At 41.7% G+C, this 287,163-nt stretch overlaps 4 protein-coding genes across 5 annotated transcripts; 2 read left to right on the forward strand and 2 right to left on the reverse strand.

Annotated features, from left to right (window-relative positions):
* Positions 1–4,713: 4,713 nt before the first annotated feature.
* BLTP3A (bridge-like lipid transfer protein family member 3A) lies at positions 4,714–60,543 on the forward strand. Its single transcript, XM_056845226.1, has 21 exons — positions 4,714–4,807; positions 29,728–29,890; positions 33,614–33,652; positions 34,795–34,886; positions 37,651–37,840; positions 38,707–38,847; positions 39,332–39,502; positions 42,172–42,343; positions 44,388–44,474; positions 44,895–45,065; positions 46,421–46,575; positions 47,611–47,752; positions 49,695–49,888; positions 50,582–52,101; positions 53,105–53,301; positions 54,615–54,766; positions 54,866–55,016; positions 56,594–56,859; positions 58,485–58,593; positions 58,886–59,001; positions 60,365–60,543. The coding sequence occupies exons 1-21, from the start codon at positions 4,764–4,766 to the stop codon at positions 60,488–60,490; spliced, it is 4,398 nt and encodes a 1,465-aa protein (XP_056701204.1). The 5' UTR covers positions 4,714–4,763; the 3' UTR covers positions 60,491–60,543.
* A 4,432-nt stretch (positions 60,544–64,975) lies between these two features.
* On the reverse strand, positions 64,976–69,642 carry TAF11 (TATA-box binding protein associated factor 11). The gene is given in 6 exon segments (XM_056844626.1): positions 64,976–65,131; positions 66,964–67,060; positions 67,306–67,393; positions 68,010–68,158; positions 69,455–69,604; positions 69,607–69,642. Coding segments are annotated over 6 exon segments (651 nt in total). The 3' UTR covers positions 64,976–65,000.
* Positions 69,643–80,051: 10,409 nt separating this feature from the next.
* ANKS1A (ankyrin repeat and sterile alpha motif domain containing 1A) lies at positions 80,052–221,395 on the forward strand. 2 transcript variants are annotated; one of them, XM_056867497.1, is made up of 23 exons: positions 80,052–80,249; positions 99,829–99,909; positions 100,342–100,498; positions 113,882–114,178; positions 115,133–115,208; positions 116,470–116,571; positions 116,953–117,042; positions 118,380–118,570; positions 120,934–121,017; positions 123,150–123,270; positions 131,057–131,601; positions 147,235–147,301; positions 160,401–160,507; positions 209,238–209,336; positions 210,142–210,291; positions 210,438–210,545; positions 211,368–211,532; positions 212,118–212,243; positions 212,515–212,586; positions 213,021–213,107; positions 216,509–216,646; positions 218,177–218,347; positions 220,640–221,395. In XM_056867497.1, the coding sequence occupies exons 1-23, from the start codon at positions 80,065–80,067 to the stop codon at positions 220,757–220,759; spliced, it is 3,339 nt and encodes a 1,112-aa protein (XP_056723475.1). In that variant the 5' UTR covers positions 80,052–80,064; the 3' UTR covers positions 220,760–221,395. The 2 variants fall into 2 exon arrangements, with proteins under 2 accessions (XP_056723475.1, XP_056723474.1); XM_056867496.1 differs by lacking the exons at positions 80,052–80,249; positions 99,829–99,909; positions 100,342–100,498; ... (7 more) ...; positions 131,057–131,601; positions 147,235–147,301 and adding an exon at positions 219,751–219,849 and having other exon boundaries at positions 159,765–160,507; positions 220,640–221,392.
* Positions 221,396–225,872: 4,477 nt separating this feature from the next.
* TCP11 (t-complex 11) lies at positions 225,873–253,530 on the reverse strand. Its single transcript, XM_056844820.1, has 10 exons — positions 253,426–253,530; positions 248,004–248,331; positions 242,653–242,779; positions 241,755–241,875; positions 239,575–239,795; positions 232,628–232,779; positions 228,206–228,423; positions 227,840–228,024; positions 227,125–227,288; positions 225,873–226,102 (listed from the first exon to the last, which is right to left on the reverse strand). The coding sequence occupies exons 1-10, from the start codon at positions 253,528–253,530 to the stop codon at positions 225,873–225,875; spliced, it is 1,851 nt and encodes a 616-aa protein (XP_056700798.1).
* Between the last annotated feature and the right edge of the window lie 33,633 nt (positions 253,531–287,163).

Genomic DNA, 287,163 nt, shown 5'->3' on the forward strand with positions numbered 1-287,163 from the left:
GATTTCTTATGTGGTTGAGAATTCTCCGTTGCAACCAGTTATTCCTTCCAAGCAATCCCTCCTCACCCCTTCCAGCCCATGCTGTTGTTGGTCTTCCCTCTCGCTCCACACATTGTATGGCCTCTCTCTGCCATCACCTCCACTGCTGTTTTTCCCAGGCAGCCCAGCCCACCATCATTAATGATCTGCTGACTTGGAGGTTCCATCCAATTGTGTTGTAAGCATTGTCTCCTTTCCTTCCATGTTTGTGTCTGGACAGTGAAAACACAAGGAAGCAGGTCTCCGATGCAAAGGCCCTTGAGGTGGCACTGTCTGGGAACTACTTTTGAACAGCTTAAGAAAGTTAGGGGGCTCCTGAGCAGTCTGGCCATCGGGGCTATATTAGGTAGAATGATGGTTTATATTCTTTATAAGCTCATGACACAAATATGACGAAGCTTCAGTTTACTGTCTTTTGTTCACTTTTCCCATGGGACATATCCAGAGATGTCTTTTAAGTTGCAGGCGAAAACATGTTTTTTGTAAGTTAATGTGATAAGCTTCACCTTTCAAACCATTTTTTCTACCCATTGAATGAACTGCACACACTTGATTCTAGCAGCAATCTGTTTCTATTGCTTAAATGAACACAAAGGTTAAAGACATCTACACTCCTGGGAATGGTGGGTGTAGAAATGTGTTTCTCTTACTGATTGTTTTTGACTGTATTGTGCAAGGTGTAGATTGCAATGCCAGCCTTGCTTTTGTGGGGATAAATGAAGTTACCAAGGACTGTTGTGCTAGTAACTCTGGACAGCATTAAAGTTCTTGGATGCATGAGTAAGATTGTTTTGTTGGCAATAATATAGTGGCATCTTAATCATGGATAATGGGTATGTTATACAATCACTGTAAAGTACGTCATAATTGCATAGACGCGCATAGTCAGAAGTGCAGTATTCAGCTGTTCTTAAGGAATCACTGCTATAGTTGCCTACCTTGAAGTGTTATTTGCTGTTAGCTATTTCTGTAAGGAAGTATTCGGCCAGTGGAAGTACATACAGGGTCTAATGTGTGCTGATTTTTCCATTAATGGATTAAAGTAGGATAACTGCTTGTAGGATTTAGTGTATAGACAAGACACAAACTAGCTTGCTGTGTAAGAGTTTGCCTTATACCGAACAGATATGTACATACTGATTTTCCCTCCCTTCAGGAGCACTGTGCATTAATTAAGGGCAGAGAACTTCCAGCAGGAAGCTTCTTTATATCAAACTAAAAATTGAAACTGCGTTTGACATGAACTGATTTGGCTAATCTCTTCAGAGAAGCATGAACTTGTACTTAATAAACGAACAGAAGTTGTTTTCCATATGGTATACTGAATCCCTGTGGATAGTAAACTTAATCTCTCTTAAATTGTGGAACTTGTTTCTCTGGCAAGTAACTGCTATGGGAAACCAGTATCACACAATAGCAAACTTTAGGCATGCAACAAATGTAAAGTCTTAGGTAAAGAAACATGTAAACATTTAACTTAATGCTGTATAGGTGTTCATTATAAAAACGAAAATTGATCAAACCCTAGGCAAGTCTTCAGCCTTGTCAGTGATTGGGGCTATTTTGTGTTCTGGTGTTGAGAATAGTAATTAGTAGGAATTAGAAATAAGTTAAATAACTCAGCTTTGTTACTCAAAGGCACAAACATTATCTGTCTGTAACCAGTGTAAACACAAGAGAGGGCTATCTAATCCTGCAGTATGTAATGAATCCTATTTAATATGCAAATTCATAATAGTTAGGAATCAGTTCCTCAGAGTTCATTTCAGTGTTTGTAGACTCTAGCCATGTTAATGCCCTGAGAGCCACAGAGTAAGAGTACTTACTGCAGAACAATAGGGTTGTAATTTGATTTTGGAAGATACCATTTTAGGAATTACGACCACAGCAGGAATAGGGGAATAGTTTGGAAATTACTTTTAGAAAAGACGAATGCCCACACAAACACACTTCTATATTGTGTAAATCCTTGCTTTTCAGATGCCAACAAAGCAATAAAAGTTTAGACATAATCTGTACCACTAATTTAAAAAATAGTTCAGAATTGTGGTGAAGTATTGAAAACCGGTCTTTAAAAAAGTTTTATTACCTGAAGGAATCTCAGGCTCTCTAACAAATAAAAGGAAACAATGGTTTAATCTTGTACAGAAGAGTATAAACTCATTATGGTTAGATATAGAGAGAACCACGCAGAAATGCTTAGATGATGACTGGCTTTCTAAACATACTTGTATTCCTTACCACATCAGTCCTTGCAGAGTTGGTCACAGGGCAGTGGTAGGTCTCCCTTCGAAAGGGAGTGCTACAGTTGGGGCACAACTGAGCACCCTGCTTAATGTTTTACACATGGGTAGGTTTTACACATCCCAAATCTGGATGTAGGCTTCTTCTGTAGTCTGTAAAAAGCTGGTTCAGAAGTATTCAAACGGGAGATACCTACTTTGTTATGATCGTCTTTACTGTTCAGTAAAGATCAAAATATTTATTGGATATGAAACCTCTTCAGTGATAAAGAGAGTCTGCAAAAATAACAAGGAAGGAACATTTCTGAACTGGTACAGAACTCTGGGGAGAGGGGCTTCCAGATATTCCCCAAAGAATATCTGCATACTTGAGCAGCAGTTCTTAATATGGTGCTATCTTCTCCCTTGGGGCATTATCTACAAATGGGGGGGGGGAATGGTATTGGGGTTTGCAGCAGCTTCTAGAAGCCCGTGCAGGACAGTAATCTATCGCTCACCCTGCCCTGAGGCTAAAATTTCAGTTTAAAAAGTAGCACACAGAAAATCCAATTCAAGGAGTTGGCTGATAAATCATCCGGCACGAGGGTGCCATTGAATTACACCTAAGACCTATGGAACATACCCATATAACAAATAAATAGTTACCTGAGCTGGAGTGCTGTTTTTATGTCTTCGTGTTTTTTTTTCCTCTTGGCCATTTGGTGACAAATGTTCGTACTTGGTGGATGGTAGTGGATTAAAGGTTAAGAACCACTGAACTAGAGGCAGAGATGCACTGCAAGATTCAGTCACCACTGGCTTCTAATTTTGCTTAGTATTAGATTCTCATCTTACAGAGCTCTGAACCCACAGTGTTTTATTTAATCCATGTTTGTACTAGCCTCTTTCCTTTTCCAGCTTGTTTCTTTTCTTCCCACCAACCAACCTGTGTTAATCCCCCCCCCCCAACTTTCCTTCCTTCCCTGCCTTTGGCAGCCTCTACCCAGGAAAACTATGTCCTAGTTTTGGTCACTCAGTGAACTTTCATGGCAGAATGGGCATTCAATCTTGGGTCTCCCAGTTCCTAAGTACATTGTCCCAATCCATGAAGAGATGGCCAAATTGGAATACCAATCTCCTGATTGCTGTTGGTATTCCAATTTGGCCATCTCACAGGTCCTAGTCTGAAACTCCAACCCATGCTGGCTTTCATGCAGTAGACTTGGGGTGGGGTGGGGTAATCTTATTTTCACTTCCCGGACTATTTCCTCTTCTCCTTCCCCGAAAGCCCTAATAGTCTCTCCACTGAGGGCATTTGCTTCTTGAAGCTACAGGTGCTGATTCTATTATTTTGGTGGTTTCTAAACCTCCCATGTCTTTTTCCCCCTGCAAATTTGGGGCTTTTCTCCAGTTCTGACCTGGATAGCTCTAGGCTAGCCTGATCTCCTCAAATCTCAGAGGCTAAGCAGGGTCGGCCCTGGTGAGTATTTGGATGGGCAACACCCAAGGAACACCAGGGTCGTGACGTGGAGGCAGGCAGTCAAACCATCTCCGAACGGCTCTTGCCTTGAAAACCTGACGGGGTCGCCATAAGTCAGCTGTGACTTGAGTGGGGGGGGGAATCTACCGTGTCTGTCCACGGTCCTAGTCTCTGGATTTAAGTATCCACAGATCTGGCCATGCTAAAATATTAGAGATATTGATGATATATACACGCACAGACACGGCGTCTTTGGTCATCAACACAAGTAAACTTACTTGCTCATCAACACAAGTAAACTTTTTTAAAAAATATATATTTTTATTATTTTTCAACAAATAATATATTCATTTGACAATACAACCCATTTAGCGTTTTAAAAAAATATTAACAAATTCTTAGGCGTTCACCTTCTACATTAAATCTAATAAAATATGATGAACTTCCCCACCGGCCACCTCTCCCCCAGCATTAAATTGGTATCTCCTTTGTACTAATAATTTCTAATCCTGCTACACTGTTGTTTTAATATTATAATTCCCCCTTATACCTCTTCAAAAATAATAACAATATTAATAAGCAGGGGGAAAAGATAAAAAAACCATTAAGAAAGAAAAAAACAGACTACACAATGTATTAATACATTATTTTCCAAGCTTTCATTTCTGTCAATTATAATATAAAACTGTATTATCTAAGAAAAAAGCTAATTTCATAAGTAAACTTCGAGGCGACTTTCCGCAGAGGCAAGCGAGGAGGACGTCGCTGCGGCGGCGGCGGCCCCCCCAGTGAGCCAACAGAGGGCGCTGTCACACCGCCGCGTTCGTCCGTACTTCGCCGCGGTGGTGGCCGGGATTCTGGCGGAGTCTGAGGGCGGCGGAGAGGAGGCGCGAGAGCGGGCTGGAGGGGAGGGGAGGGGAGGGGAGGGGAGGGGGGGATGACAGGAGGCGGCAGCCGGCGAGGCATGAGGGAGCGCCGGGGGCCTTAGGACGCCGCCGCCGCCGCCGCCTCCCCGACGCGGCATGGCCGGTCTCATCAAGAAGCAGATTCTGAAGCACCTGTCCAGGTGAGCGGCGCCCGGGTTCGCCTCTGAGGGTCCCTCTCTCTCCCCCCCCCCCCGGTAGCGGCGAGAGTCCAAGAAGGTGGCGGGGCAGCCGCCCAAGGGAGGCTCCGCCGAGGGGCCCTGCGTCGGGGGGCGGGGCGAAGGGGGCTCTGCGACAGCGAAAGTGACCGGGGGGGGGGGAAGGAAGGCTTCGCAGCACCCCTCCTCTTCCCTTCCATGACCCTGTTTGTTTTGTGGCGGACCTCATTTCCCCCCCCCCTCCTGCTGCGTTTGGTTTATTCCTCCCTTGTCTGGTCTTTTTCTCTCTCGCGCACATGTACACTCGCTCAGAGGGCGATCTGCTCGTCCTTGCTCTGCCAGTTAAAAAACAAAACATAAAACCTCTGTTCATCTCTTCTATCCCTCCACTGGCACCCAGCGAGATCCTCCTGCAGATGTTCTCATTTAATCCCTCTGCTGTAATCCTCTTCCTTTCTGCAGATTAAAATGTATATATATATTTCCTCACTGTGTAATATCAGTGGTTCCCAACCTTTTTTTGACCAGGGACCACTAGGACTTTTATGTTCGGTGCAGGGACCCCAAGGTTCAAAATAAAAATGCCGAGAATTTGAAAATAAACTTTAATCATAACTGGTAGTTAAACATTAAACTTAGAATAATATTTGAATATATTTTTATAATAGAGAACTTTTAATTGAAAATATTTATTATGGGTTTATAACTTTGTTTCGCGGACCTTAATTTAGTTGTCACGGACCCCTGGTTGGGAACCAGTGGCTGTAGTTAGACTGTGTATTTGCATATGCACTCACTTCCTCTAGGTTCTTCACCCTTCAGTTAAAATTTGTGCCCGGTGTTTGAAAACCTGACAGCGCTGCCTGAGATGCTGTTTGCACCTGCCTGTATTATTTGTTTAGTCTTCCTGTTTCAATATCCTGGTGCCCAGAGGCTTGAGCTGTTGGCGGAGTTTGCTTAGTTGGAACCATGTACTTCAAACTGATAGCATGCGGTATGGGAAACTCTGTGAAAAAAATAGTTACTACCTGTTGGGTTTATAGGAAGGGCATGAGAAGGGGCAGTTAATATGGAGAGAATAACTGACTCCATAGGGTCGCCATGAGTCGGAAGCGACTTGACGGCACTTGACACACACACACAAGTGACTATGTTACTTGTTGATGCAATAAACTGAACAAAAAACCCACTGCCTTAGGAAACGGTATGTTGGGGCAACCATTTAACATGTTGCAATTATATTGGAGAAATGATTGAAGACTGAAATGACTGAAGGAGGTAAGTACTCCTTCCATGGAGGTCTTTAAGCAGAGGCTAGATGGCCATCTGTCAGCAATGCTGATTCTATGACCTTGGGTAGTTCATGGGAGGGAGGGAGGGCATCTTCTAGGCATGGAGTAGTAGGTCACTGTGTGTGTATGTGGGGGGGTAGTTGTGAGTTTCCTGCATTGTGCAGGGGGTTGGACTAGATGACCCTGGTGGTCCCTTCCAACTCTATGATTCTATGATTTATGATTCTATGACTAGGGTCATGAATGAAGAAATGTGGGTTGTGGTCTGGCTTTTGGTAAACTAGGTTCATACGTCATTTCATCTGTGTCATTTGTGAGTTGCTGATACCATGGATGCAATCAACAAGACGTCTCTTAGGCTGGGGGGGGGGAGTACAAATGCAACATAAGGTGATGATACCATTTATTTAAGAGTTTTAAAGCCCCAAAACGTAGAGACCGTTAAACTACCCTTGTTTATGGTAATGAAAAATCAAAGACAGGAAGGCTTAACAGCTTAATAATAATGATTGCATGCTCTCAAGCCACAACTGACTCATGGCAATCCCAGAACCATGGGGTTTTGAAGGCAAGAGATGAGCCATTGCATTCCTCTTCATAGCAACCCCAGTCTTCCTTGGTGGTCTCTCATATTTGAGTATTAACCATGGCTGACCCCCTGCTTAGCTTCTAGGCTCTGAGGGGAGAGGGCTATTCAGGCTGCTAAACAGCTTGCAAGAGGTTAATTGCTGTGTTAAGGCTTTTCCATGTGATCACTACTATGTGCTCCAATCACTTTTTTCCCCTTTCTCAAAATAACTTTCAGGTCCTTGATGGTGAGATATCCTGGCCCCACATTGCTGCTCAGGGACAGCCATTATCCTCTGTCTCCTTTAAAGTATATGGCTGCATGCTGTGGTGCAGGAGAAGGGGGAGTGCACAGCTGTTGGAGGCAGTTGAGGGAAAGGCTGTTGTCATGCCTGTTTGCCTCAGGCAGCTGACTCTGAAGAGCAAGGGAAGTGGTTCTGTGGCATGTGGCACCTTGGAAACCCTCACAGGATGCACCTTGTTGGAGAAGTATTCCTGTGCTGATACAGGAGCCCATCCTTTGCAAAACATTTTTTAAAAAGATAAAAAAGACAGGTCCAAAACAGTGTAGGTGAATGGGAGTTTGGGTGGATGGGGGCATTAGCCTTAGAAACTACAGGTCAACATTTATTTATTTTAGCGTGTCTATGGTGTATATTCCAACTGATTCTGTTTACTAGGGATAGTTCATATTTTCTGGTCCCTGTCCCTGATAAACCACTGTGCCTAGATTTGTATTTTGTGGCTGACTTGTTCAAACTGTAAATTGCTAGTACTGTCATTCTTCAAGATTCAGCTCTTTCCCCTGTATACAGTATACAACACAATCTAATGCATTATTGCTCATTTCAGTGGGATTTACTTACTAATATATTTGTGGAGAATTGCATCCTAGGTGTCTGAGTTGGATACATCTTATTTCTAAAGCATGTGCCATGAACTTTAAGGGGCACAGACCGCTATTACATGGACCTACCTGTGAAGATAGCTTGGAAACGTTATCTGGTAAAGAATGCTACAGCTTGATTGCTGTCAGGAACTAGGTGGAGTATGTATATCACTCCTGTCTGCAATCACTATATTGGTTACCTATAAATCCCTGTGTTCATTTCAAGGGGGTTGTTATTACTTTTAAAGTCCTTTGTGGCCTAGGTTCCACATATCTAAAGGACCACCTCTCCTGATATGCCCCACTGTGACAGCTGTACTCATCTGAGCAAAGTCTTCTGAAAGAGTCCTCTGGAAACGGATAAGATCAACAGTGGGCCATACCTGAACATTTTCTGTGGTGGCTCTCACTTTGTGGAATAGCCTGCCTGAGGCGGTCAGGAAGGTCTCCACACTTTTATAGTTCCATATAATGCAAACAATTGAATTTTTCAGGAGGGCATTTCAATAAAAAGAATAGGATTGTCTTAGAAGTTATTGGTTAGGAGGGCACTTTAAAGGGAAGATGGTTGTAGTTTAGTGCACTGCTTATTTAGCATATTATCTTGTTTGTACTTTTTTTTTAGTTTTTGCTGACTGGTAGCATTGTTTATGGAGTATGTTCTGTTTTCCTTTATTGCATTGTTTTGGTTATTTTGTAATCTGCCAAGTCTCAGCTAGAAAGTAAATACTGTAAGTAGTAAAGTAGTAGAAAGTGATACTATAAGTAAAGTAATAAAAAACATAACAATATACTTAGTATAATATAAATCAAAATCAATGTTGAAGATGAGATATATTTTGAATGAATGGCGAACTATTGTCGGATTATTTTTTCAAATGTTTATCTTTAGCCTAGAGAGAACATGCATAAAAGTAATACAATTTTAAACTGTAAAAGAACCAATTACAAAAATGTGACTGAACCCATATTCTGTAAACAGTCACATTTGTTTTGACTGTTCTAGCTGAAGGATGAATGACCTATCCGAAGCTGTAAAATATTGCTGTTGAGGTACTGGGGAAGTGATATTCTTGCAACAGAAGCACGGTCCTAACGGCGGGTTTGTGAATCCCTCATACAAATTAATGCCAAATACGCAGTTATTGTGTTAAATCATTATTAAGGCGTGTTTGTTGTGTTAAGACACAATTAGCTGGCTGAAGGCAGTATTCTAGACTTTGATCAGTTGCTGAACAATGTGTGCAAACTTTAATGGAAGTGTCTGGTCTGCAGCATGCAGTTAATGTATTCTGTGAATCACCGTTTACTCATAGTGGTGCCTTTCAAGAAACCATAGCAAAACAGGAGTATAAGCCTGTTGATAGGCACTTTTGTTTCTCAAACAGATCTTGTTTTGGCAGATAACAGAGGACAATGCATCAGAACTGTCATAATAAATTAAAATAGCAGATTCTCCTACTGAGGCTCCGGCGTCTTGATTTATGGGTTATTTCCTTCCATCATCAGGGTAGGCAGGACTAAATTCTTTTGACTTCCTGTCTTCCCCGTGGCGGGAAATAGCCTGCAAAATCTCAGTTCCGTCCTGCCTCAGAAGGGAACGCAGGTCATAAGCACAGCTCTGTGCTTATTTAGCTTAGAGTTAGCCTTTTGAGGTTATTTAGATTAGCTCCTTGTGTTTTTGTTTGTTTGTATTAGCTATCCTCTGTCTTTGTGTTACCTACCCTCCCTTGTTTCCCTTGGTGAGAGTGAGTAGTTAATTGGATCCCCGAGGATATATTCCGGAGATTCCGATGGCGGACGTATCTGTGGAGAGGGAGGACGACCTCCTCTCTGTCACAGACTATCAGTTGGGGCTGGTCCAGTCCGCCCCGAAGGAGTCAGATACTCCTACTCCCAATGCCCACAATGCTGGTGCCTTAGGGAGAAAGAAATTGGAGGGCTCTGTGCAGAGCGGGGATGAGGCGCCTAAGGGCAAAAAGGCGCAACGTCGCTTAAGAAAGCCGCTGCAAGCCTGCAGGGCGTTAAAAAGAGAAGGTGCGGTCACAAAACGGGAGGAACGATGAGAGCCGGGGGAAATCTCCCGCCTACTCGATTCTTGCCGAAAGCGCTGTGAGCATGTCTCCCGCGGCTTCACTGACAGCGGCTTCGGGCATTACATCAGGAACCGGTAACATCTCCTCCATTTTCCCGGGGGCGGGCGGCCATTTTCCCTCCTCCTTGCGGGAAGCGGCCATTTTCCTCCCCCTTTTCCAGCGGGAAGTGGATTCCCCCCCACTTATCTGTCAGCGCTGCTGCAAACCCCCCCCCCCATTTTCTCTAATGGCGGGAGGTCAGATTCCTCCTCCTGCGCCAAGGGCGGCTGCCCAGGTGCTTACTTGAGAGGAGGCGGACGAGTGGATTAATCTAGCATTACAGAGGCAGTGGCAGACGTTTCATGCCTACCAGATGAGAATCCCACCCCGGGGGCCAGTTGAGTCACCCACCTCCTCATCCTCCAGATCCCACTCCATGGAGGGAGGGGCTGCTACCCTCCCTGGGCCAGGTCCCTCTGTTAGTTCTCAATGGCTGCAAAGGCAGCACTGAAATCTCAAACCACTTATCTTAATTCTGCTGGCACTAGTTCCCAGATGTCTTCCCTCGATACGGACGAGGAGAAAGAAGAAGGAGAGTTTGACTCCGAAGCTGAGTCAGTCCCACTGGAAGAGCCTCAGATTCGCCTCTTTAATGGGGAGGATTATCAGGCCCTTTTGGCAAAGGCTATTTTAGCCCTGGACCTGAATGAAGAAGCCTCTGCAACAGAGGATTCCAAGACTAAGCTAAAACAGGGAGTGGCAGAATGCTTTCCTAGAAAGCAGCCACGTCATAATTTAGTACCATTCCCAGAGTTTTTTCTAAGAGCTGTTCAGGAGGAGTTGGCCAGTCCAGCATCCAATAAACAGACCCCTCCATCTATCAAAAAATTATATACCCTCGCTCCACATGCAATGAACCTTTGAAAGTGACACTTGTGGACGCACCAGTGATAGATTTACAGTCCCCAGGCCTCGTTCCTGAGGATGGTATGGGATCTCTGAGGGATCAACTGGACCGAAAGGCGGAGGCTCTAACTAGAAGAGGTCATGAGAACGCGGCATTGGCCATCCAGGCCAATGCTACAACATCCATTTTCGCAAGAGCCTCTTATCTTTGGGTGAAGAAACTCATCCAATTAGTCCCTCCCGAACATCATAGGATAGTGGGAGGATTAGAAAGAGTCCAGGACGCCATCACCCTAATGGCTGATGCCTCACTAGACTCCATGTCTTTTACAGCGCGTTCCATGGAGTCAGTAACATCAATACGAAGAGCATTGTGGCTCAGGGCCTGGCCAGCAGATTATAAGGCAAAAACAACCTTAATGGCCTACCCCATCCAGGAAGGGCGACTGTTTGGGGAAAAATTAGATAAGATTTTGGTGGAGACAAAAGATAAAAAGCAGGCCTTACCTAAAATATTTAAGAAGGAACCACGAGCCCCAGGTTTCCAGCCCTTTCGTTCCTCAAGGGCAACAAATAGGTATCGCTCAGACTTCAGAAAGGGATCGTGGAACTCCTCACGACCCTTCCGAAGGGGGGGGGAGAAATTTTCCAAACCTCAGAACCAGCAGTTCCGTTCTGACAGAGGGGACAAATTTCCAAAGAATAACCCCCAGTGACGCCCATCAGTTACCAGTGTGGGGCAGACTTCTCTTTTACAGTTCCAGGTGAACCACCTCACAACCTGACCACTGGGTCTCTCAAATTATCTCCAGGGAGTACCTTCTAGAATTCACATCCCCCCCCCCCAAGGATCGATTCCTAAGATCCCCCCTACCCCTCAGGGCAGAGAAACACAGCAGAACACTCAGGGCCATTCAACATCTAATGTCTATCAGTGCCATAGAACTGGTCCCCACCCTCGAAAGGGGTCTGGGGATTTATTCCATATTTTTTACAGTCCCCAAAAAGAATGGGGACTGGAGAGCCATCCTGAATCTAAAATATCTAAACAGACGGATGGCTCGAAAACATTTTCATATGGAAACAGTAAAATCAATAATAGATTCACTGCTCCCAGGCACATTTATGAAGGCAGTGGACCTGACCGAGGCCTACCTGCATGTGCCTATCCACCCTTCACACAAACGCTTCCTCCGGTTCACTTTTGGACAAGACCATTTTCAGTTCCGGGCCCTCCCCTTCGGGTTGGCGTCCATACCGAGGGTCTTTTCCAAGATCCTAGTGATGGTCATCTCCTCACTCAGACAGGAAGGAATCAGGATGACATCCTGATCTGTGCACAGTCAGAACATCAGTCTAGAATTCACACAAGTGAGGGTGGTTCAGCTTCTGCAGGAACATGGATATTTAATCAATTTTCAGAAAAGCTCCCTCTCACCTTCCCAGTCAATGGGCCACCTGGGAGTGAGAATAGATTCAACTCTCAATGCCCTCTCATTACCTCAGGAACGCATTCAGAAACTAATCAATGTTTCTTATTCCATAGCCAGGTCAAGGAAAGCCGGTGTCATGTCCCTGGCGAAATTGCTGGGACTAATGGTGGCCTGTATAGCGGTCGTACCCTGGGCGCGATTCTCGCTTTCACAGATTGCAGGTGTTGCATACAGGCAGGAACCAGGCTGAGGTGCTTGGCCTCTGACTCCACTCCCAGCAATGGAGAGTACTGGGGGGAGCTAATGGTGGGACTAATGGTGGCCTGTATAGCGGTCGTACCCTGGGCGCGATTCTCGCTTTCACAGATCGCAGGTGTTGCATACAGGCAGGGACCAGGCTGAGGTGCTTGGCCTCTGACTCCACTCCCAGCAATGGAGAGTACTGGGGGGAGCAGAGCCTGTTGCGGTTTACTCTTCCCGGTAGTGTGGGTGGACTGAGTGCGTAACCAAGGCAGCACTCTAAACAAGGATCAGGTTCACTCACCAGTACAAGTTCCTTTGCATCAAGGTCTAGGCTCGGTCCTCCCAGGTTCTGCAGGGACACCAGAAGGGCAGGAGCTGGTAGCTGGCACCTAAGCAAGATAATACTGTGCGCAGAGATCTCAGCACGAGCAGCAGAGCTTGTAGTAATTAGCAAAGTTGTTCCCACACTGACTGACTGTCCCCCCTAAGATTTATGGCTGTTCCTCCTCACTCCCTTCCCGGGCCAGATGTTCTGCATCACTCGCTGGTGTCGGTTCCTGCAAACACAACTAATCTCGCGCTGCGACGCCTCTCCTGCAAACTGAGCCGAACCTTTGATCTTTGACGGCTAACTGGGTTGGGTGGGTCTGGAGGTAATAACCTTCTCTGTTCCTCTGCTCCTTCCCAATATGTACCACCTTCTTCTGCATCTGTCGTCTTTGCTGGTTCAGACCTATGGTCCAGTCGCCCTGGTAAGACTTCCACCGGTGCGTCACCCTGCTCTGCCACACCTTCCTCCTCTTCTTCCGAGGAGAGTTCAGGCTGACTCACGACAGCAGGAAATCAACCTGCCGTCCTTTTGCCCTAAGCCATCAGGGTCCAAGGAATGGGCCTGGCACACTCTAGACTTACGTAGGGCTCTACGTATATACATTGACAGAACCAAAGACATTCGTTAGACTGACTATATGTTCATAGGTATTAGCAACCCCATTAAGGGTAAAAGGATGTCGATAGCAGCTATTAGCCACACCCTTAGACTTTGCATCATTCAGGCATATAACTCCTCGGGAGTTATTGCTCCACAGGGGATAACAGCTCATTCCTTGCGCAGCGCGGCCACCTCAGCGGCCTTTGATAGGCAAGCACCGGTGGAAGAAATTTGCAAGGCCGCTTCATGGGCATCAATATCTACCTTTATCAAACATTATAGGGTAAATACGTGGGCATCGGCTCAGGCGGCCTTTGGCCGTAGAGTTCTTCAGCACGTAGTGGAATAGGGTGCACTACCCACCCAGTTGGGAGCTCTTGGAGGTCCCACAAATCAAGACGCCGGAGCCTCAGTAGGAGAATGGAGCATTGTTTACTCACCGTGAATTCTCCTTCTCTCCTGAGGCGAAGGCGTCTTGCCCACCCGGCACACGTTAGGATTCACAGTTTAGGATTGTAATCTAGATTAAAATGTTATTTGCATATTTCCGGGGATTTCAAGTTGAGTCTCTGAGAGGTTCAGTTCAACCTTCCTTGGGTCTTGTTCCTGGGATTTTTGTTGTCAATTCATTTGCATGTTAATTATCAAGGAGCTTCATTCCTGTTGTTAATAGCTAGACAAGACTGTAACTGAGGTTTTGCAGGCTATTTCCCGCCAAGGGAAGACAGGAAGTCAAAAGAATTTAGTCCTGCCTACCCTGATGATGGAAGGAAATAACCCACAAATCAAGACACCTTCACCTCAGGAGAGAAGGAGCATTCACGGTGAGTAAACAATGCTCCATTTACTAAAACACATCATGCCTTTTGAGACACTGGCAAAATATTTGCTACCATAAAGCCAAACTTATTGTTTTATGTTATTATTTTTAAAGAAGTGTTATGAAAAACAGAGAGGTGATGCTTTTGATGTTAAGTGGGTTTAGAACAAACGAGAAGGGAGAGGAAAGAGTTTGAGAAAGGAGTATGGTAATTCTGATGACACTGGAGGTACAGCTAGGTGGTAGGAAGTAGCATAGAATTTGGCAATGTAGGATTGTTTAAGAGAGGAGGGGCTTTTCCGCATGGGGTTTCCCCCCCCCCATCGGTTCTGTTCCTATACTTCTTTGGTTTATCCCCCAATTTCTGCATGCATTTTTGCGTCTTTAGATTTTTTCCTTTTTTGTCTCTCCCCCGCTTCCCGCCCCCCCCCCCGGTTCTTTTGAAACCAGTTTTACCCCAATCTTTTTCTGGAAGCTGATTTTGAGTCGGCTTTCCCCCCATGCATAATGTTTCTGTCAGTTTTCTTTGTCCCACCCACTCCCACCCATCTCTGTTTCACTTTTCACTGATTGGACTGTCGTCATCAAACCACTTCCTCTCTTCCTTCCCAATGATTTTTTTAAAACAGTCCTAAAATATTGATATATTGATATAGTGTTGTAATGATACTTTAAGCAAGTTCTCTGAATTCCCAGCTTTAATTTTGAAGAAAAAAAAAAGCCTCTACCCTCTTCCTTCACAGAGATATAAGGAAAAAGGCATATATCTGTGAGGGAAGAAGCTTGAGAATGGATTTTTTTTTTTTTAATGAAAGCTGGGAATTCAGAGAACCTGCTTAAACTCTCATCACAGCACTATATTGACATCAGTATTTTAGGGGCTTTTTAAAATGGGGGGTGCTGTGAATGCCCCCCATTTAATTATTTATTATTAGATTTATAGGCTGCTTTTTCCTGGACAAGCCAGGCTCAGAGCAGTCTTCCTTGAAAATTCTGATTACTTAAGCCATGTGCGGAAGAACCTGTGAAAATGCACAGGGAGGGCAGATGGGCGGAAGAACCATGCCCAAACCAATTCCAATGCTTGTGGATTGACTGACAAGAAAATCAGGAATGTTGAGCATGCAGAAAGGCCCAAGTTTGGGGAGTGGTTGAAAGAGAGGCTCAGGACCACTGGTGTTGGGCAGCAGAGCACACAGTAAGGTCTTGGGTGTATCTTCCCAAATGATTGAGCCAGATCAGGCGCATAGTTTCGGGATGTGTAATCAGGAAACTGTGCAACTGAGTTCAGTTCCAAGAAGGTAGTCTGAAGAAGCAGAGTGAGGCCAAGACCAGGACAAGAGTTTAGTGTTCCCTACATCAATTAAAATGTTACTGTTCTCTGTTGTATACAATAACACATGGAGTGACCTAGAGTTAACAGGATACTGGTTTGTCATTTCCAAATGTCTGCCACTTCTTTATTTCTTCCCCTTTGTAACTGAATCTATATCTTGGGCAATTGATGAAGCTGATAAACTATTTCTGTGCATTTCAGTACAGGCAGTGTCTTCTTCTTCAAGACTTTTTTGTACCTGAAGAAGGTAATCCTGGAATTTTGGCACTTCTGGTGGTTTCCTAGTTTATGTGAATGGTTGGGACAGAGAGAAATGGATAACAGGACTGATGGTGCCAAAAAGTTAAACAAGTCTATCTAGCGCTATTAGGATAGGTTTTATTAGCATATTAAAGGCTAGATCACACATTAGGTGCAAATATATTTAACCCCCAGGAATCCTATTTTATAATGAAAGGCAGTTTTGGGAGTTAGGGTAACGTTTTCAGTGGTGCAGCGGTGGGTGCGGTGTATATAACCCCTCCCCCCATCAGTTTTTCTACCCATCTGGTTCCAGATACATGTTTACCAAATAGCACAGGATGGGGAGTTTCAGTGGGAAGCTGGGGAAATGCTTGTTTAAAAATTGCTCCCTCCTGAAGTTGCTTTTCATTGCAAGAAGCAGCCATCAAGTTTTAAACAGCCACATGTTTCTTTGTGAATGTGCAGTTTGGAACAAAGTCTGCTTGGAGAAGAAGAAACTTGTCCTGGAAGAGGAGGACTTGGTTTTTATATGCCGACTTTCTCTGCCACTTAAGGGAGAATCAAACCGGCTTACAATCACCTTCTCTTCCACTCCCCACAACAGACACCCTGTGAGGTGGGTGAGGCTGAGAGAGTGTGACTCGCCCAAGGTCACCCAGCTGGCTTCATGTGGAGGAGTGGGGAATCAAACCCGGTTCTCCAGCTCAGACTCCACCGCTCCAAACCATCGCTCTTAGCCACTACACCATGCTGGCTGTTAACCACTACACCATGCTGGAGTAGAGTACCCTTCACATGGGGAGGGGGGTGGTGGAACATAAGATTGAGGAAGTTGTTCAGAAACCAAGGTTATGAGTCATTTAGCTCCCAGAAAGTCCTTTGGGATTCCAACGCAACTCATAGTCTTGAGATGTTTTTTATTGAACTCACTTTATGGGTACTGCAACATACATTGTTGCATCTTATTCGTAGGTGCCAACCCACAGAGGGATAGGAATACTACAATTCTTCAATGTCAGCTTCAAATATTTAAGTTTTTAAAGCCTATACTTAAGATATATTGGGATCCTCTTTTGACAGTTGCTATAGAAACAAACTATTGTTGCATTAGTATTGTGTACTTGTTATTCAGTCTCCTCAGTTGTTTCGGAGAGGCTTTCCTCTATTTTCTTTCAAGGGACTTTGCTGCTAAATGCTTACTCTGTGTGTGTGTGTGTGTGTGTGTGTACTTGTTGGCAGTTTGCATATGAAGTAACTACTGTTCATTGCTGTCTCCCACCATGTAGTATCTTGTACGCAGGCTTTTTGGAGTGTCAAATGACACATGATCTGGTGATCTTTTGAGCCAGCAGTTAGATTAAGGAACAATAGTAGTCTGAGATTCACTTCTGGATTCTTTCAGTGTTTATAGAATGCTGCAGTGTTTTGGTTGCTCGTCATGCTGAGACATAGTTCCCTCAGTGATTTCATTTAAAATTAAACATCTCCGTGTTAGTTGACAAAAGTTTGAGATATTATTTCCTGAGTGTACTAATCGCAACACTTTCCATTCATGGCCTTTAACATTCACAATTATTTCCCCTTCATTTGTGTGTATGTATTAGCATACTGAGAATTTACTTCATGCATCTAATGAAGTTTATGCTACTAAACATCTGTTAGTCTTTAAGGTGTCACAAGACTCTTTCTTTCCAGAGTGTGGTGGACTAATTTCAACTATTAAGGAAAACAGAGAGCCCAAAATTATGAAAACAATGTTTTAATATTTATTTTGGAATTGTGCTGTTATTATAATTATCTTGTCAAAAGGTTCTATGGTTATAAGGACTAGAAACATCCTTTAAAATGGTTGCTGAAAGCATGGTCCAGTAATACAGATCTGTTCATTTTTCAGAAGAAGAATAGAACTGTTGTTTAGAAAAGTGCTGCATTTCTGGGGAAACCTCCAAAGAATTATATTTGGTTTAATTTTATTGAAGCACCTCCATTCACTATTGGATGTAGTGTCTTTCTCTTAGTACTTGTACCTTTAAAATAAGGATAGTTGTGTCCATTTTAGAAGTCTTGTAGCACAAATGTAATGGCATAAACAGATGAAATGCATAATGGCTTTTATATTTTCAAAGGAAGAGTGGCCAGTGCTTCTTTGTGCTGATATGTTTTGGTGCCATCTGTGATCTTAGGTTAGCCTAACCTGATTAGCCTTATCCTGCATCACTAATTTAAAACTGTAACAGAGCACTATAGGGGCTTTCGCTATTCCTTCTACAAGCAACACCTCCCCTGCCCCATTTTTTTTGCCTTAAAATCAAGCTTGACCAATAAATTTTCCTACTCTAAAAACAAGCCCCTGTTCTTTAATTGGAAATTGTCGTGTGATATATTAAAAGTTTGTTTTTGTGTGTGTAAAAGATGAAACTAGGCTTGCCAGGTCCTCCCCCTGAACACTAGCTGGAGGAGGGGAGGACAGTGCTCCAAGTAGGGTGATGCATTAAAGGCGTTATGACACTGTTCCTATTTTGGATGTTTTTCTAAGATGTCTGCCTGCCTGCATTTTTTTCCCTTACAGTGCAAAGTAGACATCAAACGTCTTGGGTCCTGAGATCTGTGGGTGGTTTCTGACTTTAGCATGCATGATGTTTTCAGAGCAAAATGTGGATGAAAAGAAGGAAAAAAGGAAGTGGGCAATCATATGAAATGAATGGAGGACAGGAAAGGGAAAGCATGTGGGTAGTCCAGGTTGGAGTTTTTAGTGGTAGAGTCAAGAAGTGCTGAGTTTTCAAGACCTGAGCATGGCTGTTAGTGATAAGACATTTAAAAGGTCATTAATTCATAGGGTTGCCATTACTCAGAAGCCTCTTGACAGCCCATAACACAGACACAACCACAAGTGAAAACATTCCAGGGTAGTTTGGTATAACCAAAGTGATTTCAATCAATAAGGAAAGGGCTGATTTTGAACACACTGCTAAAATTAAGTTTCCCATAGGTACTTTGTAAATTAAGATGTTTTAATGGATAGATCAATAATCATACACTATTGTTTAGGTAATTCACAGTGGGTAGCCGTGTTAGTCTGTCTGCAGTAGTAGAAAAGGGCAAGAGTCCAGTAGCACCTTAAAGACTAACAAAAATATTTTCTGGCAGGGTATGAGCTTTCGTGAGCCACAGCTCACTTCTTCAGATGAAGAACTATTGTTTAGGAATCATATAACTAAACAAACTGCTTACTCACTGTATCCAGGAAGGTATACTTTTTGTGTGTGATGTTTTTATTAATTTTAGAAAATGTTGCATGGTTCATTGCTTGTGTAATTCATAAATGTGTTTATTATGTATGTCTCAAGTATAGGCCAGTACCGTAGTTGCTGAGCAAAAAAAATTCATAAGATGAAAAGGCAATTTTCTTTTTTGTTTATAGAGAGTAAATATTCATAATTTGGGGAGTGAATTATAGGGCTCATGAAGTTAATGAGTATAAAAGGAGTACACTAGCAGTTCCAGCCTAAGTAGAATTACACTATTTTCTAAGCCCATAGACTTCAATGAATTAGCAGGCTGTAACTCAGGATGGTACTGCTGCTAATCATTCCATTCATTGGAGTCTCCAAAAAGAAGGGAAAAAAGAGGGGGTCCTTGGGTTGCTACAATCAGAACCACTGGTCATTCAGAAAACATGGCCATTATTTTCTTCTTGGTGCTTTCAGGGCTATATGTTTGTTCCTGTTTTTATTAATCTTTGACTATCCATGTGTTCCCATTTTAGAATACATCAGTTGCTCCCCTGCACTCCTGAACGGGATAGCACTGCTTATATAGGAGAGCTTTACTTTCGGCACTGTTTATATCATAGCCTCCTTCGGTAGCTGAGAAATTTTCAGCATCTCATTTGGTCATATCTTGTTGCAGCTGAAGGGAAGTACTAAAACCACAGAACTCTGAGCTGTTAAAAATGAATGCTGATAAACTTTTACTGGAATGAAACTTTAATACAGAAAGGTGCTCCTCTTAAAGGTTCTGTGCGTTTGACAGATAGTCAACATAATTCCCTTGTTAAAATTAAAGCTCAGGCCTGAGCTCAGGCCTGAGGCACAAACCTCAAAACAAGGAAGAACCAAACTGGATTTTTTATTTGCCTTCTACTGCTGAAAGTTGTAAAGATAGGTACATATTTATATTAATGACACGGGGCATACTTTGGGCACTTCAAGACCATCAGTTGTTATAGAGCCCCAAAAGAGATCTGGTCTTATGAGCTTTCTGTTTGACAAACAAGGATAGTTCTCTTTTTAAAAAGTTGTTTGAGATGCTTAGACTATATTGTTGAATCAACTTGGCCTTTGGTGATATTCACTGTGGTTTTGGATACTTCTGTGCATAAATGTTTCTTAGGATTTTTTTCAGCAATAAAATGGGGCTAAGATTCATCTGCCATGATGTTGCTGGGATTAAAGCTTTAAATTATAAAGTATGAATAGGAAGAATAAATTCCAAAGCAAGGAACGGAAATTGTTTCAATCATGAGTATCAGTGCCATCTTCAGTATACTAGGTAAGCACTCCTACAATCACAACCCTATGCAAGTTTACTCCAAAATAAAACCTGAGTCTGAGTACAAAGGCATAAAGCTTAAAATGCATAAAAGAGCCAAATGATATTATTTTACATGCTAAGTTATAAATAATGCATTTTATGTTGTTAGAGCAGTAAAATAAGTTTAGGTGTGTATGTATTTCATATAGTTCAATCCTCCCATGGAAAAAAATAGGAAATCCCCCCCCCCCAGCTTCAAATTTTCTGGGAATTTTATGTCCTTAAGCACAACTCCAAGCCAAGAAACATAAAATTACGTCGACCAAGGCTTTTTAAAAGCCATTCAGGCACATGCCTTTGGAATAAGTAGAATTAAAAGGAAAGGAAAGGGCCCAGGCTGTAGAGAGCAAGGAAACAGGAGACGTGGGAGGAATGCTGCCAGCTTGCAGGCACAAAAGTCGCACATAGTCATAAAAACGCACTCTATGATGATTTGGGATATGTTGATCAAGCATGCGCAACCAGCAATTACTCAGCTATTATACTGCCTGCTGCCAATTGCACTGATGCAAAACTATTCACTAATATTGCTTCAGAGATGGGAATGCCAGGAACCTTACAAAAAAGTGTGATTCATGCTTGAACTTGTCTTGTTCAAAATGTCTGGGCTTTTGTTGTTGTTGGGTTCATCTTTTAATCACCTTGAAAATCGGCTTGTCAGTTTTCAGCATCCATGATATGGTAGGAATTCTTGGTGACCCAACTAATGTACACTGTGTGTACATGCACACATTCTTTTATGGATGAACTTTTTAATTCTTAAGCTTTATTAGTTTATGTTTGTTTACCATTCCCTGTACAATATTATACCACCTGTTTATTCTGTGGTTACTTAACTTCTTAAATTTTTCCATTGCTTAACTCAGCCAGTAGAATTCCATGCCCAGCAAACTGAGGGGTGGTGCTTGCTTGCTGCTCTGTGCTTCTAGGGATATTCCTGGGGGGTGGAATGAGGAAAGTTTGCGTGTACAACCTGAAACCTGCTGTGTTTGGGAAACAATGGGAACTTTGGTTCTTGTAGGTTATCCGCGCTGTGTAACCGTGGTCTTGGTATTTTCTTTCCTGACGTTTCGCCAGCAGCTGTGGCAGGCATCTTCAGAGGAGTAACACTGAAGGACAGTGTCTCTCAGTGTCAAGTGTGTAGGAAGAGTAATATATAGTCAGAAAGGGGTTGGGTTGAGCTGAATCATTGTCCTGCAAAAAGTATCAAAGGTAATGTGCTAATCATTGTCCTGTAAGTATCAAGATAATGTGCTAATGGGGGTGTGGTATGTTAATGTGGAACCATTGTATCCTGAAGTGATCTGTTAATGTGTGAAATCCAAAGCTAATCTGCATGGCTATTCAGTGTTACTCCTCTGAAGATGCCTGCCACAGCTGCTGGCGAAATGTCAGGAAAGAAAATACCAAGACCACGGTTACACAGCCCGGATAACCTACAAGAACCAATGAACTCTGACCGTGAAAGCCTTCTACAATACAATGGGAGCTTGTTCAAATCCCCTGCAGTTTTTCTGTAGCCGTAAGGGATCTACCCTCATTTGTCACCTTCCATATAAACATACAGGCATGGAAGGTGGCACAAACCGGTATGGTTAATATTTCGTATTACTACTACTATTATTTCACTACTCAATGAAGCCTTGGTTGTTTTAATTGACTTGTTCATTATGTGCTACCTCTCTTGTACTTTGAAGTGTGAAATTAAATTGTATTCTTATTCAAGTAATACTTCTGTCTTTAAATAAAGCAGTATGTTTGAGTAGGGAGTAAGATGTAAATCGTATTCACCAACGTTGGTCAAAAACTGCTCTGCGTGTAGAAAGGATTGCTGGACTAAACAGAAGCAATAAGTAGTTAAAGTATCTCTGAAGTGAAATGTCATAAACACAGAAATTTACTGGTACCCATATTAATATTCGGATAGTAGGTCATTCTTCAGGGTCATCGCATGATATATTATGTATTTTCTTTAGCACATGCTAGAGAGCAGGTTGTATTTGGATAGGGCTGCACTGGTTGAATGTAGTTCTCCTTCCTGCACTGTTTTCCTGTTAGAAATTATCCTCTAGAACAGTTGCACTGTATTTTCCCCAACTGCAGTCCAAACAGCTCCAAAAAAGTTTCTGTCAATGAAAAGTTGCTGGAGGATGGGAATAACTAGTCCTTTCAGCAATGAAACCAGGATTCAATAAAACATCCTACCAGCTTCTTCTCACCTTAAAAAATATTCTGGGATCTGGTGATGGATCTCCCACATAAAGGGTCTCTGATCTCAGCCTTCAAAAATACTATGCTTCTCAGCTGGACTGGATGCTACACAGTTATACCAACAGCTGAGTTCCTTACATGGCTTTCCCCTGTAAATCGTGCGTTTTTATTCTTTTCTTTGAATACTGGAGTGTTTTCTAAGCTGCTGCTTTTTTTTCTTGATAGATGTTTGGTATCTAGCCGAGGTCTATTTCTTTCCCAAATAGATCTATTTTTAGATTGGTGCTCAGATGGCTACCAAGCTCATTTTGTTACTAAATCTGAAGCTTCATCTGCTCTTTTCCTTAAAAGCTTGTCAGTGTTTATAAATCATTGATCTCTTCCTCTACCAATGATCAATGTTTTTGCCAAAACCAAGGGATTCTTGGCTCCATTAATGTGGGTTTACTATGAGGACCAAGTTGTAATGATGTGGTTTAAGAAGCTGTGTCAAAGACTCCCAAGGGAAGGCTCATATTTCAGTATGGAATACTACTGGTGGTATTTTGTCTTTATTGGTGATGTATAAACTTTCAAAGGAGTAATTCTAGAGAATTATAACTCTGCCTGGCATACAATACTGAGATTACCCTGACATTTTATCCCTAAAAACTAAAAGCCTTTCTTTGCAAGCCTATAATTATTATTACTAATTTTTATCCTGCTCTTCCCCAAGGAACTCAGGGCAGCCTGTATGGGGGTGGTGATTTTGCACGGACCATTCCCTGGATGTCCCAGCCTGATCTTGTCAGATCTTGGAAACTAAGCAGGGTTGGTCCTGGTGAGTATTTGGATCAGAAACCACAGAGGAAATCCAAGGTTGCTGTTCAGAGGCAGCAGTAGGTCTTCATAATAGCTTGTTTCATCAACATAAACAACATTCATCACTCTCACATTAAAGTTCTTTGGATTTAAAATTCTGAACCCTTTGGAAAATGCATGGTATCCCACTAGGATTCCGAGCTCTGTGGTGGGATTCAATTTTCCCCTTTTCTATCTTGGGATGCATGCAAATACATGAGATCCAAATACTACGAGCAGGGGGCGTTCCTCTCTTTTGTTTACCCTCGGCAGGCAGCTATGGTGATTGATCACTTTGTGCTGGAAAGGTGGTCGCCTTGCGACTTTTGGTTTTGAGTATGTTTTGTTATGTGACACCTGGAACAATTTAATCCACAGTCTACTTTATTTTGGGACATTGCCTTCTAATTTAAGTTGGAACATTGACTACAAGCAAGACCGGATTTGGTTTTGTATTCTGTGTGGACTAACACAGGGAATTATATGCAAGGAATGTCTTTGTTTTTGGGAATTATATGCAAGGAATATTTCTGTTTTTGTATATAAGGAATATATCACAGAAAAGTCCATTTTTCTTGTGTATGTTATTTTGTCATTAAGATTATAAACATTGAGCTTACGTGCTGACTTTGTCATTTAACCGTGTTTAATACAGCATTGGTACACTAGTTTTTGTCAAGACTCCAGGTGGTGGCTGGAGATCTCCCGCTATTACAACTGATCTCCAGTCAACAGAGTTCAGTTCACCTGGAGAAAAGGGCTGCTTTGGAAGGTGGACTCTATGGCATGATATCCCACTGAAGTCCCTCCCCTCCCCAAACCCAACCCTCCTCAGGCTCCACCTCCAAAATCTCCAGGTGTTTCCCAACACGGAGCTTCCAACCCTACTGATGTACCCTATGCTATCTTAGTACATGTATCTTATTTTTTGCTATCTAGTTAAAGAGAGCTAAGTTCTCAATGATTTTATTGTATTTCATTGCATTTTATTTTATCAAATACTACGTTGTTAGCCGCCCTGAGCCCAGCCTTGGCTGGAGATTGGGGGCAGGATAAAAATATAAATAAATGAAACTTGCAGTTTTCCTCTGAGGTTCAGTGCAGTTCAGTTCCACCTCCTTCTCATCTTTTTTCTCCCTCCTGCAAGGAAGGGCAATAAGCTACTTTTTACCCAGTCTGTGGGTAAGTGTGACTCAGTGGTTTGAGGGAGAGATGAAAAGGTTGACCACAAGTCAGATCAAAATGACAGCAGAAGATATGCCGTGCTGAAAAGCAATAAGAAGCTTGCATGCTCCCCTCATAGAGATCAGGTATCGTTCTAGGTGCAGAAATGCATCTTGGATTAAAGAGGTGTGTATTTATTTATTTAATTTATATCCCGATCTTTCCCGGCAAGCCAGGCTCAGAGCAGGTCACAGCATAAGCATAAAACACCAATGAAAACATACATTAAAACATACTTTGAAATCTTATACTTCATAATACATTTAAACAAGATAGCATTTAATTCTAAATCATGGCCACGAGACAGACCCGGTTGGCAGTGCACCCACAAACCAGGGGGGAAGATGGGGAGGCCAGCAAATGATGATAGTGGAAAGACTCGCATCTGCCTTCAGGTGTAGGCCTGGTGGAACAGTTCTGTCTACAACATGCCCACCTTGTCTGTAAAGGCATTTAATTCATTTGGAAAGAGAAAATATTTCACAGGAGTTTGTTCAGTACTGCCAAAATTTCCAGTTTTTCCATCAGAACATGTTTTTTTCTGATTTTTTCTGGTTTTTTTTTTTTCTGGGACTGCACTATGCTGATCCTTTAAAGGATTTTGGAATATCTTAAAGGGCATGTAAAATATAATGATTTGGAAGTCATTAACATATTACCAGCTGCAAAAATAACCATAACACACTATGGGGGGGGGGGGGACACCTCTTCCTGCACCTGTTAGGAAATGGTTCCATAGAATATGGGGTATGGTGGTGATGTCTAAGCTTACATATTATATATATTGATTAGAGAGAGAAAAGTAAAGCAGGATACTTTTATTCAGAAATGGGCTATATTTGTCTTATTTTGGAATGCTGAGTTCATCTATGATAATAAACCATATGCTCTCTTTACTTCAGAATAATGTAATTAATAGGGTGGCCAACCTCCAGGTACTAGCTGGAGATCTCATGCTATTACAACTGATCTCCAGCCAATAGAGATCAGTTCACCTGGAGAAAATGGCCGCTTTGGCAATTGGACTCTATGGCATTGAAGTCCCTCCCCTCCCCAAACCTTGCCCTCCTCAAGCTCTGCCCCAAAAATCTCCAGGTATTTTAACAGTATAACTGGTTGTATGATGAGGTAGAATTAATTTTTTGTCAACATGGATAAAGGACTAGAGAAGATGTGACGGTATTCACAGGGCTTGATTTCGTGCTCGTTGTCAGTTCTGAGTAGGTTATTGTCGATGATGAGTAGCAGTTTCACATAGAGGGTCTGCTTGGAAACAAGAACAGGCCTTTTCCCAGAGCCTGACTGATAAAATCATAATTTTCCATAATCAGTTGTCACGAATTCTTACATTATATTCAGCGGTCAAGGAAAGCTGATCCATAAGGATTGAAAGGCTTACAATTTGCTGAATGAGAAAAGTTGAGACCAGTGGTTCTCAAACTGTGGGTCAGAACCCAGAACTGGGTCATGATTCCTTCACATGTGGGTTGCAAGGCCAGATGGGGAAAGGAGGAATAGAATGGGCTGTGGGAAGAAGCTTTGGGAGGGACAGTGGCAAAATTAGATTTACCTCTGCATAATGTGCAAAATGGCAATGAAATATAGCCTGTAGCTCAGTTATGTAAATACGTACTATATATTATAGTATTTATAAGAATTAAAAAATACTGGTGTCATTCATGCATTTAATGTTGGGGAAGTGCAAAGTAGCATTGGATTACTTTGCAAGTAGGCCCTGAAAAGTACAGTAAATTTAGAATGGAGTCTTGTTTCAAAAAGTTTGAGAACCACTGGTCTGAGGTTGATTAAGAAAAGATGTGCTGAGTGGAAGTGGAAACCTAGGTCACCAGAGAATTTTTGAGGATTTAGGATTTACAGGGTGGAAACTTACCTTATATGAGCCAAGCCTTACTTTGTGTTGTTTTGGCTGTGATAACCTAACAAATATTCTTGCCCCCACCCTAGAATTTGCAGTGGTTATTTTCGTCTGGTATTTTGCATTATCAGAGATCAGTATGATTGGTTTGCTTTCAGTTTGTGGCTTGCAGGCCTTAGGCATTCTGAATTAGCATGCCTGACATATAAAAAAAAAACAAGCCCCAGCATGGAAGCTCCCTAATGGTTAATTCATAAATTAGACTTGGCTTCCGTTATTCATTTAACAGCCCAACAAATGGCTTATTTACATGAACAGTGCAATGGCTTGTATCCTACTGCTTGGTTCTGAAGACAGAAGGGCACTTCCATCTTTGGAAGGGGGATTTTCTGCCAATTCTCCTCTTCTATTGCTGATCCCCAATTTGCACTCTGTTTTTGAGGATCTGCTGACCACCAGGAACAAAATTTTAAGAGGCTCAGTGGACTGCAGCTGGACAGTGGAATTAGCAAAAAACCATCCTCTCCTCCTCCATCAAACAGAAGAGCCCTTCCATTTTATCTACATCTTTTTTGAACAGTGTTGTACATTCTCAAGCCCTCCTGTTTATGGACTTTCCGACACATAGTGACGAAAGTTTCTGCCCTAGATGCTACCCGTGTGAACAGTGTTGATCACTTGTGTATGCTGGTAAATGCAGAAAGTGTGGCTAGTTGGAACATGTAAATGTAACCTATGTTGATCTTCAGCAAATTCTGGATTGCATGATCGGTTGCTATTTCTAACAGCCAAACCTTGTACTGATTCTGCTGATAATCATATAGGACAAGAATAACGTCCTTTGCTCTTTCCTCTAGTGAGTTTCTGGCAGAGTTTTGCTGAAGTCTGCCTTTGTGCCTTTCACAATAGAGAAGCACATATGCAGGCAGTGCAGGGGAAAGGAAACGAGAGAACCACAGGGCATGATTAATGCGGGTATCTAATCTTACTTCTGCTAACAATGGGGCCTTTTCTTTTCCACCTGCTGGGCTTCTGTGAAGAATTAGCATAGAGGAATGTGTGTGAAATACTATTGGGCTTTCAATAATTACTAAATCATCAGGCATGTAATCTTCATCTTTTCTAGATCCCAGTCTATTCAGATATGTCACCATGTAATTTCAGCTCTTTGCTGGCTACATTCTTGTGCAGACCATATCTCTTTGGTGTTTCATGCTTTGCAGAGATACTGGAAAAGGAAATAAGGTTTCTGTTGTTCTCTCTACCATCCTTGTGAGGGCTTGGATAGAGCCACATTGCACCAGCTCAGCATGATGCTGAAACATGTTAATATTATGCACTATAAATAGATTTTTTTGGTAAATTAATATTGTATGCTGCTTGTTGCAACTATGGCGCAGCAGTTTATTTGAGGGAGAATTAAGTGTTTAAACTGTTCCCTAGTGGTGTTCACATCTTTACTGTATATTTAGGGTGAAAAATCCCAGATAATATATTTGTGGTATCCCTCAGCAAGGCTGCCCTGAACCACAAATTGCTATAAATTCCAGATTAGGGTTAAATCAGATTTAACCCTAGATAAGGGTTATATATATATATATATATATATATATATATATATATATATATATATATATATATATATATATATATATATATATATATATATTAAAATTGGTCACGGAATAGCAATTAACAATAGAGAAAGTATAGCGGTTATCTTTTGAAATGAATTTCTAGGTAATGGCGGCAAGTAGCCAATATGTATAAATGGTTTGGAAGTGTGCGCACAAGATTTACCAGATCTGTAGATGATTCTGTGCATATTTATTCAAAGCTAAATCCCATTAGCTGGTTTTAATTCAGCTGGTTTTAATTCTCAAATAAGGGGATATAGGATTGCAGTTTGAGGTTTACAAAGGGCTGGATTCTAAGAGAAAAGCCCCTAATTTTAAATCATTTTCATTATCTCACTTTCCTGCCACTTAAAGTATTCATTTGCCATGTACCATGTCCATCCCACTTCATTCTAGTACATCAGTTTTCTCCTAAACCTAGCGTGGTACAGTTCTTAAAGTATTGGCATAGGACTGGGAAGACCAGGGTTCAGATTCCCTCCTGCTATAAAACTTACTGAGCGACAATGGACTCATTATTCTCTCTTGGCCTAATTTATTGTACTGAATTGTTGTGAAAATACAATGGAAGGGAGGAGATCCATATTTACAGCCCCTAGCTCTTTAGAATAACGATGGCATAAAATACACTAAATAAATCATATGCACTTCTTCATTATTAGAATTCTTGGGTCATCTTGTGGTCTTTGGACATCTGTTTGAAAACTAGCAACAGGTGATTAAACTGAAAGAGGACTATGGTTCTCAAGAGGAAGAACTAGACAAATTGATTGTTAGGCTAGCAAGGAGCAAGAGCTTAGAATGCTTATTCAGAATATTCTTCTGATAGGAAAACCTAAAATAATATTTAACAATGAGAAGGCTTTGGGAGTTCTGCCAGAACCCTTTATCAGGCTTAAAAAGGTGTGTGTGTGAAAAAGATAGTTAAAACCTCTTGGCTGTGTGTCAGGCAGACTTGAATAGCTTGGTGGTATTGGGTGAAGATGGTATTTGGACCTTTAGTTTGCATGCCCTTTGTTATTTTGGTTAGTCCTAATAAAAGGTATTGCATGGTGTTTAGTTTTGGATTTTTATTTGGACCAACGTGACTGCAACCTGACAGAGACTTTGATAGTAATTCTACTACATTGTTATTATGTAGCAATTTTAATGCACAAAATGTATGTATGTATTTAGAGCATTTTTTAGCCTGATTTTCTTCAAATCTGGACTCAAGGAAGATTGGTGGTGGAAAGTGCCATTAAATCACAACTGATTTATGTTGACCCTATAGGGTTTTCAAGGCAAAAGACGAACAGAGGTGGTTTGTCATTGCCTGCCTTTATGTAGCAACCCTGGACTTCGTGGTCTCCCATCCAAGTATTGATCCTGCCTAGCTTCCAAGATCTGATGAGACTGAGCTAGCCTGGTCTATCCAGGTCAGGGGCAAGGCAGATTGCAATGATAATAAAACAATATAAAAATAAAATCCAGTAAAAAATTAACAGCTCTATCATCAAAAACAATTAGGTAGCAGAGTCAAAAACCATCCTGAATGCTAATAGTCTATCATTGTATCTGCAACCATCTGAAAAAGGACACTGCAGCTAGTAGATTTTTCCCCATTTCTTCCTTATTCTCATTTTACAGATTGTGAACAGATCATGATCTTGACACAGATTTGCTGCAGGCCATTATGTTAGGTTAATGGCTCAGGATGAGATCTAAACTCATTTCTTTAGGGCTGTGTTGCAGTATTTTCAGTTATCTGCAATGATCTTCATTTTTTAATTTTTTTTCTTGGCCACAGGTTTACAAAGAATCTCTCCCCAGATAAAATCAACTTGAGCACACTGAAAGGGCAGGGGCAGTTGACCAACCTCGAACTGGATGAAGAAGTTCTGCAGAATGTATTGGAATTGCCCACCTGGCTAGCTATTACTCGGGTCTTTTGTAACAAAGCTTCAATCAGGGTGAGTTACCATGATTAACTGTGGTCTGCATACTCCACCAGGGCTGCTTACAATCTGCTTTCTTTGGGATTCTCACTGCTCAGTTAGGCTTTTTGACAAAGAGATTTGAACATCTTCTGTTTGTAGCAGAATTGTAACAGTGAAAACATTTCCTGGTCTATTTTGCCCATTGCCCACCCACCTTTCACTTTCTTATCTGCTCTGGCCATGTACACAGATCACTAATTTCCCTGTTCACATGCCTTGAGATCTACTGCAGTCACTGGTAGGAGAGGATCAAGTTCTGTATGTTAACTGCTGCAGACATTACAAACAGCCTAGTTAAAATTAATTGCTGGTATGCTATGTTATTAGGCTTTACAATAAAAATTGTTCTGTTTAAATGTGTAATTACAGGGACTGTATTTAACAGTTCGTGTTAAATACTGGGCAAAATATTCTGTTCCTGAAAACTTTGCCCCAAGCTCTTTTGGGAGCAGGAAATTGATTTTTCAATTGAAATAAGGGAGTAATTATTTAAGCTCCATTAGGATTAGGCACAGAGGCACAAATTTCATGCAAAATGGTTGAGGGGATTGTTATTAAAAGGGCAGCTTTGATCTGTTCCCATAGTAGTGGCCCTAGGGGGTCTGCTACCTACTGTAGGTAGCTTTTTACAGTACTGCTTTTTTGACATGAGCATTACTTGGATTAATTGGAAAATACAAGTAGGAACCCACAAGGGCTTGTGGGGGCATCTAATTTCCCCCTTCCCCACTATTTCTTCCGTCCCTTTCCTGAAGGCTTCCCTTTTCCTGTTTCTTCTCTCCTTCCCACCCAGCAGCCAGCTTACTTTTATCTGTCCCTCTGTCTTCAGCTCCTCCTCCCAGCAGCTTCTACCTAGGAAAACTATGGCCCACTTGTGTGTTGCCGGATGCTAGGCCAGACCTACTTGTATGGTAGGAAACACTCAAGGAGTTGTTGGGGGCACATCACTTTCTCCTCTATCCCCTTTCCCACATTATTTCCTCTTTCCCTCCTCCTAGCAACCCCCATATCCTCTCCCCTTTCCCTGCTTCAGTCTCTCTTTCTCAGCCATTCACCTCACCAACCTACCTTTTAACTGTCTCCCATCTTCAGCCATATTTAGTATTCATTTACTTCATTTAGACCCCACCTCTCTCCACAGTGGGGACCAAAGCAGCTTACATAATTCTCTCCTCCTCCTTTTTATCTGCACAAGAACCCTGTGAGGTAGGTAGGCTGAAAGTATGTGACTGGTCCAAAATCACACAGTGAGCTTCCACAGCAAGATGAGGATTTGAACCTGTGCCTCTCAGACCCTACTCTGAAGCTCTAACTGCTACAGCACACTGGCTTTCATGGGGTGGCTGCTGTTGGAACACTAGCAAGCAGCCAGGCCTAGTTGAGTCTTGCAAGTCAGGTGGTATCAAGTGACACAGAGGTTGCTTCCATCTCTATGGTTGCCAACCTCCAGGTGGGACATGGAGATCTTCCAGAATTACAACTGAACTCCAGATGACAGAGATCTGTTCCCTTGGAGAAAATGACTGCTTTGGAAGGTGGATTCAATGGCATTATATTTAGCTGAGGCTTCTCCCCTCCCCAAACCCTGCTATCCACAGACTCCATCACAAAATCTCCAAGAATTTCTCAACCTGGAGCTGACAGCCTTAGTCAGGCCTAGCTGCAGTGAGTCCTCCCTCAAAGGCCAAGATAGTTCTGGAAGGGACCCTGCCCTCTATCTGGAAAATTGTGGTTGCCTAGCAACAGCCACTGAGGGAATCAATTGCTTAAAGCTGCAGGCACACCTTTTATCATTATCAGATTTTTTAAGGCCCCCCCCCCATGGTGTTTTTTGTTTAGATTTCACATTTTTCTCCAATCCTGGGGCCCTTTATAGGTTTGTCGAAAGATCTGTCTTGCACATTCACAGCTCCAATCACTGGATTTAAGTATCCTCAGATTTGGCCAAGTTTGCCATTAGTATATAGACAAGTTGGGGGCTTACAAAACTCACAGGAGTGGAAATCCCATCCCCCCCCACTCACCGGGTTGAAATTAAATCAAAAGAGTTTCCGTCTAGACATTAGGAAGAATTTTTTAACAGTTAGAGCGGTTCCTCAGTGGAACAGGCTTCCTCGGGAGGTGGTAAGCTCTCCTTCCCTGGAGGTTTTTAAGAAAAGGTTAGATGGCCATCTGTCAGCAATGCTGATTCTGTGACCTTAGGCAGATGATGAGAGGGAGGGCATCTTGCCCATCTTCTGGTCACTAGGGGTCTGGAGGGGGGAGGTAGTTGTGAATTTCCTGCATTGTGCAGGGGGTTGGATTTGATGGCCCTGGTGGTCCCTTCAATCTCTATGATTCTATGATTCTAAAGACTTTCCTTAAAAGAGGTGGTGATTTCCATTGATTCCCTCCAAACAATCCAGACTCCTATTTTGCCTCCTATTTTGCCCCCTGAGGATCTGCTGACTCCCCCCGAAACAAAATTTCAAGTGAGCTTTAGCAGAAGAGTGGATTAGGAGGGTGACAATTTCCACCTCTTAAGAAAATTAAGTGCTCTTAAATCTTTAAAAAACTGTTGGATACAAGCCAATATTACTCTTAACCAGTTCATGCAAGAAGCAACCTGTGCTAAAAATGCAAAGCTGCCACAATTGATGGAGTAAGTTATTGCCAAGGTAAGGCTACCTAACTGTGAGCAACACCTTATCTCATGTGTAACCTGAGTCACGGTTTGATCTTCATTAGCACACATAAGTATGCAGCCCCATCTTTCTGTAACACATTCTGTCTATCACACTTACATTTTTTCCTTCCTCCAGGAGTTGAGGGTGTTACGTATATTTTTCCCCTTCCCCGTTTTGTCCTCAGAACAATGGTACGAGGTAGGATAGGCTGGGAGAGAGTAACTGGCCCAAGAAAGTGAGGATTTAAACTAGTCTCCTTAGGCTTAGTCTTACACAAACAGCACCTGGCTCTCAACTGGATGTTAGAAAATAAGTACCTGCAAAAACTAGCAGGATAAAAGTTATATTTAATTGTTCCTGAACATACTTTTTCTGGTCTTAGGGCTGCCATACTTAAACAGAAGCTTGTTAAGGTAGTTGGAATGAAAAGTTCATTAACAAATCTTAAAGCATTTTGCTCCTTGAATAAGAATTAGGGGTGGCTTTCATTGCAAAAGTGAAATTGATTTGGATTCAGAGATTTATGGGAGGCATTGCCACCCATGAAAGGATGTGTTGGTGATTTCCTTCCTGCCCACCCCTCTGTGTTCCCCACAAACTGCTCTGGAGCCATTCTGGGAAAAGTACAACAGATCGAGAGGAAAATCAACAACCCTTTCCCTACACGCTCATATACACACCAACATAATGCATACTGCTGATGCAGAGGGATCTTTGGATCCAAGTTATTGTCTCTAATTTGGCTAGATAATGTATTTATGTGTCTGCCCAGGAAAACTCATGGTACAATAAATCTGATCTAAGGAGCTACAGCGATTGTTGTCCTTTAGTAAATCTGTTTGTTTGTATGCCAAGTGCATTTGATAAGGAATAATTTTGTCCGCCGAGTTTCTATTCCCATGGAGCTATTATTACAGTATCACTTTTCAGAGCAGGAGTTTCTTGCAACGGAGCCTATTAGTGTCACCCTGCAGCATATTTAACCCTTGCAGCAGTTTCTGTTTATTTAACATCAGCTTTCTTGTTACAGATCCAGTGGACAAAACTGAAGACTCATCCAATTTGTCTGGTAATTGTCTTATTTATTTTCTTTCTGTTATTAAGAGCTTGCAAGTCTGAGTTGTTTCTAAAAGAAGGACATTTTTTAATGTTAGCGCATGAAGGTATGACTACCTCTGCTAATGGCCATATTGGTGTCCATGTAGGGCTATTTTCCATATTGCTATTTTGATTCACAGGTGTGTTCTTGTATAAGTCATGTGGTTAATATTAGAATGCAGGAAAGAAAGAACAATTGTTGTTCCAGTACTAAGTATGTTAAGTCTCTCCATGGCATGTATATTTGTGAGCCACTTCTGATGCTATACAGTTCTTTCTTGGGAATGTACTTGCTAGCTGACAAAAATCCTAGTGTTAGAAGAGACTTGCATCTGTTAGCAGGTCAGATACAGCTATGCTAAACTGCTTTTGCAAGGTTCAGATATAATTTTTCTGGGCTTGGTACAAGTAACATATTCATGTCTCCTCCCCTGATCCCCCTGATCCCATCCCATTCATATAATCTCAAGAATTATGAAAGAGAGATTTTATTTCTTAAATTATAAAAATATACTATAATACTAATGAGTTAGCATCCTGAGCCCATGTCTGTTTGGGCCATGCAGATCTGAGATTATTGGCTTACTGGTGTCTAATTAATGAACAGATGCAAGTGTCTAGTTATCTAATAGCCATGGGTTGTCCCACCATGTGGGCCAAAAAATTCACACTAGTGATATAACCCAGACTTAGGATAGAGTTTTCTGCAAATCCAAGAAAACATTCAGGTTTGCAGGAAAATCTGAGCTTTAAAAAAATGTATGGGGAGAGAAAAAATACCCAAATCCCCCTGGGCCTGGAAACAGATTGGGAGCCTGTGAAGATGGACCAAGACTGGAATGATAGTCCCTATGACCCACTCCAGTCAGTATCTTGGCTGCAGCATTCTGTACTAATTGAAGTTGTGATATGAATTGATTCTGCAGTTTCCAAAGAAGCCAAGATATTTTAAGTACAAGTCTAAGTAAAAGTCTACTAAGGGAGCAATCCTACTCTGGTCTATTCAATTAACCTTACTGAACAGGAAAGTGTTCTCTGGATTGCAATGTAAATAGCATAAAAAGCACCTTTTTCATGTAATAATAATTTCTTCATGTTTGATTCTCTTCTTAGTATCTAGATAAAGTGGAAGTTGAGATGCGAACATGCGAGGAGCCCCGGCCACCCAATGGACAATCTCCCATTGCTCTAGCTTCAGGCCAGAGGTTAATATTACTTCTGTTTAGTAACTGTTTTTGGGTTTGATATTACTTCCATGTTCTCCTCAGGACTGATGTCTTCCTCCCCACCCCACCCTTTGGGTTCTGTTTGGGAAGCTGACAGGGTGTAAGAGTCAGTAGCAGCAGCAGTTACACCTAGAGCTAAACTACACAAGATGCTGATTTGTATTTGATGTTTTTCCAGTTCAAGGTATAATTGGTCTTCACTTCGAGAGCTTTTGATATTTTCCACCTAGGCCTGGAGTAAGAGACTTGGAAGCTTGTGGGGTGAGCTGACACAAGAGTTTCTACCTGCTGGTCACTTACAGTGCAGTCCTAAGGAGAGTTGCACTCTTCTAAGCTCATTGGGTCCTCAGTCTTTATAACCTATTATATTAGTCATAGTTGAAATATATAAATTTGATTAGAAAATTACTTCAACGTGTAATAAAATTAATTTTTTTTCTTGTACAAATCAGGCATAAAACTTTGAGTGGTACCACTCATTGTAAATTTTGAGAAGTACGCGAACTATTAAGTAGCATATACTTAGTAAAAGATTTTAATGATTTTTTAAAAAAAAATTATACAACTTCTGGGGTATCATTCAACTGTATTAAAAGCTCATATACACGTAATTCAAAGAGCTGGTATTTTGTTTGGGATGTTAAAAACAGCCCTGAATCAGAGTAATGTATTTCTGAGGCAGAGCTTTTGAAACATTAATTGGGCTCCCTTGGCATGTTCAAATGCCAAATGAAAAGGAGAAAGGAGCCTTGAGATCAGAATGAAAATGAAGTGATTCAAAAGAAGATCCCATTGTATAAAATATAGCATAGGATACAGCTTAATTGTACTTGAGAATACTATGGTTTTTCTAACTTCGCTACTGTACATACCTTAGAAAATAAATATTTTTGTGGTGAGCAAGATTTATTCATTGTGTGGCACTAAGTACATATGTACTATTCTGTTTAATGTTAATCATAGAATTATAGAGGTAAAATGACGTTAATCACCTGCACTGAAGCAAGGTTTGCCACACTTAATACATACCAACGGATTCATCTATATATTACAAGAATGCTCTCTTGGGCAAGCCCAAGATATAGTGTGCTGTAATTACTAAGTAGGAAGTAACAGGATTCACAAATGCCCTAAGTGTCTGTAGAGTGGAGTAGAAATGTATTAACATATCCAAGCAATGTGAATACTTAAATTAGGGCATACATTTTGAAGAAGACAACCCTTACCAGTAACCTAAAACCACAATATGGCAGACACAAAATTGATGCTGCAGAAGGCACATCCAACCACACAATAAAGATCCTTGTGCTGTGATGGCAGCTGCTGCCAAAGCAATGCTTTTAAAAATCCACATGACCGAGCAAATGTTCAGTAGCCAATCAGAAGCCTTTCTGAGCAAAAGCCCCAACTAGCCCTGCCCACTTTCTAAAAACACTTGACAGGCGCCAGGAAAGATGTTGGCAGGTGCTATGGTGCCCATGGGCACCCCACTGGGGACCCTGCTCTATCCTGTAAGGTTTTGAGTGTTCAAGCAGATTTGTCAGTCATATGACCGTAGTGATTTACTTTCCCTTTTAATATGTGGCTCACTTCACTTGTTGTTATCTTGAGCTATCCAATCTTCAGACACTTTGGGTGTGATGAACTTTGCTCACTTTCAATCCCTGCTTGTGGGTTTGGCCTAGATATGTCAGTCTTTACATAGCTGATATGTACAAGATCTTGCTTTTGTACCCAAGGTAAATAACCTTCTGGTTTTTTTCCACGCCCAGGATTTTAAATTGGTATGTTTCTAATGGGCCCTGACCTGGATGGCCCAGGCTAGCCTGATCTCATCAGGTCTCAGAAGCTAAGCAGGGTCAGCCCTGGTTAGTATTTGGATAAGAGACCACCAAGGAATACCAGGGTTGCTGTGCAGAGGAAGGCACTGGCAAACCACCTCTGTTAGTCTCTTGCCATGAAACCCCCCCCCCAAAAGGGGTCGCCATAAGTCGGCTGCGACTTGACGGCACTTCACACACACACATGTTTCTAATGTAATAGACAACTACAGTTTGCCACTACGTGAACAAACCAGGGGTGGGCTCAGGCTTGCTCTGATCTTCCTTCCAGTACATCCAGATAATTAGATACTTTTGCTTTCACGGTAAACCATTGTTAGCCATTACATGTCAGCTAGTAAATTATAGTTTTTGTGTTTTCTGCAAACTATTACATATCATAATGGTAAATATGGACTTCTGTGAAATTTGGAGTATATGGTTGGATTGTTAAATATGCCAGAGAAGGGGGAGGGGAGGTCTTCCCTCTAGGCGTGTTCCCATGACAGTGAACCATAGCTAGCCGTTATGTCTGAACCAAATCCATTCATTATCATGTTCAAAGCCGTACCACTGTGGACATATTGGATGGTTAAGCACCACAACGGTATGAATTGCTCCTCTGTATTTTATTATTCAAGCATTAGAGCATCACTTAAAATGTTTCAATACAAGCACAATTAATACAGTTAATGCCTTAAAATATGCTGCTATAATTATGTTAGTATTATTCATGGGTAGGGAGAAATCCAATATGAACTGTGAAAAAATATAATCCTGGAGGTCACTTAAAGTTTTCCTTATGTCTATGTGTGTGAATATGAATCAGTCATCTAACAGTGGTATGTGTACGTTAATCAGCTGAACTAAAATTTTTTACTCTGGAGCACTATCATATTAAAAAAAAAATTCCTTCCCTACAGTGAATATGGCTTTGCTGAGAAGGTAGTGGAGGGTATGTTTATTGTTGTGAATTCCATCACTATCAAGATTCACTCCAAGGCCTTTCATGCATCTTTTGAACTGTGGCAACTCCAAGGATACAGCGTCAATCCCAATTGGCAGCAAAGTGACCTGCGCTTTACTCGTATTAGTGATTCCAATAGAGGGGAGGTAAGACAACAAACAAAAGACATATAACTTGGAATATATTCTGCAGACTCACAAGGATTTGTAGATTTTGTTTGAGTTGACTGAAGAGCCCTGCTGGATCAGACCAGTGGCCCCTCCAGTCAAGCACCCTGTCTCACATCATGGCCAACCATTTACTCTGGAGGGCCAACAACAGTGAACAGAGGCCAAGGCATTCCCATGGTGGCACCGTTATTCAGAGGCTTACTGCCTCTGAATGTGGAAGTATTTCCTTTTGTCTATCCTGAATTTCTTGCCCATTGACTTCTTTGGATGACCTCAAGTTCTAGTATTTTGGAAGGGGAAGGAAAAAGTTCCCTTTGTCAACTCTCTCCAGTCTGTGCATAGTTTTATAAACCTCTCTCACATCCCTACTTAGTCATCTCTTTTCTAAAGTGAACAGTTCCAGACTCTTCAGCCTATCCTCATAGGAAAGGTATTCCAACTCAATCATCTTGGTTGCCCTCTTCTGTACTTTTTCCAGCTTTCTGTTTTGATATATGGTGACCAGAACTGCAGGCTGCACCAAAGGTCTAGGCTTTTAGACTTGGTGGTACTTTTCCTATCTGAGCTTCAGTTAGTTTAGTTTTAAAAAGCTTCCAAGCATCAGCTAGGATTTTGATTCTGAAGTCTCCCCAACTCTTTACATCTCTACATCTATGAGCCAAGGCTCTAGTGCTGATTTTTTGCCAGCTGCCCTTTTGAAAAACGTGAGTGCTTAGGATTCTGGCTTTTTTCTTTTAAACATTCAGTATTGCTTTTCTGTCAATGTTTTTAAAACATGTAGCTGTATGTATTTTTAGAAGCTCAGCATCTTTTCTCTTTATGCCTCTCTCTTCTCTGTGTAGGTTTTAACGTTTAAAGAACTTACCTGGCAGACACTTCGGATAGAGGCAGATGCTACAGATAATGGTGATCAAGATCCCATCACCACACCTCTAAGGCTTATTACCAATCAGGGCAGAATCCAAATATCCCTTAAGAGAAAGGTGAGAATAATTTTTCTGCTGGTGTGGTGAAATAGCCAGTATGCAAGACTTGGATTCAGATCAGGTTATTCTGGTGTCTTTAGGACTACTATTGAAAAATTGGGCTAAACTAAGTGTAATTCTGGAGCTTTGTCAAAGGAATGCCAAATGTGTATTTTGACCTTTAAACGGGTCGCAGCTCCCCCCCATTGGATTAGAGCTGTTGCAGAGGGGAAGACTGTCTTCTGTGGCACTGTTTTGCTGCCTCCTCTCCCAGAGGAGAGGTAAATTGCAGGTAGTAGCAGGGCCTTGTACAGTGTAACCCCCACCATCTGTCTTCAGTTACACTGTCAGACAGAGGAGTCACCTCCTGCTGATGCTGTTGGCATATGTTTTTGCAATAGGCCATTTAATCAACATTGTGATCACCAGCAGCAACCAGGAGTTGATGCTTTTGGCCCAAATGGTTGTGTTGACTTTCTTTCTTTCCTTATTTGGGAGCTAGACAAAGGACTGCAATGTGGTGGCATCCAAGCTAATGTTCCTCCTAGATGACTTGTTGTGGGTATTGACTGACTCTCAGCTGAAGGCTATGATGAAGTATGCAGAGTCCTTGAGTGAAGCCATGGAGAAGTCAGCCCAGCAGAGGAAAAGTTTGGCTCCTGAACCTGTCCAAGTAAGCAGCACTGTCTGTATGTAATGGCATCTGGTGTGTTGAATAACAGCATAATTGGCATAGAACCGTTAAGAGGTTTGTAACTAGATATAAGACATCATCTGTCCACCAACTGCTTAGGATCTCCATTTGAACACACCTCTAGAATTAAGGTCTTCTGTGATGATGCCACAGTTGTGGAACTATTTACTCAAATGTTATTTATTTATTAGATTTTTAACCCACCTTTTCCTGACCAGGGAAATGAATCTGGCAGTGTTCAGATATTTGCATTTTATTGCTAGCTCTGCTTATTTGTTTTGTTGCTCTTTGGATTTGATTATTTTATCACTTTTTAACAGAAAGGCAGGATGCATTTTTAAAATGGTTTCATTTTTGCTTTGTTGGGTTTGTTAGTTTTCACAGAGGGGTGTTCAACAGATAAATTTATTTGACATTGCTGAATCCAAATCCAAGCTTGCATAATGGAAGATACCCTTGTTTGCGCATTGATGGTGTCTGTAATGTCACTGGATTCCCTTCTCCATCTGTAGCCTGCCATGACACATCCCATACTTGTATTAACGATCTCTCCCAACCCCCATGATCAGGAGTGGTTTTTCAGAAGGTGCAAAGGGATATAGCAGGAAGAGGAAGACGGGAAAGCCCTGTTCCAATGGCCAGAATTCCACTCAGCATCTCCACTCAGCATCATGCAACTACCTCTAAGTTATAACCCTTGAGTTGTCCCCTTGCAAACTATTTTTTCATATACAATTAAACAGCATCTGTCCCCAGCTTTATTGCAAAGCTGAACAGTCTCCATGCTTGAAGGATCAATGTTTTTGTTTGGCCGAGCTTTGAGATCCATTAGCTGGATTCAGTTGCTATATGGCTCCCCCAGGATGTGGAACCAATTACTTACTACACACTTGAACCATACATCGGGGTATCTCCCCATACAAGTACAACTTCACATCTGAATTACAATGCCCCAAGGTTTCCAGGGTCAAACGTTACAGCTGAGACCTGGTTATGGATAGTCAATGGTAATGCCACCATTGAGGAACGTTGAAGCGGAGAGAGGCACAATTGATCCTTCTTATTCACAATTTAAAAATTTATATCAGTATTCTTATTTATGACCTTAATAGAGAGAAGGGTCTGCAGTGTACCCAAGGAGAACAAGAACTAGACCATTTGCCTTAGTAGGGGGCCAGGCCTCACAGGGTGGGAACGTCCTGGAAAACAAGATGGAGTAAGAAAACTAGGATTGTTATGAGAGCTATATTTAAGCCAAGGAGTACTGGGTAATAAAGACTTCTGGTGGTTCCAACTGGTCTTGAGTGAGCAGTTTTCAGAAATTACCACGATCTAGCCAAGGATCTACCAGAAGATAATGATTGCCTTTTGCCCACCCCAGCCCTACTGCAATGTTATCCTCCTTATTTTCTCTTTAGTTTCTGCTTAAATAGTCGATTACAGTAGGCTAATTAACTTTTTAGAAATTCTGGTTGTTGGGCTAGCATATGCATTCTGGGTTTTTTTATTGTATCTTTCAAATTGACTTTCTTCCAAATTTTGTAAATTCATGGTTCTGTAAGCAGATGGAAAATATATGACCATTTTCTCAGATTGCAAGAGCTTCATAGACAGTAGCTTTGTATTAAAACTGGTGAAACTCAGAGGAGAGGCAGATTAAAACTGAATGTTATGTATAATTTGCTTCATCCACAGGCCTCAAAGTGATGTTTCAGAATGGGTAGTCATATTAACCCTATCCCATATTTCCAAATCGAGTTACAGTCAAAACAGAAGTATTATTCCTGGCTTGCTAATTTACAGTTTGGTTCTTTATGGAATGAATTTATGTGCTTAATTAAACTTTGTCTGTTTAAATGATTTAAATATTGCCTCATAGAAACTCTCAATGTGATGAATTTCACAGTCTGCTCTGAGTAAAGTTCAGGTCACATGATGGTGAATAGATCTGCCATTGCTTTTTAAACTGCAGATGGCTGTCACAGGAGGTCTAGTTTGGATTGAAACTTCAGTTCAGGGAGTGGGGGAGGGAGGGGTTAACTCTTTCCCCTGTTTCAGTTTTGAAATCTCAGAAATTTCCTCTGAGTTTGTTTGCCACACAGAAGGGCAAAATCAGGAGACCTGTTCATTGCTCACTCATCTTGTCTAGTTGAACCCATGGAGAGACATTGAAATGAAGTTGTGTGTTTCAAAACCCCTTTCCCCTGTTTATTGTATCAAATGGTGTGAGAGCCATTGTGGTGGATAGAGTGGTAGAGTAGGACCCTGGGCGACCCGGCTTCAAATCCTATCATGCAAGCTCTCTGGGTGACCTTGGGCCTGTCACAAACTGTCGGCTTGGCCCACCACACAGGGCAGTTATTAGAAAATGGAAGAGAGGGGAAATGGTCTAAGCTGCTTTGAGTTCCAACTGGGGAGAAAAGAGAGAGAGAATTAATTAATTAATAAAAAATAACTATCTCTGCAAAGTACCATTTGAGATTTTTCAGTGCAAACTAAGATGCTGCCACCCAGAAAAAATAGGAATCCCATTGTGCCCCTTTGACTCAAATTTCAATACCTTTATTGACATACCATCAAGCAGTCGATCAAGTAAAACCCTTTGACTCTAGACTGATACCTCTGGGCTTAATTTCTCTATGTTACAGATCACACCACCTGCTCCCACTGCCCAACACTCTTGGCCTCAGTCATTTGGGAGCAGCCCAAAAGCAATCAGCCAGTACTTTGAGAAGCATGACATGAAAGAGTCTTCCTACCATCTTCTCATCTCCCGCTTGGACCTTCACATCTGTGACGATAGTCACACTCGTGAGACAGGTACCTGATGCTGAGCTATTATAGGGCTTTTTCTTGCTGAGTGGATTTGGGTTTTCATAGTTCTCATCTTTTACCTGTGTGATTGCTCTCCTACGGTTGCCATATATCACTTCTCCCTAAATCTTTGATGAATTCTCTGACTGGTCTGTTCTTTGCTCTTATTGTTGTTCCTGGAATCTTTTTCCAGTTTATCTTTTTCTTTTTTCTTTGTTCTGAACAGTTAGAGCGCATGCTTTTCATCAGCTTAATTATCTAAAGCTTTATGCATATATAAGAAATTACCCTCTCCCTATCCAATGTCATTAAATGCCACAAACACTTTTTATTGATAGTTGTAGTCAGGAAGACCAACACTAGATATGACTTCTGTGGAACTAAAAAACAGCAACAAAAAAGTAATATACGATCCTTCCATCTTGCTATCCTCTTTCTTTCCAAAGGACCCCAATTTGTTTTTATTGAAGTACATAAGAACATAAGAAAAGCCTTGCTGGATCAGACCAAGGCCCATCATGTCCACCAGTCTGTTCACACAGTGGCCAACCACCAGGTGCCTCTAGAAAGCCCACAAACAAGACAACTGCAGCAGCATCCTGCCTGTGTTCCATAGCACCTAATATAATAGGCATGCTCCTCTGATACTGGAGAGAATAGGTATGCATCAAGACTAGTATCCATTTTAACTAGTTGCCATAAATACCCCTCTCCTCCATGAAAATGTCCACTCCCCTCTTAAAGCCCTCTAAGCTGGCAGCCATCACCAAATCTTGGGGCAGGGAGTTCCACAACTATGTGCTGTGTGAAGAAATACTTCCTTTTATCAGTTTTTAATCTCTCACTCTAGATTTAGGGATAACTCACCTATTAGATAATTCACAGTGGGTAGCCGTGTTAGTCTGTCTGCAGTAGTAGAAAAGGGCAAGAGTCCAGTAGCACCTTAAAGACTAACAAAAATATTTTCTGGTAGGGTATGAGCTTTCGTGAGCCACAGCTCACTTCTTCAGATACAGCTAGAATGTGAATCAGAAACCACAATATTCAAAAACCAGTGGGAGAACATTTCAACCTTCCAGGACATTCTGTTGCAGATTTAAGAGTAGCAGTTCTCTTACAAAGGAATTTCAAAGGGAGATTGGAAAGAGAAACTGCTGAATTACAGTTGATATTCAAACTAAAGTCAATGCATTTACCTGGGCTGAATAAAGACCTTGCATTCACGGCTCATTACCAGTGCTGATTTCTCCACGCCCATTTCTCCCCTGAACATCACAGACTCTTCTGCATACCACACCTAATCCCATCATGCCTGCTATTCACATTTACATACTGTTAACATTTACATACTAATGCTTGTCTGAATTCACTCTCCTCTACTTAAAGACAGATGGATTCACACTCTAGCTGTGTTTGAAGAAGTCACCTGTTAGAGAAATAATTTTTGCTCTTTAGAAGAAACGTAGTTCACTGTAACAAAATAGAATGTATACTGCAGCTAAGGGGGCCTATGAGCATCTAATTGTCCTCCCTTCAGGTGAAAAGATTTTTGTATGGGCAGGTGCTTTAAATACAAGTTTATGAATTAGGGGTTTTTTGACAAGAAAGTGATGGTACCTGTTCAATTGTATATTTGTGTTATTTTGATAAATATTATTGCATTGATTCATCGTATTTTGGACAAAAAAGGAAAGTATCAGTGTTATAAATATATAAAATAGTATCAACTTCCCTCCCATGTTTCAACTGACAGACATTTCTTCGTGTGTATTAGCTGTATTCCCAAGAATAGTTTAAGACGCCTCAATGGAATCTAAGCTGGATGCCAGGACTTGGTGGTATTCTATTGTAAAAAAAGAGGATAGGATTAGTATTGATTATAAAATTGGGGTGCTTGTAGCACTGTGATTCAGCATCCTCCTCTGTCATTATTAGAATCCCGTACTGATGCCTCTCAGAGAAGAATGTCCACTTTTATCATTCTAATTTTTCTCATATATGACTATGTGTTGCCCTGTGTTTTGATATTAATTGTTCCATAATACCATAGGAACCTCCAGGCATGGAATAATGGGAGGTGCAATGCAGCTAACCTTCAGGAGGATGGCTTTTGACTATTATCCTTTCCATTGGGCTGGTAAGAATATTTCATTAATTCATTTTGTTTCTAGGACAGAGCAGAACAAATGAGTAACCAGGATACATTTCTTGTGAATAAATACTGATGGTGTAGAAATGATCTAAGATGCAGTAATGGGTAGCGATGTGACAATAGCTTTGAAAACATTTTTGGTTTGAAACCCAGATGGCAAGATGAGTTTGGGGATGAAATGGGTGGCACTGGAAAGAGAATACTGCATGCAAACAAACGTATTTGTCTGGAAATATAGCAGCAAATAATAGTGACACAAGGTTCCAATATAAAGAAAATTATTTTTAATGTTTGTTTGGGAAAAGTGGCTCCAATCAAATATTCTCAAATGTGAGTTCTCAAACGCTTGAGAAGAAGCTCAGAGAGGGAGGAGTACTGTTATTATAAAGTCTCTGTTTGGTGCAGGGGATAGCTGCAAGCACTGGGTGCAGTACTGTGATGCCATGGAGACCCGAGAACAATGGGCAAAAAAGTTGGTGGATGAATTCCAAAGCAAGATGGGAAATCATGCTGAAGAAATAAGCTCTTCATTCTCTAAAACTGCAGCAGGGGAGTCTCCCTTCAAAAAAAGACCAGGTAACACACAAGACTTACATTCCATGCACAGGAATTCAGTAATTTGTGGGATCGTGACAATGCCCTCTATACGAATGAAGTCTTGTTGCATATAGTTTTTGAAACCTCTGCCTTATGTTACGCCAAAATAGTTCAGGTACTGTTTTGAAGCTGTCCAAGTTAGGGACAAAGTACAATAAAATAAAGGTACCACTAGAAATGCTGCCCATGTTAAAGTTTTGCCTTAATTCTGGAAAGGTTCCACCATTTATATTTGTGCACTACAGAGGCTGTGCTATAGAAAGCAGATTCCTCTTTTTTTTCTTTCCAAGCTGCAGGTAGAGATGTCTCTAGTAGTCTGAATTTGGGCTAGTCGAAACCAAACCTGGAATCTGTCTTAGAAGCTAGTGCTGACTCTGGCATCTGCCAAATTGCACATATCTTGCAAGAGTTTACTTTGTGCATCAGCAGGCTTGCAGAAAAGGGGAATGTCCCTCCCTTACTATTAAGCTGGGCTCTACTTACCAGGTTACCATGACAACAGTCCCCTTACCTCTCTGGTAACCATCAAAAAGAAATAAGGGGAAGGAAGGGTCAGTGATTCACTTTACAGTGGGCCTGCCTGTTAATAGAGACAATACAAGTGGCAGCTTGGGATGGAAAAGCTCCAGGGGGGCTGCGGTATGGTAGATGGTGTTTTTACTGTTCTGCCTGCTTCTCCTCCCTCCTTCCCTCCTCTTTTCTGGCGGCGGGGGTGGAGTGGCAGCGTTATACATCTAGCAATTCCTAACAGAATTATGATTTGTGTGAATAAGCATTCTTTTGTGGAAAATTCTGAAATTCATAATATGATCTGTTCTACATCACCTAATGTGAAATTAGGGCTTTGGACATTTAGCACCTATAGCCCCTGCGAATGTGTTGGGGAAGGAGTGTGAGGGGCTTGCTCCTTTACCTTGCTGGAACCCAGTGCAAGGTGAAAGAAAAGGCCCTGTTCCTCCTTTAAATACTCTGGCTGTGCATGGGTCAGTGGTGACCATGAATACTTGCTTCTTGTGAGCCAAAATTTGTAGAACCTTGCCACTGAACTGTAAAAATCAATGCCCATGTTTCTGGAGCTGAGGTCAGGATTTGCATGAAAACCAAACTATCTGTATTTTAAAAATAACAACATTCACTTACTCTGTTTTTTTCTGAGAATGTATTACACTTCTTCCATAAATGTCTTCTTCTTTGGAGTCAGTGTCTTGTATGTGTGTGTGCACACACATGTGAGCGAAAGGAAAAGAGAGCATGATGACTATAGACTTGTTTTAGTGTATAATGGCTGTTTGATGGAGTTCTATATTCTGATGGTGTTTAAACATGTCTTTAAGACAGTACTCCTAGTTCCCAAAAATGCTCTCCAGAGAAAGGTGTAACTCCAGTGAGAGCACTGCCTCCTACTGCAATTGCGCTCCAGCAACCTGCATGGAATAGACTCCGATCCAGCTGTATAGTTATCCGAGTAGAGGATTTGGATATTCATCAGGTAAGTTTTAAAAAGTCATAGGTGGAGGTGAGTGTAACATGTCTAAATACTGTTTCCATTGCCTTGCCCTGTTAAGAATTATTACATCCAGTTATATTGGGTGGAATCCAGCAGTCCGTCAGCAGGAGGCACTGATGGCCATGGATCTTTCCTGTGCTTCCCTCCCTCCAGCAGTCCCAGCTAACTCCAGGAAAGTTGATTTATGGCATTGTGGGACTCACTTAGGCTAATAACCTCATGGATTGGGAGCTGCACTGTCAAGGGGGAAGGGGACAAAATTGTGTTCCTGTCTCATCCTTCAGTGGTGCTGCATTGACAGGAGGAGGAGAGGGTGATTTCACCTTTCTTCTCAGTGACCCCCCCCCCCACTGGACTATTAGTCACTGTGAGTCCCACCACCTGGGAATCAGCTTTTCTGGTGTCATAAAGGGAGGGGAACAAACATCCAAATATCCGTGACATTTGTGTCCAAGTATTGCTGGATGCAACCTAGTGTTTGAAAACATTTGAGAGAGATCTAGTGCACGAGTGAGAAGAAGAACCCTGCAGCTAATGTTCACTGGGTACTTGCTGCATATCATCCCTTTGTTATTGTTTCTGCCTTATAAACTAAAGAGTAGATTTAAACACTCACTGACTTATTTCTGAATTTTAAAGTAGAAGTGGCCAAGACATTTGGTCTTAGCTACACTCATCATAAATGTTGTTCTGTGGCTCAAAGTAGGCTCAAAGTTTCATTCTACACTGCAGCTTTTGTTATCAATATTTAACATTATTTTTGCTTAGATAGTTACTCAGCTTTAAGAGAAATTCCTTGCTGATCAATAGTGGTTGTTGTTTTTTATCAGCTTTTTCATGGCAAAGTGTTGTTCTGCTTCTGAGTACTTAAGTCTTTCATATTTTACACTAATCAAGTGCATTAATTATGGAGTTTTGCAGTTCCTCTAGTTTAAATCATAAAACATGGATTGTTATGATGCTATCTATGATGACGTTTCTGGCTGTGGGTTCATAACACAACTAAATCTTCCTCAGGTTTCCACAGCTGGACAGCATGGTAAGAAACCCTCAACCCTGCTTTCATGTAGGAGAAAATTGTTGGGTCTTCCTGACCAAATCTCAGCAATTCATATGGAGTTCACAGAATACTACTTCCCAGATAATCCAGACTTTCCAGGTAACCATCCAGCATCTGCTTGGGTTTCTCGATCAGTGCTCTACAGCTATTTCTGTCTGTCTGTCTGTCTGTCTGTCTGTCTGTCTGTCTGTCTGTCTTTGCATCTTTCTTTGGATTTGGAAATTTGCTCCAGGTAGACCTGCAAGGGCAATGGGCTTCCCACTATAGTTGGATCTCCAGAAGCCAAAGAAACTTCCTTGCACTTCTTTTCCTGTTGAGGAAGTCACTTCTGTCCTTTGGAGAAAAAAAACAGAAAATAACATACAGCCAGGAGAGAAGGAGAAATGGAGACTGAGAAGGCAGTTCTTAAGAAAAATGATTACTAGGATGTGTTAGAGCAGGTGGCTTTCTTATGTTTGAGAAGAGTGATCTCAGCAATACAGGATCCATTTCTTCTTTCTTTGTGCTGAATATGAGTTTAAGAATACCAGCTTCTATTCCTGGGTGTCTACTACTTGTCTTTGCACAATTTTCAGTACAATATTTGAACTTTGTTTTTCTTACTTCACAATGGGTGTTGTAGAGCTTAATTCCTGCAGAATTGTTTGGATTCAAACTGGCGTAGATAGTACAGTATTATAAAGGCAAGGAGTGGAACTGTGGAAAGTTCTAATCCTTTCTGCATCCTTCTCTTCACCTGCACTCCATTGTGTCTCCTGTATTTCTCCAGCTCTACCTTCCTACTTCCCACCTTTCCTTCCATCATTGAGAATGTTGCTGAGGTGGAGGGGCAGGAGGATGGAGGGCCAATGAAGCAATGCCACCTCTCCTTTAATCCTCCTTCAACCCATCTTCTGGTTGGTGGGATAATAGTAAAAATTGGCAACCTACTTCCCATTGCTCTACAAGTGTCAAGCTACCCCCTGCTCTCAGTTAAACACAGTACCTGGCAACTCCTGCATCCTCTCACCTGTGTCCTAAATTTCCCCACATACAATGGCTACATTTCAGATGTCACATTCTACCACAGTTTATAAACCATGATTTGATTAGAATGCAGTTTAATTTCTTGTCCAAATTCTAGACAGGGCCGCAAACTGGGCTACTTGACTGGAGTTACATCCCAGTTCATGAAACCTAACCAGTAGTAATTCTGGATAGCTGTTACATGCTGATGCAGGAATCCTGGCTTCTTCAGTAGCACTGACCCCTGCTCCCATCCTTCAACACAAAGGTGCAGCAAAAATAAAAATAAAAAGTCTTGCTGTGGTTGTCTCTTACTGGCAGCAGGCAAACTAGGACTTGCGAGCAGAGACTGGTTAGTTTTAGTCATCTGCTGCACTCACGCTTGTTAGTTCAGTAACCCATGATTTAAATTAACTACAGTTAATTTAAGAATTCTGAATGCAATTGTAGTCTGCTAGAGTTCAATGGGAGGCACTGAGAACTTAACCAGCCCCTGCTAGTGTAGTCCCACAGTGTAGTCCTGTTTCTTGGGGTTGATTCATAATGGGTTCAGCTAAAATAAATAGGGATCCCTCCCTTGAAATAGAAGGACTAATTAAGCATTTCATGAAATGAATAAGACTAAGAAACAAACCAAAAAATACTGCATGTTTTTTATGATTAACCTAATGTACATATGGGTGATTTAATAATTACTGTGGCGGTATGCCATGAAATGTTATTTAAAATTTCAGACTGGAACTGGCAAATGAATTACAATCATAAGTCAATGTGATCAGCATTCTCAAAGATATCTGGAACCCCTCTGACAGCTGCAAACTTGAAACAAATGGAGCATAATAACTGATTCCTTGATAGAGCTGTCAAACATATCCAGCATTGGTCAGTGTGAGATGCAAGATACTGAGCTAGATTCTGTGTGTTTTTACACAAGTGTAGCTCTTGCATTCTGTCTAACCAGAACACCATCATTTTCTCCCTCAACCAGTGTAACCCAAACCAATGGAATGCTAACCTGCACTTTTCTCCTCTCCAGTCCCATGCCCAAACCTGTACCTGCAGCTGAATGGTTTGATTTTCACCTTGGACACAGTGAGCATGCTTTGGGTGAATTTGTTCTGCCTTGATCTCTATCGCAGCCTACAGCATTTCAAAGCTATTTACGAGCTGGAGAACTCTGGCAAGCAGGATGAGCACATTGATGTCAGACTGGATGGCTTCAGACTGAAGGTATCTCTGTTTTCTGTTCTGCTTTGAACTGGACAGGGCAAAGTGGCACTCACTTTGCAGGGGGGAGGGACAATTAATTTTTTTTTGCCTTTCCTGAAAGACTCCATTATGCTTTTGATCCCTTTCCATGTAACCTGTAGAAGATTTACAACTTTCTCCAGTACCATACTGGGGCACTCATCAATGTTCCTTGTTTGAGAGGAAGGTACTGATAGCTCTGTAACGTGATATATGTCATTATTATTGATGCAGTTCCATCAGTGTTCATTCACTCAAAACCAGGTAAGATAACTACAAACAGAAGTGTGTGACAACTAGCTTCTCATTAAACAAATAGTTCACAGAAGAGGCCTTTGAAAGGCAACAAGCTTTTCTTCTTTTATGTATTGTAAATTAAAGTGTTCTTGTTGGATAGGGTGTTAAACTTAGAAAGCCTGGGTTAGTTCTCTGTTTATCCATAATATTATTCTGTAGCCTTTGGCAAACCACAGTTATCATACTGTTCCCATGAGTAACATTAATGCCCTATCCCCACATGGTTGTTTTGAGAATGAGCTAGTAGTAAGTTCTAGAAAGCATCTTCTACACTAAAAGCCCAAAATAAATGATAACTATTTTGTTTTCAAGTGAATAATACAATGGATCATTTGTTTGTTCATTCTTTTCTTCTCCCCCTTTCTCTAATTGCTTCAGCTGAACATCCCAGTTGAGAAGAAAGTAGTCGACCACCAAGACCGTCCCCACTGTCTCTCCATTCGCACACCAGAGATGACAGCCACCAACACACGACATGCTCCTCACTGCAGTTGTTTGGCCCTCCAGAACCTGTTTCGTAGATTCGCTGCTTCAGAATTCTTCCATTCCAGCTACACTCAGTTTCCTAAATTTCAGGATAACTTCAGCCTCCTCCACACCCTCTTCTTACGCCATGCATTCCAAGTGGACACCAAGGCTCAAAAGCATGCGAAATTTCACCGTACTCTTAGAAAGTCTTCAGCTTCTGAAGACCTTTGGTCAGTTAATTTCACCCAGATCTCCCTGGACTTTGAGGGAACCAAGAGTTCAAAAGGCAAATCCCTGAGCTTTATCAACCCTTTCCCACTCTGTGTGTGGGCTTGTCTCCCGAAGAGGTGGGAAAAGGCCCAGACACCAAAGCTGCAGGTTAAAGTGAAGCCTTCTGCTACCTTTAGTAATCATGTCAAACATCAGGACTTTTCCAGAGAGGAACAGTTCTGCCAAAGATCAAAGACTGAACAGGATTTGAAGAGTGTCTTTGTCACTCCAGAGGTGAAGGAGGTCTTGGAAGAGAGTGGTGTTAATGGTGAAGAAAATGATAAAGATGTTGAAGTCTCTGCTGATGTTCATGTGCTTCTTTACTCAAGTGCACATGTGAAGGTGCGAGTCAATCACTACCAGTATTTGATGCTACTTAGGATGAAGGAAGTTCTGCAGGCTTTTCAAGAACAATTGACCCAAGACACTCAGGAAGTAATAGGGTCGCCTCTAGATTCCATAACCACTTGTATTGGTGTCATGTTCAATAGTGCTGAGGTGGCATTGCTAATGCCCCCGACTGCAGATACTACATTTGAACCTAGATCAGCAGACTCTGATACTACAAGTCTAATAGAATCTGAACTCTCACCTTCAGAAAGCAAGGAGGGGCTGGCCGCTGAAGAAAAGGAGCTCAAATCTGATAGTAGCTCTGAGAAAGGAGACTACAGCCCCGTGAAAGTACTAGAAGACAGTGGAATTGAAAACCCAAATACCAGTGCGTTGCAGGATGGAATACTGAAATTGCAGAGTGATAGGTCATTGGGAGGAGAAGAGTTCCTCAGCCAAGCAACTGGAGAAAGAGGCCCTGTAGAAGAAGCACATGAAGCTGAAGAAATCCTTGGTGCAGAGAGACCAGGTGATCTTGGTAGCCTTTCTCATACTGCTCATCTTCTTGCTTCCAGCCCATCTCCAATTGTAGATCCTTTAGGTGGCATACAGGTCTCCCTCAATGGGCAAGAAGAACTGATCCCTTTGAAGAACATGGAGATGGAATTATCAAGTGCACTGCATATAACAAAGGATGCCACCAAGGAAGCCTTGCATGTGACTATGGACCTCACCAAAGAAGCCATGTCTATGACAAAAGATGCTTTCAGCCTGAGCAGGGAAAAGATGGCTTCCACTATGCAGAAAATGCTGTTCCTTCCCCAAACCAAGTGAGTAACTGGTATAACCTGGCTTCACCAAAGATGCAGAGGTAGCTGGTTGACTGCCATATCTATGGTCTCTATGACACAGAAGGTGGGACTTCTCCTTCAGTCTTCACACTGACTTTGCTTTTCAGTATAGAGAATTACTTTATGGGAAAGCTGGTTAAATACTAGTTAAATCCATCATTTTATTGGTGTTGAACTCAAAGATCTTAAAGTCTTGTCACTTTTTATTCCAAAATAGTAGGATGATATCACTATTGCACAATTTACTGCAAAATACTTTCAGTTCTCTGCTTGGCTGTTGGCTCCTTGTGGGACAGGCTCTCTCTTTTGAGACAGCTATTTTGGCTGTTTCTTCCATAGCAACTTTAGGGCATAAGTAGCACTTTTCATGAGTGGTATGAAGGTAAATGGATGTTTTTTCTCCACACGGTCAGTAGATATAAAAGTCAATCCATCTAGTTTTGTCAAACCACAAACCAAAACCCTTGGTAGGAATATGGAGACAACTGGGTAGACTGTGTAGATAGAGGCTGGCTCTTAATAGCTCCCATTGAATTCTATGAAACAAAGTAATATATGGCAGTCTGGGGTACAACTGAGAGAGGAACAACTTGGCCTTGGTGTCTCTGGAGCAGAAGACAAGATTAGAGTCTAACCCACTGGTGTCCCCAAGTACATCTCATTACTTCCTCCCATATAAATGAATTGGTGCCAATAAAGTACTGCACAAGAGGATAATGTGCAAGGTTTCAGTGAGGACAAAGCTTATTCAGCACTCCTGACAGTGGATGGCCTAGCCTTTAATTGAGAGAGAACCTTAGAGGCTGCAGTATGTTTCTGTATACAAAGCACATGCAAATGTGCAAATTCCCAAGGTCACGGTCATTATACAGGCTCTTCCTCCACATACCACTCATCACAATGAAGGGCATTTTACTGTTACAATTCTGAATCTTGGCACAGTCAATTAATACCAAACATCTTTGACTTGGCTTGTTGGTAGGGATCCAACACCTAAGGCTGAAGAGGGGTCATTGACTCCAGCGGGAGGCAGTGGCAACCGAATGCGATTCTTCTCCATGAAGAGGACTGCTTCCCAGCATTCCATTGATACCAGCTCACTTGATGGCAGTGGTCCTGAAGATAGGCTGTCGGTGGACAGTGATGGCAGTGATGGTTTTGTGATGCTTATGGATGCAGGTAATCAGAACTTCCAAGGGCAGGCTTGTTCTGCTGCCAGGGCTCAGTGTGGCACAGGGGATCAGCGGTTGGAGCCCGAGCTCACCCTGTTGAATCTCCACTTGCTGAATAGAAAAACACAAACACGAGCATCTGCAACATGGGCCAAGATCTTCTTGGTGGGCGCTGACAGAGGTTGGCAAAGAGTCCACTCCTCGGTCCTTGGGGCAGGACTCTGTGGTGGCTGCACGCTAGTGCAATGCAGGCACAGGGCTCTGTGCTGGCATGACATTGGGTAGTTCTGGGGGTGTGGCCAGAGTCAGTCAGCTTCCTGAGCCCTTTCAGCCCAGAAATGCTCCCTGACAGAGGCACCCATTAAAATGAAAAATCAAGTGCCCTCCCCCCCTCTGCTGCAGCCATGCACACAAGGCCCCAAGCAGCTCAAGATGCTGACCAAGAGTGGTGCAGTGGTGTTGGGGGCCTGCGCCAGCATAGGTGGCCCTTGCACCGGTGTATCTCTGAGATACACTAGCATATGGATCAGTCAGCTCCCTGAGCCCATTTGTTCCCCCCCCCCAAGAGAGAGCCACTGTGGTATAGAGGGTAAGACTGGCAGACCTGGATAACCCAGTTTGATCCCCCACTCATCCACATGAAGCCTGCTGGGTGACCTTGGGCTAGTCACAGTTTTCTCTGAACTATCTCAGCCTATCTCACAAGGTGCCTGTTGTAGGGAGAGGAAGGGGATATGATTGTAAGCTGCTTTGAGAATCCTTAAGGTAGAGAAAAGTGGGGTATAAAAACCTACTGTTCTTCTACCCTTCTTAGAATTGCTCTGTCAGTCATCTAATTATTATCTTTTATACATTTTGATGGCCACCTAAGTAGTATAAGTGTCCTTTGCTCAAGTCAAGAAATGTGTAATGGGAGCTACTGTTTTTTATATTTGTATAGTATGCTTTCAGTTATGCACATCATTGGCAATTATGGGAGCTTACAGTATGCCTACATTCCACAGAAGCATCATCTGCTTGTACTTTTTATAATATTAATAACTATATACTGAAAATACTCTAGTGATGGGCAAGGTAGAAGGCGTGGGATAAAAATGCTTCAGCTCTGGGGAATTCATGTTAGAATTTCAATGTCCATGCTCAAAACAAATTTCTCAGTGCTGCAAAAAAAAAAAAAGTGGTGTTCTTAGATTCAGGTCAAGGTATGTAATGAGTGCATATTCCAGGAGTCTGACAGTCATATTTGTGCTGTTGTACAAGAAGTGGAGACCAAAACTTGTGAAATCAAAGGTAGAACCAATGCTCTTGGTTCTTCTTTAGAGTCCAGTCTGGTTCCTCTTATCCCAGGACACCTTCCTCAGATTCTTGATGATGCAGACAACAGAACAAGCCCAGTGGCAGATGAGGAGAGAGAATCAACATATATCAACAGTTCAGCTTCTCAAAGTGGAGATGACTCCAACCCTCAGCTGGTTAGATTCAGCCCCCTTCCTGTTTCCTTTTTTTCTCAGTGGGCAGTTTAAGAGACCAGCTGTGTTGCAATGATCAATTGTTCTGTGTTCCTGTTTTAGGTATCAGTTTTGATTCTGAAAATGATTGAAGTAAACGGTGTGATAGAGACAAAGGGAGAAGATATGGCACTTGCCCTTCAGGTTATGGAGGTAACTCCTGAACAACTGGGAAATATAAGAATGCGGCACTATCTACAGGGTGACTATGCAGGTATGTTATTGGCCAATAGAGCTATTGTTTACTGTTTCAGCATCTCTGATACACATGTAGAGAACTACTCATGCAACCATTCCCTTGATTTTGCTCTGTGTTCAGAGGAAATCTAACACTATGATACAGGTAGATAATTTGAATTCTAGGTTCTGTAATTCATACACACAAATGAAATCCCACAGATATGGAAATAGTATTCAGCATTTTAGTACTCCTGCCCACCAAAAGCAGGTATGTGCCTGTGTTAATGTGTAGAAACACAAGCAAAAGGCAGAATTAATGTAGTAAAGGGGCCAAAAAAAGGCTGAAGAAAGATGGTAAATAATTTCTAATAAGTATTATGCTGAGATTCGTTTTGACTAGAGGCAGTCTTCACTCATGTGAAGACGGGTTTGATTCCCCACTCCTACACCTGAAGCCTGCTGGGTGACCTTGGGCAAGTCACAGTTCTCTCTGAACTCTCTCTACCCCACCTACCTCACAAGGTGCCTGTTGTGAGGAAGGGAAAGTGATTTTACGCTGGTTTGAGACTCCTTTCGGTAGAGAAAATCGGGGTATAAAAACCAACTCTTTATGGCTGTTCAGAAACGTTAGTATTATTGTGGTACTGAATGAAGCAGTATGGCAAAAGGAACAAAATTAAACTGGAAATCCAACACAACACTCCCTTCCCATGAGGGAACCAGCCATTCTTTAAACACTAGTGTTATATGCGGAAAAGGGAAGAGCCTAATTCACAACTCCAGACATACCTCATTTGTGTCAGTACAGTAGATGTTCCTTGCCTGTATGGGGATGTATGTGTGCCCAAGCCTTATGTCATACACAATCTTGCAGTTTCAGTATAGTATGCAATCCCTAGGTTTACATTATGGGTGCTTCATGGAAAGCAGACCTTGCTAGATTTTAGAGTGGCATGTTCATGTGTGAACTCCGTGGCAGTGAAGATTCTTACACGGCGCCGTTCTCTCTGCATCCCTTGAGTCTTCAGACCCTTGGGCTAGATTATTTTAGCAATGGAAATCTCCAGTTAATTTACCTTTTTAGAAGGGAAGGTATAAGCTGCACTTAATTCTGACACTTTTCTTCCGTTGTACATCTGTTGCCCATTAGAGGGCAGAATGTAAAATAGGATGGAAATTGAATGGGTAATTGAAACTTCTTTGTCAGAAAGAAAGCCCTAGTTAAAAATCAGTTTTGCTGATGAATGAGGTTTAATATTGCCTTCATGAATGCATGTTTCTCTTTGTATAAATAAAGCTTAATAATATTGCTAATCAAGTACATACAAATGTCATATTGAAATAAGATCGCTCAAAGCAGCAGAATAAACTGCTTGGGTCTGTATTCTATGACTCTCTCTAGAAGTACCAAGTTTGGTGTAATTTTCTATCTTGAAAACTGGTTGAGAATGGACTTGCAATCACTCTTCTTGGTGTAACTAAACAGTAATTTTATTTTCTGTAGCTAATGTAATTAGCACATTTTTTCAAAAGCTTTAGCAACCCAAAGGTAAATATTACTAGATAAATACTACCGTGGTTTCCCCATGACAATCACTTTTATGCTTTCAGGTGATCCAAACCTGAAGAGGCCTGCAACAAAAGAAACCAATCAAACTCGACCTGAGATGTGTTTACGATTTGAAATAGGACCGAGCGCCGCAGTACATTCACCCCTGGCTGTCCGAAATGGATTTTTCCACATGATGATCCATAGCTATCATAAAGAACTGCTGATATCTACTCTTACTAGACTTGGGCCCTTCCTTGAGGATGAGGTGATTCCTGAAGTTATTCCCCTGAAGATTGAAATTATGGATGCCAAAATCACACTGAAAGTGAGTGTTTGTGCTGTTATTTATTATTCATGTATTTGGTGCCTCTCCAAAGATCTGCTCAAGAAGGCTCACAGACAGGAGTTCAAAATCTTCTCTCTTTTTGATGTCCAAGGAATTCTGCCACCTGTGCTCTATCACTGATAAAATTGTAAAATACATCAAAATATTAGTTTTGCCTTTCCTTCTCCATAAGAAGTTGGGATGTCTGTTCCGTGCCAAGGAACCCAAGTGTTCTCGGTATTAAGATCTGTGTTTTCACACAATTTGGAATTTTGAGCAACAACTGGAGTGGAGATGCATAAAGTCTAAGGGTGCTTTTTGATTGAAGAGTTACCAATACCAAGTGCAATTTAAGACAGCATTCTTGAATCAACACAGATCCAACTCTAATATCAGTGTGGATGGCATAACAGTGGTAATACTAAGCTGTTGGCAGCACCAGCAAATCCCTGTGCTCTTCTTTGAGGTGTGTGTGTGTTAAGTGCAGTCAAGTCGCTTCCGACTCATGGCGACCCTATGAATGAAAGTCCTCCAAAATGTCCTATCTTTGACAGCCTTGCTCAGATCTTGCAAATTGAAGGCTTTTGAGGTACTTTCTGTATTACTCTTTGAGGTACTTTCTGTATTACTTTTTTGTTGGTGCTTTCAAGAAGCTGCTGTTTAGAAGCACCTTCATGGTAAAAGGGACTCTTGGCCTGGGGAACAGGATATGCATCTCATGTAGAAATCAGGAATCTTGGCCACTGATAAGCTTGTTCAAAGACAGCCCATCTTGGGTTTTTGAATACTCACCAAACTATGGCAAGATTTTTTTGTTACCATTTCCTGCAGATTTCCAATCCTTTGCCCACCCCTGTGAAGATAACATATTGTATACCTGATCAGAGAATTAATATTTGCAGAATTTAGACAAACACCTTGAGAGTAATTCCTGAGAATGATGGTATTCATGAATCCTTATTTCCTGCCTTTGGAATTCCCATTGTGTGGGAGAATTTGGGGGGGGCGTGGAGTGTAGAGGATTATTGGTGGAAATCTACTTATCTTCCATAGCTATTTCCACTGGCTATGTAAATAATGCTGAACAGTGAGTAGATCAATAGAAAGGCAGATTTTTTTCAGTACTATAGTGAATTAACCTCAGTTCCATAGCGTAAAGACGTACACACTTTTTCTTGTTGCTGACCTCACTATCCATGGCTTTATATGTAATGTTTTGAGTAAATATGTTACTTTTTGACAGCCATTTTGAGGCTTGAAGGGGCAGGATAAAAAATAAGGACTTGGATCCAGAGTTCTATAAACAGGGACTCTTTAGCCTTCTCCTTGTAGTGGCAGACTCTAAAAAAACTGCCCCCCAAAGTCAGGGGATTCTTTGTTGTGGTATTCCATGAGGAGCAGATCTGAGAAAGGAAAACCTGCATTTCACCTTTCACCCTGCTTATGGAAGCACATTGTATACATTCTTCAGTCACTTTAGATCCTATCCACAAATTGGATCGAGACCTCTGCTCTCACAACTGTTTCCTGTTTAATGGCATGGAATGTAGAAACACTGGCAACAGTGTAAGAATTTGGGATAGAAAACTTTTTCTGTAGCCAAGCTAATATTATTTGTCTTGCAGGATGACAGTCCTCGAGTGTATTCTACTTCTCCTGGTCCTGCCCCTATAATTCTTGTAGCAGATCACATTGTTGTTTGCTGTAATGATGATGGAGTGTTCTTTATAACAGGTAAGGGCCATAGGACATTCCATGTCAGTGGCCTGGAAGAGGCTTCAGATAAAATAACTAAAAACCTCTAGTGTGTGTTACCTTTTTCTGCTGTTAAAGCCAGTGTATCATTAGTATGACAGAAGTGAAGCATCAGATGATGAAGAAGGGGAGTAGATCATAGGTACTGGTGGATATTGCTGTCCAGCTATTCCCTTCCCTTATCCTTAGGTGTCCAGTCTGCGAGAATACTCTAAAAGGACCTCCATGGTATAAGTATCATCATTCATGTGATTTCTACATTACTTTCCAGCTGCAAAGGAGAAAGGATCATCTGTGCAGAGAAGTCCCAAGAAACATCTTAAGAAACAACGGATTCCAGTAGAGAAAATCTCTGTAGTGCCAACAGCAACAGATGATGAACTACAGGTATGCCATAGTACCTTGTAACAAAGTATAAGTAACAAAGTATAAGTATTGGTTCTTGTAGGTTATCCGGGCTGTGTGACCATGGTCTTGGTATTTTCTTTCCTGACGTTTCGCCAGCAGCTGTGGCAGGCATCTTCAGAGGAGTAACACTGAAGGACACTGTTACTCCTCTGAAGATGCCTGCCACAGCTGCTGGCGAAACGTCAGGAAAGAAAATACCAAGACCACGGTCACACAGCCCGGATAACCTACAAGAACCAATGAACTCTCTGTGAAAGCCTTCGACAAAGTATAGGTAGTTTCCCTACCACAAAAAGAAAAAGAGTAGAGACATAAATATAAACCCCATACCTCTGTTTATATAGACATATGAGTGTTGTCTTTGTTGATTCTTTGGCATCAGTTGCCCTATTTGTTTTCAGAAGCAAGGGCAATGCAAATGGAGGCCTCAAATACAGCATTGTGAATGGAGAACATTTCAGTCAAGATTTTTTAATATGAGTCTAGGTTAGCAGGAATGTTAATTCAGAAAGATCCTTTGTGTCTAAAAGTGTCGATTAATTACTAAGAGGTACTGATTTGGGATCTGCGGCTAGGCAAAGAGAGAATCTTTGAGGCTGCCTTTGTGAGCATGTTGAGATCATGCAGAATGATGCCTAATCCTGTCCCTTCTGTTTTCTGTGAGATGTGTTGTTGTGAGACAGTAGAAGAACTACTATCCTTGGTCACTTGTGGCACTGAGCAACACACCTTGGGAATTTATTGTAATGTAGAAATGAACAGAGATAAGCAGGATTCCCAAGACAGTGGTGAACTAAGAGCCTCTGTACAGATCTCTGGCTTGCTTAAGCTGTGCTTTGTCCATTGCAGGGGCTGTCATCTACTACAGAGTACGTTTCTGTGGCTTTAGGCACGTTTTGGTTCTTTGTACAAATTGAGCTTTATCATATACTTTTGTATAGGAATGAAAAAATAGCTGAACAGAAAAACCAGGGATTGTTCTACATACAACCTGGCTCATAATTTCTGAATTTAGATAATAGTGTCTAATAGCAACATAGTTTCTTTCTAGTGAATAGCCCCTAGTTTTCCTCCCACCACACCTTCTACAAATATAAGGTTTAAAAAACCCTTGTGATTTGTATTTTTAATCTGACACGCACATGTTGAATCCAAATATTTTCCACTTAAACAGAACTTCTTTCATTACTGCATAAAATCCTTGGACGCACCAGCCAAGTTGGGGAATAACTTGAGTATACATCAGTGCCTTACACTGTCAGTGCATGTTGTACATGTAATGCCTCATATTTCAAATTGCACCTTACATTTAGGCAAATAACCTCTCTTTTGTCTTTTGTAGCTAAAAGAAGTGCCAGCTTTGGAGAGAGAGTTACAGGTTACCAAAAATGCCCTAGCAGAAGCTAATATGGACAAGGAGCATCTACTACAGGAAATTAGGAAATATGATCCTCTCTTCCAACTTTGACAGCAGTGGCCTGGGCTACAGATGCTCAGGGCAACCAGAGATTACCACCAGCATCAAAAAAAAAAAAAACTTGCTTGTTACATAATGCCTAACTAGGGCAACTTCAGACCAGATTTGCTGCCTTGAGGAACAGAAACAACATGTCATTATGAGAGATGGGACTCCAGGGGCAACAAGTAAACAAGTAAGAGTAGATAAGCCGGAAAGTTGGTTTTGTAGCCATACACCTGTTGAGGTAATACAAAGCAGTGTTAAATGTAAAAGTAGCCAAGCCAAACAAGGAAGATTTAAGTTTCTCCTTTGTCCAAGTCGTCTTGGAAGTGGTGCTGACAAACTACTAATAAACTACCATAGATCTACTTCCTCCTTCATTGGTGCCAGAGGTTGCTGGCAGTGTTGGGGACATCATTGCCATACATCAAAGCAATAAGGTCAGACTACCTGCCTGTAGCCTTGTTTGCCACAGAAAATAAATGTCTTGGAACTTTGGTGCAGAACCTTGAAATCATAGTACAATGCAGACGAGAAACAATCCTACTACAGGAAAGAGGTGGCAGGGAAACAGTTGTTATGTGTTATGGTGTGGAAAAGAGACTTTGGGTGGCCCGTTTCCTATTAAGCTGTTTTCCAACATCACTTTGTTATCTGAGTAGAGGAGACAACAGTGTGTAGATACTGTCTACTGCCTCCATTATTGCCTTGTTGCAGCACAGTGAACTGTATTGGATGTAGCTTGATGAGAAGCTGCCTATTGGACAAAACTCCTGCCTACCCCCACTCTCTGCATTATAATACACAGGTAATCTTATCTCCTTAAATGAGAGGAGTGGGGGTGGCACAGAGGAACTGAATTCTGTACATCCCCTCTGGTCGAAGCATTATACTTGGAGACTCATCTGCTAAATGATGAATCATAAACAACATCTTTCAATTTTCAATAACCCAGATTAATTCTAGCATACATTTCTTTGCATTATCTTAATACTGCTGAATACTCAAAACTTTATTTTTTGCTTTGACTTACGTAGCTACTTGCACGATTCTCTAAAATGTATGACACAGCAGTTGTGTATAGAAATGCTAAGCCACTGCTCATTTTCTTTGGTGCTTCCATAAAACTGTCAATCCAAAAGAGGATTTTTTCCTCACAATTTTAACAAATGAGATATAAGGAAATCGGCACAGAGGGAAGAAAAGACTAGGAGAAAAGAAAATGTTCATTAAAAAATTCCACAGATTCCTTCCTTTAATGCAATCCTGTAAATTAGGACAAGATTATTCCTTCCCTACCCTTATGTCCACATGAAAGACACTGAGGAGATAAGGATGTGAAAAAAGCTGGTAATCCTTTGGTCAGGCAATGCAAACTTAATTGCAACTAATACACTCTGCTGTAAGGCCATCCTCATCACTTGACAGTAATACAAGCCTTTGTTGGAGTTTAATACATTTTAACTTTGTTTGGGTTCAGCTTTTCCAAATGCGTATTGTGTTTTTTTGAAAACACTAATCCAGTGTTTTGTGGATTCAAAACAAATGGTCAAGAAACACATGTGCTCCACTGTGGCAGCAAAAATGAGCTGGCAATCTTCCCCCCACTCTCAGTGCAACTGATCTTTACCCAAAGGCTTCTTCCTGGATTGAAATAGTGCTTCCCTGTTAAAAAGAGACAGTAGCTACAATTATGGGCCTAATTTGATTATTATGCAGTTTTAAAATATTGTGACTTAGATTGGAGAGATAATTTAGGTGTCTTTAAAAGCTCACTCCTTAGGTTGATACACGTTGGTCTGAAGGATCAGGGGGACTTCTAAACTTTTTTTTTTAAACTGCAAGCACTTTACCTTTAGGAAGGAAGTATATACTATTGTGCTTATTTGATTATGCATACAGCATAATATGTTGGTGAGTCTCAAAAGTAAACTGTGAATGTACAGGTCTGGATTTTGAAAAAAGATGTGCATAATATAACAGTCCCACAATAGTATGAATATGCAGTTGTTATATAATGCTCCTTCAAAATCAGAGGGCATTGATTGATAAGTTGCTCATAAAATAGTGAAACATGGGAATGATAATTATTACAGGTAATAGCCTAGCAGGTGATTATTTTGTTTTAAATTATCAACCTTAACTATCAATGGACTGCCAGCATTGTATTTGTACTTGTAAAAATGGTTTGTTGCCAAAGGGCAATGCTGTAGAATGCAATTGTCTGTCTCTGACGTCTGCTGTCATCTAACTCCTTTGGAGCAGTCACTGTGACCTTTGCTATGTGAATCTCAGAAAGCAGCTGAAACAATGTGTTCTGAAAGGAGAAAAAGAAAACCTCTTCAGCTGCCTCACAATTTGCTAGCCCTTGAGGCTAGTGCAGGCACATTGAACTAACAAATGTTTTGCAATTGTGCTGCGCTATTGTCACTTGCATTAATTCAGAATGATTTATTTCTGCATAGAAGGCTATATGTGTTGTGGTTTCTGCTGGTTTATTTTCTGTGCAATGAACTGCTGCTGTCACTTAGTTCCTCCCCACCCCCGAGCATCTCTTCCTCAAACCCAAGCCTTGTGCTTGCTAGAACATACGTGAATCATTCTCCATATTGGAAAATGCTCCAATAGGGTGCCCTCTTTAAGTTAGTATCAGAAAAACGCTACCAAAAGAATAAAGTGTTTTGCAGTTGGCTCTTATGTGAAGACGCAATCTCACCTCATGAACAGAACTGTTTCTAAAAACTGGAAACCTTTCCTTATGGGGCTGATAAGTAAAGTTGCTATTAAGAAATGGCACTAAGAAAAGCATCACTGATTTAATTCTTGTGTGTAATCATAAGCTTTCTGTAAACTTGGCAAGCAAATAGCTAGTTTAGGTATACCACATAATGACACATCTTTTTCCTAAACACAGTTGATATTTAACTTTAATTAACTAAGGCTGTATATGCTCCTTTTCTGGTTGTTGAAATAAATGAGGCAAGATGGTCTTAGCCTTCAGTCAGATTTGATACTAGTCCCCTTGTTTTCTGTTTTTCTTGAATGCTGAAAAAAAAAATCCCACTGCAAATTGCAGCATGTGAACTACACCTGTGCCTCATGCTTTCAGTTTCTGCATTTGAATGATTTGCAGTACTAATTCAACTTAAAAGGCAAAAAGTAGACACACAGTGGTAGCAGAAGGGTATGATGTGGCTTCTTTGGACCGACAGTCCTGAGGCCTTGCTTATCAGTTACTGTGGTGGGTGCTGTCCAGATGCTTCCCCTCTGCTGAGAGCTAACATCACTCTAAAGTACAATTTAAGGATATGTTTAAATAATAATCTACTATGAGGTTGTTAAACACTTCCTTTTTTCACTGGTATACTTGATCTTAAAAAAGGTGAAATTATTCCTTATTTACCTCTGCAACTGGTATACTGAGAAGATAGTTCCTGTTTCTCGAATGGTTGACTATTTTCTTGTGGTTTTTATAACCAGGAACGCAGTGAGTATAGGCAGAGCACATGGTACAAGACTTGCATCTAAGCCTTAGACAGTATTGGATTGTTTTTATGTTGCAACATATAATTTCCTTTCATTGTTGTATTGGTTCTGTGAACCACTTTTTAAAAGTTATAAATTAAACTGACTAACATCTATATGCTTGTGTGTGTATATATATATTTATTTCTGTAAATTAAATTTTCTAGCTTCAGATTTTGGATATTGATTTTACTTTTTGTCGGTGTTTAAACTACAACTCAGGGAGGATGGTGGCAAAGTAGATGTTGCTTATACCTTTTGTTGCTGCTGCTGCCACCCCTAAAATCGGGTAACATGAAGTGACTGATATATGTCAAACATTTTGACCACTAGAAGTTACTTGCTCTGAACTCAGTGCATACCCAAGTGAAAACTACTTTTTACGAATGCTTAAAGAGACTGATTCTTTTGAACAAATTGCTATTCAAAAGCGCTGAAATATCTAACAAAACAGGAGAAACTTAATTCTGCACTGTCGTGCCTATTTTATGCAGTTCTACACTGGTAGTAAGGAGCTGCTACTGACAGCCCTTGTCACTTTCAAAACACTGAGGAGTTTAGCAAATAGAATTTGTAATATGTCATACAACCATGGGTTTTATAAGGCAAGACTCAATGCTAACTCAAACATTTGTGCTGAGACAAAATTTAAACAGTTCCTTTATTGAGTTTTTTTTAATCATTTCCCACCAGTAATACATTTCTTGTTTAGTTGTATTTATCCCCTTACAAGGAATCTTAAAAGGAAAAAAAAGTTCCATGAGGCTGGCATAACCTTATCACAGCAGTGTTTAAGACTTCCGTTCACATACTTACAAAATGCTTATATGTTCAGTCCAAACAACCTGCAGAATTGCTGGTCGTCAGTGGTCCATGATTTCAGAAACAGCTTATTCTTACCAGAGGGACCTTAAATATGATACATTTTAGAGGCTTTAAGCCATCAGAAAAAATTGTCTACTTCAAGTTGAAAGTTCACCATTCTACTGCCTCTTCAATGAAAGAGAATTTTTTTATATTTTGAGTTGGGGATTTGTCCTCGTGTCTTCAGACGTCTGACTGCCTCCCGCATGTGTTTTGGCTGTAGAGGTGGTGATTCTCCCCACTTCTCACATACATCTAGTGCTGGACAAACCAAACAAAAGTAAGCCTTTGTAGCAGTTTAAGTTCAGTATAGCTAAAATGCACAGATGGCTACAAAATCAGCCTTATTTCTACAAACCTGCATTATAAATTAGTAGAGGCAATTAAGTTGTCTCTACAGGTCTTGCCATTCTGTCAGCTAGTCATAATGTACGTGAGCCTATAGAAATGACATAAGTCCCGTATATATCCCCTTTCTCTTAATTGCTTACATGCATCATTGTAACTTACACCTAAGACTCAAAGACAGAAACAGTTTACCTGACTTTTGTGAGCTGGGCAACCAAAAGTGAAAGTTTAAGATGTGTGCCGTTGAAATTTATATGCTATCCAACTTACTAAACATTAATAAATGCATTCCTGAAGCAATATATCCTCCACTTCAAGGGGAAAAATCAACAGACACCTATTTTCAACCTATTTATTGACTCCTCATCAGGATTTCACACACAATTTATCACTGTGATTAATTCAGATGAACTGGACAAGATTTCTTTTAAGTTAACTACAAATTACTTTGTGGTCCCTGTGCACCAGTGATGGGCTTTATGCTTCCACAGGGCTCAACCTTGGAAATTTGTAGCGTGCCCATTCCCAGAGCAAGAGTCAAAGGTGAGGAGGTCAATTTCTGTGAGCCTGCCATGTAAACTTGAGACAGTGTTTACAAGTCACAGTGTTGTGCTCTTGGCCCGGGCAGTGCAAACAGTGGTTGTGACCATCAGTAGATGGCAATTTTCCATGCCTATTTTGTTGCTCTTGAAGTTTCTGAGATCTGGCTATGTGCAAAGCCCATCAACGTGAATGAACAGGCGACCACTCAAAGCACAATTACAGGTAAGCAACTTGTTTCTCGTGAGCATACACAACAGGCTGCAATCTTGTTTTAGGTACCTTGAACATATTACCTCAGTCTTTTTCCAGCTGTACTGGGTCCCAATTTGCTTCTGGACCCAATTCAATTAAAGCCCTATATAGTTTGGGGACAGCACACTTTAAGGACCACTTTCTCCTATACGAACCTATCCATCCACTCTGGTCATCTTCAGAGCTCTTGCTTCAGGTGCCCCCACCATCTGAGGCTAGATAGGTGGCAACCCTAGAAAGGGCCTTCTCAGTCATGGCACCAAAACTTTGGAACTCCCTTTTTTTGCCATCAAGTTGCAGCCGACTTAAGGCAAGAGATGCTCAGAGCTGGTCTGCCATTGCCTGACTCTGTGTAGCAACCCTGGAATGCCTTGGTGGTCTCCCATCCAAATACTGACCAGGGCCAACCCTGCTTAGCTTCTGAGATCAGACTAGTCTAGGCTGCCCAGGTCAGGGCTGGAACTCCCCACCCAGGGAATTTCTTCTATCTCCCTCTGTCATTGTCTTCTGCCAGCAGGTAAAGATTTTTGTCTTGTTTGGCATACTTCCAGTAAACTCTTATTGGCTCTTCTCTCTAGTTGTGCTGTTTTTGCATATCTGTATGTTTTTACTGCATTGTGAAATATTTTACATGTACATTTTGAATGCTGTTTTAAATATTTTAATGCATCAATGTTCGCCACCTTAGGGACCCTATTTGTGTGGAAAGGTGGCATAGAAATGTTTCAAATAAAATAAAATCTGAATATATAAAGGAGGCTGTGCTTGGAGATTCACAGACTGAATGGGGTTAGTGTGAATATATATTCTTTATAAATATTGCATAAAACCTAATGAACAACAAGCTGCCATCACAGGTAAATGATAGCCACCTTAATTTCATACTGTTGTATAGCTTTAAGAAGTATTCTGAGTTTTATTCCATTCTGAAATAATCTTCTTGTGCTTACCTTCTTCTACCACTTCCCCAACAAAGACTTTGGAAATTCCTGACATAGCAATGACCACATTCTGAGAAACAGAGGTTCCGGTGATTGATTGAATCAGCTGAGAAAAGATGATTAAAGAGGTTCAACTTTTGGTCTGCTGATGCAAGTTCTTATTGCTCTAATCAGGAAACACGGCTGTGAAATAACTATGATGTTAATGATTGCAGAAACTTCAGTGTGCTTTATGAAAGACTGAAATTGAAAATATACAGGTTGTCTTATGAAAGTACTCTGCATATTCATATATCATCACCAAGACACCTTGCAACAGATTAATCTGTTTATATAGAACTGGAACCTTACCCTTTTAATAGCAGCCTTAGGAAAAGCTGATCGGCGATACATCTCATAACGATTCAGTTGTTCTTCAGAAAAAGAAGAAACTAATATTCTAGAATAAACCAGGATTATACATGTTCACATTAAAAGCATTTTAAAGCTACAGAAATACATGTCTGGTAGAGTCAACATTTGGGGAAAGACAATGTTATGACACTAGCAAGTGATCAGAAGAGGAGTAACGCAATGCAGTGCCACTTGATAGTTAACTTTAATAGTAGGATTTTATTTAATGCAACTTGATTTAGAACACTCACAATTAAAACAAACATGAAATGGAGAATAGCTGTGTAGCTCCTGCACTAGCTAAAATTTATTTACATCATTTTATACCCCACTCCTCTTGCCAATGGTGACCCATGGTAGTTTACAACATTCTCACCTCTTTAATTTTATCATAACAACTCTCTGAGGTAGGTTACACCATGTGTATGTGACTGGCCTAAGCTCACCCAGCAAGCTTCCCTGCCAGAGTGGGTTTTGAACCTGGGTCTCCCAGATCCTCATCCAACATGTTAATGACTAAATCACACTGGTTCTCACAAACTGTAAACTGCAGTATTTTATATAATATTTGACTACAGTGATTACCTGTAATGCTTTGCAACTTCCTGACAAGTCATTTAGCACTAATGAAAATGATCTGCCATGTGATTGGAAAAACTTACTGCATTTTTTGAATTTCATCTTCATCTACTTTGTTCTTTTTCTCTTTTTTATCCTTTATCTCTATTTTTATTTTCTTGGCTGCACAGGCCTGTGATGTCGATTCCTCCAGCTCTCCAAGGACCAATTCTGCAGCTTCTTTGCTTTTGATCTAGTAAAAAGGATTTACCCAACAATTGTGTATCTATTACACATCTCATGTATTAGTGATTGTTTAATATACTTGTTAAAACAGTAATTTAATGTTAGATCACTCTCTTACTATGGCTTGCACTTTAAAAAAACAAAATAAACTTGTAAAGGAAGCAGTTAAATTGTTGACCATTGTTTAACATTTGTTCCTGCTCTCCATTTTGGCACTTTTGTATATGTCCACATTGTTTAACATTTGTTCCTGCTCTCCATTTTGGCACTTTTGTATATGTCCCTTTCCAGATGTAGATATATGCTATCCACTGCCAGTATGTATATGTGTAAGAAAACAAAGACATCAATACATCCTCCATTTACAGATTACTATGACTTACTTTTCACATCCCTATTCTTATATCAAAGATACAAAAGCCTCAGTTACCTCTTCTCCTTATGCAATGCTAAATATACTTCCCCTGCTATATTAATTTAATTATTTATTCTGTAATACCCTTTATTGCATTAGTTTCTGAAGCAGGGTGTCAGTAAAGGGGCAGTGAAGGTTTCCTTAAAAACAAGTATCTGCTTAATCAAATGGTTAACTTTACACAGTAGATCTGGTCACACTTACTAAAGAATAGGAACAATACAACTTACAAGCAGCAACATTTAGCATCTGGATAAGTGGAGAAAAGGAAAGGAAAACATCGCACTAGTAATATATATGATAGCACATGCACTTACATATGTAGTCCTGACCTGCATGACCCAAACTAGCACAATCTTGTCAAATCTCAAAAGCTAGGCAGGTCAGCCCTGGTTAGTATTTGGATGGGACACCACCAAATAGGTCCAGGGTTCCTGCATAGAGGCAGACAATGACAAACCACCTCTAAATAGCTCTTGCCTTGAAAACCCTATGGGGGTCGCCATAAGACAGCTCTTTCCACCACCACTTACATATGTGGAGACACACGTCATCCTCATTCGTTGGAGATTCAACTTCCAGGGGTTTAGCGAAGGGTAGGAAGGTGCGTGCCCACTAACCAAAGACTTAAAAGGCATCCCGAAAAAGACAAAGATGGTGGTTTATTTCCCCCAGCCCCCGACTGCCCCTGATAAACGGGCATTTGGAGCGCCACGGGAGGGGACCTACGCCACTTCAGAGTAGGAACTTAGCATGTGTTACTTACCAGTACAACCCATCAACCTTTATTCCCCCCTCCCCCGAGGAACAAGCCAAAGACAGCTGGAGGAATAAGTAGCTTAATGAGCGGAGTCCAACGTATCGCGCGCTCCCGTTTTCCCGACCCACCTCTACAGGCTGCACCTCCGCCTTAACCTCCACAAGCTCCTTCTCCTGCCCCGCGGCCACTTCCACAACAGAAAGCTCAGCGGGTGCAGAGAGAGAAGACGAAGGAAGAGCAGCATCTTCTCTCTGAGATTCGGCTGCTTCCGCCATGTTGCCCAGAAAGAACAGACTCGGTCGGGCTCTGATGACATCACCAAGCAGGCTTCTTCCGCCGCCCTCGGCCGCTGCGTTTCCATGACAACGTTTCACGCCAACAGCAGGAGAGGTGAGATACGTGTTGTGAATAGCGAAAACACTGAGGATGGCAGGCAAGGATCATAGCCATTGGACAAGGGGTGCTCCCGCTATTTGACCGAGTTTTGTTTTTATTTTACTGAATACTAACAAAGGAGACGGTGGCTCTTTCAAAATGCACACATCCACATCATTTTAAACCAGTCATCGCGTGCATATATTGGGCACAGGCTTCTGAGAGGGGGGAATTAGCGGTACCAGTAGAACATAAGAACTTAAGAAAGGCCCTGCTGGATCAGACCAAGGGCCATCAAGTCCAGCAGTCTGTTCACACAGTGGCCAACCAGGTGCCTCTAGGAAGCCCCCAAACAAGACGACTGCAGCAGCACCATCCTGCCTCTGTTCCACAGCACCTAATGTAACAGGCATGCTCCTCTGGAGAGAATAGTATCCGTTTTTACTAGTAGCCATGTATACCCCTCTCCTCCGTGAACATGTCCACTCCCCTCTTAAAGCCTTCCAAGTTGGCAGCCATCACCACATCCTGAGGCAGGGAGTTCCACAATTTTACTATGCATATAAGAAATATTTCCTTTTATCTGTTTTGAATCTCTCACCCTCCAGCTTCAGCAGATGACCCCATGTCCTAGTATTATGAGAGGAAAAGCTTCTCCCTGCCCATTCTCTCCATATCATATCTCCCCTTAACTGCCTTCTTTCCAAGCTAAACAGCCCTAAGTGTTTTAACCACTCCCCATAGGGCAGTTGCTCTAGCCCCCTGATCATTTTGGTTGCTCTTTTCTGCACCTTCTCAAGCGCTGCAATATCCTTTTTTTAGGTGTGGTGACCAGAACTGTACACAGTATTCCAAGTCTGGTCTCACCATAGGTTTGTACAAGGACAGTAAGATAGCAGCAGTTTTATTCTCTGTCCCTTGTCTAATTATGGCCACCGTGGAATTTGCCTTTTTCACAGCAGCTGCACACTGGGTTGACATCTTCATTGAGCTAAACTTTATAGCATATCAGGAAGTCAGAGAGCCAAGACAATGAGCCACTGGTAATAACAGCAGTGTATCTTTTCTAATCAAGCATCTTGTGTGTGTTCTTATGAATATGAGAGAGAATTCAGAGGGAATCTTTATCTTGGGGCCCCTAGTGACTAGCATAGCTAAAAAAACACACACCAAAATCTACGTAGTGTCTATTAAGATCAACCAAAATGACACAAAAGAGTATATAAGTTTTTGAGTTAAAAGGAGGCTGGGAGATGTTTTTTCAGGCCATGAACTTCTTAAGGACTTTTTGTCTGCTTCTTGTTTGGCAAGACCTACAGATTTAGGGTGGAGGTACTGGGTGGAATTCAATGACACCTTTTATTGTGAATATTAAAATTAGGGGTCAGTCAGATGACTAACACCAAATGAAATACACGAGTTCTTTAAAAGGCTGTGTATTCCACTTGGTGTTAGACATTTGCTTGACCACTGGTCTTTAACATTCACAGTGGAAGCTGTCTTTGTTATCACCTTCTTCCTACAGGGCCTAAGGTACCTGATACCAACTCCACCATGCACTCCAGCATTTCCAAGTCACCAAGACTTTCCAAACAGGAGCAGACTATCAGAGCAATCTTAAGAATCCTTTCCACTGAATAGTTGCAAATAGGATTCTGAGTAGAACTGCTTAGAACTAGAGTGGATAAAAATCAGTGATTAAAAAAAACAAAAAAAACAGATTTTTAAAATTTAAATTGGATTTTTTAAAATAAAATTCTTTTTGAGTAAAAATCTATCTAAAGATAGCTTTCTATTTAAGATACATTGTAGTCCAAAGGTTATTCATCGTGGAGTAAGGATTATGTAGCATAAGACTGTATATTCATGCAATGTTTAATTTTTTTTTTAATTAGTTCCATTAATCCATTCACAATGTCATGCTCTTCCAGAGATTTCTGTAAGATTATTTAGGGCAATTTTTCCATTTAGAAGATATTATCACAGGCACTTGGTTTTGCAGTTCTCAAAACTGTGAATTTGTATCTGCAGTGATAACATGCCTCTTCACAGTAAAATGTAAAATAAATGTAGAGTTGAGAAAAAAGACTTTAATCCCATTGTTCCTTTGCAAACCTATGTACACAGAATCAACCTTTTACCTATTAAGCACTAAGTTTCAAGAAGTTCAATGAATAGAAGTTTTGTCGAAGGCTTTCACGGTCAGAGTTCATTGGTTCTTGTAGGTTATCCGGGCTGTGTAACCGTGGTCTTGGAATTTTCTTTCCTGACGTTTTGCCAGCAACTGTGGCAGGCATCTTCAGAGTAGTAACACTGAAGGACAGTGTCTCTCAGTGTCAAGGGTGTAGGAAGAGTAATATATAGTCAGAAAGGGGTTGGGTTTGAGCTGAGTATTGTCCTGCAAAAGTATTGTCCTGTAAGTATCAAGATAATGTGCTAATGAGGGTATGGTATGTTAATATGGAACCATTGTATCCTGAAGTGATCTGTTAATGTGTGTAATCCAAAGCTAATCTGTATGGCTATTGTTGAATGTTGTCTTTGTCTGGAGGTTTTTCAAGGCAGGAAGCCAAGCCTTATTCATTCTTAAACTCTCCTCTTTTCTGTTAAAGTTGTGCTGATGTTTATGAATTTCAATGGCTTCTCTGTGCAATCTGACAAAATAGTTGGTAGAATTGTCCAGTCTTTCAGTGTCTTGGAATAAGACCCTGTGTCCTGTTTGTGTCAGTCCATGTTCAGCCACTGCTGATTTCTCAGGTTGGCCAAGTCTGCAGTATCTTTCATGTTCTTTTATCCTTGTTTGTATGCTGCGTTTTGTGGTCCCGATGTAAACTTCTCCACAGCTGCAAGGTATACGATATACTCCTGCAGAGGTGAGGGGGTCTCTTTTGTCTTTTGCTGATCGTAGCATTTGTTGTATTTTCTTGGTGGGTTTAAACACTGTTTGTAGGTTATGTTTTTTCAAAAGTTTCTCCATCCTATCAGTGACTCCTTTAATAAATGGCAAGAAAACCTTTCCTATGGGAGACTGTTTTTCTTGAGTTTTCTGATTTTTGTTTGGTTCAATGGCCCTTCTGATTTCATTCTTGGAGTAGCCGTTTGCTAGCAGTGCGTGATTTAGATGGTTAGTTTCTTCCTTGAGAAACTGTGGTTCACAGATCCGTCTTGCACGGTCCATTAATGTTTTGATTATTCCTCTTTTCTGTCGGGGGTGGTGGTTGGAGTTTTTGTGTAAGTAGCGATCTGTGTGAGTTGGTTTCCGGTAGACCTTGTGACCTAACTGAAGGTTTGATTTACGGATGACAAGGGTATCAAGAAATGGGAGTTTACCCTCAATTTCCTTTTCCATGGTAAACTGAATGTTTGGATGGATATTATTAAGATGGTTTAGAAAGTCCATTAATTTTTCTTCACCATGGCTCCAAATGGTAAATGTATCATCTACGAACCTGAACCAGACTGTAGGTTTGTAAGGTGCTGATTCTAATGCTGTCTTTTCGAAATATTCCATGTAAAAGTTTGCTATTACTGGACTGAGTGGACTTCCCATAGCTACTCCATCAATCTGTTCATAAAATTCTTGATCCCATAGGAAATAACTTGTTGTCAAACAATGGTGAAATAAGGCTGTTATATCTTCTGGAAAAATCTGGTTAATCAATGAGATTGTGTCTTTAACTGGAACCTTGGTAAAGAGGGATACAACATCAAAACTGATTAATATATCCTTTGGATTGAGTCTTAACGGACTGATTTTGTTGATGAAGTGAGTTGAATCTTTGATGTAAGAAGTGGTTTTTCCAATGTGGTCCTGTAGGAGGGTGGTCAAATATTTAGCTAATTCATATGTTGGGGAACCAATGGCACTCACGATGGGTCGGAGTGGAACGGAATCCTTATGAATTTTAGGTAGTCCATATAATCGTGGTGGTTGTGCTTCAGTCTTGCATAGTTTTCTGTGTGTGTCGGGATGAAGAGTGGAATTCTTGATCAGAATGCTAGTTTTCCTGGTAATTTTGCAAGTTGGATCTCGTTTTAGTTTTTTGTATGTGGCAGGGTCCAGAAGTTCCTCAATCTTCTTTTTGTATTCTTCTGTTTTCATGATCACTGTGGCATTGCCTTTGTCAGCTGGTAGAATAATGATTTCTGGATCTGCACTGAGGGTCTTGATGGCGTTTCTCTCCTTGCGTGTTATATTGCTAGCAGGGGGCTTTGCTTTTCGTAGAATTCTTGCTGTTTCTCCTCTTATTTCCTCAGCATCTTCTTCAGGTAGATTACGAATGGCAGATTCGTAATCTACCTGAAGAAGATGCTGAGGAAATAAGAGGAGAAACAGCAAGAATTCTACGAAAAGCAAAGCCCCCTGCTAGCAATATAACACGCAAGGAGAGAAACGCCATCAAGACCCTCAGTGCAGATCCAGAAATCATTATTCTACCAGCTGACAAAGGCAATGCCACAGTGATCATGAAAACAGAAGAATACAAAAAGAAGATTGAGGAACTTCTGGACCCTGCCACATACAAAAAACTAAAACGAGATCCAACTTGCAAAATTACCAGGAAAACTAGCATTCTGATCAAGAATTCCACTCTTCATCCCGACACACACAGAAAACTATGCAAGACTGAAGCACAACCACCACGATTATATGGACTACCTAAAATTCATAAGGATTCCGTTCCACTCCGACCCATCGTGAGTGCCATTGGTTCCCCAACATATGAATTAGCTAAATATTTGACCACCCTCCTACAGGACCACATTGGAAAAACCACTTCTTACATCAAAGATTCAACTCACTTCATCAACAAAATCAGTCCGTTAAGACTCAATCCAAAGGATATATTAATCAGTTTTGATGTTGTATCCCTCTTTACCAAGGTTCCAGTTAAAGACACAATCTCATTGATTAACCAGATTTTTCCAGAAGATATAACAGCCTTATTTCACCATTGTTTGACAACAAGTTATTTCCTATGGGATCAAGAATTTTATGAACAGATTGATGGAGTAGCTATGGGAAGTCCACTCAGTCCAGTAATAGCAAACTTTTACATGGAATATTTCGAAAAGACAGCATTAGAATCAGCACCTTACAAACCTACAGTCTGGTTCAGGTTCGTAGATGATACATTTACCATTTGGAGCCATGGTGAAGAAAAATTAATGGACTTTCTAAACCATCTTAATAATATCCATCCAAACATTCAGTTTACCATGGAAAAGGAAATTGAGGGTAAACTCCCATTTCTTGATACCCTTGTCATCCGTAAATCAAACCTTCAGTTAGGTCACAAGGTCTACCGGAAACCAACTCACACAGATCGCTACTTACACAAAAACTCCAACCACCACCCCCGACAGAAAAGAGGAATAATCAAAACATTAATGGACCGTGCAAGACGGATCTGTGAACCACAGTTTCTCAAGGAAGAAACTAACCATCTAAATCACGCACTGCTAGCAAACGGCTACTCCAAGAATGAAATCAGAAGGGCCATTGAACCAAACAAAAATCAGAAAACTCAAGAAAAACAGTCTCCCATAGGAAAGGTTTTCTTGCCATTTATTAAAGGAGTCACTGATAGGATGGAGAAACTTTTGAAAAAACATAACCTACAAACAGTGTTTAAACCCACCAAGAAAATACAACAAATGCTACGATCAGCAAAAGACAAAAGAGACCCCCTCACCTCTGCAGGAGTATATCGTATACCTTGCAGCTGTGGAGAAGTTTACATCGGGACCACAAAACGCAGCATACAAACAAGGATAAAAGAACATGAAAGATACTGCAGACTTGGCCAACCTGAGAAATCAGCAGTGGCTGAACATGGACTGACACAAACAGGACACAGGGTCTTATTCCAAGACACTGAAAGACTGGACAATTCTACCAACTATTTTGTCAGATTGCACAGAGAAGCCATTGAAATTCATAAACATCAGCACAACTTTAACAGAAAAGAGGAGAGTTTAAGAATGAATAAGGCTTGGCTTCCTGCCCTGAAAAACCTCCAGACAAAGACAACATTCAACAATAGCCATACAGATTAGCTTTGGATTACACACATTAACAGATCACTTCAGGATACAATGGTTCCATATTAACATACCATACCCTCATTAGCACATTATCTTGATACTTACAGGACAATACTTTTGCAGGACAATACTCAGCTCAAACCCAACCCCTTTCTGACTATATATTACTCTTCCTACACCCTTGACACTGAGAGACACTGTCCTTCAGTGTTACTACTCTGAAGATGCCTGCCACAGTTGCTGGCGAAACGTCAGGAAAGAAAATTCCAAGACCACGGTTACACAGCCCGGATAACCTACAAGAACGAATAGAAGATTGTTTGGAGTGGAATAGATCTGCACAAGGAGCTATGTGTGAGGAGGGAGGGTCAGGTAGTAAAAATGAAAGGTAAAACCTTTGAGCAGAATACTCCACAAGTCTTAGGATTTTTTCGTGTATAGCCTCAGGTTTATCATATTATTTTCTCCCTGGAGGAGAAAATCTATAACGGCAGCAGGCAAGGCTGTAAAATAAACCCTGTCTGGGAACATTTTAATGACATTCCTCGACCTATGGGTAAGGCAGGCATGCATGCAAAATGCAAACACTGCAACGCAGAAATGCAAGGCCTAGTGGCCTGAATGAAACTGGAGATAGATAATTATGAAATCATTGCAAGGCGGACTATATATTTCTAATAGTATAACCAAATCAGTAATTTTTGATATAACTGTAAAACTAATCTGAAAAGTTATTATTCTAGAAATGAAACCTTTATCTGGTTGTAAATATTAAGATTATACCAGCAAGAATGAGTCTTTATGTTGAAAACCATGATTTAAATCAAGTCTTACTGACTAGTGATTTAAATCGTGATTTATATCAAATCCACCCTGCATAGAACTGACCACATTGATCAGGCTGCACCTGGAGTACTGTGTGGAGTTCTGGAGGCCTCACTTCAAGAAGAATGTGGACAGAATGGAGTGGGTGCAGAGGAGAGTGATGAGGATGACCAGGGGCCTGGAGACCAAGCTCTACAAGGAAAGGCTGAGAACTTGGGAATGTTTAGTCTGGAAAAGAGGAGGTTGAGGGGGAACATGATTGCTCTCTTTATTTGAAAGGCTGTTACTTAGAGGAGGGCAAGGAGCTGTTCCTGTCAGCAGCAAAGGATAGGACTCGCAATAAAGGGCATAAATTACGGGTAGAAAGGTACTGGCTGTTCATTAAGAAAAATTTTTTTACAGTGAGAATAGTTCAGCAGTGGAATTGGCTTCCTAGGGAGGTGGTGAGCTCCCCTCTTTGGCAGTCTTCAAGCAGTGGCTGGATGAACATTGTCAGGGATGCTCTAGGCTGATCCTGCATTGGGCAGGGGGTTGGAGTAGATGGCCTGTATGGCCTCTTCCAGTTCTTTGATGGCTTTCAAAGACTTTAAGATCATGTCCCAAACATATTGCACACTGTCATGGACCATTTTGGTTGGTCTTAATACATGAACTTTGTTTTTAGATTTTTCTTTGCATCTACCTGGAACTTCTGTCTTCTTTAAGGCAATTACTGGAAACATCAAATGCAACTGCTATGACCACAAATAAGACTGCTGAGACTCAAGGACACACTGGCCTTTTAGCTAGGCTTATAGGATCCCATGGTTGCTATTAGCATAAGGCCTGCTAAGTTAAAGCCTCATTTAAAAACCAGGATATGTTTTTGCCATGTTCATCGTGGGTGGAATAAGTTCACAACTAACCGTGAAAAAACAGGAGGTGGGAGGCAGCTGCAGATGGTTCTAATTTGCCACTACAGTAAACAGAAGCATGAAAACCATCTGGACTGACCCGGCAGACTAGTGTCCAAAGTTTTCTTCTCAGATCCATCTCTTGCTTTTTAATTCTCTTTTAATCACACCAATGAGACGGGCCTCGCCCTTTATACTTTTCTACAATTAAACCAGGCTGTTTACTGCTTCGGGGTTCTGACACAGATTCATTAGCAGTTGGTCATATCCCCATTAGAGAAATTTCCGGTAACTTTTCTTTTAAAAACTCTGTGGTGTTCCTGGCATGTTCATACAGAAAGTACTTTGAAACCTGGGGCTAGTGCACGGTTCCCATGGTTCTTATACATTAAAGCTAAGAATATAACGTTTTCAACTACATGGATGCAACAGGCAGGAATTCAGGAAGTTAGTATTTTTTTTGGTATATGACTTATAAATTTTTTTGCAATGTTATTAATCCTGGTCCTACATCAATTGTTAATTTACATATGTGGTGGGAGGAAATGTGTCTCTTCTTTAGTATGCAGGCAACCACTTTAAGTGTTCAGATTGGACCAGGGGTGCAAAGAGAAATAATCACATAATCTAAAACACATGTGGAACATCTACCCTTCATCACTGGTATATCTAGCAACAATCATGTAATGCATACCCTGCCTCATATGCATTGCTAAAGCTGGCCACTTCAGAGGTCCACCATGGCTCAACATAGGGAGAGGTAGTGCCCAGAGCACCTCATAAAATAACAACCATGTACCAACAACAGCCTAATAGGACATATAGAAATTGAGAGGCTGGAAATGGTGAACAGAGACTGTTCAAGGGCATAGGCCTTACTGTCGGTCTACACCTGCTTGGTGCAGTGGTTTGGAGCGGTGGACTCTAATCTGGAGAACTGGGTTTGATTCCCCACTCCTCCACATGAGCGGCGGACTCTAATCTGGTGAACTGGGTTGGTTTCCCCACTCCTACACATGAAGCCAGCTGGGTGACCTTGGGCTAGTTACAGCTCTCTTAGAGCTCTCTCAGCCCCACCTATCTCACAGGGTAGTGGGGAAGGGAAGGTGATTGTAAGCCAGTTTGGTTCTTCCTTAAGTGGTAGAGAAAGTCGGCATATACAAACCAACTCTTCTTCTTCAATTACCTGTTCTGTCAGCTGCTATCCAGTGACAACTGTTCCAGGCATCTTATCTAGTCCTGCCACTTGTGATTCTTTAACCAGGAAATTTTTTTTTTGAATGACCTGTTACTCTTACTCTGAATTATAAACTAAACCCTGCCCATATGAATATTGCAAAGACACCACTACATCTGCCACAGTGTTTGCTTTAACTACAGGGCATCTTGGCCATCTTCTGGGCATGGAGTAGGGGTCACTGGGGTGGGGGAGGTAGTTGTGGATTTCCTGCGTTGTGCAGGGGGTTGACTAGATGACTCTGGTGGTCCCTTCCAACTGTATGATTCTACAGCTGTGAATACTTTACATTCAAGAGTCAAGTCTGCTGGGTTTGTCTGTCTCCGGAATGTTTCTAACCCCCCCCCCCCTCATGTGATCTACTGTGTCTGGAGAGAGGGCTGCGTTACCGGAAAGACGAGCTCTGCAATACGCCTTCAGCACTAACCATTCTCTTGAGGGTTTAATCCCTCCCGCCTTCCCATTCCACGATGCCAGGGTTAAACGCACAAGAGAGCCAGAGGTGGCGACCTATGAGCTTGTCGTAACGATTGTTTCACGCCTTTCAGCACTTCTACACGGAAAAGCAGAATCGGAGAAGTAAATCGCCCAGAGACCATCGTACGTTATGTCGGTCTGTCCGTTATCTGCGGCAGCTGCGCCCCACTCATCTGCAGCTGCCCAACACGTGGCAACAGTACCTGGGCGCAGGCTCTCTACTTTGCAACCTCAATGCAGGCTAGTTCACAGTGGGTAGCCGTGTTAGTCTGTCTGCAGTAGTAGAAAAGGGCCAGAGTCCAGTAGCACCTTAAAGACTAACCAGAATATTTTCTGGTAGGGTATGAGCTTTCACGAAGTGAGCTGTGGCTCACGAAAGCTCATACACTACCAGAAAATATTCTGGTTAGTCTTTAAGGTGCTACTGGACTCTGGCCCTTTTCTACTCAATAAAGGCTGATCTACAACATGAAGATTCTAATCTCCTTTGTCCTTAAGGGACGCTGCTGGACTTTGTCGCTCTGGATGAAGCAAACACGTCCTTTCCTGGCTGGAGCAATCGCTTGCGGTACCGGAGCGGCCCTTTCCCATTGTCTTTTTGGCAGAGGACCAAACGTGACGGGATCCCCCCGGGCTACGCTGTCGGGAAGTCCTACCGTCTCCTCGCCTGACCTCATAAGGCGGCAAGGACGAGACCCGCCCGCGCAACCCCGCCGCTTCCCTCGCCGACCGGGGGCAGTGGCAGCCCGGGGAGGGGGCGTGGTCTCCTTGGCCCCGCCCCGGAAGGACGCGCCGGCTGAGGGGAGCGGCGGCGGCGGCAGCCAAGGAGTAGTGGAGGTGGTGGGTGGGCAGGCAGGCTGGCTTCCCCGGCGGAGCCCGGGCCATGGGGAAAGAACAGGAGCTGCTGGAGGCCTCCCGCACCGGGAACCTGCCCGCGGTGGAGAAGCTGCTGTCGGGCAAGCGCCTCAGCTCGGGCTTCGGGTCTGGCGGCGGCTCCGGGTCCTCCGGGGGAGGCGGCGGCGGGGGAGGCGGCGGCGGCGGCGGGCACCCGCTTTCCAGCCTCCTCAGGTAAGCTCCTCGCCAGGGGTGTGGCTGTGGGTGTCTGAGGGCGTCCGGGCGGAGGGGAGGCCGGTGCCTGTGCGCTGGCCCTGAGGCGGCCGGCGGGGGCGTGTCTCGCCCGCGGTCCTCGAGGCGCGGTTGCTCGTGGGCAGCGCCTGCCCGCCTCCCGAAGGCGCGCGAGCCCCAGGCGAGGCAGAGGGCCGGGCGGCCGAGTTGGGTGCCCTGAGGTGTCGTGGAGTGTCCGGAGCCTACGGCGGCGTCTTATGCTGCAGGCTTAAAAAAACAAAAAACCACCACGGTGCAAATAGGAGTGCGGAGTTACTACGGGGTGTTTGGAGGGCTGTGGGTGTGCAGTTGGCTTGGCTGTTTCTGGGCTTCCGGGTTTCCTGCAGCAAGTGGCATGCAACCGGTGAACTGAGGTTCTTTTGCTAGGCAGAGGCATTCGCTGGGGGAGTTCATTTGCGCAAGGTTTTCTTTTAGGAGACTATCACGTGCGTTTAGGTTGGCGTGTGGCTAACACCTGTCTGTGTTAGCGTAAAGAGTCCTTTGTAAAACAAAAGTTTCTTTTATGAATACTGGTTCAACCAAGTTTTTTTAAAATTTATTATTATTATTATGTTCAGATTAATTTACAATCTTAATTATTTTCCAATTCACAAAGTACATAATGTAAAAAAGTTCTATCTTCTCTCTAAGCAAGTGTATATAATTAACTTCCCCTCTCCCCTCCTCAGTCCCTTTAATATCCATGTTTCTCTCTTTGTATTCAGTTCTAATTCATTATAATAAACCAAATCTGTCAAACCTACAATACAGTTTAACTTTGGTAATTTAATTACTCCAAACATTTTGAATTAGATCAATTCATATCCCTTAATATTTCCCAATTTAAGTTCAGTTACACAATATGTTGTCCATGCCTCCCATTCTCGTGGTTCAACCAAGTTATGGCTCTTGTTATGGCAAGTAGTTGTGTTATTAGACAGGACTGATTCCATGTAGGCATTGCTGGTCTTTTCTCAGAACTGCTTTATAGCTTTTGCCCCAAGTGGCAAAACCATTTTAAAAGAACCTTAAGAGGCAAGAAAGAGTATTTGGGAGGAGGGTTGAGTTTGTATGCAAAGAAGGGCAGATTCATACAATTAAATGGATCTGCTTTGATGGTTTAGGATTAAATGTGACTCCCAGTTCTGAAAAAGTGGACAGCCATTGCGCTATATTTAAAATGCCTATGCCACCTTTCCACCCAACTCAGGGTTCCCAAGGTGGTGAAAAATTAAAACATTAAAACCAACTTTAAAAAATGTATGTTTAAAACAATTATAAATAACAATTAAGCAAAACATAAACTGGAAGGAGGATTAGTAAATTATAGTGTACTGTACTGTTCCCAGAAGTGTGGATTTTCTTCCCAGTAGCATAGCTTCTGCAGCATGAGAGCCACTATGGGGTAAAGATTAGAACATTGGAGAAAGACCACGGAGACCTGGGTTCAAATTCCTGTGTGCCACTAAACTTGCTAGGGTGATCTTGGGCCTGTCATACTCTCTCAGCCTAATCTGGATTGCTGGAATAAAATGGAGGAGGGAAGATTTATCTGTGTTTGGAGCTGAGCTGTTTGGAAGAGGGTGGAATACAAAAAGGCACTGAAGAAATAAATCAGGTGTCCATCAAGAAAGATCTCTTTCTTGGTTAGTCTCTGCCATTTTAGACTCTTATTAATGTGTACGTGAAGCTAATTTCTTGCCTCAACATTTATCACTTGACACAATTTGCCATTTTGTTTTCCAGTTACACAATTTGGAAGGATCCTGAATGCTTTGACGTTTTCCTCAGATACAGCTATTTTACTGTTCATCCTTCCTCTTGATCATTTAAGAACATTAAATAGCATTAATTCCAATATGAGTTTCTTGGGAACGTCTTTGCTTCTGTTTGTTGTGAAAACTGACCACATACTCCTATAGTCACTGCTTCCCATTAATCATATTTTCTCCCACCTGATGACTGAGTTTCATTTAGAAGACTTTAGTGAAGAGTTTTTGGAAGTTCAGGTATATAATGTTCTATCACAAACATGGCACATTTGGACAGTGTTTTTTCACCTCCCTTTCTCTACTGCAGCCCTTGAAAAGCCCTTCTAGAGAATTGTAGGACCCTTGAGGACAATGTGGGAGACAGCACAATAGGCAACTGGAAGAGATCATTGGGAGATCCCCCCCTTGTGCAAGTTCTTCTTTGATTCATGTGGGGAGAGCATGATTTTTGCTGTTTCCTCCTGTGCTGCACATGTGCGAGGTCCCATTTTCAGGGGGCTGCAGTGGAGAAAGGGAGGTAGCGAAATCATTTCTGCAAACTGGGTGTAAGTTCAACCCAGTTTCTATCAATCATCACATTCATGTGCTTGTTAATATTCCCAAAGAATTCCAAACTATTAGTGAGGTGGGACTTCCCTTTCCTTGTTTTCCCTTGTTCTTTGCTGATTTTGTCTCAATGTTTTTATTTCTACATGCTTAGTTATTTTATATTTAATAATGCTTTCCACAGTATGCCCACTGGCCTTTAATTTATTGGCTGTCCCTGGATCCTTCTTTACAATTGGTAATATATTGGGTGCTTTCTAGTTTGCCAACAAAGGAAGTAAATTTTAGTAACAAGCTGTAGATGTTTTTAGTGTTTCTCCCTCTACTGTCCTGCCCTTTTAAAGCTAAATGGTTACTTGTTTAATTTCTCAAGGTTTCTTTTGTATGGCTCCTGTCACAAAATGCTGCCCATAATGGTTGTGACATATCTATCTTTCTGTGATTAAGACAGGGTGAGTGAACAGACATTAAGTAAATTTCAGGATCCTTTTGTAAGTTATAGTCAAGTAAGGCTTCATCTATTCTTGCTGACCCTCTCAGGTAGGCGGCTGTGTTTCAATGCCTAGTGGCTGGGAGCCAGTGTGATGTCTTTCTGAAAAGTGAAGAAAGCTACTATTGTCCTAAATAGTAAATTATAGGCATTAGGAGACAGCCAAATATTGTGTGTGTTGCTTCCCTTGAGGGAGTAGAGGAATGATTCTTACCCTATGGCACACTAAACTTTGTTAAAGCTTTGAAGTCCTTCCAAAGGGGAGGATAACATCAGGTGCCATTTCAGTACACCCTTTCTCCATTTCCCAAGTGTGGTGGAGAGCAGGGGCTGACCACTGAAGCCAAGTTGGGAGAAGACAAGTGATGCTCAACATGGCTTTTAAATATTTGGACCCAGGTGTTTAAATATGTGTTCTCCAAAGTAGACAAAAAGGTGTGCACTTGCAGCATGGTACTTTCTATACCTGGTGAAGTACAATTAATGTGTGATACTGTTTGCACACCAGACATGTTACCAGCTAAGATCCAAACCACTATTGAGCTTTGATTTGTTCTTTTAAGTACTGTACAGGTATTAGTGACTTCTTTGTGAAACAACAGTTTTCCAAAGGCCTTAATAGACCCCTGTGTGACTTTCCTCAGTTTCCAATATCTTAAGCGCACATATTTCGTCATCCTGTGGTACAAGCCAAGGCCCTACAAACGATGGATGTGAGTAAACCATTGGACTCATTAGGAGAGCTTGTGTGTATTTGAAGTTAAATGCATGCTTCTTGGAATTGGTTAGAGTCTGTGAGTTGGCATGTAGCATATCCTGTTTGGAAGCATGATTGAATATCTGGAAGGATGGAATTGCTTGAAGTTATTGGGCTGGAAACGGAAAACTGATCTATTTCAGAGAGAACTGGAGTTTTTATTATGTTGGGGAATCTGGCCCGACCACCATAAATGGTAAATTAGTTTGTTGAACTTCCTAATGTAATCTCAGGTGATTCTAAACCAAATACCTCTGTTATGTGTGATATCCAAACAGTAGGGCTATTGTAAGCTCACACTTCCTCTAAGATACTAGAATGCTGCTTAGGAAAATGTTAAGCAACAACCAGAGTTGATCTAGGTTCCCCAGAATGAGCTGTATGTATTGCTGGAAGAAGGGAAGAGTTTTCAATATGCTGGTTTGATTTGGGTCTTTTAAGCAAGAGCAAAAGAAACCTTCAATTGAGATTGAATAGAAAAGGGTTACGTTTGATCTTCATGACTGTAGATACAGTTCATCATTTGGTGTATTTACAGAAGGGACATGAATCTTGATATGCTCGCTTGTTGAGATGGGATGAGGATTTCCAGATGATTACAGTCCTTTGGAAAGAATGCATGCATGACTGCTGTGTGATTTTGTTGCTTTGCTATGTTGTGGCTGGGCCAAAGCATGTAATATTAAATATTGGTCCTTGTTGCAGATCTGTTGTTATAGTAGTTATTTCCTGTCTTAGGTTGTGGTGTCTCCAGCTTCTTGGGTTTTTCCTGTTTGTTTAGCAAGTGTATTGAAATTGGCACATTGCTATGGGTATGCTATTGAAATTAATATTGCTTTGGCATAGAATGCTACCTGTAAATGAAGGATTTTTTCTATAGGTTTTGATATTGGTAGTAAAAATTAAGAATTACCAAGTATTCTTGAGCAGTAAGACGTCTCAGATACCTTTGCATAATTAATGTAAAAGTGGCTTTTCTCATGGCTTCCTGATTCTTCAGTTTGAAATTAGGTGTTTCTAAATGAGTGCAAGAGGGCCCAAAGAAACTCTTACCTTGTAGGTTAAACTGAAACTTGGCAGAATATAGTTGTGTGGTGTAGAGGAAATACTGGGGCTAAAGAATGCAAGTGGGAGTCAAAAGATAGCATTCTGTCTATATATATATAACAGCTTCCTTATTTGTATGCATTGGTATAATTGCTGTTGTGTTTGGTTTTTGGCAAAATCTGCAGAAAATCCACTGTATTGGTGGCTTTGTTGTACAGACCACTTTCAAACTTAAATTCTACTACGAAGTCTTTCACAGTCAGAGTTCATTGGTTCTTGTAGGTTATCTGGTCTGTGTGACCGTGGTCTTGGTCAGGAAAGAAAATACCAAGACCACGGTCACACAGCCTCCGGATAACCTACAAGAACCAATTCTACTGTATTCTTACCCCACAAAGCTGTTTTAAGGATGACACATATAGGGACTATAGAACCTGAACCTGAAAGTATCACTAAACATAAAAAAAATAATGAGACATCTAGATAGTAGAGTTCTTTTTCCAGCTACAACTTCAGAGTCTACATAACAAGTTGGTTTTGGCCTGTAGGCAGCAGGAAGTGTGACTGACCACTGCGGAGTCACCTTTATGTAGGGGTCCCATAAAGTCTTGTAAATGCTTATTTACTTATATCCCAAAGGAGCTTCTGTTATTGTCTCCTCCAGAGGCAGGCTGAGAAAGCATGATTTGCCCAAGGTCACCCAGCAAGCTTCCATGGTAGAGTTCCTAGTCTGACACCCAGTTCCACTGCACGCTAACCACTACACCACACTGGATTTCTTATTTCTTGAACAACCATATCTATTCAGTGCCTGTCTGAAACAACTGAAAAACGGGTGCTTTGGGTGCTGAATCACTAAGTGTTCTTCTGTGGTGATGGGCTATTTGGTTCTCCAGCTGTAACAGAATTTGAATTAGTTCACTTTATGTCTGACTCTCTTACCAGTCTCTGCTTGTTACCCATAATAAATTATTGTGATTTTTATTAAAGATTTTATTCTTATCCTGGTTCCTGCGGCGCAGTTCACCTAAAGTTATGTATAAAATTATTTTGTAACCCTAATATTTGCAACTACTAATGAATTTACTTTTTATAATCAGTAGTCCAGTCCCCCAAATCTGTGGAAAGATAGAAGACAGAATGACTTATGCAAGCAATTAACAGTAGAATCAAGGACTAATGGTGGAACTCTTTCTCAAGTGTTGGGTATACTTAGAATGTTTCTTATAGAAAACCAAGACATTTATACTTTTAAGTTCTATAAATATGCCTAATGGTACAATTTTATGTTAACTAAGTTATACATGATCCATTTTATATTGTTAAATCAGTAGAAGTAGTTTAGGTTTGATAAAAATATGTACTGCATATATTGCTTTTCTAAAATCCTATTTTCTTAGGGGAACCCCCTCCTGGCTTCAAAATTTCTGGAAATTTTACGTCTGCATGCACAATTCTTTTATTGTAACTTTTCAATATTGAGAAGAGGTTCAAGGGTACTTTGCCACTTGGATGCTAACAATTGCTTCTTCTCCTATGCAAGTGGCAAATTGCATCACACTGGCATATTAAAGCATTCAGTGTATTCGTAATACGCAGCTTATTCAAAATGTTATGTGCATGTATAGTTTCATTTGTAATTGAGATGAAACCATGTTCAACAGTTTGGTCTTAGATCTATGCAGGGAGTTTATATTGGCCTCATGAAACTCCCAAAACTTAAAAAAACAAGAAACTCTTCTCTTGTGCCATATCATATACACCTGCCTGAATAAAAACGAGTCCAATATCAAACCTGTTTGGGTTCACAGAGTTAAGTTTACTGGTGGCTTGCATTTCAAAAAGCGATTGGCATTTTAAAGCCTGACAGTGTCCTTAGGTTAACAGTGTTTGGAACACACTGTCAGTGGCCAGGATCTGCTTTAGACCATTCAGGCTATGAGTTGTGACTGTGATGGTTATGGTCAAGTATGCCAAACTGGAGTTGTTAATCAGAGGGGCAATTCCATTTAAATGGCTGCGTTTTTGAGTATCTCTGAAGCATCAACTTCTACAAAATAAAGCAGTGAGACGGCTAACTGGGATGAGCTATGGTCATTGTATCTTGTCAGTTTTAAATTTGCTACACTGACTACTGGCTCATTCCCTGACCATTAGCTTTTAAACTTAGGTGGGTTGGGACTAGGGTACCTGAAAACCTGTCTGCTCCCATCTGAGCCTTCCCACCAATTCTGATAATTCTTGAGGGGCATTATAGTGCGTCTACCTTCTGACATTACACGAAGCACGCCTTTCCTGGTTGCAGTGCTTTGATTTTATTTACTTATGCCCTGCTTTTCTCCCCACCTATGGGACCCACTGTAACTTCCATTGTTCTCCTATCCATTTTATCCTCACAGCAAACCTGTGAGATAAGTTAGGCTGAAAGTGTGTGAGTGGCCCAAGGCCCAGCCCAAGCTTCCATGGCAGAGTGGGGATGTGAACCCGGGTCTCCCTAGCATCTACATCACACTTTGGAGAGTTCTTCCCACAAAATTTTTTTTTTTTTAAGTTCTGGATCTAAGCTTCTGGCGCCAGACAAAAACATACTTTTCCACCCAGTTTTTGAGTTTTAATGCTGTTTTAAATTTGAACCCTTTTGTTTTTGTTCCGTGGCTGGGTACACCAAATAGTATTTTTATTCTGTTGTTTGTTTTTATTGGCTTTGCTGATATTTGTTGCTTGTAACTAATTGTTTAGCTGTTGGGCTTTTAATGGAGAAATTAATTTATATTCTGCTGCTATGGTGATATGCATGTTGAAACTTTGTTCTAACAGACTGACAGTCAGGATACAAATATATTTTTTAATAAATAGAACCGTTTTCTGGTCTCTTAATAAACAAACCCTTCAGGGCTTTCCTAAATAAGTTTAAACCTAAGAACTGCAGAGAATTAACAAATTGGTGCCCTTCGGTAGGTAGGAAGAATTTTGGCACTTCTGCTTTTTCACTGTGAAGTTTGCGTGTGGTGTTGATGGTTGCAAAATTTTAAAGCTGTAAGTCGGGAAATGATCTTGCATTCTCCTAAAATATCCTCAGTTGTATTCTGCAAAACACAATTATATCACATTGGCCAAAGTTTTTCTAAAGCATGATCTACATGTTCAGCAAAATCACATAGCAAGTATGCTTTGGGACTCTCGCATTTAAGATTACAGGTGGATTCCAGCAAACTCTCACATTAGATAGTGTGTTGAGCTCGAACCCTTTGGTCATGCTAGTTTTCTGAAATGCTTGAGAGCATTTTTACAAGGAGCATTCCATGCAAATGGAATATTGCATTTTGAAATGGGATATTTCTAGTAGAGATGTTTGGCCTTTGGCTAATTTTATGCAGTTTAGCCCCTAGTTTATTGTAATCAAGTTTCTTTTGCAGAGGTGGCCCTGTGCTGTGGTATACTGTTCCTCTAGTTATAGGCACTTCTGCTCATGCAAGAACATTCTGTGCAGTGAAGGACCATCACCACATTGGGCAAAGAAAAGTGGAAACAAGGTATAAGATCCAAAACAGTGATTATAGATTCATAGGGTTGGATCCAGCCATCTGCCATTAAAGGAGTTTGGATATTCCATGTGTTTCCCTTTCCACCCTGGAAGGATTAATCCCCAGGGTCACAGGATCTGCATGGACAAAAAGTCATGTGGATGGTGAGGGCTATACTAAGGAGGAGGAAGCCTCCCTCCTTTAGAGGTGCATTTTCACTGTACCCGTGCTACTGTGATTAACGTCTCATCCAGATGAAGTATATGATATTCCACACCCTATGTAGCAACAGTTGTTAACTAGGGCAGGCTGTTCTTGATTGTATGAGAGGTGCCACAGGTGTTAAATGTGCATAGATTTGCTTTCCCTTGTGCATTGTTTACTCAGCGTTTTTGTATAGTGTTTTAGTGCCAGAAAAACTGGACGTCTCCTAAGATAGGCTTCCAGAAAAATGATCTACTAATAGAATGCAGTGGCTCACTCTGCTCTTAAAAGGGAGTAAGATAAGTGTGAACACACCCTTCATTCTGCTTCTAGGTGAGAGTGGAATTATTCAGATGTAGCACATACCTATTGCCAGGCTTTGTTTTTAGTTAACAGTAGTGATGTCATGGATGAACCATGGGCTGGTGATTGAGCATCCTTGCAAGTTCATGCACTGCCCCTTAGCACTGGGTTTGTCCCTCTCTTTCCTGGTTTGCACAAGTCATAGTTTGCTATCACATCCAAATTGGGCCAACTACAGTTACGGCAATTCAGAAACCACCTTCAAATTTGATTGCTCAGGGTAACTCAGGGTTACCGCACTTTGTATTCCCAGCGATGCATTAAGAGTTTGAAAATGTTATAAAAAACACCTCTTTAAATGGGTTTTTGGATACCACGGCTTATAAATGGTTGGAAGACGTCTTCACAGCTAAAGGGGCCAAACAAAGTTCGAACAGTATTTTTGATAACGTTTTCAAACTCTTAATACATCGCTGGGAATACAAGCGCGGTAACCCCCACTGGAGTCTCAACTAGACCTATATTTAAATTTAAATCTTGTGACTTTTTGTGTGTTTTTATAATTTTTAAAAAATTATTGTTTTAAGGTGTTTTTGTAATCATTATATTGTAAGCCATCTGGAATTCTACAAGGGAGGAAGGCAGCTGATAAATGTTTAAAATAAATAAAATATATAACAAGGTACATCATATTGAGACTCTCTTAGTTTTGCTAACATTTGTTAGGTTCAAGCTCGCCTATAAGAATCAGGCAGCAAAAGGTATCTAATCAACAGTGCAATAGAACTAGGATTACAAAATCAGAAACCAATGCAAACTAAAACAGTATAAATATGACATAGCATAAGTAGTGCAAACAGTGTATTTCAGCACTACAATGTAGTAAGAACTGATAATACACACAATAAACAGTGCAATAGACTACAATCTTATTCCATTTATAAAATCTTGCACTGTTGCTCACGACTACTTCATCAAGAAATATAGACAAGTAAAACTGCTAATAGGAATGGTGTTAAGAATATATGTGTGAATCAATTTCTGGCAATATTCTGTTCAGACCTTTTTTTTGCATGTTGATATAAAAATGTATACCTTGTTAGGCTTTAAAGTCATCTTACAACAGTACTTCAAAAACAATCTACAGTGTACAAAGATAACTATAAATAAAATCTCTGTTCAAATGCCACCACATACTTGAATAGTCTTTTACAAAAGCACTCTCCTATATGCCAATAGCTATGATGTTTATTATCCTGATAAGTACATTTCCTGGGGCCAGATGATGCTCCATTTTGAGCTTAATTCTATAAGTGTTTACTCTTGGATAAGTGTGCCTAAGGCTACAATTTGGGAGTAACTTGAGAGTAAGCCCCATCAAATTCAAGGCTTACTGCCGAGTAACCATGCATGGATTGCTCTGCAAGTCTTTAAGCAGTGGATGAAGTGCTTTCTTTTGTTTAGGGTGCCTATTAGTGAAGCTAGTAGGTGCCAACCATCCTGGACAAAGCCAGATTAACCTAGAGAGCCACACTGATCTGTTGTGTAACTGATTTCTTTGTATCCTAGATACCACCTAGTACTTCTCATCCAGCATCACATTCCTCCCCAACTTTTGTGCAAGTAAGGGTCGAGAGTTGTTCAGATTTGCTACTCATTTCTTACTAAAGCCTTTCCAAATCCATTGGCCAGGGAAACTTGGTGACATGCAGTTATTCTATGTACATTTACTCAAACGTAAGTCCCACTAGTTTCAATAGGACTTACTCCAATTTAGCTTTGCATAAGGTTGCAGCTTTTAACATATGAAGATAACTTATATTGAGTTAGATTATTGTTGATCTATCCCAGCATTGTCTATTCTGATTGGCATTGGGTCTCAGAGTTTTCACTACATGTCATTCCCAGCACTGCTGTGAGTTACTTTTACTTGGGAATGCCATCATCTGAACCTGGGGACCTTCTGCATGCAATGCATATGCTTTCTTACTGCATTGGATTCCTGGAAGTATCCAAATATCGAAGGGCCTGTACTTTTGCGCGTTTCAGTGCCTTACCTTCAGCTGTCCTGGAAGGCAGGTATCTCCGTACTCCCTTTCATCAATGATTATGCCCATGCAAATTGATCAAATAAACAGCTCATAAAGAAAGGGCTGGAACAAATTCACTGCAAAGTGGAAACAATAGAACATGTTCTGCTGCAATGTTCCTTATACAACGACATAAGATCGCAGTACATTCTCCCCATATTGTCGTCCTTTCCTGGAAGATCAGAAGAAGCTAAAGTTTCCCTTCTCTTAGCAGACTCCTCTCGGGAGAAAACCATTCAAGTAGCCAAATTTTGCCTCCCGTCTAGTGGGATTCGTAAACGGCTAATTGAAAACCTTTCCCCATAGAAGATATTTCCTTCTCTTCTTCAAATCATCCCTCCCAAAATCATCAACTTTTATTATTTTATTATATTATTTTAACCTAACTTTGATTTTTAGTCAGAGCTGATATTGTATCGAAATAAAACTTGATTGATACTAAGGAATGGCACCTCCCTTTAGCTGGTCCTATAATCTACAAAATGTAATGTCCGGTTAGTCTAGGAATGATCTTGTCACAGTTAATATTGTGCTGGACTTTACAGCTGGCAAGTAGAAAATAATTGTTGGCTGCCAAGCCACAATTTGTAGACCTCTGTGTGAGTAAGAGAAGTCACCTGAAAGCTAACAAGTTTAGGTGCTTGATTTATATGGCTGGCGTAGTTGGGGGGGGGAGTGCTATGGGGGAAAAACAGTCTCCAGAGCTACTCACCTTAGTTCTGAAAGTGTAGGCACCTGAGCATGCCCCCAGCAGATAATGTCAACACAGAAGTCTATGATCCTTCGGATTGTTTAGGGCTTTTAAAGTCAAAAACGGCATTTTGAATAACATCTATAAGCCAACAGGTAATCACTGTGGATCTTTAAGCATTGGCAAAATGTGACCACCTCTTTCAGCCATAGTCAACAATCTGGCTTCATTTTCTGAACTACCTGAAATTTACAAATGCTTTTCGGTGGCAACCCCATGGCACTGCAGTATCCTACCTTAATGTCATTAAAACATGGTTTTAAGGTTTGCAACTGCTTGCTTGAAATATTAATATTGGGGAAGAACTGGCCTTACATGTCTTCAGATTTGAGATGTGCAGGCCCAGAAAAAACAACTGGAAAAAATTTGAAGGGGAAAAAAGCATGTTGCTGGTTTGTTTGTTTTTTCCAATTTTCCTACCCAAAAAATTAGAACATTTGAGGGAGCACTGAAAAAACCATATGAAATATTTTATCCTCTAGAATGTGTGAAATGCTTCTAAAGGCAAGGTTTTTCATGTTTAAATTGTATAGCATGAGAGAGCCTGAGGACTCTTTCAGTTTTTCCAATGGAATGGAGTTAGTGAAATGAGAGACAAGGTTTTACTGAAATTGTGTAGTATGAAAAAATTTATATAAGAATTGATAATTCCTATGTAAACTGTAGGTGTATGAAATGGTTAAAAGAACATTTTTGTTTAAATGTAAATAATGTTGGCAGCAATTAACATGCTATAATGTGTTTAATAACAGTGCTAAAGAATTCAATATTATGAAGTTTAGTTTAACATCCAAACATGCTGGTAGTCCTATCTATTGTGACAGGATGAGAATTTCTGTCCAATTTAAACTTTCTTTTTTTTACTAAAGAATCTATTTTCTGCCTTCAGCTTTTATCCCCCCCCCCCATCTTCCAGATGGCACAAGTTTAAGATACATGTGCTTTGGTAGCATAGGGTGCAGCAGTTTGCAACTCTTTCTGAAGTACTGGGGTATGTTTGCAATTTTTCTCATACAAAATGAGGACATTTATACTTTTAAATTCTATAAATATGCAAGCAGTACAATTTTATATGCTAACAAAGTTATAAACAATGCTTTTTATATTTGTTCAATAGGTAAAATAAGTTAATGTTTGATAGGAAAGTAAGTATTGCATATATTTCAATTTTCCCCACAATTTTTTTTTTCTGGGGGAAATTTTTGGAAATTCTACATCTCTACTTTAGATGGATTGGATTTTAATACAATACTGAAAAGACAAGGTCTCCCCATTTAACATAGGCAAAAGAGAAAAGGGGGGCAAATGTATGTTTCTTAAATAGAAGCATTTGCCTTTTGAACTAATTACTGAAATATTACTGATAGCTTCTGCATTGAGTATGTTGTTGATACCAAGAGTGATGGTGTTTATGAAATAAAAAATTGTACTTCAAGGGATCTTTACTGTCTTTTTGTTAGCACCATAGTTAAACTGGAAAGCTGTTAATGCTTACAAGGTCTTTCAGTATATGAAACAACCCCCCCTTGAAATAACCTTGATTGACTTGTTTCTATAGCAACTAGGGCTTGAGAGGCTGGTAAAAACTTCCTGGGAAAAGGCGTACAATGCAGCTTTGGGTATGAGGGTTATAACAGGCACTGGAAAATACTCTAGGAAATTGGATAAAATTTTGATTACATCCATCTGATGGGAAAATGCCAGCCATTAGTTTTGAGGACTGTACCGAAAGTTCTCCCTTATTCCAGCAGATCCTGTATTCTTCTGACTGTACTCTCTAAAGATCCTTCTTACAGAAAAAAATTAAAAGAAGTTGAGTGCATGTTTTGCAGACCCTGTAATAAGATTCAGAAAGAAGTGAGAAGGTACCTGTTTCTTCTAGGCCAACAGCTTTAGTGAGTCAGTGTACTGTGTCTTTCCAGCAGTTGCTAGGCCGACTACAAGGTTCCCAGTGTGGTGCCCATGGGCAGCATGGTGCCTGCCAACACCTTTTCTGGAACCCATCAAGTGATTTTAGGAACTGGGTGGGGCCAGGTAGGGCTTTTGCCCAGCAAAGCTTCTGATCGACTATTGGAGATTTGATTGGCTGTGCAGAATTTTTTAAATATTGCTTTGGCAGCAGCGCTATCACTGCACAAGGATCTACGCTGTTACTGAAGTTAAGCTGTGGCAATCATTTTGTGGTTGGTTCTGCCTCCTGTGGCAGCCATTATATTTTATTTTTATTAATTTCTTTATTTATTTTTGGATTTATAGCCCGCTCTATCCCGGCCGAAGCCAGGCTCAGAGTAGCTTACATCATAAAATCTTATTACAGTACAATTCGCAGTTATACTAAAATACAATAAAAATAATTCAGTAGTTTAAACCCACTGTTCTAAAACAGACTTTAGCTCCAAGGCAGCCATTACATTGGCACAAGGGTCCGCAGCCAGCTTGGAGGACAGGTAATCAGGAACACCAACTTTAATTCATGATACTACTTAATTTAGGGAAGGGAGGCCAGCTAGAATAGAAACCGTTGCTGCCCTCAACTATAGGCCTGGTGGAATAGCTCAGTTTTACAGGCCCTGTATGACTGTGCCAAATCTTACAGGGCCCGGGTCTCACTGGATAGAGAGTTCTGCAATGCCGGGGCCAGAGCCAAAATTGCCCTGGCCCTGGTTAAGGACAGCTGGGTACTTCTCGGGCTGGGGACTACCAGCAAGTTGTTGTTCGCTGACTGTAACACTCTCTGGAGCGGGGAGGGGGCATACTGGGAGAGATACGCTGGTCCCAGACCATTTAGGGCATTAAAGGTTAATACGAACACCTTGCACCTGATCTGGTACTCCACCTGGAGCCAGTGCAGCTGGCAGAGTACCAGTTGAATATGTGCTCTCAACAGGGCCCCTGAAAAGACCCTCGCCACTGCATCTGAACCAGCTGGCGCTTCCAGAGCTATCTCAAGCGCAGCCTTGTGTAGAGTGGACCACCATGGCTAAGTCAGGGCAAGACAGGTACAGCACTAGCTGCCTAGCCTGATGGAGGCGGAAAAAAGCCACCTTGGCTATAGCCTTGACATATGGCTCCAGGGAGACATCCAGGGTCACACCCAGGCTCCTGATGGTAGGTGCAGATGTCAATTGCACCCCATCAAGAGCCGGGAGCTGCTGTACCACCTCTGGCACTCACCAAACCAGCCACAGGACCTCTGATGGATTCATTTTCAGCCGACTTTTTTTCAGCCATTTTGTCATGGCCTCTAGGCACCTGACCAGTGTCTCCAGGGTGGTATCCAGCTTGCTGTGCATCAACAGGTATAGCTTGGTGTCATCAGCACGTACTGATGGCAACCTAGCCCGAAACTCCAGACAAGCTGGGCGAGGGGGCACGTATAGATGTTGAATAACATAGGGGAGAGGATCGCACCCTGCGGGACCCCACACACCAAGGGTATCACAGCAATATTTTCTCGCCAAGTGCCACCCTCTGTCCCTGACCTTGGAGAACGGAGCATAGCCATTGAAGGGCTGTCCGCTGGATTCCAGTGTCAGTGAGGCAGTGGTCTAATAGATCATAAGTGACCATGTCAAACATTGCTGTAAGATATAGTAAAATCAGCAACATCGACCCACTTCGGTCCAGCTGCTGTCGGCAATAGTCTGTGAGGGCTTTGAGCAGAGCATCATGGTTTCAACCAAATATCATAGCATCAACATGTTGCTTGAGGAAAAGTACAGGCCTACGACTACATCAGTCTAAGAGAACATGCTGTGGGATTATGTTCCTTCTCCTTTTCAATTTCCACACGCTCCCTCCACATATATTCAGTGCAACATGTAACCATTATCATAGTGCCATCAGTGGACAGTGCATGGATCTTTAGTCATGCTTCATGTAAATGTACAATGAACATATTGGGGAAATATAGTTCAGTTTACAACAGAATTGCATTATAAAAGACCATGGGTCACTTTCCTCATTTAGATATAGAAAGTTTGTAAATTAACTGCACAACTGAAGGTAAACTGTGTGCATGTATACATTTTTAAAGGCATCCTGCTAAACAGCTTCTTCCTGAAATGTTGAAGATTAGATTATGCCTAACGTCACTCACTGACATTGTGTGGTTGACTCCACTTCTTGGGTCAGCTATTTTGCAGTTGGCTCTGCCTCTCTTTGTCAGAATTCCAATGGTGCCCACAGGCTGAAAAGGGTTAGGGACCCCTGGTTTGGACCATGGTTTACATAGGCTGCCCTCGAAAACTATTCAGAAGTTGCAACTGTAATAGCCTTCCAGAATGTTAAGAATATTGGTACAATTTCTGAAGTTGAGCAAGGCTGGACTTTTTCAGAGGGTACTTTGTACAAGTAGCTGGGTTTGTCTTTTGCTATCTATTTCTTATGTGGATTTTCTATCTTAAAATGGTTTTAATATTTGTAAGCTGCCATGTGTACATATGGAGAAAGGTGGATAAAAATACTTTAAACAAATAATAAGTAATGCTTCTTACTCTGTTGCCAGGAAGTATATGAACTTGACTGCTGTATTGAGTTATGTTGCTTGGCTATGCTTCAACAAAGGAAGTAGACTGCATTTAGCTCCTATAATTGAATTTGATTTTTGGATAAAAAGAAATATGCACCATGCTTCTGCAGCATTTTACCTTTTCTTGAAATTGCTTTTGTAACATCACATGTGTAAATGGACTTTATTTTACCTTAACTAATCCTTTCCTTTCCTTCTATCCCTTAGAAGCTCCTTGATCAATTGATCTTGAGCAGCATATATCTAGTGTTGGAGGGATATAAGGACTGAAACAAATCTTGCCACTGACAATGTAGCCTTGGGGTCCCTGTCGCTTAGTAAAAAAGGCATTATGTCAGTCACAGAGGCATTGGATTTGTATATTAAAAGGGGGGAAATATAGTGCGATCGAAGTTCCTTGTAAAAGCGGCATTCCAAAAGGGCATGGGCTAATATTTATGCTTTGGGACAAACTTCTTATCTATGTCTATATGGACTGGAAATGTCTTCCTATAACCTACAACAACTATAGCATATTTGTAATGTTACACTGCGGATAGGTTACGCAGAACTACCATTTGTGTTGCAGTTGCCAGCGCCTTTAAAATTTAATAACTAAGCATATGACTGCTTTAGAGACTTTTGAACACATTGTGAGCGTTTGGTATATGAGGAACCAGAATTAACTGGGAGGGGAATGATATCTCATTTATCATTGAAGAGGGAAGGTATCATCCTCACTGTTCTACCAGTGTATGCTGCTTGTCATACCTGGCACATCACAGCCATTTTTGCACTTCCTGTACATGTTAGTCTTTTCTTTATGCAGCTGCATTTTAATTAAAGCAGCAGTTAAAAGAGAAAGTGTGTATCCAAAGTCTGAATTTCAGAATAGGGAATTCATAAACTATTGTGGTGAAATAATGGCTTGATAATGGATTAAAAAATAAAAGTGTGGTCTCTTCCATATACAAAATAACTCCCATATACAAAATAACTCCCAGTCAACATCTTGATCACACTGGTATACATGTGAAGCACAGAAACATGTAATTTTAGGGGTAGACTCGTAGATGCAGATATATATATATAGGCTTGGATCTTTTGGAGTATGCACATAAGGATACAATTCTTTTTTGCTTACCCTTACCCCAGCATCCCATTGAGACTTCAAAATGCTGCTGCTAGATGATGCTGGACTCTTGCCATGAAGAGTGGTTCCTCCTCAGTGCAACCCCCTGGACTGTGTGGGTATCTGTCCACACTTGTCTCCAGCATCAGTGTTCTAGAGATCCTGGAGCACTATTGTGGGTGTCAAGACGGTATTCGTCTTGGTAAAAAAAATTTCGCTGAAGCTTAACTGTCTCTCACAGATGCAAAATCAGTTAGCAGATAACAGGCCTCACCAAGGACACTTTCTCAAGCTGAACATAATTAGTTCATCCATTGTAGCTGAGAATTCCAGTTGAGAGGAGTTACTCGCTCATTCCCTAGAATGTTCTGCTTGGGATGGGCAACGTGCTCTCCACACCTAGAAGCTTCAGTGAAGACAGCCCAGTAATTGGTTGTAGGGGGTCACCAGGTTATGGTCAACTTTTCCCATAAGAAGTTGCTATTGAGAAGTTAGTCACTTTCCCTTTCCCTCTTCCCCCTCCTTTCCTTCATTCTGCCAGAAAGACTTTTGTATTATGCTCTAGAAATCTCTGGCCTTGAGTAACATCAATGCTGTGTAGGACTTTAATAAGTATTTAGTGAGATAGTTTTATTATTTTTATGCTGTCTATTGCTACAGAACTGTAACTTGTGTTTTTAAACCTTTTTCTGAACTTTTCTTCAATAAATCTCTATTTAGCTTTCATTGGTGTGAGTTACTGGCCAAACCCAGAGACGCTTGGTTTCACAGACAATTCACAGAGGCCTCTGTACTCCTCCTAAGGACTAGCAGCCCTCAAGGTCAGGAATGGGCTGTTAGTCTGGCATTCGAACTGCTTCACTACACTAGCTGTTTACCTTATTATGATTAGAGGTACTTCAAACCAGTGTAGCATTTGTATACATCGACTCATCCTCTTAGTCAGAGATCCTTATGGTGCCATGCAGAGGAAGAGGAATGGCATTGCACAGATATTGTAGAATGTTTAATCTCTCTGTCAGGTATATCTTTTCATTCACTGTATATCTTGTCAGTCACTGTAGACCCTCAGGTCTGTAGTCTAAACTTGTCTGCCTGTTGTCCCAACACAGCTGTGCATAACCTCTTTGTCTACCCACTATTGAAGGAAGGAAAAAAAGATTCACCTGTGAAATGCTAAATTTTCTCAGATTCTTGTTTATTCTTGTGAATGTGCATCCTCACTTCCAGTTATGCTTGTAAGATTAATAATATGCAGTTACTGCCTCACCTTTCCCCATATTTTCTTCCACAGTTTGCACCAAAGAGTTTTCATTCCAAGAGGCTAATTATTGTTTTAGAAATCTCAGCTGCTCAGTGAGCTTTTATATTGTAAAATGAGCCACAGAAATTACATCCTGTGGAGGAAATGAAATTGTCAGGCCTGGTTCACAAAAAGCTGTACTTCATATTTATTTCAGAATGGGTGATGGGAGACAAGGAATTAATGACTACCAGATTGTAACAATACATTAATATTTTACCCAAAATTGGGCTTCTCTAGTTTTGCATAATGGTTACTTACAAAACAAGTTATTCAAAAGAACATTGGGGCATGAACTGGGAAGTGTGGTCACTTTGAGTCTCCTTGCCCTCCTCCCCAATAGGTTTGAAGGCTGCTAATTATCTTCATATGAGTGAGTTACAGTCAGGCACTTCATCATCTGGAAGCCCCAGCACAACAAGTTTTTTAGCCACAGTTTCAATCTTGTTCTAGAATAACTACTTCTACAGAATGAAAGGGAAGATAAAATTTCATAGGCCTCTTTATTATTGCTAGTAATAGAAACAACGATAAGCATAACTCTTGCTGGGATGGTCAGCTAACTGTTGGGTGATACCCCTGTGGTGAGCACACATTTACTCATTAGCTCTCCTTGGTATCTGGAAAACTGAAACAAGACTGAAAGATACTAGAATAAGTGTTAGATAAGAAGAATTCGGACTACTCCAAAAGTTGCAGATGTTCAGATTTTGAGCATTTTCAGTTTTTACAAATGAGTGTAGTTTGGATCTTGAATAGAATTTTCTAACTACATTCCCTAGTACTTGTGGGTAGGTCAGTTCAGATGTGCTTTGTTAGTGGGGGGTTTTAAACTTCCTGGTGCATAGGTAGCACTGCATTATATTGTGAGTACCCTGGTCAAAGAATATGTATAAGATTTATTTGCTCTTTATTGGATCACTGCATCCCTTAAAAAAAAAAAACTTTAACAACTTGTTCTGCAACACGACACTTAATGAAGATAGTTTATTTCCAAAATATATTGAAGAGAAAAATCTGCGAAATCATTCTCCCTACCTGGTTAGCTCACTTGGGTTTTGCTTGATGATATTTGTTGTGTCTGACTGCATTAATGCGTGTTTTTATGTTTCAGCATTTGGAGAGGACCAAATGTGAATTGTGTTGATAGTACTGGATACACTCCATTGCACCATGCTTCCTTGAATGGTCACAAGTAAGTTAGCTATATATGGCGTACACCTAAGCTCCCCAAATAGTTAAAACCAATCTGTATCATTTCCACCGGAGATCCATATTCAAGCCAGTTCTTGGCTGTTATGTTCAGATATAATAGCTGAGCCTCCAGCCTTATGGGTAAACTGAAGGAGTTGTTTGCATGTGGCTTGAGTGATCATAAGGAATTTGTACAGCATGATTCTGGGCACATGAAATTACCAAGTGTTCCCAGTGTCTTAAGCAGGATTTTCCCCACTGGTAATTTGTGCTTTGGATTTGAACTTACAAATATTTTGAGGTCTGTAAGAATGTATTCAGAATGATTGTTTTATGAAACATATATACTAGGCATCCTGTATCTGTATATTAACTTTCCCATGTTATTTCCTGTCTAGACTTAAACTCATAGTGTCCTTTCTCCATTCTCCAGGGATGTAGTGGAAGTTCTGTTGAGGAATGATGCATTAACAAATGTGGCTGACTGCAAAGGTTGCTATCCTCTTCATTTGGCAGCTTGGAAGGGAGATGCTGAGATAGTGAAACTGCTAATACACCAGGGACCATCTCACACTAAAGTGAATGAGCAGGTCTGCATATTTTCATTTTATGAAAGGTCATGCTGAAATAAGTGGTGTTAGTCTGTAAAGTGCCATTGGACTCCTGTTTTATTTTGCTGCTACAAATTGACATAGCTACCCATCTGGAGAGAGGTTGAATACAGCACCCATTACTCTCTGATTTATTTTCGACTTGCTGCTTGAGTAAAATTAAGTATTAGATGCCATATCAAAGCAGAACAAATCATCTATTTTGAAAAAAACCACCCTTTTGCCTATCTGATAAGGACCTCTGGAAGTGAGCAATACATGAGATGCAATTGTGCATGAAAGAAATGCTAGCTGTTGCTTTTCTTCCGCTTGTCGGATAGTTATTATACCCATTTGTTCTGCAGTTCATCAAAGCAACTTTTAATCTTTTTTGGGCGTGTTTTACAGCACTCAGCAAGTTAATCTTGTAGAAGTCATTGAAATGCAGCCTTAGTTTACTGATGATTAACTGAAAGAGTTGTACGTTTTTTAAAGTAAGAGAAAATTAACAATTATCTCTGCTGTTTAACAGCATGTCTTATTACTTATAAGCACTCGTATAATAAGATTTGTTTTACTTGGAGACAAACATACTTACAACATTCCTGTTAAAAATCCACAGGGGGTGTGTCTTCCAATGTGCACACAATCCAAGTAAAATCTTCGCAGTCGTCAGTTTATTTTGCATGACTTCAGATATCATAACAAACCTCTTTTCTGTGACATGCATGAATGCAGCTTATTCTCATGTTTCTGAGCTCCTGTATTCTGTCTCTCCCCCCCCCCCCATCTCCCCTTGTGTGCAGGGTGCGATTGAAAGCTTCCTAGTTTGGGACGCTTAGAATCAAGCTGTGACTTTGCCATGGTCTGAATGCAGGCATCTGAGCAAATTGGAGTTTGCTTCGTTTCCAAAAGCTGGGATGCTAAACATTCCAGTCTAGAATTGTATCTTGTGGGGAGACTATAAACTCTAGTTTGCACAGGCACTCTTAATGGATGTCCTGTCAAATTGAAAGTCTCAGTGACACTTGACGGTACTGGGTTGGGGAGGAAGCACACAAGAACAAAATGCAGTCATTTCCATCATGGACGAAAAAAGGTTTATGGTGACATCTGAATGCAGCTTTTAATTTAGACTACCACAGAGAATAGCTTTCTCCCCCCCTCCCAATTTTGCTTCTTGCATGAAGCATTGGCCTTCTGGATATTCGCCTTGTCAAATGCTGTTGAATTATAACTGGCAATGAGTTTTCTTTAAAGGTTCCTTAAATCATTATTTTTCCTTATTTAAACAAAGTACCATTACTAAAAAAAAAAAAAGTGTTGGGAGCACTGGGGAGTATTCTGGCCAGGTTGTGTTACAGTGGTCTGGCTGTAACTGCCCATACTGTGGATGGGGTGCGTTTCTTCAGTGGGAGAGAGACGATATCATGAAGTGTTGCTGTATATTTTGTAACGAATCACTGTTGCTGAGCTTCACAGTGACTACTTTATGTTATGTGTGCTGGATTGCTGCCAGTTTGGGGGGAAAACAACATAATTTTTGAAGTTCAGAACAAGTTAAAACTCCATTTTAAACTATGCTCAGTCCATGACTGTATGGCTTAACATCTGTGTTATCAAGCAGTCCAGAGAAGCTTTTACAGAAATAGTCTATTCTAGGAACAAATTTGCTAATTGAAAAGAAACTAAAAAGTGCTGTTCCACTGCTAATTAGTAATATTCTTCATGTTAAATGGCTAAATGTGCATATTAAAATGGTCTTTGATTACATTGTTTGCAACTCTTTTTCTAAAATTTGGGTTCTACTTATTGCACTCAAGTGCAGCTGTGAGCATTCAGTTTGTTCTGGCTAACAGTGTTTAAGTTTTACAGAGTTGTTTATCATTCTGTAGTGCTCCAGAAGGGGCCATATGAAAGTGAATGGCTTTGTGGTTTCTGGTTAGCATGAGGTCAAATGTAAATATTACTGAAAAGTAGCAAACCGTAAATGATTTAGTTGATATTTGTATGTTGTCCTTAAACTGTACAGTACACTTATATTGACTACTGGTATGGCCAGCATGATTAATGGCTTTTCATTGGAATGAAGCATTGTTATGTTCTGTCATTCCTGTCCTTCAGAGTCACTCACTGCTTTGCTGCTGTATCTCGCCCATTTCATCATCACGTTTTCTTTTCCTCTCCTTTTTGTAGAATGCTCTTGAGATCAAAGAACTCAAAAAGTACGGCCCCTTTGACCCCTATATCAATGCCAAGGTGTGTACTTCGCTGCCAGGATTTTACATCATCATTCCAAGCTCTGTTTTGTACATTCAGTTGGCTGATAATGCCTGATCAGGGGTGGGAAGGTGAGGTCTGTAAAATGCCATCACTTCACTGTAGAATTTGTTTTAAATCACCTTTGAAGACTGCTTGGTGGAATTCTACTTGGTACTTTAGTGGGTTCCTCCATTCCTTTGACTTGCTTTATTTAATATATTAGTCAGTTCTCACTGGATGTGGGATTTCAGAATGTTTAGATATTGTTTCACATGTTTAAAAGCTTATAAGGAAATATTTTTCCTCTACTTGGCTAAGCCGCTCTGAGCCTGGCTTTGGCCGGGAAGAGCGGGATAACAAATGGAAATAATAAATAAATAAATAAAGGCACATATCGGCTGAAGAGCTTCCCTTAACCAAGTGCAGTGGTAGAATGCAGCCCAATGTTTATGCAGTGAAAAACACTTTTCCAGGCCATTTGAACTAGATAGAATTAATTTGCTGGGGTTGGCATTGCAATCTAAAATAACTTGGTGGCTGGGTAAGGACAGCTATGTCTCTGTGTATATGCATATATTGTGTGTGTGTGCATATGTCCTTTACCCTTTGTGTTTTGACATCAAATCATTGCTTTGTTTTAGTTTTGCCTGTGTTCTTCCCTTTGTTTCTAGCAATTCTTTCTTGATAAACCGAGTGATTCACCAGAGTTCAGTGTTTGCTGAATGGGGTTAGAGGTCACTGTGTTAGCTAGTAGTATATTTGAACCAAACATACAAGAAGTTATATGTAAAAGTGTAATGTTCATTTAATATCCCTGGATTACTTCAGCCAGTATTTTGGGTCTACCCAAATATTTGTCAAAGTCCTGCTAAAATCTTACTATGTTTTACCTGTGTGAATTTAAACAGGTGCAAAAAAATTAGGGCTGCCAGCTCTGAGCTGGGAAATACCTGGAGAATTTGAGGGTGGAGCTGAGGAGTGTGGGAGTTGGGGAGCGGAGGGACTTCGATGGGGTATAATGCCATGGAGTCCACCTTCCAAAGCGGACATTTTCTCCAGGCGAACTGATCTCTGATGTAATAGCGGGGGATCTTCATCCGCCACCTGGAGGTTGGCAGCACTAGTGTAAAGTCCAGTCTAGAAATTAATTTGAATCTAAGCCTATACCTATTCCAGGAAATACTCTATGATATATAGCATTTTAATATACTATGACCCCAGTTTGTAGCACTAAGCAAGATTATCTACCTAAGGACTAAGACCAGGGCCAAAACTCTCATGAAACTGGTTCACAGAGTCTAAAGGGATTTAAAGCTGTTTTAATTCCCTCAAACAGCCTCTTAAGTCATATGGTAAACTTCCATTGAAATTGAAGGGAGTTTCACAAGCTGTACATAATGTTCCCCCCTTCTGTTCAATGGTTAAAACTGAGCTAGTACAAGCCCTTGTATGAGTCTAAGTTGCTCTTTGGACTTTAGCTACAGTAACCAGATTTTTCGAGAAAGCACGGGCTAGTAACTACTGGACAGAATAGAAGAAGGAAGTGATGTTGAAAGTCACAAATATTTATAACTTGCCATAAACATGTAATACCTGACCAATTGTGCAATAGTTATAATGCTTGACCTCAAATGCATGAGTTTTATATACAAAGACAGATTTTGAGAGCAATCCAAAGCAGGTCTACTCAGACTCCTACTCAGTTCTATTAGATGGAGCTTTGCACTGTTTAACTCAGTGACCCTGTTCTAGACTAACTTTTGACTTTTTGCTCTCTCTCACTTCGTACTTGAGGTAAGGGGCTTGATCTAGATGTATTATCAAGCTTGGCCCTGGGCAGACATAAGAGTCCTGCTGGAGAAGCTCAGGAATTTGTTTCCAGCAGCTGCCAGCCAGGAGACTCTAGAAAGTTTACAAACAGGACAAGAAGGACATCATCAGTTGTTTGTCCGAGTATCTTAATATTCAAGGCATACCACCTGTGGGCGTACAGGTTCCATTTAGCTGCTGTGGCTAATGTCAGTTAGACCTATCCTCTGTGAATTTGTCTGCCTTCTCCAACCATCTAAAGTAGTGACCATCACCATATTTATCAGTAGTGAGGTTTCAAAAATTAGTTATATGTTGTACATAATTATGCTGAAGTCAGTCCTCAATTTACTGTTAACTCAATTTGGTCAAATGACCACAAATTTTGGTATTATGAGTAAACATTTATTTGTATCCATAAATGTTTGTGTACACAGTCTTTCCACACATTCTTGTTTGATTAAATACAGTGGAAGAGATTTTTCAGATAGATAGAGAAGAGAGAATGAAAAATAGTTTCCAGTCAAGGGTAATGCTGGTGGCAGGTTTCTTTAATTCCCTTAAGGTTTCCCTAATTCCTTTAAGGAGGTTCCTTTACTTAGAAGAGCAATGGAATTCATGTTCTGTATAAACCAAAGCCATTCTCTAGTTCTCTTTCTGTAGGTTGCAGAGAGCCACATTCAGTTACCGTCAACCCAACAATTCATGTTTATTTCTATCCCTGGCATGAGGCCAGTGCCTCAGGGAGGCTCACAGCTTACCCATTCCTCTAGCACAGGGGTGGGGAACCTTTTTCTTGCCAAGGGCCATTTGCGTATTTATAACATCATTCGGGGGCCATACTAGGCGTAGCTCTCCCGGCGGAGTGGGGGTAGAAGCTAGGGTTGCCAGGTCTCCAGCCACCACCTGGAGGTTAGCAATCCAAAAGGACACCTCTGTACCAATACCTACATGTAACAATGCTGAGATGTCGATGTCATCATTCTGAGAATCACAAATAATCGGTTGATTTTTTAAGATTCTGTCTTTGTCTGCTGCACTAAAGGCAAATGTGTCAGTAAGTTTTGCCATGGGGTTACCAAGAACTTAGCAGTCCAAAAGGACACCCCTGTACCAATACCTATGTACACTATGTACAGGGACACTGAAAGATTATTGAGGCAAAAGGAAGCATATTTCATACACCTGTTTAATTCCCTAGAACCGTATGGTTTAAATCTGGAAAATGATTTAACATGCTTCATTTGAGTGTGTATCACTTTAAGGATCTACTGTGATGTCATGTTAATGTACTCTTAAGCTGCACTGGTGTGGATCTTTTCCACAACTGCTTGTATCCCAGCTGGGAACAGAGGAAAGGTGAATCTGTTGGTGCAACCTATGAATGGATATCCATTGTGGAAATATTGGAACTAAAAAATTATATGTGGTTGCTGTTATACTTAAGAAGATTATTAATCATTGGAGACAATATTGGAGCTACTGAGGCTAAAATTCAGGAATAATGTGCAAATATGATGACTGTAAGAAACAACTTGAAATAAGCATGATTTGATATTTGAAAATATTGTTAATATAAAAGTTTAGATATTTATTGCACAATATTGTAAGATATGTTTACTGGTACAGGAACGGGACTGATGAAGAACTGTGAAACGATCGTCTCCCTAGGCATCGTCACTGTACACCATTCTTCAGAGAAGATTGTATGTTTGGAATGAATGTGACTGTACTTTTCGTACTTTTTGTAGTACCAGTGTAATTTTTATGTAACATTGGCCTTGTAGCCTTTGTGGATCATTCAAATACACTTATCATAGAGTTATACATAGCCATTGTCTGTGCTTAGTTACCACCTGGAGGTTGGCAACCCTAGCAGAGGCTATGCAGAGTAAGGAAGGAAAGAAAGAAAGGGAGGCTTCCCCTCCCCAAGACACACACACACCTCATGGGGAGGGAGGGAGGGAGATATCTCTCTCTCTCTCTCCCCCTCCCCCCTTCCCCCCCTCTTCCCCCCCCTCCCCGGCCGGGAAGAACGGAGCATGGGGAGGGCTGGGTGGAGACCCTCTGGTGGCTGCGCGGCAAGTGCGGGGGTCAGGAAGAAGAAGCACGGGGAGGGTTGGGCGGGGACCCTCTGCTGGCGGTGTGGCAAGCGCAGGGCCCGGGAAGAACGGAGCATGGGGAGGGCTCGGCGGGGACCCTCCAGCGGTGGCAAGACTAGTGTGCGGGCAAGGGGGAATGGAGCACGGGGAGGGTTGGGCGCAGCAAGCACACGGGGGGGAAGAATGGAGACGGGAGCTTTGGCCACCCAGGGAACTTTAAGCCACGGCTCGGCAAGCACACGGGGTGGGGGGGGGGAAAAGGAGGCAGGAGCTTCGGCCGCCCCAGCAGCTTCAGGCCATGGTATGGGGTTGCGGCTGGGGGAGCGCCCGCCCGCTCGGGTCACAAACAAGCTAGGAGGGGGAGGAAGGTTCAAAGGCTGGAGAGTTGTTAACCTTGGGAGAGAGCAAGGTGAGGGCTGCGTAGGGGCCTACCGAGCCGGTGGAAGGTGGGTGGCATACCACCCACTCACCTGGAAAAAGCTGGCAGCGAAGGGGAGGGGTGCTGAGAGAGCCGGCCAGACGCACGTGTTCTCTCTCGCGAGGAACAGAAAGCAAGGAAAAGGAAGCCGGGAGACTTAGGGGAAACGCCCCCACAATGATCCAATCAGTCTTCAGTCTTTTGTGCATGCGCTCCCGCTTCCCAGTGAAGCCTGAAATGCCAAGAGGAGGGCCTGGCCTCGGCAGGTGGGCTGTGGAGCTCCCAGCCTCAGCAGGCGGGCCGGGGGCCGGACAAAATGATCTCGCGGGCAGGATCCTGCCCGCAGGCCGGAGGTTCCCCACCCCTGCTCTAGCAGCAGCTGTTTCAAGGTGTGAATCACTTGCCAACCACAAGCCCTGCCAGTTAACAGCCTTGCCCACTATTCTGAAACATGGAACAGCTACCATATTGGGAACAATGCTCAGAAGAGTCACAGGTGGCATGTTGAAGAACCACACATCGTCCCCGAGCTGCTGGGTATCACCAAGTCTACACTTGGTTTAGCATAACTTTAAACTGCACAAACTAACGTGTTGATGTATTTGTGTATTGAGGTGTCATTTCAAACATAATTAGGTTCACTTTTAATAGTATTGCTTAAAAATCATATTTTACGATCAAATTAAATCCATCAGAAATTTCCTCTAAGTATCCTATAGGAGCAGATGAATAGGAAATTGTTAAAGTCTGCTATATATCTTCATCTAGAAAGTTAACTCACTTTACAAGATCTGAGCAAGGCTGTAAACAATAGGACATTTTGGAGGTCATTAATTCATAGGGTTGCCATAAGTTGGAAGCGATTTGATGGCACTTAACACACATGGAAAGTTAACATTTTTGGGTTTTATTAAAACTAAGCACTCCTAGATTTCAGTTTCTGTTTCTTCCTCACTTCATTGTTTGTTCTGTAGCTGCAACTAATTGTTCATGTGTCAAAGAGAAAGTGAATTCTGTTTCTTCATGGGGCGTTCTTGTTTTGACCTTTATATATATGTTGCTTTATCTTGAATATGTTAAATTGTTAGCAATTTAAAATTGAGGTTAGCATATTTTCAACCCATTCCTGAAGGGTGGTGGTGGATGCATGGTGGCCGGGTGTGGGGCACTGCAGCACCTCCACAGAAGCTTCCCGGCCACTGAAAGTAAAATAAAAACGATTTAAAATGTAAAGTGGGGGAAACAGCGAGGCTACGCCACCAAAAAAGGTGTTTTAGTAATGCTGCAGCTCGAAAGGCTGTTCCTGGGATGAAAGGGGTTAGGATGCTTCCTAAAGGCAGCTCTGTCCCCCCAGAGTGCCCTGGGAACACCTCCCAGGATGCCGGAGCAGGGACTTGTGGCAGTGTCGGCAGAGGAACCCCGCACAGCTGCATGGTTTCCTGGGGCCGGTGTGAATGCCCCCATACTGGTGTAAGTGCCCCTTATCCCAGGATAAATGGGCACTTATCCTATGCTGATTCAGCCCCCCCTTCAGGATTACACTCTTAAGTCCTTACCTTTTTGATACATTCACTCCCCTTTTTTCATGTGGAAGAAGAGAGGAGTGGGAAAGGGCAATGAGGGAAAAACCTTTCCTCATTCTTCCTTACCCCAATCAGGACATCTCAGGACTGCAGGGTGGCACAGAGGCCACTTCAGTAACAGCTGCTGCAATCTCTCTGTTCAAGTCAGAAGTACCCTGCTTGTGTAGAGAAGATGCAATGAGTCTTCAGTAAGAAGGGGCACTGGTCCAATCCTTCTCCCTTTGAGGCTGAAGAGAAGCAAATCACTTATATAACTTCCACCTCTGGTAGGTGAAGGCTCAAGGCTGAATTCTGATTTCTATCCCCAGTGATCTGAAAACCTGAAAACTATTGCCTACAGGCTATTTTGGGATTATTATTTTTTAAATCCTGTATACATTGGGGAAAATTTCTAGATTTTCTACATACTCTGACCTCTTCTTTCCATTCAAGTATGTCTGCACACCAAATACTCTGAAAATAGTGGGAGTGATTGTTACATCTTTGTTGAATGTAATAATGAGAGAGATGGGATTCTGTTAGACTTTATCACTATAAAAATTCCTTTAGATGCCTCAAGACTGACTTTCAGTACATTGGAAGATTTTATTGGGTTCTATGGGGGGTTAAACATTTCAGTGTATTAATAGAACCATAGAAGTTTCAGTAGGAATTTACATTCTGTGTTGGCTGGCATTGCAGTGATGCCTAGGGTCAAACAGATAAGATGGTAGACTTTGAAAAATTCTTAGCTAGATATAAGCATGGCAGCTAAGCACGTAATATTATTTCCAGTGAGGCCTATGGGTAAACTCCCTTGTGGTGTTTCAAGTATATGGGGAAGAATTTCAAGTAGTCTGACTTGTCCTGAACAAGCATATCTTAATGGATGGGAGAAAAATGACATCTGAAAATAACCTGATTGTTAACAGCCAGAAAACCATATTGTTTTCTAAACATTAGTGTTGATTAAAGCACAGGAATTTTGATTTTTTTTTCCAGCACAGTTACTGCCTTAAATTTTTTTGACCTTGTATCTTGTACCATAGCCATTTCTGCGTTGTACCTAACTGGCAGTATAGCACTTGATGATATCATTGTAGTCAGTTAAACTGCAACCATGTTAAACTTCTGGTGTGTGATCCTGGTTTGTAGAGTCTCCAATCTGGATTTGAGATCTGCAACCCTCACACACTATTTTTGTTACAATTGTTTCCATTCTTCTTCCTAAGAGTTCAGGGAGCAGGGGAGGGGCACTGATTCTTGCCTAAGGCTCCAGAATCACTAAGATTGCCCCTGGGTATGCTACCCTTTAGCATTTCCTTAAATCAAAAGTAAACCTAGCAGAATATTGGGGGAAATCTTGCAAAACAGAGTCTGATGATGCAGAGGGGAAATGCAGTGTCTGAGCCAAGGAAGGGGAGAGGCTATTTGTAAGTATCAGTCTGATCCCTGAGTATTTCATGGGGGGTAGGAGTATATGACAGATGTTGCCTTCCAGCCTTGTCATAGGCCTGATGATCTCTGAAACGTGCTTTGAGTATGAGGGTTCACTGAAATTGTAAATACAGTGTTGAAAGGACAGTGCATCTCTAGGTGCCCCCTCATAGCTCCATTGTTTCCAGATATTTTCTGCTTAAAAGCTGAAGATGTTGATGAAGCTGAACTTGTGCATTAACTGAAGTGAAATACTAGGGTTCTGTCAACCAAAGATCTTCAATAGCCAAGATCCTCTTAGTTGTGGTTAGGGCAGCCAGATATATATGTTGCCAGAAGACTGAATTCTACAAATGGTATACATTTCCACTTATTCATTCAGGGAATTTTATGCCACCTTTCCTACAGAACCTGCCTAAGGTGGCTTACAAAATAACATAATATTGAGATACACATTAAAACCCACCATTAAAAGCCCAGCCAGAGAATAAAAAACAAATCACTGAACAGCTTAAAATGAATCCAACAATTTTCTGATGAAAAACACACTATAAAATTATTTTAACAGATCAATACCTTAATTAAAAGCCTGGGTAAACAAAAATGGTTTGGTCTAGTGCCTAAAAGAAAGTAACGTAGGTGCCAGGAAAGCCTCAAGGGGGTGGGCATTCCACAGACAAGGTGCCACTAGAGAAAAAGCCTCATCTCTGGTTGCTGCTCATCTAACTGTTGAAGATGGGCACAGAGAATATGTCTTGCATGGCAGATTTTAACTGGCAGATTGGACAGTATGGGAGGAGGCAGTCCTTCAATTGTAGTAAGTGTCCTAAATACTTTCCTAGCAGAAATTGCCTAATAACACCAACAATAGTTACACTAGTGATTATGTGACCTTTACAGAAATAGAAGATAAATCCATGTGTGTAATTCCTTTTGTATACTGGAGATTTGCAACTATCCCTCATTTTGGGAAGCTTCACTTAAACTGTGTGTTTTGCTTTTGTGTTTGATTCAAGAAGTTTGAATTTTCTGTGCTTAAAAGAAAGAGAAATCTCTAGTACTCAGTTGTCAAGAAAAAAATCTGTTCACAGTGTTTTGGGTTGGAGTCCTCAAGATACTTTACATCTTTGCCTTCATTGGAGAAGAAGAGGTCATGTGCTGGGCCCTTGTTCACAAAGGGTATAGATGTCACAGCTTCCAGGTGGAGCTGATGTATTGTGTCTCTTTCTGAGAAACTCTCCCTAAGGTTTTGGATTGGAGACTGAGTCTAGGATTATTAAAAATTATTAATATTATTGATTAAATAATTAAAAAATAAAAACCCTGTTGCTGTTATCTGCAAATCAAATTGATGTCACTGATGTATCACATTTCGCATTATAACTATATCTGCATATGTTAATTTGCTTTTGCCACAGTGGTGCAGCACACATCATTGCAAATATGCCATGTACAAAGCACGTTCATGCTAATACACAGTGGATGGTCTTATTCAATTTTTTGTATATGCATGTTAGTTAAATACACGGAAATGAATAGCCTTTCTCAGTCTTTCAGGGAGATGAACAGAACAGCTGTTTAGTTTGTCAGGTCACTGAGAGGCATTCCATAACAACCTTTTCTTTCTCTTTCTTCAGTCTGTTGTGGGCTATAGAAATTTCTTATCTTGGGTTTTCAGTTAAGACTAAGATTAAAAAATGTGTTTATAAAATATTTGGGCTGTAGATTTAATTTGTGATCATGAAGTACAGCTTTAGCTAATCTGTGAAGCTAAGTTTTCATTAGAGGGGTTGCAAGTTAAGCTCATGTGGTGTTTTTGAGTCCATTTTGGTTAGTGTATTGGAAAGAAAAGAAAGCATAGATGGCTTCTAAGAGTGGTCAGTAGCTTAATAATAAAACTAGCCTTGCATTATTATGTGTATAAGTACCTTAAAGATCTAGAAGCTGTACAGGCTCCAAATCTAATAGAGACTTCTGTCACAATATAAGTTACCTTCCCCTATTTTGACTTTGTCTTAACATGCGAATGTAATCACTTAATTGGTTACAAGGCAAATGATTCATCTCAAGCTATTTAACAGCCTAAATATTGCAATAAATCATATTCACCCCCAGCCCATTTAAACGTCAAGCAGATAGACATGGGAAAGAGGGAGGGAGAGACTGTCGTAATCCCTGTTAATACTGAAGTTTTGGAGGATCTTAGATGGATAGAACCAGCCCTGTTGGGGGTTTCCCCAGATATTGTTGACTTTTATGGTATATGTGATCCCTGTATATTTGTCAAATGACATAGGGGTTCTTTGGGATCTTGCACATAAGTGCTACATGTTTTAATTATAGATCTTGATTTGGGTATTCTCCCATTCATTGCATATTCTGTTCATGTTCGTAATGTTGCATTACCTCATCTGGTTCACCTACCTTCCCCTTTTCTGTAAATCTGTTTTTCCCGGCAGCTGTTTGGCTTGGATTGTTAATTTGTAATTCATCCTTGAAGAGTAATGTTTCCCCATTTTTTCCAAATGTTTGTGCTTGCATGTCGTTGTTCCCACTGCCTTCCTTTTTGTTTCCTCCATGTTACTTTACATTCCCATATATATTTCTGTGTCACCCACTTTCCTCTGCGTTTAATGTGTCTGCAGGCATGATTTATGGTTAGAGCAAAGCTTGTCACACAGGATTAAACCACCCAAGGTACCCTATGTTGTAGCAGCTGCAACATAAAACACCAGCTTCTTTTAACTATGCACAGCCACCTTCAGAGCACCAGTATTGCAGTGCTTCTACCAAATTGGAGCATATTTGATGGCAGTAGGCTCTTGCTTGCAAAAGCTAATATTTTACAAGTGTTGGATCAGTGGAGGATTTCTGTTTCTGGAAGGTTCGCCACACCCTAGGAGCAACCGGGGGATGGGGGGTTGGGCTGCAGTAGGAGGGATGAGGTGAGAAAGCTGCCCTTGGCTGACTGAAATCCCTTAAATTAGTGGAAATTTTCTGGTGAATGCAAGCCAGAGTTTATGTAATAAAACGTATCAATGCTGCCTTTCAGTAGGATGTGTAAATGTGTCAAAATACAAGTCAGGATCTGAAGAACTCCTTAGCCTTTCACCTAGAGGCTGCTGCTGCTTCTTTTTTACTGCTCTCATGTCGTGAGCTGCTTTTGAAACTTCCCTCAGTCTTTTTTAAAAGCTGTTTGTCATGGGAAGTGGCTGTTAGAAAGAGGTCTGTCTCCTGAGTCTTATGGAGTTGGTTTCATGATTAATTGGATTCAAGCCATTCTGTACAATAATGTACAGTAACGTTAACCATGGGCAAGTTCTGCAGGCATTTATAAACACACACACACACGTATATATAAAGCAAGAAAACCAACAACCATTACAGCATTGCTTAGAACAGTCATTGGATGAGTGCCCAACTTAAACTGGAATAGTCCTACTATAACACTTACACAGTAGATATTGATGCTAGCTAAATTTATGATTGGCAAATTGCATCAGAACTGAGAAAGTATTAGGATTGCAATCAAAGTGAAATATCTAGTTACTTGTCTGCCTAATTTCATTTGTAACTTGACAGCTATCAGTATCTTTATTGGATTAAGATACCAAGATTTAAACACTAACTATACTTCAATGTTGTAAAGGCTGGCAGAGTATAAACAGTAGTAAAGAGTTTGATTGAACTGTGAAACCAATTGTATTTTGTGTTGTTATCTCTGAGCTCTGTAAGTGAGAACAGTACAGCCTTTTATCAAAATCTTAATGTTTTTGTACTTGTGTAATCTCAGAATAACGACAATGAGACAGCTCTGCACTGTGCAGCTCAGTATGGTCATACAGAGGTGGTGAAGGTTCTTCTGGAAGAGCTAACTGATCCTACCATGCGCAACAACAAGTTTGAGACACCTCTTGATTTGGCTGCACTCTATGGGAGATTGGAGGTTGTGAAGATGTTGCTCAATGCTCATCCCAATCTTCTAAGCTGCAATACTAAGAAACACACCCCCTTACATCTGGCAGCTAGGAATGGTCATAAAGCTGTTGTGCGTGTTCTTCTGGATGCTGGCATGGATAGCAATTACCAGGTATTGTGTTTCCTTATGACTTTAATTTTGAATAAATATGTTGGATATTGGGTTTAACTCTCTTTGGAGAAAAGCTGGTGTAGACAAAGCTTAATTGGAACTTTTCTTTGAAAGTCTCTCAAGGACAGCAGTGCTGTGACCCCAGACTATTCTATGGATTGTCAGCTTACATTACAGGGCTTGTGGTGGCATTTGTTGTGGGTATTGTGACTTTCAGGATCGTAACTCTCTTGCTTTAAACTTTATAGCAATAATTAATAAATTCCTGTAATAATACCTGCATGTAAAACTATTGTATTTGAACATGTACATTTTATATTCTTACAAAGCTGGCCATATGTTAATCTGGTTTAGATACATTGTGAGTGGTGCATTTCAGCCTATGGGCAGAAATGTGGGATGTAAATAAATTTTGAACATTTGTCTCCCTGTCCTATCATACAGTTATAATTAATAGCTAGATTGCAACAATAACTCACATGAAAAACACTTTCATTTTTATTTTATTTCTGATTTCACAATGACCACAATTTTCTCAGAATCTGAATGTCCAATATACTGGAAGTTTTATGTGACCTCTCAAACAATCATATCCCTGTAGTAAATACATACAGACTGTTCTATTTTCAGCTAAACATTTCCAGCTCTTTCTACTAAAACAGGCAAGTTCATCTTGTCCTTTTTCAGTGGGAGATTCAAGGTTCCTGAGTCAGGTTAGAGATGTTTTCTGCTTGGTGTGATTCAGAGTGATTGCTCCTTAGTTTAAAGAAGCTGCCTCAGAACATTAGCATTTCACTACTGGTGAAGGACCTTAAGGATTTTTTTTACAGTTGTGGATTAACAACAGCATGTATCTTCTGCTTGTCAGTTGGGGTTGACTGCATGTGTAAGTGTTGCTTTCAGTGCTCCCTGATCATATTTACAACTTTGCCATATGCTGTATTTTATTTACAGACAGAAAAGGGCAGTGCTTTGCACGAGGCTGCTTTGTTTGGCAAAACAGATGTGGTACAGATACTGCTAGCTGCAGGTGAGAACATCTCTAGTAAAGTAGTGTGTCAATTTTACAGTCTTGACTGTAGGGAGGTAGCATTTTTGTGCAACTTTCTTGATTCCTAAACATAGTTCTTCAGAATGGCCAAGATATACATGGAGTAACTGGATGTTACTGTATAGAGGAAGGTCATTTCCTTAACCATGTAGTTACTGTATCTGTAGTTTCAATTTCTACTCCATTCCACAGCTGCATGTGGTTTCAAATATAAAAATGCAATAATGTTAAGAAAATAGATAGTAGTAACTCCTAGTTAACCCTGAACGCTGAAATCAGTCCAAAGAGAGTGGTCTTGTGCTTCCAAAAAAAGATCAGAAGATCTGATTAACTGGGAGTGGCTGCCAGTACCTCTCAATACCCTTGTCCAAACATTGCAGAGGATGTTCTCAGCCGACTGAAAGATCCCATGATAAGACATGATTACCTGCTTATTTATTTCAGAGATGGAGTGGTGTTTAAATTATATAGCAAAACAAACAAAGACCGAGTACTGTGGCATCTTAAAGATGAACAATTTAACCTCAAGATGCCACTCTCCAGGTCTGATAAAGTCATAATTTCCCCAGTCTTCCAGTCATGTTTTGGAGCTCTGTCCTTGTGTGCTTCTGAATATCCACTCTGATAGTTTGCTTTAACCATTAGCACTATTCACAGTGGGTAGCCGTGTTAGTCTGTTTGTAGTAGTCAAAAAGGGCAAGAGTCCAGTAGCATCTTAAAGACTAACAAAAATATTTTCTGGTAGGGTATGAGCTTTCGTGAGCCACAGCTCACTTCTTCAGAAGAAGTTCTGAAGAAGTGAGCTGTGGCTCACGAAAGCTCATACCCTACCAGAAAATATTTTTGTTAGTCTTTAAGGTGCTACTGGACTCTTGCCCTTTTTGACATTAGCATTATGTTTGCATGGGCACTTAATTACAGTTAAAGCTAACTAGGATTACAATTGTCTGCAAATTATGGCAAATCACAGTTTTGAGGCAATACTGGTTAGCCTTACATAGTTTAGTGTTACACCTGCAATGATACTAACTATAGTTTAACCACACCACAGAAGGGAGATGGAAATTCTCATGCAGTGGGAGAGAAGGATCCCAATTTCTAAATCATATTTTGAAGATCATTAACATTGGGTCGTTGCCACACTTCTTCCTGGGTGTACATGCAGACATGTCCCTTTTATGTTCTTCAGTCACCATTTATATAACATATAGATCTATGACTTATTGTGTGTTTATCTAAGGCATTGATGTGAATATAAAGGATAACAGAGGTCTGATGGCTTTGGAAATTGTGAGAGAACTTCCTTCTCAGAAAAGCCAACAAATAGCAGCTCTCATTGAAGGTAAACAATGTGATGTCAACAAAAATGAACAATAAGTAATTTGTAGGGGACAGTGTTTGTACACTTTCCTAGTTTGTACCCATCTTGATTATTTATATCACCTTTCTTTCTGTGTGGATGTTCAATATGGATATAATGAATATTATAACCCATTCTAATAACACTGGGAAGGTATTGATAATTAACTACTGCAAAGGGAAAACAATGCTATTCTGCATATTTTTGATGACATAGACTTTATTGTGCTTGATAGTTGTCTGATTTGTTGTGTCCATGTCTAATGTGCATGTATGTAATCTAAATAAAAAGATATAACTGCTATTTCTGCATGTTTTTGCTCTTGCATGTTGGTTTCTAATGCTGCTTTCCTCTGTGGTTCAGATTGTACGACTGGGAAGAACACTGCCAAAGCAGAAGAAAAGATATCAGCATTAGTTATTTCTACTGATGCTCCAGTTCGGGTACCCCAAGGTAAGAAATTTGAGAAACCAAACTTTATCCATTGATAATGTCATTGCAGGGCATAAGGCTCATGGCCTATTCATAATAAACACATACATTATTTTTTATTTAACTTGATACAGAGTTTGCTGAGATACAGATTTTTACAATAAGTAATATTACTATTCATTCTTGTTGCCTGTATTTTGAGGCCAGTCTCTATCCTCCAGGGGTTGATATTAAGTCACTGCCCATCACTAATACTTGTTAAATAGTTGAAGAAAGATAACTGAAGAAAACTTACATCCGTGGGGTCTTATGTCAAAGTGTGTTGGATATCATTGGGCAAGGAAACAATAGTTGAGTTGTTATGTTTCATGTTGAGAAGGTGGTTGATATGTGCACTCATATATTTCTGAAGCATAATCATAATGGGTTAGATCCAAAGCTTTTCAGCTGGTGAAAGAGGAAGGAAAGATCCCCTTTGACCACAAAAAAAGCTATGCTGGGGATCATGGGACCTACATGGACAAGACATCTGGGTTGGGGTCTACAGTGAGGAGAATTGGGTGAGATTGAGTAAAAAATTATTATATATTCATATTTTTAACTGTACAGTTGCCCATAGGTACATTTTCATGCTTTTCTCCATCCCCCACTCTCTTCCCCAATTTAAATATTAACTTTTCTCACCATTTGGCGATTCCCATTTCCTCTTGTTTTCTGTGCCTTTGCTCCGGTGTTCCTAAGCCTCTTTCTATTGATCATTTCATCACTTACGCACATAATGTGAAATTTTTTAAAAAGACATACATTTGCATGGATGGCCATATGTAGGATAATGCAACATTAATAGATAAGGTTACTAAAGCGCAGCTTTGTAAAATGTTCATTTTTTATTTTCCATGAACAGTCAATGAAAACATTAATCAATAAATGAATTTACGAATTACAAAAAAAAATCCTCTGGCTCCAAAATGGAACTTTCCGTCCTCCCTCTGCACTCCCCCAAAACTCTTCCTCTAGGGGTCAGAGTATATCAGGAACAGCACTGGGTGCTATTGGAGGAATGCACTGCTAGCAGTGCTTCTGTTGGTGCAGAGGCTCCGTTAGCATGAAAAGCCAGTTTTGCCTTCTTCCCTTTATTCACTACAGCTACATGTGTTCTGTGATTTTTGATGTCCACACAGGTCCCCCAGCTCCTGGTGTTTACTTTTCTGGGCCTGCAAGAATACACTGTGGCTTCCAAATTTCCGGAAACATTTAATCTAGAGGCAATTATTTATGCCCTGTACACTTGCCAAGCTGTCTTTGGCAGAGCGAAATTGAATGGCTGTGATTGATAACATGGTGTTCATTCTCTCCAGGGAATGTGGAAAAAGTAACAGAACTGATCGGAGATTTTGATGGAAAGCAAGAAGAGTGTCCATATGAAGTTCTATACAATGCCACATCCTGCCACTCTTTGGACAGTCTGGCCAGTGGAAGATCATCAGACAGAGACTCAGTGACTAGGGACGTGGAGATGACCAGTGTTAAAGGGACTGGAATGAGGCCTGTATGTAGCCTGATGTGTGTTGTCTGTTTCCTTTGTATGGAATAGTCTGGGATATATCTCCAGGCCTGTGCATTCTCCACTCTTACAGTAAGTTGATAACCTAGCCACACAGTTCGGAAGTACAGTGAAAGCTTTGTTATCCAGCACTCAATTATCCAGAAACATCAGTTAGTTTTCCATACTTGCTCAGAGGGCACGTTCCTTCCCCTCAGTCACCATTTCTCTGCATCTCTAGACATGCTCCACTGTGACCTCTCCAGTCTGCCAGCTTGATGCCTCTGGTCCTTGCTGAACTTCTGACAGCATGTGCTTCCTGCTGATATCCTCTGGTGCCTCCCTTCAGCCTGCCTCAAATGTTCCCACTGGGAGTGGAGTTTGGTTACTGTGGATTCCTCTGGGTAGGGGGCAGGGGAGAAAAATAACCTTGAGTATCCACCACACTTGATTAACTGGCGACTCCCCCGCTTTCCTCATGAGGGCCAGGTGACAAAGTTTTTACTGTAATATAAAATAACTGCAAAAGGCTTTGGTTATTAAGTAATGAAGATCCATTCCTGCTGCATGTGCTATGGGCTCCAGAGCTTATGAGCATTATAAGTTCATGATGTAATTGCTATCAGGATTTTTGTGAAATTGTACATGGCTGTAGCCCAGGCTAGCCCAATCTCGTCAGATCTCAGAAGCCAAGCAGAGTTGGCCCTGGTCAGTATTTGGATGGGAGACTACCAAGGAATTCTAAGGTCGTGACATGAAGCCAGGCAATGTCAAACCATCTTAAATGTCTCTTGCCTTGAAAACCCTATGGGGTTGCCATAAGACAGCTGTGACTTGATGGCAAAAAAAATTTTTCCCACCATAAAAAGTGGTTCTATAATGAATCTTTCCTTTTGCTGTTACTAAGCTCAGGTTGTTAACTTGATTACAAAGAAAAGGGTTTGTGGAGAGCATATCCATCACTTAAAATTTTTTTATCGGACTTTCTTTCATCAAAAAACTAAAGTATTATGATCAATGTGAATGACACTCATAAAATGTTTGTCTGCCACTGTAATAAGGTGTAATGTTAATTCCATGAAGGTATCTGTCTTCTTTAGGTGTGAACCAGTAGGGGGAGCTTGTAGACTTTGCAGAACAGCTCCATGGTCTCTCTAAGATTCCATGAATGTAATCAGTCTTGCATATAAGTTATCTGCATTTGCTGGGTCTAGTAAGTTATGACCTCTGAACTGTGAAATAGATAAAATAGTGGCCTTAAAGCGTGCCTCCTTGGCATCTAGACTTCTGGTTGAATACCTTCATTAAAAAAAAAATTAAAAATGCCTATGGGGCAGACAGTGAAGCAGGGAAGAAGAGAGAAAATGAACATCTAGCAAGAATTAAGAACTCTTACACATCAGCTGTTATAGCAAGGAGATGGTAATGATATATTATAAGCACACAAAATAATGTAAAATTGAACCATGAACTAAACTTGAAGGGAGATTGCTTCTACATGGACAGACTGCCCTGCCTTTGTGCCATAGTAATGTATGTCAAGGGTGCAGACAAGAAGAAGGCATGGGCCTTTCAAAGGGGGCTCAGCAATGGAATTCTGTTGCTCAGAACAGTTCCCCAGCCCTGACTTGGAAGCCTTAATAAGGGGCAGGGAAGAGCTGCATGGCCAGATGGACAGTCATTAAGAAGATTCCTTAATGGTTTGGTTAGTTTACCTGTTGTCCTCTCATTTGGGGAGTGACAGTCTATGTTCCTGCGTGAAATCACATGGGTTTCAGGATTAGTTCTGACATTGGCATTATTGCTTAGTGTGTCTGTGTATCTAAAAGGGCTAAAAAGGTACGCCTGACAAATACATTGATGAGGCAAACTAGAGGAAGAGTTCTATGAAGTAGTGACTTGTATCCCACGAGATCCATGAGTGGAGCAGGATTAGAGGAACAGGACTGTCTTCTGTTGCAGTCCACTGAAAATTTCTTCCTAGGGTCAAAGTGAGGGTCTGCAGCTGGAGTGAGGAATTGGTAGAACCCCCTCGCCATACACATAGAAATGCCTTTCCTTAATTGAAAGCAGCCCATAGAGCACAAGCCATTATTTTTGTACACATTCTCTGTCTCACACTTTAGCACTCTCAAACATTAGCGTTTCAGTCATAATCAGTAATACAGTAATGAGATGATCCTTTTAATAGTTGAAGTGCTAAGTCACACTACTGAATGGAGAGGAGATGCTACATCTTCCATGACATGCATGCACACATGCTCCTTCTCTGTGACAGTGTGCAGCAAATCTCTTTTTCTAGCTCTTCCAAAAAAGATTGAGTTTAAAATATGACATACAAGCACTGACAGTGACTTTCTGTGCTCTAGAGAGAACGCCCACCCCCTCCTGCCAAGCCTCCCCCTGATGAAGAGGAGGAGCTTGAAGAGAAGAAGCAGACTGCGTCTTCTAAGGTAAGGACTTGATTCTCTCTAGGGGTTTATTATAAGGAAGTGTCTTAAAATATTCATTTTAGTGTTTTTGGAAGTATTTATACATGTGAATGTCAGTGATTATTAAAATGAATGAAATCGTTTTCTGCTGTCTCCACAATCCTCCAGTACATCAACACTCTTTGTATTCTGTGTTTGGGATTCGTTTAAGTAGGCATTTCCAGCTCATGTATATGTTGGGCCACTTGGAGTATAATATTGTTTAGAGTGGTTCCTGGTCCCTTCTTTAGCTGGACCCTTTGCTCTTGTTCCGCACAAAATAATTCTAGGCATTAAAGACTGAGGGCACAGCATGGCAGGCTACAGGAGATCTATGACTGGATTTCCCAATGTCTTTAATTTTATTGAAAGCAGCCGCAGGGGTATGTGACCATGTTGCAGTGAGTTTAATGCCCCCATGTCATACCATGGATAAAACTCCCTCGAACGCTTATAGCCCCAGCAGAAGGAAACGAGAGCTGTCTTTTTTACTGGAGCTAATAGGTGCTGGAGGGGTCAATTTCTGTCCAGGAAACTGTGTATAGGTGAGTGGGAGGACACCGCTCGAATGCTGCAGCAGCCCTGATCCAAATCAGCGACCCCTAATACCTTGAAGATACCTTGAGATCTCTCTTCCAGTTGAGTCCGAAGTGTTTGTAATTATAACATGAAAGGTAGAAGAAGCCAGTTCTAGATACTGTATAACTTTCCTGATACTTGTTGATATGTGCTGCCATTTTATAATAGAGCCTTCATGGGCACTGAAAAAGAAAATAAGGTGGCACTTTTAGTTTGTATTATATTGTACTGGAAACCTGTCGATCTGAGACTACCTTCTAATGGCCATGAAAAGTGTGAGGTGAGTGTTGAGAAAGCATCTAGTTCTTGGTTTCCTTCATCCTTTGTACACCCAGACACTAATTCTGTAGCACCATTTCAACACTCCTAGGTATATGTTACATTCCAGAGATTGTTAGAAGTCTCATTTCCAAGGCCTTATATAAGAACTACCATATATACTCGGGTATAAGCCGACCCGAGTATAAGCTGACACCCGCAAATTTGAGGCCAGAAAATGGAATTTCTTATTGACCCGCGTATAAGCCAAGGGTCAATAAGAAATTCCCTTTAATGGCTGCGCTCTAAAATGGCAGCCGCCATTTTTAGAGCGCAGGGATGATCACACCCCTGCCCCAGGTCGCCCTCCTGCCGGCCTCCCGGGCCCTCCCGACCCACCCCGACCCCAGTGCCATCCAAGGGGGGGAGGGGGAAGAGCCCCTGAACCCCCTACTCACCGGGAGAGGCGGCGAATCAGCGGTGGCGGCGCGGCCTTCCTGGTCCTGCAGGAGGCCCCTGCAGGCCGCTGCCGGTCGGAGGAAGCCGCACGGGCCCAGTGGTGGCGCGGCCTTCCTGGGCCTGCAGGAGGGCCCCTGCAGGCCGCTGCCGGCTGGAGGAAGCCATGCGGGCCCGGCGGCGGCACGGCCCTCCTGGGCCTGCAGGAGGCCCCTGCCGGCCAGAGGAAGCCGAGCGGCCCTCCTGGGCCTGCAGGAGGAAGCCGTGCGGGCCCGGCGGCAGCGCGGCCCTCCTGGGCCTGCAGGAGGCCCCTGTCGGCCGGGGAAAGGTGTGCGGGCATGGCGGCGGTGACGGCGGTAAGTCCCCCCTCCCCCCTCCTTCCTCCCCCCTCCCTCCTCTACCGTCTTGACCTGTGTATAAGCCGAGTTCGGCTTTTTCAGCCCTTTTTTTGGGCTCAAAAACTCGGCTTATACGCGAGTATTTACGGTAAGTGTATTTTTGGTGCCTCCATGTAAGAGCAGTATAGCTGGAAGCTACAAAGGAAGAGTGCAATGGGGAATTTGGGGTGGTTGGGGCAGAAGCGGTAATGAGGGATTGGGAGGGACAGATGAGTCTTGTGGGGGCAGGCTGTAGGTGAGAGGGCTTTGTTTGTTAGGGAGAGAGGTTTTATTTCTGACTCCCATGTGTCTAAATGTTTGAGGCATTCATCGCTTAAGCATGTCCCTTGGCCAACTAGAGGAAGAGCCGTGACACAGGTGTCTTATGATTACTGCCTAATTGCATCTTCTGTGAGAACTATAGTGTGCTGTATGTCTGGTCAGGGTTTGGTCACTAAGAGGAAGAGCAGGGGAAGCACGGCAGATGAAGAGGAAGAGCATCCTTATGAGCTGTTGCTAACAGCAGAAACTAAGAAGCATATTGCCATGGACAAAAAAACAAAAGGTAAGAAAATGATGCAAATGGTGTGCCATTCAGTATTTTTGTGGCTGAATAGGGGTTTGAACCAGGGTCTCTCTGTTTCTCATCTGACATACTAATTGCTTAGTAATTTGGTTTTATATAGGGGGAATGGTGGGAGAGTATCATCATCAGTATGCAAATCCTAATGTTAACAGATTCTCGGTTTTGCCCAAAGTAGCTTCCATGCTACCAGCTGGTATTGCCTCCTGAATCATTATAACTTGCTCTCCTGTATCAAAACCAGTTGGAAAAAATAAACTTAACAAAAGGGGAAAGCAAACAGATTAAAAACAAATCTCCTCTTGGCCTGCCTGGTAGAAATCAATTCTTTGTGTTTAGTACTGAATTTTGCTCATCCATAGGAACCAGCTGATATGTCATTTGACATAGTAACCTCTGCCAACTGGCAATATCAAACATGATTTATTCTAAATTAAGTGATATAGGACTGTTTTATATTTCAGTTTTTCCTGTTTCCAAGTTATTCTGATGTTAGTAAACATGTGAACCTGTAGTGGTTAAAACATGAGTGTTCTCCCCTCCCTTCCCCCTTTTTAGTCACACATATGAGACGATGCTTAACATCCAGACCAAATGTTGAGAAAAACAATGTTTAGAAGTAGTCATGAACACCATGCATGGTACAGGAATCATACCTTAATCCTGTGTATGTTGTCTTGATACTAGGTACCACTGTGCTTAGCCACACTTGCTTCCTGGTGCATAAGATTGCATCCTTAGACATTAACTGCTAACACTGAGTGGTCCATAATATCTACAAAACTGAAATGTATCTTTCTGCAATTCATCCTTATTGTACTATCCTTAGTGGTTCTGAAAGTCCTTTCCATTTTTATAACCTGTTAAATATTGGTACCCTGACAGTACATTCCCCCTAAGTCTTCTCTTCATGAGAAACCTACCCCACCTAATACACCCCTCAGAGAACATTACGTTCAACAGGAAACAACTTGTTGGTGGTCCCTGGCCCAAAGAGTGCCTGGCTGTCCTCAGCCAGGGCCAGAGCCTTCTCTGCTCTGGCCCCGGCCTGGTGGAACTCCCTCTCTAATGAGACCAGGGCCCTGCAACACTTGATGCAGTTTCATAGGGCCTGTAAGATCGAGGTGTTCCGCCAGCCCTTTGGTTGAGGATAGCAATGGGCTTCCATCTTGCTGGCCTCCCCCTTCCCCTCCCTGTCCCTACCCTTACTTCTTAGTTATTATTGTTTAAATATACCTATCCCAATCCTTATCCCTTTCTATGTTGAAACTGTTCTTTCCTTATCCCTCCCTTTTGGTTAGTCCCACTACTGAAATGACCAAGGGTGCCACTAGAATTTTAGAATTTTAAAATGTTGGAAATTTTAAAATATTGTTGAAGGCTTTCACGGTCTGAGTTAATTGGTTCTTGTAGGTTATCCAGGCTGTGTGACCGTGCTGTGTAGGTTATCTGGGCTGTGTGACCATGGTCTTGGTATTTTCTTTCCTGATGTTTCGCCAGCAGCTGTGGCAGGCACTTGCTGTGGCAGCCACAGCTGCTGGCGAAACGTCAGGAAAGAAAATACCAAGACCATGGTCACACAGCCCAGATAACCTACAAGAACCTTTGGAAATTTTAATTTGAATTGTTATGTTTTAATTGTTATAACATGTTGAGAGCCATCCCAAGCCCAACATTGTCAGGGAGGGGCGGGATATAAAACAAATTTTTTTATTTTTAAAACTCTTAGGCGAATCATCTTCAGGTGCTGCCAGCAGTGTCCAGCCTCAGGTAGGTCTGTTTGATCTTCAGTTTGTATCTAAGTCAATACAATGAATAATCAGTTATTTCAAGGGGGGGACTATGAAATTTATGTGCAGGCAACAGTATTCTGTACTTTCAAATGCTAAAAGGCGGTACTTAATGTACCTCAATGGCCTTAAATGGTAAAGGGGTTATACATGTTGGAAATGTAATAAGGAAAATGCCTGTGCTTGAGTGAGAAATGTATACAGTTTTCAAATGGTATTAACTAAAATTCAGTATAAAGGTAAAAAAAAATAGACGGTTCATAATCTTAAATCTATTGACACTCTATTGGAATTGTAATTCTGTATTTTTGTTGTGAAAAATGCGAACCTGTGTTATTTCTTAATAGAAACTTCTTTAGAATACCAGAGTTATGGTATATGGGAATTGTCGCAATACTAATTGAAGTGACCAGATAGTTAGGAAGCTTCCCTAAGCATTTGGGGGAGAAAATGAGTGTCTTTTATCAAATGAAGCTAGTTTAATTCTACTGTTGCCATGTCTGTGTTTTGCCGGTTTATTTCCCAGTGATTTTAAAAGCTTGGATTTTCAAAGAATAAATTTACAAGTTTTCCACCTGTGCATTTGTATGTGCATCATGAAGTTGAAGTTCGAAACTAACGAATTCTGGTTGTAAAGACTGTTGCTGCTTATGCGTGATAATCTCGCCACTTCTGATAAGCTGTTCGGCCACTATGCATCAGAAAATTGTCATTCCAAACTCAGATAACTGGCAAGAGTAAGAGGAGTGCTGCTCTTTAAAAGTTGTGCAGGGACCTGGGAATTCTAATTCTAATGACTGCAAAACACTCAGATGCCTATAGAAGTCTATAGCTGTTCATCTGCTTTGTGATATCTGGCATTGGCATTTGGTCTGAAATCCCTGCCCACAAATTCAGGAAGGTAAGGCTGACTGATTCTGAGGAAGATATTGCAAAAGGAGGGTAGTCAGAAGATAAGGAGAAGAGAGCATCCTCTTAAGAAAGAGGTTCAGTAATACAGTCCTTTGTACTGACAGGCCCATTGCTAGTCTTCAAGTTCCCAATTCTGTTGGAATTGCAGATGTCATAGGAAATGATAGAAGTCATGTCCTACCAATCCAAATCTGTTTGGAGAGATCATATCATAAACTGATGTGATTTGCTACTGTGCAGTAGTGTTAATAATACTTATTTCACTCTAATGATGTACATTATGAACCAAATAGGCCACTGCCATCATATAGTTTTTTTGCATTTCTGTATTCTATTCGGTAAAACATGTAGAAAAGTACAGGGGATGCCTAGACTAACTTTTCAGTGAAAATAGCCTGTATCTATCCATGGTTGGTTCTTGCTTCACATCAAGGGGAAAATCTCTGTGACAATTACACTCTCTCTTTCAAAAGGGATGTATTTGTATCTTTTCTGAGAAAAGTTTAATCATGCTAATGGTATTTTGAAGGTTCCTGTGGTAAGTATGTATTCAGAGAGGTTGGTAATGGGGCCACCCAGAAAGGAAATGTAACATTTAATTAAAAAAAAAAAACCAAGTAGTATGGCTGGGGCTGTGCACAATTTCTGAAGACTCAATGTGCAAGCATTGATTCTAGCATCTGTTGTTGAATTTAGCATGCTGAGAATCTCTTGCTTTAAAAAAAGTGTCTTCGTGGTTATAATGAAAAGCTTAGAAATGCTTAGGCAGCATCTAAAGGCTCAAAACAGGAAGGTAGGGCTCCAGTGTTCCCCAAAGTTATTTTCTCTTCCCCTGACCTTGTTCATAATGTAATCCAGTCTTTGCCCCTTTTACCATTTCCTTCCATTTACCCAGTTCTACTTGTCAGAGCCCACTTGTACAATCTTAGGAGAGGAATATATGGTGTAAAATTAATGTATAAAACCTAGTTTTACAAAACTAACTACAGATATAGAATCTGAGAATTAGCAGATAGATATTGCTCTGATTGTGGTAGTGAAATTTAAGTAATGGATGTCTCTTTGCAGGCCTGGCCACGGAAGGGTCTGCCTTCTCAGGATGGCCAGTGGCCACTGAATTGCCAAGGCTCTTCTGACCTTTCTTCTAGCCATTCTGAACAGAGTCCTGAATCACACTTGATAGAAGTCTCAAAAGGTAAGTTTTTGGGTTCCAAATCTTTCCAATTTCTTAAAATGTTCACAGAGAAACAGGTGTACAGCTGTTATTTAGGGAAAGCATTTTCTGGGGTTTTAAATATGTAACATAGCTAAAATGCTTCCAAATATCTCAAGACTTTGTAGCCAGAAGTTATTTTTGTATTTGCTGCTGCTTTGCTTGCAGGAGATGGAAAGCACAGCCACTGTTTCATTTGAACAGTGGCCCCTTTGTTGGGTTCCATGGCTGGCTTTGGGACAGCAGTGTCCCAACAAACAACATAAACTGTCAGCTGCTGTCTACTCTCTGATTGAACAACTGCTAAAATATTAACTATAGCATAGTAATAAAGTGAAAAAATTAATATGTGAGAATGCTACCAGTGTCAGTAGGCTGTATGCAAAATAATATGCCAACTAAGCTTGAGATTTCCAGCAAAAATTGGGGATCAAAACAGATCATACAAACAACAATAATGTGGCAACTGATGTAGAGGCCAGCAAGAGAAAGTGAGGGTGGGTTCAGAAAGTGGTCCTGGAAAATAGCTGGTCTTAGTATAGACCCATCGCTATCCTCAACCATAACCCTGGTGGAACATCTCTGTGTTGCAAGCCCTGTGAAACTGAGCCAGGTCTCTCAGGACGTGGGTCTTCTTTAGACAGAGTTCCACCAGTTAGGAGCCACCACTGAGAAGGCTCTGGTTGAGGGCAACTGGATGATCTTTGGGTTGTGTTATTCTGGTTTGTGTTGGCTTGTCTTTACTATACAGAAGGACTTGATTGAGTTATGAAGTGTTTGAAATAGTGCTTTAGTGAAGGAAACAAAATCATGCCTGCTAGTTAAATAATCTGGGTGCTTGTATCATTAGTGTGCTTGAAGGCCATATCTGTGTGATGTACCTTCTGAACTTCATAAGACGACTATGGAAATTACTAATGCATTTTGGACAATACCAAGGAATCATTGGTGCAAATGAGCACATTTGTGGCTGGTAAGCTACTGATGTTGCTATTCATTTTTTTAAAAAATAGAAGATGTCTCTCTTGGGCAAATGTCCATTGGGCCCATAAATTTTCTTTCTTTGACCCTGGTTGACTTAGAGAGAGACTGCTTTAATCACACTGGTGGATGGACTTATGAGGCTCTAACGGATAGAGGTGTAACCTCCCTTCTGATTTTATTAGATCTTTCTGCAGCCTTTGAAATGGTAGATAATGCCATGTTATTTTTTAGAGAAGGAGATGGGGTCTATGGGCATGTCATTCCACTTTTTTGATCTTTTTCATCAAATGCTATGCATTTCCATTAGAAGTGTGGAATATGTTGGTTTGGATATCTAGTATGTCTCTAGTATGTTAGGCCTTTGAATAAGATCACCTGCAGCTTTGCGTTAAGTAGTGTCAGTATGCTGATGGCCAGCTCTATTTTTTATGAAGCCTCCAGATGCAGTTATCTCGTATTAATACCACATACTTGATCCTCCAAGAGAATGGGGACTAATAAGATGAAACTGAATCCAGACAAGATGGAGGTGATGCTGGTTGGGTCGCTACTGTTCTAGAAAAATTGATTTATCTGTTTTAGTAGTTTAAAGCTGTCCTTTTCAGACCATGTGAAAGGTCAAAGGGTTTTGCTAGACTCTCAGTGGCTGTTTGATAAACAGGTGCAGGTTATGGACCTCTCTTGAATTTAATGAAGAGACAGCCTTTCTTTCTAGAGTTAGCTGATCTGGCCATGCTGATCCCATGCTACTGCATCCTCATGGCTGGTTTACTGTAACAAGCTCTCTGCGGGGCTGCCCTTGAAGACAACCCAGAAACTTCAGCTGGTGCAGAATGCAGCATCTCACCTGCTTACTATAGTAAGTAGGTTTGAGCACATTACTCCATTTTTTAAAGCAGCTGCACTGGTTACTGATTTGTTTCTGGGTTCAATTCAAGGCACTGCTTGCCCACAAAGCCTTTCATGTGATGGGGCCATGTGTCTGAGGGACCACTCTCCTGGTATAGGCCCAAGCTTGCACAGAGATCTTGCCCAGAAATTGCTATTCCTTCTCATTGGAAAGTTCAGCTGGCTTCTTGAGTGAATGTTTTCTTCTATAACTTCACAGTTATGGAATGGTGTCCCAGAGGAAATGCATTGGCTTCCAGCTCTTTTAAAGTCTGTAAGACATGGCTTTTTAAGAAGGCCTTTGAATAGTGATTCAGGGCAGTGACATTATCAGATGATGATTGTCTGTGGTTTGTTTGTTTGTTTTTCATGCTTCTAGCCCACCCTCCCCCGGGCAAGGCCAGGCTCCGGGCGGGTTAAAATTTACAATATAACAATAAAACATATGAAACCATAAAACCATTCCATTAATTATCAAACGATGGATGCCATATATATAAAGTGCCCACAGTCGCAGATGATGCCAACCATAAAATAACAATGGTCTGGTTATAAGAATTTTGGATTAGGCAGATCTGGTAGTTGGATTTGATATATAAAAATGATTTTTAAATTGTTAGCCGCTCTGAACTTATAAAAAGTTGGATTTAGATTTTTTTAAAATCAAATAAGACAGATGGGCTCATATTTATTAAATTGATGTCACTTGTGGCTTAAGATCTAAGGGGACTGTTGAGGCAATTTAACTATTGTAATCTGTTTACCAAAGCTTTTGGGCTATTTTGTATGAAGAAGAAAAGAAAACCGTGCTTAGGATGATAACATTTTTCACTGAATAAAGTTTTACTGATTGTACTTTACCATGTTGGTTGGTTTGTCACTGGCAACAATTCATCCAAACATAACTCCTATTTATTTTATTTTAATTCATTTATTTATTTTATTTCATTTAGTTAAGCCTGTGTTTAATGCTTCTGTTGAAATCAGTGGAAATTTAAAATTGTTTCTGTGGCTGGATTGAATCCATTTTAAAGTAATGTTCTGAAACATATCCTGGAGCCAAGTACAGCTTATTACAATAAACTGCATTTCCTATCTTTCAAAGCCCATCCCAAGATCCAGTGTTAAAAGTTTGGATAACGGTGCCCTGTTGACAAGAATGAGTTTGAACTTAGTCCTAGCTTATGTGGCTTTTGGTTGTTTCCTGTATTAAACATCTCAGTAAATACAGGGAAATGGAGTAATGGTAGTTTCTTGTAAATGCTCTATGCTGTGAGTTTTTGAGGTAATTCAAATCAGCCTATTATTCATGGATTAACTGGACCCTGGTATTTGATACAACACATTAAAATGTGAGTCAAATAATGGAGTCACATTTCAGTGATAGTGTGTACTGCAGGCATTATACTGTAGCAGTAGAACAAGCTACTTTATGTAGAGGAATTAGTTAATGAGAAGGGAGGGTTTGATGGAGTTAAACACTGCTAAGCCCTTATTTCTCTTGCATAAGGAGGTGTTTGAACCACTAGGGAAGGAAACAGCTGTGGGGAGGAGGGCGAATGTTTTCAAACTTGCCCGTTGTTTGCAGCTCAGTTTTTTCCCCACCCAGTGCTCTTTGCCAAGGGTAGGGAGTGCTGCTCTAAATAACACTTTGGCCTTTATGGAAATATCTCATGTTCCAGGAGTCTAGGCTTGTGCGCCTCCCTCTGCAGAGTATAGTTAACACTTCTCCAAACCTTATATAGCAAGGGCTGATTGTTAGTGTTAACAGGAATAAAAAGAAGTGGGGCGGGCTGCCAGATTGCATAAATCAGGCCAGTGTTTAGAATTTCATAAATGCTCTGACTTTGGGTACAATTTGAGCACACGGAACAATACTGGACTGTTCTTACTTTATTTCTCTCTCTCTCGGGGAAGGGAGTTTGAGCTTTATGTCTTGATTTTTTTTGCATGTGTGTGTTTTGTCTCCTTTCTTCTGAAGACGAGAGGAGGAGCAGCAGTAACCACAGCCAAGGAGATGCCCAGGATGTCCAAGTACTGGATCAGTTCTCAGGTCTACTTCACGGTTCTTCTCCGGTGTGTGAAATAAATGAGGACCCTTTCAGACTCATCTCTGCTGTGGGTAAAGGAAGTACAGAGGGGACTGCTATGCAGCCGGAAGATGTTGACGCATCTGGAACGGTACAGACTAGCACTGCAGACCAAAATAAAGTGGTCTATTCAACCATCTGCCATATAAGTGACAAACTGGATCCTGAAACTTTAGCACGTCTTCACTTTCCACAACATCCTGCTGGTGCTGAGGAAGGAGACAAGAGCAGTGCTGTGGGCAGAGTCAATCCAGGAGGCAAGCCCAGATCAGAACTCAAACTTAGCCGTAGCTTGTCAAAATCGGACTCTGACCTTTTGACCACCTCACCAACCGAAGAGGATACTATGGGGAGCAGAAGTGAATCACTTTCCAATTGTAGTGCTGGCAAAAAAAGGCTGGAGAAATCACCTTCCTTTGCTTCAGAGTGGGATGAGGTAAGGCTGACCTTGTCTTACATATGTGTTTTTAGTGAACTAAATGTTATGGCATGAGTTGCTTTGCTTTGAGTTTCAGGGTTCAAAAGACTGGACAAATAGCCCTGTTTCCATTCTTTGTTTTGTAGATTTCTTCCTTGTTTGATAATTAAAATTGACCCCTTTAAATGTCAGAGTCGTAAGTGCTGTAAAATTGAGACAGAGGCTTTAAATGATTTAAGTGTTCTTGTCGAAAGTTCAGAATGTGAATTCCCTTGACTTCTCCATGACTTTGTGGGATGACTTCTGTGAGTGGGGGTGGTTAGCAGAAAATGCTTAGAGAATATGTTATCACATTGGCGTAAGTTTCCATGGCTTATTCTCCTTGGAATATCTTGCAAGGAACAGTGGGTTACATATCTAGGTCACCACTGTCTGATTTGTATAAATGCTTCAATAAAGGCAAGGGAATACCTGTATGCTTGCACAGGTGGTAGATTGAGAGGATTAATAGCCAGACTACTAAAATATGAAAGACATTTAACTGGCAAAACATTTCTTGGTAAAACATTTCGTTAAGGAATGATGCAGTTTAGATAAAGTGTCCTTTTTAAAAACTGCACCAGAGCATTATTGAGGCCTTCTTTACTGATTCTATTCTGACTCAAAGCAGAGTTTATGTGAAGGGTATGAAAGAGGAAGCTGCTGCTCATATGCTGAAAAGCCAATTACAGACATGCTGGGAGTCAGTTTTGGGAGTTTCGTGTCAGTATCCGACATACTGTGGGGATACTGGCATGTATCCAACCACTGTGCTCCACAGAGTTTGAGGCCTTAAGTGTGTCTTCCTCCAATGCATGCCATTGATTTCAATTAATGGCATTTGTGCAAGTGCTGGTTATTCGGCATCTCATTTTAATTAGAGCAGAAATATAGCAATCTGTACATTGTATGCTAAGGAGAATTCTTGATATCCCCCTTCCCACTGCAGCCTGCCTTCCCCTATGAATTTCTTCTTGTGGGGCTGGGGAGGATAAAGTGGTAGCCAATAATGGGATTCATGAATCATGGAAAAAATGGTTAGTACCTAAGTCAATGATTCCAATATGCTGTAACATAGCTCGGGAGAACTTAAATAATTTGTTTTAATTTTCTTAAAATGCAAGGACATTTGTCTTGTGCATATCTATCCAGAGTGGTAATAGGAGATGGTTTCTAAATAATCAATATGGAATATTTTTGCAAGCACTGTTATTTCTCCAAACCCAACATTGTCTGTACCTGTGGCTTAAGTTAAGTCTCTTGATATCAAACGAATAATACTTTTAAAACAAGAATAAACACTCAAAAGACAGAATATAAAAGGAACAGAATGTGTGGGCTACAGAATAATCTAGAAGACTCTAGCTTATCCTTAGTACACATTTTCTTTCTATTGCTATTTCTGTATCTGACAGTAAAATAGGTGGTTTACCCCAATCATGAAAACAGCAAAGCAGGCCACTCACAGATAAGCTAGGGATGCATACTAAGGGGACTGAATGTGTTTTATAAATTAACCAAAAGAGAAAAGCCCATCCACCCCCAACAGCCTGAAGAATGCTGTAGGAGGCATGGAATGCTGAGGTGGGGAGGCAGAGTAGAGGGAAAATTGGCCTATTCAAGCTCCTCAGCATTTATACAATGCTGTAGGAAAAGAATTATCAATATGTGTTGAGCAAGAAGAGATTTCAAAGTTGCTTACTGTCGCCCTCCCAGTGATTATGTGAGTCTCCAACTGTCTGCCTGTTAGTAGGACAGTGAACTAGAGTCACCCAAGGACAAGAAGTTTCTGGGAGGAGCGAATATTTCTCAGTTGTTTATCTACCTTCCCCCCATCAATTCTTTATGCATTTCCAACTTTTATAACCCATCCTTAAAGTCAGCATGTGCTACCAAGCCCTGTAAGGAAAGGTTGAACGAGCTAGGTATGTTTAGCCTGGAGAGAAGATGACTGAGAGGTGGTTGTATAAACGCTCAGGGATTCGAGCAGGCCAATTTCCCCTTTACTGTGCTTCCCCCCACCCCAGCTTACACATTGTCTCAGCATTCCATGCCTCCTACAGCATTCTTAGCCTCATCAAGCTGTTTCGGATGGATGGGCTTTTCTTTTTTGGTTAATTTACAAATCACACCAAGTCCCCTCAGCCATCTTCAGGTATTTGAAGGGCTGTTATTTAGAGGATGGAGCGGAGTTATTTTCTGTTGGCCCAGAAAGTCATACCGAACCAGTGGGTTGAAATTAAAGTGTTTTCAGCTAAACATTAGGAAGAACTTCCTGATGGAGCAGTTCCTCAGTGGAACAGACTTCCTCAGGAGGTGGTGAGTTCTCCTTCTTTGAAGGTTTTCAAGCAGAGGCTAGATGGCTCTTACCTTTTCATAGGGATGGCTTAGGCTTTGCATGGAAATGGATTCCCTTGAAATCTTAGAATATGAAAAACATTAAACACTAGATACAATCAAATGCTTTCTTAATAAGATAAACAGCTAATAGTGGTAGCAGTCTTGTTTTCTGTTCCCAGGAATAGAAATTAATATTGCTATTAATTAGCATAATTAAGCCTGTTCATGGCAAATATTTGGGATTGCCTTTTTGCTAGGAGTAAGACCTTTTGCGTGTGAAAATCTTTGGTCTAGAAACTGTTCCCTGCCTAGCAGAAAATAATGTTGTGCTAACCATTGTGGTGTCCGGATCTTGTTACAAAGTTCCATCGAAAGTGATTATGCAGAAGAAATACAAATAGTTAAAACTGTATCATGGCTTTCTGTAGTGATGTTAAGTAGTTCCAAATGCTCTCTTTCCTAACTGGAGTGTTTAACTGCTTTCACAGTATCTTTCCAACAATACTTTAGTGATCAGCTAATTTTATTTTATACAGATTTTATCTATTGCTGGGGTCCCTAACCTCTTCAAACCTATAGGTCACTTTTGGAATTTTGAGTGGTTATAGTGAGCTCCACCCCAAAATAGCTGCTACAGGAGGCGGAGCGGAACAAAGTGTACCTCACTTTGCAAAATAATTGTAGAAGGGCGATAAAAAGAAATGAACCTGAGGGGGGAGGAAGGGAAAAAGAGAAGAGGAAATAAAAAGAGGGGAAAGCCTGTGTACCTGCCAGACTTCCTAATCCTCCAGTGGCTGCAACTGCTGTTTCAGCCATGGAAGACCCTTTCATCTGAACGAGTGTTACCAAATAAGCCCTGTCTTACAATGGCCCTGCCCATTTTCTGAAAAACTTGTCAGGTACTAGGGGAAGTACTCATGGGCAAAATTGGGAAACCTTGATCTATTGCATCGTCTTTAGAAACTCTTATTAGCAGGATTAATGATACTAAGGCTTCAAGGAACTTCTAGAACATTTATCTTGCTATTCTGCACTAATGGTTCATTTTCAGTTCATCTATGTTCAAATGGTAGATTGTTTATTTTCCCATTTTTCTTTCAAGAAGCTTCTGGTGTGGTATATGTTCTCCGTTTTGTACATCCAACTCTGTGAGGTAGGTTAGGCTGAGTGTGAGCAGGTCCAAAGTTACACAGCAAACTTAATGGCAGATGTGGGTCTCCCAGATTCTAGTCACATGAACACATTAATCTGCCTTGTACTGAATCAGGCCTTTGGTCCATCAAGATAAGTATTATCTACTTGGACTGGCAGCAGCCTCTCCAGGGCCTGAGGTTGAGGTCTTTCACATTACTTATTACCTGATCCCCTAAATCTGGGGAAGGGCCATGTCTCAGGGACAAAGCATCTGCTTGCATGCAGAAGGTCCCAGATTCAATCTCCGGAATCTCCAGTTAAAGGACTAGGTAGTGGTGATGCAAAAAGCCTCTGCCTGAGACCCTGGGGAGCTGCTGTCAGTCTGTGTAGACAGTACTGACCTTGATGGACCGATGGTCTGATTCAGTATAAGGCAGCTTATTGTGTTCCTGTGATCCTTAACTTTAGATGCCAATGAATGAACCTGCGACCTTCTGAATGCCAAGTAGATGCTTTGTCCCTGAGCCACAGCCCCTCCCCACCACTCGAACTGCTTTACCATGCTGGCTATTTTTGAAATTAAAAGAAAGTCTAGCTTTGTCTTCAGTAGCTGTTGGATATTATGTCTTTTAAGTCTGCTCTCCATTTATATAAGCAACTGGATGGGGAAGAAACTTAAGCTCTCCTTTCAACAGGAGAGCACACAGTCTCTTGCCTTTCCCCAACCCCTTGTCTTGTTGGTTTACCATTGGGTCTGCATCAACAGTATGATAACCAGAGTTTTGAAACTGGTTTGCAAATTCTGGTTTGTTTGTTAACCCTGGTGTGTGCTGATGCAGATGTAATGCTCACCAGGGAAGGGAACAAAGAGCCTAGTGTGCACTCATCATTTAGGTAAAGAAGGGAGATCTTAATTTCTATCTTCTTAGAAAAACGTCCCCACTATGGAAATTCAGGGTTGGATGTTATGAATCTGTTTTCAATGGCACTGGAGGCTTTCTCGTGGAACATGCCTCTTTCATCAACAAAAGACTTCTTGTACTGCTAGTAGTAAAGCACTTTCTACTTTACAGGATAAAGTGGAGGAGAATGGTGTAAGCTGCTTTGAGACCCCAGTGGGGAGAAAGACAAGGTCTAAATATATAAAGCTGTTAGGAAGTTTCTTCCAATATTTAGCTGAAATCTTCTGTCTTGTAATTAAAACCCATTTTGCAATGTCAGTGAGTTTATACTTTTTAACATAGGTAATGACGACAACTCTTAGTGCAGTGTATGCTCTTGCTGATTTCTTTTAGATATGCAAATTGTTAGCCATAACCTATTATAAAATTAGCCATTAAGGAAAACTGTATCCCAGTTTTTCACAGCAGCACCCAGCTCCTTCCTTAGACCTTTCCACAGCTCAGTTTTTAGTCAGAAACTTGATGTAAGCTTAATTTACCCTGAAAGTTTAAATACATGATCAATATTTCTCAGCTTGTGTACTATATATGTATATGTCTGTATGAGACAGATAAAATTTACACCCTAAATTACATGCTTCCACAACTTGAACCTCACCGAAACCTTGCTTCATGTCAACTGACTGTACCCTGAAAGTTAAGTTTCATATTTTATCTTTATGATCATGAAGGGAAGAAAATAGAATCAAGTTTTAAAAAGCAGATCTAAAACAGTACTGTTCAATGCATTTTATTGGTATGGGGAAAGGGATTGGCAGTAGGCAGAGATTTTGGCCTCTGTGTCCTGTTCGTAGGCCTTGGGGGGGGGGGGGCATCTGGTAGTCACCATGTGAAACAGGATGCTGAACAGGGTGAACCATTGTTATGATCCAACATGGCTGTTATAGAATGAAAACATCAGAATTATTTAAGCTACTTTTGATGTCAGTGCCATTAACTTTCAATACTAAAATTTAAAGAATGTCACAAAATAGAGAGTAGCAAAAGTAGAAAGTGATAAGCAGCTGAAGGGGGGAGAGAAAGCAAGCCCCACTGCACCAACCTGCCTTGTACCTTTGGCTCTTCTCTCCCCAAACTGTTCATTCAGCAGCCCTTCATTGGGCTGTTAAAAGAAGAGATGAGACAGCAAGGTTCCTTCCATCAACTTGACTGGGATCAGGTTCTATTTAGTATTGCCCTCAAATGGTTTCGGACAGATTGTTCCCTTCCAGGACCATCTGCCTGAGCACCCAGTCCATCTGCTCATAAAATAACAATTGTGTCACTTATCTAAGAGTTTGCTTGTTTTCTTCTTTTGTTCATGTCCCATTTGTTTTAAGTTATGAATATTATATTGTAGGCAGTTATTTTGAACTGTGAAGCACCTTGAAAGTAATAACAAAAATGTGGTATATAATAATAAGAGTTGGTTTTTATATGCCAACTTTCTCTACCACTTAAGGCAGAATCAAACAATCTCCTTCCCTTCCCCTCCCCACAACAGACACCCTGTGAGGTGGGTGAGGCTAAGAGAGTGTGACTAGCCCAAGGTCATCCAGCTGGCTTCATGTGTATAAATGTATCATATAATAAATAAAGAATAATTTTAGTGGTGGCTCAAGCAATGTAGTCTGAAGAATAGAGCCCTTCCTCTCTTCCTTCCTCTTGATTAGGGAGAAACCAGTCACTTCTTTTGTATGTGTTCTCCAAACTGGTTCAGATTGGCAGTTGGATTGAAGAAGGGGGGAACCTGTAGACGGAGAACCTGCCTGTACTTTACTACTGCTCATATTGGGTTGAGTTCCATTGGAAACAGCTGCACATGGGACGGGCAGTCCTCCCCTCCCACAACAGACCTACAACTCTCCCTGGTGCTCCTTGGGGTCCCCTGTCCCCCAGGAGCAGTTTTTCAAGGGCATTTTGGGCTGCTTTGGAAGGGGGAAGGGAGGTTGTGTTTCCATGCATAGTTAGATAACATCCAACCCATTAGAAATATCCAGTTCTCTTTTTCAAAGCCTGAAGGGGCTCCTCTCATAACATTCACACAGGAAGGGAAAGCTAGAAAGAACTGAAGTGGTGGCTCACCCAGTGTTTTGCACTGCTATCTACGTAAGGAGGAGAGCTCAATTATGTGAAACACCCTGTTAGATAGCTACAGAGTAATTTTGAAGTTTCCCATCTTCCCTGCTCTTTCCACTACCAATTGTTAAGAGAAGATTCATAGATTAAAAATAAATTTAAGTTGCTTCTTCCCATCTTTCATTAGTATTTTTAAAGCAGCTTACAATAAAAATATAATGCAATAAAATTGCAACCAATAAAACAAGTTACACCATAAAACATTCTATAAACAGAAGGCACATCAGCTGCCACCCTCTTCCCAACATTTTAAAAAGTCAAGAAATTGTATTTTAAATGGACATGTAAAACTTAATAAGGAGATCCTAGACCCGTGTTGGCGAACCTATGGCACGCGTGCCGACTCTGGCACGCGTAGCCCTCTCTGCTGGCACGCGCCCGGCCGCCTCCACTCAGCCCCCGGGGAAGCAGCCTTCCTTCCCCTTCCCTTCCCGGGCTGGAGGCGAGGGGCCGAGGCGCGGCTTTGCCTGGCCCCGCGCCACGGGCGGTCCGCAGCGACTACGGATTGGGGGCGGGGACAGCGGGCGAGCCGGCAGCAGTCGCCCTCAGGGCCCGCCCGCCCGCCCGCTGCAAAAGGCCCCTGAAGGCCGGGCCGCCACCTGCGGCGCCTCCCCCGCTTGGCCAAGAGGAGCCGCCGCCGCCGCCCCGGTTCTGCCCAGCCGAGCGGCCTGTGAAGCGGAGCCGGGGAGCGGGAGCGGCCCGTGCGGGGGGGGGGGGGCGTGCTGCGGAGGCGGCCGGCGGGATTTGCGCCCAAGCAGCCCCCGGAGCCTCTGGCCCAGCCTGGGCTCCGCTGCAGCTGCCAGAGAAACGCAGCGGAGCACGGCCCTCTCTGAAGCCGCAGCGTGCAGGAACGCTGCGGCCCCTTTAAATCCCCTCTCGCCATCGGCAAGAGGAGGCGGGAGGCGGGAGGGAGGAAGACGCTTCCCCCAAGCCGGGAAGGCGAAGCGTCCCTGCACGCCGCGCGGCACAGGGGTTGAAACCTCTCTCGGCCGCCGCAGAGGGAGGGAGGGAGGGAGGGGAGGGGGGGGAAGAAGAGGAAAAAGCCAATCGCTCCCTCCCGGGGCCGGAGCATCCGCGTGGGAGCCGATCAGGTGGAGGACTTTTGTGGACTTGGGGGGGGGGGAGAGGTGGGAAAGCTGAAGCCCGGTCGCAGGGAGCCGGCTGTGTGTGAAGGCTTTTCTCTCTTTTCTTCCTTTTTCAGTCACTCTCCTATTCTTTCTCTCCTCTTTCCCCTTCTCTTTCCCCGTCTCTTTCCCCTTCTCTTTCTCCTTCCCCTTCTCTTTCTCCTTCCCCTTCTCTTTCTCTTTCCCCTTCTCTTTCTCTTTCCCCTTCTCTTTCTCTTTCTTTCCCCTTCTCTTTCTTTCCCCTTCTCTTTCTCTTTCCCCTTCTCTTTCTCCTTCCCCTTCCCCTTCTCTTTCTTTCCCCTTCTCTTTCTTTCCCCTTCTCTTTCCCCTTCTCTTTCTCTTTCCCCTTCTCTTTCTCTTTCCCCTTCCCCTTCTCTTTCTCCTTCCCCTTCCCCTTCCCTTTCTCTTTCCCCTTCTCTTTCTCTTTCCCCTTCTCTCTCTCTCTCTCTCTCTCTTTCCCCTTCTCTCTCTCTCTCTCTTTCCCTCTCTCTCTCTCTCTTTCCCCTTCTCTCTCTCTCTTTCCCCTTCTCTCTCTCTCTTTCCCCTTCTCTCTCTCTCTTTCCCCTTCTCTCTCTCTCTCTTTCCCTCTCTTTCCCTCTCTCTCCCTCCCTCCCCCCTCTCCCTCCCTCCCCCCTCCCCCTCCCCCCTCTCTCTCCTTTCCATGCTTCCTTTCTGCCTTCTTTCTGTCCTTCATTCTTTCCTTCCTTCCTTCTTTCTGTCCTTCATTCCTTCCTTCCTTCTATCTGTCCTCCTTTCTTCCCTTCCTTCTTCCTTTCCGTCCTTCTTTCCTTCCTTCTTTCTGTCCTTCATTCCTTCCTTCCTTCTTTCCTTACTTCTTTCTGTCCTTCCTTCTTTCCTTCTTTCTGTCCTTCCTTCTTTCCTTCTTTCTTTCCTTCCTTCCTTCTTTCCTTCCTTGCAGATCGACCGCAGGCTGCAAGCTGCGCCCCCCTGGCACCTTGGTTGCCTGGGCCCACCGCTGGCTGCCTTCCCACCTGGGAGGAGGGGGAAGACCTGGGGGAGCTGAGACACCCTCCAAGCCTTCTCTGCATACCCTCCCCTAAGGTTGCCAACCTCCAGGTGGTGGCTGGAGATCTCCTGCTATTACAACTGATCTCCAGCCAATAGAGATCAGTTTCCCTGGAGAAAATGGCCACTTTGGCCATTGGGCTCTATGGCTGTGCAGTCTTCCTCCCCAAACCCCGCCCTCCTCAGGCTTCACCCCCAAAACCTCCCGCCAGTGGTGAAGAGGACCTGTCAACCCTAGCTTCCCCCCCCACACACACACACACCAGGAGATCTACGCCCGGTATGGCCCCCGAACGATGTTATAAATATGCAAATGGCCCTTGGCAGAAAAAAGGTTCCCCACCCCTGTTCTAAACTAAAACCTCAGTATTCAGGTTAAATTGCCGCATTGGCACTTGGCGATAAATAAGTGGGTTTTGGGTTGCAGTTTGGGCACTCGGTCTCTAAAAGGTTCGCCATCACTGTCCTAGACAAACCTCTTGTGGCGGGATTCCACAACTGGGTACTACTACAGAAAATACCTTTTCTCTGGTGCCCACCTTCCAATATCCTGAAGAACCTGTGAGGATGACCTTAAAGATAGGGATGATTCATATGGAACCAGATAGTTGATGTTTGGAAGAGTAACCTTTTCCCCTTTTACAAGGAGCTGCTTGCTTGAATTTGACATTCTAGGCTCACACTTCTATCACTCTAACCCTATGTTAGAAGTAAGCCCTATTGTGTTCAGCAGTACTTTCAGGTAAAGTGAAGATAGGATTGCACTTTATTTCAACTATAATATAATTCCAATTAAAACATTCTTGATAAACACTTTTTGATTTCCAATATAATTTTTAGTATATATGGATAAAATACCAATCAGTTGGTTGCAAATATATTGATTTTTACACCGATATAAATTACACCAATACAAAGCGAATTACCCCAATATAAAGTGAAGGTTAGGCTTCGATAAAAGTAGGAAATGGAAAGTTCGTTATAAGAATCCTTGTTATTTTCTCATTTTTCCCTATGCATGTATAAATCAAATGCCAGCGTTTTCTAGCATAGTCATCACCCCTTTGATGGCATAAGTTCCAGAATTCATGATTAATAAAACGCTGAACTTTCTAATATTGAAAAAAACTTGGGTCAATTTTATGCTTTACTGGACATTGTTGCCATATTATGGAAAGAGTTGAAAATTACTTTCCTTTAAAAAAATTGATTTCTTTTTTATATTCAAATAATTCTCTTGCAAAATTAGAGTCCCTCTGTTAATATCCCTGTTCTTTATCTACTGGAATTCCTCATATTTCATCTCCACATTCAATTTATCTTAGATGAGGCTATCATAAATGTGTCTTCAGTAAGCACTTTAAACTGGTCAAGAAGAAAATTGGTTTGCAAACAGCCTCTTATTTATTTATGCTGAATGATGCTTCTTAAAAATACTTGAAGTTAGGATGGCACTTTTTAAAAAGGTGGAAATATGTTATGCTTGCAGTTTGAAGCTCTCAAATCAAATCTCATATATTGTTAAGTTTTTTATTGCATCTGCTTAGGATCTAGGTCTTGTGATCTGTGCTAGTAAAAGAAAGAAGTGAGCAATCTTCCTTATGAGCAATCTTCAAAGGAAATGGAGACAGAAAACTACAATACTAAAATTGCTGTCTGGTCATTTTCAGAAAATATTCTGATGAACAAGGAAAGCATAATCTTCTTCATTGCCATGCGTAATCATAATTTGCAAAGCATTTGTTAAGGTGTAATTCAGGCTAATAAGAACAGCATTACATTTTCAGCTCTTCAGTATTAGCATTGCGAAGGACTTAATAGTGAAGCCTGCTGTATTACTTATATGCAGAATGATGTTAGTAAGCCTATAATCTCATGGTGTAACCCTTGACAAAACTAGCCCCAAACCATAAAATAACCTAGCTTCACTATGTAGTAGTCATTGTTTTATGGAATTCCAGGCTTTGTTTATATGAAGACGGTGACAAGCAGCATTTTTGCTTACCTTTGCATGGGTTTCAGGTTCCCTTAAGGTTCATGGTTTAGCGTGGGCATTTCATTTGTAAACTGGACCTTATGACTGCTCTTAACCATTGAGAATTAGTATAGTTTCTCCTTTTATCCATCTCTTCCTCCAACCTTGTCCTTAATTTAGTAGTATGTGCTAGGCCACACTGTCTACGGCAATATCAGCACTAAGCTGTTTTTTTTTGTAGGGAGGCCATGAAATCCATGTTGGTGTGTAAATGATCCTTGGTGTTTGTGCATCAGCCCATAACTGTTGTATGTATTACACTGTGTAAATCTGCCTTGAGTCTCAGTGAGAAAAGAGGACTATAAGTAAATCAAATAAAAATATACTGCACTGCTTCTTTGAACGTGTTTGGTGACAACTTTCTTCGCATACAGAAGGAACAGAAAAACTGTTTGTAGTTGAAAACTTGAATTTTCTCTTTATTGGATTTAGAAACTTCTGGTGCATTCTTGCCATATTTTTAACCCAGTTACTTAAACTCCATCTTAGAAAGAATGTGGTCAAATGGGGGCTTGTGTCCCATAACTAATTATGCCTAGCCCTGACCTGGATGGCCCAGGCTAGTCTGATCTCGTCAGATCTCAGAAGCTAAGACCCTGGTTAGTACTTGGAGGGGGGCTGCCAAGGAATACCATGGTCACTCAGCAGAGGAAGGCAGTGGCAAACCACCTCTGTTAGTCTCTTGCCTTGAAAACCCTACAGATTCCCACTTTCCGTTGGCCGATTCGTACATTTTGTCTGTGTGTGTCCTTGCATGTCATCTTCAGTAGCTAGGCAACCAAGATGTCAGCTAAGCTTTTTATAGCATTACTAGTTACATGGTGAAGGGGTTAAACCCCCGCCCCCAGTTTTTATTCAACTTTTTGTTTTGTGCAGACTTAGGAACTACTTAGCCCTGGGTGCTCCCCACCCCCATTTTTTATCTTTACAGTTGGGTCCACCCATGGGAGTTAGATTTAAGATGTCCTAAAGTAAGTAAACATAATTTTATTTAGCCACTGTTATGACCAATCTTTCTATCCAGCTTTACTGGGATGCATTTTAACAGGTACAAACTTAGTTTTTGCTTAGTATTCTTAGTATCCTGTCTGTTTTGATTTGACATGGATAATAGAGATGCGAAACTTGAGAAATACTTAAAACGTTTTTTGAAGCTATAAGAGGTAAAAAATCTGTTCTAGTGATGCTGCTAGAATTTTAAAAAATTATTTCCTTTGATCCACTTTACAACTTTTTTGTAGACACCATGTTACCTTATGTCAGAATTTGCCAAATGCCAGTTGCTAGGTCACTATGGTGCCTAGAATTTCCAGCAATGATTTTGTTGCAATTCTTAAGTGGCGGTACAGGTGTTGCATCTAGCCAGTTTCTCAGTTGGTGAAAGGATATGTGGGAGTACCCTTCAACCACTAAAAAGGTTGTTTTGATTCATAGGATCTACATGGACAAAAAGCCATGTGGAATGGGAGTTGTAATAAGAAGGGGAATTACTTCAGATTGCATGAAAAAGTCAGCAGAGTCCAAACTGAAGCTTATATTTTCATATCAGAATGTTTTGTTGTATGACATAAAAATAAATTGTACAAGGTTCTTGTCTTTGATTTTTTGAAAGTCAGGAACACACCATTTAGTGGTGGTGGATGAGTTCATTAGTTAACCCCGTTGTTATTTATACCAGTTTCAATATTCAATTGCTTTTTAAAGCAATAATGGATTTATGAGAAATTGGGGAGAAGTTGGGCTAGGGTTAGAGGTGAGCTTTTTATTGCAGTTACATACTGCAACACTTATAGCTTTAATAAAATTATGAGAAACTCTGAAGAAGTTAGGATTAGGTTTTGTGGTAGCAATATTAGAAAATTTGGTCATTAAAATATGAAAAGCTGAAAATTCAGAAATGAGTTTTGGCTCTAAATTGTGGGGCTGGCTCCTAGTGCCAGAGAAAATTTTTAAGTTCTGCCCTATGTAAACCAGAACAATAAGTATACATATCATAATCTTGTGCAAGCATAGAATGTGATATTTGGCACAGAATTTAGCATTTAAAACAAATAGCATGGTTCTTGCGAGATGAAGATGGGCTCAAAGGAATGTGAAACATACCTGTAGAAGCCTCAAGCTATGCAAATGGCAGTTAATAGGGTGGTCAGTGGCCTGTATTTCAGTGGTTTATTTTGTGGTGCTTCCACTGAGTTTTAAGAGAAGCCGTTTCAGAGGTTGGCATGAGAGATGTTTAAAGCAAAATATAGACAATTAAAAAAAAATGATTCCATTTCTACCCCGCCCTCCCCTAGCTGGGCTCAGGGCGGCTTCTAACAAATGCATATCAGGAAGCAGTTTTCCTTAAGGAGTTCTGAAGGCACTCTGCCATTGCTTTTTAAACTCATTGGGAGTTGTGGGGCAGGGATTCCTATGTGGGAAAAGTGCTGCAAGGGAATTTCCAGAGAATTCAAGTAAATAATTGGGTGATGCACGTATGCTGTTGTTTGAGTTTTCAGTGTCACTAGAATAGTGCCACTGGAGGGAAGTTTGTTGCCTGAATCCTTTAATTAAAACTTGCTACAAAAAGCAGCCCAACGTACTTCCTTTGTTTGAAGTTCAGGGTCCATTCTTATCCTAAACACCCTCTTGAAACAAATTAACAAAGACAAGGCAGGGGAACAAGGTGGGTTGCCTTTCAGCATCCCTGGAGGTATTTTGTATGGAAGAGTTTTATGCATGAAGTGGACTGACAAAGCAAAAGATATTATCAGACGTGGCAGTTCTGTTTATGTACCAGCTAAGAGAGTGTCAAACTGCTTTAGTTAGTACATGCTGCAGAAGCCTTTTGGCAGATGTCCACATTTCAGCCGAGGGAGGAGCCCTTCTGTTCAAAATGGATGCTGTGAGGTTTAAATGCTGCAGAGCTTTCATGTTGGATGAATGTAATTGGATTTGTGGCCGGGGATGTGGAACAGTAAAGCATAGTAGTGCTATCAAAATGGGCTGTTTATTTTGACACATTTTTTTTGGAAGAGGCACTTCTGCCATAAAAACATTTCTGGATACCAAAGTCCTGTGACTATGCAGGCCTTTCTGTGGCCTTTCAGACTGCAGTGGCTGTTCTTTTTAATCTGAGAGGCAGCTGTGAGGTGCCTTTGGAAATTATGGATGCCATAAGCACAATAATTAAATTGGCAAAGGGAATTGTTGTCAAGTTGATGCCAGAGAATAGGTATTTTTTGACTTGTGGTGAACCCCAAGCTTGTGAGTTTCACAAGGCTATTCAGACAAGAACTGTATCTTATGAAAATACTGCTTGGTATCAGTCTGGTTCATAACGAACCAAAAGCTGTCACTGATGGGGGACTTTCAAAGGCAAGATGTTCCTTCTGTTGGCTTGTTATGGCTCAAATGCTAGAAGACACTTTTTTGGTTCATCCCTTCTCCCTGACGAATTGTGTTTTAAGTTAATGGATTTAATTGCCCTTGGAAAACTTATTTTGCTCTTTCCCAGCAGTTTCAGCCCAAAGTGCCTGATGTCTCCGAAGTTCAGTCTTTCTCCAATGTAAGAATCCTGCGAAGCTTTGCCTCTGCTAGGAAGCAGTTTGATTGCTGGGGTTGCTTAGTTGTGCACTTGTATTCTGCTTTCTTAGTGTTTGCTCTGTGTGTGTGCGCATGTTGGTTATGGGAAAACCTTGACTTGTCCCATGTGTGAGATGCTTAGATATATCGAAAACTTTGTGTAATAAACATTTTACTTCAAATAATTCAGACAAAAATGCTAACCTGTACTTGCAGGTGATCTTTTACTTGGCCATCTAGATTTTGGATTGGAAGCATAATACTACCACTTCTTTAAAACCCAGTCTGGGGAGGTGCAGATACTGCAGATTCTCCAGATACAGCTTGAGCCAAGACCATGATTTAAAAACTGAAAGGTCTGTTATGGCTTTGAGAAGCTGTTTAAAACAGAGTAGTGCTTCTTTAATGCTGAAATATACAGTTAGCAGTAGCTTTTCCTAGGCTGTGTAACACTCAATATTAAGCATTTCTGAATTAATTTGATATTTCATCAAGGACATGAATCTTCAGTTTTCATTTGTACAAATTACTTTAGGTTTAATTTTGGCACCAACCAAATGGTGGCAGGTACACTACTGTGTCCTTCTACACTGTGCTGTAATGTCTAGTATCGTGAGCATTCAAAGTTTCAAACTAACTCAGTTGGGCTTCTCCTTGGTTTGTATACAGTAGTGCACCAGAAGTAGCTGAATTATCTATTGGTAGAAGTCCCTTTCTAATCTTTCTGATAGGCTTTGAGGCTTTTAAAATTTCAGAATGGTATAAAGGAATTCCCGGCAGTTGTTGCATTTCTTTGAATTGTAAATGATTAGGATCCTCTAGATGACTGTACAACTTAGTTTAGTCTGGGTTGAGTGATCTTCTCTCTGGCTGTTGATACATTATCCAAATGCTTCTGCTTTTGCATTTGTTTTATACCCTCATGTCAATGCATTTGCTTTTTCAGGCTTTCTGTAGATACAGCATAGCACCGGGTTGTGCCATTAAAGTTCTTTCTAACTTTACTAGCACATTGTTTACAGGAAAAAGGGTTTACATATTTTAAGATGAGAAGTATAAAAGGGTCCCATACAAGGTTCTCTCTTTTACATAAACCTGAATGTTTCAATTTTTTCCCAGTGTTAGAAAAATGTTACCAGTTAGTAAGCTAGGAAAGGGTTTTCTTAAAACCTTTCTGTGATAGTGGCTATGCATTCTTTGTGTATCATGATACCTCTCTTGAATTTCTAAAGTTGTATGGGTAGAAGCCCTCTAACAGGGTCTCTTAGTTTTATGAACTCTTATCTCACTAACATTTCTTATCTTTCAGATTGAGAAAATCATGAGCTCCATTGGTGAAGGCATTGACTTTTCTCAGGAGCAGCAGAGAATTTCAGGTACCATACTGAACTACTGATGGTTGTGTGTTCAGCTTCGATGGACAACCTTCTCAACCTGTGTTAAGAAGCCAGCATGGTGTAGCGGTTAAGAGCAGCAGACTCTAATGTGGAGAACCAGGTTTAATTCCCCAGTCCTCCACATGAAGGCTGCTGGGTAACCTTGGGCCAGTCACAGTTCTCTCAGAACTCTCTAAGCCCTACCTACCTCACCTATCTGCCTGTTGTGGGGAAGGCAAGGCAATTGTAAGCCGCTTAGAGACTCCTTACAGTAGAGAAAAGTGGGGTATAAAAACCAACTTTTCTTCTTTCATATGACTAAATAAAAGAAACGTGAAAAGTCAGGCCCATATTGAGGCGATATTGGGCCCTTGAGTTTTTCAAGTCACTGAAGCTGTGCTATTTAGAACTGTGCAAGGACTTGGGTAAACAACAGCAACTAGCTGTTTTGCAGTTCCTACGTTTGTGAGGATGGACCTAATTGACCCAGTCCTCTATAATAATTGAGTTGTTCTCCATTATTTGGCATAAGCAGTTAACAGAAAAGTTCTGCACACATGCTGCACACACTGTACGTTGTTGTCTTTTTAATGTCTATTTTGGCTTGTTTTACTTGTTAGTACTCCAAAGAAGCTAAGTGCTAAACACAACAGAAATTAGTTAATATTAGGCTAGGCAAAGTGGGAAGACACAAAGAGAAATGCAACTAGACTTAGTAAGGATACAGTCAGGGTTGACTTAAAAGGGAGGGATGGTCTTGCCTTGCATATTTGTTTGCTATTTCCCTTCCTCCATGTTTGCATTCCCCTTATGCGTTCCTGACTCGGTGTCCTGCTTGCCAATTATGGAAATGCATCTTAAGATTGCTTGTTCTGCTCCTTGTCTCAGCACTCCCCCCAACCTTGGTTTGAAATTCCCACTCCCTGTTAGTGGTTCTGATACGACTGCATGACTAATCCTTTTTTTTCAGTAGCTTTGAGCATTAATTTATAGGGATGTCTTGAAGGTGGTAACCTAAATAATTAGAAAAAGCCTTCGGCCGCAGACAATAAACTTTTTCACTATCACTAGTAGTGAATCATACATTCAGTTAGACCACAGAAAGATGTCTAATGTGCACTAGAATTGACTGATCCAGATGCTGAATGGAAGGGAATGTAATAAGAGCGGGGAAACTATAGAGAGGATTTTTATAGTATTAGGTATGCCTGCATTTTTATGAGACGTAAATTCAAGGGGTGGGCAGCCTAGGAAAAAATATATTGTGTGCTAAGATTTGCAGCAATACTTCGTAACACAGGGAGTAAAAAGAGATGGCAAGTCTTTTTAGGAATTCAGCTTTGGTAAAATCTTATAGTTTAGTACTGCATTATTTAACATCTGCCAAGAACGAAAGAACAACACTAATCTACAGCAAACCAAGGGGAAAATATTCAAAGGTGCAGTAGAAAACTGCTTTTGTTTTACAGAAATGACCTGATTAAGTTTTACTGCTTTTTTCAGACTTGAGGGGCTAAGATTTAGTGAAAGAGCAAATGGCTGGCATGTAGACGGTTCCAGGTTCAGTCCCTGGTATCTCCAGTTAAGGATATCAGTAGCACATGTTATGAGACTTTTTTCTGCCAAAGACCCTAGAGATGTGCTGTCAATCAAAATAGATGGTGCTGTCAATCAAAATAGATGGTGCTGAGTCAGATGAACCAATTACTGGATTCTGGATAATGTGGCTTCATATGTTTAGAGGTACTATAATTCAAAAATACACATATAAAATATTGGGGTGTATCCAAGCCAGGACAAGTGCCAATGTGGATTTTCCCCATGTTCCCCTAGCCCTGAAACACCATGCTTGGAGTTGTAAGAGCCCCATGAACAAAAAGTCACTATAGTCAGTGTGCTGCACTATGAAATACACCCAGTACTATGTATCCACTTTATAAAACTGATAACACCGAAGACACTAAATGTTCCTAAATGGTTAAGAGTTGTGCCCTTTAAGCTGAAGGGGCAAATACTCATTCACTTTCACAAAAGCATTTACAGGGATCTAGTTTTTACCTGCTTTTTTGAAATGCAAGATGGTCCAAGCAATGGGAAAGTAGAAAGAAATATGCAACACTGAGTGTGAAAATATGTCATCTGCTACCACTTTTGAGAAGCATAGCGGTGCCCTACAAATTAATGGAATAGCCAATATAGAATTCTGTTTAGGCTCGTCTATGTGGCCAATAAGCTGCTTGGGCAATAAACTGCAAGGAGGAGAGATGTCAAACATATCCTATGATATTCCCTCAAAGCCTATAGTAGGTCTAACTTTAAGCTCATTCGTTTTTTGTGCATCAGACTGTATTGGCAGTGACAACAATTAAAATGTTGTTCCAGTGGTCATGTTTTTTATTCTGTTAGTAAGCTTTTACTTGATTAGAGTTTTACATTACTCTGTGGAGTAGATTTTGCAACGTTGTATGGCCTTGCAGCTGTTTTATTTTCTTCCCTACATAGCCATATTAACACTGTTCTCCTAGAGCACTGGTTCTCAACCAGGGTCCATGGACCCCCAGGGGTCCGCGAGAACTAAATTAAGGTCCGCGAAACAAAGTTATAAACCCATAATAAATTAATATTTTCAATTAAAAGTTCTCTATTATAAAATATATATATTCAAATATAATTCTAAGTTTAATGTTTAACTAACAGTTATGATTAAAGTTTATTTTCAAATTCCCGGAATTTTTATTTTGAACCTTGGGGTCCCTGCACCGAACAAAAAAGTCCTAGTGATCCCTGGTCAAAAAAAAGGTTGGGAGCCACTGTCCTAGAGGGAGACATATTTGCTAAAGGGAACTTCCTATCCAAAAGGCTTATGTTAATTGTGTGTGCAACTCATGCTGAGCTGACGCTTTTTGCAAGTTCCCTGTGGCAGTGATAGTTTAATCTGTGAGACCCTTTTGTTCAGCTTTTGCTGAATCATAGGGGCCCGTTTTGCTGAATTCCATAGCAGTTAGCTGTGTCAAGCCTTTCCAATTATCACATGCTGGTATTTTATGTAGTAAGATATTAATCCTGGTTCACACTTTACAATAATATATTGAAGTTGCTAACCTTGAAATTAGTTAATATTCCCTCTTCAGAGAAAATGGTTGTTTAGAAAAAATAGAAGATCCCAACAAACATTGTACAAAAATGACTGGTATATGTATAGTGGACATTTTCAGGAAAGACTAACTTTATTATATATAAAACCCCTTCCTGATGAATCCAGGATGAACTATAAGCAGCATCTGTGCTGATATAAAAGCAGGGAAAATATATAGAAGCTTCAGAAAACCCTTCTAGTATGTGATCCCCCCACACATACAATCATTATTTAAATATCTGTTTAGGCCAATACTTGCCACATTCGAAACAATAGATCAAGATAGTCATAGCATCACAGTTGGCAATCTGTTGAAAGTATTGTGTTAGATCCAATCTGTCCTTGAACAGAGGGATCTTTGCTCCTTCCCTTTCACTGTGACTCCCTGTGGCCCCTGAAAAAGCTTCTCCCAAGGGGTGGGGAGGCCTTAAGAACAGCATAGGATGAAGCTGGGGGGGGGGGCTGCAGCAAGGAGAAGAAATCAGCAATGTTGTCTTCCCTCACTCTTGCATGAGTGGAGATAGCACAGAGCAAAAGATTGTGGAATCGTGAGAGAAATTTTGGCTGACTCCCTCTTTAGTGATTGATCTAACCTATAGTTTGTGTAGCCTAGGAAACTCAAATATGATTCAGCTACTTCCAGCGTGGCTAGTGGGGGGAAATGAATTTTATATTTAGCAAAATGTTTCAAGCACTTTGCTATAATTTTGTTGATGCAGAAAAATCCTTTCTAACTAGTACGTTAACTTTAAAAAGTATGAAGACACATTTGCCTGCCACTTACTTGCTTTCTGCCCTATATATTTAAAAATCTGAGTCTTTCCTTCAAACTGCACAGTATACAAATAGTCTTTAGTCTTTATTTGAGCTCTCACAACCTTAGTTATTTAGTTTCCCTATGTAAAAACTGGTTTGATTTCAGGGAGTTTTCTGAAGCTGGGTTCCACAACATGCTGCCTAGAGACCCCCCCATCTGAGAGTCAGTGCTCTGACCCTCCTCCAGCAAACTTCTCACAAATCAGGAAGACAGGGAGGAGTTTCCCTGAGAAGGGAGGAGTTGGCCTCATGCCTCTGACAGTTGTTCTACCGATGGAGAGTTGGCTTGTCCATGTTCTGAGCCCTTTCCTGGAGTGTGGAAACCTCTGCTGTACTGAGCAAGCATCTCAAGATCTATGCAGCAGAGAAACATTTCCTGGGGGAGGGGAAGAACACTGCCTCTGAACTCTTCCTGGAGCAGGAAAACCTTCTCCGCTGCACCCAGCCTGCATCCCAGTGGCTGGAGTCAGCAAACAACTCTTCCCACCCCTTGGGAAGGGACAGAATGCCAGGTTGGAATCTTTCCAGGGAACACAGAAGAGGTTTCTGCCCTTTATTGGGCTGGTTCCTTGGAGAGGTTGCAACGAAACTTTTTGAATAAATAAATTATAATTCCAGAGGCTCAGCTCAGCAGAGAACTTTCCACGCGCCCAGAGAGAAGGGGCAGAACAATGACTCTGAACTCTCCCCAAAAGGAGCAGATTTTTCTCTGCTGCGTCTGACTTTACGAAACGCCTACATTTTAAACTATGTCTTTGATTATGCTGGGCATTTGTGTGTGCGCATAGCTGGCCCTCTTAGCTCCAACTTAGGACCTTTCTGACCCGTGCAAATGTTTGAGTGGTATTAAGCTTGCATTAAGCTTACCCTTTGAACACATGAAACTGCCTTATACTGAATCATACCATTAGTCCATCAAGGTCAGTATTGTTTACTCAGATTGGCAATGGCTCTCCAGGGTCTTAGGCAGAGTTCTTTCACATCACTGACTACCTGGTCCTTTTAACTGGAGATGCTGGGGGTTGAAGCTGGGACTTTCTGCATGCCAAGTGGAGCTCTGCCACTGTCCTGCAGCCCCTTTCTTCCCTGTTCTCTAGTAATTTGAACATGAGTCATCTTCAGACTCATTTTCTTAAAAGAAAAGGCTGAGGCACTGTCCTGTCCTGACTAACAGATGTGGCAGTTGCCCTACAGCTATGCTTTTATCCTGAATTTGTCTGTTAACTTCATCTAGGTTCATCTGAAAGGATCAGCATTTGCTCCGTGAGCTACGGTTCCCTTTTACAAATGTAATCAGGCTGAACTCTTCTGTCTGTTGTCACCTTACAGCATTCGCATGTTTTTTACAGATTTGGGGTATACCAAAAGAGTGTTGTAAATAACGACTGTAGTATCAAATGCTTATACATTGGTGGCTCTGGTTTACGTCTCATGATGTGACCAATTACGATAGCCTCAGTTTAGTCATTTAAGCTTCTAGGAAAAATTCAGGCTTGATTTGATCTATAACCCTCTTTATCCTTTTAGCAGTCCCATGATATCCATAGAACTCTCCTCCAACACTACATTTCAAATGGATCATTTTTCTTCATTGTCCAGCTTTCATATCCATTCATGATAATGGGGACATGCAGCAAGTTAAATATTTCTAACATATTCATTTCTGCTGTGGTGTTTTATGATCAGATTTATCATGAAGCTTTTTAAGCCCCCTTTTCTACCAACACTGTTATTTAGTAGCCCACCTAGGTGTTTAGGAAGGATCCTACAAATATTCATCGGATTTGCTGTATTTATTTTTTCTAGAATGTCAAAATAATGAAGCCTTCTCTGCCTGAAGGACAGAGATCATTTTCATGCTTTCCAGCTGCTAGTCCAGTTCTCGCATGGGAGATCAATGAAAATGCACTAATGCTCAAACCTAGATGATCCCCTTCAGATTAGCATGAACTAAAATTAGCAGTAGTGGACTGTGACATGAAATAATTTTATCCATGGGCAATTTCCAGCTGGAACACTAACAATATTCTTCCTTTGGAGGCAGGATGAATACTTATGTGTTAGAAATAGGAAGTCTTTTTTGTACATGTATATATTTGGGTATATTTGCTTTTTTATTTGACTTCTACACCATCTTTCTCCCCAGTGGAGGACCCAAAGTAGCTTACACCATGGTTCTCCTCACATCAACCCTGTGAGGTAGGTTAGGCCAAGAGTGTGTGACTGGCCCAAGGTCACCCAGAAAGCTTCCATGGCAGAGTGGGGATACCAACCTGGGTCTCCCAGATCCTAGCCGGACACAATAACCACTACACCAACCTGACTCTCAAATATACTTTATATATACATTTATATATTTTATACATGTGAATACATTTTATCATTACTGGCTTCAGGAATCCGATTCAAGGTAATTCTTATTTTTCCTAATGTTGTTAGTCATTAATATGAATCCTTGGGGATAAATAAGAAATGTGAACTGTTGTAGCAGTGACCTATGAAGAGCTCTTTAAGAAGCCAGTTGCATGTCTCCTGGTGTTCATTCTCTGTCAGCAGAAGGGATCTCCCATGGTTAGTAGATAGTCGTTATGCTGTTCCTCTTCCTTTAAAAGGAAATGCTAGGGTCACTGGAAAAGACAGTCATGCTAGGAAAAGTTGAGGGCAGCAGGAAAAGAGGAAGACCCAACAAGAGATGGATTGACTCAATAAAGGAAGCCACAGCCTTCAATTTGCAAGACCTGAGCAAGGCTGTCAAAGATAGGACATTTTGGAGGACTTTCATTCATAGGGTCGCCATGAGTCGGAAGCAACTTGACGGCACTTAACACACACACACACACACACACACAGCTACCTTGGAGCATCTGTTAATATTCAACAGTTATGAGAGTAAACCATTTTCTAGTAATCCAACCAAAATCTGTTTTGCTGCAACGGCAAACCACCTTCTTGGGGTTCTGGGTAATGCCTCACTTCTAAAGAAATTCAATAGCTTCTATTGATAAAATTGTGCAAAATCTTTACCAATTTGTGATAAAATTCATTAAACTTGTATTGTGAATTTTTCCTCTAATGCTTATGTTCAGTTCATGATCCTTTCTATCATCTGTAGTTGGAAATCTGGACTTTACACAAGTCTTGCAGTGTATAAGCACCACAGTACATAAATAGGTATATGAAATAACTCAAGGGTAAATTAGCCTGCATCCATACCTTGCTTATCTCTCTATTCCTGCTCCAGCTCCCAGTCCATGCATACCGTATGTCCAGAAAACTGTCAAATTGCCTAATGACCATGGTACGTTTTGCTCTCCTATTCAGTATGTGGTATTATCACATACTTTTGTCATCCAGAGCCAATACACTGTCAGTGCCATACTGAAATTCACATTGTGGCTCCTGCCCTCTGATCACAGCAGATGTGATCTGGGTTGCATGGATTGGTCATGGATTTGGCTTGGCTGGTACAGATCATCTTGCTTTGCAGAAAATAGTTAGACCTCTGATCCCTTCCAGTAGAGCCATCTTGGGCTCCTTGGTGGCAGGGTGGGAAGAAAATGTACTAAAGAAATAATACATAAAACATGCATGTGTTTTATGTAGCAGACCTTCTTAGCCCTTTCTGTTAGCATTTTGCTTTGTTGCCAATTCTTTGCCAGATAGCCAGATTGATTGTCCTCATTAGAAACCTAGTGCTGAGGGAAGCAGATGACTAATTACACTTCCATTCAACAAGCATGGCTTTTGAAAGTAAGAATGCAGTAAAATGCATGTTTGCTTTCTTGCAATCGATGTGTAGTTCTGTTGCCTTCTTTGTGTAGGCTAGGGTAAAGTATGCATTTTCTTCTTGGATTTTTTTTCTCTTTTAAAGCTACTGCTGCTGTGCTAGACAAAAATCTTGGAGCTGCACCTTTTCTCCCCCTCTCCATTCCATTAATGTATTCTAGGCTTCAAAGAATCTATTGGCTGAATCCTGCTGTAGGTGATATGAGCTGTTTCCCCTGTGAGGGGCTCAATGAGAGTTGCCTTGCAAGGTAGCAGCTTGCTGCTTGTCTAAAGTGTATGTGTGGAATGCACCTCACATTATTCAGGACCCATTTGCATTACTTCTTCATACCCACAGATTCATACTGAGATGTGATACAGTATTCAAGATGCAGATTTTCTGAAATTTAAGAGACCATTGGTTGGGGTCATATACCATCATCTCTTGCACTTAGTTTCCTAGCACATGGTGGCTCTCTTGGCATGGCGTTAAAAGAAGAGATTGTGTGCTGGTTTACAATGATTTCATCAGTCAGTCATCCCAGTGGAGAGGAGTGGCCTCTGCAACATCTTCAAACCGAAATAGGCTTTTTTCATTAAAGAATTCATTTGAAACACTACAAGTTTATTCTGCAGAAAACTAGTTCCAAAATACAAATTGCATTTTATTCACCAATAGAAGCTTTCTGTAATTGGCATTTGTTTATTCATTTTTCACTCCAGTAATGCTTAACACTGATTATTTTTGCTTCTGTGGGTTAAACTGACTTGTATGAATATTGACAAATTTTTGGTACTGTTTGGAGCTTATTAGGCTCCCCAAGTCATTCTCTATCTTTGAAGATTCCAGATAGGTATCCGTTATACTCTGAAGCAGCAAAATAAAACAGGAGTCCAGTGGCACCATGGAGACAGAAAAAATTTACTCCTGTGTAAGCTTTTCTGAGCCAGAGCTCAGCGTGGTGTAGTGGTTAAGAATGGTGGTTTGGAGCGGTGGAGTCTGATCTGGAGAACCAGGTTTGATTCCCCACTCCTCTATATGAGCGGTGGAGGCTAATCTGGTGAACTGGATTTGTTTCCCCACTCCTTCCCCACTCCTACACACGAAGCCAGCTGGGTGACCTTGGGCAAGTCATTCACTCTCAGCCTCACCTACCTAACAGGGTGTCTGTTGTGGGGAGGGGAAGGGAAGGTGATTGTAAGCCGGTTTGATTCTCCCTTAAGTGGCAGAGAAAGTCGGCATATAAAAACCAACTCTTCTTCATCATCAAATGTACGAAGCGTAACCTCATTGTGTGTAAAGTACCATCAAATTGCAGCCAGTTTATGGCTACCCTGAAGGGTTTCCAAGGCAAGAGTTGGTTTGCCATTGTCTGCCTCTGCGTAGTGACTCTGAATTTCCTTGGTGGTCTCCCATCCAAGTACTGACCGGGGCCAACCCTGCTTAACTTCTGAGAGCTGTCAAGATCAGGCTAGCCTAGGTCATCCAGGTCTTAGCGCACCTTCATTATGCTAATATTTTTATATTTAAGGCTGCAGTAGCTGATCAGTTTGCAGTTTAGCTCTCTTGTTAGCATGAGGTGCACTTTCTATTGTAGGGCTTGTTTCATTTTTCTTCTTCATGCTTTAGTACATGCCAGGGAAGAATGAGTGGTCTCTGCAACAGCCCTGTTCTTATATTAATGTGCAGCCATGAAAGTGCAGTCTGGCTCACAGTAATGCAAACACAGCAGTTTTAAACATTTGGCACATTCAGGGTAATCTGCTGTGTGGCTAGTTGCTTGCAATCATTCATAATAGGGTTCTGCCAAATCTGACGTGCATAGGGTTGTAATAATGTACTAGGTTTGATGGTGGCCAGAATGATATAATGCTGCCTAAACTGTCTTTTGTTATACCTTTTTTTCCTTCCTAGTTCATAGCTGAACAACTTTGTGCTCTGTAGCATATATCAATAGGGATGTTGCAAGTATAGTAACAGTGGTATACATTTCCGCAGTGCTGTAACTCCTTGGACAGCGCACAATGTTCCCTCTCTGGATGTAACCCCAGCACAATGATGCATGTTGGCACATGGTGATATACTAGTCAGCATGCCCTTCGTAAGCACTTGCTGCATTTTGTTTTCCAACCACCAGTGAGCAAAACTATTAAAAAAATGAATATGCCACCTCTCCAGAGGCCTCCTCGAGGTGGTTTAGAACAATTGTTACACATGGGTAGTGTTGCTAAATGTAGTGCTTGCTACGATAAATCCAAAGGGGAGAATCTCCAACTCATGAAAGCTAGTTCTTGAATAAATATTAGCCTTTAAAGTGCCACTGGTCTTCTGTTTAACCAGAACTACAGCTATAGTTTATATAATTATACCCTTTCCTTTCATATCTCTAAAGTAGGCTAATAATCAAGAGGCTTTCCTTTATAAATGGGGATTTTATCCAAATGAGAATTGTCCAGTTTCAACAGTACCTGGTGAACACTGGCTCTCGTGTATGTAGACTATAAGTTATTCAGAACATGAAGTCTTCTTGTGTTTTGGAAGCAAGCTGCTGCTATAGAATGTTAGTTTACAGATCACATGTTTTTTTTTAACTCAGTTTTATGAAACCAGAGGAAGTTCACACTCTGTGTTAGGTAATTGGAGCAATTCTCAAAACAGTTGCCATATTTGCTTTGCTCTTGAATTAGGATACACACACACACACACACACACACACACTCACAATTTCAAGCTTAAATAGAGTAGCAGCTTGGTTTTCATTGTATCTTTATGATTCCATATTAGTATATTGCCACTAAGAATCTTTGGAAATATTAGAGGTGGTATTCTGTTGCTCCAATTATTATAACATCCAAGCAAATAACTGGTATTCTTGTACCTTACTGTTTTCAAATAATTCTGGGATGTTTCAATAACTGGGCATCTTCATTCCTGCAGCGGTAAGTTCTGGTTTCCCATAAATTCGGTTGACTTAAATTTTGTCCTTTCATTCTCACATCATTGTTTAAAGGCAGAAAGAACATCTTAAAAACATTCTAAACATAGCATATGTTACATACAAGTACATAGGCTGAACAGAAAAAGTCAAGATATTGTGTGTCTTTCAAATAATTCTCCCTGTTGCCTTCAGCCATGCTTATCTTTGAGCATCTGGAAAACTCAACTCATGCCTGATAAATTAATCCGAACTACATCAATTTTACGGTTGAAAAAAAATAAATGGCTGTAAAACTATACCTTATTGCTCAGGGTCAAGTAAATGTTACATTTTTTACTTGAATATTATAAAGCTGTTGTCTTATTTTTTCCTCCCTCATCAGATTCTATGCTGAAATCTGATCACTGCTTATGCTGGGAGGGGTGTGAGCATGAGGGGAGGGAACAGCCAGTAAGAGAGCGAGAGACGCAGCAAGTGTGGCGCTTGCTGCCTTTTAGACAAAGCAGTCTGCTGCGGCTCTCTGAAAAGGAAACCTGCTTGCTTTGGGAAAATACCACAGTCATTTGCCTGCTTATGGAGTGGAAAGGAATTGGTCTGGACCAAGGAAAGAAGCTCGCGCCAAGCAAACAAGAGTCAGATGCTTGGATTCTGGGAATAGATGCTGTCCCTTTGCCCAGGCTTTGTCAGGAAAGGGAGGAGGAAACCCTTTGTGAGCGCTGCGTCCCTTGTGCTGCAGTGTGCATTAAGAAGGCTGGCCAGCTCTCTAGCACTCATTAACTGTGACTTTCTTAACAGAGGATCTCTTCTGCAGACCAGTGTCGCAGTTCTCTCTAACCCCACAGTTGTTCGGATAATAGCCACCACTGCCTTGTTTAGGCTTTGAAGCAAGGAAGGGGTGGGAGCTGTTTTAAGAATGTGCAGAACTTCAGATAACCACAGGGTTGAAAGGCTGCAACCCTGGTGTCTTGTTCATCAATATTTTGCAAATGCCCTGCAAAGACGGACATGCTAGGAAGCGTGAGAAAATTCTGTGATACTTGCGTAGTGATTTCTCTGAGGACTGAAAGGATGTGGGGTCGGAACTTTCCTTGCTACATCAGATGTCTCCAGTTTTGCACAAGGAAATTAACAACTTCCTAGACTCAAGTGTAGAGGAAAGAAGAACTGCTCCCTGTAGCTTCTACATGATCCTTGAAGAATTTGTTTCTGATTGACTGTTTGAAAAGAAGCACCAGGACCTGTCTAACCCTACCTGCTGCAGAGAAAGGGGGAGGGGGGTGTTCATCATACTTGGCCTTTTTCTGAAAGCAAGGAACTGAAGGGCTTTGTTCTGAGTGCTGCTTATTACCTGAGTGAGAAATTTGGAGGTATCACTTGCCTTTAGTCAAAAGAAATGAAGGACTGGCAAATACAAATCGACAAACAACTGGCAGGAGCAGACGAGTTGGGTGGAAAATGAATTGACTAATGTTTTTGTTCTGTCGGGATTCTCCAGTGTAGTTATTTGCTCTGGTCTAGATGTTGATGGTGGTCTCCAGCGCAGTTCAGTCGATAAAGGCTGTCAGGATGTCATGCATCTGGATAGGTGGTAAAATGACAGTGGCGGGACTTCTGAGCTCAGGCTTGTTGTCACTCATGCCTCCACACCTTATAATAAAATAACAAAGAGGAGCCCTTATCATGGTTTGCCTGTTTCGGGACTGTTGGGGGAAAAAAAGTATACATTTTTTATTCTTCTACTGCAGTTTGTGTGTTTTTTTTTTAATTTGTCTTGCATGTCTTCCTTTGGACAGCTGTTCACTAATCTGGCTGCTGCTGCTTTTCTGAACACCCATCGTGTCTGTCTGTCTCTCTCAGCTGCATGAAGATGTATTTTCTCTCTAACCGCTTTGCACCTCCAGTGCTAACTGCCTCCCTTACTGGCCTCTTTTGTACAAGGTAATGCATCTGAAGTTGCATGGATGCAAGCATCTGCTGGGCTGTATGTATTTGTGAGCTGGCCCTCTTGTCTCTTATGCCTGTAGCTCTGCCGTGGAATGATGCCTTGGAAAGTTTGCAGCTCCCTCAGATGAAACAAGGAGCTGAACAGGATCTTTTCTGAGGTTTGGGCTGCTTATGCCTGGCAAGGAACACACCTGTGCCAAGAAATCAGTGCATGTGGTACCTTGGCCCCAGGAATTGTTCTAAATGATTCGGATTGAGAGTTTAACTGGGAGAACCGATTAACACTCTAGTTTTGTGAACAGGACAGAAGCTTATTGTCCATGGTTTGTGTGCTGAAGAGGAGCTGTCTGTCAGCTAACTGTTGTACTTTGGCTGTGGTTTGGCTTCTTTCTAGTAATGACTATGATGTGGCAGTGCCACTTCTCTTCCTCAGAGTGCCGCTGCTACCGCCTTAATGGGTTTTCCTTTTTCAAGCGTCTGCCGATTCCTCTCTCGTCAGGTTCACGGATGCTGGAGCAGAGCGTTGGGGAGTGGCTGGAGTCCATTGGCTTGCAGCAGTATGAGAGTAAACTGCTTCTCAATGGCTTTGATGATGTCCGATTCCTGGTAAGTAATCAAGTTGGCATCCATCAAAAGGCTTTTTGGGGAGTTTGTAAATTTAATGTTTTGAAAAACTCAGAGTCATAAAATATATTAAATGGAACACAGTCTATATTCCTGAGGATATATCAGCAAACTATTTCGATCCCTGTTCAAGCAGTTTGTGCTATGCCATCTAATCCAACTAAGAAAGTGAAAATCAAGGTTGAATTCCTCTCATGATCTGGATGAGTTCAGTTGCTGAACATGAATTCATTTTTGTTAGTTCCCTTTTTCCTGTGAATTCACTGAAGTCCCAAGCTAATGCAAATGATGTCAAGAAAGCTGGTCTTTAGAGGCATTTTGATTCTTGGGAAGGAATGGATTAGAATTACTTGGAAAGTTGTATTAGCGATGAATGAATATGGCAGAAAAATCCTTGTTGTTTCTGTTCACAGTTAACTCCTTGAGAAATTTCTAGTGATGACATCATTAGAATGATTGTATTTTAGAAATGTTTCTTTGTTGGGAAAATACCTTGACTATAAGTATTTTATATTTTAATTGCAATTCTTCAGTTGATTTAAGATGGATTCTGAGAGCTATACTAACAGAAGAAAATGCTAACACTTCATCCTCAGTGCCTTTACCATATTTTGTACCAAACAATACAATTTTGTTCCCTTGTTTAAGTGTTCTTTCACCACCACTGCTTAATGTCTGGGAACAGGACAATTCAGAATAGAACAATATGCTCTGGCTATCCTGGTTAAAACACTATACAGGAATCATCTGACTTCGGCATTCGTGTCTTAAAGCTCAGCATTGTTATGTGCAATCGATACAGCTGAACAACATTTGTCTTTGTCAGCAGTTAGCTAAATTATGCTCAGTTGTTCAGTAGTACTGGGAAGAAATAGAGGAGGATCCTTATTGAGTAGAGATAGCTGCCTTTTAACTTCGTTGAAGAAGTGGGTCTATAAAAACATCAATGCTTTGGATGATGGATTATTGCCAAGTGTTCCATTGCACAGGAGAAGGGAAGCTGGCATTTTCAAATTTTGTACTGCCCTATGCTTTTAGTCACTCATCTTCCTAGTGGCAGATGGAAGGACTTTGGATTGCTTACAGAATGACCTGAGAAGAAGATGCTTCTGGTAATCTGGAGAAGGGAGAACTATGTAAGCTCCCTGACATCCTTGGAGGAAATGTAAGGCACTAGATAAAAGTGCACTAGATTTCTGAGTGCTGCGTGTGGCTTCAGGTAAAGCTTGTGTACAACTTTATTTTAGATGTACTGAATCAGTGAAATTGTTCTTAAATGGAGGCAACAAAGGTTCTACTGCCAAAGCAGACTGGGCTTTCATCTTTTTATAGGAGAACACTTCACTAGTCCTGACCATTTAGGAGAACAAATCCATTCTTAACTGATCAATTTAAAGAGCGGCTGGGTTTTCCATTTGATTTTGTTTGATGTTTATGGGCAAATAGCTCAATGTCTCTTTATTATACTTTAGGTAGTCACTTAAATATGAAGTATTATATTTATGGAGATATGCTTTGACTGGTTCTTTAGAAATGTATATTGTGATCTTTTTATTAAACAAGATCAAGTTTGACCATTCTGAGGACACTGAATGATAAACTGATAATATAAAAAATCATATGCCATAATTCTAGTATAATTTATCACCAAATCCTCTCTGGTGAAATAGTTCTGAAATGCATCCAGCAGTCTATGCAGATCCACTGGTTATCTGGGTAGGACATCATTGTCTGCATAGAGTAACAACAGGATCTGACTGGTGGCTAGAACAGGGGCCCAGTATATCTGCTGCTTTGTGGAATGGGAGAAGAATATGGGAGACAGCACAGTTCTTACTGCTGCTGTGTTAGCCTTTGTATGCATTTAAAATTCAGTGAGATTAAGCAAGGCTGTCTTTACATTATTCTCCCCTCATCAAACAACATGTCTTTATTGGGACTCATCTAATTGCGATGGTTATCCCCTGTGAGTTTCTTGGAAAACTGGACACACTTTTATTTAAAGTATATTTTGAAGAGCAGAAGAATGAAATCTACTGAATAAGCACATTTCTTTCCAGTGCATTTTTCCTGAAGAGTAGTCATTATTCTTCCAAACCCAGAAGCATGTGAAGTTTAAAAAAATATTGTTGAAGTGCTTCTTGGTATTTTAGTTTCCCAGTTACCTCAGTGAAAAATAAATTCCACCAACTTTTTAGATAGCTTGTCTGAAAGGATGTTTTGTTGTATCCATATGTTCATAAATTCTGCTGGGCATAAATGCAAATGAAACATTTTTTATTGAACAGCCAAAGTGGTTGCCACTGTTATGCCAATGATGTACTTAATTTTACCGATTAACATGCTACTTCGAACTCTGCTACAGATAAAAGTAATGTATTATAGTGCTATGTCAGAGTACCATAATGGTTTTGTTAGAGTGCTCCAAAGCTTGCTTCTATATTTCCATTTATAACAGTTGTTTCACAGGGTGGTTTTTTTTTAATATATAAATATTTTATTAGATTTTTCAGAATACTACAAAGTAGGAAGAGAAAAAGGGTTGGGAACAATTTTGATATATTATACAGGGTTGACATTCGGAACAGGACCACACCATTTTCATCATTTCATTGTGATCATACTTCGTTATCTACCACAGTCTATTATCTATCATAGTAAATCTTATCTATAGTCAGTATTCTGAATCATAATATTAGAAAATTGGACTATTGCGCTAAGAATTCTTATTTCCGTATCTAGCTCAGTTATGATCTTAGCATTATGTACACTTATGTTTATTCTTTAACTCAGTATATCTACTATAGAATGCTTGCCATTTTTGTTTATGTTCATCCGGTGGTTTTTCCTTCGTCCAGTTGGAAAGTCTTGCCATGGCCGCGTATTCATACATTTTTGTAATCCATTGTTCTAATGATTGTGTCCTTTTGTCTTTCCAGTATTTGGCATACAATGTCCTTGCTGCGGTCATTCCATACAAAAAAAGTTCTTTATTTGTGGACTTTAATTGTGTCGGAGTCATCCCTAACAGGAAATATTTAGGTTGGAAGTCAAAGTTCAATTATAACATCTCTTGTAGTTCTCCATATATATCTTTCCAATATTTTTGTGCCTTTCTGCAACTCCACCACTGATGAAAAAAAGTACCTTGAGATTCTGAACATTTCCAACAATTGGCTTGGTTTGATTTGTACATTTTTTGCGGAGATCTTTAGGAGCACAATGCCACCTGTAAAACATCTTGTACCAATTTTCTCTTACTGTTCGAGAGCTCGTGAATTTTATGTCTTGTTGCCACATTTTTTCCCAGGTCTGCAAAGGTATCATTTCTCCAAAGTTCTGCATCCATTTCACCATACAGACTTTTATTTGCTCCGGGGCTGTTTCTGTTGCTAATAACATTTTGTAGATTTTGGATAGTAGGTGATCCTGAGCTTTGTTTATTATGGATTCAAATTCTGTAAGCTTTCTTGGTTTCCCCTTCTGAAAATATTCAGTTTTCAATGCGTGAATTATTTGCATGTATGAGAACCATGATATTTTAATGTTCTCAGCAGTTAATTCTTGAAAGATTTGATGTTACCTTGTTTGTTCTTTGTAAGTCAAGAAGTTGAATTTCAACCTAGTTGTCCAGTCCCAGTATGCTTCTGTGGGAGACAACATCTCTGGTGGAGATGGACTGACAATCCCTTTTAGTTCTTGCCAGTTTCTGAGTAGCTTGAACATCAAATTTTCTTGGGCTTGTTCCTTTGGAATTGTCATTTTCTTCTCCGGCCACAACCAATGATGAAATCCACCAGTGAGACATGATTTCTCAAGTCATATCGACGGATCTTCTGGTTTTTGTATCCAATCCGTAATTGTGACCAGCACTGCTGCTTGATGATAGATTTTCAAATTAGGTACTGCAAGACTGCCTTTCTTCTTTTCATCTTGGATCACTGAAAATCTCACTCTAGGCACTACAGGGTAGTTTTGTTGGTCGTTTCAAAGGGTCTGCAGTAGAACAGCTAGATTGGAGTCCAGTAGCACCTTAGAGACCAAAAAGATTTTCAGGTTATGAGCTTTTGAGAGTCAAAGGTCCCTTTGTCAGATACCTAAAGGGAGCTTTGACTCTCGTAAGCTCATATCCTGAAAACCTTGTTGGTCTCTAAGGTGCTATTGGACTCTTAACAGCCCATTCCTGAAAATATGGCGTGCGGAGTCGGCGGGGAAGAGACGCAGCGGTTAGTATTTGGATGGGAGACCACCAAGGAATACCAGGGTTGCTGTGCAGAGGAAGGCACTGGCAAACCACCTCTGATAGTCTCTTTCCATGAAAACCCCCCAAAAGGGGTCGCCATAAGTCAGCTGCGACTTGACGGCACTTTACACACACACACACACACACACACACACACACACACACACACACACACACGTGGAAGTGGGAATAATCAATTTTGAATGTCCATTTCTTGTTCTTCCTTGCTTGGAATTGGATTATATGTCCAAACAGGAGGAATCACTACAAATATTAGAATCAAGTTATTTACAAGCTTATGTTTTGGCAGATGGGCAGACCTCCCATTGTGAACGGAGTTGCTAAAAAGGTTTAGATTATGTTGCCACTTTAAACCAACATGAGTAGAATGCTCTGGAAAGAACCTTCCTCTCACATTTTGCCAGGATAAATTTTTGTTAAACTGAATAGTTGAGTGTGTGAAGTCACTTGATTCTCAAAAATTGGCACCAACACTAAAAAGGAACATAAATTAATGGTCCGTATTTTGCCAGGTAGGCTATCAGACTAATTGGTTTAGCAATAATAAAAATTAAGTTGGTCATTTTATATAATGATGTTATGGACTGCATAAACAAAATATTATGCAATTTTGGTCTTATTGCTCAGAAACTCTCCAGTTCCAGAAATAATTTCAGTAGAGATATCTGGATATAGTGTCTTCTAACCTTTGTGGGGGAAACCATGATGAGTGTAAATCAAGCATAACTGAAATATAAGACAATCTCCCTTGTGGCATAAGGTGAACTAGAACTCTCCTCCTTCCTGCCAACTATAATTTTAAAGACTTGGATTCAAAATAGAAATAATTATGCCTCATACAGGATCAGATACCTCCAGCATGAAGATAGTTTGTGCCTGAGAAGTAAGTAAAATGGGCAAATGCTATGTGGGTTTTTTACATAATGAAGCTGCTGCTTTAATGGCTTTATATGAATTTTGAGAATGATGCTTTTGTAGCCATTAATACATTTTCTCAACTTGACCATTGGTCTGATAATTAGAAAAAAGTATAAAGTGGTGCTTCTCAGTCTTTTCATTGAGAGGCAGCTATCATAATTCATAGTTTATTTTAATTATGCTATTAAATGTAGAATATATGTGGGAAGCCGTAACAATTCACAGAGGGTGCAGGAAGTGAGGAAGGGAATAGTTGGGCTCAGTTCCTTTTTTGTGGGAGCAGATGGTCGGGGAAAAACACCTGAAAGCTTTTTCCTCCCTTCTTAAGAATTCATTCTTGCAAGGGAGGCTTGAGTCTGCAAGAAGACTTCCCCTAAACATCAGTCACGACAAGATAGTGTTTCTGATTCTGGGGAACATCCAGATGGTTGAGGTAGCTATTGTGTGTGTGTGTGTGGGGGGGAGGAATCAGAGAGGGATAAAGCCATCAGCTTTCCCTTCACCAACGCAATTCCCTCTCCTAGTGAGCAAATGGCCCCAAAGGACCAATACTACTCTGTCATTCTCAGTGACTTAGCAGAAGCAAAATCTTGTAGTTTTGAGATTTGGCAAAATGTGGGGCTTTTGAATTTCACTATTTTGGGGGCAAGAGAGAGGTGCCTATTCTGTTACTTGACACACACACCCAATTTGCTGCCCTCTGCATTTGAGCAGGATGGACTGGATCTGAATTAGATGGAAGGAAAGATAACTAAGAGGCAACATGATAGTTTGAAACAACAATCTGTAGAACGATTGTAATATCCCCAAATAGTTTGTAACCTGCATTTTTTTAACTTCAGAGCAGGAAGCTTTTGAAGTAAACTGGAGAAAGAATGGTATGTAGAAGTTAGTACTAGAACTTGTTTTCTAAATGTTTCTGTTTGTGAAAATCAATTGTCCAAAAACCATTTAGTTTGTTTGGCTAGAGCTAGTAATATAATTCACACTCTTGCCTTCTGTATCTTAGTTTTCTGTTAAGCTACACACTATCCAGTCATTTGATCACAATAAAGTTTTAGGTTATATTGCATTAAATAAATTACATTACTGTTCCTGGACACTAATAAGTTAATGAGCTTTTCTCGCTCAGAGGGAGAAGGGCATCTTCATTATGCGTGTTTCCTTTTCCTCTTATCTCGGGAGGCAGGAATCAAATATTTAAATTTTTCTGACCTCTGAGGGTAAACGCCCCCTTGCGACCAGTTCTATTTCCTGCCTTGAACGGGAGAGCAGCCTTCTAGCAGCTCTCTGCTACAGAACAGAATAGAGAAACCTTAACCTTACTTATTAGACCTAAAAATATTCTTATTTTAACAAACCTAAACTATACCTAACTAATCTACTACTCAATTCTATTTACTGTCTTAATTTTCTACCTATTCTCCTCAGAGGGGTCTTTTCCTGCCAAAACAAAATGGCAGATTGGCATCAGGACGGCTATATAGCGCCTGCCGATTTAGAGCCTAGCCTGCTAGTGGCCTTACCACTACAATTAGACGAACCCTCTGACAGTCACTCTGGTGACCTGAGGGCCAAAACTCAAAAGGAAGTGGCGGAAGCGGCAAGAACGGCGCAGCCAAGTACAAACGGGTCGGCTCGACCGCTAACAAGCGCGCCAAATGCCTGCTGCAAAGCGCATGCTACTCTGCCGCACCTGAAAGACGCGACTGCCAGATCGCAACAGAAACCGGCCGGGAGGAAACAGCGGTGGTAGCCGCTCCTCCCGCGCAGCACAAACGGGGGGAAATGAAGGAGGCTGGCGGCTCGCCTTTGCCTCGCAGTGCTCCGTCCTTAGGTGGCTCGCCTATTATTATTCGAGGACAGGAAGCATCAACAGATCACAGCGGGAAACAGCCAGGAGAACACAGCCACTATTGCCGCTCCTCCCACGCAGCATGAACGGGGGAAATGAAGGAGGCTGGCGGCTCGCCTTTGCCTCGTGATGCTCCGTCCTCAGGCGGCTCGCCTATTATTATTCAAGGACGGGAAGCATCAACGGAGACATCGACTGCCAGTAATGTGACTTCGCTCCCCCGTTTTACTCCTGTAAGAGCAGAGCTCTCCGCCCTGGTTAAAAACACCTTCACAGATGGCTTAAGGGCAGTACAACCTCCTTATCCTGCCCCATCCATGCAGGGATCGTAGGGGATCACACCCTCCAGCACCACAAACAGTAATCTGATCGCTAAAAGGGCAGAATATCAGCCAAAGCAGGGGAATGGCTGTGGCTCAGTGGGAGAGCTTCGGCTTGGCATGCAGAGGACCAATTCTGGCAGTAGGTGATGTAAAAGACCTCTGCCTGAAATCCTGGTGAGCCAATCGCCAGTCCAAATAGTACCAAGAGAGTACGTGCCAGCCCACCTAAGCAGCGCTTGAAGCTAATTCGGGGCCCCAAAATTGCCAATTGGTACCCAGACTGTCTATGGTATTTAACGCAGAAGATTTCCCTCTGTATTTGCATAAAACCCTAGCTGCTCTTGATCTCTCAGAGGAGTGGGAGAAAAGACTCCAGATAGGCTTGTGCCAGCGCTTGATTATTTTCTAACTCTGTTGAAAGCAGAGTGGGAGAAACCAATGGCATCCATACAATGCTCCACAGCCTCTAAAAAGTTTTTATATTTTGGTTAACTGTACTTCTGAAATTCTAAAAGTGCCTTCAGTAGAACCACCTGTCACTGCCTTCACTCCTCCAACCTTGTTACAGAGGAAGGCCTTGCCATGATCAGGGACCCTACAGATAGGAAGGCAGAGTTAGCATGCATAAATGCTCATGAGGCCTTGGCACTCACTATCAAGTGCTTCTATCACATCTGCCCTAGTATACAGAGCGGCAATAATTTGGACTAGGAAGTTATATCAACTTGTTCTGCAGGAAGAAAGAAACGCCTCTACAAGAGTATCCATGTTTTTTGAGAGTGTTATCCTTTCTAGCTGATTCGACCTTAGATACCATGCCATATGCAGCTAGGGCATTAGCCACAGCCTCTGCTGCCAGAAGGGCATCCATGTTTTTTGAGAGTGGTATCCTTTCTAGCTGATTCTACCTTAGATACCATGTCATCCATGTTTTCGAGAGTGGTATTCTTTCTAGCTGATTCCTCCTTAGATACCATGTCATACGCAGCTAAGAGACTAGCCACAGCCTCAGCTGCCAGAAGGGCTCTCTGGGTACGCCCCTGGCAAGCGGAGTATGTAGATCAAAATTGGTACTTATGGACTTCCTATATCAGGGAAAGACCTTGTTTGGAGACAATTTGGACCCCATATCAGTGGAGACCAAAGACAAGATTCTACGCAAAGAATCCAAGGGATTACTCCCTCTATGTCCTCTCATTCATACCACACACTTCAAAGATACAGACCTGATCAACCTAGAAACCACTGGAACCAGAATCGCAGCTCCTTTCGTAAAGGAGGACGATTCAATAAATCTCCAGAATTCTCCACCTTCCAGGGCAATAAAGGGGATAAACCCGACCGCCCAACCAAACAGTGATGCCAGCCACCAACCAGTGGGAGACAGGCTCAGTCTATTACACCCTCAGTGGTCACCTCCCAACCAGGCCTCTGGGTCACAAATATTATCTCACAAGGCTATCAGATAGAGTTTTTCTTGCACTCCTTCACATCGACTAGTAATACCTCCAACATCCAAAAAATAGAACAAAATACATAAAACTTCAGAGGCCTCTTAGACATCAAGGCGATGGAGCCAGTCCCACCATTCTTTTCTGTTCTGTTCCCAAGACAGGTGGCGGATGGAGAGCCATCCTAGACCTCAAGTTTCTGAACAGATTATCCCATTAAAGCACTTCAGGGTGGAGACTCTAAAGTCAGTCACACAGGCCCTCAGGGAAACGGATTTTCTTACATTCTAATACACCCGGCTTGTTGTTTCCTTCGGTTCCTGTACAAGGGACACCTCTTCCAATTCAGGGCCTTACCATTCGGGTTAACATCGCCCCTCCTCGAGTATTCACCAAAGTTCTGGACACACCAGTCACATCACTGCGCAAGGAGGGTGTGAGAATGCACCCTTAGACGACATTCTGATTTGCGCAAGCTCAAAATAGCAGAGCATAGATCATTCAGAGAGAGTTCTGAAGAGGTTAACAGAACACGGGTCATAATCAACTTCAGAAAGACCCACTTAGTTCCATCCCAACGATTGAGACATCTGGGGATGGACATAGACATACTGACAAACTCCTTATACCTTCCTGTGGACAAATCCACAACATTTCATCTCTAGCAAAGAAAGCGATTAATTCCTGGTCGCCTTCTCTCATGGCCCTGACCAAACTGAAGGGTCACATGACTGCATGCATTCCCGCAGTTCAAGGGGCACTCTTACGAGCAAGACCTCTTCAATGGTTCCTAAGGCCGTTTCAAAGAGACATACCAAGGAAGAAGTGACAGAAATTTCATCCTGACCGAGGAAGTCAGATCAAGCCTAGTATGGTGGTTTCAGTCTCAGAATTTGACGAAAGGAAGTAGGTATCTCCGTCCAACATCGATTCAATCTTCACGGACTCGTGTCTGTCAGGTTGGGAAGCCACACTCAAGGGACAACGGCTCAAGCAACATGGACCATCAAAGAACAGAATCTTCACATCAATGCCCTAGAAATCAGGGCGATCCTCAGAAGCGACTACAATTCTACTTTGGGCCGAGTCCAACCTCTAATCAATATCAGCGGAACATATTCAGGACACAGTTAGTATACAAGCAGACTGGCTCAGCGGACAGACCCTCAGCGAGGCAGAATGGTCTCTACATCCAGAGGTCTTTCAACTTATTCCTCAGAGATTCGGCAGGCCACAGATTCATCTGTTTGCATCCAGCATCAACCACCAGCTGCCAAGGTACTATTCCAGGTACCGTCAACAGGGGGCGGAACAAACAGACCCCTTAATGTCACCAGGGCCACACGACCTACTGTACATGTTTTTCCCCCTCCCTCTCATACCAAGGGTATTGAGAATGGTACGACTTCAAAAAGCATTGGTCAGATTCATAGCTCCATATTGGCTGCGACGACCGTGGTTCCCATCTCTAATTCAGATGTCCATACAGAACCACTGGAGACTACCAGACAGACAAGATCTCCCTCTACAAGGCCCAATATGCCTTCCCAATCCAGGGTGGTAAAAACTGACTGCATGGGCACTGGAAGGAAATGACTTATAGCGCTAGGTTATAGCCCGGTGGTATTCACTACCATATTGGCAACAAGGAAGCCATCAGGAGGGACAGAGCCTAGGGCTAGCTACCTCCACTCTACAAAGGCAACTGGCATCTATAGCTACCATAGTACCCAAGGTATCTGGATACCGCTTAACCAAACACCATCACATAAAAGCCTTTTTAAGGGGCATCAGTTATTTAGCTCCTCCTGTTAGACACAGGTACCCAACTGGAGCCTGCACACAGTTTTGACAGCACTCACAAAACCACCATTCGAACCACTCACTGAGGTAGGACAAAAATGCAGCTCCAAGTTTCACAAGGAGCAGGACATAGTGTTTCCATCCTTTTGCACCAACCCCAAGAATCCTAAGGAGAAGGCCTGGCACTAGCTAGACCTAAGAAGGGCGCTACCTGGTTACATTTATCTTACTAAAATTATTAGGAATTCTGACTCCTTATTCATTCACATCTCACCACCTGACAAGGGCAAGCATACGTCCAGGGCATCCATTAGTAGGACTATCACCTTATACATAACACAGGCTTATAGAGAAAGCAGCCTACCTGCTCCTGCGGGCGTTACTGCCCACTTGGGAAGAAGTGCGGCTACTTCAGCACCCTTCGACCGCCGAGCTTTATGGAAGAGATATGTAAGGCCGCAACTTGGTCCTCGGGTCCACATTTTGAGACACTACAAATTAAACCTATACTTGTCAGCAGATGCCGCCTTTGGCAGACGAGTACTGCAAAGTATACTTCAGGACGTCTAACCCTCCCAAGAGCGGGAACAGCTCTTGTATGTCCCATAATGAAGATGCCCTTCTCCCTCTGAGCGAGAAAGAGCCTTGCCTACTTACCGTGAAGGCTTCTTCTGCTCAGAGGGGCGAAGGGCATCTTGCCCGCCCAGACATCAGTAAAATAAAAATAAAACAAATAAAATAAAATTACAGGTAATCATGGTTATATCTAACTTCCAGTTAACCTTCAATTCAAGTTAAACGTTCCTTGTTGGTTCATGACTTATAATTCTCCTAAAAATTCATCGTTAATGTTTATTAGGAGCTTATTTCTTGTATAGAATTATAACTAACATGTTTCTTCAGTCTATCTTAAGTATATAAGGCTCGGAAAGTCTTTAACTGATCACATGGGGGCGTTTACCCTCAGAGGTCAGAAAAATTTAAATATTTGATTCCTCCCTCCCGAGATAAGAGGAAAAAGAAACACCCATAATGAAGATGCCCTTCATCCCTCTGAGCAGAAGAAGCCTTCACGTTAAGTAGCCAAGGCTCTTTTGCAGATGGTAGTGAAGGACTCATTGTAGTCATAATGTTTTTGCTACTGTAGTTAGCATAATAGGTGCAAGTTCATATGTGGCACATCAGCAAAAGTTGTGTTATTAACAAAATAATTGAATAAAGTGAGAAGACTTTGTACTGTATTAACTATCATTTTGGTAGTATTTATTTTGATGCATATTTGGAGAATTTGGAGATTTTTTAAAAAAAATTACCACCATGAGAAGGGTGCAGTTTTAACCAAGAATGAGCAAGACTACATTATGGGTTGAAGAAATGGAAAATACCAAATCTGATAGATTATGCTATAAAGCTCATTGGAAGACCTATGCAGCGGTGGTGACGGCGGCAAAAAAATGTTACTACTCTGCCACTATAGCGTCAGCTAGTGCACAACCATTCCAGTTGTTCAGTGTAACTCAGCAACTGCTAACGGTAAAAACTGAACCTTTATTGTCTCAGGATGAGACAATTAGCTGTGATTCTTTTGCCAAGTTTTTTGCTGATAAATAATATGCCTTGATCTGGATGTCATTTGTAACACAGGCACACCAGAAGAAAGGCTTACTACACCACCTGGTCTATATATGGATCATTTTGATCCAGTTTCCGTGATGGATGTTGACAAAATCCTGGGATTGGTGAAGGCCACTACTTGTACCCTGGATCCTTGCCCATCCTGACTGCTAAAATCATATAAGGACCAAAGCAACAAACCCTTAGTATCTGTTGTAGATTAATCACTAACTCAAAGCACCTTCCCTCAGCCACTCAAAGAGGCAGTTATCCATAAACCCTGAAAAGACAGAGGTAATGCTGGTGAGGTAGGCTAAGATCTTGAAGGACATTGTGCTCCCTACTTTTGATGGAATTCAGCTGAACCTTGCTGATATGGTTAAGAGCCTTGGGGTTATACTGGACCCAGCATTGGAAAATCAAGCTAATGCAACTGCAAAAAAGGCTTTCTCTCAACTCAGCCTATCCTGAAAGATGACTTGATATGGCTGATATGGCCACCTGGGTCCACAGTAACTTTGAGTCTAGCCTACTGTAATGCACTGTGCATTGGTCTCCCCTCAAAATCGACTTGGAAACTCCAGTTGGTGCAGAATGCCACATCTTGGAGCTAAACAGAGCATGCATGTTACTCCCATACTACAGTCACTCCTCTGGCTGCCCATCAGTTACCAGGCTCAGTTTAAAGTATTGGCCATCGCATACAAAGCCTTTCATGGCCTTGGGCCCTCATATCTGTGAGATCGCCTCTCCCACTACTCACTGCCATGACAGTTTCGCTCATCTGAGCAAGATCTGCAGGTGCCAACCTTCAAATGGGCAAAATCAACAACTGCTGTACTTCTCCTTTGTGGCCCCCATCTTGTGGAATGGCCTGCCTGAGGAGGTCAGGACAGGTCCCATTCTCTTGACTTTTCTCAAACTATGCAAAACTGAATTATTCAAGAGGGCTTTTCTACACAGGTGATAAAGTAGCACTGTACTAAATGATTTACAAAATTACTTGGATAAATGATTAGGGACTGTAATCTATACTACTGTGTTTAGCTTCTGTAACTAGGATCCAGCTGTGTGGGTTTGCATCATTTGATGTGTCATGTCAATATTCATGCTTTGCTTCCATTCTGTATTTAGATATTAGATTGGTTCTACAACCCTAAACCTATTGTATTGTTTGTTGCATGTCCTATCCTGTTGATTACATTGACTCTCTCTGTGTAATCTGCCTTGAGTCCAAGTGAGAAAGGTGGACTATAAATAACGTACATAAAAATAAATAAAATAAAATATCTATATAGGAACTTCTGGGGTAGTTCCTGTTATTCCACTCTTCTGATCCTGTGATTGTCTTTTGTTGATCCTTTCTTCAACGGAGAAAGTCTTCCTCCACTGAACAATTACTTTTTAAATAAAGGCTTCATCTGATAGTCTTTCTCACTCTGAGGTGGAGGGCATCTTGGAGACAGATGGGTGATTCCTTTTTGTTGCTAAAGTAAAGCAGGAACTAATTGATTTTCCTCATTTCCTGTTTCCTGCCTGGAATCATCCTCTGACTCCAGTTTCCTTCCTGCCTTGCTAAGGAAAGGCAACTACAGGGGTTGCTCTGAGCAACCCTACCTACCACGAGGGAACGACTCCCTCCTCAAGAAAGCATCGCCCAGCTACAGAAAGAGTTCCCCCCCTTCCACAGTGGGAGAGGAATGGCAGCACTGGAGGATTCGGGAGCCAATGGCTGCCTAAACCAAGAGGACCACATGGCTGGGCTCCTCACTGCAGCGTGGCAGGCGCCGGAGCACCCATGCAGCCCCCGAGAGTGGCCCCCCGCAGAACAGCCAGCACCCAGAACAAGCTAGGCAGTGGGGAAGAAGAAGACAGCCGCCCCAGCCCCCATGGAGGCGGCGGAGCCCAGTGGTGGCAAGAAAAAAAAGGAAGTTGGCCTATCCCAAGGACCCGAAGAGGTTGTGCTGCGCCGACAAAGCCCCGGGAGAAGTCCGATCGGCCGGCAGAGGCAGTGAGGACCCCCGGGAAGCTCAGCATGCCCCGGAAGCATCCTGGGAACAGCTGGAGCAGCAGTATGGCCCAGGAACCTCCCAGGAGAGGCCAGACCACACACAAATTTGCTGCAGTTACTTCTTCCTTATATTGAGGATATGTTTGGGAAATATAAGAACATAAAAACACAAGAAAAGCCATGCTGGCTCAGACCAAGGCCCATCAAGTCCAACAGTCTATTCACACAGTGACCAACCAGGTGCCTCTAGAAAGCCCACAAACAAGACGACTACAGCAGCATCCTGCCTGTGCTTCACAGCACCTAATATAATAGGCATGCTCATCTGATACTGGAGAGAATAGGTATGCATCATGACTAGTATTCATTTTGACTAGTAGCCGTGGATAGCCCTGTCTTCCATGAACATGTCCACTCCCCTCTTAAAACCTTCCAAGTTGACAGCCATCACCACATCCTGGGACAGGGATTTCCACAATTTAACTATGTGTTGTGTGAAGAAATACTTCCTCTTATCTGTTTTGAATTTGGACTTGGTCTGTCAGCAGTCCTGTTCCTGCAACCTTATCCAGTTTTCCTAGTTGCCCTGAGAGAATATGCTTGTATGATATTATTAGTGGTTGGCTTAAAAGTGCCTGTGAACTAATTGTGATACAATATTTTTGTAGGCAAAGTTAAGTATATAATCTGAAATCAAACAGATTAACAGATTTAGGCATAATTCACTTTCCTATTAACAATCATAGAGCTGCCTCTTTCCATCTTGAGATGAATATGAATTAATACGTTTCCCTGCCATTTCATACTGTGTAGTCAAGGAGGAAATCACTGTTCCTTAATATGGTTTCTTTGAGTTTTGTTAAAACTGAAGTTGAATGCCTGTTGAAAGAGCATCCTTGTTTGGACATCTCTACTTCAGTTACTGCTTTGCCTTATTAGGAAATGTTTTGTTTAACTTGCTGTTCCTTATATTCTCAGTTCTCTGTGGAAAAGAGAGTATTGTTTCATAGGTAGTAATGCACTGGGGGCTGGAGATGGATTATTTCTCAATAACGATGCAACAAGCATGAATAAGTGGAAGGCAGATAAAGATTGAAAACCAGTTGGTAATGTGAGGAGGCAGGAGCATGGGTTCAAAACCTTCACTGAAGTGCTTTGGGAAATTCAGTCTACATTCATTCAGTCTCACTGTCATGTCTGTAAAATAATAAAGCTGTTTCTCCCAAACTAGCTTAAAGTGGAAAAATTAAAATTGAATTGCAGTTGCTATAATTGTATGTGAACCTGGTATGTGAGTGACTGAGACCTGGGTGAGGGAGGGGGAGATACTCACCTTGAATTAACTACCACCCCCCCTGGGTTTCTCAGTCCTTCATCATTCTTGGACAAAGGGCTGGGGGAGGGAGGTGGTATTGTTTATCTGTGAGTCTTTCTCCTTCAGGACAATCCCCATCCTGGAGATCTCTAGCATTGATAGTGTAAGCCTGGTGTGGGATGCTGAGGAGAGTTTGGCTATCCTGCTGGTGTACTGACTGCCTAGCACACCAGCAGATACCCTGCCGAGCGTAATGGAGGCAGTGTCTGACTGGGCCTTGAGGTATCCCAGGCTACTAGTCCTGGGAGACTTCAGTGTCCATGCAGATGCCATGTCCCCTGCTTCTTTGGCATCAGACCTAGTAGCATCCATGGCAGCTCTGGGACTCTCTCAAGTTGTGTCAGGTCCCACACACCAAGCAGGCCACACACTAAATTTGATTTTTTCCGTAGGTATGCATATTGGCCCAATCTCTATGGATAGAGTGCCATAGTCAAACCATTTTGTCCTGAAGGCCCATCTGGGCATCCCAATTCCCCCCTGCATAGGTGGCAAGCAGATTTATGTTTGCCTGCAGAGACTCATGGATCCAATTGGTTTTCAGAATGCTCTTCGGGATCCAATGTCCCCGGTGTTTCGTTAGATGAGCTGATAGCAGATTGGCATAACTGTCTGACAGAAGCCATCGACAGGATCACTCCCCAATGTCCACTTCACCCCCACTCCAAATTAGCCCCCGGTATACTGGGAAGCTGAGGCAGAAGAAACAGGAACTTAGGCAACTAGAGCGAGATTGGTGGCAGACTCGTGACAAAGTTGCCAGAACAACCTATAGGCCGGTTATGAGATCCTATGACCGTGTTGGCGAACGTATGGCACGCATGCCGCAAGCGGCACGCCGAGCCCTCTTTGTGGGCACGCGTGGAGCCGTGGCGTCTGCCTAGGGCTATGCTGTGTTGCGGTGCTCCTTCTCCCCAAGCCCATACTCCCCAAGCCTGCGGTGGCGCCCTCCCTCCCAGCTGAGCTGCGGGCCGCAGCTCAGCTGTTTGTCGGCCGCAGCTCAGCTGTTTGTTGGGGCCCCACCTGTCTTCAGTTTGGACGGGGAGGCTGTGGCCCCGCCCATCTTCAGTTTGGGGGGCCCGCCCGTCTTCAGTTTCTTCCATTCTGCTTTCCTAGGTAGGTATTACCACATTGATTGCTCTGCCTTTTTTCTTTTTATCCCTGCTTACTCTGTCAGCTTCTCATCATCCCTTACCATCCGACTCTCTTCACCCCATTCCAACTGCCTTTTCAAACATCAACATTGTTTTTTTCCCCCTTACAGAATTTTAAGCGCCGTGCTGACTCACCTATATATCTAATTCTGAACTTGGTCCCAGGGTGCAGCTGTTTTAAAAAGGCCCTTTACAGAGACAACAAGGTACCGTATATACTCGCGTATAAGCCGAGTTTTTCAGCCCCAAAAAAGGGCTGAAAAAGCCGAACTCGGCTTATACGCGGGTCAATACGGTAGGGTAGGGTAGGGGGGAGGAGGGAGGGGGCTTACTGCCGCCGCTGCCTCTGGGCCCGCGCCTCTTCCTGCTGCCGAGAGTGGCCTGGGGCGGCCTCCTGCGGCTGCAGGGAGGCTGCCCCAGCCCCCACCCGGCCACGCTGCCGCTTCTCCCTGCTGAGAGCGGCCTGGGGCAGCCTCCTGCGGCTGCAGGGAGGCTACCCCGGCCGCGCCGCCGCTTCTCCCCGCCGAGAGCAGCCTGGGGCGGCCTCCTGCTGCTGCAGGGAGGCTGCCCCGGCCCCTGCCAGGCTGTGCCACCGCTGCCGCCAGGCCCGCGCTGCTTTCTGCCGGGAGCCCAGGTAAGCCTGCGGGGGGGAGGGGTTATAAGCCGACCCTCGGCTTATACGCGGGTGCCTAATTTTTCCCCATTTTTGGGGAGAAATTAGGCACCTCGGCTGATACGTGGGTCGGCTTATACACGGGTATATATGGTACTAACTTCTCAGCTGAACCCTCCCCTCCACACCAGGTACAATTATCTCCTAGGAAGGAAAGGAGACAGAAAAAGATTTGTCTACCAGGAACAATAGCCACCCAGCTGGGGAGGACATTTTTAATTGGGAAAATGAAGAAAGTTAATATCCTCCCAGCCCAGTGTGGTCTGTCCCTATGGCTGCATTTTAGGGTGAAAAAACCATGTGGAGATCTAGTAATGGATCTTCAACCTAATGTGTGGTTTGGCCTTTAGTCCTCTTGGTTTCAGTCTGAGAGCTAAATAGAACAAATACTTTTCTCCCCTTGAAATCTATGGAATTCAGAAGTATTTGAGGAGCTGGGGGTGGGGGACATTGTTCAACAGTAGAACACCTGCTTTGCAGCGAGTAGACAGTACTGACCTTGATAGACAAAGGTCTATGAAGCTTCAGGTGTCCCATGTGGCTGGTACTACAGTGGCTTTGTTCTCAGACGTGGGCCATATCTTTGACCCTCCTGTCATGCCAGGATGTATCTCTGTCTGTCTACCTAGCTTCCCCCAAGCCTCATTTCTAGAAGAAATTTCCAACTCTTTCTAGAACAAATCATCTGACAGCTACCAGTTTTCAAATTTCACTGTGCATAGCAAAACATGGTAAGCCCCTCTCTGATGGGGATATTATCAAAACAGCCATGTTGTCTGGGAGTAATTCCCTTTTTCATGATTTCCCAAACAAGGATAAAATTATTCAACGCATCTCTGAGATGCCACTTAGCAGAAATACTGTTAAAGATCAAGTCCAGCGCATGGCAAGTGATGAAAGTCAGCAGCTCACCACTGACTTACAAAAGGCAGCCTGTTACTCCATGTGCTTGGATGAAAGCACAGATATAAATAATCATGCAAGGCTAGCAGTAATTTTGCGTTATGCTGTTGGTGACATTATGAGAGAAGAGCTGGTGAAACTGGTGTCTTTGCCTAAAAGAACACAAGGGATAGATATCTACAATGTGTGATGGAGGCTTTTTTGTCACAAGACATAAGACCAGAAAAAGTGGTTTCAATTACTAGTGATGGGGCACCTTCTATGGTGGGGGCAACATCTGGTTTCATACAATTCTTTGTTAAAGAAATAAAACATCAAGTCATTCAGTTCCATTGCATTATACATCAAGAAGCTCTTTGTGCCAGGGACAGCAGCAAAAAATTTGATGATGTCCTCAAAGATGTCACAAAAATGGTGAATTACATCATGGCTCGTGCTCTGAATTGTCGACAGTTTCAAGCACTTCTTGAGGAGGTTCAGGCACAGTGTAATTGTCTACTTATGTACAATAATGTCCGGTGGCTGAGCAGAGGAAGAGTCCTGGAGAGATTTGTAGCCTGCTTGGATGAAATTAGGCAGTTTATGAATGAAAAAGGGCAGGAATATCCACAGCTCACTGATGTGGCCTGGCTTACCAACCTCATGTTTTTTACAGATTTTACACAACACTTCAATGTACTGAACAAACAACTACAAGGTGTAGGGAAAACAGCAGAAAGGATGTTTTGTGATATCAAAACATTTGAGAGAAAACTGCAGGTTTTTGAAAGAGACCTTGAAAGTGGGCAGCTGAAATATTTTCCAAAACTAAAAATGCATTTAGAAAATTCTACAACGTTTGCAGACAATCCTACAAGCCATCAGGAAATCTACAAGGAATTTTCAAGTATTGTAGCAGCTGCACAGGTGAATTTTAGCAACAGATTTTTACATAAGATGGAGACAACCCTGTGTTTTCTTACTTCTCCAGATAAAGCCAAATTTAAAGAACTTGATCTTTCCTGCCTACACTGGTTAGATTTAGAAAATCTGGAAATGGAGCTAATAGAATTTCAAGAAAGCTCTATCTGGAAAAAATAAATTCTATGACCTGCGTGAAACACTTGAGAAGATAGAAGGGATGACAAAGGATAGCACAGTTAGTTCTGAAAATGAAATCCTTAAAGTGTGGAATTCTCTGCCAAATAATTTTAAGTCAATGAAAGCACTTGGGATTGCTTTCCTTACTTTGTTTGGATCATCTTATGCTTGTGAGCAGCTGTTTTCAGCTTTGAATTATATCAAATCTGACACCAGAAACAGACTAACAGATGACCTGAGTGCTGCATGTGTTGCTCTCAAACTTACAAAGTATGAGCCAAGGGTGGACAAATTATCAGCATGCACACAACAGCAAAAATCACATTAATTGTTCAAAAGCATGCCAAATGCAAACTTTTACCTTTCAATAAAAAGTTGTTTGTATCATTGAAAGCTCTGTTATTGTGTTTTTCTTTTAAGGCAAAAGATGTTAACGTATGAGTTTTTTCTAAACTAAAACCTTAGTATTCAGGTTAAATTGCCGCATTGGCACTCGGCCGTAAATAAGTGGGTTTTGGGTTGCAGTTTGGGCACTCGGTCTCTAAAAGGTTCGCCATCACTGGTCCTATGAAATGGCAGTGAAGGCCACAAAGGAAGCTTACTGTGTGGCTTCCTTTGCATCCACAAGCTTGCGCCCAACACAATTGTTCAAGGTAATTAGATCACTTACGTTCTTGTCAAGGAAATCTCCAAATGTCAAGGAAATCTCCAAATGTTTTGTGAGCTTTTTTGCGGAGAAGGTGTTGTTGCTCTGCTGCAACCTCCCCTAACACTGTGAGCGAACTGGAGGCCCCTTGGCCATCTTTGTTTCTTGTATTAGATCAATTCAGACTGCTCTCTCAGACTGATGTAGACTACTTGCTGTCTGCTGTTAAACTACTTGCATCATTGATCTGTTCCTATCCTGGTTGGTTAAAGCCAGCATGGGGGAGAGGGGGTATGAGCTTCCCTGGAAGATATTATGAGTCTTTCCCTAAGTTGAGAGGGCTTCCCAGGAATGTTTAAGTAGGTGGTGGTGAGGCTGCCGCTAAAGAAACCAACACTAGATCCTTTTCATCTAGTAAACTACAACCCTGTCTTGAATCTATTGTTTCTGGATAAGGTAGTTGAACAGGCAGCAGCAGAACACCTCCAGGCATTCCTGGAGGATGCATCATCTTAGATTCACTGCAGTCCGGCTTTTGACCTGGCCACCGGCTAGAGACTCTGCTAGTCATCCTTACAGACGGTCTCCACAGACAGCTAGCTTGGGGCGGGTCTGCACTGCTAGTGTTGTTAGATCTCTCTGCAGTGTTTGACACGGTTGGCCACAGTCTTTTGACCCACTGCCTTGCCGACATTGGAGTACGTGGGATAGTCCTGCAATGGCTGATTATGTTTCCCCAAGGTCGGTGATTGAGGGTGGTGCTGGGGGGGAGGGTTTCAACAGGACACCCTTTGGTGTGTGGAGTCCCACAAGGAACGATCCTTTCCCCAATACTTTTTAACATCTATATGCGCCCCCTCGCCTAGCTAGTCAGGAGTTTTGGACTGGATTGCCATCAATATGCAGATGACACCCAGATGTATCTACTGATGGATGGCCAGCTGGACACGGTCTCGGAAGATCTGGCCAGGTGCCTGGAATCTGTGGTGGTGGGGTTGAAGCAGAGCTGCCTGAAACTGAACCCTTCAGACAAGGAGGTCCTGTGGCTGAGCTGGGGTGGCATGGATCAATGGATTCAGCTCCCCACTCTTGACGGAACACAGCTGGTACCAGCCCCTACCATTGAGAGTCTGGGTGTGATCTTGGGTACCTCCCTGTTGTTGGAGGCCCAGATCACAAATACGGCAAATACAGCATTTTTTCATCTCCGTCAAGTCTGGCAGCTGGTCCCTTACCTGTCCCACACTGACCTGGCCACAGTGATCCATGCAACGGTCACCTCTAGTTGGACTACTGTAACTCGCTGTATGCAGGGCTGCCCTTGAAGTTGCTGTGGAAATTGCAACTGTCTCAGAATGTGGCGGCATAGGTCCTTACAGGGACCCCATGGAGGGCACATATACAACCTGTGCTCCGCCAGCTGAATTGGCTCTAGAAAGTGTCTCAGAGTGACTTACAATCACCTTCCCTTCCCCACGACAGACACCTTGTGAGGTGGGGGGGATGGAGAGAGTTATGAGAGAACAGTGACTAGTCCAAGGAGGAGTGGAGAAACAAACCCGGTTCTCCAGGTAAGAGTCTGCCGCTCTTAACCACTACACCGTGCTGGCTTTCTGCTGAGATTGCTGTTATATAGTAAATAAGAATGCCATCTGCTGAAGAGAAATTAGGATTTGTGGTTTTAAATTGTATGTTTTTAATTTATATATTATATATTTTTATATTGTAATGTATGTTGTTGGAAGCTGTCCTGGCTCCAGCATTGCTGGGGGAGGGCAGAGTATAAACTGAATAAAATAAAAATAAAACAAATAAAGAATATAGAATTTAATCCAAAGGCTCCCTTCCACTAAGTAAGAGTTATCTTCTATTGAAGGAAGTCCTTCCAGCCCCTTTCTACTGGTGGTCCATATGATCCAACATTTGTAAACTGCATTCCAGCATAGTCTTGTACAGAAGTATATATAATTAAACAGAGGCTTGTACAGAGGTACACACAATTAACCAACAAAAACCATATCGACAAGTATAAAACTAATACAAATATTTTAAAGCAAAATTGGTGTTGATTTTTGTGAAGGAAAATTGTTCACTTGCAAGGGTGAAGGGTGACTTTGCTGACTTGGATGTGAACGAATTTTCAAAGACATTAGCAAGGTATGCCACTTGAATTCTCATTTTAAAAGGTAGTCATGGCATAAAATGAATGTCAACCAATGGTTAATAAGTACTAGGAATCAGTGGTCTAGCCATACAATGCAGAGAGGTGAACAAAGTGCCCCAATGATTTGTACTGTCCTGTACTTTTGCAAACGGATAAGCAGCCTTATAGAAGACATGGAAGTAAAATTGACAGGTGTTACAAAGATGACAAATCAGTATAGTTTTGACTGAAGATCTTCAGAAAGACTAAAATAGCAAAACAGGCAATGAAATGGAATGTTGGAAAATGAACAGCAATGTTTTGTAATTAAGCTGACTGTTCCAATGGTGGGCACAGAATTAGCTGTTGCCACTAAGAGTTAGGTATAAACAGAAATAAAGTACCAGATGTTTGGGAATAACATGGGTTAATTAGCATTTTCATTAGTATGCAGCCACTTAGAATCCTGAAAATGTTGAACATTGAGCTTTAGAAACTAAGTGACATGTTGTAGTTTTTGTGGTTTTTTCAACATCATCACTAGAAATTCTGTTAGAAAATAACTTTCACATTGCTGCATTAATTACTATAAAAATCATCTTTCTGCCCCAGTCTTTTTTTTTTTAACCTTCAAGGAAGGTAATTCTTGTCCTATACTAAGCCTTGAGGGCAAGGGCAAGATTTCAGTTTTCATAGCAATGGTATTCTTCAGGAAACTCTTGTTCTCTGAGTGGGGCAGGGGGGCATGATTGGACTGCAAAACCCACCAGTGGGCTAATTCCTGCTTCTTTAAAAATAACTTCCCTTCTTTGCTGATTGAGGCTAATATCAATTGGTAATGCAGACTTTCTTTAGCAAATATCATACCGTAATTGGTGAGTTCTCTGATTGCATATCTTCAGTAAGTAAAAATAGAACAACATTCAGGCATGTAGATGCTTCCATAACTGGCTTGCTATGGTTTTACAGCATTTTTACTCCCTTTTCTCCTCGAAGGACTTGATGCGAATTGGGCTATTGAATACTGAATGAGCATGCAGACCTTCATTTAGTCTTTGCATTGATTCAAGCAATTAATTTAAATTATCAAATGAATAAGAGGGCTGTGCCATCAACCTGAACTGGCGGAATGCCCTTCAAATCTTGCTACTTAAAACAGCCTATATGCCAAATTCTTCTTTAAAAAAACAACAAAGATATCTTTTTAATTATAGGGACTAATGATATAAGTGTACTTCTTAAAAACGTCAATGAAAATGTCTTTGGGGGCTTTGTACCAGTTAGCATTTCTGCACATTAAAACAGCCCCAACTGTCAAGGAATAGTAACGTTGCCTGAGTGAAGATGAATCTCCTGCAGTGTTTTTGCTTGTGTTACAAACTGAGTAGTGGCTGTTCTGGGTTGGACAGGATCAGTATGCTTGCTAGGGTGCTCGCCAGAGAGCTGGGAAAGCAGGAGATGATTCATGCCACATCCCCAGGCTAGTATAGGGTTTTTACTATAGTGGAACATCTCACTGTACCTACAGAAGGTTGTTATGTTGAGTGGGTGGCTAATGGAATGTGTGTCTGGTTTTTTACTGTTTTGCCTTTGTCCTTTATTCATTGCTGGACTTCTCTCTCTTTTTAAAGTATGGAAGAGAACAATGATTCAGTCAGACAGTGTCATGAATAAATTTGTTCTCCTCACGTAGTGCCCTAGGCTTCTCTGGCTTCATTTTTTCTAATTGAAGGACTGAGGTAAAGATGTGAAGACATTAAAGTATAGGATATTCACAAATAATTTGAAGTTGTGACATTAATTTGACAAAATATAATTTACTGTCAATTTAGATGCGCCTACAGAGATTTTCATTGCTGGGGCTAGCTCATTCTTTTTCTTGCATTAGAGAAGTAGAATTTACAGCCACAACAGTCTTTGTGCATTAGCGGAAGGTGCTGAAATGGTTCCTTAATGGGCTCCTGTCCATCTTGTCTTAAGTATGCAAATTCTCCATGTAATACCAGCACCACCTAATTTGGCAGCAGCTGACCTTGCTGAGTTGATAATATCAGAAGTGAGTCCAGAGACATAGCCATGTTAGTCTGTTATAGCAAAATTAAACAGGAGTCCAGTTGTATCTTAAATTAACAAAAATTATTCTGTGATAAGCTTTCATGAATCAGAGCTTACTTCTTCATATGCATTAGGAGCGTCCCTCCAAAGCAGCCACATTTACAGGTAGAGTTCAAGCAGCAGAAGAGGTGGGTGAGTGGGGAGAAGTTGGGGGCAGTTTAAAGTAAGGAACAACTAAAAAATAATCTATTCAGACTAGGTGAGATTTATTTACAAAATTTGTATCCTACCTTTCTGCTTTACAAAGGCCATGAAGGCAACCAACAATTTAAAACATATATGATAAAATCACATTTTAAAACCATTAAAATCAACCCTCCCAAACTCACATTATTAAAACCATTAAAAACTGAGTTAAAATACGTGTGTGTGTGTGTGTTTTAAGTGCCATCAAGTCGCTTCCGACTCATGGCGACCCTATGAATGAAAGTCCTCCAAAATGTCCTATCTTTGACATACATACAAAACATAAAAACAGCAATTAATTTTTTTAAAATTATTTAATTTGATTTATAACCCACCCTCAATCCCCAGTCGGGGCTGGGTTCAGGGCTACTAACAACATCAATAATGAATAATAAAAACATATGCAATAAATGACACAAATATATAATAAAACCAATCCCACTTCTGCTTCAATTAAAATAAGTAATGCAACTAATGTAGCTAAATACAGACGGCGCCAAACATAAACCCATGGCCAGCTGTGGGCTGGAGGGTAGCCAGGAACCAATATAAAATAATTGATAAAATAAACAGAAAAGTTAAGGTTGGATTAGGGAGGCCAGCACTGATATTACAGCATTGCTGCCCTCAACTATAAAACTGGCAGAATAGCTCCGTCTTGCAGGCCCTGCAGAAGTCCCGCAGGGCCCTGGTCTGATTGGAGAGACTATTCCACCAGACAGGGGCCAGGGCAGACAAAGCCCTGACTCTAGTTGAGAACAGCCAGACTCTCTTTGGACCGGGGACCACCAATAGATGGTTATTTGTAGAGCGTAGAGCTCTCTGGGAGGGGGGCGTACCAGTTAAAGCATTGGTTAGGGACGATTCTCCTGCTGGTGGAAGGTGGCAAAAGAAGGGGACAGATGAATCTCCCTGGGTAGAGAGTTCCAAGCTTTAGTGCCATAACCAAGAGAGCTGGCTGAAAAATAGGAAGCAGAGAGTAGGAATCAATGGTCAGTTCTCACAATGGCGTGGGGTGCCTCGGATCTGTGTTGGGACCAGTGCTTTTCAACCTGTTCATCAATTACCTGGAGTTGGGGTTAAACAGTGAAGTAGCCAAGTTTACAGATGACACCAAATTGTTTAGGGTGGTTAAAACAAAATTGGACTGTGAAAAGCTCCAGAAGGATCTCTGCATACTGGAAGAATGGGATTAAAATGTCAAATGAGATTCAATGTGAGTAAGTGTAAAGTGATGCATATTGGGGCAAAAAATCCCAACTTCACATATACACTGGTGGGATCTGTGCTGGCAGCAACAGACCAAGAAAGGGATCTTGGGGTGGTAGTGGATAGCTCAATGAAGATGTTAACCTAGTGTGCGGCTGCTGTAAAAAAGACAAATTCCATGCTGGCCATAATTAGATGAGGAATAGAGAATCAAACTGCTGATATCATACTGCCCTTGTACAAATCTATGGTGAGACCACACTTGGAATACTGAGTACAGTTCTGGTCACCACACCTAAAAAAGGATATTACAGAGCTTGAGAAGGTGCAGAAAAGAGCAACCAAAATGATTAAGGGACTAGAGCAACTGTCCTATGGGGAGCGGTTAAGACACTTAGGGCTGTATAGCTTGGAAAGAAGGCGGCTGAGGGGAGACATGATAGAGGTCTATAAAATTATGCATGGTTTGGAGAGAGTGGACAGGGAGATGTTTTTCTTCCTCTCCCATAATACTAGAACACGGGGTCATCTGCTGAAGCTGGAGGGTGAGAGATTCAAAACAGATCAAAGGAAGTATTTTTTCACACAACGCAGAGTTAAATTGTGGAACTCCCTGCCCCAGGATGTGGTGATGGCTGCCAGCTTGGAGGGCTTTAAGAGGGGAGTGGACATGTTCATGGAAGACAGGGCTATCCACGGCTACTAGTCAAAATGAATACTAGTCATGATGCATACCTATTCTCTCCAGTATCAGATGAGCATGCCTATTATATTAGGTGCTGTGAAGCACAGGCAGGATGCTGCTGTAGTCGTCTTGTTTGTGGGCTTTCTAGAGGCACCTGGTTGGTCACTGTGTGAATAGACTGTTGGACTTGATGGGCCTTGGTCTGAGCCAGCATGGCTTTTCTTGTGTTTTTATGTTCTTATATTTCCCAAACATATCCTCAATATAAGGAAGAAGTAACTGCAGCAAATTTGTGTGTGGTCTGGCCTCTCCTGGGAGGTTCCTGGGCCATACTGCTGCTCCAGCTGTTCCCAGGATGCTTCCGGGGCATGCTGCGCTTCCCGGGGGTCCTCACTGCCTCTGCCGGCCGATCGGACTTCTCCCGGGGCTTTGTCGGCGCAGCACAACCTCTTCGGGTCCTTGGGATAGGCCAACTTCCTTTTTTTTCTTGCCACCACTGGGCTCCGCCGCCTCCATGGGGGCTGGGGCGGCTGTCTTCTTCTTCCCCACTGCCTAGCTTGTTCTGGGTGCTGGCTGTTCTGCGGGGGGCCACTCTCGGGGGCTGCATGGGTGCTCCGGCGCCTGCCACGCTGCAGTGAGGAGCCCAGCCATGTGGTCCTCTTGGTTTAGGCAGCCATTGGCTCCCGAATCCTCCAGTGCTGCCATTCCTCTCCCACTGTGGAAGGGGGGGAACTCTTTCTGTAGCTGGGCGATGCTTTCTTGAGGAGGGAGTCGTTCCCTCGTGGTAGGTAGGGTTGCTCAGAGCAACCCCTGTAGTTGCCTTTCCTTAGCAAGGCAGGAAGGAAACTGGAGTCAGAGGATGATTCCAGGCAGGAAACAGGAAATGAGGAAAATCAATTAGTTCCTGCTTTACTTTAGCAACAAAAAGGAATCACCCATCTGTCTCCAAGATGCCCTCCACCTCAGAGTGAGAAAGACTATCAGATGAAGCCTTTATTTAAAAAGTAATTGTTCAGTGGAGGAAGACTTTCTCCGTTGAAGAAAGGATCAACAAAAGACAATCACAGGATCAGAAGAGTGGAATAACAGGAACTACCCCAGAAGTTCCTATATAGATATTTTATTTTATTTATTTTTATGTACGTTATTTATAGTCCACCTTTCTCACTTGGACTCAAGGCAGATTACACAGAGAGAGTCAATGTAATCAACAGGATAGGACATGCAACAAACAATACAATAGGTTTAGGGTTGTAGAACCAATCTAATATCTAAATACAGAATGGAAGCAAAGCATGAATATTGACATGACACATCAAATGATGCAAACCCACACAGCTGGATCCTAGTTACAGAAGCTAAACACAGTAGTATAGATTACAGTCCCTAATCATTTATCCAAGTAATTTTGTAAATCATTTAGTACAGTGCTACTTTATCACCTGTGTAGAAAAGCCCTCTTGAATAATTCAGTTTTTCTTCCTCTCCCATAATACTAGAACACGGGGTCATCTGCTGAAGCTGGAGGGTGAGAGATTCAAAACAGATCAAAGGAAGTATTTTTTCACACAACGCAGAGTTAAATTGTGGAACTCCCTGCCCCAGGATGTGGTGATGGCTGCCAGCTTGGAGGGCTTTAAGAGGGGAGTGGACATGTTCATGGAGGAAAGGGGTATTCATGGCTGTTAGTTAGAATGGATACTAGTTGTGCTGCATACCTATTCTCTCTAGTATCAGAGGAGTGTGTCTATTATATAGGGTACGGTAGAACACAGGCAGGATGGTGCTGCTGCAGTCGTCTTGTTTGTGGCTTCCTAGAGGCACCTGGTTGGCCACTTGTGGACCTGATGGGCCTTGGTCTGATCCAGCAGGGCCTTTCTTATGTTCTTAAGGCCCTATCCCAGGTTGCCACCCACCAATCTCAGAAGGTGGGGCACCTGAAGCAGGGTCTCTGAAGATGTCCGTAGTGATTGGGCAGGTTCATAAGTGAGTAGACAGTCCTTCAGGTATGTTGGTCCCAACTGTATATGGGTTTGAAGGTCAAAACCAGCATTTTGAATTGTGCCTTGAAACAAATTTGGAGCCAGGGTAGATGGGCCAAGACTGGAGTGACGTGGTCCCTATCACCCTGTCCAGACAACATCCTGGCTGCCGCATTCTGTACTGATTTAAATTTCTTAACACTTCTGAAGGGCAGCCCCATGTAGAATTACTGCCAGCTGTAGTATGGCTGACATAGGCAGCGTAGGGAAAACATGGAATCTAATTAAGATAAATATAATGTGAGACATGTGAAACAGATTCAATAGAGCAATATAGAGACTCTGCAAATGACTGAATAAAGGATAGGTCTTAATGAGGCTTCGGTACCTTTAGCGAGTGAGGAACCCAAGGTCCTTATTCAACTATGTGGGTTCATTGGCTAGAATTTAATTCTGATTCAGCACTTTTACATAGAGTCCTCCCTTTGATAAAGAAAAATGTACTTACATTTCGTCCACATTATCAGATTCCTTCACTAATATAGTTCTCAGTACGTAGAAATTTTTATATTAATTTTTAAGGTAAATGTATGCAGCACACTCTGACTGCAGCTATTTTTCTCTATGTAGAAGCACGTGGTTAGCCATGGAATATTTCCTGTGCATGAGAGGATTGATTTCTGTGTATACAGTAACAAGCTTTTTCTTTGCATTTTTCCCTTTGATGTAGTCTGAGAATTCTGGATTCACATTGGGAAGGGAGCAGGCACTTTAAAGGACTATCCAGTAAGCACTAGCTATTCAGAAAGTGTTGGGTGGGGAATGTCCCATATATTTAACTCCATAATTCCAAATCAGCGCCGCAGTTGCTCTGTTTTGGCTCAGTATTGTCTGTTGTTACACCACAAATGAAAACCTAGTCACATATTAGGTGATCTAAATGAAGGGTAGAGATTTTTCTTGTCACTTTTACTGGCATTTCTGGCTCTGAAGCTGTTAATTTATCCAACACTTGTTAATTTTGGTCCACCTACTTGCTCGTTAATGAACATAAATTGTCAGGTTGCTGGTGACTATCTTTTGTGTCAGCCACAAAAGGGGGGAATGAAAGTATCATGGGAGTGAAAAAATTATTTCTAATGGTTAGATTAAAATTTAATCAAATTTGGATTCTTGCTGTGTTGTGTCCACTTCTGAAATATCTGAACGGGGACACCTATACCCAAGCTGATAGTTGTGGTTGGTACTTGTCAGAATTAAACTTGTACTTACGGAGCATTTCATAGTAGCAAAGCTTGCATCCAATTTTCATAACATTAGTTTTTCAAGAACAGAATTGGAGAGACTTGGAAACCTCACTCAAAAGAAGTGGGGTAGTGAATGATGTGTCCAGTATTTTAAGTGAACGCTTCTAGCTTCAGGCTTGCATATTGCAGTTGGTGCTTGTGAATATGGTCCCTCCTGTCATTCTTCATTGCTAATGTTTTTGCAATTGACAGTAATTGGATTTTTAAACACCCAAAAAATCAAGAGCTAAATAATTAGTCATCTCTCTTGCATGGATAGGCAGCTTATCCATCACTTCCAATTAACAGCATCATGCAACACAGGGCATGTTAATTTACAGAGTATAACAGTACGATTCTGTAAGCATGGGCAATATTCCATGTGAATTTGCACTCCACAACATGTTTTAAAATCCTCTTCAAGGTCTAGAAGTTTTAATATAGACATGCAGGGGTTCATTGGTAGGAAGGGCAGTATAAGAGGAGCAGAATATACTTGCTGGGGTTTAGACTTGCAGGGATACCAAGACTCCACAGGGATGACAGATTGATTAAGAAGATCTATCCCTTTAGCCTGATGGATCTGACTGGTTTTCAGACCACATAGGTCAACACTCCTGTTGATGCCCTGGTTGACCTCTGGACCTGAGTAATTGACTTGATTGCTCCTAGGCACCCTCTCTGAGTTCTAAGAGCTCAGGCAGCCCTGTGGTTTACTAAGGGGTTGCAGATTATGAAAAGGCAAGGAAGATAGCAGGAGCGACACTGGAGGAAGACTTAGGACAAATCCGACAAGGCACAAGCTAGAGCTCATTTTAAAACCTTCTCTGTGGTGATGATGGCAGCAAAGAAACAATGTTTCTATACATTAATTGCATCTGCACAGTGTAGACCTGCTGAACTCTTCCAAGTGGTCAGGGGCCTATTGGTTTCCTTCCTACAGGAGGGGGACTGCTCTGCAGCCATCTGCAATAATTTTGTGAAGTACTTTATGGGTAAAATCTCTCACATCCATTCCAACTGGGACTCTGCATTAGCAGTGAAAGGATCAGATGGTCCCAGGGTGATGATTTTTCGAGTTGTGTTGGATACCTTTAAGCTTGTCCAGTCCTGAGCATGTGGACAGAATTCTTGGAAGTTTGGTAACTACCACCTGCTTCTAACCCCTTGCCCCTCCTGGCTGCTTAAATCCTCTGGGGGGAGCAACCCCCCAAGGAAGGATCACTCCTGTCTTGAAGCAGGCAGTGGTGCGTCCACTCCTAAAGAAACTTACTCTAGTATTAAATAATTACCAGTATTAAATAATTACCATCCAGTCTCAGATGGACCATTCTTGAGCAAGGTGATTGAATGAGTGGTGGCCGGCCAACTTCAGAGATTCCTGAATGAAGCAGATTGTTTGGATCTGTTCCAGTATGGTTTCAGGCCTGGTGATGGGAGTGAAAAGGCCTTGGTCACCCTGGTAGATGACATGTGCCAGGAGATAGACAGGGGGAGTGCAACCTTGTTAATTCTCCTAGACCTCTAGGTGGCTTTCAGTACCATCAGTCATGGTATGCTTCTGGACCACCGATTGGGATTGGGAGGCACTGTTCTGTGGTGGTTCTGGTCATTCCTCAAGGATAGGTTTCAGAATGTGGTGCTGAAGAACTGCTGTGCCTCTCTAGCCTGTGAAGTTCCACAAGGGTCTATCTTGTCCTCTATGCTTTTCAGCATCTGTGTAAAACCACTGGGAGAGGCCATCTGGAGATTAGGATGTGAGTTGCTGCAAATATTCAGATGATGCTCAGCTCTGTCTTGCGCTTCCAGCAAATCCCACAAAGGATATGGAAACTGAACAGGAGGCAGTTTTGGAATGGATGAGGGCTAACAAACAGAAACTTAATCATAACAACACGTAGGTGCTACTGGTGGGGGGAAGGTCTGACCCAGGAAGTGGGATATCTCCTATTCTAGATGGGTTGTAATCCCCCCCTAAAGGAGCAGGTTTGTAGCATGGGTGCTCCTGGATACAAGCCATTTGTTGGATAAGCAGGTGGCAATGGTGGCCAGGGGTGCCTTTCACAAGCTTTGGCTGCTGAGCCAGCTACAGCCCTTTCTACAGAGGGGGGGGGATCTTGCCACTGTGGTGCATCTTGCCACTGTGGTAACATCTAGATTAGATTTCTGCAGTGCTGTCCACATGGGGCTGCCTTTGAAGACTGTCCAGCAGCTACAGTTGGTACAGGATGCTGTACCCAGAATATTGACTTGAGCAGGCTGTAGAGACCATATCACTTCAGTAAAGAAGTGATAAAGAATGTAAATGTATTAATTAAACATTTCAAGACATTAAAGTGTAATGATAGTTCAGGGTTGGAAGTAGTGCCATCAAAGAGCTGATTTATCTTGTTACCTGAGAGAACACTAATCCCATAATTGAGACTGTATATAATCTGTTGAAAAGATAGGGCTACTTACAGTAGCAGAAATATGTTATGTGGCCGAATTCATCTTTCCTCGTACTGCATTGCAGCAGGGAAGATGCTATATTTTAACTTTATAGTCCAACTTTCTTTCAAAAGCACTTACAGAATTCTCATTAATCCGGTGATGGTCTTCAAGTCTGCTTCTATTTTAGAGGCATCTTCTTTTAGGCAATGTGTAGTTTTGCTATCAGTTTAAATGCCACCTTAATTGAGCCACTAGAAAACATAATGTTTCTGAGTGAGGCACACACCTAAATGACTTCTCTTTTTCTTTTAAGCAGCTTTGTGCCTGCATGCCAGATGTTCTGACAGATTTCCACTGTTGTAATCTCGCTGCTTCAGTTTGGTATTTCTTAGCACTCTAGAGTTAAATTAGTACAGCAGTGCCTTGACTTGAGAGTCATTTAAGAAGAATTACATAGCAGTGAAGCATCTTTCTTCCTCTGTAAGCTTTTACCTTTATAGTCAGGTCATTCCATTAGTCCTCATCTCTTCTGATGCTGCAATGAAACATTGGCTTGAGGAAATCTTCAGCAGCCTAGTGAGCAAGAGTAGTGGAAGCAGCATTTTAAATGTTGCACTCTGTGTAGCAAAGACTGCATTGGTTTTATTGTAAATGGAGAACTCTGTGCTGCTGTAAACTGTTAATTTGATTCAGAAGTGACTGGGTAAACAAAAGAAAAAGGATACCGTGTCAAAGATTAAATATCACATTTCTGCTCTTCACAATATACTATTCTCTGATATATTATTTTCTGATCTCTTTGTAAAAGCAGCATTATTAGCATTGCTTGCATGGAAAACTGAAATGGTGAGGAAATTTAGACCTAGCTCATGTGTTGGTAGATCTGTCAGTGTCCTTTGCATAATGATGGGTAGATCCATACTTATATCACCATCCATGTTCCACAGTAAATGTGTAGTTCTCTGTAGACCTATGCATGCAAATTCACATAATCTTTCCACCTTAAAGGTGTGGTAAACCTGTTATAGCAGTGCTACTCAGTTTCTTGGGAGCCATGTTTGGCTCTTCTGAGCACTATTTGCCAATGTGGCACCCACCCCATGTTCCAGGAAAGTGACTTGTGTTTGCCGCCTTGAGACACTGCAGGGGCTGGAAGATAGGTATGCTGTAAGCCTCCCTTAGCCATGGTCTTAGCCTTTCTAACAACCCACCCACTTTCTCCACAGCCTCTGTGTTCTCACCTAGGCAGCAAAGAAAACTGGCCGCAGAGAAGTGAAGTAAAACCACCACCGTGGTAGCCACCAAGGAAAAGAGCAAATTGGCCACAGTGGTGGTGGTGGGGAGGATTTTACTCCCCTTTTTCCACAGCCAGCTTACTGTCCTTCAGGCACCTTGGCAATCTCACTCTCTTGCCTGAGCTGCTCTGCCTCATGCTGAGGAGAGAGTGAGAAGGCAGAGAGGGAAGCCAATTCCATTCATTCCAGGTACAAAAGGGCTGGCTAAGGTTCAACAGTGGTAGGGAGAGACAACCCTACACGTGCAGAGGTATTCTGGTGATTTAAAGTTTTTATATATATATTTAATATATTTAATATACCTTGTTCTATCTTCTATTATTGTATGTCTATGTCTGGGGGGATGCATTTGGCCTATTGTAGTCACATGGCTCTTTTAATTTATGAATGTGGATCTGTGGTTCTGTTAGCCACAGAGTGAGAACTACTATGTTATAGAAATCAGATCTAATCACGCATAATTGTATGTGTGTCTTCATCAAACATTAAGTTGTTTGGCAGGTGAACACGACACTACCAGTTTCCCCAACATTTGAACCAATGTTAGGTGACAGTCTCATGATTATAATACAGTTAAGGTATTGGGAAAATAAGTATTCCTTATTTTGTAATCTGAGAACTTCCTAATGGTTAGTGCTAATACTTGTGGCATGTTAATGTAATGCACTTGCATGTTCAGTCCATCTCAGTAAGTTTGGCACATGTTTATTTGTGACATTTCAGACATGAGTCCTGACTTCCACTTTGAAAAGTAACTATTTTCTACTCTGCTTCAATTCATAGTGGCATTCTTGTATTCAGTGATATTCTATGCAAGATCAGTCTGATAGAAGTTATGTACTTCTAAGTGCAATTGGAGAAGTGCTGTCGTTCCAAAGTGTGTTTAAAAATGGTGCAGTACTTGATGATGGAAAGCATTACTAATAATAGGGCAAGTATTAATATTATCTGCCCTGATCCTGGAGCAGTGTGGGGAAGGCAGTCATCCCGCCACTACTCTCATGGTGTCTGTTTCAGACTATCCTCAGGAGCATCTATTGTTTTGCATCAAATCCTTGTTTCTGTCCACTGAATGAACACTGTTGCTACAGGCGCATGAATAGCCCTAGGTGTGCATGTCAAAGAAACACATATCATTGTTTAATGAAGTGTGTGTTGGGAGGGGGTGCTATTTGACTGCTGTAACCCTGCATTGTTTTTCAGCTTAACCTTGAATATACAGATCTCCTCCCCCCCATATTAAATTCTGAAATAGTGCTTCTACCTGAGTTTTTAGGCACAAGGAAGGCTAAGTTTTCAAATGAGTGATTTTCTGATGCTATTTTCATTTTTAGGTATGGTGAGATGTTGTTTAGATGTCACAGAGCATCTGATACAGTTTCAGAAATGCCCTTGTCTCTGCACTGACGGATATTGGGATGTTTTATTTTATTTAATGTACAATGTGTCAACTTTTTCTTAAGACTGCAGAGAAAGAGGCCTGACAAAATCAGGTTAGAGATTTTAATGGGAAAGGGCAGCTTGACACTAAGGAAGGTGAGATTCCTTCCCAACACTCCATAGACAGTTTTGATGTCATGCTTCTGGTAATCAAAGTCAATCTACCTACATTTGGAGAGTTGGACTGTGTAGTTAGATTAGATACTGATAGGAAGGTATCTAAGCTCTGAAAGATCTCTCTGCATGATGGGAGATGATATCATTATTGCACTGTCAGACAGAAGTGTCAAATGTTTGCCTGCAAGGCTTTAAAGGTTTTTTTTAAAGATGGCAGACACCCAGCCTAACACTTAGTACCACTCTGGTCCGCAAGATTGCATCAAGAGATCCCCTGCCGGGCGTAATTTGTCTCCAATCCATTTTATTCTCAAAGGCTTCTAAGTAAGGACCACCTGGTGAATACTTCCCCCTGCTTTTAAAATGCACATCACCACTCAAAAGCAATTAAGTAAAATAGCCCCCCCCCATTTTCTCCCTGTGTGTTCAATTTTGCTTGCTTATCAGATAAACCAGAGTAGTCTTTGCCATTTAGCCCTGCGGAGTTTGACTCTAGAAAGCTCAGTTCTCTCATGGTTGGGAAGGTAAGATTTGTGCTTAAAAGGGGGAAGAGGATTTCACTTGAGGTCACAGCAGAGTGGGTTCAAAAACACAAGCCTGTAATGACTGGCTGAGTATCACACTATGCATACTTAGCACCTTTAGCATGATGATTTGCAGTATGTTTATTTATGTAGATATTTGTACCATGATTTTTCCACAATGGGTATGAAAGCGGATTTCAACAATATTCTTGCCTCTTCTATTTTATCCTCACAACAATCCTGCAAGGTAAGCTAGGCTGAGAAAGTTTAAGAGGGGAACACTTGCTCTGTCTGTTTGATAGCCTGAAAATCCTCCAAGAGCCACTTGTGAAAATTAAACAGGTTTTCCCTCCTTTTAATGAGATTCTGTTTCCAAAATATTAGGAAAATTCTGTAATATGAGGCAAGTACCAAAGCAAATGCCTGTTCAAATATCTGTCCCAGGGCTGTGACTTTGAAAGAGTGCTTTTTTCTTTTTGCCCAAGGCTTGTGTAAGAAAGATCCAGATCCTGCTTACGTATTGAAACTAAACACATTAGGGGAAAGTAAGGCTTACTGCCCTGACCTGGATAGCCCATACTAGCCCAGTCTTGTCAGATCTTGGAAGCTAAGCAAGATCAGCCCTGGTCAGTATTTGCATAGGAGACCACCAAGGAATACCAGAGTAGTAATGTGGAGCCAGACAATGGCAAACCACCTCTGAATGTCTCTTTCCTTGAAAACCCTACAGGGTCTCCATATCTCAGCTGCGACTAGACAGCAAACACCCCCCCCACACACACACACACAAAACAGCTCTACTGGTCTCAATGGAACTTATATGTTGAAGATTGTGATACAGATATGCTTTAGAGTGCAGTTTCTATTGAAGTGTTAGCCTGAGAACCATAAGCTAGCCTGAGAACCATAAGCTAGTCTGACTTAAAATGTCTATCATACATGTAACAGTGAACCTGGCCCCCTTGCAGATTATTAGACCCAGGGAATGGGGCAGGATACATACATTACACATTTTTCTGCAGGCCTGAAGGAGGCTCCAGGTTTGCAGAAAATGCCAAATGTTTAAAAGGGGGGGGTTAAATCCCCTCAAACAGATGTGCATTTTTTGTTTTTATGCAGACAACACACCTCCATAGGCCTTTCTTGGGAGAAGAAGGGGAGTTGTTGCCCCTGCATGAACCAGATTGGCAGAGGCGATAGTTCTGTACATGGGGGAGGGGGGTTGGGAACTGAATGTCAGGAGAGGACAGACATGCATGCAAGCAGGTAGGTGGGTGAGATTCTTTTCCCTTGTGAATTTAGAGTGTACCTGGGGGGGAGTGAGTGAGAGCCAGAGAGTGGATTGCTGAGCAAGGGGGGGGATGGGGGAAGGATCTCCCTTATGTGAGTCTCTTGGGTTCTTTACTTGTAATATGATCAATAGTGACATGACGTGGGTGGGATATTCCCAGCCACTGAACATAAAAAAGAGTTCTGCTAGACCAGTCCAGCATCCTGTATCATATAGTGGTGATCCAACAAACATAGCCTAGAGGCAAAAGCCTTCCCTGGGAAGCATGGTTTTATTGGCTGTGTGAATAAGAACAGGTTGCATGTTAGAAACTGGAGCCAATGACAAGTTGTCATTAGAAGATTGTCATTAGCGCTAGTTTCTAATAGGACTGAATGTTTAATGAAAAGATGTATGTGTTCGATGAACTGAGTGGTTCAGAGATTTAGTGATTATTATTTTTTTGCTGTCAAGTCACAACTGACTTAGGGTGACCCCATAGGGTTTTGAAGGCAAGAGATGTTTACAGGTGGTTTGCCATTGCCTGCCGCTGCATCACAACCCTGGTTTTCCTTGGAGTTTGCCTATCCAAATACTCACCAGGGCCAACCCTGCTTAACTTCTGAGATCTGATAAGATTGGGCTAGACTGGTTATTAGTGATACCTGAACCTAAAACCTTGGGGTGCCATTTTTGTTTTACAAATGGGTGTAGCCCAGCTGGGTGCAAAACAACATAATCTAGTCCCTTAAAGGCACAGGACACAATATACTATCACATCCTTAAAGGTACAAAAGCATTTAAAAGCACAGAGAGTAAATAACATTCAGCTTCCGGTAGACATGAAAATTTAGGGGAAACTGGCTAAATCTAGGCTGTAATTTAAATCCCCTGGAATGCCATTCTGTTTTCTTTCGTAACAGCCAAGTCTCAATCATCCCAATTAAATGGATACTAGTATGAGATAACAAAGAACAATCAGTGAAATTACTCTGCATGAGTTACTGAGCATCTAAACCTTGCTTTTAATCGTTGGTTGGTGTTCAATTATGCTGGGTCCCTGTCCTGCAAGCGGTAATTTGTATAGAAGTGTTGTCAAGTGTACAATTATGGATCTGTTTCAGTGAAATAGTTTTTGTTACACCTTGAGAGTCAGTAGTACTTTATAAGCCTCTTTCTTTTTTGTATCTTTGATACTGCCAACGGTCAGTTCTTTACTATCCATGTTCTTTGATGAAAGCAAGCACAAGAAAGTAATTCGTGCTGTTTGAACTCCCTGCCATGTTACAGAATGTATGAGCCATGCAGTTAGTACTGTCATGTGTCAAGAGAATGACCTGGCCTTGCACATTCAGCGGATGGCAGCTTCACTCTCAAATGGGTCTCCTTTATTTTATTACTATGTTTATATTAAGCAGCTTTCGTAAAGGTTGATTTTCCAATTCCCCCCCCCCCCCATAGCTTGACAGGAAAGGATGGATACAAATAAGAGTGACCATGTGATGATGATCATCGGACAACCCCCTTCTCTCCCCCCCCCCAGTTGCTGTGTTGTGTTGACACCTGATGTTGGATGGAAATGTTCAGATGGTCAGGGCATCTTTATGATGATTGGGATAATCTTGTAAAATGTTTGTTTCAACTCAATAAGGCAATAACAGTCCTAGAGCCTGTTTCTTTATCTCCTATTTTTTCATCTAGAAACTGTTGTAGCATGCACTCTGAATTGGTCTGTTTAAGAGAACTGGACTTCCATCTTGATTGAAAGCTTTGTGCTTTTAAGAAGGTGGCCATTATACCATCTACCTTTCTGTCTGTGAAAATATTTCCCCCCCAAATTGAGTTTTAATCCTTTTTGTTGGTATAGTATAGATTGGGTGAAAAACCAGAGCCTCCAGAGAAACTAGTTTGAATCCAGCTTCTACCTTTTGCCTTCCAGTATATTTGTATTGCACAAGGCTTCTGAATAAAGTTGTTGTTTTCCTTTGTTTTTAATGTTAGTGGTGTTAGTTTTATGGGATATTTCAAGATTTTTTATTTTGTTGTATTTTGTGCCTTTGTTTAGCTGGACATGCATTAGTTAGTACAATTGGGCAACATGTTAAGTTAAGTCTTGGGTGCAAATAATGAATTACAATGATAGATTAAACAGCTAGAGAGCTAAAGCTATTCAAAGAATGGATGGGATATTCTCGGGCCAGTATGTAACACTATGTATATAGTAAAATGTCTGTTGCATATTACCGTTTCTGAGCACTACATATTCCTTGTTCCACACTTCACATGCAGGGATAATAAGCTTTGTAAAGTGTGTATAATGATGGAAGGCACTCATCGGCAGAGGGGTGGCTTGCTTCTATCACCATGGTGACAAGTGATAAATTGCAGTGATATTGACCTTCCCTGGATCGTTGGCGTATTCTAAAATAAATTCAATTTTCTCTCTCTGGCCCTTAAGGGAGTTCAAGCAAAGATTAACTTTCCCTGTATGCAGTTGAAGTACACTAGCAGGGCTGACTAGGAGGAAAGGGCAGGCAGCTGAAACTACAGCTGTGGTATACTGAGTAGCTAAGCGGTGATCAAGAGGATAACTAATGAGAGCAAGCTTGCAAGAAATGGGGGAAGGTCATGTAATTCAAGCTGCTTAAATTTATTGGATGCAAAGAGATGCAATGGCACAGTCAGGGAAAGTGGGCTATGGGTAGCCTGAGTCAAATAGCTGGAGATCATGCAGAACACTTAAGGCAGTGGTGTCTCAAAGTTAGTTACTAAGGACTTCAGATGTAGCCAGTGAGGAATGGAGGTGAAAGTGGGGGCCCTATTGGAAGAACAGAATTTGAAATGCTGCGAGGTGGTAGGAACAATAGCCTCACTGATGGAGGAGCCATTTATCTTCACCTGGAGGGTCAACTAGAGTTGGAGGCAAGTGTGGCCTCCCTGCCCTTTTACTTCTGTGACTGCTTTCCCTTTCTATCTTATCCTATGACGCCATATTTTTCTGTTGACCTGAATGGAGGGAGGTAAAGACAACCCTTGATAATAGGTGCAACATCTGCACCTGTTATGCATATCCTGTATATTTCTTTGTGTTTTGTAATCTGCCTTGAGTCTCACCTTGAGAAAGGTGGGCTATAAATAAAGTAAATAAAATCCTGTGGCACACCTACACCCACAATAAAGTCCAGTTTGAGAATCACAGTTGTAGAGCCAGTTATTCAATTTACTAGTTTGCTGTTTCAAAGCCATCTCAGAAAAGGCAGCAGGCCCTGTAATTAGAAGCTTTCAGCAGGAAAGCGATGATCAAATTTCTTTCTTTACAATCTCGTGTAAATTGCAGGAAATACCAATATGCTTCTTCAGCTTGTCATGGGTTCTGAGTCAAAAGGCTTATTCAGCTAACTACATAAACACTTTTGTTTGATTGTTTGTTTATACATTTATATCCTGCCTTTCCTCTTAGGTCAGTGGTTCTCAACCTTCCTAATGCCGCGACCCTTTAATACAGTTCCTCATGTTGTGGTGACCCCCAAGCATAAAATTATTTTCGTTGCTACTTCATACCTGTAATTTTGCTACTGTTATGAATCGTAATGTAAATATCTGATATGCAGGATGTATTTTCATCACATAGGGAGACATTTTAGATGTTACGTTAGGTTTGCGTAAGGCAGCTAATTGTGCTCATGAACATTCAGCAATTCAGGGGAACCATATGCTCCGCCTGTGATCATTGGAGAAGCCAATACAGTAAATAAAAACAAAATATACCAGTAGGAAAGAAACACCCAACCCCAATTCGTTCACAATCAAAATCTCCCTGCCCTTGGAAGGAGTGAGCCGTGAAGAAGGTGAGCTGTGACTCACGAAAGCCCGTATACCCTGCCAGAAATGTTGTTAGTCTTTAAGGTGCTAGATTCTTGCTCTTTTCTACTACTACATACAGACCCATCCCGATCTATCTCCTTGGAAGTTTTGCAAACACACAAAGCTGCCTTCTATTGAATCAGTAGAAAAGAGCAAGAGTCCAGCAACACCTTAAAGACGAACAAAAATATTTTCTGGCAGGGTATGAGCTTTGTGAGCCACAGCTCACTTCTTCAGATTCTACTGAATCAGATCCTCAGTATTGTCCACTCAGACTGGAAGTGGCTGTCCAGGGTCTTAGGTCAAGGCCTTTCACATCACCGAAATTCTTATCCTTTAACTCAGCTGTTTCCTAACTGTGCTCCATGGAGCACTTGGTATTCCGCAAAACCATCTCCTAGTGCTCCGTGAAGAGACTGGAAAGAAAAATGCTACTGTCATTGCTAGGTGAAAATTAATGACTGATTTCTCTCCTGAAAAGTGCTCCATGATGCAAAAGGTTTGGGAACCACTGCTTTAACTGAAGATGGTGGGGATTGAACCTGGGACCTTCTGCATGCCAAGTAGAGGCTCTACCACTGAGCCATGTTTTGCTCTTCCTTTCTGAAGTACCGAGACTTTGAACAGAATGTCCTGAAGGGTTGCAACGTCCCCTTTTGTGAATGCTGCCATCGCCCCCCACCCCCAAAGGCAGTTTTCAATGCAGAAACCGCGGCAGGGAAGAGAAGGCAGAAACCAAGCACAAAAGCTGAGCCCGACCTAAGCCTCTCTCACGGAGCCCGCAACGGCTCCCCCTCAGACAAAAGACCCTGGGGAGGGGGAGGAAATGCTGGAGGGCTCCAATTTGCCCGTCTGAGCCGCCTCAGGGGACAAAACTCATCCCCGGCGTCCCCAGTTCAGAGCAGCCTCCCGTCCCTCACGCTGCGTGAGGAAGAAGCCACTACGGCTCCTGCCAACTGTGCAGGAGGGGATGAGGGAGGGAAGGGGGGAAAGGAACGTTGGCCTCACGTGACACGGCGTGGCCAATGGCGAGGTGGGTTTCGGGCCTGGTGGGGCGGGAGGGGGAAAGAGTGAGAGAGCGAGTTGCTGACTGAGGCGGCTTCCTCCCTTTCCTCGTCTGGGGAGCCTGAGAAGGGGGGTGGGAGGGGGAAGAGCCCTACACGGGGTATGAGGGAGTTTTCCGATGGTCTTAGGCGACCCCTGTGAAAGGGTCATTCGACCCCCAAAGGGGTCGCGACCCACAGGTTGAGAACTGCTGTCTTAGGTCAAGGTGGCCTACAATAATAGTGAATACATTCTCAGCTAAAACCAAAGATAAAATAGTAAACCCCAAATTCCTTCCCCCCCTTAAAAGATGCCTGCTGTTCAAACCCCTCAAAAGCCCTGGCAAACAGGCAGGATTTGAGTACCTTTTGAAAAATCTCATGGAAGAGAGGCCCCCCTCATCTCTTCAGGGAGCCAGGGCCACGATGGAAAAGGTCCAGGCTCTGGTTGGTGTCAGACACACCACCCTAAGTGGTGGCATAGCCAATAGATGTCTGCTTGATGACCCTAGTTGATGCATAGGAACATATGGAAGGAGACAGTTCTTTTCAAATAGCAAGGCAGGGTCCATGGGCACCCCCAAGCTCTTACCCTGCTCTGAAAATGCCAACATCACTCCATCTAGACAAGTAGATTCAGTCCCTCAGAATATCAGCCTTCCCAGCCAGCATTATCTCTGTCTTGTCTGGGTTCAGCTTCAGCTTGTTCCATTTTAGCCATATGACCACTGCCACAAAGCACCAGTTCAGAACCAATACAGACACATTTGGAGGCTTGGACAATGAAATATAGAGCTGGGTGTCATTTGCATATTGATGATACCCAATCCCAGTGCTCTGGACAATCTTATTCAGCAACCACACACACACACACAAGAGTGTGGGTAAGAGAATAAACCCCTGTGGTACCACACAAGATAAATTCCACCCAGTTGGTTTTGCATCTCTGGTGGAGAGACTCTATGTCCAATCAGACAGAACACTGAAGAGGGTCGTGCTGTTCAGATGACAGGCTCTTAGAATGTTTCACTTACTGAGAAGTGAAGGTATCTTATTCAGCCAATCATCGAGTAAGCAGGACTCAACAACTTTACTTACTTTTAAAAAGCAAGTCTTTTTATTGATATACTTCTAGTAAAATATATGCAGATTATCAAGTCTTTAACACTTCTATAAAAACTCTTATAAAAATGCAATGTATGTATTACAATGTATGCAGTAAAAGCAAGCAAGTCTTACATACTATTCAGTTTCAAAATCCAACTTCTAAAATATAACAGTCAAATTATTCTGATTCAGTTCAAAGTATCTAATTCACAAAGTCTAGAGTAAAGTAAGTAAGCCATAAATACCAGTCAGCCTTTTCCGAGAGCCTTTTGGAAGGTTCTGATTCTCTAGCTGTACTGTGGCTGTATTTATACTGTTTCAGACTCATTAAGAGTGAAGAAAAATCTTTTATCCCCACTTTCAGACAACATTTTCATCCATCAAAAGGAATACCTTTTATTCCCTCTATCAGATATCATGAGCAGTGCAGTAATGCCATAGTTACAGCTGCTCAGCTCCCCATGACCATATATGGGCTTCCTTTCCTTTCAGTCTATTTTGCTTAAAGTATAAACACTCATGTCTGAGTTTCATGATCATATTATATACTTAATTTTTATACCATTCTCTTCATTAGGACAATACGCATTAAATGAGACTACTTAGAAATCTGTAGCACAATATTTAACTAACTCATAAAACACAATTATTGCTTACATTGTCACTTTGTGACCATCTGGTCAGTAGCACATAGCCTTGAGCAAGGTTACACAAAGCAAGGAAGCATATTACTTATATCCTTGATAGGACTGCAGGAATCTTTAATGCCTTTAAGTTATAAAAAGCAGTTTAAGCTATTAATGCACTCTCAGTACATTAAGATAGCTTCAGTAGACCTTGAGGAGGGCAAAACTGTTCTGCCTTTGAGATTCAGCTGACAGCTGAGTCAGAAAAGGTGATTTTAGTTACATCTTTCTGACAGATAATGAAAGGTGCTCTGCTCTTCTCCCTTCAAGGACAAGACCAGAGTAAGTTAGTTAGTTAGCTCTTGAAAGAGCTGACCTTGAGAGAATTCTGTCAGCCTGTTCTAAGGACATTTGCATTACACAGGCTTTTCATTACACAAACCTCTGCAGTTTTGTGGTTCAGTTTGCATGATGTGTTTAAGCTCTACATGGAATTAATTCTGCACATGTACACAAAATACCATAATTATGTCAGAGACCGTGACAACAGAGTGAAACCACTGAAGGGCTATGGCCTTAATACCAAGTCCATATTCAAGCCAGTAGATAGGAATGACATGGTGAACTGTATCAAAGGCTGCTAAGAGATACAACAGTATCAACAGGGAATATTGTCCCCTCCAATTTTAAATGAAGATCATCCATCAGTGCAACTACAGTCATCCCAGTACCAAACCCAGGCCTGAAACTTCACAGTTGCATTAATTACTCCATCCACTTTACTTTTAGCCATTTTTATATGATAGTTCCAGTTCAATCAGGCATTAAACAAGATGCCCAAATAGACAAAATTGTCCAACTGTTCAATCTCTTGGACCTTCACCTTCCAAGACAACTTCTGGTATCTTTTTTTCTGACTAAACCCTACAATCTTAGTCTTCTGGCCATTTATGATCAAATGCTCATTTTTGCAATATTCTTCTATACTAGACATTAAATTGCGCAACCCACTTGCTGTCCACAACAAAAGTGCCATATCATCTGCATACAACATAATTGAGATCTTATTATTGGCCAATATGGGATGATGTTGAGAACTAGTCATTTGCAGTTGAGCTGGTAAATCTCTTATACATAAAATAAATAATAAAGGGGGCAAGGGGGGAAACATGTCTTACCCCCTTAATGGAATCTCTCCAGACAGTCTCCCCCCACCCATTCCCACATCTAATTCTTACTGTAGGTCATTCATACAGCTTAATTATCAGCCAAAATAGGTGGCTGTTGATAGAAGTCTGAAATAATTTTTCCCAAAGACACAGGTTGGATACCATATCAAAAGCTCCATATAGATCAATAAGGGCCACAAATAAACTTCCATGACTCCCTGAAGCATATCTATATATTAAATGAGAGAGTATTAGACACCAGTCAATTGTTGAATGGCGCTTACAAAAACCAGTCTGCTCTTGGCCCAAGATGATGTGTTTTATAACCCAATCTAACAACTTCCCATGTAAGTATAGCACAGATTATTTTGCCACAATTGGGCTGGGGAGGGCAGGGTAAAAATGCAATAAAATAAATAAATTGAGATCCAGCTAACTGGACAGTATGAAGAGGAATCTCTTCTATCACCTTTCTTAAAAATTTGAACACTTATGGACTTGGCCTATACTGCTGAGAATTGACCTGTTTTGTTTATTTGTGTGAACACATGAGCAAAAACTCTTGCCCAATATTCTGGATTTAAGAAGTTCTTCAAGAACACAGTCAGGTCCTGGTGCTTTTTTCTCATTTATTACTGATACAAATTGTTTAATTTCATCTGGAGTAACTGGATGCCAACAACTGCTTAATTCAAGATGTGGGGCTACCAACTCTACATACGTTGTTTTAAATACTTCTTTATAATTTTGCTTCCATTTCTTGGGCATCACCCCAACCTACAGAGGTTCTCTGCTTTGTGTGCTCAGAAACCTTTCACATTATTTGTTTCAGTCACGGTAATTAATCTTTCCCAAGCTCAAACTACCTGCTATTTCTTGTGTTCGAGCATCAATCTTCATTCCCTTTTATGCCTAAGCAAGCTTTCTAACTTGACAGGAGAATTAAATTTTCTGTATTGTCGCACTGCCTGATTAATTAACTATTTTTTCTCTGCATTCTCTATCAAACCATGAACAAGAATGGAGGTCAATAGAATTCTCTTTTTTAACCATAATCAAAAACAAATGCTTTACCAAAAATAAAATTTCCTCCAAACAAGAAAAAAAAATCTCATTTACATCTGATGCTTTTTCAAGCTGGTTCCTCAAATTCTGAGCAGGTAATATAGCAAGGATCTCATTTGTTTCTACCGTTCTCTTAATTGTCCATTTAAGCAGACAGACTGTGAAGTCCAACCTAACATACAGTCATATTTATCTAATAAAACTATCATGCCAAGAAGGTCTAGGCCAACCTAGACCAAAATCATTTGTTGCTGGTGAATGAAAAGAAATATAACCTGGTAATTCTGGTTTCTCTGTTGCCCACATTTCTTGCAGCATGATTATATGATATTTTGTTAGATGGTCCCTTTTCTTGGAGTTCTCCATCCATCCTGCTATGTTCCACGATATTCGTGTTACATTCCCCACACCCTGTTGTTTCTTCTACCCAAGGCATCATTTCCCCTTTGGAAGGTCATTTTTCATAGGAACTTCCTCGTATGATCCCTCCGAGTAGGCATACTATCCTCCTTAGTCTGATCTCCATTGGCCAACATATCACCAGATGGCACATTTAGGAAAATCAAGTCCATTGGGTTCTGGCCATTCTTACCTTGAGTCTTCTGTATAAGTTTAACTAAATGGTTCTGAAGGTCTGACAGTCTTTTAATTTATATTATCTTGTTCACTTCCAGGATGTTCCCCAAATGAATTTTAAAAATGTTCTTCCATTGGGCCAGGCCAAATTCCCTTTTTTTCCACTGATTAAGGGTTCCCCCTCCAAAGCAATATCTTACCCTAGTCAGTTTTGAATTCTGTCCCATAGGTTCAAATTGCGTGCCCTGTGTTTCACCTTGTGTTTTAAAGCAGATTGATACAATACATCATCTTTTAATCTTCCATAATCTCTTTGATCCTGTATTACCAATGGTTTCCTATATTCAGTCTTCATTACATAATTAGGATAAACATTTAAGTGGTGGAAATAATGTTTCTGTGCCATAATTTGAGAAGGCAAGTTAGGAAAGAAGAATGTAAGAACCCACCTCTCCCTGTTAATTGGTCCATATATTCTTTCAATATAAAGCAAGTCAATATATCTGGTAGACAAATCTAATATATATGCCAAATGTGTCTTCAACATGCCATTTTGTACTCCAGTTTATAAATCGTCCTTGATATGGATGGACTGTAACTACAGTTTTTAGAGTTCTTTTAACATGGGGTTAGTGTTAATGCAAAACCTCTGCATACAGTGGGCCATTCTGTAATGAAATATTATATTTTCCTGAGCCATTCTGTGATGCAACATTATATATTTTTTTACATTATACCTCTCTTCTTGCCTTCTTATTCTATCATCTCTATCCGGAGAATATATTGTCCCTTTATTTGAGTATAAAAAGAATTCTGAGAGTAATTCTAAGTTATCTTGTATTTTCAACAAGGAGGGGGCCATATCCATCACCTGTGAAACAGTGGATTTAAGGGCTTCCTGATTTGATTTAAGTTGGTTCCCTGTTACTCTTATCTCCTCTAAAGAGCATCTCTTCTTTCTTACATTGTTAGCTCCACATCCTTCATTTTCTCATTTCTCTCCCTCTAATATTATAAATCTATTAGTAGTTGGTATATTAAACAAATCATTAATTCTGAGGTTTTTCCCTACAGGGGGACTGGAGGATTCAAAAGGATTTCTGTTTTTGCTCATATTTTCTTTCCTCTCCACCTCCACTAGCAATAACTGCCCATTTTAGAGGCTGGAACTAAAATAAAGGCAGCTAAGCTTATAACTCAAACTGCCACTCCCCTACCTGGGAGAGAGAAGGAGAAATAAATTGGCTGCCAAGTGTGCTACGGCCAAAAATAAAACCAGATAAAATAACAAATACTAAATAAACTATATACTCTCCAACACAAAGCTCAATCTAAGATTGTCCCAGAGTTCAAAGAAAATAAATGAACTACAAAACTACGTAAGCGTCCCACCGCTCCCCTACATGGCTGGCTCCTCTAGATAGTGTCGGATACAGAGAAGCTCAGCTCCTCCTCCTTCCTATGGAGGTAAACGTCTTACCTAGAGTTTGCTAATAAGCTCCAAGGTCATGGGTTAAAATATACAGTTTCAACCAAAAAACATAAAGAATAAAATAATTTATATTAAAACACTCTGTGTTCTAACTGTTGTTGACATAAAACTTGAGAGTGTAGGATGCTATGCCTATGACTCAGATTTGTGAATACCCACCGGCTGGTTTTATCAGCCACATTACTGAGGCGGAAAATAAACCAGCAGCCATGACCAACGGAGTGTCCTAATCAAAAGTTAACCTCCAGACCAGTATATTTCCTTATTAACTCCTTACTGACTCTTTGCCAACTTCTTCCTAATAAAATCGTATGGAGGAAAAACAACGCACACACAAAAAGTAAAACAACGCAGGGCAGAGTGCAGCCTCCACACAGCAGCCCCTGAATATTAACGAGGACACTTCATGGCACTGTCTACAGAGCCTCACAGAGCATAGAAAAAGATGCCAAGGAGCAACAATGCTTATGACCACAGTCAGCTCATCATTCCATGCTGCTACAAGGGTTTCCACAAAGTTACCAGAGTCTCAACATCTCCCAGAGCCACCTGGAAACCAACAGGATGTTTATTTATTTCATTTATAGCCCACTTTCCCCCCCCCACTGGGTACCCAAAGTGGCTAACAACGTTCTCCATTTTAACCTCACAACAACCCTGTGAGGGGAGTTAAGCTGAGAGAATATGACAGTCTTAAGGTCAACCAGTTTCCATGGCAAAATGGGGATTTGAACCTGGGTCTCCCAGATCCTAGTCTGAACTCTAGCCACTATGTCACACTAGCTGTCCAGTTCTCCATAGTGGGCATTCTTGTAGTAGAATAGTAGAGGCAGCAATAGTCATGTAACAAGGGAACCAGTTTATGGCTCTGTGCTCCAAGAGAAGAAGAGTATGATGGTGTACTTGAGATGCTTGAGAGATCATTGCAGTTTGGAATGAAGTGAGGAAATGCTGGATTTAATTCCTGTGCTTCCACTGTGCCCTTTTCCTATGTTGGTCTCTTGTCTTTCTGCAGGGCTGTAATGTTATGGAAGATCAGGATCTTCGGGACATTGGTATTAGTGACCCACAACACCGCAGAAAACTTCTCCAGGCAGCGCGTTCTCTTCCTAAGGTTAATATGAGTAACATTTTCCACAAACGAACCCAGGACAACCAAGTAATTTTAGGATATCTTGCTCTCTTGGATTGTGAATGGACAGACCATTTTATAGGAGAAGCAAATTGTTCCTGTCTGCTGTATTCCCTGGAAACGGGCACAGTAATAAACCAGGGGTATTCTTTTTGGTCAGTTAAGCATGAGTCAGAGTAAAGTAATCGAGCCAAATAGTGGATCAGGTGTAGTGATGTGTAAAGAAAAAGATGTTCTGTTAACATCTGGGAACACTTAGCTGTTCAGGGTCTCAGTTCTGACTTCAGGCCAGTACAGGAACTCTCATACAACCATGCATCTGAATCCTGGCAGCCTTTCCCCTGCCCTGGAGATACTATGGTGATTTGGAGGGAGAGAAACACTCCATGGGGGGTGTTTCTGGGATGGATAAAAGTTTGGGAGGCAGCTTAGATCAGAAAAGTGGCAGATGGGAAAAGGGTTATTCAGATTGCTGTTCTTAAGCCAGCTATTGGGGTGAGGAGCTGCTGGGGTTCAGTTGTGTGTTTGCTTGTAGCATGCTAATAATTCCCTGTGACTCCCTTCTGCAGTGGACTTCATAGTTCTTCACAGGGATTTGTAGAGTTTTGTGAATGCTTGTTAATGTTAAGTGCTTCCACTGTCTTGAGTTCCACAACTGTTAACATTTCATCAGTTCTTTAAAAAAATGTTATTAATTTATTATAACATTTATATCTTGCCTTTCCTCTTGGTTCATTCTGAAATAATTTTGCATAACTGATACTTCTCTCTCACGCCCTTTCTGCAGGTAAAATCCCTGGGCTGTGATGGGACTCAGCCTTCTGTTCCTGCTTGGCTTGATTCCTTGGGTCTGCAGGATTACATCCAGTCATTTCTGTCGAGTGGCTACAGCTCTATAGACTCTGTGAAAAACCTCTGGGAACTAGAACTAGTCAATGTGAGTATTCAGCATAACCCCAGCAAAAATCAGCATTCTGATATGCTGTGTAGTGAAAAATGCCAGTTCTGCTGAACTCGGGCACTAAGTAATACTGCGAAGTTGGATGCTTTCAGTTTAAAAAAATGCTTTAACCTTCCTTGTAGGTGCTCAAGGTAATTCTTCTTGGTCATCGTAAGCGTATAATAGCTTCCCTGGCAGACAGGCCATATGAGGAACCTCCACAGAAACCACCACGTTTCTCTCAGCTAAGGGTGAGTCATGGTTTATAGTTGGAACTGTTTGTCTGGTAATTATTCCTAGAATACTGGGGCTAACAGCATTTCTGTCGTCAGTTGTTCTTGCCCCCCCCCCCCCCAGCAGAAGCTAAACCTTGTCAGGAGGGAAATTTTGGAAACCACTGAAATATGTTGAGAGCTCAGGTGCTTACATAGCTCACATATATTAAAGGAGAACAAATGGAAAGTTCTCTTTAAAAGTCCGTCTGATGGGAATAGCTCTATTATCTGTAGTACAAGGAGAAACCTATGTTTTATTCAGCGTCATGAACATTTCTTGGAAATGTGGTCTGCAAGTTGTGGCAGAACTCTGTCCCCATAGGCACCTCTGTTCTACCATAGGGGAACTGGAATTCTCCTGGCTGACCCAGATCCCAAGGTACTCATTGAAGAATTCACCTTTCCAGCCATGTTCCACCATCCCTCGACAGGAGTAAGAACTTTTGCACGGCTTGCCACTAACAGAGGATTCTAGAACTAAGCCAGTGTAGTCCCTATGGAAATTAAACCACCCCACCTTTTTTTGTTGTTTCTAAAGATTTGTCTTCAAATCTTTCCAGGTACACCACACAGATGTTAGAAATCCGATATTTTAAAAATACAGTTGCTTCAGAGAACCATTTTTTTTGGTGTTCTTTCTGAAAGCATATTTCTTTGGGATGGTTGATATTAACCAAATGAATTGTTTGCATTATATTACTGAAAACCTCATCAGTTAGTATTGTCTTCACGGCTTGCTATCATGAGTATATCCAGCAACAAAAGATAAGTTGTTTAAATGCATGCATCTGTTCCTAGTGCCAGGATTTGATGTCCCAGACATCCTCACCGCTGAGCCAGAGTGACTCCTGCACAGGGAGGTCTGCAGATCTCCTGCTACCTTTAGGGGATACTGGAAAGAAAAGACAAGAGAGTAGCCGAGACATTGCATCTTACCCCAGAGCTGACAGAATCAAGACACAGGTCAGAGAAGTATGGCTCTTTGAAATGCTTTATTTTTGTCTTTATAATCTTATGAATTTTACTGCAGAATTCTGTATTAGCCTGTAAGATGTAGCGGGAAGTGATTAAGAATCATTGTTGCTTTATTGTAATGGTAGAGGATTAGAGCAGCAGAGTGGTGACGCAGAGTGGTAAGCTGCAGTACTGCAGTCCAAATTCTGCTCACGACCTGAGTTCGATCCCAACGGAAGTCGGTTTCAGGTAGGTGGCTCAAGGTTGACTCAGCCTTCCATCCTTCCGAGGTCGGTGAAATGAGTACCCAGCTTGCTGGGGGTAAAGGGAAGATGACTGGGGAAGGCACTGGCAAACCACCCCGCAAACAAAGTCTGCCTTGGAAATGTCGGGATGTGACGTCACCCTATGGGTCAGGAATGACCCAGTGCTTGCACAGGGCTCCTTTACCTTTAGAGGATTAGGGTTAGCTGTGCACTGAATAACTGCATTCACATGTGTAAAAACATTTTGAGATTCATGCACGAGAGATGTGTTTCTTAAGCAGTTGACAGATGACCCAGTTCTAACTAAAGCCGTCACTTCTGTTTTCAGGAGGAATGCCGTGAACCCAAACTTACACTCAGACCTCCAAGTCTGGCTGCTCCTTATGCACCTGTGCAACACTGGCAACACCAGCCAGAGAAGCTTATATTTGAGTCCTGTGGGTATGAAGCCAATGTACGTATATGCTAGTTTATTGCACTTGAGGATATGATTTTGGTTTTGCCTACTTATCTACACACGAGCTGCTTTTAGTTACTGCTGTTTGCTTTAGGCGGCAACTGCTGATAGCACTGCAGAGGTATCCAAGTACTGAATTCTTTGGGCTGGTTTCAGAGGCAAACACTGTTGATCGACAATAGTGAACAGTGTTTCCTTCATGTCCTTTTGGAATGTTATGTACAAATAAGGGTATTAATGATTGATGTTGATTCTCTGTTTCAATTAGTATCTTGGGTCCATGCTAATCAAAGATCTTCGTGGGACAGAGTCTACCCAGGATGCCTGTGCAAAAATGAGGGTAAGTATGCACTGTGAAAAACTGCAAAGCATCTGAAATCCATTTTGGAAAATAGTGTATTGGATGGCTGCAAATGGGAGTTTCTACTCCACATTCTGTCTGTTCAGACTACAGCCAGGTTGCGGGGTGTTGGGGGTGTTGTCAGTTTCATTAATATTTTCAGCATGTAAAATTGTTGTCTAGAATGAAAATGCAGATTTTGGTTTTGTAATACAACTGGCAGGGTTTTCTTTATCTAGAAATTAAAAACTTAACTTTTAAAAACACATTATTTCAGAATATCCAAATTTATAAATACGTTGTAAAGAAGCTGAAGTCATTGGTCCAAAAACAGCCTGATGGGTAAAGAGTTGTGAAATATGTGCCCCCTTTCAAAAGAAGGGGAAATGATTCCACCTATGCCTACTAATGAATGATTTTTTTTCTTTTTAAAGAAATCAACTGAACATATGAAGAAGATCCCAACTATAATATTATCCATCACTTACAAAGGAGTGAAGTTCATAGATGCATCTAACAAGGTGAGAGAACCTCAAGGTCATGGTTAGCATTTTGATTCTTGAGCAACAAGTAATAGTGACAATAGCTGGTGTCCCATTTTGCAACTTTTCACACTTTGTGACAATATTTTACACTTTTTCTACTGACAATGAAAAAGATTAAGGCAGAGATTAAATTTTCTTGTATCAACTTTACTATGTAGTGTGGTAGATCCTCCAAGTAGCCTTCCTCCAACTTTAAGAGCCATTTAAAGGAAGGTTGCTCAGGCTGCAGAAAAGCTTCAGACTTTCTCAGTGAAGTGATAGGATAGGTGTAAGATCTTTCAAGTCCCTGTAATACATTCTGACACTGCTGAGAGACCTCGGTTCACAATATCATGCATTTTCTAAGTTACTGCAGTATATATCATCATCTGGTAGGTGGAGTCTGATTGGAGTCAGCTTCCAGACCTGCCATTCCATATAGTACAGCTTTATATTCTAATTGGTGTGTCTTAGTCTTGATGGTATGTTGTATTGTATGAGTACTATGTGAAGGTAATCTGAAAAATTCTCTGGTGTGTCTTGTAAGGGCGAAGGCATTTTATGTTGTGTTTGAAACTCATACAAGGAAAGCTAAACAGACTTTTATCTGGATGCCTTTCACATGCAGCTGTGTGGAGCACACCTGCTGAAATATTGTCGAAGGCTTTCACGGTCAGAGTTCATTGGTTCTTGTAGGTTATCCGGGCTGTGTAACCGTGGTCTTGGAATTTTCTTTCCTGACGTTTCGCCAGCAACTGTGGCAGGCATCTTCAGAGGAGTAACACTGAAGGACAGTGTCTCTCAGTGTCAAGGGTGTAGGAAGAGTAATATATAGTCAGAAAGGGGTGGGTTTGAGCTGAGTATTGTCCTGCAAAAGTAATGTGCTAATCATTGTCCTGTAAGTATCAAGATAATGTGCTAATGATGGTATGGTATGTTAATATGGAACCATTGTATCCTGAAGTGATCTGTTAATGTGTGTAATCCAAAACTAATCTGCATGGCTATTGTTGAATGTTGTCTTTGTTAGTCTGGAGGTTTTTTAGAACAGGAAGCCAAGTCTTATTCATTCTTAAACTCTCCCACCAAGAAAATACAACAAATGCTACGATCAGCAAAAGACAAAAGAGACCCCCTCACCTCTGCAGGAGTATATCGTATACCTTGCAGCTGTGGAGAAGTTTACATCGGGACCACAAAATGCAGCATACAAACAAGGATAAAAGAACATGAAAGATACTGCAGACTTGGCCAAACTGAGAAATCAGCAGTGGCTGAACATGGACTGACACAAACAGGACACAGGGTCTTATTCCAAGACACTGAAAGACTGGACAATTCTACCAACTATTTTGTCAGATTGCACAGAGAAGCCATTGAAATTCATAAACATCAGCACAACTTTAACAGAAAAGAGGAGAGTTTAAGAATGAATAAGGCTTGGCTTCCCGTTCTAAAAAACCTCCAGACTAACAAAGACAACATTCAACAATAGCCATCCAGATTAGCTTTGGATTACACACATTAACAGATCACTTCAGGATACAATGGTTCCATATTAACATACCGTATATACTCGCGTATAAGCCAAGTTTTTCAGCCCCAAAAAAGGGCTGAAAAAGCCGAACTCGGCTTATACGCGGGTCAATACGGTAGGGTAGGGGAGGAGGGAGGAGGGAACTTACTGCCGCCGCCGCCGGTCCCACGCTGCTTCCTGCTGCCAAGAGCGGCCTGGGGCGGCCTCCTGCAGCTGCTGGCGGCCTGGGGTGGCTGCCCCGGCCCTCGCCCAATTATGTCGCCGCCGCCGCCAGGCCCGCGCCGCTTGCTGCCGGGAGCCCAGGTAAGCCTGCGGGGGGGGGGGGAGGGGTTATAAGCCGACCCTTGGCTTATACGCGGGTGCCTAATTTTTCCCCATTTTGGGGGAGAAATTAGGCACCTCGGCTTATACGCGGGTCGGCTTATACACGGGTATATACGGTACCATACCATCATTAGCACATTATCTTGATACTTACAGGACAATGATTAGCACATTACTTTTGCAGGACAATACTCAGCTCAAACCCACCCCTTTCTGACTATATATTACTCTTCCTACACCCTTGACACTGAGAGACACTGTCCTTCGGTGTTACTACTCTGAAGATGCCTGCCACAGTTGCTGGCGAAACGTCAGGAAAGAAAATTCCAAGACCACGGTTACACAGCCCGGATAACCTACAAGAACCACACCTGCTGAGTTTAAAGGCACCAAAAGCAAACACCTCTAATGAGGCAAGATTAGCCAATATACAACTTTCACTGTGGGAGACTCAAAGTGACCTACTGTGTTACTGCCTCCGTGTAGGATTTTGGGCAAATTCTATACTATTGAATCATAGCTTCCACATTCTAAATTGGAGATAATAAAAATGATACTACAGAGTTAAAATGATACTTTTGTTAGCATGATATTTTATGAGCATAATTAACAGACCATCAGTCAGAGGTGCTGGCAGAAAGAAAATACAGGTTGAGTATCCCTTATCCGAAAATCCGATATTCCAGATGATCCAAAATCTCAAACTTTTGGTGAGATAGTGACACCTTTGTTTTCAGATAGTTCAGTGTACACAAACTTTGGTTCATGCACAAAATTATTTAAAATATTGTATAGAATAGGGACGCCATGAGTCGGAAGCGACTTGACGGCACTTAACACACACACACACATAGAATATGGTATAAAATTACCTTCAGGCTGTGTGTATAAGGTGTATATAAAACATAAATTGAATTTTGTGTTTAGACTTGGGTCCCATCCCCAAGATATCTCAATATGTATATGCAAATATTCCAAAATCCAAAATAATCTGAAACACTTCTGGTTCCAGCCATTTCAGATAAGGTATACTCAACCTGTAGTTCCATTAGGACATCTCCTAATTCTACCAAGTATCATATATCCTTTTCTTTTAAGCAGACACTATAACACAATTCACCGCCCTCCCTTTGAAGCCAATCATGACTAGGATGGAGCCACGCCATAAATATTTAACTGCCCCACTACTCAGAATTTATAGAATGGCTTTCTCCTTTGCCAGGATCGGCCGTTGGGTTAACATCCATGCCTTGGTTACACTTGAAACCAGGGCATGTATCTATAGCCTGATTGACCTACATTAGAGTTGGAGTGGCAACGGAATACAAAGGCAGATGAAGTGTGGAGAGTTTTTGTCTCCATTCCTTGATCACCTCCTACAAATTGAGCCACTACTTTTTATTGTCTAGTACAGAGTATCATTGTGACTTTAATATATAATTTACAGATACTAGAATGGCAAGTGAATAGCAATCTGTGCTTTTCTAAATTATTGTGAAATACCAGGCAAAAATACCTGTTTGTTTATGTTTGGCAGAATGTTATTGCTGAGCATGAAATCAGGAACATTTCCTGTGCTGCCCAGGACCCAGAGGATCTCTGTACGTTTGCCTATATCACCAAGGACTTGCAAACCAGCCACCACTACTGCCATGTCTTCAGTACTGTTGATGTTGTAAGTAATATAGAAGAATTTAGAAACCTTGATGATTTCCTTTATATGTAATCTTGTATTTCAACATCCTAAAACTCATCTGCAGATAGTTTGGTTGAATCTTGTGCTCTGGGAATGGAGGTTATTGTCCTCCATATGACCAAGTTCAAAGGTTTAAGGAAGTAATCTGAATTTTGCTGTCCTTAAGAGCAGCTTGCATGCTGCATCTCCGCTCATAGTGTTTCCATTTTCAGTGTTAAAAAAATTAAAACAGATTCTCCTTCCTCAAGCACAATACATTTTGGTCGTACCAGTTGTATTTTTTTAAAACAATCTTAGCCATGTTTACAGTAACGTTTGGATTACAACAGGCAAACAGTTGTCTGCTAGTTGATACCATACTGCTCGTATTCCCTTCCCACAAAGCCTGTTCTGCAAAATATTTATGTATTGAAAAGGAGACATTAGAGAAGAGGCAATTATGTAATTTTTTGATCATCGTGTTGCCGTTTGCATTTTCAAGAGAATTTTTAATAGAATAGCTTGGCAAATTGCATGATATTTGAAAGAACTTATCTGCTTTGTATCCAAGTCCTGGACACAAATCATAGTTCACACTGAGCTGCTCAAAAGTGCTCAGAGGCTGGTTAATGAGGTTCCTAGGAACTGCACATTATTGAAGTATCCCACAGTATTTTTTAATATAGAATCATCTTGGTGTACTATATTTGTTTCCAGTATTTCCTGGCAAAGATTGTATATTGGTTAATTATTTCTATTGCATTCAAAAAAAATTGTGCAAAAGTGTATCTTTCAGATTAGAATCACAATCCTCAACCCTAGTTAACAATGAAAACATTTAAACTGAGTAAAAATGAAAATTGTTGCATATTTTCAGTATTTTCATATACTGAATTATACAGAGTAGTTTTTTTTTTTTAAACCAGTCTTCACTTCATAATCTTAATGGGCTCTGAGTGTTTATGTATCAGCTAATTATTATTCAGCAATATTCATTGAGAAACACTTGAGCCACTTTGTTCCTTAATTGTTAATTCTTAAATGGTACATTAGGGAAAGTAATGATCATTTACCAAAATATTCTGAGTACCAGAGAGATCAACATCTCTGCAGACCTGAGAAGTAGTTAGGAATCTAGTGCTATACACAGCTGGCTGCCTTTTCATCTAATGCATATACATAAATCCATAGTCTAAATATGGTAGGCAAGGTGGGAATATTACTACTAGTTTTATTCCTGTTGTTTGGGAGTTACATTTTTTCATTGTACACATGTCCTGCTGAGAAATAGTCTATTTAACCTAAAGCCATTGCCTGTATCAACTATAGCAATGGTGCAATGCAAAATACCTTTTCCTGGAAGTTACCCCCCTTGAATAGATCTGAGTGGGATTCTAAGTAGACCTGCTTAGGATTGCACTTTAAAGATTTAAAGGTGCAACACAGTACCCTGTATTTGGGCTACAGTTGACTAACAGCCATGTCTCCTAGAATGTGAAATAATGCATGCCTTTTGTTTCTTCTCTCAAGAATCTGACATATGAAATCATTCTGACACTGGGTCAAGCATTTGAAGTAGCCTACCAGTTGGCCCTGCAAGCCCAAAAATCAAAACCTACAGGTGCTCCGACATCTGAAATGGTAGAAACAAAATCTTCAAAACCGGTGCCTAAACCTCGAGCCAGCATGAGGAAATCAGCAGTACGTATACTGGAAGAAATTTCATTCTCGTTTGTAGCTTTATGCTAGTTTTTAATTTGATGCCTATTCACAGTATCCTTCCTGTGAAGAATGTTAGCCCTATATTGATCTAATTTCTGATTAAACCAAACTACTGTGATTTGTGTGGACTTTGTAGTCACTTTAGGTTAAAAAGGCAGATAAGAAGTAATAGTCCATCAAGCACCTATGAGGCAACAGAATAGATTCAATTATTTGGGGACTTGAAATTCACCTAGAACCTGCAAGGAATCACAAGAGAAACCATTTGGACCTACTTCCCTACACGCATGGCCTCTTCCTGTAGCATTTTGTGACCTCTCCAAAGTCTGAGCAAGCTAATCTTCCTGCCTGTTACTAACCTTCAACTGCTGTCAGCATTCCATAGCTCCAGCAGCATGTAGTTCTTACCAGGCTTTGTACTGGGAGTGGTAATTTACAAAGTAGTATTTTTCTGCATACCCGGGAGACCCTTGAGCTTGTTGAAACCCACAGCTTGACGGGGCCAATATCATTGCTTTTATGTGATCGTAAGAGGCACCAGCAACTTCACTGTTAGGAGTGATACTCATGTATTATGTGATACAAGGGTGTAATAATGCACAGAGTTTTCATCTATGGATGTTAAGTGACCATAATTTGTTAGAATGAAAATTTACTCAGAAGATAGTACATTGGATTGTAGAGTCTTTTCTGTGACTGACATAACATTGATCAGATATTTCAATTGGCTTTTGAAGATGCTGGTGAGCTAAAAGCCCCAAACGAGTGGTGGGGAGGTAGAAACATTTTTTTCTCAGAATGTTCAATTCAGAGAATATTGTGGGCAAGAGCCACTCACTAACAGGCAAACTATTCCACTGTGATCTGATGAGTTACATTTATATCAGGTGGTACTGAAGGAATGTGAAAATGTTGACCTCCCACTACATGGTGTGTTTGTGTGATTCTCTTCGTTATTTAAAAAATTCCTCCATGGGAATTCATAGGGCTTGTTGTGCTGTAAAGTTGTTTTTCTTTCAGGTTTTTGAGTCTTGGGACCCTTTAGACTATATTTCCCCCCCTCTAAAACAAATATACCACGTCTGTTGCAAAAACTATTTTGGCCTCCCATGTTGGTACCAGTGACTTGAACCCATCATTCATAATCTTTTGTATAATGATTTTTCTGATCTTGTTCAGTAAAAAAATATATGTTGACAGCACCGTTTTTCAAGCACATCAACGACGACAAAACTGAGTGGTTTTGCATTCAACTGCCTGAGGCCTCCTTAGGTGTCCTCCTTCATCTAGCCCTAGCTCCATGGTCCACATTGTTATCTAACAGCTGTTGCTCTCCTTTAATGTTACCTTCTGTCTGTGTTTTGCTTGCTCCCGTACCTCAGGTGCCGCTCCCTCCTGATAGTCGCTGTTGTTATTGTCACACCTGTACTACACACCGTCCCTCCTATCTGCCGCTGCAGTCTGTTAGTCAAGGAGCCAAGGTCTTTACCCTTCTTGTAGTCATGTGTCTCTGGTTATGACAACTCTTTCTATAATCAAAACTCTTCTTGAAAGCCTCCCTTATTCTTTCCCTGTTCCCTCATTCTTTGGTGCATCTTCTGTTTCGAGTCTGTTAGTAGATTGACTCATGGGTTTCCCCTCACATAACAGGAGAGCAGTTTTGAAGACAAAGCTGGAAATATTTCTCACCAGTTAAAATGTTGCTCCAATGAAATGTGCTGTGTGTTACCAAGTTGAAATCACTCTTGCTCAGACAGAAGAGTACTGTTATTTAGACTACACGAACTTAACTGTAGGTTGCTTACTATATTTTTGAAGACGACTATGAAAACCACGGAGAACCACTTCCAGTCAGAGCAGACAGTCCTGACCTTGATGTACCACTGGTCTGACTAAGTGTGAGGCAGCTCCATGTATTTGTGTATACCTGAGTCGCTGCTTTCAGTGAATTTCAGCAAAATGACATCAGTGTCTCAATGTTTGTAAATACCCAAAGAAAACTAATTATTCATATCATAAAACAAGTTTTCTGTATCCTTGATATGAAAGAATGGCCTCAGTGTTATGATGGCATTTTGAATGCACATTTCAGCACATACACATATCCTTTTTAATTTGGTAATAAGACTTTTAAAAAGCTGGTCTAGCCATCCCCTTCCCAAAACTGTCCCAGATACTAAGCAGAGCTTTTAAGTGTCTGCAGTTCTACCTTCACATTTTCAAAGTTGAGTGACCTGCCTTGACATTGCCTTTCTTTCCAATGTTTTCTAGCTGGAGTCATCTGAAGTGGACCAAGACTCTCAATCCCATGCTAGTGTGTCCTGGGTTGTAGAGCCCAAGCAGGATTCCAAGAGGACCCTCAGCACTAAGTATGAGACTACTATCTTCTGAAAACCAATCCTGCATCCATCCAGTCTAACCGTGCCTTTGCAGTCTGATCTGTCTGCTCTTCTAAACCCCTCCTTCCTCCCACTGCTGGCAATAGGCTTGACACCATCAGAGACAGCAGCACTAGGATACCATAAACTAAACAGCTTTTTGTATCTGCTTTCTACTGAACACTGTGAATTCTGCTAACTCGGAAACAAGGGTAACTCACTGAAAGAGCCACCTGTTTAAGAGTCCTGTGAGGTGGGAGAAACAAAGCCAGTGGGAGTCGAATATATGGATTTGGGAAAACAACTGATGTTTGTTGACTTTCTCTTCATTTTTGACACTGTGAATTTCTGGGGTGAAGTAACACTCCACAGGCCTTTTCTATTTAGCATTCTTATTCTTGGACTGTTCTAGAACTTTGGTCTCCATTAGGTATATGCTGTCTCGATCTAGATTTATACCTCCATACTGAGCCATGGCCGCAAACTGTTCCAACAAGTAGTGTTCTTTTATCATCTCAGAAGACACTAACCACTGTGATACTGCTTGCAAACCTCTTGCTCACCAGATTTCCTAGCATGGATCCTACTCAGTCTGCTGCCCCTGGAAACCTCATTGCATGGTATAATATATAAGCCTACTAGGCAGTGTGATTGCTCTTGTTAAGCTCTTTCTCTTTTTCCTAGGAGTTGGGCTTGGTATAGATAGTGCCCTAAAGGAATATTTTCAGCTGTCCTGTAAATACACGGGACCTGCTTTTTGCTGTTGTCATTCTATGATTTGCCGTTAGGAATTCCTGTTCATGCCAGCCATTTTGCTTACAAATTATTTTGAATATCATTCTTTGGATTTTAAATCTATTAAACCTTCCAAAAGGCACAGATCATGAATTCTAAACTGTGTGCAGATGTCTATTAAGAAATCTACCAAATGTACAAGGTACGGTATGGTAGTAATAGAAAGAGTATTATTCCTGTAGAACACATTTTCCCCTTTTGAAGAAAACATTAATGGTCGAAGCCTCATGTTGATCTTATTTCCCTGGAATCTGCTAAATGCAACTTTCTGAGTACCTTACAGTTTCCAAACATTTACCACTCCCCATTGCCAGACAGGAACATGTATTGTGTCTGGTTTCTCACATTATTCAAATACAAGCTTTACTTAGCTCCTTTAACTTCTGTATTAAGACCAAACTTTTTTTCTTCACCAGTGGGGTTGTAAATATAGTAAAGGAGCTAAAACAACAGACTAGTTACCTTACTGGATAAAACCCTAGAACATCTTCCCAATTTTCTCTGAGAAACAGTCAGTTAGTGAATTAAGTGGGGCTTTGCACTTGTTGTCCTAGTAATAATTTCCAGGAGCAGTTTCCTTCACAATTCCACTTTCCCCTCAGTGTCATCCAATGTGACCTATTCTCTTATGATTCTTAGATCCTGTTTGATTTAACCAAGGAACCATGGTTGTAACAAGGGTGAATATCTAAGCTCCTCTAAGCTACTTACACATTCCTCCCTACATTTGGATCTTGCTCTGTGACACCAGAAAAGTGGTGATACAGTGTTATAATTCCTTCTAGCCAGGACCCTCTGAAGCTTTTATAGCTTCTTCTTTAGCTTTTTACAGACGTGTGTATTTCTTATGAACTTCCCATAATCATGCTTGTTTCTTGTCTTACTGCTGTGAGGCAAGCAACTTCAAGGTGCTGCAACTACCTGTTGCAAATCGGGAGTTATCATTGGATAAGAACCAAAAGTAGCTAAGCATGCAAACACAAGTTAGGAAAACTATAATACCTTAGCAAGTACACTCTTAAACTTGTAGTAGTAAAGAGCAGCATCCTCTGTTCTACTTGCTGTAATGCTGTGATGAATTCGGCTGCTAGTCTTTGTGGCTTAAATGACAAAGAAACCCTTTCAAAACTGTTTGAGAGGTAATCTCAAAATACACCTGTACTTTGCATGTGTTGACGTGTTTGATGTTTGAACTCTTACAGAAATTTAAAAAAATATTTCCTTCTTTAAAGAACTTAAAATGTCCATTGCTAAGGCTGGTGGCTGTTAATCAGACAGCCTGCAGCTCTCTGTATTCTGAAAGTGTGGTTGGTGCTTGCTTCTAAAACAGCTCACATGCCTTTTATCATGAATTATCAAGGAAATATCAAAGCAGTTGATTATGAGCAGACAGCCTCTTCCGTATGGCTGTAACTCAAAGCTGTGGCTTTGTTAACTTGTCCATCATTATAAGCATCCTTCAGTTGTTTGACATAAATGAAATCATTCATTCACCATTTATATTTCCATTAATATTGTCCCCCATTCTGTTTGCTTCTGCAAAGCTGAACTACAGACATCTGCGTTCCACCAAGGAAATGTAGTAAAGGGGCAGAGCAATAAGAAGCAATGAAATCCTGGCGGTATGAAGAACAACATCCGGCTCTGGGATGTGTCCTTGGCTACTCATTAAGGGCTTCCAGAGTTGAGTGAAAAGGGATTCCAGTGACAAGCTAACAAAAAGCAGTATGCATTTCTAGCAAGAGAACGGAGACTTCTGTGGTCAAGAGACTGATGCCATATGCTCTAGCTTGAAACATACTTTTTTTTACAAGCAGTGACATTGTGAAATCCACTTTTTCAGTGTAGCAAGTTGCATTGATGCGGATGGAGGATCTTAACTACTAAAAGAAAATAGAGGCTATACTTTGTCAATCAAAACATCAAAACAGGCTGAGAGGACGCCAGATTCATTTAGTGGTATATTTTCCCCTTCAGCTTGGGTAAAAAGTGGACAGATTTCCAAATCTTTGCAATTATAAACATTTAATGTAAAGGTACTAATATTAGATGATGATTTACACACTTCATAAGCTCATTAAGTGGGAAATAAATTGTGTTAATGAAAAACAACAGTATATAATCTGCAAAATGCAGGCACAGGGCCTATTTTCACTGCAAAGAAAGGTAGCATTGTAATATTTCTTTTCTGGTGAAAATACAATAGTTGTTTTTGCCCACATATATAGTTTGAGTAACTGGACTATGGCTCTTTGCATCTCATTCAACTACCATGTTTTTAAAATATGGTTGTGCCCTGGAGGGTTGGGATTTTTAAGGTTTATTCACTGATTAGCACTTTTTATACTACATTATTTAAGTGAACTTATAAAACAATTTCAGAATATAAAAATGTGAGATTTTGGGCATTATGCTGAAACAGTTGATTTCTGGTTCAGATGGAAGCTGTACTTATGCTTCGTGTGACTTCACAGTCTCTAACACTGGTTTGGGCTGTGATGTATGCATCTTTCTATGGCCTTTTTGGAAAGATGAAGTGCAAATAGATCAATGGTGGGTGTGATGGGTTTAGTATCCTGCTACTGTGTTGATGGCTTGTTTCAATTTCAGTTACTGCTGTATCTTTATGATGTAATTTAGCATTATTCCAGTTGATGAAAATGCAGAGGGAACCAAATGACCACCCAAAAGGTCTGGATTTGAAAATAATTTGTAATTAATTTTGGTAACATGGCATTGATTTTAAGTCCATATGTGACTAATATGCTGGTGTTAGTATAAAAACTGGTATATTGATAAGTCTGTTCAGAGAATGCAAACGGAACTGTTTTCTTTGGAGAAGGGATAGCATTAGAGGATGGTTGGTTGCAGAAAGGGATGGTGAAAGCTTGTCGTTTCTTCCAGTGATCAGGTGCTTCCTTTCTCAGTTTACACAGACGTAGCAATATCTATGATGGCATCTCCTGTTCAGGCAATCAAAGCTCTTGTGGACGTAGCTTTTCCTCAGAGCTTGTTATCCCCAGGCTTGAAAACAGTTTGGATGCTTGTACAGTATTTAGGACTCTGCCTCTTTACAGGGATTTGCAGCACACTGAGAAAAATGCCCTGTATTTGTGGCACTGATTTTTTTTTAGGTCTTCAATGAACATACAATCTCTATTCCGAGCACCATCTGTGCTCCTTTTGCCTGTGCTCCATAAGGTTTCTGTTTCACACAGGTGTATATTGTCAGTAGACAAATTTCTGTAATCCTTTTATTCTGTTCGGGTCATAAAAACTGACCTTAAGCTTTCAAAAAACTGAGCTTGAGGAAAGTCTTTTTGAATATGAAGTACATGCCAGTTTCCCCCTCAGAAAAGCAATTTAGAGCAGTTTCAAGTGGTGAGCTGTGCTGGCCTGCTTGTGGTGCTTACAGACCAGGTATTTGATAGATGTCACTTTTTTGAATAATTTCCACACCGAAAGTGGAATGGGTTGGGTAATACTTCACTCCTCCACTGTCCTTTTTTGCATGATCAGTATGAATGTCTATCAACAGGACTTTTTGCTATGCTCGCCCCTGAAGGAAGCAGGCAGATTCTTGGTAACAGGCAATTTGGTTTACAATGTAGACACTTTTTTGCTAATCGTGATGTATGGCAGTGGGACTGATTTGTAATAAAATGTTATTTAATCTGTCTTTGTATTTTGATACTTGAATTATTTCCTTATTTCTTGTATATAAAAATTGTTACTCTGTTCAGTTTGTGGTACCAAACATAACCAATCTGTGCAACAATATAGACTGACCTCACTACAACAAGGCGAGACTGTAAATATTCCTGGGCTTCCAGCAGTCGTTTTGTTGTTTTTGTTTTTTCATAATTGTACAACTTAGAACAGACTAAATTAATAAAATTAGACACACCTCTGTTTTGGTTGCTGTGGTGTAAATATTAAAGTGTGCTGTGTATTATGAGAAGGCTACAACCTTAAGCATGCTTGTAAATACCTTTCACTATTGGGATTGCCTTACAAATAAATGACTGAACCATTTGATACTTGTTCCATCAGCTGGGAAGGATAGGGCATGTGCCAGCTGGTTTAAAAACACAAAGAAACAACATTTTGAGCTGTTCAAAGGTTTATTGTGGCGGAACTTGGCATTGTCAGTTGGTATTTCAGCAGCTTCAAGGATCTAGCTGTAAAAGTGCTTTGGATACCACTGCACAGAGCAGGGCAGCTGCTTAGTTGATTACACTGAACTTTGAGCCAAAGCACAGTCTGAACAATTGCCAGTCTTTTTCCCTTCTCCCTGCTGCCACATGAACTGCCTCATTTGAGATGGTTAGTTAGGAGGAATCTATCCCTCCTGCCTTCTTCCCCTCTGGAAGCAGAAAATTCTTCAGTATTTCCGAGTAGTAGGGACCAAACACCTGTCTGTTATGAACAGTCAAATTGCCAAATCTCTGGCCAACTTCCAGCAGTTCTTCCTGAACAGGAGCAAGGCCTTGTGGGAGATTCTTGGAGTTCTGGCCACCAGGAGACACACATTGCCCTAGAAAAGTCTGAATCCGTTGCTCTGTAGGAAGACAGATGTAGAAACAAAGTTGGTTCCTGTAACTATCCATCTCATTAGGGGTTCCTAATAAATTGAAAGGTATATTATACATTTATAAATAAAACACTCTTAGAACAGGTGGGTGGTGTTGCACAACCATTTTAGAAATGTAGTCAAATAGAATGCAAATAATACTGATGTCACAATGCATAATCTAACCACATTGGCTTTTAAAGCTTAAAAGCAAGTCTTGCATTTGACAGGATGTTGAGTTTAATCTGATTTACCTCATCTACTGAATTAAGTGTTTTAGATATACTCTGTCCTAAATGGTATAACGTAGTAAACAACAACCATCATGGTCAAAAGTAACATGTACTCTGGACCAATTTAAAACTCAACAAAAATTGATTAGCAGTGCAGTTATAATTCAAGCTTTTTGCCAATCACCAGTTTTTTAAAAAACCATTGCATATTTGTTTGCAGTTCTCCCTCTCTCCAAATGTGCTCACCTGACCCATGCAACCTAACTTTTATCCATGCCATCCTCAATTTTATAGTGTGCCAATGAGTAGAATACATAAATAAGTCCATTAAGCAACTACATAGCTGTGGGGGAAGGCACACATGACTCCACACTCCCCCCACCCCCGATTTAGAACGTTTGTAGATTTGTCAGCAGCACTGGGGCTTAATTCACTGAGAAGAGCACAACATACTCAAGTTTTACATTTTAGGCTAATTTATTTCTAAATTCTGCTGTATGGCTGTATATACCTCTGCTGTTCCAGAGAAAGAAATCTCTGCATACAAGAAGTTTTAAAATATTGGTTTTTCTTTTCCAATTTGAATAAATTTTCCTCAGTTTGTAAACAAGGAAATGCAGATGTACAAGGCAAAGATAGACACAGCATTATACATATGGACCATGATTCATAGCCTGGAACTGAAATCCATGCATGCATAATCTAGTCTAACACTGCATTCTCATATTCAAGTGTAAAATCACATCAGATGTGCAAGAATCCACTTTCATCACTTACCAATCACCATTCGTACTGCATTGTCCTTGTCTGCAATGCTCCTAATCTGGCCTTTAAGTGAAGCAGCCTTGTCACTGCTGAGAGCAGGGTACCCCAGCTGGACCAGAATGTTGTTTACTTCCTGAGGGATTCGATTGCTGATGTCCAGTAAAGCATCTTCTAACCTAAGCCATAAACAGATGTAACGTTGTCACAGGCTCCTTCTTGAAATTTACCTGGGGATAGCTTTTTATAACCATGGCAGTAAAGAGTCAATTTGCTGTTATTTCACAAAATTGACTCGTCAATACAAGATAAAAAGTGCTTGTTCTTGCAACACAGCAGCTAGCAAGTAGTCTGTTTTTCTTTAACCCCTTCTTGCTTGAGGGGTGTGCTTTATGTGCTATTGAATCAATTTCTGCACAAGCTGCTCTTGTTTCACCTATCTCTCTACCACTTGCATGGTGACAACATACAATTAGCTGCTGCTCCTGCTAAAGTCATGACTTATCCAGAAATGTTAAGCTGGATATGTTCCCTGTATTAGAGAAATGGTTAGTGCTGCTGATTGCCTGTTCACAAACAGCATTAGGGTGGATGCTATGGAACAAGTCTAGTCCTGCCTACTTGCCTCCCATGGCTTGTATTCTGTGAGAGGACCACAGCCCTTCAGCTCAGAGCAATATGCATCCCCAGGCAGCTGAGGTCTCCTTAAAACAAAGTTAAAACAGCTTACCTTGTGTTGGGAAGCCCTTCCATGAGGGCTTTTGTTACCCATTTCAGTCTATCTATACACCCCAGTGAGCTGGACACCACATTTGCACATATGTTGCTGCTCACTAGTACGACTGCCGCAATAATGGCCAGTTGATTTACTTGCATCTGAAGGGTACGTACACGGTCTCTGTCCATCAACATAGTCTACAAAAGAAAGCACAATCTCAAAACAACTTTCTAGCACATGTTGGCTCTCAAGTTGCAAAAGCACAAGGAAATACACTGCAGCTATTAATTGCAAAATAATATGCTACATGTCCTAAGGGACCCCTTTGGAAGTGTACCATAGCTGATTTGAGTAATAATACACATATTCCCCTCTTACTTCAGGATAGTCTTTTCCTGGTTCCCAATGCAGCAAGTCCATGTATGCTTGGTTTAGCACAGCGGTAGGACTACAGATCGAAACTTCTCCAGCAGCCACTTCACGTGGTGGAACAGATGATCCACTGGTCTCAGAGTTGGATGACGATGGTACCAAATCAGAAGCTGATACTTTAGCTGCTGCTGTGCGTAGCCACTCGGTTGTAAATGGCAGGCTGCCTGAAGTACAATAGTGGAGAAAGATGTTTGACAGAAGAACTTAATAAGTACGTATGCCTGCATAAGTTGTTCCTTGCTGATCCTTTGTGCCTTTACTTATATGCTCAACAGCCAAGCAGGCAATTGAAGGGGGAACTGGAAAATTATTATTTATTGATTTATTTGCAAAAGTGACATCTTGCTCTCTGACCTCACAAGTCCCACCAAGGTGGCTAACTATTTAAAACACACATGACAAAATCACATTCTCCAATCCGTGGGGGGAGGTATCCTTGTTTGTGGGTTGTGCCTCCTACTTGCTCCATGAGCAGGGCATATGCAGATTTTTTACAAAGGCTTCTACTTAACCCAAGTAGGTGCTCCCAACTCCCCAGCCACTCTGGGTAGTCGAGCTTCCAGCTCTCTTGCTTCCTTAAGGGACATAATGTTGAAGCATCAAAAGAAATTGTATTTGGCTCCTCGCGCCTCTCACTCTCTAGTAGCAGTGCCTGGAGTGGAAAAGAAAAAACTGCAGCAGCTTCTACAGTGGAGCCACTGTGACAGGACAGTGCAATAGTCTCAGCCTTCGCGCCTCCAGTTGAAACCTCTGCAAGGACTCTAACCGCCTCTCCTTCAGCTGCCACTCTCCTCTCCCCTGCTGAAACCCCAGCATGGATGAAGTGTGAGCAGCAGGCTCTCTTCTGCCCCAAGACTTCAGGGGCAGATGGGCCTGCTGGGAGAAGCTCTTGAAGTCAATCAGAGCCACTGACATTTTCTCCTGCTTCTCAAGGTCAGGAGGCCCTGGCACGTATCACCACCAAGACGGCATCCCCCTTCCCCCAGCTCTGGCCTCGACCACAGGAAGGGAGCTCTAAAATAGCAAAGGAGGACACAGAGGGTTGCATGTGCATTTGGAGAGTCATTTTCCCCTCCCACTCTACCCATTATTATTAACAGAGCTTCTCTCCACGCAGATCTCTGTGCCTACATTACTAAGAAAGTGATCAAAGATGTTAAACATGTTTGAAGACACGACCTCCTTGGGCCCAGCCTCCACAAGACTGTTTCAATGTGAACATTGCTGACAGATGGCCATCTAACCTCTTCTTAAAAACCTCCAGGGAAGGAGAGCTTACCACCTCCTGAGGAAGCCTGTTCCACTGAGTAACCGCTCTGACTGTTAGAAAATTCTTCCTAATGTCTAGATGGAAACTCTTTTGATTTAATTTCAACCCATTGGTTCTGGTCCGACCTTCCTGGGCAACAGAAAACAACTCAGCACCATCCTCTATATGACAGCCCCTCAAGTATTTGAACATGGTTATCATATTTCCTCTCATTCTTCTCCTCTTCAGGCTAAACATACCCAGCTCCTTCAACCTTTCCTCATAGGACATGGTCTCCAGACCCCTCACCATCTTTGTTGCCCTCCTCTGGACACGTTCCAGCTTGTCTACATTTTAAATTGTGGTGCCCAAAACTGAACACAGTACTCTAGGTGAGGTCTAACCAGAGCAGAGTCTTGAGAGTCCTACATACCGGTAAGCCTCCATTTGAACCTCTGAGGTTAGTTCTACTAAGAATTCTGTCCGTCGAGATAGCCTTTCTCATAACAATCCCTTCAGCCAGGAGGATCTCGAAACTTGCTGTTCTATCAGAGATCTGTTCCTTTCAAGAGGATTAGGTGACCCTGCACACCGACCCCTCATTCATTCCAAAAGTAAACTCTCGTTTTCACAGGGATTAGGAGATGCATTTTCCTTCTTTCTCCCCACATCCCAGCCATCCTAAGTAACATGCCTGGCACAAGTTAGATGCTCTCTTCATCTACATTAAGAGAACACAAGCCTTTAGATCTTCATTTCCTTCTTACCCAATTTAATGTAATAATCTACTGTAGGCAGGTGGATTAAGGCATATACACCTCCCTAGCTTACAATGTACAGCACCTTCTGATGCCCACCAAAATGACAGCCCATTTATGAGCGTGATCGCTACTTCTGCAGCCCTTTCCACCAATGTATTAATTGCAGAAATCTGTGACCCAGCAACTTGGGCATAGGCCTCTACCTTTGTGAGTCATAAAATGGACACCTTTGCCTCAGCAGAGGCAGCATTTGGCAGTTGAATGCTCTGAAGGGTGATTCCTCAGTAATTCCTCTCCTATCCTATACCCACCGTATTTTCAATACCCCACACAAGGAGGTATTTTCAATACCCCACTGATTGGAGAATGAAAACATTGGAATTACCATGAAGGTTTATTCTAATCAGTGGATGGGAAGGTATCATTTCCCACCCTAGTTGGCTGGGGAGCAATCGGAGAGGAACTACCCATTGGGGCAGGAACTAGTATTTGTTCTGTTCTTCAATAGGACAGAACCTCCAGTTGCAGATCTCCAAGGTAGAACAGACTGATATGCTGAGAGGGCTATGCTGAAGTGGAGCTGTCCCCTCTGAAGCTTGGTGAGACATGAACGGGGGAGGTGGAGTGCTTCCTGGAGCTAAGTGGAAGCCTTTGCAAAAAAAATTGCACATGCCCTGCCTATGGAGCAAGGAGGAAGCACAGCACACACAAGGAGACCTTCTCACCCACTGATGAGAAGAAACCTTCATGGTAAGTCCAGTTTTTCATTTTAAAACCATTAAGAGCAACCCCCCTCAAATATACATCAATAAAACAAACAGTTGAAATACGTACATAAAAAGAGCAATTAAAACATTGGTCAAGGAGGGAATGTCAAGCAAAACAAAAAAAGTCTTCATCTGCTGGCAGAAGATGGTAAAAGAAGGGAACAGACAAATTTCCCTGGGCAGAGAGTTCCAGAGCTTTGGTGCCATGACTGAGAAGGCCCTCTTCCAGTTTGCCGCCTGCCTAAGGCGGGGGCACCCAAAACAGGGTCTGAAGATGATTGTAATGGTTGGGCAGGTATGTTAGTCCCAAACAATATAGGGCTTTGAAGCCCTAAACCAGCACTTTGTATTGTTCCCGGGGGGAAACTGGAAGCAAAAACTGGAATTATATGGTACCTATGATACTTTTCAGTCAACATCCTGGCTGCAGCATTCTGTACCAATTGAAGCTTCCAAATGCTTTTCAAGGGAAGCCCCATGTAAAGCACATTGCAGTAATCTGATCTAGATGTTGCCCAGGCATGCACCACAGTTTCAGATCTTTTCTTCCCAGGAAAGGCCGCAGCTGGATAACCAGCTGAAGGTGCACTCCTGGTCACAATTGCCACCTGCTTATCCAGTAGTACACTTGGGTCCAAAAATATCCCCAGACTTCAAGCAGAGTGCAATCCCATCCAGAACGAGTGACACCTTAAACCCTGGCTCAGACTTTCCACCCACAAGTAGCACTTCCATCTTGTCGAGATTAAGCTTCTGTCTATTAGCCCACATCCATTCCAAAACTGCTTCCGTGCTTTATGCCAGAAGGGAGGAGAGCTTCAGCTCACTGGGTATATGCCAACTCAACATTAACGCTGCACTGAATCTGTGCAACTTTTAGAGATTACTAGAAGACAAGCTACTTACACTGACACTTTTTATTTTTGGTAGTTCAGCTCTCTTGATGTTTACACTGGACTGCCTCAACTGAGAGCTATCCCTCTCCAAACCCCCACCCCAGCTTTTCCCCTTAAAATTTTGGAGATCACTATGATTGATATATCTTCCCTGACGTCTTCACTAAAAGTTTGGAGATAACTGTGATTAATATCATATCTTCCCTGACTTCTTCACTAACTACAGTTAGCACAAAACCAGTTTCTGATTATAATTTCAAACTTTTTTTGCTCTAGCTTAGTGAAAATGGCAGCACAGTAACAATCACATTAATTATCTCCAGAACTGGAAATCAGGGCGGAGGGGGGGGGAGAAGAGGTACAGAAGGGAGCAACATGAAAACCTCTAAGACACGGTCAGTCTTGCAAACTGTGGTTTGGAATGAATGCAGATATTGCATTGTATGAATGTATGTATGCACTGTGCCACGGTGTGGAAAATGAGGGCGACAACAATGAATAACTTAGCTTGTATCAGTAATAGCAGTAGAGGCAGAGAAGAGTTCTAACTCCCAGCAGCTATTCAATTATAAACTGGCTAATTTGAAATTCACTGTTTCCTTTTTTGCATTTGTGTATTTAGCATAAAGTGTACATGGAGGACTTGATTGTAACCACAGTTAACCTCCCTCAACAAAGGATCTGGCAACAGTCACCTTCAATAAATGTACTTGGTAGTTTGTTCAGGAGCTCCCGGAATTTTTTCCTCTCATACTGGACAGAGTGCTCTTGGAGATAAGGTTGGAGGGCTCGTATGGTAAAATTTACCATGTCCATTTTCATTAGGTCCAGAATCCGAAAGATCTCTCTGTCCCAGAAAACAGAAGTGAGACATACTTCAACTAAAGTACCATTTCTAGCACTGAAGATTAATCAAACTATTAAATTAGTCACTTTTTTAAAGAAATCTGTGACATCATCATGTGCCGGCACACCACAGATTTAATTCCGTTCTTTGTGTGTAAAGTGCTGTCAAGTCATAGCTGACTTTATGGCGACCCAGTAGGGTTTTCAAGGCAAGACACTAATAGAGGTGGTTTGCCATTGCCTTCCTCTGCATAGCGACCCTGGTATTTCTTGGTGGTCTCCCATCCAAGTACTAACCAGGGCCGAACCTGCTTAGCTTCTGAGATCTGACAAGATCAGGCTAGCCTGGGCCATCCAGGTCAGGGCAATTCCATTCTTTACCCAAGGGTGACTCCCTAATGTAGAAAGTCTCACTAAAGTGATTCTAAGTAGCTTTGTCCATAATATACCAAAGCGCTAATGGACTGGATCCACATTACTTACCCTTGAAGAAACTTCCTCATTAATGAAGGAGACAGATACTGAATTCTAGTGGCTTAGATGAGTAACCATGACATATCAGATTAAAACATGAAGCTTTGTACACTTACTGTGCACGTGATATATTAAAAAAAATTCAAGATCATACTCATAAAAGGCAAGCTGGTGTTCAAATTATTGCTAGTTAGACACAAATATCTTTGCTAAGTGTTTAAGGTGAAATATGGCAGTATTTGGAGAAAAATGATACATAAAGTAAATCATCTAGCAAGCTAGAATTAATGCTTTCGCAATTCAAGATGACTGACACAGTGATAGTGTTAAAGTATAGAGACCCTGTGGACCCTGACTGCGTGGAAAAGCAGCATTAAAATGTTATAAATAAATGTGGAAGTATACATATCAGACTATAACTTTTTTAGTTTTTATTACAGTTCACAAAAGCAAGAAAGATGCCCATCACATTCAACATTCAGTTGCTATCATTTTATTTATTTATTGAAAACATTTATTAGCCACCTTTCTCTCTTGCAGAACTCAAGATGTCTTACAATATAAATAAAACATAAAAACACAATAAACAACAATTTAAAAACTATTGAAGTCATAGTTTAAAAATTCAATTAGGATTGCCAATAATAAAAGCTAAATCAATCAAAGTGCAGTCTTAAATAAAACTGTCTTCAACTGCCTCCTGAATATTGACAATGAGCAGGCCAAGCACACCTCCATAATTTGGGGCTGTCATAGAAAAGGTCCTCTCTTGTGTACCTACCAAACGAGCATCTTTAATTGGTCGGACAGTCAGGAGAGCATCTCCCTGTGATCTTAATTCCCAGGCAGTAATGTATGGGAGAAGACAGCTCTTCTCTGGTCCCAAGTTATGTAGGGCTTTAAAGGACAACACCAACACCTTGAATTGGGCTCAGGAGTGGATCGGTAGCCAGTATAATGGCTGTAGGAATGGGGGCATACGGTCCCGATAGCTGGCCTGGACCAGCAGTCTAGCCACTAGCTGCAGCTTCCAAACTTTTCAATGGTAGGTAGCCCCAAGTAGAGCACATTGCAGCAATCCAGTCTACATGTAACTATGGCATGGATCACTGTGGCTATATCTGACTGACCCAGAAACAAATGTAGTTGATGCACCAGCCAGAGCTGGGCAGACGTACTCTGAGCCACAGCAACAACCTAGTTTTTTAAGGTGACCACTGTGTCAAGCAGCACTCTTAAATTGCCAATCTGGCTTTTCAAGAGGACTTTAACCCCATCCAAGTCAGGAGAGATCTGAAGTTCCTGTTCTGTCTTTCTACTAAACAATGAAAATGAACAAAAAAGGGGGAGGGGAGAAGAATTTCAACCCACTCTAAACAAACCAGGTAACAAAAGAGATTGGGTAAAAAGGAAAGAAAAACCTTGTATGTAGAAATATTAAGGTCAATTGCAAAGTAATCTAAAATTATATTCAATCAAAGGCTCTTTAATCAAATTGTAAATATTAAAAACTGTACATAAAATCCCACCAACTTTACACTCTCCCTCACCCATAAGATGCTGTCATGTGACAGCCTTCATAAATTCAAAATCCCTAGGATCATATACATCTAAGATCCTAAGGTAATGTCTTCTTTTGGGTTAACTTTGGTGAATTATATATTTAAAACAAGGGCTAAAAAGACGTACAAACTTTTAATCCATCAAAAGAAAAAGGGGCACTGTAAGGAGTCTTGGAGAGTATTGATTAATGCGGCCAAGGCCAAAAACACATCCCTATTTTGGAGGCTAGTTACTGAATTCACCTTTAGATTCACGTGTGGCCGTGGATAGGTGGGTCATATTTTTTCAGAGTCTTTATGACAACGTGCATCCTCTGGGCCCCTATAGCCTTGACCCGTCAAAGACTCCCTCCTGGCCACCGGTCTCGGCAAATGAGGTTAAATCCTTTATTAACCAACTAAAACAGGGCAAAGCCCCTAGTTATGATGGTATCCCCCCTGAGCTGCTTAAGGAGAATATAGATTGGTGGGCCCCCTTTTTAGCAGCATTGTTTACCTACATAGACTCTACTGGAAGAATCCCTAAAGATTGGGGGCTGGCAATAGTTATCCCATTTTATAAAAAAGGAAGTAGGAAGGACCCGTCCAACTATAGGCCTATTAGTCTCCTAAGTGTTGTTAGCAAATTATACTCAAGAGACCTGCTAGACAAATTAACTCTCTGGCTCACCCAAGTGGACATTTTGGCAATAGAACAGGCAGGCTTTAGGGAAGGGAGAGCAAAGATAGAGCACTGCCTTGTCCTCCAACATCTAGCAGAGAAATACTCGAATAAGGGAAAATCCTCTTTATATGCGGCATTCATTTATTTCAGGGCAGCATTTGATTCGATCTCCAGACCTTTACTTTGGGACAAGCTTGAAGCCACAAACATAGACAAAAGGCTCCTGATGTTGCTGCGAGCCCTACACGAACATAGAGCACTGAGAGTCAGGTGTAATAGAGGAGGACATCTTACTGCCCCCATAAACACCTATAGAGGAGTTAGGCAGGGTTGTCTTCTCGCCCCCCAGCTTTTTGCCTACTATATAAACAATCTAGTTAGTTCGTTGAAAGCACCGGATTTGCATCCTCCTAAACTGGCGGACAGGCATATAAATATACTGCTCTACGCCGATGACGCGGTAATTCTTTCAAGCACGCCAGTTGGTCTAAGGAGGGCGCTTATGAGAGTGGCAACGTTTTGCGAGAAGGAACGCTTGATGATCAACTATGATAAAACAAAAGTCATGGCCTTTGGTAGATGTCCTAAATATAGGAGGTGGAGCATTAACGGCCACAGGCTGGAAAAGGTAACCCAATATAAATATCTTGGAATGACAATCCAGGCATCTGGCTCCAAGTTGGCCCATAATACCCATGTAGCCAATTTGGGGGAAAGATCAGCTCGATTAATAATCAATTTCCTCCGGACCAAAGGGGCACATTACATTCCAGCAGCACTTAAACTTTATCAGGCGAAAACCCTAGCACAAATGCTTTATGGAACACAACTCGATTCCCCACCCTCTTGTCTTACTCCCATTGAGCGTGTGCAATCCAAGTTCCTTAGAGCTGCCCTACAATTGCCAAGATGTGTTTTTTTAAATAAAAATTTTATTATTTTTCTATAGTAATCAGAGTATTCAACAATCAATATAAGTAAACATCAAAATATAGATTCTAATTAATAATTGTTGAAAATACATCCATATATAGATAATAAAAAATAAAATATAAAAACTTCCCCTACACCTCCCTCAATCTTATCATTTATTTGTTATCTCCTTTGTTTAAGATTCTAATCCTAATATTATTACAAACGTTTATAAACATTTACTATTTCATTTACCTATTTTGAAATAAAGAGAAAAGAAAGACAAAATAAAAAACAGAAAGGAAAAAAGAACAGATATATAAAAATAGAAATAAAAATGGATTAGATAATATGTAACATTTTAACCTCCTTTAGAAATGAATATCCTAATTTCTCCGTTTCTCCCACATATCTAATGACTGTCAATTATATTGATGTCATTAATTATTCTGTTTTTATCAAAGCCAAACAGTTTAATCAGACCTTTTTAGTTAAATCCCAAAAAAAAACTAAGCTCTTTGACCCAGTCTCTTTATCTTAAATTTCCAACATCTTCCTCTCTTTCCCAGAAGCTTTAAACGTTGAAGGGCATCCATGGAAGTTGTTAGTGTAGTTCCCTCTGTGAAAATTGATGTAAGATAGTGAATCTGCAACAAATTTTCTTCCATCCCCAAGGCGAAGAGAAAAACCCGGTATTTCCAGCTATTTGCCCTTTTAAGTTCTCCCAGTTAACTTTGAAAAGTTCATCAGGTAGTACATACAACCAAAAATCCAAGTCGCTCACATTCATCTCCATGGTTATCAGTCGGGTTTCTTCTTGCAGATATATATCCTTCGGAAATCCTTCGTAGCTCTCCATCTCCTTTGCAGTATTCTTCATTTAATGGTTTATCATTTGGGGAGCTTCCTTCTCTCATCTCAGATCTCATTGTCATAATCCGGACTTTAATGTCCTTAAGATCTCCCAAAATTTCATCCATTTTTCGAGTAGCAAGTTCATAGGTGTTGTTTGTCAGAGAGAAGAGACAATCCATATATTTAATCTCACTTTCCATGGTTGCCACTTCTGGTGGTTAATTGAAGTTTAATTTGTAAAATCCAGACAGGGATATGTTGAGTTGTAGAATGATGTTGCGGGGGGTAGAGTAAAAAGTTGCACGTCTGTCTCCTTTCTTTTGCCTAGGAACTGGGGAAGTATTTGCCAGTTACACAATGCCACACATCTGGTCTCAAATCCCGTAATGTTCTCACGATGGCAGACGACAGCTGATACTTCCGGGTAAGACGTGGCAAAGGAATTTATTTACTCAGAAATGCCTCCTCCCGGAAATAGGGGGGAATCTGCTTGTCCCTCCTCCTTGCACTTCAGGATTTCTGATTGGTGGCTATACCGTCATTCAAATAGTCCCGATTGTTGTGTCTATCCACCCATCAATTTGATTAAGATCCTGTTGGCTTATCGAATGTTTTTAAATTTCAAAGAGTCAACCAAATCTCAGATGGGAGGATTTGGATTCTATAGATATTTTTTTCCACTCCTTCAAAGCTTCCAATTCCAGGTAAAACAAAAGAATTCTTGTTACTTACTCAGATTTTAGAAGAGCAGGTATTCTTGCTTAAATATCGTTGCTTAGATGGTAATAGATAGGGGAGAGCTGAGCCTAAATTCCAAAGAAAACGTTCACGGCAATGGTTCCCCCTCAGCCAGACGGGACCTCGCCCAGGATTCCAAGAGTCCACGATGGCTCTCTCGGCAAAACTGGGGGTCAAACCGTACTTTGTGGGCAGCAGCAGAAGTCCTGTTTCCCAATCCACTGTTTAGGATCGGGTAGGGGTGTAGGATTACACCCTAGATTTGAACGAATCTTGGTTCTCTTGAGAGCCCTCAAGAGACGTGGCACTCAGTTCAGCACCCTAGCGGAAATCTCCAAGATGTGTTCCAAATGCTTTGATCCGTTTAGAAACTGGCATGGTGAAGGTGGAGGCAAGGATTGTCCTGTCCTCGATTTATCTCTGGCTAAAAATTAACTTCAACCCTAATGGTCTTCTCCCACTGATTCTTTGTGACACCTTTAGGTCAAAATGGGTGATAGCCATAGAAGACAAATTAAATAACTTGGGTTTTACACCCCTAGCACTACTTCAGTTAGGGTGGGAACAAACTAAGTTAATTATATCCCAAAGGATTAAACACATTGAGAGACAAGCAGATTTAGCAAGGGCGCCTCTATTCATGGCACCCCTCCATTCTAAATACATCCTAGCACCAGAAGCCTATCTCCACTATTTAGAGATTAATAATTATAGAAGGGCCTTTACCCTGGCTAGATGTGCAGTCTTACCTTCTGCTATGCTAGAGGGGAAATTTAAGAAGACACCCTGGGAGGAGAGATTCTGCCCCTGCAAATCAGGGAACTTAGAAACTGTTGAGCATGACCTCCTGAACTGCAATTTTTATACATTACCCCGTTCGAAGTTTATTGAGCCCCTCTTATCGAGAATGGGACCTGACAGGGCAGGAGAAAGGATTGAGATGCTCCTACAAGGGGATAATCCATCAATCACTCTTCAGGTTGCGAAATTTTGCATGGCAGCAATGAAAATTCAGTGCCATAGAACAGCCTCTTTCTATGACAGATTTGACAGATGTGTCCCAGCTGTAATTTTCTTTAAGTGTTACAAACAAAGAATTACAGTCCGAGTCTTATAAGAATTTATTAGCCCATGTTTTCTGTTTTATCTTGTTTTATCTGGCTAAGGGCCGTAAATAAATTATCTATCTATCTATCTATCTATCTATCTATCTATCTATCTATCTATCTATCTATCTATCTATTTAAAAACAAGGGTTTCTAACAGGTAGCCTGTGAGCTTCTAATAGCTTTTCAGCTGTTGCAGGGTAGCTCATGCATCCAGACCCAGAAAAGATCACAAAAGATCTGTTCTATTCTTTTTCTTTTAAAAGAAATATTTTCTAGGATTTTTCTCTGTGCTGCTTGGCTTGATACCTTTGTTTCTGGTACTCTTTCTTTTCCATGTTCTGCTTCTAGCATAGAACAAAACTTAGTAACATGCCGGGGGAGGGCTGCTCAGGATATTTTTCATTACAAAGTAGCTGTCATTAAAGAAGGGATGGAAACCCCTGATTTGCAGAATTATCTTTATCCAAGCCAATAGTACTCACCTGAGCAGATGAACAGGGTCTAATATGCTTCGTAGTCTCTGTATTTCCTCATCTCTGATAGGTGCACAGAGCATTGCCATTATACCCAGAATATATGTGGTAAGGGCGGGGATGTCCAAAGCCCCATGCTCAGCCTCTTGCTTTATTAGCTCTACGTCTAGAGCATCTTGAATCTGATTCCGCAATCGGGTCTGCCGGGGCAGGATCAGGGATAGTAGGCTCTACGCAGAATAAAATACGACTATTTGTACAAGCAAATGTTCACATCTGGACCTGTGATCCAGAATGCTCAAGAATCAAAGGTAATATAGCACTACAAGTAGCAAAACAATAAATAAAATTAGGATTTGATTTCAAAATTATTCTCCAGGTAACTTGATTTAACACAAGGCTGACCACAGAAAGCAACTTTCTATAGCTGACTGTATCCTTACTATGGGCAGAGATTTGAACTAACTGGCAAATTGTGGTTTGAGTGTTCGAACAAATGGAATGGCCTTTCATTAAATATCTCCTCCTCAAACTACATTAGTTACTGTCTGTTTTTGGAACTCTCATGACTTTACCTCCATAACACTAAAATGAAATACTGGGCCTGCCTGTTTGCCGCGGGGGGGGGGGGATTTGGGGCTTGTTATTTTTTCTTTTAAACTGAAAATGTTTATAACTATTATTGTAAGCCGCTTTGAACTGAAACTGTTTATAACTATTGTAAGCTGCTTTGAACCACCAGGAAAGGTGAAATATAAATGTTTTAATAAATAAATAAGTAAAGATTAGCTAGATCCTTTCTAGTTCCTAGGGAGGAAATTTCCCAGGTCATGTTTGGAATCTCAGAGATCTGTAAGCCTCTTAATAACTTATAACTACTTTGAACAAGAGGTACACCTAACTATAAACAGAAGGGAGGGACTTAGAAGGTAGTTTCCTTACAGATAAATAGTATTTATTTGTACCCCCGGCAGCTCAACATCAGAATCATACTTTTAGACGATGTCAGGTTTTCCAGATGTGTGAATAACTCTTCTGGAAATAATATTAGTAGCACACCCATTATTGGATGTTTATTCAGCCTGGGAGGCCATGTAAATCTTACAAAGCACAGAGTCAGGCACTTTCCGGCCAGAAGTGGAAGTTAAGCATGGGTCATTTCCAGGGTCTCTCCCCCTCTTGAGCCCTTGCTAGGCTGGCCTGAGTGGAAGAGAATGTGAGAAGGCAGAGCCTCCACCAACTGTTACACCTCTTCTCATTTTTTTTTTTTTTGCATTTGAATAAGGTCTACTTTTATGTCCAGAATCACTGCCTGCTTAATACAGATGCAGGGAGGGAGTAGGAAGGCCATTCATGCCAGCTGTGTAACATCTTCGTTGTGGTTTGTTTTGCCACTTTTTGTCCTTTGGGGAGAAAAGTGAGGTACAATTAAATCAGAATTGGCAGAAGCCACATCAAGAATTAGGGGCAAGGAGAATTGGGCTAGTAGCAAGGCATAGTTCCATTTAACTTCCTTGAGACCATGCATCCAGCAGGGACTTGTCCCCAACTTTGGCCCAGTGCAGCTTGATTAAAGTTGTTGCCATTGCTATCTGCCTGGAGGGGGGCAGATAAAATGGCAGCTACTGAAGAGTTTGGCGGGGAAAACGTAGAGCAACGGTAGAGCCACTGGAAACCTGTCCTGCTGCAGTTCCTTCCAGGCTCCTCTTGAGGGATTTCCTGCCATACCTCCAGGAACTGTCTCTTTGTTCCTGTCACATCAGACACTAGCTATGAGGCAACTGCAAAGGTTGCCTCATAGGAACTGATGTGACAGGAACTGTCTCTTTGTTCCTGTCACATCAGACACTAGCTATGAGGCAACTGCAAAGGGAGCAGTCTTTTAAAAGCCACCTTAGATATTGTCAGCTCACTCCCTAGCTGGCTAAGGTAGGAGAGGGGGAAAGAAAAGTTTGCTGAGTGCCCAAGAACACCTGGAGCTCAAAAAAATGTCCTGTTGACAAGACAAGGTATGGCCCAGGGAACTTCCCACACAGGAACTAGAAAGGCTCAATTTCCACAGCACTGTCCTTCTGAGTTAGTGAAAAAAAAACCTTGCAAGGATGCCCCCACTAAAGGAGAATGACATATTTTTCACAAACTCAAGAGGTAAAGAACAAATAATGATATTTCCCTCCATTATAATTTACCTCTTTGATTTCTTGGATTAGTTTGATAGCATGGGAATAGTCTGGTGGTGTTTTGGAAAGCTCTTCTCTCAGACTGTCCCAAAAAGCTTTGTGCAGCGCCTCCTTGACTCTGCCTTCCAAACTGTAGTGGATCAAAAGCAGTTGATATTAACCTCTTTTACTCAGTTTGGAACAGAAAAAGTCATACAGCATCTCTAAGTATTGATGTTCAGAATCTATTAAAACCTTCCCCATCATAAAAGCAAAGATGCTCTAACTACGAACGTTCTGAGGCTGTTTGCAGACAAGGCTGTGAAAATGCACCCCATATCACAACAGCAGAAACAACTGGTGTGAGAATGGGCAGGAATTGCATCCACTTCTCCCTCTGTTCTCATAAGGCATGCATCCCCCACCCCGTTCCTTCCCCTCTTCCCTACTGCACATTTGCAAAAGTGCAGATATGACTAGGAACCTCCCCATGGCAAGGACCCCCCCCCTCACTTTTCTGTTTTTCCACTTAGCCACAATGTGGCTTGGCAGGGGAAATAAAAAAAAGCCCATTAAAGGATAAGGTAGGGGAACAGCAGGCATTTTGAAAGTGAAGCCAGGTCCAAACTAGATGTGATGGCACCCTCATTTCTGCCATGGGGCCACCAATGCCATTTTAAAGCCTAAAATAGAATATTGTCGAAGGCTTTCTAAACATTCTATTGTCGAAGCCTTTCTAAAATAGAATGTTGTGTCTAGTTTCACCAATGCTTCTCATTTATCAAGGACAAGGACTTCAATAAAGAGAAACATGAAGCTTATACAAAAATATTTACAAATATTTAGCTTATACAAAAGCTAAGAGTTCAAACGGCTAATATTTATAACTGGAAACTGTCTGGAGCATGGAAAAATTAACAAAACCTACCTGTTTGGTAAGAGGTTCACATCTTGTAATCTGAAATCTTGGTTTACTACAATTTCATGTGCTATGGTCATTTTTGAAAGTTCATTGGCTGCTTCCAGGAGCTCTGACATGGAAAGGCTTTGGGGAGCTGCATAAAAATAAAATAGAACGGCATTTGTGTATCTGAAGTGACAGGAATGTACAAGAGAAGAGAGAATTCCACTCCTTTGTGTAGGATTAAAAGTTGCATGCACAGCTTGTAACATGCTAAGCCAGTCACTTGCCTCTAGCCCATATACTGTGACTTAATAGGGTTTTTTGTGCGCGCAACATTAAATCAAGCCTACACAAATAATGGAGTGGAATTCTTCCCTTTCTTGTAGTTCCAGCAAGTAGCAGTAACAGAAGGTATGTCTATCCCATTTGACTGCCCTTACATGGCTCTATTTGTCTTAGTCACAAACTGAATTGAAATATACTAAGTATCCTGAACTGCCCGGGCTGGTCAGATCTCAGAAAGTAAGCAAGGTCAGTCCTGTCTAGTACTTGGATGTGAGACCATCAAGGAATACCAGGGTCACTAGAAAGAGGAAGTCAATGGCAAACCAACTCTTGTCAGTCTCTTGCCTTGAAAACCCTACTGGGTTGCCCTAAGTCAGTTTCACAAAATTTAGGCAAATGTATTAAAAGGTTGAAATCCTAAGCATAAGTAGGAATTGCCTTTGAACTAGATATGGCTGACTTCTGAGTAAATAATATTTTGGAATGGGCAGTAAATGAGGTGCCTCCGTCTAATCCTCACTAAGAAACTTGATCCTGATTATTCCTTCTCTGCACCTGCCAGACAATCTGCCTGAGTAAACTGTCCACTCTTACCAAAGCAGCTTCCACAGAGACAATATTCCTTGAAGCTTACTGTTGCTGTGAATGCAGAAGCAATGGAGCATCCACACATTTCTCCACGCTTCCCTTGCTCCAGCACACCATGGTAGCTTCCCCCCACAAAGTTCTGGAGGACTTTTTCAGGCTTTAAAAAAATTGGTAATAGCTATATTGCTATAGAGTTATAACAAACTATTGCATGTAGTCATTCCCTGCCTACATATTTTTAAAAAGCAAGACTCTAGCCCTTCTAGTTGCAAAGGTATAAGGATTATTTATTTACAAAACGTATACCCCGCCTTTCAGCCCTCATCAGGGCCACCAAGGTGGCTAATAGGTTAAAACAAGCATTCTAAAAGCACACAAAACAGCAAGTAAAATATAGGGCAGGAAGGAGGGGTCACTGAGGAAACCCCAGATGAAACAAAGGTCTTCACTTGCTGGTGGAAGTTGGTAACAGAAGGGGTCAGACCAATCTCCCTGGGGAGACCATTCCATAATTTTGATGCCATGACTGAGAAGGCCCTCTCTCAGGTTGCTGCCTTCCTAATCTCAGAAGGCAGGGGCACCTGAAGCAGAGCCTAAGGTGATTACTGTAGTGGCCAGATAGGTATATATGAGAGTAGGTGGTCCTTCAAGTATGCTGGTCCCAAGCTATGTGTGGTATTTACTTGAGCCTGGAAACAAACTGGGAGTCCATGTAGATGGGCCAAGATTGGAGCGATACAGCTCCGACTTATTTAACAGCCTAGTTGCAGCATTCTATACCAATTGAAATTTCTGAACAATTTTCAAGGGCAGAGTGCATAGCAGTAACCCAATCTAGATGTAACGAGGGCATACATCACACTGGCCAGATCTTCTCTTCCCAGGAAAATCCAGTTAGCTAACCAGCTGAAGCTTGTAAAGGGCAATCCTGGCCACAGCTGCCACCTGCTTATCTAGCAATTAGGCCTGGGTCCAAGAGCATCCCCAAATTAGACAGTGCAACCCCATCTAGAATGGGTGACACCTTAAATCCTGGGTCAGACCTCCCGCTCACCAGTAGCACTCTTATCTTGCCAGGATTAAGCCTCAGTTACTAGCCCACATCCACTCATAAAGTGTCTCCAGGCACTAGTTCAGAGTTTCTAGTCTCCCTGGGATCCCCCAGAAACACAAGACAGAGTTGAGTGTCATCTGTATATTGGTGACAACCCCCCCCCCAAATCTCCAGATGCTCTCATCATCAAGAAGCTTCATGTAGATGCTGAAGATCGTAGGGGAACAGATGAAGCCTTGTGGGACTCCACAAGCCAAAGAGCTAAGAACAGTCCCCTAACACCACCTTCTGAAACCTACCTTCCAGGTAGTGCAACAGACCAACCTAATGGGTATTATGGCCCTTATATGGGGTCTGTTCTTGCCCCGTGACCAAGCAATGTTCTTTTTTGGCTAATATTGGATTGTAAAAAAATGAAAAAACATTTTTCTTTTTTAGTTGATCTGTTTTATATGCCTTGCCTTTGCTTTGTCCTGTTAAACATATTTTAGTCTTGCTTTTGCTATCAGCTTTATTAGTGGTAGTTTGCATGAGTGTCTCAAGGCCAAAGGGAGTCCTTATCTCCAAAACCAGACTAAGAGGAGTTACCAACAATGCTAGTGTTCTCCCTGGGGACCCCTGCTCTCCATAGCAAACTGGATCATGCGCTGGTAATCTCTGACCTAGTTTGCAGAAGCAGTCCTCAAGATTAGCGCTGAAACTGAGAAGTAGTCGAAGGATGTTGACTGATATATCCAGCTCCTAAGTTACAAGCCCAAGATAAGGCCTAGGTAAGGATAATGTGGAACCAGAGTGGACAACAACACCTTGTCAGCAGTTTTGCAACAAGAACCACCTGGAGAAAAGCAACACCTCATAGCATTTCAGGGGATAGGACAAGAAATGAAGTGACACTTCAAGGGCTATAAAAGCCAAAATAGACCTGGAAAGAACTCTGCTCCCTCTCCGACAGAACCCAGCCTGAAATACTATGGTTGCCTAGCAACAGCCACTGAGGGACTCTGTTGCATAAACAACAGTATTTGCTACAGGTGCACGTTTTATCATTTTGGGTTTTTTAAAACCTCTCAATGTGTTTTTTTAGATATAAATTTTCTGCAAATTTGGGGCGTTTTTCAGATTTGTAGGAATATCTGTCTTGCCCGTTCACCACTCCAGTCTCTGGATTCAAGCAGCCTCAGATTTGGCTGACTTTCCTATCAGTATATAGATGATAAATGCAATGGACCCATTTTCAGTGCTGATGAATTAATTTTAAAAGCAAACTAATGACAAGTATCAATGCTTGGTGCCAGATAGGGAGTGTCACTAGATGTCACTTCCCCACCAGTTAGGGGTGTTGGGCAGGTTCTTTTCCCTATTGTATTGTTCTCAGTTTCCTATTTGAGTGAATGTCTTCCATTCATCTATATCTGAGAAAGTACAGACGTGATACATTTATACTTTTAAATTCCATAAACCTGTCAATAGTACAATTGTATATGCTAAGTTATGAATAATGCATTTTATGTTGGTAAAGCAGAAAAAGAAGTTTCAGTTTGATAGGAAATTAAGTATTGCATATATTGCATTTCTCCCCATTTTTTTCTGGGGGAAAGCGCTCCGTTCTCCCACGCCTTGAAAATTTCTGGAAATTTTACATCTCTAACCTGGAGAAGGGAAAATCTGGCCAAAGCTTTACCTAAGTAGTAAATACACATCCCCAGGCCCTGGGCATATCTTTGGAGTAAACAAATAAATCTTTGAAGCAGGAACATTTGCTTAAATTAATTAAATCTGGCCAGTTTCTGACGCACGTGTCCCAATTCTGATTTTAAAAACTTGGATTTCAATGTTGAGGTCAAATCCATATTCAGTAGCCATAAAGTATAGCAAAGAAAACCAATTTTTGTAATTAAATTTGAATGTAGTCGAGCACAAATCAAAAGGTGTACTATTTTTTATCATGACTATATGCAGCAGGGCCTGGTGATGTCATGAGTAAAAATTAGTCTAGCTTCTACATTTTGGGTGCAGAATCCTTTTCAGAACATTTGTCTGGGCCTGTATTATACAATGAATTGAGTAAAACATATCTCGAATATGAAGGACTCCCAATTTTTCTAGCATTCCATCTGAACTGAACGTACAAAGTGGGAAATCAGGCAGAGAGCGGTTGGGTACATTTCCAGCAAGACTTTCTTCACCCTCCCTCGTTCTTTTGGAATTACAGTCTGTGTTCTGAGATGCATTGGAGTCACTTGAGGCAGTCTTTTCTTCACAGTTAGGCATCTTGTTTCTAATGGAAGACACAGATTGATTGCATAAAAGAAGTGGCGGTCCATATCCCATGTCCTGTCCCAGCACTTAACTTTATGTTACAAATCGGTATCTTACTTAAGTGTTTATATAACGAAAGCATATATCCACCTTGGACAAATGGTGATCCTTTCATCCTGCCCTGTCCAGTGGCCCTAGGTTTCCCCCCTCTATTTTTTTTTTAAGGCTGAATGTTTTATAAATCCATGCATGTTGTAACTAGTCTAACAGCAATATCTATTCTTCCTTCAACAGGACTTGGCATAAACCATGTTATCTCTCCTGCCCAGTTTTATTTCCTCGGATAACACATACAGTGCATTATCCAACCCCTGAAAGTAGTCAAGTAGATCAGGGCCAAACTTTTTAAAAATGCAACAGAAGTTTTTAGACATCATATAGATGAGCCAACTAAAGATAAGAGGCCTAAAGGCAAATTGTCAAAAAGAATATGTCAGGCAGTTAACAACAGAGATTCCACATCTAAGGAATCTAGCGCCTTCATGAAATTCCTAAAAATATACTTTTTCTTTTGCCTCCCCCATTAGCTTCCCAATCTCTCCCCCCACCCCCAGTCCTGTGTGTTTACAGTAGATGCCAAGTTAAGGCTGCCAACTTCCAGGTGGGGCCTATTGATCTCTCAGAATTACATCATCTCCAGATCACAGAGACCAATCCCCCGGGGGGGGGGGGAAATGGCTGCTTTGGAGGGTAGACTCTATGGCATTATACGTGTTCAGATTCCTCCCCTCCCCAAGCTCCACTGCCAAATCTCCAGGAATTTCCCAAACCAGTTGGCAACTAAGCCAAGTAGCTATTTAACGGCTACACCTTCCCCCACCATGGTGATGCAGTGGTGGAAGAACGCAGCACCTATTGAAGTTCTGTCTGTCGTTCCACCTTTCAATGTATTATTAGGTGGTTCCCTAAAGGGGGCGTTAAAAAACCTCCTCCTTCAGCTGTCCTTGCTCCAGGTATTCAGCCCCCCTAGCTAAATCTGCGTGAGCGTCGCTGTTCAAGAGGAGGAGAAACGGATCCCGAGCAACCCTGTGCCCGAAAAGCCCTTCCTCCCATCAGGTCTTGGCGAGGCAACGGGGCGAGAGAATTAATTAAATGGCGAGTGGTGAGAAGCGGCAGGAGCCGCTCTCACCTTCGCTGGGAGGGGAGAGCAGAGAGAGGGAGACGAGGCAGAGCCTGGCGACGATGACCAAGGGAGAGGGAGCTGCGGCACAGCCGGTGTTCTCAGGCCGCCACAGTCCAACCGCCGTTGTTTCTAGGGCGTCCGTTGGCGTCGCGGCCTCGTTTTGCCCCGACGGATTCAAACTGAGCGCAACCAACGAAGTGTCAGTAGGGGGGGTTATTTTGCCATTCAACGCAAACTCTGGAGGCAGGGCAAACGCAAAGCGCTCGTCGCCCTCTGACGCGTGACTCCCCTCCGCTGTCTCCAGGGTGAAGAATGAAAAGATCCTCTCTCGAGTCTAGAGTTGTTAAAAAAAAGTAAGAGAGCCTCCTTACCCCTATTTTGATCCTAAATGGGCTGTTCCACGTCTCGAGAATAACCCGTTGCTTTTAGGACCAAACTAATTGCCGCAGAAACGGAGAAAGGCGTTGTCTTTAAGGAACATTTTAAAGAGACTTGTCCCGAAATGAGATCTATTTCATGAATAATTATTTTGTTTGTTTGTTTGTTTGTTTTCTCTGTTGCTTTTGGGAATATGAGCTCTCCACCCCCACCCCCTTACAATGGGATATTCCCAAGGGCAGCCTGAAAGTGGCTGGAATGCCATCTAGCGAAAAAAGAATCAACCGTCATATAAGCGCTTTCCCCCCTATGTTGGAACGTTATGCTGAAGGATTTATTATTGTTGCTCTTCCGTCTCACGAGTATGACTTGCTCCTGACGAAGTTATCACGGCTACGTAATAATAATAATAATTAGATAATAATAAGTTGCCCTTTTCTTTGCACTGGCAGTTTGCCATGTTATGGGAGAAGAAAGATAGGGAATGGCTGGCTGTTAGGAATACAAAACAAGTCCAGCAGCTCTTCAACAGTTTTTATTCCAACGTGAGCTTCTGTGAGTCAGAGCTCACTTCTTCAGATGGGAAGAAACTCATGTTGCACAGTTTTATGGAAAATTACAAGGGGGAGGAAGAGTTGGGGGTTAGGGTTGCCAGGTCCCTCTTCGCCATCGGCAGGAGGTTTTTAGGGCGGGGTTTGGAGAGGGGAGGGACTTCAATGCCATAGAGTCCAATTGCCAAAGCAGCCATTTTCTCCAGGTGAACCGATCTCTATCTGCTGGAGATCAGTTGTAATAGCGGGAGATCTCCAGCTAGTACCTGGAGGTTGGCAGCCCTGGGGGGGGTGTTGGCGGCCGGGAGTGGCACTGCCACGCCGCTTCCTCACAGGCTTCCTGGCCTCTGAAAAGAAATTTAACCTACGACAACAAAAAAGGTGTAGCTACGCCACTGCGGGAAGGGGCATTCCCAGGGCGAAAGGGGTTAGGAAGCTGCCTAAAGGCAGCAACGCCCCGGGAATGCTTCCCAGGATGCTGGCGCGGAGACTTGCACCACTGGAATGCTGCCAGGAGGCATCGCCTGGGCCAAATCGCAGCATGGCATCCCGGCACTGGCAAGGATGCCAGCCATGATGGCATAAGTGCTCCTTATCGTGGATTAAATGGGCACTTACACCGGCGCAGGCACCCTGGCTCCTAAGGAGCTTTGGGTTCTCCCCACCCTACAAGATTGCAGCCTTGGTGTGGATTCTGTCATACATTTATTTATTTACTTTGTTTATAGTGTGCTTTTCTCTCTGAGACTCCAGGAAAGTTACAGGATATAAACAGTGCTATCAAACAGTGTAAGACATCAATTGCAATAGGACTACGATCACAAAATTAGAGAACAATTCAAACAATAAACTATCTATGGCAAGGTATACTATGAACAATACAGAAAGTGAATTGTGTGGTAAAAACAATGCAGTAAAAACAGATGATGCCTACAATAATAGTGGGGGGCTATAGATCTTCCACATCTGTGTAAGGGACTGGAACAGATTAAATTGTTATACATAAAGGATTATGAGAGAGATCAGAGGCCTCTCCCCAGCCTCTCATGGGGTACAGATAAACAAAGTAAATGAAAAAGGATAACATCAATTAATCAAAGAAGAGACGGTTGGAAACATAAAATTAATATCAGTAAAGGATTATAATATGATATGTTAAGAAAAGCCAACTAAAGTTTCTAAAAAATAGGTTATGTTGAACTATTAGAAATTATAATGAGTATGGAAATCCAAGTCTTTGCCTGAGGCAGGATGAGAGGTAATGTTTAATTTCTTAATGAGTACTTAATGATACTTTTGCACTGTATATTACCTTCAAACAGTGATTTCTGGTTTTTGTTTTTGTTTTTCTTTTGGAAGAATAGTGACTGTCAGGTCTGCGATAGTATGGTCAGGAAAGTTAAAATGTTACACATTGGTTTCTGAATGTTTGTCTAATGAAGATAGTGGAAGAGCATTTTTGGCACATGATGCCATATATTAAATTGGATGATTCATGAATGGATGAGCCCGGGATGGTATAGCTGATATTATTAGGTCCTATAATAGTATACACCCTGAGTCTATAAGGGGACAAAGTTGGCATCTAGATCTGTTGTGTGGTTCCTGGGTTTGTATCTATGTTGGGTAGTCCATTGTTGTTGAGCTGTTTTGAGTTGGAGTGTTGCCTGCAAGTGAGGAAAAGCCTGCCAACCACAGTATGTGAAAGTGAAATATCTTTATTCAGGAGACGTTATAGGTTGTTGATAATATATTGAAGTGGTTTAAGCTATGAGCTGTAACAGTGCATTCCTGAGATCTAAGGGCGAAAGCCCTTAGGAGGTCAGGAACGTGCCGTGCCAGCATCTGGGCCTCCTGTGCCGGTGTCCGGGCAACTAACTAGCGGGGCTGAAACCTCCTTTGGAGGCAGCTCAGCCACGTTGCCTCCTAAGCCCGGCGCAGGCATTCCTCTCAGGAATGCACTGTAAGTGAACCAAGTTCTACTGTATTCTTCTTTGGGTCTGTCTTGTAGCAGTCTGGCTCAAGATTCCATTCTGGCTTTGTTGATCTGCACCTTTACTGTTTTAGTGATTAAAGAAGTGCCCTGAGTCAGTGATTGAGTTGTGATGGACATTAGGAACTCACTGATATGGTCCTTACCAGGATGGACAACAATACAGAGTACAAGTGATAGCCTTCACAGATCTTGATGAACACTAGTTGATGCAGTGAGAGCAGAGAAATAGAATTTATTTGCTGCTGTCACTGCTGCCTCATAGGTCTTCCAATGAGCTCTATCATGCTCTGTCAGATTTCATTTGCGTTTTCTGCCAATGCTGCTATAGATGTCAGCTCAGATGTCAGCTCTCTTCAAGTCACCTTGCACTGTAATAAACTAAGGTGCGGATTCCACCTTGAGAGTGGAAGAGGCTGAAGGGCAACTGTGTCAGTAGCTTCAAGGAGCTTCCAAGCTCCCAGCACAGCCTCAATAGGGCTGTCATTTAGGATCCTAAAATCCCCCAGAGCATTCCGGAAACCCTAACCTCCCACCTGCCCCTCTGGAATGCCCATTCCACATTCTCACTATGCATTGAGGAACATTATGGTAGAGGCTGAACCGCCAGCCCCAAACAAGACCTTTCCCCAAAGATTCAGTGGAAAAACTTATGTCTAAGGTATGTCCTTTGATATTCATCGGGGCTATCATAACCAGAAAGAGACCCATAGTGGCCAGAGAGGCTACAAAATCCTGAGCCAGCCTAGACAAGATGTCATTGTCATGAATGTTGAAATCACCCCAAAAAATTAAGTCTAGATGTCTCCAGTACCAAACCCAAGACTACTTCTGCTAGGCCCAGTGGGGAAGTACATGTCTGATAAATAACTAGAACACCCAATCTGTTTCTGGAACCTAACATGAGAAACACACAATCTGAGCCAGCATTAATTTGCACTGGGAGTCTGTGAAAGGGGAAAAACTTATGAAGGATGATAGCCTCCAGCTTCCAGAATGGGGTTGATGAAGGACCACATAACCAGGCAGAATTAACAGATACAGCTTCCCTCCTTCATTTTGTTCCAACCAGGTCTTAGTCATGTAAGTCAGATCAGTTTTCTCCTGCTCCAGCAACCCAGGTAGAAGTGCAATTTTATTCTTCACTAATCTGATGTGGCACAATATTAGTGAAGAAGGTCTTAGTCATGTAAGTCAGATCAGTTTTCTCCTGCTCCAGCAACCCAGGTAGAAGTGCAATTTTATTCTTCACTAATCTGATGTGGCACAATATTAGTGAAGAAGCAGAGGTAGTGGGGACCTGTGACAAACAGAAGGCTGTCCTGCCCCTGAAGGGAAAATCAGCCACTCGGCTGAGCCCATAGGTATGCTGTTTGACGGTGGAATGTGCTGCCTCGGAGGGTGGTGGAGTCCCTGTCTTTGGAGGTCTTTAAGCAGAGGCTAGATGGCCATCTGTCAGGAGTGCTTTGATGGTGGGATCCTGCATAGTGGGGAAAGGGTTGGGGTCACTGGGGATGTGGGGGGAGGTAGTTGTTAATTTCCTGCATTGTGCAGGGGGTTGGACTAGATGACCCTGGTGATCCCTTCCAACTCTATGATTCTATGCTGCTCCAGCATCCAATCACCTTCGAGAAGGGGGAAGGAATGTTGGAGGGAACACAGGAAGAGAGAAGGAGTTTTAAAATTATTTTTTTGGTTAATTTTTCAATCAGAAAACCACCACCCAAACAATCAGTAACAAAAGGAGGAGAGAAGGAGTTGAGTTCTGCCTTAGGGAGAGAACGGTGACAGCTCAGGTCTGGCTAAGGAAAAAGAGCAGACAGAGTGAAGGGTAGCTCTGCCTGGTAGTGTGGCAGAGTAGTTTAACTATATCTGTGGGAGATATAGTTTAACTATATCTGTGGGAGATATAGTACCTGATAGTTAAGCCTGTCTCTGGGGATGAGCAAACCTTGTACAATTTAGTCTGACTCTTGGGGAAGAGCATGCTGGTGTGGGTGGAATCCTGAGTACGTGTGCAAGGATCCGGCCTTGTGGCTGGTCAGTAACAGCTGTTTGTGCCTTAAAGAAAGTTCTAACTACTCTCTAAAGCCAAAACTAATTTAAATGTGTGTACCTCAGCCAGGTTTCTCCTTTGTCTGCCTGGAGAACTGTGCTGCTGATCTATTCCTTGAGACTAACCTATAAATAAATATATCTTCTTTGTTGTTTATATTCAAATCCTGCCTCAGTGATCTCCATAAAAACCTTGCGCACTACAAAGCTTACCACACGGCAGTGAAACCAAAGCCTATACACTCGCTACCTTTAGAATACCTGGTAACTGGGGGGAAAGTTTATAGTTCAAAACAAACCTAGATCCCAAAAATATTAGGAGGCTGCATGCGTCACCTCAGTAAAGGAAAATGGCCTGTCATAGGACCCTTCCACCAACATCTCTTGGGATGGAAGTCAGATAACCAGCGAGTTCAGTTATATCTTATCGTCTGTCTTTCAAAACTCTTACCGATCTTCCACTTCCCAGCTGCACAGAGATAGTATCTTCACAGAGCATTGTACTCCAGGCAAAAGCTGCCACCAGTACTGCTAGGAAGGCCACCTCACTCAACATCTTGTTAACCCCAAAGAAGCCATAAAAGCAGTCCAAAAGCTCATTAGTGGTGAGCCAAAGCTCATATCATAGCCCATTCTTAGGCCAGTGCTGTTTCTGGGTTCCAGGTATATGGCTGGATTCTCTCTATCTCCACTGCAGATGGAGATTCTTCAGGGCTGCAGTGTGAACTCCCTGGGCCCCAGGTTGCAAGCCCCAGACTGAAAGCCCCAGGGAAAGAGCCCTTTGGTTCATGCCAGAGACTCTTGCCTCAGGTGCAAGCCATTCCTAAAAACAGAGTATCACCTTTATGTAGAGTTGCCAGCTCTGGATTGGGAAATACCTGAAGATTTGGGGGCGGAGCCTCAGGAGGGAAGGGTTTGGGAATGGAAGGGATTTCAATGCCATAGAGTCCAATGGCCAAAGCAGCCATTTTCTCTAGGGGATCTGATCTCTATCGACTGGAGATAGCAGTAATAGCAGGAGATCTCCAACTAGTAACTGGAGGCTGGCAATCCTACCTGTACAAAAGCAGAGAACCACAGTGGGTGTGAATTCACAGCTCCAGATGTCTGTCATAGACATCTCCTCCTTTCTTCCTACATGGATCTCTTTGAGTGCAAGCCTTTCACTTTACATATTTTCACAGATTTGTGAAGATAAAAAAGGGACCAGACTCCCTGAGTTCTTTTGACAAAAAAGTAATAAATATAATTTAATTTGTTGATTAAAACAAACTGTTAAAACATTTTTAAATGGGAGAAAAAACCACTAAGATCCTCTGTTCAATTTCTGCCACAAAATGCCCAAATAAAATAGTCAATGCAGAATTAAGTTCTGGGATTCTTCAGTACCTCCTTTTTTTGAAATTGCCAGCAGATGGCAGCAACAGTTTTACTATGTAATGTAAACCTGTCAAAAATACAGAGGTTAGCCACAGGCAAGATGCAAACTGGAAGTTAGAAATTATTCTCCTAAAGAATACTTGATTTATGCTGCATCAAATGATATAAATTGCAGTTTCTTTATTCATGTCAGTTTATCTTACTAAATGTATTTTCCAGCCTAAAGACAACTTCGGTACTGGCGTACTTTGGTCCCTACTGCTATCTGCATATGGCACACTATAATTTGACTTGGTCAAAGGCTTTATTCTTCTTTTATATGCAGAGAATGGAGAAGACTCTGCCGGCCTTAAATGTTCTTGAAATGCAGGGAGCTGGCCTTAAATGTTCTTGAAATTCTTTTTCAGTTCTTCCCTTTCTTTGGGCAGTTTCCTTTATATACCATATACTGTATTTGAGCATTTTCTTTTATATACCAGACTGCTGAAAGTTAATCTAACTGTCTGGCTTTCCTTCAGCTCATCTAATTGGGCTTTGTACAGGTTGCAAGAACCTAGTGGTTTCAAAAGAAATGCTAATCACATGGTTGAAAATCTGGTTCCATTCCTTCAATTTCTCCTTGTTTCTTTTTTTCTTCTGCGTATGCTATGTAATTTTCCTGTGAAAAAGACATAACTCAGCAATCTGCTGACACTCCCAAGTTTCTCTCCTTAATTCTCTACAATGGATTTCATAGATGGAAGTCACAAATCATTTGGAAGCTGTCCCTTGGCTGAGCAGAGCTGAAGCTGAACAAAAGGAGGTCACCCTGTCAGAGTCCCCTCACCCTCTGTGGAATGGCAGGAATTTCTCCACACTCTATAGTCTGGGGGAGTAATGGCATCAGTGGACGGCTGATTGTTTTTACATCTAAAGCCTGAGCTAGGCCCCAGCTTAGTGCCTGTCAGCTGCAGGGGTATTAATCCTAGATCTCTCAGAGTGAATAGAAATCTTGAATGCTAGAGAGACCGTGGAGGAGGCAGTGGCCCTGCCCTTTGTTTTATGGACATTTTTCCTTTTAGGTGAAAAGGACCATGGGGTTGATGTTAATCTTGTTCACCTGATAGGAACGTGTGCTAATAGGTCCTTGAGCACCTCTTTGTCTCCATTAAATCTCTTCTTTTTATTAGTTGTCTCTTGATCTTGGCAGTTAATTCGCATAACAATTTGACATACCATGGTAAAAAATGTTTATCAAATGCCAGCAGCCTTAGGCATCAAGATGAGTGATATGATGTAAGGCATTGCAGGCGGGGCAAATAAGGAAAGTCAAACCAACATTCATGTCACTTTTTCTTTTCCAGATGTTCTGTTCTATAAATTTCTCTTATGCAGAGATGTGTGTGGGGCATCGGAAGCTTTCCATGCTCTTAGTTTGGAAATTTGACATGATGTCCACAATTCAGGAAATGGAAGTTTGGGAAACAGGTACAAGATGACTTACAGGGCTTGTGCTGATCTGGGTTTACCATTAGTACACAGCATGCAGTGCTCAGCATCTGCCATGTAGAAAGCTGGGGGATCAGTGTGGGCTGCACATGGATACTACTATACATAGGGCAATTGGGTACATTGAACAAGTGCAACTGCGACCTAAACAAAACCTTTATGTGGATATGACCTCATTAATTCTGCTTTACTATACATGTGCTTGTAGATACAGACATGTTCTTGTCTATCTAATACATACATGCTTTAGTACATCACGTGACTCTGATGGTGTTCATGGAATTGTTGTCAAATGGTTATAACCACTCCCGGCAGAGAGTTCCCTGAAAGTAATGACGGATAACTGGTAATTATCTTCTGAGAATTTCCAAAATTGTAAAATGGCATGGAATCACAAAGCTGATGAAAGATGGTTGTATGCCTCATTTTCAGCCAGTCCATCCCTATAATATCAGTCGCTTTCCAACATGTGATCTTAGTGGCATACCTGAACTAGTAAGGCAACTGAAGTTGAATCAAAATAAGATAACATTAGGAAACCGATATTAGGTGATTTCAGACTCCCTTGTTCCTCAGAATCCAAATTTTGTAGTGTTTCCAGAATCTCCACACCTGAAAAACCTTGATTGTGATAACAGATAGGGATTTACATTTGGAAATTGACTAATCAGATCAGAACCTTATTCATCGCTGTAACTAAGAACAAGAACAAGCAGAATTTCCCTCTTGAGAATGAGCAGATGAAGAAGGAGCACAAGCTGTGGCAACACAAATGTATGCTGATGATAAGCAAATGAAAAAAACAAAACACGAATTCTAGGAGGGTATTGCTAATATCATTAATACAAACAATACAATTTTCAAGAAACTAGCCAGGGAGGTTGTTGGGCTGTTGGATGGCAAAGGATTGCTAAAAGATGACAGAAAGTTTTGAATTAATTATTTTAAATTAATTAAGTTTTCTCAATGGAAAATGTTAAGCAGATATTTACTGCTATTTTCAGGGAAGATGTTTCAATCATTTAGTCAAACAGAGGAGGCACAGTGAAGTTCCAGGGCTAAGTGACAAATTAAAGATGAAAAAATCACCAGGCTAAGACGACATACATCTGAGGGGCCTTAAGGAACTAGGGTGTGATCTCCCGTCAACAATCTCCTCCTTGAGCCTTTTTGAGATAGGTGATATAAATAAATAATATGCAACTTTTCACTGGATTTGACCTCCATACCAGAAGATTTCAAAATATCAAATGTAACATTGATTTTTAAAAAGGAGTCTAAAGAGAACTGAGAAATTACAGACTAGTTAGTCTAACCCTAAGTGCCAGGTAACTGCTGGAAAGCATTATAAAAGCTAGAATTATTAAGCGTATAGAAGAAATAGAAGTAATTTTCTCACCTTTTGGTGTCATTGGTGTAGCCTTCCATTCCAGGAAATGTCAATGAATTAAGATCCAGTGCCTTAGTTTTTGTAGTGGAAGGTCATACCAGTTATCTGTGGAAAGGTAATTTTCTTGGATTTCTGATTAAGACCCAGAGCTAGCCTATTATCTGATCATTACAAAGTGCTAATCTCCATTCAAATTAAAAGAGGCTCTCCCTAGTAATAGACATTAACCATGACTGCCATAGTTTTAGTATTCAAGCAAAAGTATGGCTTTATTTGAAAAGGAAAGTGATCTTTTTGAATTTTTTCAAAGATGTACTTGGTTTGTAGAACACCTTCCAAAGTGTGGTGGAATTGACATAAAATGGATTTATTCTACGGGGCGGGGGATGCTCTCCAGCACCAGCACATAATATTATTATTCTACTAAATATTCCAGTATTAAAATATGCAATACCTTTGGTGCTTCCAGAATAAGATCCTGACACCAGAATGATATGATGAGACCCAAAGAGACCTCTGTAGCTTCAAAGCGTGTATGGCACATGCATGTGTGCATGTCCTTAATCAGGCACAATACCTGTAGTGTGCTATAGATAGCTGGATTTTGCCAGACAAGAATTTTGTTGAACAAATGCTTGAGCTGCTGCAGCCAAACCAAACCATAGCATTTGAGGTACCTGCATTTGAACATTTGGCCTGTAGTATGTTATTGTTCAATGCTTTGTGTTAAAGCTAGCTTTTCAGCAAGACGAACTTCTTCCTAGATTATATTTGACAGGTGCCTACCTGAATTAACCCAGACATGTATTGCTCATTTCCAGAGCTCTTTCAGATCTGTGGCATTAAAGCTTTTTTGGTCAGCCCTATGAAAGTGGGAGGCAAGGATAACGTTACAATAAACTGGATACAAAGCTTTGAATAAATCTTGCCCTGACTGCTTTTCTTTCAGTTTCATGTCTGAGTTAAGGTCCCCTCAATTCCAGAGTCCAGACCTCTCAGTCTATAAATCCTCCAGGCCCATGTCCCAAAGGATATGACTGCATATATAAATGTAAATGTATTTGTATCACATCCATTCCCTCCCGCTGTGGCTGGTGACATTAGGAGTTGCAACTGGCAATTGTTTTTAATGTGTTTCCTGCAGGTTGCTCAAAGAGAAATCCAATCTCTCCATAATCCCCAATAACTTTAAAGCACAGTAAAGAAAGACATCCCTATAGAGCTATGAGCTGTACATTTATATACTTTTTTAATGAGTTCAGTCAGTGTTATCGATGAAGTTGAATTTCATTTTTCTCTCATTCAGTTCACATGATTTACTCTATTACTTAAGTGATATGCAGCTCTCAATAGAGGCTCTTTTTACTATTTTGTAGCCTGGCTTCTCACTCTTGCCATTACTTGTTTGTTTGGTCAGGTACTATGCATCCATAGTATTAACATAACAAAATCTTTACAGTAAGTCCAGATGGAGCTTTCCTATCCATTAATTCTTATTTGGAGTAGTTGATATTGTTTCAAGGTGGTTAGCTCAGGGATATATAGGGTTGCCAGGTCCCTCTTCGCCACCAGCGGGAGATTTTTGGGGAGGAGCCTGAGGAGGGCAGGGTTTGGAGAGGGGAGGCACTTCAATGTCATAGAGTTCAATTGCCAAAGCAGCCATTTTTCTCCAGGTGATCTGATCTCTATCGGCTGGAGATCAGTTGTATTAGCAGGAGATCTCCTGCTACTACCTGGCAGTTGGCAACCCTAGGGATGTATCATAGGAAGGGTCCTACGATTACATTTTGTTGTTGTTCAAAATTCTCTGGACATGTTTGCAGACCATAAGGAGAGGATTATTAATCATTATTTATGCATCTGGGATAGTTGCTCATTATTGAATGTGCTGAAATCTTACAAAAATCTGCTTTCTTTGCAAGTATGTCTAATTGATGATACTTTGTTTGAATAAAGTAGGAGTCCCATTTGTACCTAAAGTCTACTGGGGTGAAATTATCAAAGAAATGCAAGTGAGATAGTAATAATTATCATTGATGTATCCTGGGCTGTTTGTTATTCTGAGGAGAATTATTTATTGTAGCAAAAGTACAGCAGGTGCTAAAGGTGATTTGTGTCACAGTTGTTAGGGAGTTTGCACCAGACAGTATAGTATACCCAGTAGGGGTGCCAACTCCGGGTTTTGAAATACCTGCAGATTTGAGGGTGGAAGCTGGGAAAGTGCAGTTTAGGGAGGGGAGGGACCTTGGTAGGGTATAATGCCATACAGTCCTCCTTCCAAAGCAGCCATTTTCTCCAGGAGGAGTGGAATAAATGTTTTAAATAAATATGTAATAAATAAGTGATTCATATAGTCTGGAGATCAGTTGCAGTTCTGGGAGATCTGTAGCCCCCACCTGGAGGTTGGCAATACTGATACCCAAACTGCCAGGCGAGATAAACCCCACATGGAAGCATGGAGGAAAAAAAGGAATTTAATATAATGAAAGGTAGGAAAATCACAAAAAGGATACCACAAAACACTAAGACTATTGTCTAACTGAATCTATTACTATTCTAACATCTTCTTGCCTCTCCCCACTTACTCATGGCAAGCTGTCATTGTTTAAAAAAGGATACATCATCATGATTAGTTTTGGGGAGAAGCAAATTAGGTAGTCACCCATTTTAACTAAATTATAACTTAATGTGAAATGGTAGGTCATGACCCCTCTAAAGGAAAAAATACACAGAATTTAGATTTATTATACATTTTGCATTCATCCATTACCCTCACAGCTTCATCCAGCAAACCTGTGTTAGAGGGAGGGTTGCTTAACCTCCACGAGGGGCCTGGAGTTCTCCCAGAATTACAACTGATCTTCAGACTACAGAGATCAGATCAGATGGAGGAAATGGCAGCTTCAGAGAGTAGGATCTATAGAGTCATTTCCATGCTGAGTTCCATCCTCTCTCAAACTCTCCCCTCTCAGGCTCTGCCCCAGATCTCCAGGAATTTTCAAAGCTGGAGTTGGCAACTCGAGTTAGAGGCATGATAGCCATCATGATTTCATAAGCCTATCTATAGGTAGGTTGGACCTGCTTTGTCATTCATAAGGCAGTGGCCATCACTGAAGGGGAAAAATTGGTGTTTTTATTGTTGTTAAAATATACAATACGATACAAATACCTTTGATGGCATAATACAGTTTTAAAATACAATTTTAAAATACAAGGAGTGAAATCGGGTTAAAAATTGGGATGTAGTTCATTCCTTGGTGTTATAGTCTGTCTTCTGACTGAGTTCCCATTGAGTAGTGAAATGCCGTATTAACTTCATTTATGGGAAAAGCATATACTCTCTCATATATGTATGCACATTCACAAGTTAATATAAGATGCCATGCTCAGATATAAGAGCATGAGCATCAGACACATATATTCTACACACATATGTATATTCAGATAGCATAAGACACACACACACATATATATATTGTCATACACAAGTCTAGAATCACTTTGCATTATGGGTAACCTGTATTCTTTGGTCAAGTAACATTTAATGCTGAGGAGCCTGGGTCAGGATGACCTGTTTGCAGTCAGCTGAATGTGAGATCATTCTCGCTTGGTACAAGCAGGCTTCTTAATTGGGGCTAAAACTTTGATTTAAGAGCAAGAAATGTCATGATGGAATGTTAACTCTCTTTTCTTCATCATTAGCTATAGTCAAACCTTCCGAAGATTTCTATAGGATATGTAAATATCTGTTTATACGTTCCAGGTAATCAGTGGCTAAAGTCTTCTACGTAATTATCATTAGTGCTGTCTGTCAATGACCTATAAAACATGTTGTCTTCCTTTGTTCGGGGAAGAGCTCTGACTTTGAGAAAAGAGTTCTTCCACGTGCTATATCTGCTCTCTTATTGATCAATAAAAGACCTGCTTAATTGTTAACCTCTGTCTTGAATTACTTGATTGACTGCTATAAGTAATCAGGACTTTACAGTAGCAGCTATCAGCAGGAATCTAGCCATGTTTCCTGTGATCTCAGGATCCCGATCTGCTAGTAGATTATGAAGCATTTTCTTTTTGTTTGGGGCAAAGCGAGACTGAGGGTTTTATTATTTTTTCTCTTGCGGTGTCATATAGGTGACAGTCCAGGAGAATGTGGGACAAGGAGTCAGGGCGTTAAAATATACGTACTTAAGCGTCTGGCTAATGTGAACATTTCCACATAAAAGACTTAAATTACTGTAAAATTGGACACTGTTTACATGCCCCCACATAAATTTGAGGCCATGAAAAAAGCGAGCTTCCTGGTTACTGAAAACCCCCCACCAAAATGCTATAAATTCTGCACATCTAAGTTAAATAATTTTATTCAAGTATTTTACAGAAATTATGGTAAGAGATATATTATATGTAATGTATGTACCTATAACAATAAGTAAATTTTAGGGTTGAAGTGTTCACCACCACCCCTTAGGACTGGGCTGTAAGTGTCTTGTGACAGCCCCCAGCCAATCCAATTTAAAAATAATTAACCCATTACTGTTGATCCCAAGAGATCCATGACGCACCAGCCTCGGTAAAGGTAGGAATCCTGTGGTGTGGGAATCACCTTGCATTCTGGAAGAAAGGGTAATATAATAAATAACTCCAATATCCTGAGCAAAATTTTAAAATATGTGACAAATTTCTAGTTTGAATGCTTAACGGCTTCACTTCTGATTATTGGCAACATGAAAAATTTAAAAACTTGTGTTAGTGTTAATTTCGCAACAAATGTTTTGTTAGTATGATCTTTCAGAGCCATTTGCTCTTCCTTTAGTAGTAAGAAATGCGTTTTTTAATTTCTGCAAGGGCTAGGGGCCATCCTCAGTTCTAACCCTGATCGTGGAAAAAGTGATTAAAATATAGAATATTCCTTTCCCAGTATCTTCTCATTGATGTTTTCCAACATTCCACGGGCAGAAGGTTTAAAAGCTCTCATGACCATCAAATTAGGTGTCCCCTTCGTACATGTGGGAAATTATCTGTGAAAGGAGCTCTTGCTGAGCTTTTTGGGGTCAGTGAAGTGAGGTCTAATCAAAGTGAAGGGCAGCCTTGGTTTTCAAGTGCAGCTTCAATGGCTGGAGACCTCATGTCCGAAAACTTTAGAATTCCAAGGCAAGACACACTGGGACTCTGCTCTCCTTAATACCACAGCTTTGGCTTTAAATACAGTCTGAGTTCTTAGATGCTTGAAAAAAATATATTTTTCTAAACAGCTGCTGGGCGCTGCCAAGGGTAATACAACAAAGAAACACCATTGAGTGCAGAATGAACAAAAATTAAATTTGTAGCGGAGATATGCCTGGTTATATTTATACTAAATGTGCCTTGGTGTTAACTATGGTTTACCTCTGCCAAGGTTTACAGGAAAAAGAAAACCGGAAAGGAACAAAAATTACATACTGTGAATTCAGAATTAATTGGTTTAAAGGTAATTTCTTTCAAAGTCTGTATAAAATTGTCAGATTATTTCAGAGAAAAGGCGAGTGCAAAATAGATGGAAAACAGACCAGCAACTTTAATGCTAAGATCAGCTTAAAACAGCAGTACTTACATAGCTGACTGCCTCAGTTCTGGACTTAGCACCCACTAAAGTTGCAATAATAATATGACAGCTATACCTCTCTATTACACCTCCGTCCAGTTATTTCTAAGCTATAACTGTATACATTCAGCATCAGAAATTCAGTATATTTGAAGAGTGTTAGCCCTCCGAACAAATAAGTTTCCTGACAATCCAGCCATAACAAGTAACAGCTTGACCGGTTATTGTCAACATTGCTCCATTTTGATTCATGCACACCCCTGCATCCCATGTTCAGGCCAGAACCAGCTCCTCTCTCTGTGTGTTACACTAAGCCTTTACTAGCCATTTCCAATACTATAGCTTAAGACAACAGTTTCCTTAGGTGAGAGGTAGGGTTGCCAACCTCCAGGTGATACTCTTCTGGACCAGATCTGACTATGCCTTTTGGATTTGCTTTCTCCTGCTTTGACACTTTGGGCTTGGAATTATCTGTAATTGACCTTGCACTGCATCCACTGACCTTATCTCCTGTCTCCTGACATAGCCAGCTATCTGACTCTGGATATAGTCTGAATTATAGTCTAGGAAGAGGCTGCCTGCCATCATTTTCTTCATATCTGAGATTTCCCTGTACAACAGCTATAATTCAAATGGGTCAGTCAGGTCTCTTTCCTGATTCCAATCCCTCCTCCACTGTGCTCCTCTTATGCCAATCAGAGGTGCTGATTCTGAGTTTCTCGGACTTTCCCCATCTTCTACCAATCCCCTGTAAAACAACTTTAGTTTTTTTTTATTGCGCTTGATCTCTTTAACTGATCTCGCTTCCTGATGCCACTTGCTCATCGATTTTGGATTTATTGCCTGAAATTAATGTTGGATCACCTGCTTGGCTTTTTCCCATCCTCAACACAAAAAGGGATAGGTTATTCATTTATTTAATTGATTTGTAACCCACCTTTCTCCCCAAGGGGAACCCAAAGCAGTTTACAGAGTTCCCCTCTCCATCTTTATCTTCACACCAACCCTTGAAGGTAGGATATGCTGAGAGCGCATGACTGGCCCAAGGACACCTAGTGAGCTTCCATGGCATAAGTGGGGATTTGAACTCGAGTCTCCCAGATACTAGTCCAACACTCTTAACCACTACACCACACTGGCTCTCCACCCTTCCATTCCTCTCTTTCTCTGTCTGCCTTCTATCTCTTCCTCCATTTACTTCATACTTCCTTCTATTCTTTGACATGTGCTCTGTTCCATGGGGGTAAGTACTGGTTGGGTACTGATATTGATGGGCAATGACATATTTTTGTGCTGAAATGCATTGATCACCACTTGGTTTGCCTGCTTATACATACTATTTGACAACTTGTCTTTCTAGATCTAGAGCCTTCTGTTCAGCTAGTTTGAATGCTAACCCCTCTATGGTTATGCAGTGCAGAATTTTGAATATACCATATCCGGACAGGACCTGTCCTTGCTCTTCTGGCTCTATCGATTGACTGGCTCATGCCCTTTTGGAATGCCGCTTTTACGGGGAACTTCGATCACATTATATCTCCCCCCTTTTAACATGCAAATCTAATGCCTCTGACGTAATGCCTTTTCTACTAAGCGATAGGGATCCCAAGGCTACATTGTCAGTGGCAAGATTTGTTTCAGTCCTTATATCCCTCAAACACTAGATATATTCTGCTCAAGATCAATGGATCAAGGAGCTTCTAAGGCAGTGATGGCGAACCTTTTAGAGACCGAGTGCCCAAACTGCAACCCAAAACCCACTTATTTATCGCCAAGTGCCAATACGGCAATTTAAACTGAATACTGAGGTTTTAGTTTAGAAAAAACAACTCATACATTTACATATTTTGCGTTAAAAGAAAAGCACAATAACAGAGCTTTCAATGATACAAACAACTTTTTATTGAAAGGTAAAAGTTTGCATTTGGCATGCATCTCTCCAGGACTCGTCCTCTGCTCAGCCACCGGACATTATTGTACATAAGTAAACAATTATACTGTGCCTGAACCTCCTCAAGAAGTGCTTGAAACTGTCGACAATTCAGAGCATGAGCCATGATGTAATTCGCCATTTTTGTGACATCTTTGAGGACATCGTCAAATTTTTTGAACAATTAATGTGATTTTTGCTGTTGTGTGCATGCTGATAATTTGTCTACCCTTGGCTCATACTTTGTAAGTTTGAGAGCAACACATGCAGCACTCAGGTCATCTGTTAGCCTGTTTCTGGTGTCAGATTTGATATAATTCAAAGCTGAAAACAGCTGCTCACAAGCATAAGATGATCCAAACAAAGTCAGGAAAGCAATCCCAAGTGCTTTCATTGACTTAAAATTATTTGGCAGAGAATTCCACACTTTAAGGATTTCATTTTCAGAACTAACTGTGCTGTCCTTTGGCATCCCTTCTATCTTCTCAAGTGTTTCACGCGGGTCATAGAATTTAATTTTTACAGATAGAGCTTTCTTGAAATTCTATTAGCTCCATTTCCAGATTTTCTAAATCTAGCCAGTGTAGGCAGGAAAGATCAAGTTCTTCAAATCTGGCTTTATCTGGAGAAGTAAGAAAACACAGGGTTGTCTCCAACTTACGGAACTGTAAAAATCTGTTACTAAAATTCACCTTTGCAGCTGCTACAATGCTAGAAAATTCCTTGTAGATTTCCTGATGGCTTGTAGGATTGTCTGCAAATGTTGTAGAATTTTCTAAATGCTTTTTTAGATGGGCGGGCCCCCAGACAAACTGAAGACGGGCGGGGGCCCCCGCAGCTCAGCTGAGAGGGGGGCGTGGCAAGGTGCTCTGCCACAGCCGCAGCCCAGCTGAGAGAGAGGGAGGGCGCCAGCGCAGGCTTGGGGAGCATGGGCTTGGGGAGAAAGAGCTCCACCCTCAGCGCCCTCACCACGGCAACACTGCACAGCCCTAGGCAGACGCGACGGGTCCACGTGTGCCCACAGAGAGGGCTCGATGTTCTGGCTGTGGCACGCGTGCCATAGGTTCGCCCACAGGGTTCTAAGGGATAAAAGGAAAGGAAAGGAAATGCATTGATCTGACTTCTTGCCTTAATTACAGCCTTAATTTCCTTTCTAAACCTGCTCTGGAACTCTGTCACTTTTAATTTCAATCCCAAACCTCAGGGCAGGCAGTATTCATTCTCCTCAATCTGAGTCTTTGTTCACAAGGACAAGGACATTTACATGCCACCCTAACCACATTTGGTGACAGTTACCCTTCAAAATACCCACAGATTAACCTTTTAGGAGTCCAATGTCTCCAAATACTCTTCAGCAAGCTCAGTTTTTCTTATAAGGACCCTTGGCATGAATGCGGCAGCTGAAGATTTATCTGCTTTTTGATCCTCTAATCACATACATTTTAAAATGAAAGTTTTTACCCAAAAAAAGTCAGTCAAGACTATAATTAGTTACTTTTCTGATAGTATTTGTGTTGCAAACTTTTGCAAAGTGTATGTGTTTTTGCACTTGTGGCGTTGGACCGCTTTGCTTGGGCAGCCTCCTTTTGCACTGTGGCCTTTCCCACGTCCTGTATATCTAAACTGAGGAAAGCCAGGGTTTGTCTGGGGTTTACTCCAAGTGCTTTGGGGGTTTGCAGACACACTGCTTTTTATGAATGCATGGTTTCCTCTGATTGGGGTTCTGTTTACTGGAAATCTCCCCCAGTTGCTTCCTGGTAGGTTCTGATCTCTATCCTAATTTGTAACCACTTCAGAATGCCTGGCAGTGTCTTTCCCTTGCATTTGTGACTTCTTTAAAAGTAGTTTTCAAGAGTGCTTATTGCTATTCTCTTTCTCTCTCTGAAATGTTCTTTCCTTTTGTCTCCAAAACCAGTTTTCTGCCATCTCACAATGACCTCTCATAAAAGATTCTGCTGACTCCTCAGAGTTTTGAACTTACTGATGGAAACTGACTCTCTCATAAACTATATTACATGCTAATCAAATCTGGCCAGCAACTCTGCATAATTGCAATTCTCCTCAATAAATGTGAAGGAAAATGTGATCAGCATTCCTTCTCATAAAACAGATTAGGGTATTTACCTGCACTTGGCTTGCCTCCTTTAGAGAGCTTGTGTGAAATGTGTGAAATGAACCAATCTTCCCTACAGTCCAGCCATTCTGAAGGTCTGTTAAAAGCAAAGCGTTCAGGAGCTGAAAATTGTGCCATGGCTTATTCTACTGATATCGTGTCATGTTATTGCAGAGAAGAAGCTAAGCCATCATGGATGATGAAAAGACCCTATTGATAAGATCAGTTAAGAACAGCAACTTATATGTTGCCTCAGTTCAGGACACAGCACCACCTATAGTAAGGGTAGTAAAAACACTATTAAAGCTCCGCATTATATAAAGATTATACATGAGAAGCCCCTCCCCCATTATTACATAGGTACAGAATGACTGGATAACTCATCAACTTGCTACAATTTATTTTTTCTTGAACTGCAGGTAGTCATCTTAGTCCACAGGAAAAAAAATGTAAAAACAATATTAAGGTAGTAGGTATTAGGACCAATTAAAACTTCACGAATTAGTGAGCAACCTCAAATGCTTACCTACTACTTTGTAACTTTTAGTTAATCCTAATAAAAATATTATCTTGCTGTTCCCCACCGATTCTTCAAAGAGGTTGGAATGTACTAAAAATACAATCAACACAATCTGAACCACAAACCCAGTTAATGAATTAACTGACCTGGATGGCCCAGGCTAGCCTGATCTCGTCAGATCTCAGACGCTAAGCAGGGTCAGCCCTGGTTAGTATTTGGATGGGAGACCACCAAGGAAGACCAGGGTTGCTGTGCAGAGGAAGGCACTGGCAAACCACCTCTGTTAGTCTCTTGCCATGAAAACCCCAAAAGGGGTCGCCATAAGTCAGCTGCGACTTGACGGCACTTTATACACACGCATTGGGAGCTACTAAGGTATACTTGCTTCCTGCACCAGTCTGGTAAAGTGTAGTCATAATATGACTAGGCTGTCTGATGTACCTTCCCATATCCGTTATCATTCCACCATGGAGGCTGGTGATGCAGGCCTGGGAAGTAACTGTATCAGTTGGCCTACCTGTGTGATTGACTCCCTTTAAATATTACCAGAATCAGCCATTCCTCAGCAGCTTTCATGCCATTCAGATAACATTTAAATTGGGACACAAGGTGGAGAGTTGCAAAAAGTATTAGAGAACTGTAGAAAGATACGTGCAGAAATAAAATGCTTGACATAATTTTAAAAAGTAAGCCCCCCTCCTACACACAAAAACTGGGATACTAACTTGTTTGACCTGAAGAAAAGCTGGACCTAAATATAGAAATCATTCAGATCCTATTAGGAGGAATACTTGTCACCCACATAGCAATCCTACCAAAAGGAAATTATTTATTTGAAATTTCACATTTCCACTAAAAACACTACTGCAGTAAATGCATGTTTACAGACATGCGTTTCTTGAGATATAAATGTGGAGTGGGTAGGAGGGCAAGACCTTAATCCATTTTGTGACCACATTCTCTACCAAAAGCACCCCTGCCCCGTTTTCTGTGCAATTGAACTCTGAAATTGGAAGTTGGCAATGGTTAAACCCACCAATTCCTGCCACCAAAGGAAAGATCTAACCAGTGCTCTGGTTACATCTAGATTAGATTAGATTACTGCATTGTGCTCTACATGGGGCTGCCCTTGAAAAGTGGCCCTATGAAGGCAGAAAGGCCGGGTAAAAGTCTTGTAAATTAAAAAAAAGTAATTGCACAAAATAAACATGTAAATATGCTAATTTTCTATAATTTATTGTAATGGTCAGAAAAATTGGATTTCCTTGGAACTGATACTGGACTTTTCCTGTAAAGCATGTACTTCTTTGGACAAAGAAGAACACTGCAATGAAAATAAATTCAAATACCATGACACAAAATTATTGGTCTAAAATATATCATTCATAAAGGTTTATATGTCTCTCCTAATTCTTGCATTCATTTTTTTGCATAAAGTTCAAATGTTAACATCTCTATTGACTAGCATAATGACTTTACACACTTTTAATCCTTTCTTCTAAATTGTGTCCAGCCTAATTTATATTGATCAGCAAAAGTTAGGGCACATCTCTTAATAACATGGGTTGTTGGATTTTATTACATTTTATAGCAGACCCTCCCCCCCCAATTGTAGTAAATACAGCCAAATTCCTCTAGACCGATCATGTGGAAATTATACTTTACCACAAAAACAGATGCTATAATGCTGTGTTTTATTCTGAAACCAGGGACTCCCTCTCTTCCCATCTATTCCAATACAAATATGAGATGAGCAATCAATCTGATGTCCTGTGGTCTCTTGGTGTTTTGCCCTTGCCTATCTGATCGTAAAGAACAGTGCAGTATATGTGTGTGCCAATGTTCATTTCAGGTAAATATACAAAGAAAAACTTGCTGAGAGTAAACTTTATTTCTGCCCTAGGCACCCTCCAGTTGTAAATATAGCTATTGGGAAATTCCAGCATGATTTTCATGGTGTCCTGTAACATGATTGCTTTACTTTGCTAAAAGGCTTCATAAAACAGTGATGATTATGATCACCTTCACTCATGGCATAGAAATAATGGGAGCCCCTTTGTTTACTTACACAGTCCCTCTGTCTTTAACAGATGCTTCATGGAAAGGAAGTCAGCCAACAAAATTTACCTGTTGGATTTCAGTCAGCCACACAACTATTAAAGGCATGGGAACCCTACCAAGATATGACAGGTAAATCTCAGTATCCAGTCATGGGGGATAGGGGTCAATACACTTTACTGGGGCCTTGAGTTCCAAGAGGGCCCAGACCAGGTTATAAGCCTTTTGCCAGTGAGATGATCTGTATGTGCTATTTCAGAAATGAAATAGACATTTTTTTCTTTCATCTGTTGATTATGTATGTGGGAGTATCCCAAATTTGTACCAGTCTCAAAGAAAATATGCTTGGGCCTCATCAACTTTAGTTCCTAGTAGCCCTCTGATTTCTTCAAATACCTCTTTTGAGCTGAAGATGGTTCTGTGCTGCTCTATGGAATTCCATGTAAACTTCACACTTGGGGGGGGTTTTAAAATTTGTCTCCTGTACTGGAAGGTGTCAGTTGATGCTAGGGCAAAGCAATGCGATTTCTGCTACTCCTCTACTAACGGTGGAATCCTGAAGGGAGGGTCTGAAGCGCCTCAGGAGGTGGTGTGAACCCCACACTGGTGTCCATGCCACTTTATCATGGCGCCGAGGAGCAATGGAGCTGCTGTTCTGAACACTGGCAAAAGAGGAGAGGGTTGAAAAAGGTGGAGGGGGTCTTAAAATACAACAGGCCTTTTATTTTTAATCTAGCAATGAGCTCAGAAAGCATGGTCATTTTCTTGGAACTGAGAAACTGAATTTAATATCTACCATCCTACTCATAACAAGCTGTTGTTGGCATGAAGCAGAAACTTTCTAGGGGCTGAAAAATACTGCTGTGGGGAGGGCAATGTAGAAAAGATCCAGGATCCTAGCATCCGCAGATTGCAGGACCCAGTCCAGTGGGATCCCTTGCAGAGTCTGAAATGTACTGGATCAGCACATCCTTTGGTCCTGTTACCAAGGAATATTCTCAGAAAATATTATGAATAAATGCTTTGGGTAGGTCAATGCCCCCAGGTAGCATTTTCCTCTCTAAAGTGCTGTCTCAGTGCCTAGGTAAGTGTAGTTGAAAGAGTTTTATTGTAGTTGTTTTTCTAAGGGCTGTACATACATCATCTCGGAGAAACCATGTTTGGAAATAAAACCCCAACCTCTAATAGCTCCATTCTGAAGGTTGGGTCTAGTGGTGGCATTTGTGAAAGTGACAAAATATTTACGCAGTTGGCTTTAGTCCTGTCCGGGGCTCCTGGAAATAAACAGATGTCTTGTTAAATAGTATAGAGGTGAGGAAGCAAAACGCAAGGGGAAAATGTCTGACATATTACACAACATGTGCAAACAAAGTGACAGGTTTTCTACAGGGTGAGAAAACTCAGGAATTAATAGTTCTCCTTGGGATTTGGAGTCAATCCTGAATGGAATTATGCTGATCATGTCTTCCAGAATGTCTGAGAGACACTTCTCATTTTCTTTTTCCTAACAGCCTTCAGATGCATGTAGGGGAATGGATAGAAAAAGGTTAATGCAACTGCGATACACAAAGAGATATGTATCTGCGGGTTGCTAGACACTGTAGGTCAGCCATCAGAGAGGCCAAAGCTCACAAGGAACTGATGCTGACCAGGGAGGCTCGCTGCAACAAAAAAAGCTTCTTCAGATATGTGAGGAACAAATGCAAGGTAAAAGAGACGACAGCCCACTGTTGGGTGAAAATGGAGAAACTCGGACAGAGAGACAACAGAAAGGCTTAATGCCTATTTTGCCTCATTTTTTTCCCCCGAAGAAGAGAAAAGGCCCAATTAGAGATTGTCAGAGCCAAGGCACTGCTAGTTGACATGAACAGAGAGGTAGTTGAGAAGCACCTGGCTGCAATGGATGAGTACAAATCCCCCTGGCCAGACGGTATGCACCCGAGAGTGCTCAAAGAACTTTCTGGAGAGCTTGCAGAGTCTTTAGCCATCATCTTCCAGACCTCTTGGAGGACAGAAGACATGCCAAAAGACTGGAGGAGGGCAAATGTTATCCCAATTTTTTTTTAAAAAGGGAGAAGGTATGATCCAGGAAACTGTAGGCCAGTCAGTCTGACCTCTGTCCCAGGGAAGATACTGGAGCAGATTTTAAAGGGATCAATCTGCAAGTACCTGAGGAACAACTTGGTGATTGGGGAAGTCAGCACGGATTTGTTCCCAACAGGTCCTGCCAGACCAACCTTGTTTCCTTCTTTGGTCGAGTGGATCAAAGGAATGCTGTTGATGTTTACCTGGATTTCAGTAAAGCTTTTGACAGGGTTCCCCATGATGTTCTGATGGGTAAACTGGAAGACTGTGGACTGGACTCTAGGATAGTTAGGTGGATAGGGAACTGGTTGGAGAACCACACTCAAAGAGTAGTTGTCATTCATCTGAATGGAGGGAGGTGTCCCGTGGGGTGCCACAGGGCTTGATTCTGGGCCCAGTACTTTTCAATATTTTTATAAATGATCTGGATGAGGATGTGGAGGGACTATTCATTAAATTTGCAGATGGGAGGAGCTGTGAACTCACCAAATTGGGAGGAGCTGTGAACACACCAGAAGATAGAGATAGACTTCAACAAGATCTAAACACACTGGAAAAGTGGGCAGATGTAAACAAGATTCAATTCGACAAGTGCCAAGTTCTACATCTGGGCCACAAAAAATGAGGAACATGCATACTGGATGGAGGATACACTTCTGAGTAGCAGTGTGTGTGAACAAGATCTTGGGGTATGGGTAGACTGTATGTTAAATATGAGCAGCCAGTGTGATGCAGTGACAAAAAAAGGCTAATGCAATCTTTGGGTGTACCAACAGAGGCATAATATCCAAATCGCAAGATGTCATAGTCCTACTGTACACTGCATTGGTCAGGCTCACCTAGAGTATTGTGTGAAGTTCTGGAGGCCTCACTTCAAAAAGGATGTGGAAAGAATGGAGCAGATGCAGAGGAGAGCAATGAGGATGATCAAGGGCCTGGAGACAAAGCCCTATGAGGAAAGGCTGAAGAACTTGCGTATGTTTAGTCTGGAGAAGAGGAGATTGAGGGGGGACATGATTGCTCTATTTAAGTATTTGAAGGGCTGTCACTTAGAGGAGGGCAGGGAGCTGTTCCTGTTGGCAGTAGAGAATAGGACCCGCAATACTGGGTCCTATCCTCCCCCTCACTGACAGTCTTTGGGCAGCAGCTAGACAAACACTTGTCGGGGATGCTCTAGGTTGATCCTGCATTGAGCAGGGGATTGGATTAGATGGTCTATATGGCCCCTTCCAACTCTGTGATTCTATGAAGTCGTATACAAAGTGCAGATAGTATCTTTCCAGGAGCTTCAGGACAAAATTTTTAAAAATCATATTGCCCACAGTGTATATGTTAACTTTCTTGTCATATTTTGTACCACAGTACCTAGAAAAAGTTAGAAGTCTGTTCTAGCAGCATAACCAGCACTGCCGCAAAAGATAACGATATAATGTTTGCAAGTAACATCATCAGTGAGGAACAACATGCTCTTCCTCTCATGCCTGGCATAGGGAGCAGTTTTAAAAGTTTTTTTCCCTTTGTCATTTACTATGCTGACGGATGCATATCTGTTGTGTGAACATTCAAGTAGCCCTTAAAAATTCTGAAAGGCAAGTTGCTCCCTGAAAGCATTGTCCCACCATTTCAAAAACATTTCCCATCCATTTTTTCCTATGAACAGTTATGTACTTCTTTGGCCTTGCAGCACCTTAAATACTTTAATTTCTTTTACCCGAGCACTTAAATTAACTGGAGCAAGGCATGCTGAATTTCTGCTTATTTCACAACTTTTAAAGGCACAGAGCTCTGCCAGCAGAAGCTGGCATTCCTGCTCCTCTTGCAAGGGGATGACACTCCACCTTGCACTAGGACCCTTACCTTAAGACTATGGGTGCCATTGTGCTAAAAAGCAAACATCAATATTTTGTACCAAGAAAAGCAAATGAAGAATGTTTGCATAATCGATTTTGTTTCTACTAGTCTTGGGGAAGGGGAAGGAGGGCATTTAAGGCCTATCTCTGATCATAGGAAATCATGGATTCAACAAGTTCCCTGGCTTCTATGATTTTACTAGTCATTACCCAGATACTTTCAAGCCTGGCTGCTTACACAGAGTGTGAATTCTCTTCTTTGCTTTCATTGCCACTATGAATGCAGAGGCATGCACATTGGAATTGGATGCATGGGAGTTTTCTGCCCACTTTCTTTTGACTTTTCCTTTCCACGTGTGCTTTATAGAATATGACTCCATATTGGCTGTCAGGGACATGGTTATCATGCTCTATGGAATATGACTCCATATTGGTTGTCAGGGGTATAGTCATCACGACTATTGTAGCAACTCATCATCCCTCTTTTGGGGTTTTTTTCTTCACGTCTGTGTTATGGCAGCAAATAGATAAGTGGCAATTGATCATTATCATACCATAAAGGAGTCTATGTGATCAGTTTGCCTGTAATCAGAGATTACAATAAGCTCTGGTTTCTAAACCATGGTTTGATCAAGTTATAGTTAGTTGTGATATCTGAATGATTCATAAATCATAGTTTGTTGGTTACAACCAATTTGGGATTTCAAAACAGAGTTTGTAATTGGTTTGTTAACCACAGGTTGTATTGATTGCAGTTTGTTGTGATATCTGAATTTACAAACTATGAGCTGCCTTTTGCAGCTGCCTGTCCACAGAAACAGTGATCTTTTATGCAGGGACGTTTCCCTGCAGTCACTCCCGCTGACTGCTTCGTGGCTTCCCTGCTCTCCCTGCGTGTTTTGCCCATGTTTTCTGGGTGCTGTTTTAGCCAGAATCTGGAAAACAGGCAAAACAAGCGGGGAGAGCGAGGCGACGTCTGACGGGCGGAAAAGGCATGCATAATCAAAAGGAAGCCCCGAAGCAGTCGGCGGGGTGTATGTGTGTTTGTGACTGCGGGGAGACGTCCCTGCATAAAAGGCCAGTGTTATATCAAGGATGTCTTCCTATATTTGGAGGTGGGAGAGAGACAAGAAGCAGACAAACCATGATTTATGTACAAACCACGGTTTGTTATTTGCATTTAGAAAACCAGCCATAGTTGTTTGCACAAGCCATGGTTTAAACAAACCCTCATTTATTGTGACATCTGAATGTGCCATTTATATTGAAAAATAAATGGATTTCCCTCATATTAGCTTCAAACACACTGTATAAAAAAACACTGTATAAAAATTACGTTACAATGAAGGCCTGATACGTCTCAGGTCAGATTAAGGTCAGAATCTCAGTTGAAAATGATGGTGAGCATGCCTGGACTATGTATATTATTGGAAGGAACTTGCAAATTAAAGGTAACCATGTTACACCACTTGCTTTTCTACTTACTGTATATTTGAACAGATTAAATGCAATTTTTGGTTTGAGAAATTATAGGGTTTATAACTCCTATGATTTTATCTGGAGGATTTTAGCTGTTTCTTAGAGACAGTCTCGCAAGACCTCAGCTTTCATTAAAAGAGAAAGGCACCAGCCTTAAACACACCCTTGAGTCAATTTTATGGTGTTTATGATACCATATTTCTAATCTTCCTGACTGAACAGAAAAGCTAGAAGTTATGACTGAAGAGAGGCCCTAAAGTTTCAGAAACTATAAAACAAATAACCTTCATTTAAAAACCCATATTGATAAACCCAACCCAGGGGCCCATGTCATGTTTTCTTGGACACTTGTAGTCAGTAGTCCGGCACTCAACACCTAATCTGCCTCCTGTGTAAGCAGACAAGCATTCTGTTAGCTGTTTTCAGTCAGTGTTTATAATTTCTGACCACAAGTTGTTCAGAACTGTTGATTCATAAACCACTTTTGAAAATGATGATCTTCTAGACAGACCAGAATGCAAATCTGCATTATGTTTGCAGACTCATTAAAGAACATGGTCAGCTATCAATTTCACTTGACATGAGGATGCAGGAATCAAACATGCTGAGTATCGCTTAAGCATGTGCTTTGCTTCAGCATAGGGTTGCCAACCTCCAGGTACTAGCTGGAGATCTCCGGCTATTACAACTGATCTCCAGATAGAGATCAGTTCACCTGGAGAAAATGGCCGCTTTGGCAATGGGACTCTATGGCATTGAAGTCCCTCCCCTCCCCGAACCCCACCCTCTTCAGGTTCCGCCCCAAAAACCTCCCGCCAGTGGCGAAGAGGCTCCTGGCAACCCTACTTCAGCATGTGCTTTGCTTTAAAACTGGCTGCTAAACAGAATCACAGTCTTGGCACAGGCCCTTCAGGGGTGGGCTGGGAAGCCAAAATGGCCTGGAAAAAGGGCTCCTTCCCTTCTATGCTTCCTTCATTGCCGCATCTTTCCAGTGGAGGTGGAACTGGCTGGTGGCAGTGGCTGCAGGCAACTCATGTAAGTCCAGGGCCACCACATGCAAGCCTTGCCTTACTTGCCCAGGGCCACTGCACGAGGTGCCCTGAGGTAAGTCTTGTCTCACACACAGTGGCCCCAGTAGGCCATCAGCCCATCAGGAAAAGGCCTGGTCTTTTCCTGATGGCTTTAATGGCTGACCCACCCCTGAAGCACTTGTTCATACAGGAATATGACAGCCATTTGTGGTGAAGTGATTTCACCAATGGTGCACATACTAATACTCAAACAATGTGTGACATTCTTCAGGACTGCTTCCACATGGGAGGTGGGAAAAGGCACTCCCCCACTGTGAAGCAGCAGCAAGTGGAGTAAAACCGGAGTGTCTGCCCTCACTATCCCTGCACAGCTGGCCCTGATACCAGCTCTCCCCCCTTCTCTCTGTCAACTCAATGCAGAAGTGATGACAATCACGCAGCCACCCCCGCATTAGGGTTGCCAACCTCCAGGTGGTGGCTGGAGATCTCCTGCTATTACAACTGATCTCCAGCCGGTAGAGATCAGTTCACCTGGAGAAAATTGCCGCTTTGGCAATCGGACTCTGTGGCATTGAAGTCCCTCCCCTCCCCAAACCCTGCCCTCCTCAGGCTCTGCCCCCAAAATCTCCAGGTATTTCCCAACCCGGAGCTAGCAACCCTACCCCACATCCTCAGCATCCCCCCTTTACCCTTCCCAGCCGCACTGTGGCTCTGCTGTGAAATGAAAAAAATGCCATTACATAAATCTTCTTTGTTATTTACATATAGCTCCTGCCTCAGTGATCTATGTGTTGTTGCTCACCACCAAACTTACCGCATGACAGCAAACCCAAAGCCTTTACGCTTGGTGCCTTAATAACATCTCGTAACCGAGAGGAAGCTTTACAGTTCTAAACAAACCTGGTCCCCCAAAACCATAAGAGGCTCTGTGGGTCTCCTCAGTTGCAATAAATGGCCTGTCTCTAGTGAGAGCTCAGTGGTGGGGAAGAAGAGTGCCTTTTGCCCCCCTTTTTCTCCCCCAGTTTACCATCTTCAGCATCCACAGTGCTCCTGGGAGCATCCATGGCAACAGGAAGACTGGCTCAGTAGTGGTTAGACTGCAAAACCCATACTGAGCTATGGCCGTGGCTGAGCACATGCTTTACATTCAGAAGATCCTTGGTTCGACCTGATATTGCCAGCGAAAAGGATCTCAGTTAGCAAGTCTGGAAAAGTTCTGCTCCCTGAAACCTTGGAATGCAACCACAAATCAGAGACCAGTGATCTTATTCAGTAGAGGTCAAGCCTCTTATGTCAATGGAAATTTGCTTTTTGTGCGTGTGCGTGCTCCAGATTGTTTCTGACTTTTCGGCATTGGTATTAGAGGATACAAATGTTGCTTAAATGCAGCCCTTTAAAAATAAATTAAATGGTTTCCTTAAATGTCAAGAGTACATTTTCCTCCGTTAACCAGACCAGAAGGAGAAGGGTAATTGTCTAAGAGTCGGTTCTTTTGCTGTGATGGTTGTCCACAGTTAATGCAATAGCGTTTCGGGAGAAGAAAGTCTTGGGTTTAATACCTAGTGCGTGGACTGCTAATTGGTCATATGGATCCATTTAACTTCCATGTGCTTGGCTTGCAGAAGCTATCCACTTGTACATTGCTGGAACAACTTTCCTCCTTCTCCAAATGCGTTGTTGAAACACTTCTTCAAGGAGTGAATGTGATCTCTTCTCTATTCGCAGCATGTGATCAAGTGAATGCCCCTTTCAGAATCAAATTTATCCAGCTTTCATTGTTACTGATCTGATGGACATTAACATTTATGAATCAGGGGAAATGCATGCTTGTAATTGCATCATGTTCGTGTTCTGCTTATAAGTTTTCCAGTCCGAGCCTGCATGGAAAGGCCCAGATGAAAAACATTTGCAAGTTGTTAATGGGAAATGAATTGTACTTTGCCCTGAGGGCTTTGTGGTATGAGGAAGACAACACAAGATCTGAGAGTGACCTCACGCCATCTCTTTTGGACTGCTTTACCGAATGAAGATAGGAGACCACATTGCTACAATCCAATATGTGTATTTATTTCTGTGTAAACACTTTATAGTTACAGAAACCTCTTAAAAACAGAACAAGAAGGAAGCAGCCGCTTTGATCTGTGATGTGGTGCCTGTTTATCTAAATGAGGATGTGACTTTTTTTCCCTTTTAATTTGCCTGTTGGGATGTTCATCTTTAGTTTTTGCCTACAGAATGGGCGCAAGTAACCATGTTAACATGGGTAACCATTTATTACAGTTTTGTAATTCATTTTAAAAAGGAATTTCTACACTGCAGATAGTGTGTTGGACTGGGATCTGGGAAAGCTGGGCTCAACCCCTACTCAGCCAGGAAGTTCACTGGGTGACCTTTGAGACTGCCACACTTTCACAGGCAGCCTGGCCTACCTCACAGGGTTGTTGTGAGAATAAAATATAGAAGGAAGCACCATGTATGCTACCCTGCACTTCTTGGAAGAAGGCAAGGTGAAACATGTTGATGATGTATAGATAAATCTGTCCTTCTTCCCAGGGGACCTTAGCCATTGTAGTTCTGTGACTAGGGAGGCTGGGACCCCTAAGATAGTCTCAATATTCGCCAAACCACAGTATAATTTTTTTGGGGGTAGAAATCCATGGCAATTCAGGAGCTATAAAACATATCTGTTTGTACCGTAGATAAGGGCAAGATTCCCCTTACTTGACAGAGATTTTTGTTTTCATATGAATGCCCCAACGAGATAGCTGGGGAAGACTAAACTGTGTGATCTTCTCTTGGCACTGAAAATGCTTTGAATTTGTTTGGTTGTAGCACATGGATGAAGTTTGGTGGTAAAGAAAGTCAGATCAATTTTTATTTCCTCAGATACTTCAGTCTTTCTGCAGTGCTTTGCACCCAGAACCTAAGAAGTGTACTGAAAACTTAAGTGGATCTTGTTACTAAGTAACTGTATTCAGGACGGTAGGACGAGTGTCTCTTTCTTCATACAAATGTAAAATGGAGGAAACTGTTCCTTTTTAAATTTTCTTCCTTGACGTGTAGACTATTCACTGTAATAACTGCCTCTGATGGCTAATTCCCACAACCAAACAAAAGGCCAACCATACCGCTACCAACCCACTTCAAGAAGTTTTGTGTATTAAAGACAGTTTCAGTTAGGATCTGAAACACGGTGAAGAGGTCCCATCATCACTGAGATCCAGTTTTTTTAAGCTTCTTTTTTTACTAAAACACCCAAAGCAGATATTGCAGACTTCTAAAGGTAGGAGTAGGAAGTCCATCCGAAGCAGAGATACAGTTCTTTGACTTTAGTTAATTTAGAAGTGTGTAATTCTAAGTTATTTTTAGTATGTACTTCTTAGACACAGGAACCGGTCTCCTAAATGGCAAACCTTACCTGTCAACTGGAGGTGCTGGAGACTGAACCTGGGATCTTCTACTCACAAAATAGATCTATAGATCTGCGACTGATCTATAGGTCCTACCCCTAAGCATTCACAATGGACATCAAAACTTTTCTCCTGAGTAGTTCAAGTTGTGTGCAGGAACATGTAACTCATCTGCACTACTGCACCCTTTGAGAAATTTGCCCGAAATGCAAACAGCCAGGATCAGCTGTTGGTGTAATTCATCAAAGTTTTGTTTCTTTCAGTACACATTAAATGCAATTAACTTGAGGATGGGCTCAGAATGTTCATCCTAAATGTCTATTTATAATCCTATAGACTTCGCCATGGGGTAGCTGTCTCTGCAGCAATTGATTCTGAATTTGAACAGGGAATGGCATTGCTAATACCATGTCTTCCTATTCAACGTTATATATGTAGCTGTTTAGTGTTTTGGCATTCACTTGCATTTAGTACTGTGGATATAAGCCTGGTTTATGAGTGTTTACACTAGTGTGTAAATGTGTAATTTATAACTTCAGCATATAAATCAACATAGTTAAAGGTCTTGTCCCTTGTGCCTTGAAGTCTGTTTCCAGATTTAGAGGAAACTTTAAAAAAAACACTGTTTAGTTTTCCTCTAGTTGTGGTGCATGGAGGGAGCCATATATTGCTCTGAGCAACAGCAGCAGCAACTGACCAATGGCAGTAACAGTGAGGTTATGTTCATGTGAAAGAAGAATGAGTATTTTGATCCAAATGTAGTGGGGCAACAGCTTGTCAGAAAATGTTATATTTACACAATGAATGGCTTCCTATCTGGATCTTTGAGTGGTGTTGTCATGGCCCCAGGGGCTGATCCACTGGAACCAACACATGTCTCATACTTTGAGTGTTTAACATTTGAGGGAGAAAGCTACCCATCCAAGTCTAGAATAGCTTTGTCACTCTGAAAAGCCTCAAAATTGAATGTTTTAATCTCTCCATATGCCATGAAAGCCCCTTCATAGACATTCAGCAGTGTGTGATTTATACATAGCGTGATCCCATATATGTCCTTGCGAACAGGGCCACCCATTCTAGGTTTTGGGGAGCTCCAGATAGAGAGTGTCCAGGGGCCTCTACCCCTCTGTCATACCACCATCTCCCCTGATCCTACCTCCCTTCCCACCCACCTACATGCCTCCACCTGCCTGTGCCTCCTCCCACCACCTGTGATCACAGTCACCCACACCGCTCCCATGGTTTTTTCTTGAGGGTGCTAGCTAAGATGCGTGGCAGGAAGTGCTACCCACAATGCTGTTGGGCAGGACATGCAGCCAGCAGCGCTAGTGGCAGAACTCTTACAAGTAGATGGATGGGGGAAGGGTGTACCGTCATGTGGGTAAGGAGTTGGTGGCAGTGGCCCAGCCAAAATCCCTGGGCCCCAGCAGGTTTCACCTTAGGGTATGCTGATGTTAGCCCTGCATGTGAATAATGGAGCCATGTCGGTGGGGTAGACAGTGCACATTTTCCACACCTGATTGGCACTTTCCCTCCCAGCAGGGCACCAGCTGTATGGCAAAGACCCACACAACCATTGTCATCCAGAGGGTTGTATCATTCTTCTATGCTTTCTGAAGAACCTGCTTGCTGCATATGTGAAGTTTACTGAAGTCTACCTCATCACAGTGAAGCACACTCTAGGAAAGAGCAAGCTACCCAGAGGTGATGGAATGGAGGAGTATTAGAGTTCTCTTTTGATATATGTGAAAGAGCTTCACATTGGACGAAAGGCCATTTTAGAGGACACCACAAACAGATGCCTGGAATGAGACAAGTTATGCCAGTGACACAACAGAAGGATATGGGAAATTCCTGTCTGATATCAACAATCATCATATTGGCGAAGGAGGATTTCCAGTGGCAAACAAGGAGATGGCTAAACGGACCATAATAGTAAGAAAGCGAACACTTTTAGCTAAACGTTTGACATAATGAGATATAAACAAGGCCTCTTCAGGTTAAGATACTTATTTACCAGGAAGTTTCTAGAAAAAGTGTTTGCCTTGCCACAGAAATGAACTCATGCAGCACACAAAAAGTCTGAAAGCATAAGCAGGTCTTTCATTTTAAACATTACTGCACTTTTGTCAAGAGGGCTACTACAATTAATAGAATAGCTTATATCTACGTTGTAAAAGAAATGTGGCAGACATGTCATCATTTCTATATGAGATTCTGAACCATTTCAAAAGCAGAGTGTAGAACATAAAGTGCCCTGCTGGGACAGACCAATGGTCCATCTAGTCCAGCACCGTTTCCAAGAGCAGACAGCAATATACTTCCAGAAAGCCCACAATCAGCATATGAAAGCAACCACTGTATGGTATATCTAAAAGTCATGACTATTACTTGTCCTTCCAGAATGTGTGTAATCACCTTTAAAGCAATCTAAGCCATTTTGTGGCAGTGAATAAGGTTGCCAGCCTCCAGGTGGGGCCTGGAGATCAACTGGATTTACAACTGCTCTCCAGACTACAGAGATCAGCTCCCCTGGAGAAAATGGCTGCTTTGAAGGGTGGACTTTATGTTTTGATATCCCGCTGAGGACCAGCTCCTCCTCAAACCATGTTATTCCTAGGCTCCATCCCCCAAATCCCCAGGAATTTCCCAACTTGGAGTTGGCAACCCTAGCAGTGAATTCTATAAGTGAATAATGCATGTATGAAAAATTGCATTATTTTAGAGTATTTGTGACCCACCTCCCAGACCTATGCTTTTCAGGCAGCTTCCACACAAAATTAAAAGTGTTAAGGAAAAGCACTATAAAAGTTCCATATTAAAACTAACCAGCCCAGCCAGTTAAAAATAGTATTACAAGCCATTACAAGGACCAATACAAACAACAAGATAAAACCCAACATTACAAACTTATTAAATATAAAGCAGACAGGATGAACAAAGTTCAGAAATGAAGAAACAAAAACCACACAAGCCAATACAAAACTGAAAGCCTGGGGAAACAGAAATGTTTCTGCCTGATGCCTAAAAGTGATGAAACTTGGCACCAGGTGAACCAATTAGAGAAGGAACCTCCGTAGCTGATGGGAACAGAACCTGGTTCCCACCAGCCTTTCTCCAGAAGGTAGGGGCACATGCAACAGGGTAACAGCAGCAGTTAACTGACAGGCAGGTTATGTGAAAGTTTGTATCCCAGAGAATGTTGTTCTTGACCTTTCACTAATCTGCGATTTCTGTCTGCTGGAAAACAACAGGTTTTAAATATTACTGCAAAAATTATGTAGTGCGTTTTTAACCTAACCTTGCTCCAAGAAGCTCAGAGTAGTATCCATGGTCCTCTCCCATGTTAACCTCATAACCACCCTGTTTGGTAAATTAGCCTGGGAGAGTATGACAGTCACAGCATCACCCAGCAAGCTTTATGGAAGTTTGGGGATTTGAATCTGCCGGATGATAGTCAAACATTCTAACCCAGGGGTGTCAAACTCATTTGTTACGAGGGCCGGATAAGTGTGTGTGTGTGTGGGGGGGGTGGCTGCCTCGGCTGGTTCGCAGGCCGGATAAGAGCTCTCAAGGGGCCGAATTCGGCCCCCAGGCCGTATGCTTAACACCCGTGCTCTAACCTGTATACTACACCAATTCCACAGTATTCTGTCTATACTTTTGGCACTTCATAATTTTGTATGCACTTCTTATTCTGCATATATCACATATAAAAGCTAACATTTAATTCCTCCAGAATAACACTGTTTGCCAGGTTTGAACTTGAAATCTATCCTTTCCTTTCATCCTGGTCAGATATTGAACCTGATGATATCTTTCGGCAACAAGACGCTAATCTACAGATTAGTCATGAATGAAAAAGTATTTCCTTTATTGCCCTTAGGTTGTTTACATGTGCTTCCATCAACAATCCTAATTTCAAAAACATTTTTGCTAGATCATACAATGGGATTATATCTGCTAGTAGCCACAGATGGTACAGAGAGCACAAGGTACTGGATAAAGGGTCAGAGTCAGGAAGTCTACTCATTGTGCATTTTATTTTTTCCACCACACAACACACAATATTGGCAGGGAAATGCAATTCCCCCAACATCACTACATAATCGAAGTGCTGTATGGAATGTGGTTGCATATCATAGCCCCTATTGGATAGGCCTCATCATGTGAAACAAATGGTGCAACTGCCCCTTCCATACCTGCATAGTTTTACTAGCAAGTCAACGTTACCTCTCAGCTATCCACGGCCATTTTATTAATCTTTCTCCCCACCCCACTTCTAAGCATCCACAGAACATTGCTCTGCTAATGCCAGATTTGGATATTATTAGGTATAGCCCTTTGAATAAATCTGGTGGGTTTTTGTTCTTCTTGTTCTCTAAAAAGGCCCCACATTGTCACTACAATATAATAATATATATGCCATAGGCTTGCTTGACTCTCATTCAAAAGCGAGCTATCGGGCACAGGTCCCTAGTACTGGTGCAAGTCACTGCATGCATTCATGTTGGCATTAAAAGCATCTGCTGTTGATGTGATTCAACAAGGTCAAACACAGAACATATATGACTGACTTCTGGAACTCAACTCTTCTTGACACATCTACAGTTTTTTTTTTTGGTCAGGAAAACCCCTCTCTGCTTGCAAACGATACTTTGCCCACCCAATTCTTCCTGCAATTCTATCCCCCCCAACATAATTACCTTTGTTTTTCCACACCTATCATCAACAGGGTTGCCAGGTCCCTCTTTGCCACCAGCAGGAGGTTTTTGGGGCGGAGCTTGAGGAGGGAGGGGTTTGGGGAGGGGAGGGACTTCAATGCCATAGAGTCCAATTTTCAAAGTGGCCATTTTCTCCAGGTGAACTGATCTCTGTCGGCTGGAGATCAGTTATACTAGCAGGAGATCTCCAGCTAGTACCTGGAGATTGGCAACCCTAATCAGCAAGCTCTCAGGTCTCATGAGTTCCTAGTCCTATTGCATGTCCATTCTATTGATTAGGAAGATCTGAAGTTGAACTGCAGCTAACATTTCCTAGTGGTGAGGCAAATAAGTGTGTGATTTTCAGCTTGCTGAGATCTGAGTTCCAATGCAGTGATGACTGAGTGGCAATAAAATCTATATAATTGATTTTTCCCCAGCTGCTTTTTTTTTTGGTACATGTTGAGTTTCCTCCCCAACCATGTGCACATCATATTTGCTTCAGTAAGGTGACAATAGTTCCGACAGCAGTGAAACAGAAACAGCAGAAATCAAGTAGTAATTGTGCATTCTCATTGTTGGATCACTTTGACCCTACAATGCATGCTGATGCTTTGCTGATGCAGATGATGTGCAGGGATCAATGCAGGCTGCCCAGTCTGTATAGGTGATAGAGACTGGGCAAACTACTTCAACCTGCGGATTTGTTTCTCACACGACTGAATGCTACTCCATACAACAAATTCCAGCCACAATATCAAGGAGATTTCCAGCCTACCTTTGTCCCTGACATATTATTTTCCGTGGGAAGGGAATATTGTTTACTTATTTTGAATAGAGGAGCATTTGCCCATATGAGCTGCAACATGTTGTCTTAAGTGGTATAACACAGACCAATTTTGATCATCTCAATGAAAAGTAGACAGTAGCTTGGGATGAAATTCTTTTCTCCAGGTCACAGTACATTTCTCAGTTGTATGGCAGGAGGCACAAAAAGCTGTATTCCTGAGGAACCTTGGGATATATGGTTCGTGTCTTATATGGTTGCTGTTAGTCAGTGGGGCCTGGGGGAAAATAATGTAATTGAAAAGCACTGAAGGAACCTGGGACTGGTCTGATTTGGTCATAATCTTCCCTGTGGTCTTCAGCTTGACATGTCTAACCCAACCTTTTGCTTAATCTATAACCTCTTTAAGGTAGGGATTCTCTCTTCTTTACCATGGTTTTATTCATAATAATGTGTCTGCAGAACCCCAGGAGTAAGCACTAGCATGGGCAAAACACATCAGAGTGATGGGGTGTTGAGGGTTGCCTCAGGGACCCCTAATGGGCTTGATAAAGTTAGGTTCACTTCTGATTTAGGATGTGTCACACGTGGCAGCCTGCATGTGCAATGGTTAGAATACTGCACTGGGATAGGATTGCCAATTCTGGCTTGTGAAATTCCTGGAGATTTGAGGGCAGAGCCTGGGGAGGGGATGTGATTGCATAGAATCTGCCCTCCAAAGCTGCCATTTCCTCTGGGGAAACTAATCTCAGTAATCTGGAGAGCAGACTAAATCTGAGGGAATTCCAGCCCCCCCTGGAGGATGGCAACCCTCCCTAGTGCCTTTGACAACTGGGTTTGAATCCATACTCTACCATAGAAGCTCACCAGGTGACCTTGGAACCGTCATTGTATTTCAGTCTAGCCAACCTAACAGGGTTGTTGTTATAAGGATAATGTGGACAAGGGGATAAACTGCTTTTGGTCCGTATGAGGGGAAAAGTGAGATATAAGTAAACATAAAATGACAAAACACAAAAAGAGCATTTTCCATTTCTTTCATTTGTAATTCAGTACAAAACCTACACTGGTATTTTCAAATTGTTGTATTTCATTTTCTGTCCCACATTCACATGTGCGGCGCACAAATAGCAACTGTGAGGTTCAAAAGCACTTGTAGCAACTTGTGTGAAAGCCTGAAAAGTGACTTATCCTGAATACGGATGAAAATATCTCCCCTGGGGGCTCAAACACTAGCACTGCAGGCTTTTATGACAAGGATCTCATTTTAGAGTTTTTTTTAAATAAACACACTAACAGCCCATATTGCTATCTGTGCAACAGATGTAATGCTGAGACACAGATACATAACCTTCTCAAGCCCCTTCAAACGATAGATTTGGACAGGGGGAGAACAAACAGGGGAGGGGGTTAACATCTACACTGAAAGGCAGCAAAACTTGTCTGTCTCCTGATCGCAGACATCGTGGGATCAGTGGGCCTTTAGTGAGTGAAGGGCATTCTGCACAGGCTCAGAAGCACCCCTCACACATTTGCAGCCAAAAAGTTTCAGAAGTTGGGTCTCCGACGTCATCAAACCCTGGTCTCTTTGGGGAGCAGATCCCAGGCCTTTCCAGACTTGGATATGCAACGCTTGACTTCTATTGTCCGGTGAGTTTCTCCTCTCAAACAGTTTATGTCCCTTCAAACAAAGAAACAACTAAAGGTTGTTTTTTTTTAAAAGAATAATTTGAATAATCAAGGTTATGAATCGCTGCCAGTTTGGGAGCATGAACAGCACTGGGATGCATTCTCCTTGGGGAGAACTTTGAAAAACCACCGGCGGTCGAGAGCGGAGGTAAGCAGAACGTGGCAAAGGCTCCAGATAATTTGCAGAGAGAGGCCCCCCACCCTTCATCTCTACCTCCCCGCAATCCCACCCATCCCCCTCCGCTCAGCCGAGGGGAGAGAGCAGCTCTTTGATCTGGAGTTTGCATTGATCCCCGAGAGCACGTCTCTTGCCTTCAGAACAAGCACCAAAAAAAGTAAAAAAAAAAAAAAAGGGGGGGTGTGTTGCAGGTCATGGCATCTGCAAACTGGGTGTTCCCCCCCCCCCCGATTCTCTTTTCTGAACACAATCCTCTTTCTCATGCCCCTCCCCTTTCCCCTCCCTAGCCGGGCCAAGCCGGGGGGGGGGGAGAGAGAGAGAGGAAGAGACGGCAAAGTGCTTGTTGGGTCTGGAGCTCGCACGGGAGTTTGCATTGATCCATTGATTGCACATGGTCTCTTGCCTGACCTCCTTGCTCCCAGGGAAGCTGTCTCCATGGCTACTGGCCCGACTCCCCCAGTGGCAGACTGTAAATTCCTGCAGGCAGAGCTGAGCCGAGCCGGGGAGAGGGTGGGAG

The sequence above is a fragment of the Euleptes europaea genome, chromosome 2, assembly GCF_029931775.1.
Source record: "Euleptes europaea isolate rEulEur1 chromosome 2, rEulEur1.hap1, whole genome shotgun sequence".
Classification (NCBI taxonomy): domain Eukaryota; kingdom Metazoa; phylum Chordata; class Lepidosauria; order Squamata; family Sphaerodactylidae; genus Euleptes; species Euleptes europaea.

What these genes read in the sequence shown, in the direction of transcription:
- BLTP3A (XM_056845226.1), top strand. Translation starts at nt 4,764, where the DNA reads ATGGCCGGTCTCATCAAGAAGCAGATTCTGAAGCACCTGTCCAG. An exon ending in AGATAATCCAGACTTTCCAG is followed by an intron (nt 47,753 to 49,694) that starts GTAACCATCCAG and finishes TCTCCTCTCCAG; the next exon opens with TCCCATGCCCAAACCTGTAC. An exon ending in TGTGATGCTTATGGATGCAG is followed by an intron (nt 53,302 to 54,614) that starts GTAATCAGAACT and finishes GTTCTTCTTTAG; the next exon opens with AGTCCAGTCTGGTTCCTCTT.
- ANKS1A (XM_056867497.1), top strand. Translation starts at nt 80,065, where the DNA reads ATGGGGAAAGAACAGGAGCTGCTGGAGGCCTCCCGCACCGGGAACCTG. An exon ending in TTGATGATGTCCGATTCCTG is followed by an intron (nt 160,508 to 209,237) that starts GTAAGTAATCAA and finishes GTCTTTCTGCAG; the next exon opens with GGCTGTAATGTTATGGAAGA. An exon ending in TCATAGATGCATCTAACAAG is followed by an intron (nt 213,108 to 216,508) that starts GTGAGAGAACCT and finishes TATGTTTGGCAG; the next exon opens with AATGTTATTGCTGAGCATGA.
- TCP11 (XM_056844820.1), bottom strand. Translation starts at nt 253,530, where the DNA reads ATGTTGAGTGAGGTGGCCTTCCTAGCAGTACTGGTGGCAGCTTTTGCC. An exon ending in GTGAACCTCTTACCAAACAG is followed by an intron (nt 241,876 to 242,652) that starts GTAGGTTTTGTT and finishes GATCCACTACAG; the next exon opens with TTTGGAAGGCAGAGTCAAGG. An exon ending in TGCAGTACGAATGGTGATTG is followed by an intron (nt 226,103 to 227,124) that starts GTAAGTGATGAA and finishes GTCTTCCTACAG; the next exon opens with AGCAACGGATTCAGACTTTT.